A 287298-nucleotide genomic window follows, 5' to 3' on the forward strand; every position below is an offset into this window, starting at 1 on the left:
CTGCAACCCGTCTGACATAGCGTTTGTTATGTAAGATGTGAAAGATACGAGGTTAGTAGCTGTTGAACGCTTCGGCATAAACCCGTGTTGAGTATCATCAATGTACTACTTGCAATGGTCAAAAATTTGAGTCAGAATGACTTTTTCGAATAATTTAGGAATTGTGCTAAGAGAAGTGATACCGCGATATTTGTTCATATCGCTTTTGTCGCCTTTCTTGTAAACCGGATACATAAACGAAGCTTTCCATAAATTCGGAAACACTGCTGTAGTTAATGAGGTTCTAAATAAACGATAAAGTGGTGATATTATCACAGACTAACAGACAGGACACTCAAATTAGATTCTTCAATCATTTTAACGGTCATTTCGAATATTCCTTTATTTGGGACAGTACTCACATGTGTCATGATGGCGCCACGTTAACCTATCAAAAACATCCTGTCTGTCATCTAGACTGTGTTTGTTTTTTTCATTTACCAACAGAGTTGCCATTCATGCAGAATTACCTGTAATGTATTGATTTGTATACGTCCATGCGAATTTCATGCAGGATACAGATTTAATACATATTCACTTGCTTCTGGTCTGCCGCCACTTAATTTCGGGTGAAAACTACCAACACAATAAAAAATAGTCTAGATGAACAACGTTGAGTCAAATAAATGGTTACCTTCCAACATCGCGAAAAAGTTAAATATATTATCAACGTAATCCAATAATTTATTGTGACGATTCATTTTCAAAAATTTTGATGAAATCAGGCATCCCTGCAAGCAGCTGATCGGTGCTGACAAACGAGGGGAAACCAACTAGTAAAAAAACTTTTACGTAACACAAGGGGTGTACCGATAGTAAATAGTTCGCGCAGTACAATATAGGTGGAACTAGTGCATCACGAAAAATTATTTTTATAAGAATTTACTCATACTGTCATGTCTGTTAGTCTGTGATATTATTCCAGCCGAACATTTCTTCAAAATAACTGCCGGTATGCCATCTGGTCCTGCAGAACTCGAAGACTTCAGTCCAGCGATAGTCATCTGTACCGAATTTACGTCTATGTCAATGGAGTGCAAAAAGCAATTAGATACCGGAACAATGATTGTCGCTCGTTCGATTTGCTGTGGGGATAATGCTTCAGTAGAGAAAACACGAGCGAATTGTTCCGAAAAGAGCTGACAAATTTCTTGTGTACTCGAACCGGTACGCTCACCGAATCGCATCAACGATGGCAATCCAAATTCTTTCCTTTGCTCATTCACGTGCTTCCAGAAAGCTTTTGGGTTAGACTTTATCCTATGATGTACCTTTTTTAAATAATTGGCGTGGCAGCGCTTCATGGTTTTCTTGTATAACTTATTTATCTGAATATAATTATAGCGCAAAACGTAACCTCCATACTTGGAGTATCGTGTCAGAGCAGCTCTTTTGGATGTTTTCAGATGTTTCAATTCAGCGGTTAGCCACGGCGGATGTTTGGAATGTCGGACGGATCGTTTCGGAACAAAGTAATCAATCGCGTAGATTAGTACATTGGAGAAGGTCTGTACAGCTGCGTTAACATCATCATTGTCGAGAATGTCAACCCAATCGATACTCATTAGGAAGGCAGTCATGCTATTATAGTCGGCTCTATTAAAATTATAGCTGATGATGCTGGAGGGGGCGCTGTCATGAGGTAAACGTTTAGTCTCGAGTACGATATGTAGCGGAGGATGATGTCGAACACATTTCACTAGAGGAGACGGCGCAACGCAAATGTTGGGTGCGATATCGGTTTTACTGGAGAAGCAAAGGTCGAGCATTCGGTCATTCTCATTAACGATGTGGTTGAATGGCCGCAGCAAGTTGAGATTATAACCATCGAGCAAGGTAGTTATGCTAGCGTGAAATGCTGAAAGTGCGGGATCAGCAAATAAAAATCCATCAGAAGTGGCACACCAATTCAAACTAGGGAAGTTAAAGTCTCCAACAACCAGGATTTCGTCGATGGGCAGCGCTTGATTAGATGGAATTTCATGCAATGACTCGATATGTGCCGTAATCAGCGACACATCACGACATCGATCCGGAGGAATGTAAATCACGCAAATGAAAAGCGAGAAATCAGCCAGTTGAACACGAACCCACACCTGCTCGACACAACGTCCCGGTGTGCTCTCAACCAGTTGAGCTTTTAAACGACGATGAACCGCGATGAGCACTCCGCCTCCTATGCTCTTCGAACTCACTAACGGAGATGATGAAACCGTTTGAATGTTGCAGTTATCAACGTGTTTCCGCCCAGAAAATAAAGAATTGGCGGGTTCGTATCCGTCTTCGCGACGACGCTTGGCAGTGAGATAAATCAGTGTTTGTAACACTCTTATCGTTTTTCGTCCCGGTGTGGAAACAGATACTTTGCGGGTAAGACGAGATATTTGCAGGCTATTTTTCGAAATTTCGACCTTCAGCTCAGCACACACCGATTTCATTCTCTCGGAAATCGCCGAAATCGCACATCCAACAGAAGATATAGACTCCCGGAAACGAGCGAGTTTCATCAATTTGCAGCACTGATCACACATCCAAAACAAATTGGAGTTTTCAGAAAGTACCTTCAAGAACGGTCTGTTGAATCCGGCACACTTCATGTGGACCACATGATTGCAAAAACCTGAGCACGAAATGAAATCCTCATCAGAAATTACGGTTTTGGCACACCGATCACATGCATTGGTCATATCGCAATGATCTGAGACAGATGACATTGAAACACAGATGGCGCTGCAGTCACGTAAAAGCTCTGGGAACTGAATGTCTTACTGATGTGTTGACTATGATCAGTTATATTGTGCACTCAATGAATCACCAACGGCTGCAAAAAACTGATCGAAAAACACTCTCCAAGCACTGCACTTCAGAACCAGATAGAAGCCAACCAAATTAGCAACCGAGTAGCGCACCACAAACAGAATATAAACGTTCAATAACCAAAAAAAAAAACAATAATTTACTAGAGCTCACGGCACAGTAACAATGGTGGTAAGTTGTTTATAAATTGACTCATCACTCTTCAACGAAAACATCGAAGTGCCCCAAGGTTGAGTATTTGCAATTACACTTTTCTTAATCGCAATGAACCCAATATTCCAAGGCATTAAAAGCAACCTCTACATACTAGTCTATGCCGACGACATCATCATCGTATCAATCGGAAAAACCTCAAATTTATCTGTAGGAAAATTCAAACTGCAGTAAAAAAAATCGGCCAATGGGCGAACTCTGTCGGATTTTCTATTGCACCCCAAAAATGCGCCATTGCACATTGTAGTAACACTGACCATATCGCTGCAGGAAACTCAGTTCAACTTGACTGCATCAATATACCTTTCAAACGCTTTCCCAAAATACTTGGAATCACGATCGATAGAAAACTCACCTTCAAAGAGCACTCCAAGAACCTCAAAAAGGACTGTGAAAGTCGCCTACGGCTTATCAAAACTATAAATTGCAGCCACCCCAGATGGAACCGTATAACAGCCGTCAATATAAGTAAACCCTTAATCAACAGCCGAATATTCTATGGCATCGAAATCACGTGTCTGAATCGGGATGTGATGCTAAGGGCACTAGCTCCTCTCTATAACCGCTTAATCCGGCGTTCGCTGCCTGCTTAGATAACGGAATATTACCGTTTCAATGGCACCCTGATATCATCATTTATAAGAGAGTTTCCTACAAAGAACAAAAGGCAAAAACCGGGCATTACTCACCATTGCCAAAGACCTATACCTAATGTATAGTAACACCAGGATGCCGAAACTTGCTAAGTTACACCAGGAGCGTCGTCATGAATGGTTCATAAAACCCCCCGTGTCGACACCAGTTTAACCCGCACCCTCCGGGCAGGAACATAATCAACCATAGCCCGAGCCCTCTTCTACCGACTAATCGAAGAGAACTATCCTTATCATCACCAAATGTTCACTAATGGATCCAAACTGAACGAACGAGTCGGAGCTGGTATCCACAGCGTAATATCAAACAACATCTTTCGGCTACATTCAAACTGCTCAGTTTTCTCGGCCAAAGCCGCAGCAATCCTCCACGCCATCGAAAATAAACCTCCTGACACCCCAAAGATAATTCTATCCGAATCCCTGTCAGTGCTCACCACCCTGGATGCAGGTAACTCACTTAATCTTTCTATCCAAACAAAAGAGAAACACTACAACAACCAGACAGCAATCTGTTGGATGCCCATGCACACGGGCATCCGAGGCAACGAAAAAGCGGACACACTCGTAGCGATTGGACGGTCCGGCACCCACTACTTCTCCAGAATGGTCCCAGCTACGGACCTCGTGAAAAATTTCAACTCAAAAGCTACAAACCATTTCATAACAACCTGGAGAGCATCCACTGGTCACATTCAAAATTCAAAAGATGAGCTCAACAAATGGATAGATAGAAGCAACTGGATGGAGCAACGAGCCATATCTAGATTGCGTAGCGGACACTCCAGAGTTACCCATGCACAAATCATTTAAAATTGTAAACCACCATCCTGCACCATATGCAATGTTAGAATCTCCGTTGAACACCTTCTCATCAACTGCCCCGAACTCGATGTACTTCACAGGCACCATGGATTGTCCAACTCTATCCGTGAGGTGCTGAATATCAACCCGGATAACGAACATGGACTTCTCAATCTACTCCAAGACGCCAACCTACTCCAATGTCTGTAACATCCACACAAACGCATGAAATGCCGGGCTCCCAGAAGCTCTGTGATCAACACCGTAGCCCAGGTCCTGCCACCTTAAGAAATAAACAACAAAGGCCACGATTGCAAATCCACCAGGCACGGAAAACCTAAAAGAAATAAAGCGAATCAATACCAACCGGCACTCCACTCAATAATTACACTTACGGATAGAAATAAGCAGCTATGCAGGTACCAATACACAAGTATAACCTACCATCCTAAGCCAACATATACGCACCCAAAACAAATACACCCGGCCACCTAGATGCTGAAGCAGCAGCAATCTAAAATACACAACTGTCCACTGCAATGGTAGAACGATAGAATACGTCGCAATAGCACATCTAGCAAAGCCAGCACACACACTCAACGAAACAGAGTCTACTTAACAAAAAATTAAAGCTAATTCATCATTCCAAGGCTCTGATACTAAAAAAAGCCGATTCGGCAAAAATCAATCACTCCAATCACTGATCAATAAAGCCGGCCGAACCTTCACACATCCAATTTCCCATTTCAAAATAACACCTCTATCAAAATGGGCTTCTTTTCATCGAGCGAGGAAAATACACAAGAAGTCCACGGAAACCATCTGTTAACAATAATTCGAAATCAAAATGATCACACGGAACAGCTGACAAAACAGTGGTCGACCACCACTATTATAATAGTGTTACTATCGGTAATAATTCTTTTTCTCGCAATAAAAAGCGTGTTGAAGGCACTCCGCAAAAGATGGATATAAACAGGAGTTAAAGAGAGCCAATCCATGGCCAGTATTCAACTTATCTAATACTGGAGAAGTACCATCAGCGGTCAACGTTCACCGACAGGACCTTGCTGCCGTTAGCCTGGCATCAGCAGCTTAACACCGTTCTACGAAACAGTTCGGACCGAAAACCACCCCACTCAGCACATTCCACAATCAACATTCAACAGCTTCATGCACAAATGACAGTATTGGACACAATTTTTGAACTGCAACCAAAAACCCTATATGTTAAATGTCACTTGCCATCTACCCTACAACCCAGCACGGATAACGACATCTACCGGGATATCAAAAAACTTTTCCAGATAATACATCGAAACCTCATCCAACTTAGTCAGAAGCAAAACCATCTACAGCTGCATATTAACTACACAAGCCATCAAAATAGGACTCAAAATTCAAACTCTGTTAAAAGACACGTAATTTATGATTCCCCTCTTGTATCCCCACTCCTTCACTCCGCCGCTCAACACAACCATACTACCACGGTGAATGATCAGATGGTTAAAGTCGAGGTAAAATAAACATGCAATAATAAAAAAATTATATATATATATATATATATATATATATATATATATATATATATATATATATATATATATATATATATATATATATATATATATATATATATATATATATATATATATATATATATATATATATATATATATATATATATATACAACAATGTTATGACGCCAACTAAATATTGGATATTTATTTTTAACGTAATGTGGGTTTCGAAATAGTAATTGGGTACGAATGATAGTTTTCAAATCGTTGGTAGGTGATGGTCAGAACGAAGATAAGTATTTTTTGGTTGAACTCGAGACTCGAGAGTAGTCGTGAGCTGAGGCAGCGACGTATTGGTAACCTTCGGTTTTGATTCGCGATTAACTTGTTTCTGTGCGTCAAGAGTAGTCGTTTGTTCTATCTCTTTTTGTTTGCTCACATAATCTTCAAAATATGGATGAGTAGACAGTCGCTCGCAGGACCAACGTTTAGCAGGGTCTTTATCAAGACATCGCTGTTGAAAATATCGTGTTAAATGTTATATGGATATTTAATAGTTGTGCAAGAAACATACCTTAAGGAAATCCATCATAGCAAGACTAGATAGTGTTCGTGACGGCATTTTGGTTTCTAATGGTTCTAAAGTTGGAGGAACCGGTAGTGTTATGCCCTAAGAAAGATATTTCACATTAGCTGAATTAACGAAAATTGATATATAAATATATATATATATATATATATATATATATATATATATATATATATATATATATATATATATATATATATATATATATATATATATATATATATATATATATATATATATATATATATATATATATATATATATATATATATATATATATGTTCTTCTACGACATTTTTTTTTATCTCTGTAAAAAATTATCAAAGTTTTTATTCATTCCAAAATAATGTAAAAATATCTTGTATTTGACAATGTGAATGTAAAAATTTTTACAATGGTACTAAACTTGGTCAGAATCCGCCGCGTTCAAACAAGCAGAGATTTTAGGGATCAAATGTAAACCAAGTGTACTGGTGTTAGTAATTTGTTTAGTAAGTTGTATATTACTTTTTTTTATTTAAAACATATTTTTATTCAGGCCTATTTGCGTACAAGCTTTATGTGGCAGATTGAGACGATTTTGAAATAATTTTTTTTGAGTTGGATCTCGTTGTCACCCTTTTTATAGGGGAAGAGGAGCTTCCATTTCCCTCCTGCGAGGATTGTGGGGCACTTCGTTCGTGATTCGTCTCGTCATCCATTGCCGCATCGATGGAATTGTTGTCGATTTCCGTCTTCTTTTCGTTGCTAGTTGCTGTAGATGCACCTTGTTGTACATCGGTTGCAATGGCTGGTTGGTTGAAGGGTAAGTTGTTAACTGCAGCTGGTGTACTTTGTTCTATAGGAGATGATGATGAATTCGTTGAAGGGGATGCTTTATTGTTGTTGGCGGCTGTCACAGGTGTACTGGGGTTGCTTGGGATTGGTGTGAAGGAAGCATCGTTGTCCTTTGGTGTAGTTGTCTCCTTGTCCAGTTTATCACATGGCTTACCGTAGTGAAAAGCTTTCTGGCAATATTGATATGTGGCCATCTGATTGTCATAGGTAACAAGTGATTTGCATGGAATTCTTGTATCTTGACCAAAAATCACATAAGAAGGTAAAGCCTTCTTCAAGTGTGTACGTAATAAACGTACACCATTTTGAATACCGCGGAAAAAATTCTTCCACTTTTCTTTTTCGATAGAGAGAATCTCTCCGCATTGGGACACACTTTTGCGAATATATGAATAGGTGTCGCTTGAGGGAAGATCATGCACACGCACTTCTATAGCACTATCTTCCATATATACTGGAATGTTGTACTTAATGTTCTCGTGCTCCACATAGTGCACATTGTTATTGTCTTTTGCGAATTGAATTGCGCACGTTTACTGTCAAGATGCATTTGCTTCTTAAGCAAACCTTCAAGTTCTCGTATCGAAGGTCGAATTTTGCACTGCCTGAAGTCAACAACAATTGTATTCTTTCGTGTCGGCGGTAGCTTCTGTTTGTTTGGTTCACTCATTTCACTACACAATACTGTACTTGGTTTCTCCTGTCCCAAAACGTAAGTGGTTTTGTTTTATCGACTAACTTGGATGAGATGTGAAAGCGAACCGTGTATATTGCTCAGTTTTCATTTAGTGCATATTTTATAGATTAATAAAAACAATTAAAGATAGTTTTGAAGTCATATAAGTAAAGGTAATGGATAACAACAGTCGAAGATCTTGTTTGAACAAAAAGAAGGTGGGTGGGTGATGAGAATACAAATATAACTAACATGAATCTTTCACAGTTCAGTATGTAGATAATCGGTTGATTGTATAAAGTTTACAACTTTTACTGCTTTGCTTCCCGAATTGTAACGAAGCTTCTATACTAAAATACGACTTATAGACAACAACCACATTCTACCGTACAAAAGTAAGGTAAAAAGCAAATAAGAGTAAAATAATACAAATATAACTAACATGAATCTTTCACAGTTCAGTATGTAGATAATCGGTTGATTGTATAAAGTTTACAACTTTTACTGCTTTGCTTCCCGAATTGTAACGAAGCTTCTATACTAAAATACGACTTATAGACAACAACCACATTCTACCGTACAAAAGTAAGGTAAAAAGTAAATAAGAGTAAAAAATACAACAAATAATGTCATAGTAGTTTTTTATGTGAATTTACATTTTAAGTAGAGGAACTTATGCGGTTACTATCCTTCAGAAACTAACAATTTACAGAATTTTTTTAATGTTTACAACTGTTGAGTACTTTTAGACATCATTTATTTATCTACAGAAGAACCAACATTTCGGAACTCAACCTGGGTCGTCAAAAGGTGAGATAACTAATTCCTCACAAGTTCCTATCTCATGCCTCTCCTTAAGTCTATGATGACATTTGGTCAATAGAGCGGCGTCGACTGGGTGCTATCGTCTTATGCCGAATTTTGGTGCGAAACGCCTTTAAAATAAAAACCCATTCCACATAGTAATGTCCATCGTACTATATCGCACCATATCATTCTGTTTTTCCTTTCTCATATAAAACGGCTATTCAATCACTGTGAAACCCGACTTTTTAACCGCAACCCGGAAGGCCGAAAGTTTTATACCATTCAACTCAGTTCAACTAACTGAGCAAATGTCTTTGTGTGTATGTGTGTACGTATGAAATAAAAATATGCCTTCTTTTTTCTTGGAGATTGATGAACCGATGTGCACAAAACTAAATTCAAATAAAAGTTTTTTAGTTTTTTTACGGCTGGCTCGCAGGGCCGGACACCAACCTCCTAAATTTCCGGAGGAACATAGTGCACAGTTGAACTTAGAGTCCTTCACTGGCACTCGGACGTCGATTCTTCGCCCCTAACATGGGAAACAGACGCTGTTGTGAGCCGCTCCTAACCTGGAGAACAGACGCTGAGGCTTGCAGAAGCAAACCTCCCATTCCCTGTCAGCCTACGACTAAAGTTCCCACCGGGATTGGTTATCCGATCTTCCCTAATGTTGTTCGCAGCTCAGCCGGTTCCGTGGGGAGGTAGGGATAGGAGTTACTGGGAAGAGGCTGATGACCTCAATGGGATCTGTGTTGCGCGTTACTCAGCATTTACCAACCTTTATTGTATTATATTAGAGTCTATTATACCATATTATAAAAGGTGATTTTTTTGAGGTTAGGATTTTCATGCATTAGTATTTGCTCAGATTTTTTGAGGTTATGATTTTCATGCATTATTATTTGCTCAGTATGCTTTGACATTTCATCATGAATAGACTTACTAACGAGCAACGCTTGCAAATCATTGAATTTTATTACCCTAGAAAAGTTGGCAGAAAATCCGCTTTTTTATCGACAAATTTTGTTCAGCGATGAGGCTCATTTCTGGTTGAATGGCTACGTAAATAAGCAAAATTGCCGCATTTGGAGTGAAGAGCAACCAGAAGCCGTTCAAGAACTGCCCATGCATCCCGAAAAATGCACTGTTTGGTGTGGTTTGTACGCTGGTGGAATCATTGGACCGTATTTTTTCAAAGATGCTGTTGGACGCAACGTTACAGTGAATGGCGATCGCTATCGTTCGATGCTAACAAACTTTTTGTTGCCAAAAATGGAAGAACTGAACTTGGTTGACATGTGGTTTCAACAAGATGGCGCTACATGCCACACAGCTCGCGATTCTATGGCCATTTTGAGGGAAAACTTCGGAGAACAATTCATCTCAAGAAATGGACCGGTAAGTTGGCCACCAAGATCATGCGATTTGACGCCTTTAGACTATTTTTTGTGGGGCTACGTCAAGTCTAAAGTCTACAGAAATAAGCCAGTAACTATTCCAGCTTTGGAAGACAACATTTCCGAAGAAATTCGGGCTATTCCGGCCGAAATGCTCGAAAAAGTTGCCCAAAATTGGACTTTCCGAATGGACCACCTAAGACGCAGCCGCGGTCAACATTTAAATGAAATTATCTTCAAAAAGTAAATGTCATGTACCAATCTAACGTTTAAAATAAAGAACCGATGAGATTTTGCAAATTTTATGCGTTTTATTGTTTAAAAAAGTTCTCAAGCTCTTAAAAAATCACCCTGTATTATATTATATTATATCATATTATATTATATTATATTATATTATATTATATTATATTATATTATATTATATTATATTATATTTTATTATATTATATTATATTATATTATATTATATTATATTATATTATATTATATTATATTATATTATGTTATATTATATTGTATTATTTTGGATCATATAATATTATGCTCAATTGTATCGATATCAGAGTATCTTACAAGTGAATGACTGGATGTATTACCACTCTGAGTCAATTGGGGGAGCTTTGTGTTTCCTCCTGAAAGTCTGACATGAGTAAGGTGCACACTTCTAGCAAACCATAATTCAGGTTTAAGCTGGTACAGCGAATTGTTTGTACTGGAATACTCCGGGAGCTCAAAACCCATTTTGGGATTCTTAACAGCAGTAATATGAAAGCTATCTGATAATCAAAATCGGATCTACTGTAAGTCTATCTGCATCTACTGGTAATGCCTTGAACTGATGGTGGCTTTACACATATATACATACAACCAAAATTTCGGACCAAGACTGTATTCTAGTACTGGATTCAAGAACTAAATTGAAAATCTGAAACAGGCTCAGAATTCAGTTGCAAAATTCAGGTTCGGAATCCAGATCAAGAATTTTGGCTTTGAATTTAGTTCGAGAATTAGGGAACTGAACGCATTTTAAGAATCTAGGTACGAATTTATCTCTAGAACTGAATTATGAACTTGTTTCTCCAACCCTAATAAAGGAACTGAATTCAGTTTTAAAAACTAGTTCCAGAATCCATATTCCGAATTTAGTTCCAGAAAGCAGGATATGAATTCATGAAATTTATTCAGAAATTAAATATGAGAAATAAGCTCTGAAAGTAATCTCAGCAAAAAAATTCTGATTTACAAGTCAGTTCTAAAATTCAGATTCGGAGTTAAGATCTTACATTTAGTACATATCATATTCTGAATATTAAAGCTTGCTTCAGATAGAATTGGAACAAAGGCCTTTGCCTGTATTTCAGTTATTTATCATTGAATTCAAGATCTTTTTTTATACCAATGTAGCGATTTCTTCATACTTTTAAGAAAAAAATACGGATAAAATTATTCGTCACGGTTTCCAAGGAATTCTCGAATTTTTCCTGTAACTCGGCTCATTAGGCGGCGTACACCTTCTTCATCCATCGTTTTAGCTATCTTATTCCACCAGGTCGTTATCTGATTGATGTCTTTGACAACCTTTCCCTTTGCCTTGAGTCTCCTCTTCATGATTGCCCAGTATTTCTCAATAGGACGGAACTGGGGGCAGTTGGGTGGGTTAAGGTTTTTCGGAACAAACTGGACCCCTTTCTCTGCATACCATTCTTGAACGACTTTGCTGTAATGACAGCTTGCCAAATTAAGCCAAAACATTACGGGATGGTCGTGGGATCGAAAAAACGAAAATATCGTTTTTGGAGACACTCTTTTTGGTATAGTTCCGATGTCATTGTCTTATTTGTAACGAAAACTTTCGTTTTTTTTTACCACAGCTGCAAATGCCCTGCCAAATCATAAATTTTCTTGCAAACTTGTCGGCAAAAACAAATTTAAATTTGGCTTGCATATCCCTCCGAGTCGTTGCCAAGTAAAATTTTTGACCTGGGATTTGGCCGAAGTCAGCCTTGACATTGGTTTCATCGTCCATAAGAAGACACCCGTCGAACTTGGTCAGCACCTGGTCATATAGTTTCCGAGCACGAATTTTGACCACACTATTCTGTTGATTTGGCTGTTTGCTAGCTCGATACGACTTGATTCCTTCCCGGAGTTGAGTTCTCCTCAAGGTACTATGGGCAGCACCGAATTTTCTGGTCAAATCACTGTCCGACAGATTAGGATTCCTCTTAATCGTCTTCAAAATCTTACCACGCAGTTTCCGGTCGACAGTTCCACTCCGACGATTGGCTTGAAGCTTCCGAATCCGTTTGATAACGCGCCATACGGTATTTCTGAGTAATTTCAGCTGTTTAGCTAGCCTAGATGCAGACCACAATGGATTTTCCAAATAACTGTGCACAATTTTTTCTCTTCTTTCGGCTTCCATGTTGATTGTTTACAAAGTACAGTCGATTTGCGGAATGTCAAAAATCATTTGTGAAGATGACAAAATTCCCGACACGTGGGCGCCAAGAACTTCCAAATCCGTCCACCAGGAGCGCCACAATATAAGCAAAAGTTTGTTCCAATTCTAAAAGAAGCAAGCTTTAAGATATAAATAATTCTGATGCTGAACAGATATTGTACAATTTCTTGATTCCTTGGATAAAATAACAAGAAAATATCAAGTGTCTATATGACAGCACAGCAACATCCAGCCAAGATATGATGATAAAATTTGTTATTATTTATTTTTATAGCGTTAAGTTTCTCTACGATTCTGCTATTTCGGTTGAAGCGATAAACTTTTTCTCATTATCAATCGAGCTCATCTTAGGAATTAATCTTAAGCACTCAAAATTTACCCTGGAATAGTTGTCAATTTCTCAGGCGAAACGACCTACCATGGAATTTCATCCGAGCTTACATGACACAAGAGCAGAGCATACCAATTAAAGCTTCAAATCGTTTTATGGAACTTTTCGTCTGGCTGTCTATCAACTACCTACCTCTAGTATGCTACGCATAGGACGATAATTTCGCTTCTATTTATAGTTTCGCGTGCTTCCAACAGCTTCGCTTTTACATCGATTGACCAATCAGAGCGATGCTTTCCCTTCGATATATCACTTATCCCTTCAAAACCGTCGTATATGGCAGGGAAATCCGGTATACCGGAGATTTTTCTTCAGTGGGCAAAAGTTCGATTTCATGCTCTCCGATCTCGAGTGGTACAAATTGCTATTATAGCAGAGCTGTTACCAGGAATTACAAAAACTTTTCGATAAATGTGATTGCGTTTCCCCATTCTAATGCGGAAATCGAAAGATGATTTTCGCACTTAAAGATATTGATGTCTGATTGAAGATATCTTCTCAGACAACAGAAGGAGGCGATAAATAATTGAAACTGAAATTAAAAAGAGTAAATCAGATCATCCTGATGTGGTCTATCTTAAAATTGTTCTTACCCAGAAGGAAAAGCTTGTTGAGCAAGAAGATGTTGAAGCAAAAAATTTGTTTTCGAAATATGTTTAACTTCTTTCAAAATCACAATTGTAAGCAATTTTATTTTTACTTTAACATTTTTCGTACATCAGAGACTATAAATTAGCTAAGGACATCGAGAAAGTATCACCTGCATAGTGGTGTAATGCTTTGCATGAATATCGCGCGGTTTAGTTTTCAACTTTGCGTGGATTACGCGCGTTTTGGTTGTCGACTTCGCGTTTAGATTTTGAAATTTTTCATAACAACCCTGAAGATGACCTGAGTTTTTGCTGCATTGACCACAATTTTCCAGCTTGTAAAATATTCAGTTAGAGCGTCCAGACCTATCTGAGGTTTTGGTGGAATGCTCTATCTGCACGATTTTCAATAATTTTAATAAGATACATCGGAAAATTATATTGATGCAGTTTAAAAACCAGGCCGTCGTGCCACACATTGTCGAATGCCTTTTCTTTTCAATATCCAATATTGCCATGGCAGTCGTTTTGGACACTGATTTGTTTTTCTGGATGACGTTGATAATCCTTGTGGGTTGGTGGATGGTGGATCTTCCTTTCCGAAACCCAAACTGTGACTCTACTTTCCTCAGGAACCAAGCTGTCTGATTGGTCAACCTCAGCTACGCTATCAGCAACGGCTCTTTCATGTAGACTAACAATGTTGAGTCCTAAATTGTGAGAACACACAAACTGCTGGCCTAGCGCATTTGCCTTCTCTACTGGTGTGATTAAAGGTATTCCTTCAGCTGCGTCCTGGAATGACATCAGAGGAGGAGTAGGTTTCGATATTTTTTACTCACCTTCGTTAAGAATCAGAAGGGTTTTGAATATAGGAGATTTTCTCAAAGCTTTTGCTGGAAGTTCCTGTTGCGATGCTCAGTTGTTCTTTCCTGGATTATCCTAGTTAAGTTGTTATAAGAGGTCTTCTTATCTGGGATGCCAGTTCGTTGATACTGCCTCCGGTAGATATTCGAAGTCGGATGAGTTTCTTGGTGACACTGTCAATTTGAAGAGAGAAACTCGGCATATGTTGTACTGGAACCGTCATATCACGAGCGACTGCGATTGAATGCTAGAAGGATGATAGGGCCGTGGACCCAGTCGGTGCGATAATAGTTCCTCCGAGGTTGAAAAGGCACTGTTTTTAGTGAAGATCCCAACGTTAATATTACTAGAAAGTGGTCCAAAAAAAGCTCGTTGAAGACAACCGAAGAGCTGTCTATGACGATGTTGCTGATAAATATATCCAAAATGGAATGAACTCCCGATCTGTAAAGTCGCGTTGGTTGATCCGGAGTGAGGATGTTGTACTGTCCAGCTTCGTAGTCTTTGGCAAGCACGAATCCGTTTCGATTCTGTCTTTTGTTTTGTTATTGGAAATAAAAATTTAAATTTCAGGTTTAAGATGAGTTTCAGTTAAAATAGCAATATCGCCATTCTTCTCTTGAAGAAAATCGAACAATTTAGCAGTTTTGCTCCTGAGTGAGCAAGCATTCCAATTTACTACAACCAACTCATTATGTTGCATATTCGATGATGAATTTTCCTAAGGCGTTGATTTGATCTAACCGCGTTCTGCAGTTTCGTAGTTTTGTTGTCATTATTTAAAAAATGACGCTCAGTTGTTCAGCGGAGAATCATCCTTTGCTTGTGGTTGATTATTGCCCCTTCCAGAAGGGATTTAGGAGGAAGAATCTGTTTGAGATCCAGCGGCTGAATCTTTTGGATAACTGTGAGGAAGTGGCGCAAATTTTAATTATCCCTCTTCGGTGGGAGCCGTGGAAAGTTAGTTTCATCCTTCTGTGGAACATTCTTGCGCGTTGATTTCTTACTGGATGCCTGTTGTCGAATTTTTGTGAACTCAGCACGTTTGGGACACGATTTGCTAGTAGATGGATGGTCGCCATCACAGTTCACACATTTTTCTGCGATGTCATCTAGTAGGCAATCGTTGGTATCCTACATCCTACATTCTGCACATTTCCCGCACCGACTTTTCATGTGACAATTCCTCGTTCTATTGCCGTAATTCAAACAGTTCGTTTCATTGTAAACACCATTACAGGCTTCCATTATGTCGGGTAGTCCTCGATGTACAACCTTCATAGGTTTGTTGGCGGCAATATCGTGTGTGAAGTATTCCGCTTTGGTCTGCTTCAGGTAACATTCCACTGCTTTGTAGTGGTTCAAAGCCGGAACAGTTATTGTGTAACCTTCAGTACAAAAACGTATTGTTTCATATAGTCCTTTGATGATCAGTGTGTTGAAATACAAGCGTAGAGTCGGTGGGAAGCTCTTCAGGTAGAAATGCGGCATTTTTTTCCTTCTTCTGCAGTTCGTCTTCTACATCAACTGGCAGATCAGCATGTTCTTTTTTGAACAATAATATTACACTTCGTTTTTCAGCACGAAATTGTAAGGCCCCAAATAAAAATACATGCTATACGAAATACGAAATCATTCCCGTTGTACATTGTATCCGTTTACTCTATCATAAGAGTTGCTAGTATTTTCATCTTGTATATAAATAACAAAACAAGTTCATGTATAATCTAATACCTGAAGAAAATCGATAATAACTATTTTAAAAAATAGATGCAGCATCCGGCTGTTAACTTTGTTTTTCATTACCGAATAGGACACATTCAATTAATGCAATTAAACGATTCAATTTTCATTATCATAAGTTAAATAACAAAATAAAAACTATCATAATACCTGTTTAGTTAGGTGTTTTTTTCTAAGGAGGAAAAGTGTGTAAAAAATGGAACTGACCCGATCAGAGTAGATAATAAATTTAAAAAACAAGGTGTTTTTGTATTTTATCGGAATTCATCAGAAATCTAAAAAAACTGTTACTAACACATGGATCAATAGGTCCCAAGACTAGAGCAGAGATGGCGCTCGTAGTAAACCAGTAATCATGTCTTTCTAGAGTACTAACATTTGCTTGAAACGGGTCATAATTTTAATGCGATCCGACCAGAAACAGCTGAGTTATCGAGGTTGGAGTAAAGTCGTTTTGTAGTTTGTTTAAAAAATGGAAAAAACCGAGTTTCGTGTTTAGATAAAACATTGTTTTTTAATGGGAAAAAACACGGTGCAAGCGAAACAATGGATTGAAAAATGTTATCCGGATTCTTGTCCATCAAAAGCAACGATTTGTGGGTGGTTCGCCGAGTTTAAACGTGGTCGTACCGACACAAATGACGCGGAACGCTCGGGTAGACCTGTGGAAGCCGTTACACCCGAAAATGTGAGTAAAGTGACAAAAATTATAATGAAAGATCGTAAAGTGAAGCTCCGTGAGATTGCTGATATGACACAGATATCACATGGAAGTGTATTTACTATCATTCATGTAAAATTAAGCATGATAAAGGTTTTTTCCAAGTGGGTGCCGCGATTGCTGCAATGCACCCTGCCACAAGTCGATGAAAACATTGAACGAATTGGGGTTTGATCTGCTTCCCCACGCCCCATACTCGCCAGAATTAGCCCCCAGTGACTACTGGCTCTTTGCTGATCATAAAAAAATGCTCCAGGGAAAAAGATTTGGCTCAAATGAGGAGGTCATTACTGAAACTGAAGCTTATTTTGAAGCGAAAGATAAATTTTTTTATAAACATGGTATTGAAAAATTGGAAAAACGTTGGAACCATTGTATCACCCTAAAAGTTGATTATGTTGATGAATAAAAAAAAATTTTGCAAAAAAAATGTTGTTTCCATTGTTAGTCTCGGGACTTATTGATGCATGTGTTACAAGTATCAGGTGTACAACTTTGCTTCCCGCGTTTTTAATGTGGAACACATTTTTGTTTTCTATATAGGGGTGCAAATTAGAAACTCAAGAAAAATATACGTAGAAATGTGGTCAGGTTTTGAACAATGACAGCTCAGTGAATTTCGTATCAATTATTAATGTTATGTCACCATTTGATTGAAAACATTTCTACGTATTGATTTGAATGTTCATAGCCATGTATTTTTAATTGTATATCATTAAAATGTTGATTAATAGCTAGTAGTGTTTTATTTTGTCTGCAAAAAATCTCCGGTATACCGGATTTCTCTGCCATAGTCGACGGTTTTGAAGGAGTAAGCAATATATCAAAGTGAAAGCATCGCTCTGATTGGTCAATCGGTGAAAAGCAAAGCTGTTGGAAGCACGCGAATCTATAAATAGAAGCGAAATAATAGCTAACGTTTCAGTTCTACGCGTAGCATGCTAGATGTAGGTTGTAGCTAGACAGCAAGACAAAAAGGGCCATAAAACGGTTTGAAGCTTCAATTGGTATGCTCTGATCTTGTGCCATGCAAGTTCGGATGAAATTCCATGGTAGGTCGTTTCGCCTGAGAAATTGACAACTACCTCATGGTAAGTTTGGAGTGCATAAAAATAATTTCCAATTTTCATAAGATGAACTCTATTGAAAATGAGAAAAAATTTATCGTTTCAACCGAAATCGCAGAATGGTAGTAATGGTAGAGAAACACTATAAAAATAACTGCTTGCATACAAAACTTGAACACAAGCTTGGCGAAGAGAAGCTTAAATATCGATATCCGTATCGCAAGCGTGTAAAAACATATAATTGCATACATTTGGGCGATTGATGCAATTTCGTCGGCTACAAAACAAATACAAATCACGACAAATAGAGTCTATATTCTGGGTTCGCGTGTCCGGTGCTGGTTCCTAATAAAGATCAATCTAAGCAGACTCTCGTGCATTTGCGAATTCAAAAGTGTGACGATTGATTGAACTATTTGATTGTAGATCATTAAAAATTTTGGTTGCCTTGTTCCACATCAATGGCTCGAACAACCCAATAGGGCTGTTCCTTGTAGTTTTTTCCAAAATTGAAAGCTTTATTGCGAAAAAGTGCTTACAGATGTATTATTCAAAGTATTGTCCGTCGCTAGCGACAACTTTCTCCCATCTTTCCGGAAATTCTCGGATCCCGGTTCGAAAAAAGGAGTCCTTTTTTGACGCTATCCACGAAGCAATACATTTTTCCAACTCTTCGAAGGATTGAAAATGTTGATCTGCCAGGCCGTGTGCCATCGAACGGAATAGGTGGAAGTCAGAAGGGGCGACATCTGGGGAATACGGCGGGTGGGGCAAGACTTCCCATTTCAGCGTTTCCGGGTACTTTTTGACCACTTTTGCGACGTGAGGCCGAGCATTGTCGTGTTGGAGGATGACTTTGCCATGTCGCTCTTGATACTGTGGCCGCTTTTCTTTTAGGGCGCGACTAAGGCGCATCAGTTGCGTTCGGTAGCGATCTCCTGTGATGGTTTCACCCGGTTTTAAGAGCTCGTAGTAAATTGTTATTCATCTTTGAAGGTTTTTTCTCTTCCACCATCATGTTTGTCTTCGACATCGAAATCACCATTTTTAAAACGTTGAAACCACTCCCGACACGTTCTTTTACTCAGAGCAGCATAACCGTAAGTTTATGAAAGCATTCGATGCACTTCAGTTGCATTTTTTTTTCGAATTGTAACAGAAAAGTAAAACTTCCTGCAAATGGCGAAAATTGGGCACATAAACAGACATTTTCGAGCGTGAATGATACGAAAACAAGAACAACTGTCACTGAAACGGCGATGACAATTCGTTAGGTACTGTACACACTCACTTTAAAGGCATTATCAACTATGTATTTTAACCAGCCTCAGTCGGTACAGCCACCTATCGGAAAACGGCGGAAGCAAAGTTGTACACGTGTCTAATAATTTATTATATAGAAGCTGAAAAACGAAATTTAAAAGTGAACATGTTTTTTGATACTTACTTTGAAAAATTCATTTTGATTAAATATTGCTAAATGCCGAGGTAGAAGATCACCCAAGGTGCGCCGTATTAGATAAAGTTGATCCACATCGCTTCTTCCTGGCCAGAGAGCGTCACCACGAATGAGTTCTGCGAATACACAGCCGATTGCCCATACATCTACAGGCGTTCCATACTGAGTATCACCAACTAGCAGCTCTGGAGCTCTATACCAACGTGTTGCAACGTAGTCTGTGTAGTTCTCTCCAGGACCTGAAGATAATTTTATTCATGTTTATGAAAAAAACAAAATGCCATGATTGTCTTACTTAACATTCGCGCGAATCCGAAATCGCATAACTTAACTTGCCCTTGTGCTGTTAGTAGAATATTTTCCGGTTTTATATCACGATGTAAGCATCCTTGTTTGTGGCAATATGCGACTCCTTGGATTGTTTGGTAAGTAATCTGTTTGGTGAGATTATCGGGACAGCCCTATGATAAGGTCCACAAATTAGTATTTTTTTTTATATTTATGCCTCATACTATGGAATTGAAGACTTGGATTTAAAAGTAAGATAATCGATATATTAAAGTAAATCTTAACATATGAAAAGTATGACTTTTTCCATAAATTCACGGTAAATTGTAGTTTTTACCTGTTTAGCAATGATTTATCGTTTTGTTTTTGAAAAAAAAACATTACTGAAGACGTAAAAAATTAATATTTTGGATGACAATTAAAGAAAAGAATTCTTTGTTTTCTTTTAACTGCTGAAGGCTCAGTAATCAAAAATTTCGATTCGTTTCATTTGTCTAACATTCAATGAAGGTTATGCCGAACATACTGTAGACTTTTTGCTGACAATCTCGGTAATAGTTGACGTTTGTCAAATTTGAGATTTCCGAGACTCCGCAATTTTTTTCTTTTGCAATGATGATTACCGAGTACTTGGCGGATCAAATCTCGGTGATTATTCTGCCGAGATTCAGCGACAAATTGAAGGATATCATGTGGTATTTTTTTAATAACCTCAAAAGTCACAGAAGTCTTAAAATGTTTGACTCTTGTACCATTCCAAAAAATAACAACAGAAAGTGGTGAGAAATTAACGACAAAAAATTGGTGATATAATTTGAAAGAAATAATAAGTTAATTGTCGTTTTGCCAACCAAGTTTATTATTTCTTATCGGCCCGATGCTCATTATAGATGTATGTTATGTTTTAATTATCTGTATTCGTAGTGTCAGTAGAATCGTAGCACCAGCTATGCAATGGTTCTGTACACATTGAATTGGCTGCGAAATCTGTTGTAACAGAAGGTCACATTCCACTACAGGAATGTAATACAAAGGCTTTGCTTTATCTGTATCAGGCGCTGCAACTATGGGGGCAAGGCACTTTTTGACCCCCCCCCCTATAATTTTGCTGAAGTGCCACGCCAACCCCCCGCCAGTATTTTGGCAACTGGAATAAGTGAATCACTTTTTTTCTGCGATCCCTTTAGTTTATCTCGGTAGTCGTAAATATTTCTTAACTAATTTATTACAATTATAATATTTGAGTGTGTTATTTTTTCTGTATATTTAGTATAATAATCTAAAAATTTGTATAATTTGTAATTCCTGTTTATATACCATCAACTTATTTCCGTTGGCTTTATAGAGAAATTTGTTGAGCTAAATGAAATGATATATGATTTTTTTTCAATATTATATTACAAATGGATGAATTGTGGTTTGATCATTGTGCCAATGATGACGTTGAACAACATCTCGAAGAACGAATTATTAATTCTCGGAAAATCACAAACTATTGGGAGTACAATTTAATTCGATCCGTTTTTGCCTTTCTCATATAGAAAGGCTATACAATCACCACAAAAACCGACTTTTAAACCATTCGACTTAGCTCGACGAGCTGAACAAATGTCTGTGTGTGTGTTTTTTTTTTAAAGGTGAAATGCCTTTACGCACAGAGTGTGGGAGTCTCCACAGGTCTATCACTGGAACTACCCACTAAAACACCTTGGATCTCCAACCCTACCTCACCGGAACTACCGTTAGGTATTACGTCGGTGTGTATGCGTGTGTGTGACAAATATTGTCACTATTTTTTCTCGGAGATGGCTTAAGCGATTTTCATAAACTTAGATTCAAATGAAAGGTCTCACAATCCCATACAATGTTCTTGAATTTCATCAAGATCCCAGTTCCGGTTCCGGAATTACAGGGTTATATGCACCAAAAATGTGAAAATGATGTCACTCACTCTTCTCGGAGATGGCTTAACCGATTTTCACATAAATAGATTTATATAAAAGGTCTAATGGTCCCATACAAAGTTCCGGAATTTCATTTGGATCCAACTTCCGGTTCCGGAATTACAGGGTGATATGCATAAAAAATGTGGAAATAATGCAAAAAAAAGTGAAAATATTGCAACGCACTTTTCTCGGAGATGGAAGTTCTTAAGATGAATATTAAAATTTTCATTCGAATCAAACCCCTGGTTCCGGAGATAGGGTGCTCAGTAGGGTGGGATAAAATATTGATTTCAGCTCCATCAAACTTTTCGTGTTTCTTTTGGGTCTCATAAGCACCATGCAAAATTTAAGCTTGATCGGAGAAACTATATTTTCGCGCCCGAGGTTTAAAGTTTACTTGGGATTTAGTATGGAGAAATTCATTTTTTACAAAAAAAATCGGCTGGAGATCAACCTATAAACTTCAAAAATCAGTGCATGTGTGATTTTCGTAGGAAATTTATCGAGGAGGAAAACCTTCGAAGACCGCAAAACAATCCGACATTTGGAGAAAAAGTTTTTAAAGGAAAACCGACACAAGGTCCAAACAATGGCTCATTCTTTAATACATCTAGCACCACTGCTGCTAGTGGCGGTAATTAGGCTCTCTGACAGCTCACTTACAACCACAAATGCAAATGAGATTGGTTTGTTTTCATCAGGAAACGCATGAATTAAACACGATTCAGACGATCAATCAACTTCGGTCGACGTCCAGATTAATTTATGAATTATTTTAGCCGAATATTGCTCACGAATCCGACGTTCAAATGTTCCGTGAACTTGACGTAGTGTCCTTTCAGATTAATTGCATACTATTAATGTTGTTGTTTCGTAATCGTTCCATGCAGGTGATAGTCGCATGATGTTGCGTGTGAATCGCTTTTACATATTGTTTTGTTTTCATCAGGAAACGTGTTGGCCACCCATTTTTCAGTAGGGCCGCCATTCATTTATCACCGGGCATAGAAACCTCAATATGATTTTGCTTTCTTTTATTATGCTATAACGGTTGATTTGAGTTGTTTTATGTCTTCACAAAAGTTACTCAAAAGTCTAACTTTTCAATTAAAAGAAATAGGTTTTTGGAGTCTTCTACAATATTTTAGAAAAACTCAAATCCAATAACTCTTGCGATTATACAAACTCTCTATCACTTATACTTTAGAAGATGCAGACGATACTATTTTATGCAAACAAAGACATAATTTACATAAATATTTGTGTCTTTACAGTACGGTTTGGAGCATTGTTTTTTTACTTAAAAAGACTCTTTATTCTAAACTGAGTAACTATCGTCAAGACATCAAACAACTCAGATCAACCGTTATAGCATAATATCAGGTGTACAACTTTGCTTCCGCCGTTTTCCGATAGGTGGCTGTACCGGCTGAGGCTGGTTAAAATACATAGATGATAATGCCTTTAAAGTGAGTGTTTACAGTGTCTAACGAATTGTCATCGCCGTTTCAGTGACAATTGTTCTTGTTTTCGTATTATTCACGCTCGAAAATATCTGCTTATGTGCCCAATTCTCGCCATTTGCGGGAAGTTTTACTTTTCTGTTACAATTCGAAAAAATGCAACTGAAGCGCATCGAATGCTTTCATAAACTTACGGTTATGCTGCTCTGAGTAAAAGAACGTGTCGGGAAAGGTTTCAACGTTTTAAAAATGGTGATTTCGATGTCGAAGACAAACATGATGGTGGAAGAGAAAAAACCTTCAAAGATGAATAACAATTTACTACGAGCTCCTAAAACCGGGTGAAACATCACAGGCGATCGCTACCGAACGCAACTGATGCGCCTTAGTCGCGCGCTAAAAGAAAAGCGGGCACAGTATCAAGAGCGACATGGCAAAGTCATCCTCCAACACGACAATGCTCGGCCTCACGTCGCAAAAGTGGTCAAAAAGTACCTGGAAACGCTGAAATGGGAAGTCTTGCCTCACACGCCGTATTCCCCAGATGTCGCCCCTTCTGACTTCCACCTATTCCGTTCGATGGCACACGGCCTGGCAGATCAACATTTTCAATCCTTCGAAGAGTTGGAAAAATGTATTGCTTCGTGGATAGCGTCAAAAAAGGACTCCTTTTTTCGAACCGGGATCCGAGAATTTCCGGAAAGATGGGAGAAAGTTGTCGCTAGCGACGGACAATACTTTGAATAATACATCTGTAAGCACTTTTTCGCAATAAAGCTTTCAATTTTGGACAAAAAACGGCGGAAGCAAAGTTGTACACCTAACAAAAGAAAGCTAAATCATATTACCATCATTAGCAGCAGTGGTGCTAGATATATTAAAGAATAAGCCATCTTCGGACCTTGTGTTGCTTTTCCTTTAATAACTTTTTCTACAATTGTCGGATTGTTTTAAAGTCTGTGAAGTTTTTCTTTCTCGTTAAATTTCCTACAAAAATAATATACGCACTGATTTTTAGAGTTCATGGGTTGATCTCCTGCCGATTTTTTTGGAAAAAGTGAATTTCTCCATATTAAATCCCATACAAACTTTAAACCTCGGCAAGGATGGCTTTTATCGTATCAAAGAACGTTCGCTGGCAACTCTTCACCGATTGAATCAGTGCCATCAAAGAGAGTTGGAAATCATCGCAACAACAAAAAACCCGCCATGGCTCATTTAACATAGAATCGACACCAGTGCGAGAGCGAATTTCTCTCGATGACATTTCTGAGAATCAAAGGTTAGCACGCTGCTGTGGGGATCCTCTCTGAAGCAACAAACGGTTGCTTATTCTCGTTTCGCGATCCGATTCTATACAGCAGTTGATAATTGCGATAGAATCATTTTACTATTGCCGCTTATTCTAACTATGTGCATATAATCTTTGTATAAGTTGTGTCTATGAAAATGTATGTGAATGCTCCACACAAGGGTTTTGAAATATTGCAACCTAGTATGAGAATCATCAAGTCGAATCATCGATTCGATTTTCTGCGATAATTGTCAACTTTCGATTCTCTCTTGGTAAATTCCACACAGCGGCGATCATTATCAGACTGCATTTTTTTTAAGGGCCGAGAAATACTCAGAGTATGAAGTGGAGCGAAGGAATGTAGAAAAATTCTCTCGCGGTTCATGCATTGAGAGACTCGAGTTCTTGTAGCATCGTCTACCGGATTGAAAATGTTGTATACAATATAGATAGCAATATAGCAGCTTCTGTGAAATTTTCGGCAATCACCAACACTGAACCTCGGGCGCGAAAATATATTTTCTCCGATCGAGCTACAATTTCTCATGGTGCTTACGGGAGCCAAAAGGAACACGAAAAGTTTAGTGGAGCTGAAATCAACATTTTGTCCCACCCTAGTGCTTAGTATGAAACCGTCAATTTCAGGAATACTTGGTTCATAAGATACATTTTTATATTGGCTAGTATTTTTTTTCTACTTTGCAGACCATGAGACTCTGCAATCAAATAAACCATTGATAGTCTCATAAATGATTTGCTGAATTTTATCCAAGTCCGACAACCGAAACATTTTTTTTCCAAAATCAAATCGTCATAGAGAATCGTAAACAAATGTGTAGGTCATGGTTGTAGTGCATGGTTCAATGAACCGAATGTCACTATGCCGATATCCAGCTTTCGGTTCCGGAAGTACCACTCACTTCATTTTCTCACATATGATTGAATAGATTTTTACTAACTAAAATTCAAATATAGTGTATCAATGTAGTAGTATTATGCAACATATATCTTCCAAACTATTTTCTGAACTTTTTTAAATTGTAGTGTTTCGGGAAAGTTCTGCTGTAATATACAGGAGAAAATGAAAATGAGAAAGGCATCATTACACCACTGGGTGAATTAAAACATTAAACATTAAAAAAGATTTAAAGATCAAAGTAATTTTTCTCGCCTCTTAGGCAATTTTCGAATTACGGACCTGAGTGACAAAGTTTAAAAGGTCCTTAAACAAATAAAAAAATTAAAAAAAAAATCGAATTTCATCTCGAAAAAATGTCTTGTCTTTTGAGGTGACCCAAGTTTTGGAAGCAATGTGTTCAATCATACTATCTGTTACTTTACGAGGTTTAGACGAACAGGGTTTTCCGTTATCACGAAAAGTTCTATAATAATGATATTTTCCATCATTAAATCACACTCGAATACTATGGCCATTTAAAGGTAATTATCACACTAACGGTTTTTTTAATGCGCTTTTATATTAGGTGTAGGTAATCCTTCATACCATAGGTAAACTTTTACATCAGAGGAAAACAAGAAGACCGCGATAACCTATTTTTTTATATGTGGACCTGTTTTTTTTTCAATATGGCGTTTACTCCCTTGTTGAAACCTGTGATTTTAATAAACCAGTGATTTTCCGTCGATTAGTTTTTTGTAATATCTCGAAAACAACTGCTCGCATGGTCTTGATGTCAAAAAATAATTTAATCAAAAATTTCATAATGATTAAAACAAATAATAAATTCGGCGATGGAGAATTAAGACTAAATTATAAAATAGCGTATTCTCATGAAATATCCATTTTCTCGATTTTGTTCATTGTACGTAGCTTGAAGAACAATAGTTGATTGCTCTGACACATTTATTCCTATAAAAACATCGTTTTTCGAAAATCAACGAAAACTTTTTCTTCGAGAAACTTTTTTATAAAAAAAGTCTTTTATGAAAAAAGTCTTACGATCTAAAAAAAAAATTTATTTTTGATTTTTCGAAAAACCAGATTTTTTTCAGTGTATGTTTTTTTACATGTTCAATTGATTGTCTACAATTTCTTCTTAGACAAAATTTTTGTTGAAACTATAGATTTCAAGTTATAATTGTTTAAAAATAATGTTGTTTTAAACACATACGGCCTTTTCAAAAATTAGTGTTGAGTGAAAAAAAATCAGTGAAAAGTACTTTATTTGCCATACCGATCACATATGCAATGTTTCATGCTGATTCCGCATGGAATTGCTCAAAAGCTTCTTTTTCAAAACATGTTAATCGTACTTTAACCGAATAACATATGATATTTGTTTTTATCACGAAATATCCTAGTGGTTTTGAGTTCTAGGCAGTTCTCTCTCAGTGTCAATGATATGCCGCAAGGATATAGAAAGCTCAATATGAAAGTTTGCATTCTGGGTGATTCAACCCCCCGTTGAAAATTCGGATGTCGACACTGCGTGATGCACCGAAATGTAAAAAATACTCGGCCATTTTAGTATTACCGGAAATGAAAGGGCTGAGTTGGCTAGAGCTGTTACCACGAATGGAAGAACCAGCTGTACCTCATTCAACTAGTTAAGTACCAGATTTGATCTTGGGCTGCATCTAAACGTGGCAACTAATGCAAAGCTTGCAAACCTGCTCTCAGACAAAAGCATATTTACCAGATTTGAATCTGAAAATGTCAAAATGCCCACAGTATTTTTTAAGCATCATTGCAGTACTCTGGTCAAAGCTCTAATTCGACATTACCAAACTCAACTATCGCAACGTGCTAATAAGTATTCGTGTGATTTGTGTAAATGCGATTACGATACTTCATATCATCTAGTACATAATTGTCCCGCATTGACGCAACTTTTTTTTGTTCTCCAAACATAGTTGAATCATAAATATTGCGTTCTGCATTCTTCCGGGAACGCAGAGTAGTGTCGCTTTTGCAAAATCTCTAAATCCTTTAGGGGGTTGGAAGTTTTATTAAATGTGCATTTTGGCACCAGCAGACCGTTCAGCATCCTTTCGGGGTACACAACGATTTATTTCTGTTTGTTTTGTGCTATTTTCTTACTTCAATGATGGGAAGCTATGGCAAGTCAAAAATCTTCAAGCAACCAGGGGAACGTGCCATTTGAGTTAAATTGTCCTGATTCCTGATATTTTCGTATGCTATTAAATTTCATCTTGAACCGACTTCCAGTTCCAGAATCACAGGGTAATATGTGCAGCTAAATGAGAAAAACGCACTAAATTTTCTCGGTAACTTCTTAAGATACAAATAAAAGGCCTTGTTTTAGAATAACAGTGCGATAAGCGACAAATTTTTGATTTCATGAGTGATGACGAAAAAAGATGCGAATTTTTATAAAACTTGCTGGTAAATTCTTCTAGTTGGCAGATCTTTTTGGTTGGTGGATACCTTATGATAAAAAGAGAACCGGAATTTTCATTTTAAAATTCCCGCGCTTGTCCAATCGGTAAACTTTTATTCGCTCAACGTTGGCAACACTTTTATACACATTCTGTCAAATTTTGACGCATATAGTACGATTAGTTTTTTTTTTGCGTCTATACAAAGAAGTTGAAAAATTTTCGTGTGGCGATTTTCAAAATGGATGAAAATTTAAAGCAACGGCTCGCCTTCGAAGCGCCATTCGATTGATTGTTGTGCGGTTTCGACGTCTTATTCATAGATCCACACCTCATCGCCAGTTATGATGCATTCGATGAATGTGGGGTCACTATCTGCGTTGGAAATCATCTCTTTGGCCACATCCACACGACGCTGTTTTCATCAGCTTTTTTGGCACCAGCCGAGAAGCGACGCGTTTCAAACTCAAAACATCAGTTAAAATGTGTTCGGCTGATCCATAAGAGATGCCCAACAACACAGCAATCTCTCTAATCGGTACAGAACGATTTTGCAACACAATTTGCTTCGCCGATTCAATGTTTTCTTCAGTAACAGATGTTGTTGGGCGGCCAGGGATCTCATCGTGATCCAAGCTTGTACGACCACCTTTGAAGTGTTTATACCACTCGTATGCCTGTGTTTTTCCTAGACACGATTCACCAAAGGTCTTTTCTAACATTTTCAACGTTTCGGAACACTTAAATCCATTTGCAACACAAAATTTGATGCACGCACGTTGTTCTAAATTGTCATCCATTATAAAAAAACGCCACACGAAAATTTTTCAACTTCTTTGTTTAGACACCAAACAAAAACTAAGCGTACGATATGCGTCAAAATTTGACAGAATGTGTATAAAAGTGTTGCCAACGTTAAGAGAATAAAAGTTTACCGATTGGACAAGCGCGGGAATTTTAAAATGAAAATTTCGCTTCTTCTTTGACCATAAGGTATATAAACCAACTTTTGCAATTCCAAAAGCACCGATAATAGTGAAAAAAAGCTCACTTCAATTTCTCCGCAATGCACAGTGGGTAAAAAACGATCTAAAACGCGACTTTGCTCAATAATTTTATAAGAACCTAAGCAAATATTAAATAGTTTTTCTTATGCAAATTTTTCCGTAGATTCGATTTATGGTAGTTAGAAGATCCGCAAAGTTCACTATCATGCCCGTTTTGCTCCAATTCCTCTTTTATCTGCCTTTACTTCGAAAACTAACTGTGAAACTGGCAAAAATTGAATTCGACCAATCGGAAGGTATTCCTGACACGTTCATAAGTAAGATAAATGGATTGTTTTTAATAAGATTGATCGCAAATAATTGTATTCCGGTTTACCCAATGTCATCTTCTTCCATGAATTTACAGAATACTATGCTAGCAATCTCACGAGTAGCCAGTTTGACGTATATTGAAAATACGAGTCACAAAAAAACAACAAATAATCATTTTATTGAAACTCTGTACTGTACTCTCATATAGAAAGGTTATACAATCACTTGAAAATCGACTAGTAAAATTGGCCAAGTGTCATATGCCATTCCACTCAGTTCGTCGAGTTGAGCAATGTCTGTGTGTGCGTGTGTGTGTTTCTCGAAAATGACTTAATCGATGTTGACCAACTTAGATTCAAATGGAAGGTTTCATGGTTCTACACGGAATTCTTGAATTTCATCTGGATCCGACTTTCGGAAAAAAAGTAAAAGTTTTCTAAATTGGTCTCGAAAGTATTCCCGGTTTTCGAATTACTACGGCAGATAATAGTCATACACTCAAAAAGGATCTCACTTACTTTTCTCAGAGATGGGAGTCCGCTATTCCTAATCTTAGGTTCAAATGAAAGATCTTATGCTCCTACCGAAAATTAAGCATATTTTTCGGATGCAATTAAAATCATGGCCTTACAAACCAACTTCGATTATACGTTCTCAGGTTCCAGTGCCCGGAATACCTACAACAGTGGAACTCACTTCGTTTTCTCATGGATGTCAGAGAACTGTTTCATTCTGTTGGTAATACTAGTTAATGCACAAACAATCTCTTTGGTTTATTTTAAGAATCGGAGAGAAATATTTTTAATACCTAGTATACCACAGTACTAAATAGGAGAAAATAATTGATGTGAGAAAAGGATCATTACATCACTATGTTGTATTAAAACAGGTTTTTGAGTATTTCATTCAGCGTCAATATATGGTAACAGTGTTAAGCTATGGTAGAGTTTCTTCACCTATTCGCCACTAATGGCGCTACTTGTTATCGTGCACGGTCCCTATAGACGCAAATCGAAATTCGTTGAGTTAAAGATTTAGAATTATGTACTTATATTTATATGTGTAAAATACAGTACATATCAATGGAAAAATATAGCACAAATTGAAATACTGTAAATTTTAAGGTAAAAAACAGTACGCAGTATTTGGGTCGAAAATACAGTACGATACTGTAAAATACAGTACGGATACAAGCGTTAGTTATAACCAAACCATGTAAATAATAGGACTGAAAAGTCACCACTTGTGACTGAACACAACGCAACCGCACGAACTTCTAAGCTGCTTGTAGAATACATTGTACAGCTTCTATGCAGCGAAAAGGTTCTCGCGGAACTTGTCCTGTACTTTGAACTGTCAAAAATTGCCACGTGTTTTCTGAATCTGCTAGAAAGTTCACGCGGAACTTGATCTGTACTTTCAAGTTCTCCAAAGTTCCACATGTACTTTTAAGAAGCAAGAAAGTGGATTTTTTTAGTTATTGTGGATTTTCTGGTTGCTTGGGCACCCATCGCAAATCTGGACAGTTTAAATTTAGCTCATACATTAACAAAAACAAAATAAATCGTGTCTTTCCCATCGCTCGAAAATTATTTACGGATAACCTTCAAAAAATTATCATCAGGAACAGGAACAAGGGAATAATGCGAATTTAAACTATCGAAATATGCAAGTATTTGAAGTAATCATATATTAAAATAAATTTTCCCAAAAAATACGAAAATACATATGCCTAAAATAAAACTACTTTACGATTAGTTATGTATTGAATAACATTGACACCGCGGATGTAAATGAACAATGATCCAATGATAGTTCTTATTCAAACGGCAAAATACATAAACTGAATTCTATATCTCTATATTTTAGTAATGTATACAATACCTCCGGATGTCGTTCAAGCTCATGCAAAACAGTATGTTCGCAAAATTCAAACACTAGATGCAGTCTTCGTTTCCGCCGAAAAACTTCCAGTAGACATACCAGATTTGGGTGCTTCAGATTTTTCAACAAACGAATTTCTCGCAAAGCTATTTTTCTTATGGCAGGATCATCTTCTGATTCTACAAATCGCTTGACGGCTACCAATGATCCAGTCTCTCGATCCCTGCATTTGTAAACCACTCCATACGATCCTTCTCCTAAACGGCTTAGCTTTTCATAGCGATCCATTCTGCTACTACCTCTTGACCTGTAAATTCGAATGTAACAAATATATGATCAAATCAGTATACAAGTATGTGTGGAACAATATAAATCATTAATTTGAGAAATTGCTAGTGAGAGACATAACCGGATTAATTAGAATATGAATAAAAATGACACACTTCTTCCTGAATTCCGAATATTCGCTATAATTCGTTCTTTTCGTTTACCACGATTTAAAAGAATACTTCAAATCTAAAGTACACCTAGTCTCTGCAATTATTGAACTAATAAAGGTGGGTATTTGATGCCAGAAACATTACCGGATTGACGTGAATATGAATAACATTGGCCCGCTGAAACTGGAGCTGTGCCCTTATAAAGCATGATATCAACTACACGCAGAGAAATGAAGCATGTTTAAACTAACAAAACTGTTAGTAGATATTTCAATTTGATTTATGATGATTTCAAACTAAAATATGATTGTTTTGAACTAATTTTTCCCTTCAACATCACAGTGTTCTCTGTTTGATTTGAATCAAACTTTTTGTCTAGTCAAATGAAATTATTATTAATTTTATTGTTGAAATAAACTAACAATATTTTCACATGACAACCAAAGTTGAGTTGATGTTATCGGCAATGTCTATGTTGATTAAATCTCGTTATACCTTTATATAAAGAAAAAAAATTATTCAATCTATCTATGTTTTGAAACAATCCAAGCGTATGTATTGATAATTTATAATATTCTTGAAAAGTGCATAGCATTAAATAACACATTTTTTTGAAAAATAATTTTTTGATGCAGATATCTTGACCGGACTGATGAAGCACCAAAACATTGGATACTAAAAAAATACCCGGACTTCAACGTGAATAATTATTAAGAATTTGAATACGAGCATGAATCGAATAAAGTAACATCAAAAATTATCTTGCATAATAATTTAAAAGAAATCATTTCATTCTTCAAACCAAACCAAAATATGTGATTATAACAAGCAAAAGCGTTAGTAGAAATAACTAAATTTAAATTCATTTATTTCAACTAAAAGGTTCGTAAATTTAAAGCGCTGAAAATAATTAACTTAAACTAGAGTTCGTTCATTTAAAACTAATTTTTCGAGTTGAGTTTACTGTGAAATTGTTTGACAAGAAAATAAAAGAAACGCACAAGTAGAATATTTGTTATTTCTATCAAAATATTGATTGAAACAAACTAATGCACTGAGAAAAAATAATCATCATGTTTTGTAGTTTCAAGTAGCAATATTTGCAATATCAATCCAGATTTTCTTTTGTCACTATTTCAATAAAAAAATTCGTTGTATAAAACCCAAATTTAGTTATTTTTACAATATTTTGCTCTGCGTGTACGGCGAACGATTAAAAAATTGGGTTATGTTAGGGCTAAATAGTTTTTTATAACATTTGTGGTAATGCAAACAGTAAAGATATCATAATTATGCAAGATGCAAAATAAAATTAAGTCTTTAGTATTAATTGATAGCCCTGAAAATGATCATTCATTTAAACGAAGGTTCAAGCCAGGTTGATTCACTTCGATATTTTGTAACTGGCATGATTTTTAATTTTTGAAGGCTGCAACAAATAAAGATTTTCAAATTCACCCAAACGCAATATCTTCATTGACGTATTAGACGAAAATTGGAAAGAACTCTGCGGATTTCGAACTTTAATTTATTAGGTGCTTATAAATCTGCTTACACAGAGTTATGGACCTGAACCAACCGAAATGAGATGTTTACGATGCATTTGCTTTACTTCCTGCTCAGCCAACTGCGCAGGCTAGAATGAACGAATTTTTTGCATAATTAACCTGTTTATTAATCTTATTTTTGTGTATTACATCAACGTGTGAGTGTGATCTGACCCTTTGGCCTTTCATCTTTGTTGTTTTATTTCATTTAAAAGATATTTTTATTCAGGTCTATTTGTGTACAAGCTTTACGTGGCCGATTGAGCCGAATTTTTAAATATTTTTTTTAGTTGGATCTCGTTGTCACCCTTTTTCTAGGGGGAGAGCGAGACGAACCACCACCACCATGGTTCGTCTCGTCATCCATTGCGCATCGATGGAATTGTTGTCGATTTCCGTCTTCTTTTCGTTGCTAGTTGCTGTAGATGCACCTTGTTGTACATTGATTGCAGTTGCTGGTTGGTTGGAGGGTAAGTTGTTAACTGTAGCTGGTGCTCTTTGTTTTATAGGAGATGATGATGGATTCGTTGAAGGGTTGGTGGCTTTATTGTTGTTGATGGCTGTCACAGGTGTACTGGGGTTGCTTGGGGTTGGTGTGAAGGAAGCACCGTTGTCTTTTGGTGTAGTTGTCTCCTTGTCCAGTTTTTCACATGACTTACCGTAGTGGACAGCTTTTTGGCAATATTGACATGTGGCCATCTGCTTGTCATAGGTAACAAGTGATTTGCACGGAATTCTTGTTTCCTGACCGAAAGTCACATAAGAAGGTGTAGGCCTCCTCAAGCGTATGCGTAACAAACGTACGTCATTTAGAATACCGGGGAAAATTTCTTCCACTTTTTTTTCGATAAAGAGAATCTCTCCGTATTGGGACATAGTTTTGCAAATATAAAGATCGATGACGATTGAGGGAAGATCATGCACACGCACTTCTATAGCACTATCTTCCATATAGGTATACTGGAATGTTGTACTTAATGTTCTCGTGTTCTACATAGTGCACATTGTTATTGTCTTTTGCGAATTGAATTGCACCCAAATGGATGAAACTATCGTGTTTTACCTCGTAGATAGCGAAATAGACAAAAACAAAAGTCTCGAATCAGTATCGTGCGGCCAAAATAGATGGGTAGAAATAGACTCGTGATCATTGTATGTGTCTCTGTTGAATTTGTTTCCGTCGATACGGGACTGTGGTGGCTAAATACAGCGAAGCATGCTTAGTTTCGTCCAATCAATTGGACTTTCTCTTCTTGTGTTTTCATATGCAGGGTAGTTTAATTGGTAAAAACAATTTCCCCGGTTAGAAGTTAGCTACGGGTTCGAGTCCCGTCTCTGCGGTAACATTTTCGCGGTTTTCATTACATTACTGTATTCATATGTCAGTTTTCCAATCTGTTTCCCCGTTAGATAGCAAAGCAAAGGTTGGTGTTACATTCCTGTAGTGGAATTTGACCTTCTGTTTCAACAGACTTCGCAGCCGATTCAGAGTGTACAGAACCATTGCATGGCTAGTGCTACGATTCTACTGAATCCTTTCTGGTCGTGGTTCGAACATACGACATACTGGTAAGCATGTTGCATTTCATGTAGCGGATGCACGCTTAAACCAACATTCTTGATATAGTGATCGACTATGCGTTTCACTGTTTCAAGAAGAAATGAGCTAAGACTGATAGGCCTGAAACTCTTCGCTTCCTCATAAGTGTTGCGACCGCTTTATTCTTTATTGGCCCTCTACACTCTCCGCACCAATGAGCTCACGTTCGGAGCCCCTTGGTAAGGGACACATACTTTACAATAAAACAAACGACTACAGCGCGATGTTAGCAAGCCTTTGGGAATAAATTTAACAATTATTTCCTGACAAGCTCTTGGAATATATCCTATCGCAAGACTAAAAGTAAGATTTTCTTCAAAACATATTTGAAACGTTCATACACTGGGAAAACTTCCTTTCCTGAAGACTTGTACGGAGCAAAACTCCCAACTGACCATTTGACCGATTCAATCGTCACAATTCTTCGTGCAAGGGCCCAAGAATCGTAACTACCCGAAAACGTCTCAGAAACAGCTGTCTGTGATGGCTCCATATATCCTGGAAAGTGAGTGTTAAAAAGATAGTGAAGTCACCTTCATCTGACATTTACTCACCATCTGAAATTCTTAAGAAACCGACAAGAAAGTCCTTAGATTTCGAAAGTAACTTATTTAATCTGCTAGCCTCGTTGAGACTAGAGACATTTATGCAAAGGTTTTTCAACCACTTCGCTCAGACGATCGAAAAGCATTTTTATAAGTCTTTCGAGCCGACGCGAATGACCCATCTCTGCGTCGGTGGTTCCAAGATTTTCTGCATAATTTCTTTAGTCTAGCAAGTTCAGCATTCCACCAAGGAGCTACTCTGATAGCTCGCGCAAGCCGAAGTGGACAAGCCTCTTCCTACCCGGGTAGGTGTAAATAGCAAACAAAGGGCAAAATAATAACAAATTTTACCATCATATCTTGGCTTGATGTTTCTGTGTTGTCAGAGCGATACTTGATATTTTCGTGATATTTCATCAAGGGATCAAGACATTGTACAATATCTGTTCAACATCAAAATTAGTTATAATATCTTATTTCGTTATTGATGAGTTATTTCAATTTCATTAAGTAAATTGACCCAGTAGTTTTATCTTCAAATAAAATACCATTGAATAAACTGCATCAGAATCAGATAAGAGAAATACTTAAGATATTACTCTATTCTAAATGCTAGATTATAAAATAATTAACAAATTCATCTTCTATAAATATTTTGTTCTTGGTTTGATATTACAATGACAGAATTTTTTATTTTGTTGCTATTTTCTCATGCAAGCTTTGATATGATTTTTGATATTTTGACTCTTATTTCAAACTAAATAATGTTAATTTCTACCATTGAGATGTTTGATTTTAATGACAGAATTTGGTATTGGTTTGCAAATCACTTCTACCCGGGTATGCTGCAACTATAAATGAGTTTCGACAACATTTTCCAAATCAATTGGGGTTTCAATTGTTGGTTGGTACCCGGTCAATCTAGTCGCTAGCCCTCTTCATAGAGGTCCCAGTCTGTAGATTTGGGATTACGATATTTGACAATATCAAATTTAACGTTTAAATGATCAAAAAAGATGTACTTATGATTAGATAACGAAAGTTTGAGCTCAGCGGAGACGAGTCAATTTACCAACTCATGCGCAGTTCTATCAGAACAGAGAGTAACATCCTAAACCTCCTCTCTAGCAGACCTCGCAAAACTTGGACGATTTTCTTTGTACTGCTCATAAATTCCATCTCGAATTTATATCTGCCCCAAAAGATATGGTGAGCATTGATTTCACTGCCGATTATAAGCGGTTAATCACTTTTGCAACAGTATTATACAACCTTTTTGAAGTATTCACTGGGTTTAATGACTTTCCAACGTAGAAGGTTCCCTTTTGCAAATGCGGTTCTTGAACAAAAGCTATAGAAGCTTTACCTTCTTGCAGAAGTCTTGTTAGAATCATAGTTGCTGTACGTTTATGCTGTAGATTGATTTGTGCTACTCTAACCATTATCATTTAAAGTAATGAACTCTCCATCTCCAGCACTTATCGTACAGCAATTAGAAAAAAAGATTGGCTTATAAACGGCTATAGCGAATTGGCAATTATTGGCTTATAACCACCTATAGCGAACTATGGAAGGATTTTTTTTAAAATATTTTAATTATCTAAATCCAACGTGTTGCGAAGAATGAAGTCGTCCACTGTACCAGAGCTTCGCTCAAAACAGTAATGGCAAAACCAAGATATTCCGTTCACGACTGCATTATTCAATCTTCTGCAGCCATTCAGTCATCGGCACGGAAATACACCTTGACTTGGGAGATCATATTTTTGTGGCATGGCACAGGAAACCAGTGCACAGTGGGGAAAAATAGACCAAAAACACGACGATTTTTTGGAGGCATGACACAGCTGACCACAAAGCACTTTTTTGGTGTAAAATGGTCAGTAAAATCGATTTCATGTATTTAGAAGGACCGCACGAAACACTATCATGTTCATTTTACCCCAAGTACCCTTTTTATACTGCATTGTATTCAAGCTTAACTATATAACATGAAACCGAAGAACTTGCAGAAGAGCGAATAGAGTGTTTCCGATGTAAAAAAGTCTAACAAATCGATTGCAAATAGTTTTATTGACAGCAGAAATCTCATTGTACCGTTTTACCCCATTTCATTTCTAGTAATAATACTCAGTTGAAATATGATCTACAATCCAAAAGCAGATCCAATACGATCTATCAATATTGGTTCATATTACGTGCAAAACATCTGTGATCCAATTAAACACAATGCGAATGACAGTACTAGCTTGTTTACCCCGTTTTACCCCAATTTATATCATAAGTCGTATTTCTGGTTAAACTTTCTTTCGCATACCGAAAGCAGGATGATTGCGGTTGATGAAAATTTATTGATATTACGAAGAAAGCCCTAAAAATAGGATTACAAATGAATTCAATGACCGCACGAATCTTGTTATACCGTTTTACCCCAATTTATTTCATAAGTCGTCTTTCTGGTTAAACTTTCTTTCGCATACCGAAAGCAGGATGATTGCGGTTGATGAAAATTTATTGATATTACGAAGAAAGCCCTAAAAATAGGATTACAAATGAATTCAATGACCGCACGAATCTTGTTATACCGTTTTACCCCAATTTATTTCATAAGTCGTCTTTCTGGTTAAACTTTCTTTCGCATACCGAAAGCAGGATGATTGCGGTTGATGAAAATTTATTGATATTACGAAGAAAGCACTAAAAATAGGATTACAAATGAATTCAATGACCGCACGAATCTTGTTATACCGTTTTACCCCAATTTATTTCATAAATCGTATTTCTGGTTAAACTTTCTTTCGCGTACCGAAAGCAGGATGATTGCGGTAGATGGAAACCGATTGATATTACGAAGAAAGCCCTAAAAATAGGATTACAAATGTATTCAATGACCGCACGAATCTTGTTATACCGTTTTACCTCAATTTATTTCATAAGTCGTATTTCTGGTTAAACGTTTTTCTGCATACCCTAAACAGGCTGATTGTGGTTGATGAAAATCGATTTATATTAGGAACTATTTTCCAAATGTGGAGCAGAATCTTACGACTCAGTTAAAGGATAAATTGGGGTAAAACGGTATAACAAGATTCATGCGGCCATTGAATCCATCTGTAATTTTATTTTTAGGGCTTTCTTCGTAATATCAATCGATTTTCATCAACCGCAATCAGCCTGCTTACGGTATGCAGAAGAACGCTTAACCAGAAAAAACGACTGATGAAATAAATGTGGGTAAAACGGGTTAAACAGGCTAGTACTGTCATTCGCATTGTGTTTGATTGAATTACAGATGTTTTGTACGTGATATGAACCAATATTGGTAGGTCATATTGGATCTGCTTCGGGATTGTAAATCTGAATTCAACATAAAATCATATTTGTGCGAAAATTGGGGTAAAACGATGTAGCATTACGCATGCGATCATGAAGACTTCGTGTTAATTATTATTTGAGGTTATATGCGAAACATAGAACTGTCTTGTTTAACCAATATTGGTCTAAACACCGATCAGTAGAACTATTTTTTCTGTAAATTCATGGAAGAAGATGATTGGGGGTAAAACATAATATAGTTTTATATGGTCAATCTTATTAAAAACAATCCATTAATATAGCTTATGAGCATATCAGGAATACCTTCTGATTGGTCAAATTTTTCCTGAGTTTCACAGTTAGTTTTCGAAGTAAAGTCAGAAAAAAGAGGGATTGGAGCAAAACGGGCATGATAGTGAATTTTTCGGATCTTCTAACTATCATAAATCGATTCTACGGATCAATTTGAACAAGAAATACTAACTTTGAAAATATTTGCTTAGGTTTTTATAAAATTATTGAGCAAAGTTTGATCGTTTTTTCCCACTGTGCAGTGGATCAATTCTTTGTAGGAAGTAACTCCACCAGATGTCACACGGCTTACCTATTTGGTGGACTTATACCACCGGTACAGGTGGACCGTAGAGTTATTCTTAGCCAGTTGGGAAAACCGCTACCGACACTGCACGGCTATCTAGGCTGCTCAGAAAGGGAAGTTGGCATTGATGGTCAACTTGCATGAGTTGCCGAGCAGCCGTGCGTAATTATCGAGGGATTACCATTATTTCTTGCATTCCAAAATTGTTTGAAAAAATGAATAATGGAAAAATATTTCAACAAGTAAAATATTACATAACCTCAAAACAACATGGCATATTCATAGGTCGTTCTATTTCAACAAATCTCTTGGAATTCATTACATTCATTTTGGAAGCCATGGGCAATAGAAACTGTGTAGAAACTTTATATACTGACTGCAGCAAAGCTTTCGAAAGAATTGACATGCCATTATTACCACGTATTTTTTTTTAATACGGCTTTGAAAAAAAAAACTTTTGGAATGGCTTGATTCATATCATGCAAAACGCACACAAATTGTACGCTATCAAAACACTTTTGTATAAATCAATAAAGGTCACTTCAGGGGTTCCCCAAGGTTCACATTTAGGCCCTCTTTTTTCATTTTATACGTAAATGACATTTCCTTCTTACTCAAACATCCAAAAGTACTTGTATATGTCGATGACATGAAGCTCTTTATGGAAATAAAAAAGGCGGGTGAGTAATGTCAGAGACATAACTGAATGTCGTGAATACGAAAAAACTGATACGCTCCCATCACTTTTCCGAATATCAGTTAGTTGATTGATTGTATGAATTGCTTTCTTCTTTTTCACTAATAGAGTTTGAAGCGATGCCCCTACATTAATGTACAGATTAGTTACTTTAAACAGCTACCATTCTACAACTATATATTCCAAACTTGAAACAATTTGCCTGTTTGCCTTTCTCGTATTTGAAATCTCAATTTTCAACTTTTTATATTCCCGTAAAAATACTCGGATGATAGTTTTGGGGGATTGGAATATAGATACTTCAAAACAAGATAATATTAAATTAATTGATTTCATGAGCAAGTATATGAAGCTGGATATGAAATCTGCTCCTTCACAAGCTAATACGGTTGTAGTCACATGTATTGATCTCGTATTTGCTGGAGATATCATTTAATCATAGAAAGCAGTTGATATATTTCACTTTTCATGTCATAGGCTTATTGTATCATTGATAAACCTAGCGAATAAACATTTTCTTCATTGGAAGATCCGTTAATCGGTTGTGAACGTTATAGCTACGTCAAACATATTAGTATCTCATCCACGGACAACAGTGTGTAACAATGGATCCAGCCAATTATTGAACTCTAATTATGTTATCCATTTTATTTTATTTTTATTCACTTTTGCCTTTCTCATATAGATTGGCTATGCAATCAACCGACTTTTGAACCGAGGCCCAGAGGGCCGAGTGTCATATACCATTCGACTCAGTTAATCGAGTACGCAAAATGTATGTGAGTCTATATGTATACAACAAAAATGTGCACTCGATTTCCTCGGAGATGGCTGTGCCGATTTTCTGAATTCAGAAAATTCAAATGAAAGGTCTCTTTATCCCATGAGTTGCTATTGAATTTTATCCCAATCGAACTTCCGGTTCGGGAGTAACGTGGTAAAATGTACAAAATAAATTAAGAAAAAGTGCACTCGTTTTTCTAAGAGACCACTCAACCACAGATTAACAGACAAGACGTAAATAAAGACGTGAGTAAATTCTTTTAAAAATGAATTTTCTTGGGGCACTCCATCACTGCCGCCAGATAGACCGGTGCACCGGCACAGACACACTCGGCGTAGTTCCCCTTCCGGAGCAAACGATGGATTCTACCGCCAACTGGGAACTGCAGACCAGCACGGTTCCACAAGATGCTGTTAACAGCTAGACAGCCAATTCAGTATTACTGGCTGCCGCTCTACTAACTATCTCTTTTATATCGTCTCACTGTTCTGCGAACAGAAAAAGGAATTTTGGAAACGGGGCTTTTCGTACACCGCTGCCAATAGCAGGTATAAAATGAAATGTGATGTGAGAAATAGCGTCATTTAAGTTAAAACAGCTACTTTGAACGTACGAGACACCGTCAGCACGATGGCACCGAAAACCGGTAGAAAGGCAGCCAAAAAGTCCAGCAAGGCCCATTGAAAGCACTTTTCAGTGCTAAAGAGCTAGTTGAATTTTGTCACTTTCCTACCAGCTATTTTCTGAGCAACTGTTGCCGAAACAAAACACACACGAGAACCATCTCAGATCTCAATATTTTCTACCAAAAGATTCATCAAGATGGAACTTAAAATAAATTGCACCGTCACTAACACATTCAATTACGAACGGCAATGCGAAAGCGAAAGTTATGATGTTGAACACACCTTATACTAGTATGAGGTCGTGCGAAAATATGCCATGCGAAACAGGGTCGCCATATATACAGGTTAATCTGTATTTTATTTATACATAGAATAGCCTTGGTATTACATTCCTGTAGTTGAATTTGACCTTCTGTTTCAACAGACTTCGCAGCCGATTCAGAGTGTACAGAACCATTTGCATTGCTAGTGCTACGATTCTACTTACACTACGAATCCTTCCAGGACGCTTTAACTTAAATGACGCTATTTCTCACATCACATTTCATTTTATACCTGCTATTGGCAGCGGTGTACGAAAAGCCCCGTTTCCAAAATTCCTTTTTCTGTTCGCAGAACAGTGAGACGATATAAAAGAGATAGTTAGTAGAGCGGCAGCCAGTAATACTGAATTGGCTGTCTAGCTGTTAACAGCATCTTGTGGAACCGTGCTGGTCTGCAGTTCCCAGTTGGCGGTAGAATCCATCGTTTGCTCCGGAAGGGGAACTACGCCGAGTGTGTCTGTGCCGGTGCACCGGTCTATCTGGCGGCAGTGATGGAGTGCCCCAAGAAAATTCATTTTTAAAAGAATTTACTCACGTCTTTATTTACGTCTTGTCTGTTAATCTGTGGTTGAGTGGTCTCTTAGAAAAACGAGTGCACTTTTTCTTAATTTATTTTGTACATTTTACCACGTTACTCCCGAACCGGAAGTTCGATTGGGATAAAATTCAATAGCAACTCATGGGATAAAGAGACCTTTCATTTGAATTTTCTGAATTCAGAAAATCGGCACAGCCATCTCCGAGGAAATCGAGTGCACATTTTTGTTGTATACATATAGACTCACATACATTTTGCGTACTCGATTAACTGAGTCGAATGGTATATGACACTCGGCCCTCTGGGCCTCGGTTCAAAAGTCGGTTGATTGCATAGCCAATCTATATGAGAAAGGCAAAAGTGAATAAAAATAAAATAAAATGGATAACATAATTAGAGTTCAATAATTGGCTGGATCCATTGTTACACACTGTTGTCCGTGGATGAGATACTAATATGGTTGACGTATGTTAGCTATAACGTTCACAACCGATTAACGGATCTTCCAATGAAGAAAATGTTTATTCGCTAGGTTTATCAATGATACAATAAGCCTATGACATGAAAAGTGAAATATATCAACTGCTTTCTATGATTAAATGATATCTCCAGCAAATACGAGATCAATACATGTGACTCCAACCGTATTAGCTTGTGAAGGAGCAGATTTCACATCCAGCTTCATATACTTGCTCATGAAATCAATTAATTTACTATTATCTTGTTTTGAAGTATCTATATTCCAATCCCCCAAAACTATCATCCGCGTATTTTTACGGGAATATAAAAAGTTGAAAATTTTGAATCCATTGGTAATTAGATTATATAAATCTTTCCGCAGATCACTGAACAATGAGTTTTCAAATACGAGAAAGGCAAACACGCATCATATGTGATACAACGGTAAAATTTTATCATGTTTTGATGATAACTAAAATGGCATGTAGCAAAAATTATGTTGATACGTTAGATACAACAAGAGATCACAATAAAAAAAGTACGGGTGTGTAATGTCAGAGACATAACTGGATGTCGTGAATACGAATAAAACTAACACTCTCTCTTTATACTTTCGAATACCAATTAGTTGATCGATTGTGTGAATTGTGTAAGTTTTCCTCTTTTTCACTACTAGAATTTGAAACAATACTCCTAAACTAAAGTACAGATTAGTTACATTAAACATTCTGACACACAATTAAATATTACGAAATAACCAGTATAGTTCTTTATGATAAAATAATGGTGGTTTTGAAAGGAACCTTTCATTAATGGTTTCTAAGTTGGTGCTATGCATTTTATATAGCAAATCACCAGAAAGTTCTACTACAAACTACAAGTGGTATCAAAATGGGACGTATGCAGTATAGTGCAGAAAATTTCGCATTATTCTTTGGGTGTACAATTATTGTTCTAAATAGAATTTTGATGTCAATCATTTCGTATCGGTTTTAAATATTTCAGTGAAAAAAGTTATCAAAATACCGTACGAGATAAATTTCTGGCATTCAGAAGGGCCAAATTGTGTAATTCTCTAAGATATTAAACACTGTTGCGAATTTTGCACTGCGAAAATTGCACAAAGCTTATCAAATTATCCTGAAAACTGGCTCTGTGAGCGTTTGAGGCTTTACACCACGCAAAAGATCTACTTTCATTCGGCTGAATCTTACTACATAGTCGGCTGCTCGGTCATCCATGGAAGTTGACCATCAATGTCAACTTCCCTCTCTGAGCAGCCTAGATTGCCGTGTAGTGTCGGTAGCGGTTTCCCAACTGGCTAAGAATAACGCTACGGTCCACCTGTACCGGTGGTATAAGTCCACCAAACAGGTAAGCCGTGTGGCATCCGGCGGAATTATTTTCTACCAAGAATTGATCCACTGGTTTCCTGTTCCATGTCGTAAAAGGCCACAAAAATAGGATCTCCTTAGTCAAGGTGTATTTCCGTGCCGATGACTGAATGGCTGCAGGAGGTTAAACAATGCAGTCGTGAACGGAATATCTTGGGGTTTTCCCTTACTGTGTTAAGCGAAGCTCTGGCACAGTGGACGACTTCTTTCTTCGCAACTCGTGGGATTTAAATGATTAAAACATTTAAAAAAATCCTTACATGGTTCGCTATAGGCGATTATAAGCCAATATATTTGGTTTCTTCTAGTTGTTGTAGGATAAGTGCTAGAGATGGGGTGTTCATTACTCTAATTGATAATGGTTAGAGTGGCACAAATCAATCTCCAGCATAAACGTACAGCAACTATAAATCTTTCCAGACTTCTGCAAGAAGGTAAAGCTTCTATAGCTTTGGTTCAAGAACCATATTTCCAAAAGGGAAACTTCTACGTTGGAAAATTGTTAAACCCAGTCTTTGTTGCCTTCAACAAGACCGGTATGACTAATCCACGTGAAATGCCTCGAGCATGCATACTTGCAAATAGTGCTCTCGATGTTTCTCTCATATCGGAGCTCACAACTCGGGATATTTGTGCTGTCACAGTTGATATGACTATTGATGGCATAGACAGAAAATATGTCTATTGTTCGGCATATTTGCCGCATAACCAACCTTCGCCAAGCGATGACTTCAAAAAAGTTGTATCATACTGTTGCAAAAGTGATTTACCGCTTGTAATCGGCAGTGACATAAATGCTCACCATATCATTTGGGGCAGCACAGATATAAATTCGAGAGGCTCTGATATGATGGAATTTGTGAACAGTACAAACCTGCACATAGTCAATGCAGGAAACCGTCCAACTTTTGCGAGATCTGGAAGAGAGGAGGTTTTGGACGTAACTCTCTGCTCTGATAGAATTGCGCATGAGTTGGTGAATTGGCTCGTCTCCGATGAGCTCGAACCTTCGTTGTCTGATCATAAGTACATATTCTTTGATCATTCAAACGTTAAATTTGATATTATCACATATCGTAATCCCAAATCTACAAACTGGGGCCTCTATGAAGAGGGCTTGGCGACTAGATTTTACGGGTACCAACCAACAATTGAAACCCCAATTGATTTGGAAAATGTTGTCGACGAGACAAATTCACTCATAGTTGCAGCATATGAAGAGGCTTGTCCACTTCGGATTGTGCGAGCTACTAGAGGAACTCCTTGGTGGAATGCTGAACTTGCTAGACTAAGGAAACTATGCAGAAGAGCTTGGAACCACCGACGCAGAAATGGGTCGGAGGCATTCGTGTCGGCTCGAAGGGCTTACAAAAATGCTCTTCGATCGTCTGAGCGAAGTGGTTGGAAAAGCCTCTGCACAAATGTCTCTAGTCTCAACGAGGCTAGCAGATTAAATAAGTTACTTTCGAAGTCTAAGGACTTTAATGTCAGTTTCTTAAGAACTTCAGATGGTGAACACTTGTCTGATGAAGGTGATGTACTTCACTATCTTTTTAACACTCACTTTCCAGGATGTATGGATCCATCACCGACAGCTCTTCCCGAGACTTTTTCAGGTAGTTACAATTCTTGGGCCCTTGCTCGAAGCGTTGTGACGATTGAATCGGTCAAATGGGCAGTTGAGAGTTTTTCTCCGTACAAGTCTCCTGGGAAGGATGGAGTTTTCCCAGTGTTACTGCAGAAAGGGTATGAACATTTCAAACATGTTTTGAAGAAAATACTTACTTTTAGTCTTGCGACAGGATATATTCCAAGAGCCTGGCAGGAAATAATTGTCAAATTTATTCCCAAAGGCGGTCGCGACACTTATGAGGAAGCGAAGAGTTTCAGGCCTATCAGTCTTACCTCATTTCTTCTTAAAATAGTGGAACGCATAGTCGATCACTATATCAGGAATGTTAGTTTGGGTGTGCATCCGCTACATGGAATGCAACATGCTTACCAGCGTGGAAAGTCCACTACAACCCTGTTACATGATGTTGTGTACAACATTGAAAAAGCTTTCTCACTAAAGCAATCTTGCTTGGGAGTTTTCCTAGATATTGAAGGTGTCTTTGATAACGTGTCTTTCAATTCAATTCTGGAGGCAGCCCGTGGTCAAGGCATACCTTCAAGTATCACAAATTGGATACACGCAATGCTTAGCAATCGACTTCCTTGCTCATCGCTTCGGCAAGCAGAGATTAGAAAGCTGAGTGTCTGTGGGTGTCCTCAAGGTGGTGTACTATCCCCACTTTTATGGAACCTAGTCGCTGATGGTTTGTTAAGGAAACTTAATAACCTTGGATTTCCGACTTATGGTTTTGCCGACGATTATCATATATTGATGACCGGTATAAGCATTAACACTTTTTTTGATTTAATGCAACAAGCCCTGCGATCTATTGAACAATGGTGTTGTCAGGTTGGATTATCTGTAAATCCGGGCAAAACATCAATGGTGCTTTTCACTCATCGTAGGATAATCACAGGAGCTCGTCCGTTACAGTTCTTCGGTTCAGAGGATACTGTGGTCGATCAAGTTAAATACGTCGGGGTTATTCTTGACTCAAAACTGAATTGGTCAGCTCACATTGATTTCAGGATTAAAAGAGCTTGCATGGCTTTCGGCCAATGCAGACGAGCTTTTGGAAAATCATGGGGACTCAAACCCAGATATATTCATTGGATCTACACAACTATTGTTAGACCAATTTTAGCATATGGATGTCTTGTATGGTGGCAGAAAGGCGAAGTCGCGACAGTTCAGTCAAAGCTAAATCATCTCCAAAGGATGGTCCTAATGGCGATGACAGGAGCATTCACGACAACTCCTACTGCTGCTCTAGAGGCGCTACTGTGCATTAAACCACTACTTGTGTTCCTAAAACAAGAAGCATTATCTTGTGCATACCGTCTTAAGGTTACAGGGCTTTGGAACAGTAACCCATTAGATTATGCTACCAGCCACACTCGCTTGTGGTCTCAAATGGTTACGTGGGATGAGTATTTACTAGCTCCTAGTGACCTAACTCTCACATGTAGTTTTCCTTTCAAAACATTCAATGTGAGCTATACTCTTCGTGAGGAATGGTTGTCTGGTTATTTGGGACGACATCTTGATGAACACATAGTTTGTTATACGGACGGTTCTCTGTTGAATGGTCGTGCTGGTGCTGGTGTCTACTGTCGTGAAATGAGGCTGAAACAGTCTCATTCACTTGGTAGATACTGTACTGTGTTCCAATCAGAAATCTACGCGATTCTGTGTGAAGTACAGCAGAGGATCTGTGGTAAACGAATTTATTTTTGTTCCGACAGTCAGGCAGCCTTAAAAGCACTCAGTTCGAATGACTCACGGTCGAATCTAGCGATCGCATGTCGAACTCAAATTGAAGACCTCAGCATTTCAAATGCTGTTTACTTCTTATGGGTACCCGGCCATTCTGGTATTACTGGAAATTAATTGGGCTGATGAGTTGGCTAGAGCTGGTGCAACGAATGATTTCGTTGGTCCTGAACCAGCTTTACCACTTTCTACTAGTTGGATAAAGCACAAGATTCGTTCTTGGGCTGCATCCAAACATGCCAGCTACTGGCGCAGCTTGCAAACTTGCGCTCAGACAAAAGCATTTCTACCAGATTTAAATCTGAAAATGTCAAAGTGTCTACTGCATTTCTCCAAGCATCATTGCAGTATTCTGGTCAGAGCTCTGACTGGACATTGCAAACTCAATTATCACATGGCTACTATTCAACGTGCTGAGTATTATTCGTGTGATTTGTGTGAATGCGATTATGGTACTTCATATCATCTGATATGTAACTGTCCCGCATTGACGCAGCTACGTATCCGGGTTTTTGGTTCTCCATACATGGTTGAGTCTGTGTATGCGGAGCTAAAATTGAAGGATATTCTCTCGTTTCTCACCCAATGTGGTAAGGAGCTATAGTCGGAAGGGTTCAACGTTCTTCCTGGAGTGAATGAATCCCTTCTGTATTCACCTTAAATAGGGTTTAGCAGATTGTTTGGCATCCTTTAGGGCGTACCGAATTTACTTCTGCTCGTACATACTGCGAATCGTTCTGCATTCTTCCGGGAGTGCAGAATGGTGTCGCTTTTGTAAGATCTCTAACTCCTCTCGGAGGTTGGAGGTTTTATTAACAGCAAACTGTTCGGGACCTCGTAGAGATTCAGAATTTACTTCTGCTTCCACTAAATGTGATCCTCAGCAGATTGTTCGGCATCCCTTAGGGATGCAGAATTTACTTCTGCTTTTATGTGTTTTTGTGTCGTCAATTTTTCCCATTCTCCTAGTCCAACCCTTACCATTTCCTTTCAATCCTTCCCTCTTATATATCGGGAAAATGATGCTAAAAACAAATAGATGGCAAGGCACAAATCTCCAAATATCAAGAGGAACGTGCCATTTGAGCCAATTTGTTCTGATTCCTGATTCCTGAAGTTGGTGCTATGCATTTTATATAGCAAATCACCAGAAAGCTCTACTACAAACTACAAGTGGTATCAAAATGGGACGTATACAGTATAGTGCAGAAAATTTCGCATTATTCTTTGGGTGTACAATTATTGTTCTAAATAGAACTATACAGAATTTTGATGTCAAACATTTCGTATCGGTTTTAAATATTTCAGTGGAAAAAGTTATCAAAATACCGTACGAGATAAATTTCTGGCATTCAGAAGGGCCAAATTGTGTAATTCTCTAAGATATTAAACACTGTTGCGAATTTTGCACTGCGAAAATTGCACAAAGCTTATCAAATTATCCTGAAAACTGGCTCTGTGAGCGTTTGAGGCTTTACACCACGCAAAAGATCTACTTTCATTGCCGACTGCTCCTCCTGGCGACCGAAGTCCAATTGAGACTTTCACGCTTTATACTTGGTTTGTTCTTACTGATGTTGGTGGGAGAACCTCACCTCGACATCCAGTTTCGTCTGCAGCAAAGAAATGAACAGTTATTATTCAAAAATTTCCTTTTCTATTTGTTCAGTAGATTCTGATTTGTGCCTGACTACCTCAAAACCGTCGTCCGGATGCGAAAAAGGCAAGCAAGCGTGCTGAATTTTTTTCAAGTTTTAGAAAATTTTCAATTATTTTTAGGGTTTTTTGATGCTGTTGAAAATTTAATCACGAATTCCTAATCATATTACCAATAGCTTGTAGAAAAAAAAATGTTGTTGGGTTAAGTACATCAAAAGATATTCGTGGTAAAGTTCTGCCCATTCTTGTACAGGGTAAATTTTGAAAAGGCGCCCCATAGTAAAGTAAGTCGTATTCAGGACAAAATAACTGATTTGAATAATTCTGGAATTAGGAACTAGACCTAAGCTGAAGAACTAGATTCAGAACTTAGAACAGACTCAGAATTCTGTTGGATTTTAGTAGACTACAATTTCGAAACTGAAATCAGTTCCAGAATCTTTTTCCAGAATCCAGTTCAGCACGCAGGCTCTGAATTCTAAACCCATGTTCCGGAACTAAACTCTGAAGCTTGAAGACGATTTCTCGCCACGACTACCAAAATGGGTTACATATAGTACAGTAAAATGTCACATAATTCTTTGGGAGTATTATTATGATTCTAAAAAGAATCGAACAGAAGAATCCTGGAAAATGGAACTGGACTTGAGTTCAAGAACTAAATTTAGAACTAAGAGCAGACTCAGAGTCTCGGCTTGATGCCCGGAAAGCGAATGAGAGTTTCTACCTGAGCGTTTGAGGTTTTAACCACGCAGAAGGTGCACTCTCCGTCGCTGTTGGTCGCTCCCTCGACGACCAGAAAGCAAATGATAAATCATTCTAACGACGTTTGCTTCCATCCAACACACAAGAAGAAATGATCGATTTTCGATCACGGTTCCCCTTTTATACGCATTCAGATGAAGATATGTGCCTGACTACCTCAAAATCGTCGTCCTTGCGCGAAAAACCCAAGCAAAAGTAAAGAGTTTTCCGCGTTGTTCTCAAAGTTTTAGAAAACTTCATTTTTGAGTTGTTTGTGGTTATCTCACACTGTTCAAAATAATATCCTAAATTCCTGATCATATTTTTGATGAAATGGCGAAAGAATTATGTTGCTGCCCTTAATACAAGTCGAGATATTCACGATTAAGTTCTGCCCATTCTTCCATATGGCTAATTTTGAAAAGGTACCCCATAGTAAAGTAAGTCGTATTCACGACAAAAACAACCTATCTCTCTGAGAGAGTAAAGTTTAAAAAGGTGCATCATAGTGAAGTAAGTCGTATTCACGACAAAATGAGGTGTACTTGATGCGCATAAAAACATGAAATATTTTTAGAAAATAACACTTTTTAAACAAATTTGGATTTTTAGCGATGGTTGGTTTTTTCCTTTCGCCACATTTAAACCTGTATTTTTCAGGATAATTTCATTATTTCATTATGTGTATATCATTTCATATCGTTCTGTAATTTACCTTTCTGCTAATACTTTGAGGGCACTTCCTGCGCTAGAGTCCCCAGAGGTCCATCTGAAAGGAAGATTACTACAAAATAATAGTTAGTTCAAATTAACATATTGAAAATAGCATTTTGAGGCATTCAGAAATGTCATGTCTATATTATTTTAATTTGGCGATATAAACAGTATTGATCAGAAAAAAGTAACGTTATGTGAGCAAGGCTCAGAATCAAAGCAAAGGTTTTTATTACTACACCTTTTCTTTTTTTTTTTTTTCAATCGAAGTAATATAAACAATTTTAAACTTTTTAAAAATTACGTTTCACGAAGAAGTTAGTTGATATAACTTTGACAGTTGCTCAGCTGTTTTTCAACAAATCCCAATAAATTTTACACCATCGAATTTGATTTTTCCCCCTTCCAAGTTTTTTTCATGCGCCCAATATGCCCTATCTGCTTTCCAATTTTCTTTCGTTTGACATAAACCTCGCATAGAAAATATTGAATACTTCAACTTTACCAAGTCATAACTTTGTTGTTAGTCAACCGATCTTCAAAATTTGTTCACCATTGCAAAGGTACTACTTCAACAAATAAAATGCACTGTAAAAAACTAAAAATAGGGTTGTCTACCCAAAGTTATAATGAAAACTGTAGAAAGATGACCTAAGAAAAGATGAGACTTTTTACAATGATCGTAAATATACGAAAATCCAAAGCGATGACCTATATATTTTTATACATCATTCGATTGCTAGTGATACCAGCTACAATTTTCGTTCAACTATCATTCCTGCACAATCAAAAGAAAACATTAAACAATCGATGAATTTATGAATATATATGAATTTTTCATATTTTTTAACACGTTTGTAAAAAACTCAAAAATTCAAGCGATGACATGTACATTTTTTTGATTCAAAATATTGAAATCATTACCAGAAACAATGTATTGATGATCAAAATTATATATCCGTTCAAAGAATCTCAAGAAATTTGGTACAAATACAGAGAATTTCTATTATTGGGAAAATTTTGCCAAAAAAATCAAATCAAAACTTTGAAATTTTATGCCATATATTTTTTTATTATTTTAGTTGGAAATTTATTATGAACAAAATTTACAAAAAAAAACTGAAACTTGGATTTCACTGAAAATCGTAAAAATTTTGGTAAGTGAACCTAAACTCTAAAAATAATTATGTTTTTGTATTAGACAAAAGATCCAACCAATTTTTATGCACAACCCAAACGGAATTGATTACTACTAAAATTAGGTTTTTTTGTTTAAAGTTTTCCGTAAAATCTCAAAAAATCGGTAGAAGTTAAGAAATTTCAAAATTTCTTATATATATTGCGTTCCAACGTTTCTGCAAATCAAAGTGAAAATATTGGAATACGTTTTGATTTCATCTGTTTCTAAAAGACGTAGAATTTGTTTTTTATTAATAAAATAAATTTTGTGACAACACAAAAAATTTTAAATTATTTCAATGGTTTTGTACAATAAGAAACAGAACGTAAAATTATATGAATTTCATATACTAACCCATGGCAAAAGAAACCAAATACAATTTAAAAATAATTATTGCTTGATTTTTGTTTTACAAGCAATTAAGAACAAAAACATATATCTTTAATTTTCCGCTATCCTAAACGACATCAATTATAATCGATAGAATATTAAAATTTAAATATCACAAACTTATAATTATTTCGGATTGTATAGAATTCGAAAATTATTTGAATTTTCTAATAGTAAACAATTCAGAAAAAAGTAGAATTCTGAATTTAGCACAAAAAATCACACGAAATTAAGTAAAACTTGTTTTTATCCACCTAGTTGTGTAGTGATGCCTTTCTCATATATCTCTTATTCTCATATAAAAAATGTATTCTTCAAACAGTTTTGTTTGATTTTTGAAAAACATGAAAGCTAGTGCATGAACTAGCATAACCTACAAAATGAAACACTTCTCAGAACGGTTAGGCCAACTTGCTCAGTGTAGTGAGTTCCACTATTCCAGGTACTTATGAAACTGGAATCGCCTCGAATGTTGGCTTTGCAGCTGCCTTTGCGATTAGCAGCAATCAACCAATCTATTACAATTGTCTTCGTCTCGAAAAACAACCTCTCCGTTTGAATGCTTTCCACTGAATGAAACCCTACACCTATGCTATCAGAACTAATTGGTTCAAGTGGCATGTTCCCCTAGTTATTTTGAGATTTGTGCCTTGCCGTAGCTTTTCATCAACTTCCTGATGGAAAGGGAAGGATAAAAAAAAATGGAAGGGAATTGGGAAGTGAGTGAGGTGGGAAAACAGTACAAAACATAAAAAAATAAATCGTTCTGCATCCACGAAAGGATGTTGAACGATCTGCTGGTGCCAAAATGCACGGTTAAAAAAACTTCCAATCCCCGAGAGGATTTAGAGATTTTACAAAAGCGACACCATTCTGCATTCCCAGAAGAATGTAGAACGATTTCTTCCCGAATGTGCACATGAATTAATTCAACAAAAAGACAAATATACCTTACTTTCATATATAGCTAATAAATGCCTTACATGATACGAATATTTTTCAATGAAAAAACCCAATGTTCGAACATAATTTAAAAAAAATTTAAAAAATATCTCCTCCGCCTTTTTTTATAAACATGCTCGAAAATATTTTCTGTCAAATACAAGAAACGGATTTTTTTCGTTTGCCTCAATGTTAGATATAGCAGTTTAAAAATAACCTGTTTTTGAACTAGTTTTGCTCATAACGCTACCTGAATACGCCAGTCATTAAAAAATTGGTTTTAACAAACTCTAAAAGATGTTCAAAGATACCTAATACGAAAAGTGAAAAATAAAAATGCTAGAGCAAAAAATCTGATTTTTTGAGGAACACCTCAAGTTGCTCTTCAAAAACAGCTGCAACATTAAAACCGTTGCAGATATTACAATGGTGTCCTCAGCAAAGCTGCTCGATATAAGTTTATCTACAATTTTGCCGAAGGATGCAGTCCTCTATCACAACACATCCGGAAAATAAGTTTTGCATCACCTTAATAATAAGAGCCACCCTAATACCATGTACATCGACATATGGCTTATCTTCACTGATCATTTGTTTTGAAGACATCATAGCTCTAAAGTATAAGGTTAAGCCACAAATGTTTTTGTCTCCCTAAATTGTGGATCCGAACCACTGTGCAATGCAATTTAACTCGGAAATTTCAAAATTTCCGATCTTTTACCTATTTTTTGAGATTCTACGGCAAACCTACAACAGAATCAGAATTTTAGTAGTTATCAATTGCGTTTGGGTTGTGCATAAAAATTGTTTAGATCTCTTGTTCAATACAAAAATATACTTTTAGAGTTTTAGGTTATTTACTAAAATTTTTAAAATTTTCTGTGAAATCCAAGTTTCAGTTTATTTTTGTAAATTTTGTTTATAATATATTTCCAACTAAAATAATAAAAAAATATATGTCATAAAATTTCAAAGTTTTGATTTGATTTTGTTTGGCAAAATTTTCCCAATAATAGAAATTCTCTGTATTTGTACCAAATTTCTTGAGCTTCTTTGAACGGATATATAATTTTGGTCATCAATACATTGTTTCTGGTAATGATTCCAATATTTTGAATCAAAAAAATGTACATGTCATCGCTTTAATTTTTGAGTTATATACAAACATGTGAAAAAAAATGAAAAATTCATATATATTTATAAATTCATCGATTTCTCAATGTTTTCTTTTGATTGTGCAGGAATGATAGTTGAACGAAAATTGTAGCTGGTATCACTAGCAATCGAATGATGTGTAAAAATATATAGGTCATCGCTTTGAATTTCGATCATTGTAAAAAGTCTCATCTTTTCTTAGGTCATCTATCTACAGTTTTCATTATAACTTTGAGTAGACAACCCTATTTTTAGTGCATTATATTTGTGGAAGTAGTACCTTTCCAATGGTGAACAAATTTTGAAGATCGGTTGACTAACAACAAAGTTATGACTCGGTAAAGGTGTCGCATGAATGCAGATAGGGCACATTTTGAGCTTGAAAAAAACTTGGAACGGGAAAAATCAGATTTTCATTAGTTTTTCCTAAACGACGTCAATAATGATATACTTAAAATAATCTACGAACTTCACAAAATTCGAGAGTGTAAAATTTATCGAAATTGGTCAAGCAACAACTGAGCTATGATAGCTCAAAGTTACCGTTCAAACTATTTTTGAGGCTTGGTGCTCCGCGTAACTTTTTTAGGCTTGGTATTAGGAGTGAGAAAAACTTTATGCTTGAGGGAGTAAGGATTCTTGAGTGCAAGCAATTGTACTTCGAAGGAGGAAACTTGAACACTTATCGACCTCCAGATTGGATTCGAGTGGAATTCGCTGGATCAGCCTTGCCTAGCCATGTCCACATCGATAGAGTTCGCCTACCTGTTCGGCTTTTCCTACCGAATGTTATGAATTGCACGAACTGCAAAAATTCGAACACAGAGCTATTTATTGTAGTAATAGGCCGAAATGTTTTAAGTGTGAAGGGAACCTTTCAGATAATGATTGCAGTAAAGAAATTGAAAAATGTATTTATTGTGGAGAGAGCCCTCATGATTTTGTCAAATTTACAAACCAATCCCGGAACTAGCACAAAATTCAGTGAGCTCCGTTTCATAGCCACCAACAGCATTACTGAAGTTTTCGGAAATTGCAGACTGAATTTTCTTAGCATTCAATATTTCTGAACCCCTAAAGACCTTCATAACGACATTCCACTTTTTTGAAGCAGTTATCGAGTCAATGGTCCATTCTCTCTGGGTTTGTTTCATTTAATGGATAATTTATCATCCGCCGCAAATGATTCATTCACTGTCCTGCAGTGAAATTGTCGAAGCATCATTCCAAAACTTGATTTATTTACAGTTTTATTGCATAATCAAAAACTGTGATGTATTTGCTTTGTGCGAAACATGACTTACATAAAACATTACTTTAAATTTTAATGACTTTTACATTATACATTTTTATAGAGACTCTCCGTATGGTGGAGTGCTTTTAGGAATTAAGAAATGCTATTCCTGTTATAGATTAAGCATTTGCAGAACAAGCCAAAAATAAACGCTTTCCTGGCCAACAACTAACAGAAAGCCTACAATCCCTTGGAGGTATATGCAAAACAAAATGCTTGCAAGACGTTTTCGCTCATCCGAAAATCTAATAAAATTGTATCAGACTACATCCAAAGATGAAATATGGATGCGTTTTCTTTCGTTCCGCTGAAAACTCCCATATAATCAAATTAGAGAGAATTCAGTACTGTTGTTTGCGAACTGTCTTAGGCTGCATGCATTCAACAAGATTCATGATAGTATATTTTAATCATATGTCACAGGAAACAACCCTTCAAGATATATTCCTATTCGTGTCAGCCTCCTAAATGTCCCTGAATTAACTTTATGTTTCGACACATCCATGCATCACGAAGTGCGTGGAATCCCGGATCACATACGCTCGATGGCAATGACAAACATATTTTCAAGTAAGTTCAGGCATATTGACTCTGATAAAATGTTTTACACGGACGGATCACGAATTGAAGAGGCTACTGGGTTTGGTATGTTCAACAATAATGTTTCGGCCTCATTTAGGCTTCAAGAACCTGCATCTGTTTATATAGCAGAGTAAGCAGCAGTTCATTATAGCTTGAGTGTAATCGTCCCATTATCTACAAACTATTATTTCCTCTACATAGATAGTGAAATTGAAGCCATTTTCTCAAATATAACTGGCAAGAATAAACCGATTTTTTGGGCAAAATAAAACAGTGCCTAAACGCATTGAATAATAATTATCAATTCACTATAATCTTGGTCCCGTCTCATTGCTCCATTCCAGGTAATGAAAGAGCCGATATTTTAGATAATTTGGTGCTATTGAGGGTGAAATTGAGCGACCGATTGCTTCTAACGAATTCTATAGCGCGTCTCGCTTAAGAACACTTGCAGCTGGCAAGCTTCTTGGGATAAAGATGATCTGAGTCGGTGGATGCATTCAATTATTCCTAAAATATCAACAAAGGTATGGTTCAGGGGGCTGGATGTGACCACCCTCTTACTATGGAAGCTGATTCCTAAAACCGACGCATTTTGTTTTGGTTATTGTCAACAAGATGTTAAGCTACGTGCATACCATACAATCAAACGACACTGATTCTTAGTGTCAGCAGGATCCATAGTACTAGCCGTGCAATGATTCTGTACACTAAGAATCGGCTGCGAAGGCCAAATTCCTCATAAGGAATGTAATGCCAAGACTTTGCTTTGCTTGGTGTCAAAAGTTAATTTCTTTAAACCAAATATATATAGAACTCTAGTCTAGTATTCTCAATAAAACAAATAATTTGACCTCTTTTTGAATAAGAAAAAGAAATTGTGGTTTATTATAGTTTGATTATATTCCATCGAAATCGTTTCCTTATGTTAGTGCAACCGCGTGAAGAAAAATGTGAACGTGTGAACACGGCTTAAACACAGCTTTTGACAGCGAGCTAGAACCAAAGAACCAAAATTTTCGGTTTCAAGCCAATTGTATGCAGATGACAATCGTGCCACCGGGCTGGATGTGACTACCCGAGCAAAATAAAGTAGCAAAATAATAACATGTTTTGCTACTTTGTTTCAGTAACACAGTTTGTTATAATTAAGGATCCGTTAGTTGCTTAAATAACATAACTGATAACAAAAAACTCATGAAACTTATCAAAAAAATAACAAAAGTTAATACATCTGTAACAAAATAGGAACAATTTCAGATTTGCGTGTGATAACAAATTTTGCTAGAAACTTGTTACTTTATGCTATGATCAGTAACAGAAATATAACTTATTTTGTTTTTGGTTTAATATGTCAAATTTTGTTTCAAGTCAAACAATATAATTTTGTATTTCAATCCATTTATTAAAGTAATATTTCAACGCATATTATTTGTTATAATTCAACTTCAAAAATGTCCCATTTTGGCATAATATGCAATTACTCTTGCCATATGTCTTCCGGATTGTCTCGCAGATTCTTGTGCAGCAGTCGTTGGATCCATTCCAGTCAGTATTTTCCTTTCATAAAGGCGTTCTAAAACAGGTAAAAACATAAATGATTTTCTCATGCACACTTCAAAAATTTTACCTTTAACATAGTTGACCTTTTCTTTCTCAAGTGGTTCTTTCCCAGAACTATCGTTTGCCAAGGGCATATGAACTGATGAATTAGCATTGCTGACATCAATCGGTCGACCTGAAGGATTATTAGATGCTCTACCAGTTACAGTTCTGCCGTGAAATCCCTGTGGCCAGAGTTCTTTCATTACAAGTTTAATGAAAATAAAATCACTATCTCCAGCGTGATTCGAGAGCTGAGTTAATTTATCCGCAGATGGATATCCGGGAACTGTCTTAAAATTGAAATTGTCTTCACTTGGCAATAGACGAGATGTTAATGCACATGCTAAACGGTTTGATTTTATGCGTAAATCACGATATGCTGTCGTAATCTTTGTTAAACGTTTTGTTAAACTTAGAATTTTTTTACTAAGTATCTTACAATTGACGCAACCTGAAATCGATTAAGTGAATAATCAAAAAATTAACCAATGATACTATAAAAAATGGGTTTAATAACCTTTTGAAGAGTAATCGCCAACGTTAGCCATATCGTCAGTTGAGGAATCTGTAAAGCTGTTGGTTGCTGGAGATACCCTATTACTTAAGGGGGTCAATATAGACTGCATACGATTTTTTTTCTTTGTGGTATCTCTAATGATTGTTCGAATTGTTTTAGACATAGGTAATTTAGAACGAGAAACGAAATATTCGCCGTTGACATCATCCAATGACGTAAAGTCTGTATCCGAAGATTCTATTAATTTTGATTCTATTCTTGTAACAACTTTCGCATTATTGGTGACAGAAGAGTTGTTAATCTGCAAATATTCTACATGAAACTTAAAAAACTATAACTATTTTTCACTTAAATAAATTTACCGGTGGATGTTTTCCAACTACGTTAGCTGTCTTCATTTCTCTCAATAGATCTGAGTCACATATCGAATTCGTAATAGCTGATCGTCGCGAATTAACTGTGTTCAGTTTGGATTTTCCAGCAAATATGCCTTCAAACTGTTGATTTGCCTCTAAATTCATCACGGCCGTCTCTTTTATGTCGCTGGGATAATCAGAGTTCAGATATCGTTGACGCAGTTTATCTGATTTTACTGTAATATTTTTATTTACAGATTTAGTCGTTGGTTTTGCTTCAGTTGAAATATCAGTAGAATCAAAATCTTGAAGCCTCACCAAAGCGCTTTTAGAAAAACTCTGAACAAAACAAATGTTGTAAATGTTATGTATGGAAAGTTTTTTTACATACCTCCACTGAAGAACAGCGAATCAAGGTTTTCGTAATTTTAGAATTTCGATTAAATTCCGAATTTTGATTTGCAATGCATGGTGTGCATGAACAAATTTGTCTTTTCTTTCGTTGCCGTACTCTGCAAGACCTCTTTATGCCAGGTATATTACAATTTTGCGTTCTCCGTTCTTCCATTTCGCATTCTTCATCAGATTCTGAATGGTTATCGAGATATAGTTTGTCCAACTTCGACCTCTTTTTTGGTGAACATACACTTTCCTTTGAGCTATTTAAATCAGGTTGTTGCAAGCGAGCTCCACTTGATCGGGAGCCGGTAGCTGGTATAGGATGTTGACTTTCTGTTTGTTTTGGTTTCGGAGATCGTTTACTACAATCAGATTTTATGGTCGTTTTTCTTGGAAATTTCTGTAGAAATTAACAATACTTAGTATAACGAAGACGTACAACAATAATTTTGTTACAAACCTGAGGGGAATCGCACTTTCCCGTTGTATCTGAAACATTATGCTGATGAACATTCTGCGAAAAAGTGAGGTTATATATAGTTGATAGTTTTTCGAAAAAATTAAATATTTTTACCTCTTGCTCAGATCGAACTATTTCAGCGACAAATGCAATGTTGTCACGGTTAGATTTCAAACGCAGGTTTGTATTTTGCTTTACCACTCTTGTCTTTTTCTTCTTCATGCTGCACCAGTTGAAAAACTAACCACGATAGGAAAACGTGACCGTTGTTTTTCCGACAATTTTAATTATGCACGTTAAATTAAATATATAGAATTTTAAGTGAAATGTACTCTTCTTGAATTTCTGAATTTTAAAAATATTTGCTAACAATTAGTTATCCACAAAAAGGAGTTAAAAATATGATGTGTACAATCGAAATGTCGTAATTTTCTGCAAAAAAGAGGTACACTGAGATTTTTCATTTGCTTCTATGCGGATTTCCGAAGTTTTGCGATGCGTACCTTCCAGATAAAGGGAAGTGAGTAATATGACAGACATAATTGGAGGACGTGAATACGAATAAAAATGTTAATCGTTCGTATTTGTTGAATGTGTGAATTTCGCAACTTTTAGTACTTCCAGAATTGAAGCGGTGCATTTCTACTAAAGATTGAGTTATTGGCAACAAATATTTTCTATCATACAATTAAACAATGCGGAACGAACGAAGTCAAAAATAGCAACATACGGAATTTTGATGTCGATTATTTGCATATTTCAGTACAGAAATTATCAAAATACTGTACGGAATCTCTGACATCTAGAAGGGCCAAATTGTGTAGTTATCTATAATCTTAAACACTGTTCGGATATAAACGATAGCAAACGCTGTTGCAAATTTTGCTTTAGAAAATTGCATAAAGCTAATAAAATTCATTTAGATTTGCACTACACTGATAGTTTTAATCTCCGATTTGCAAAGAAACAATCTTTATAGTTCTTTAGATAACATTTGGAGCCATTAAAAGGGCTGATTTTGCATAATGTTATCTATTGTTGTCCGATTTTTGTTGTATTTTGCTCCAATGCAAATGACCTGCAGCTGAATGACGCAATCGATCTTCGTTGAAGGGAAACTGGTTTTGTAAACGTCCCGCAATTGATTCAATACTGAACTGAATTATTGATACTGTAACTGGAACTGAGCTCTGGACCTGAACCAACTGGAATGATAGATTTACATAGTAGGAAAGCTTCGTATAGCTCATTGGGAATATATTAATAGTTCTAAAAAGAACCGATTTTTAGAATTCAGAAACTGGACCACAATTCAAGAACTAAACAAAACTCAAAAACTCTATTACCAAATTTTGTCAAAAATTCCTGATCACATTTCCGATAGCTTGTAGAAAAAATATGTTGTTGGTTTAAGTACATCAAGAGATATTCGCGATACAGTTCTGCTTATTCTCGTACAGGCTAACTTTTGAAAAGGCACCCCATAGTAAGTAAGTCGTATTCACGACGAAAGATCTTCAGTGTATTAATTCACTAACGTTAATACATAAGTCACATGTTATGAAGCACTTTATAATCCATTTTGTATAATAAAACAACGAAATATATGCGAATATATAATATAAAACAGCACGTCACTTTCGTGTAGTTTTCCAGAACAAGCTCACATATCCACACATTAAAAAGATCGAAATAACTTATGTAATTCATATCTTAATTCTGACTGAACTCATTTTCTCTGGCTGTAATTATTAAACTACTCATTATATGAATATTTTCAGTTAGCGTGTATTCTGAATTGTCATATCCATGCACCAGAGATGCCAGTATCATAGATTAATCTGTGAAACACAAATTTTCGAATTGTTGCACAGATTTCTATGAGACTCACAGATTTGCTCAGAGATCTCAATTGTTAAACACAGATTTTGGTTATTTAACACCAAGTTGAACAGATCATATGATGGTGCATATTCGTGAAACCTTTAGCTCGGCAAAATCGATTTAGCAAGCAAAGCCTTCTTTACCTTCACAGATATTGGTAAAACATGACATGGCATCCCTGGCTCACACTATTTATTATCAGCCAGCGATGTCAGATCTACGGAAATCTCCGTAGATCTACGGATTCGAACATTTTCTACGGATCTACGAATCTGTAGACAAAATCTACGGGAATTGGGTTTTTTCTACGGAAATTTAAATTTATTAACGGAGAACTACGGGAACAAGTTTTGTCTGGCGAGCAAAAAAAAAAGCTTTTCACCGTGAGCGTTTCCGAGAAAAATTCCAATCTACGGAAATGACACTACTACTATCTGGCATCGCTGTTATCAGCTCGTTGACAAGAATATGCCGCTGCAGCTAATTTGAACGTAGTGAACATCTATAGTAAACAAATCGGTTACAACCCCAATTTCTTAACTGTTATGATTCTTGATCACCCGTCAGAGGACTGATTCATATTCGTTTTCTACCATTTGTGGAACACCTATGTAATAATAAGTTCTAATAAAGACATTCAATTACTCGTAGGCATGAGCAATCGTCGTCCTAAACATTATTTTCTCAGTTCTCCGTGGTACGGCAAGAAATATGTAAAAAAGGTGTGTAAGTTACAATGTACAATGCACTTTGATTGTGTGATTTGCCTGAAAATAAAAACCTTAGTGTACGTGCGTATACAATTTATAAATTCATTGATATGTAAACAAAATCGTCAAACATATCTATCCGGAAAATATTTTCAAATGTTGCTTTCTTTACATAGCAGGCTTCTGGTCAATCAGTTATTTTTTCTCATAAAATCTAGCAGTGACTTAAGGCTGAACTGAAAACTCAATCAATTTATGATTATCTTGATCTTCCACAGAGGCGCACACGAAACATGTGTGTTATCAATGACGTAGAAAGTCATCCATACACATCGAGGATTCCAAATTTGTCATTGAGTGACATTGCTTCGGATGAACTTAGTTGGGAACAGAATGCGAGTACGTACAGAAGATCCATACGTTCTATTTGATTTAAAATACAGTCGGTTTTCAATAACTGGAAATTTTCAAAATATTGAAAAATAAGTATGATTATGTGTGCTAATCCAATTTTTACAGCATCTCAAGTTATATGCATCGATACACCTAGTAGCAAAATCAAGATTCAAAATCAAAGAGACGGAGTGATTTTACCACAACACACATCGTTTGGGGAATCAGAGGTGTTCGAAGAACTTAGCTCAACCGGTGAAACTTCACACTTGAATTATTTCTTTGGAGAGGTAATTATTAATTATGTTTCCCAAATTTGCATGAAAACAAAATTGGAGAGCACATTTGAACTCAGGAATATGGAATACCTAATACTCATTTCAGAGGTTTCAATAATATTAAAACGAAGCATTTCTATTACAGGAAGTGTCTGGAAAATTTAATGAGGTTTTGAAACTGACGAATAGCTTGCAAACTTTCGATGTTATGTTTATGTTGCTGAACTTCTATATAAGACATCAATTGACCCAACAAGCATTGGAAGATCTACTGTCAATGATGAACATCATCGTCGGCAAGAAAATTTTTCCAGAAACCTTTTCAAGTTTTACATCTGCATTTCCCGATAAATATGACGCAACAAGGCTTTATTTTTGTAAGAATTGTCAATCCAATCTTGGAACTAAAAAACCTGTTAAAAATTTCCGTTGCTTTATGAATCAATGTTATAGTCAAGAATTTGACTACTTCATAACATTCCCGATCGAATGTCAAATCCGTGAAACAGTCCAACGGTATGAGAAAGAAATACAACAATATTCCAAAGAAATATTAAAATATAACCTCAGTGATATAAGAAACGGATATGTTGCAAAAGAGATTATCGATAATGAAGACGGAAGATTTATAACTCTATCAGTGAATACGGATGGTGTAGAAGTGTTTGAGTGTTCAATGAAAACACCTATGTATCCTTTATTTGTGGTAATCAATGAATTGCCTCCAAAGGAACGATTCAAAAAGCAAAATTTAATTCTGGCTGCATTATGGATTTCTAATGGTGAACCGAACATGCCACTTTTCTTTCAAAATTTTTGTTTAGAAATGAGGAAACTTCGTGAAGGAATGTTCATAGACAATATTTTATACAAGATTGTAGTTCTCCAGTGTTGTGTCGATTCAGTTTGTCGATGTAAAATCCAAAACATGAAACAATTCAACGGCTATTTCGGATGTAGTTTATGTCTTCATCCAGGAGTAGCAATCGGTAAACAAGTTCGCTATCCATACCGAAAATGCCAAAAAAGGGATCACAGTAGTACTAAACAACATATGATGATTGCACAGGATACCGCCAAAGAACTGTTTGGTATGCAGAGATGGTAATATTTTAGTCGTATGTACAGAAACTTTATTTTTCAGGTATAAAGGGTTTATCTGTCTTGTTAAGTCTACCGAACTTTGACATTGTTCGCGGATTTGGTGTTGATTATATGCATGCTTCGCTCCTAGGAGTGACCAAACAAATGTGGAATCAGATTGTGACATGTGACCTAGGAATCAATCGAAACGTAGTTGAGGAAAGACTAATCAGCATAAGATTTCCTAGCGTTTTCCCACGACATCCGCGAAAACTTAACGAGGTAGCAAAATTTAAAGCTAGTGAATGGGAGTGCATCGCATTATACTGTTTTTACCCTTGTTTTTATGGTTTAATACCAAAAATCAACATGGAACATTTCATGAAGTTTTCATCGAGTTTATTTCAATTGCTTGAAACAAACATTTCAGTTGAAACTCTAAAAACATGTGAAACAACGTTAGTGGAATTTGCTCAAGAATTTGCACATCTTTATGGCACTGATCAAGAGGTTTACAATGTTCATTTACAAACGCATTTATCAGATGTCGTTAGGAATCTGGAAGGCTTGTGGAATAGTTCACTTTTTCCCTATGAGTCTGGAAATGGAATGTTATTAGATTTAAAAACAGGTCATAACCATCCTGTCATTCAAGTAACTAAGAAATATTGTTTAAAACGTTTTTGTCATTATACACCAATGCCTATTAACTCACCGATCAAGAATTGGGTGTATAATCTATGGGAGCCACGAAAACTTCCTCGTTTGCGATATGATTCAAGATTTAAGTTCGTTGCAGACAGAGAAATACTAGATAAAGATATTGTTGCTACTAATTTTTCATATCACAGTAAGTTTTCCTTCAAAGGAATCAGGTATTGCACAAAATTAACGTGTGAAAAATTCAAATATGATGATTCTTTCATATTTTTAAACAATTGTTTCTTTCAAATACAGAATATTCTAACCGATGAGTTTGATAACATATACATTGTAGGACAGGAACTGAATTCAGAGCGTGTTTTTAATAATTTATTTTTATACGAGTTCAGCTCCTTATGTCGAATCATCAAGATAAACAATACAATAAGACAATGTGTGAACATGACAATAAGGCAGGTAAACGAAATACTAAATTTCATCTCTATTTGTAAGTTTCGTACTCAAGTCGACTAAAAAGTACAAATAACTACAGATACTAGCAGCATATCAATCAATAATTGTAAGAGACATACGGAAAAATTTAAAACTTTAGGGACTAGCATAAATCTCCAACGGTTTTTTAAGTTTCAGATAAAAGAGTTTGTGATAGTAAACCTACACTCGTAATGAAATAAAACAAAATTATTGTTTTTATTTGTCGGTAATATTTTTTGGTAAGAATAAAAACTAACATAATTAAATTTGAAAGATAACCCATAATTAGAACTCAGTTATTTCTTTATATTTTCCGTTGATAGCAACTATCAAATGTGTAGCAAATTTGTATGTTTACCATTCCGATTATTGATAACAAGTGGATATCAAAATTTGTTACCTTCTTCTTTTTTCAGGATTTGGAACCAAAACTAGTTCTTTTTCTGTTTCTTGTAACAAAATAAAATATTTTTCTGCATCCGGTTTGTTATTCTATTATACTCGGGTAGGGATTTCATTTACATGTTAGATACACATCTCCTTCGAATTGGACTATTCGAGACTAATCGTTGTGCTTGAGGCGAAGGTTATCGGGATATTGATCATGTCAATTGGACATGCGTAGAGTATCGTGATGTCAGATCTCAACTAATAAATTTTCCGAGTATCAAGATAGACTATTCAATGCCCCAGTTCGCGACATTCTTCCTTGTCGTGATCTTACTTGAAACTTCTTTATCCTTCATTAAGACCATTGGAGTTCCAATTTAATTTTTATGTTACGTTAGACTCCTTCTTCTTTCATTCCGTTTTCGTTCGGCACGTCAGAAAAGACATTGCATTCCGTTGCAAAACAAAAAGTGTTCTGTAAGTAGCAGAAACTTTACGTCTGCTTAGCGGCTCAAAATGAACTGCCGAGTTTAACACTAAGCAGTTCAATTTGAACTGCTCTGCACTCAAAGACGAAACGTAAAAATAATAAACCTGAAATAGTTATGCATTCGAAATGTATTAGGTTTAAAGTACTAAGTGTTGTGGATGCTACAGCGAAGATTATACGTTCGGTATCAAACAATGAGAAAGGCATCATTACACCACTAGATGGATTAAAACAGGTTTTTCACATGGACGATTGTATGTTGCCTTGCTGCAACCATCCTCCATTAAATTATATCTACGGTATGCAAAATGTTTCTATGATCTTCAAAAAATATCGGTTATCATCAAGTTACATGAATTTTTTCATGACCCCTCCTTGTTAATCACACTTGCTACGTTCCTTCCCCCCATAAAAATACGCTTATGACCATCTCTGAAGAGCAAGAAGTACATGTGCCAAGTTTGATAGCAATCCGCTCAGTACTTTCGGAGTTATGCCATTACAAACATTACACCCCCCTTTTAAAAGGCACTTGCTACATCCACTCGCCATATAATCATATCTTATATACGCAAAATGTTTCTATGGTCAAAAAAAAGTTCGATTCTCGTCAAATTGGACAAATTGATTCATGACCTCCCCCTGTTAAGGACACTTACTACGCTCCCTCCCCCATTAAAATATCCTTATGACCATCTCAGAAAAGCAAGAAGTATCTGTGCCAAGTTTGGTGGCAATCCGTTCAGTAGTTTCGGAATTATGCCGTTTTAAACATTACACCCCCCTATTTAAAGGCACTTGCTACATCCACCCCCCATATAGTCATATCTAAGGTATGCAAAATGGTTCTACGGTCTTCAAAACGTATCGATTCTCGTCAAGTTATATGAATTTTTCCATGACCCCCCCCCCCTTGTTTATGACACTTGCTACGCTCCCTCCCATATAAATATACTCCCTAAACCATCTCTGAAATACAATAAGTACCTGTGCCAAGTTTGGTGGCAATCCGTTCAGTAGTTCCGAAGTTATCGCGTTACAAACATACAAACTTACATCCATTTATATATATATATAGATTATTATATGTTATATTATATTATATTATATTAGGTGTACAACGTTGCTTCCGCCGTTTTTTCCAAAATTTAAAGCTTTATTGCGAAAAAGTGCTTACAGATGTATTATTCTAAGTATTGTCCGTCGCTAGCGACAGCTTTCTCCCTTTCTTCCAGTCCTTTTTTGACGCTATCCATGAAGCAATCCATTTTTCCAACTCTTCGAAGGATTGAAAATGTTGATCTTCCAGACCGTGTGCCATCGAACGGAATAGGTGGAAGTCAGAAGGGGCGACATCTGGGGAATACGGCGGGTGGGGCAAGACTTCCCATTTCAGCGTTTCCAGGTACTTTTTGAGCACTTCTGCGACGTGAGGTCGAGCATTGTCGTGTTGCAGGATGACTTTGCCATGTCGCTCTTGATACTGTGGCCGCTTTTCTTTTAGCGCGCGACTAAGGCGCATCAGTTGCGTTCGGTAGCGATCTCCTGTGATGGTTTCACTCGGTTTTAAGAGCTCGTAGTAAATTGTTATTCATCTTTGAAGGTTTTTTCTCTTCCACCATCATGTTTGTCTTCGACATCGAAATCACCATTTTTAAAACGTTGAAACCACTCCCGACACGTTCTTTTACTCAGAGCAGCATCACCGTAAGTTTATGAAAGCATTCGATGCGCTTCAGTGGCATTTTTTTTCGAATTGTAACAGAAAAGTAAAACTTCCCGCAAATGGCGTGAATTGGGCACATAAACAGACATTTTCGAGCGTGAATAATATGAAAACAAGAACAACTGTCACTGAAACGGCGATGACAATTCGTTAGGCACTGTACACAATCACTTTAAAGGTATTATCATCTATGTGTTTTGACCAGCCTCAGCCGGTACAGCCACGGCGGAAGCAAAGTTGTACACCTGATATTATATTATATGTATTATATTATATTATATTATATTATAGTATATTATATTATATTACATTATATTACATTATACAATATTATCAGGGTAACTGAGGTATTTTGGCCACTCTAATATATTTTGAGCCTGCATACAATTTTTCAGTTGTAATAAAAATTTAAGAAACACATTCTTACCATACATACATACATAGTTTAGAATTTGAATGACGACCAAATTTTTGGAATATCGTCTATTGCAATTCTTTTATAGTAATTTATTTTTATAGTTAAAATCGTTCATTATTCGAATAAAGCAGAAGGTTTTGAACGCAAGGACATCGATTAATACAAAGTATCATTGTATAATTAATCTGGCTATAAAAATTGCCATTAGAACGTTTAATGAAAAAAAAATCGGTCTTTTGGTCTCGAAGGGGGTTAAATCGATGCGATTGACAGTTTTACTATCTTTGTAGTATTTTGTCGCTATCTTGTCGCATCACAGTCTTTGCTAACGACCAGTGTAAATAACAATTTTATTCAACTACCCAATCATTACAAAATATTGGGAATGACCGAACAGTCAGAATAATTCACAACAATATTCGTGCGTTCCTAAATAGAAATCTAAGGCTAAAAATTTTGTGTTCATGACTGATATCCGATAAGATATAAAGCTTAGTTGGTGGAAATTAATCTATGTAACACTCATTTTGGTCTACAGGACACACCATTTTTCAGATCTAGACAAAATGAGTCATAGACTTCTTATAGAATGTCGGATAAGTTAAAATCATCTCAGCTACATTATCTAAACTATGAATCCAACAGACGGAATAATTTTCTTTTTTAAAATTTTCTGATTATTAATTATAGTATAGTACCTTAAATGTAAAATAAACTTGTAGAATACTTGGAATATAATTTAACTATATTATAGAAAGTAAAATAGTGGTTATGTGTAATAGTGGATTTACTCAGAATTACGGATCTTATTCAACACAAGAAAACACAAAGATGCTTTTAAATAACGTTTATGAAATCGTTGAAATTGCTCGATGTATACACTTAAAAAACTCTACGGAAGTAGATTTGAGAATTTTGAGCTGTCAATTTACTTTTTCCCAATAGGTGGTGGTGTAATAATAGGACCTCCGGTTGTAGTTGTAGTTGTAGTTGTCTGTCCTGGTATTATAGTAGTAGTAGTTGTAGGTCCTGGTGTCGTAGTTGTTGTAGTTCCCGGAAGCAGAGTTGTAGTTGTAGTTGGTAACGGCGTAGTAGTAATTGGATTTTCGGCATCGATTGATCCATTATTATTTATATTCACAACTTCTGCCACGATAACCCACAAAGAATGGATGGTTTCGGCACTAATATTTATGTCGGCTCTCGGATTATTTACTACTTCTGGTGGCAAATCAGTCACTGGCACTAAACCCTCAGTTATCGATATAGGGCTCGATATGGTGTATGACAACATTAATAAAACTATGAATAAACTCGACGAACTCGCCATCTCCTTATTTGCCACCGGGTGTTGGCCGATTTCAACTTTCAAATTGGATATAATGATACGGACTGCAAATATGATAGAAGAATACGTCTTTTTATATCTTTTATATCCATTTTATCGCATTTCTGAACCAGTGATAACAAAAAATACATAACACTATAGATATCAACCCAAATCCATCATTCTACCTTGTCAGTGTAGAGATTATAATCGATTCATTCAAGTTTTCTACACTTTTATGTGCAACGTGAAACCGAAATTAAATACATCATCCAGAATCAAAATTGAAGTTGTAACACAAAAAGGTGGGTGGGTAATGTCAGAGACATAATTAGATGTCATGAATTCGAATAAAATTGGAACGCTTCCTTTGCACTTGCGAATATCAGTTAGTTGATCGATTGTGTGAATTGTGCAAGCATTACTAGAATTTGGAACGATGCACCTACATTAGAGTAAGTATAAGCTACATCAAACATTCTGACACACAATTGAAATTTAAGAAGTAATTTTTATAATTTTTAAAATAAAATGATAATGGTTCTGAAAAAAAAACTTTTATGAAGGCGTTCGTGTTGGAGAGTGACGAGTTGAATTCGAATACCGATGGATACCGTTGACTTCCGTCATCTATGTTAATTTAGTTCTTGAATCCCGTTCCAGAATTCAGTCCTGGCGCAGAATTTTAATTCTGAAGTAGATAAATGATGGCAAAGTGATTCAACCGTTGTGAACATTATTTCTACAAGAAAAGCTGCATTTGTTCCGTTGTTATTAAATTGTATGGTAGAATATGTTTGTCGTCAATAAGTCGTATTTTAGTGTAGATGCTTCGTTACAATTATGGAAGCGAAACAGGCGCGTACACAGGGGGGGGGTTTAGGGGTTCAACCCCCCCCCCCCCCCCCCCCGAAACAAAAAATTATAACCCATGGGAAACATTGTGATATAAATTGTACATGTGTTGATTTATCACCATGTTCCAACCCCCCCGACAATTTTCTCTGGCTACGCGCCTGAAGCGAAGCAATAAAAGTTGCAAAAGTCACACATCCTACTAATACGAACGATTCTCTATATTCGGTAGTTTGGAAGAAACATATCATATTTCCATCATCCAGTTATATCTATGATATTATATACTCGTCTTTTTCCAGCAAATTCACCCTTCTTCGGTATCAGATAATGATAAAATGAAAAGATAGAAATGAAAGCACGGTTCTCCATTTCATTACAATAAAACTGAATACGTTTAGTAGCAAAATACTTTGCAAGCGTATGAGTAATGTCAACAATGTGTGCGTAAAAACAAATTTCTGCGCTTATTTCCTGATTTTAATCAACAAATCTTCCATATGATTGAAAAATAAGCACATCAGTTCATTCTGCTTAAAATTGCAATTCAAGAAAACTTTCCGTTTTTCTGAAAACAGCTCGAGAAATTTTTTTCCAGTTTCAGCTTACTTCCACTAAGACATTTGATTAGCAACGAACACATTCCTATATGAATTTTCTCTTGCAGAAATTATTGCGAAATAACGATATACGTAGCTTCTATTAACAATCCCGCAAAATAGGAACCTTTAATTTAACACACGAAAGTCAGTGGATATGGAAAGTTGTCGTAAGACTATTTATTTTTCCGGAAAACTGCTTTTTTAACAAAAAATATTCAGTTTTGCTTATTTTGTGCAGCGCGATCTAACACAAGTGCATTGAAGCAGTGTAGCTAATTGTTTTATTAGGGAATTAAAATCTACATTCATAAACTGTAAGCAATTTTCCATCAAACATAGATGAAAAAGTGATCAAAACTGAGATTTCACCCGAAAAGTCCGGCCTCACATTCGTTTAAGAATGAATTATTTGTAAAAAAGATTGTTTCAAACTTAAACTTTGATGAACATAGATCTGTGACATACGTACCAAATAAAATGTACTTAATACACAAATTACCAACACAAGGAAACTTGGTTTACATTTGATCCTTAAGAACGAGAATTACCATCAGGCAATGGAAAGTAATCAAATGCTCTAGCATTCACAGTCAGCACGTTTTCACTGAATGCAGTCATAGAATCCAGACTTCGTTTCTTCCGATTTTAAACCTCTCGGTTCACAAAAAGTTCAGTAGTTGTTTCCTAGTGGACGAGCAAATGTTGAATAAATGATATAAATCCATTATTGTTCCAGTCGTGCGAGCTTGGGAAAATGACCAAGATAAGCAGAATTGAAAGCGATTGTCATATGGATTTGACGATGGACTTATTGAGGGATGTGTTACTCATTACCAGACCCTGTCAGCTTGGAGCGAAATCAATCTTCAGTTCAGCAACGCCACAACACAACATATCATGTCAACTGTATCTCCCCTACTTCTATGTACGAGATCCCATGCGAACTCGCCTGAGGGCGCCAAGCTCGCAAGAAAGGATGTCGCCAATAATTTGTTCGGAAAATGTGAGAGCTGGATATCTTGTTAATTACGCTATGTCCACCCCAAAATGGTTTCCGAGTTGTAACAATACATTTAAACGACTGTTTCAAAATGCATAATAGAAATTGACTTTGAGTTATTGTTTATGTTAGCCGCACTTGTGGGTTCTTCCGCGAAGGAAAGAAGAAACATCACGCTAACTGTTTATTGCGCCTTTTTAGATTTTGTGGACTTGTAGTTTGATCAAGGAGTACTACATTCAGTACCCTAGTCACAATTGCACTTCTAAATGCGCTTTTGGATAGTGCAGAGGTTGGTTTCGGATAAATAACCCTGACACCGTCATAGACTTAGACTGATGCTGACTTTATTATATTAAAATTAAGGATTTATATACAAGTTTTACTTAATCTAGTACTCCTATTTTTTCTATCTGAAGTGAGATAGAAAACTAAATCTGGTAGACGATCGTACATCTACATTCATATTTTGGCTCTACCGAACATCGTGACCAAATACAATATTGCGTCCCGTACAGTTCTGTATTTTGAACTAAAGATGCTCATGCGCGTCTTTGTAGACAAGTTTGAAGAAATGCGCGCGTAATGAATGAAATGAAATTGCGTGAATTAACTGTAACGTTCACGGTCGTTACAATTTAAATTTGCTTGATGTAGACACAAAAATGTTCAAGTTCACGTATGAGAAGAAAAATACATCCGTTTTCGTTTTTCAAATATTCCCATCTTGAAGAAAAAATTCCTAATACAGTTTTCGTTTCTAAACCTACGCACTGGTGACTCTGACTGCTAGTAAAACGAGCACGTAGTAGGGAAAAGTATTATAAAACGTCAATGACCAGTTACCAGGCGAGCTGCTCAAACATGGAGGAGAGGCACTGGCTAGAGCGCTGCACTGGATGATTTCTAAGATTCGGGAGGAGGAGATTCTACCACAGGAATGGATGGAAGGAGTGATATGTCCCGTCTACAAAAAGCGCGATAAGCTAGATTGTTGCAATTACCGCGCAATCACATTACTGAACGCCACCTACAAAGTACTCTCTCAAATCCTTTGCCGTCGTTTATCACCAGTAGCTAAGGAATTCGTATGGCCGTACCAAGCGGGATTTACTGGAGCCCGCGCCACAACGGATCACATTTTTGCGATAAGACAAGTACTCCAGTAGTATCGTTAATACAACGTACCACGCATCACCTATTCATTCACTTCAAAGCGGCATACGACACAATCGATCGAGAACAGCTATGAAAGATAATGCACGAATACGGTTTCCCGGATAAACTGAACCGATTGGTCAAAGCAACGATGGACAGAGTGATGTGCTACGTCCGAGCAGAGATGGCATTTGACCAGAGTTATACACGCTAGAGTCAGATTTTTGCCACACCAAAGATGAAAAAAACGAAGCACCGCACAAAGAGGAAAGCGCACTTCTTCTCAGTGTCGAATAGACAGCATTTGAGTGTGTGCTTGTGGTTAAAGCAGCTGGCGCGAGTGAAACACATTCTCTTCGCATGAATCGCTCACACGCGCTCTCGTCTAAATACACCCAAGTGACCACTGGCGCGTGATTGTGAGCGAACACTTCTGTGAACTTCAATTAATAGAGAGTAGATCTGGCCTTGCTATGAAAAATTTGCAAGGAAAACCGAAAATTTTACGATAAATTGTTTTATTTTGTTGATTTTGCGTGTCCACGCTTCATCTACGAAAACCATACAGCAGAGTGCTCACCGGCGTGTACACCTCTGTGAAAGTATCTGCATCCTCCTCAGAGAATTTATTAGCTAATGCTCTAGCACTTTGGTGCGATTCAGTGGAAGAGGTAAAAGGAAATAAACAAACGCACTCATGATGCGTGCACACTTACACAACAGCGGTGTATAAATGTGAAAGAGAAGAGCTCTCGTTGAAGTTGTCAGTGCGAGAGGAGAAATTTTGCTTGCTCTTCGTCACACAGAGGAGATAGACATCTCTGCGTCCGAGTATCTGGGACGCTCTCGAGTCCCTTCGAATCTCGGAGAGGGTTGATCAAGTTAAATAAGTCGGGGTTATTCTTGATTCAAAACTGAATTGGTCTGCTCACATTGACTTCAGGATTAAAAAAGCTTGCGAGGCTTTTGGCCACTGCAGACGAGGTTTTGGAAAGTCATGGAGACTCAAACCCAGATACATTCATTGGATATACACAACTATCGTTAGACCAATTTTAGCATACGGATGTCTTGTATGGTGGCAGAAAGGAAAAGTTGCGACAGTTTAGTCAAAGCTAAATGATCTCCAAAGGATGGTCCTAATAGCGATGACAGGAGCATTCACGACCACTCCTACTGCTGCTCTAGAGGCGCTACCGTGCATTAAACCACTACTTGTGTTCCTAAAACAAGAAGCATTATCTTGTGCATACCGTCTTAAGGTTACAGGGCTTTGGAACAGTAACCCTATAGACTATGCTACTAGCTACACTCGCTTGTGGTCTCAAATGGTTACCTGGATGAGTATTTACTCGCTCCTAGTGACCTAAGTCTCACATGCAGTTTTCCTTTCAAAACATTCAATGTGAGCTATTCTCTTCGTGAGGAATGGTCGTCTGGTTATTTGGGACGACAACTTGATGAACACATAATTTGTTATACGGACGGTTCTCTGTTGAATGGTCGTGCTGGTACTGGTGTCTACTGTCGTGAAATGGGGCTAGAGCAGTCTCATTCACTTGGTAAATACTGTACTGTGTTCGAAGCAGAAATCTACGCGATTCTGTGTGGAATACAATCGGGAATGATGAGTTGGCTAGAGCTGGTGCAACGAATGATTTCGTTGGTCCGGAACCAGCTTTACCACTTTCAACTAGTTGGATAAAGCAAAAGATTCGTTCTTGGGCTGCATCCAAACATGCCAACAAAAGGATATTTTCTCGTTTCTCACCCAATGTGGTAAGGAGCTATAGTCAGAAGGGTTCATTGTTCTTCTTGTAGTGAATAAATCCTTTCTGTATTCACCTTAAATAGGGTTTAGCAGATTGTTTGGCATCCTTTATGGGGTACCAAATTTACTTCTGCTCGTCCATACTGCGAATGGTTCTGCATTCTTCCGGGAGTGCAGAATGGTGTCGCTTTTGTAAAATCTCTAAATACTCTCGGGGGTTGGAGGTTTTATTAACTGTACATCGTTCATCAGAAAGAACGCACATAGTAACAAACCTAAATAGGATTTACAGCAGACTGTTCGGAACCTCGTAGAGGTTCAGAATTTGCTTCTGCTTCCACTAAATGTGATCCCCAGCAGATTGTTCAGCATCCCTTAGGGGTGCAGAATTTACTTCTGCTTTTTTGTGTTTTTGTGTCGTCAATTTTCCCCATCCTAGTCCAAACCTTATCTCGGAGAGGACTACGGTAAGGTGATGGACTCTCTTGTATATTGTTCAATATTGCCTTGGAAGGTGTGATTCGAAGAGCGAGAATCGACACGGCACGATTTTCCGAAAGTCAACTTACAACTTTTTGGCTTCGCTGACGATATTGATATTGTGACACGTAACCTTGAGAAGATAACGGAAACCTACATCGGACTGAAAGCTGAAGCTAGGCGTATCGGGCTGGCTATAAATGCGTCAAAAACAAAATACATGAGAGGAAGAGGCTCTAGAGAAGAAACACTGCGCCTCCCGTCACGAATATTGATGGACGGTGACGATATCGAGGTGGTTAACGAGTTCGTGTATTTGGGTTCACTGGTGACCGCCGAGCCCCGACCTGGAAGGATTCTTAGTGTCAGTAGGATCCATAGTACTAGCCATGCAATGATTCTATACACTAAGAATCGGCTGCGAAGTCTGTGGAAACAGAAAGGCCAAATTCCACCAAAGGAATGTAATGCCAAGACTTTGCTTTGCTTTGCTTTGGTGACCGCCGATAATAACACCAACAGAGAAATTCAGAGACGTATTTTGGCAGGGAATCGTGCGTACTTTGGACTCAGAAAAACCCGAGAAAAGTACGCAATCGCACGAAATTGACCATCTACAAAACGCTCATTAGACCGGTTGATCTCTATGGCCACGAGACCTGGACTATGTTGGCAGAGGACCAACGAACCCTCAGTGTTTTCGAAAGAAAGGTACTTAGGACCGTTAATGGCGGAGTGCAGATGGAAGACGGAACGTGGAGACGGTGTATGAATCACGAATTGCAACAGCTGCTAGGAGAACCACCCATCGTACGGACAGCTAAAATCGGACGTCTACGATGGGCTGGCCATGTTATAAGGATGTCGGACGACAGCCCAGTGAAAATGGTTCTTGAATCTAATCCGACTGGTACAAGAAGAAGAGGAACGCAGCTAGCAAGGTGGATCGATCAAGTGGAGGATGATCTCAGAAGCATCCGTGCCTTGAGTGACTGGCTACGAGCACCCATAGACCTGCCACTAGAAGTCGCATTGCACCTAAAAAAACCAACAAAAGTAAGAATATTCTGTGATGCAGCAGCCAAGGTGGACGGCATTTCGCTTAATAGTATGCTGATGAAAGGACCGGATCTATTGACCGCTCTGTCGACTGTGCTCTACGGTTTTCGTTAAAGAATAATAGCCTTCCCGGCTGATATTTGAGAGATGTTCCATCAGATACTTATCCGGAGGGAAGACCGAAATGCTCAGATAGTACTATGGAAGGACAATCCTATGCAGAATCCTACTATATACGTCATGGACGTTGCGACGTTTCGAGCCTCATGTTCACCGTGTTCCACTCACTTCATAAACAACCTGGACGCATTCGAGTAAGCTAAGAATACCCGTCGGCCGCTGATGCATCATCCGGAAACACTACGTCGACGACTATCTCGATAGCATCGATGATGTCAAGCAAGCAGTTGTTAGAGCACAAGAAGTACGATTCCTACATTTCCGCGGAGGGTTTCATATTCGCCACTGGATGTCAAATTCGGATGAGTTCCTGCAGCCGATCGGCGAGAGTAATCTGAATAATGAGAAAATATTGAAATTTAGAACTACCAAATCAATAGAACGAGTCCATCGCATCCTTTGGCGGCCTAAAGTAAATGTTTTCACCTACCATTCTACATCCATCGTCGTGGTAAGTCGTCCTACCAAAAGGCAGGTGTTGCGTATTGTTATGAGATTGTTTGAAACACTCGCTTTTCTTTCCTTCTTCCTGATTCACGGCAAAATTCTAATTCAGGATATTTGGTTATATTTGAGCACCTCCGAGAGAGATGGCAAATTATTTAGAATTGATAGATCAGATTGAAATTCCTCGGAGTTATTTCCTTCAGCGCACATGCAACAATTTAAAATCACTGCAGCTGCACGTTTTTGAAGATGCAAGCGAGAGGGCGTTTGTCTGCGTCGTTTATCTCAGGGCTGAGTTCGAAAACGGAATAAAATGCGCGTTAGTGACCGCCAAAGCTAAGGTGGCTCCGCTCAAGGCTCAAAGTATTCCTAGGCTAGAATTGCAAGCAGCCACAATTGGTGTTCGACTTCAGGAGATGATTATTTCTGCACACGAGTTACCTATTACGAAGAAGATGTTCTGGACCGACTCTCACAGTTTTTCACAGTGATTGCATAACCTTTCTATATGAGAAAGGCAAAACGACTTTGCTCTATTGAGGAGGATTGAACGAGCAAAAAAGGATATGATTTGAGCAATAGGAAATATTTTTAAATCTTTTAATTTCCGGGCCCCCCAAAAAAGTCCGGGCCCGAGGGGGATTCCCTTCTTTTCCGGCTCTGCGTTCATTGTATGCCAAGTAATTAGTAAGTTCCATAATTTCAGGCGAGACGAAGACTGCTAGTAGTTCATAAAAAGCGAAACTATGCTACGGGAGTCGATCTAGAACGATATCAGAAAACGCCATTAGTCATTAAGCGTAATCATGAATGATTATGATTTTTTTGTAGTCCACATACCCTTCTAAATCGTTATCTTATCTTATCTTTCGTTGAAAAATTGCGTCTTTTTTCAAATTTGTTCATTTCATAACCTCTACCATAATAGAGTGAATCACGTGCAGCTCTACTCCTCACACGATGAAGATAAGAACAGGGGTTTCACACCAGTAGCAATGAAGCAATATCACAGACAAACAACTATTGCTATTACTATGACATAAATAGATGTCGTGAATACGAATCTGACGAAATACGGGAATGCGAATCTGACGAAACTGATATGCTTGCTTCACACTGCCGAATATCGATAATCGTTCTCATTAGTCAATCCGAATAAAATTCTACTTCATCCGATATCCGATCCAGATAAAATTCAACCGCATTCAATAGGATTATAAGATATTTGTTTGCATCAAAATCCGACCGGTTCAGTCACGGTTAGTTTGTTTGATTATAAGCTAATAAGACCTGCATACTAGAAGATTTTGCGGGTTAGTTTTAAAGAATTTGTTCCATTTTCAATACTCACTAGCATTAAATGCAATGAGAAAAATATTTCATTCTGAATATTAATTACAGAGACAAAGTCTTTGTTTTGATTCCAGTTGTTTTGCTTCCCTCTCATGTTCTATGCCAGATATGCACAACTCAGCGCTCGCCGTGAGCTGTTGCGAACTCGAGCGAGCCGTAGCATCTAACAGTTCGGCTGAAAAGTTCGTATCGTTTAATAGAAACACACATTTTTTTGCCAAAATTCGTTTTTATTATTCAACATAATTGCCATCAGAGGGGATACAGCGATTATAGCGATCTTCCAACTTTTCGATACCATTTTTGTAGTACGAAATTTTTTGCCAGCGAGCATTCTCTTGAGGTCTGAGAACAGGAAAAAGTCACTGGGGGCCAAATCTGGAGAATACAGTGGATGAGGGAGCAATTCGAAGCCCATTTCGTTCAATTTCAGCATGGTTTTCATCGACTTGTGACATTGTGATTGTGAGCTCACGCGGCACCTATTTTGCACAAAGCTTTCTCATATCCAAATATTCGTGAATAATATGTCCAACACGTTCCTTTGATATCTTTAGGGTGTCAGCTATCTCGATCAACTTCACTTTACGGTCATTGAAAATCATTTTGTGGATTTTTTCACGAAATTTTGCAAACCACTTACGAATTGTTGCTTCGCCCGGTGCAGAGTCTGGATAACACTCATCAAGCCATTTTTTGGTATCGGCGGCACTTTTTTTCATCAAAAAGTAGTGTTTCATCAACACATGAAATTCCTTTTTTTCCATTTTTTTCACAATAACAAAAGTAGCTTTACTCAAAATGCAATATCTCACAAACTAATAATCAGACAGCTGTCAAATCTATACACGTATCTTTTGAAGGTTGGTACTAACTGAAAATGGTATGGATTTAATTCTAGTGGCGCCCTCTCATAGAAACGATACGAACTTTTCAGCCGATCTGTTATGCTGTAAATCTACTCTATTCACACTCCGAATACCAAGGGGAAAAATTGGAACGCTCAGTTTGACGTACTATATCTCAGCTATTTTTTGACCGATTTCAAATGTATTACCACAACTAGAAAGGTTATTTAAAAAAAATGCAAATAGGTTTGTCGACCCGAAGTTATGGTATAAAGTTTGAAATAAATTCTTAAAAACTGGAACGCCGATTTTGACTGGTTATATCTCAGCTGTTAATTGTCCGATTTTAGAAATTTTATGACCATCAGAAAACTACGAACTTTGCACATATCGTTAGATTCAAAGCGATGACCTACCTGTTTCTATACATCAACACATTGCATTTTTTCATATTTACTAATATTTATAAAAATTAGAGGATTCCGCCAAAAATTTTGCGTATAAGAAACGTTTAAAGCTTAGTAAAAAATTCAGAGCAAGCATCTTAGTATTTTTGTTAACCAATTGATTCATTTTGACAATTTTGTAAAAAAATTACACATCTTCAAAATTAAAAAAAAAACGGCTTTGTGCTTCTTAAGTTCTGGACAGTATATGGCAGTGGTAGAGTAAAAGAGTTCACTAGAGTCCCACTACAGTTCGTTAGAGCCCGCGCAGACTCTGACTCTATCAAGCATTTATTCTTTTGATCTACATTGTATTTAATGCCAGCTACAACTATTTACAAAAAAATTACGAAGATAGTTCTCAATATTAAGTAGTTTTATATAAATTTTAACAAACATTTTGGTATAAATATCAATTTTTTTCAATTTGTTTGAAGATATGACTTTTTTTACAGAAATTGTAATTGGGGTCAAAATTAATCAATTGATATACGAAAATACTTTGAATGCTTAGAAGTTTTTTCTAAGTTTGAAATATTTCTAATACGTTAAAATTTTTGTGAGATCTTCGTATTTATAGAGACATTTGAGTTTATATAACATTTTTCTTTTCTCATACATAACAGCTATGTAATCACTGTGAAAAGAGACGTTTTGAAAGAGGCCCGGAGGGCCGAGTGCTCAGTTCGTCGAAATCACAAAATGTCGGTGTGTGTACACAAATATGTGACAAATAATGTCACTTAATTTTCTCAGAGATAGCTGAACCGATTTTCACAAACTCAGATTCAAGTGGAAAGTCTTATGGTCCCATAGACTGCAATTGAATTTTATCTCGACCCGACTTCCGGTTCCAGAATTACAGGGTGGTATGCACAACATAAACCTGTTTTAATTCACCTAGTGGTGTGATGATGCCTTTCTCATATTACCTATATTTTCGGAAACATCAATAGAAAATTCTGTCAAGATTTTTTTTTCAAACGTGAATAAAATCAAAAACTTCCTTTGGTATAAACTACCATCATCTTTTCAATTTGGAAACAGTTATGTCAAGTTAATATAGATTCAAATGTGGCAGCCCTGCACGTTATACAAAATTGAACTAAGCAAGCTAGGCGGTGGCGGTAGCGTGAGTGAGTTCCGGTTTTGAAGCTTTTCTTCACTATTAACAGTGCTTCCGGGAGCGGAAACCGAAGACTAGTAGTCCCAAAGTAAATTTATATATCCACTAACTAACAAATCTGCTAACTAGATAGATTTAGTAGTAAGTTTTCTGAAAATGTCCACCTGTTTCGCCATCGCTTGTGGAAAACTACTTATGAAATTGAAAATTTTCACTAATCGCTATGTAATAACGGAAATTGGATCTGGATCAACTTTTCGGGGACGTTTTAAGGAATTTCAAGACGTTTTATTTGCATCTTAGTTTGTAATAATCGGTTGAGAAATTTCCGAGAAAATTGAGTGCGCATTTTTCCATGAATTTGCTCACATTGCCTTGTAATTCCGGAACCGGAAGTCGGATAAAGATTAAATTCAATAGCGATACCTTTCATTTGAATCTAAATTCGTGAATCAGTCGCCCATTTGATAGAAAAGTGAGTGACAATTTTTCAATTTTTTAGTGCATAGCACCCTGTAATTCCGGAACCGGAAGTCGAATCGGGATAAAATTCTATCTATCGATGGGATCGTAAGACCTTTCATTTGAATATGAGTTTGTGAAAATAGGTTCAGCCATCTCTGAGAAAAACGAGTGACATTATTTGTCACATACGCATATATATATATATATATATATATATATATATATATATATATATATATATATATATATATATATATATATATATATATATATATATATATATATATATATATATATATATATATATATATATATATATATATATATATATATATATATATATATATATATATATATATTTGCTCGAGCTGAGTCCAATGACATAGGAAATTCGACCTAAAAGCTTAAAAAGTCGATTTTTACTGTGATTGCATAACCTTTTTATATAAGAAAGGTAAAAAATAGAATAATTATCACTAAATCTATTGGTAACCGATTTTCACAAACTATGATGCAAATAAAAAGAGTTCTTTAAAAAATCCCCGAGAAGTTGATCCAGAACCGACGTCTGGTTCCGGTATTAGAACCCGATAAGTAGAAAATTTTCAATTTCTTGAGTATTTTGTCACCAACGATGGCGAAACGAGGTGCAATTTTTTTATAAAACCCACTGAAAAATTAATCTAATTAGCAGATCTTATTAGATAGTGGATATATAAAACTACTTTAGGACTACTAGTCCACGGTTTCCGTTTCCGAAAGCACCGATAATAGTAGCGAAAAGCTCTAAAAACGGAACTCACTTTGATTTATCAGCATCGGTCGAACCGATTTTCACAATTCAAAATTCAAATCAAAGATCTCATTTTCTTAACAGATACTGTGAAATTTCATCTTACTTCCGGTTCCGAAATTATAGGGTAATGAGTATTGAAGCTTTAAAACCGTCATACATAATTACGGGGCAAAACCGCTACGTTCTGGTGCAGACAAAGAAAACACCAACGTCCTTCGAACGAAGCAAACAACGTGCTTTGTTCAATTTCGTACATCGTGCAGGGTTGCCACAATTAAAGCTGTATTGTTCAGGGAAAAAATCTGCAAATCTGTATCGGGGGATAAAAATTGTGTATTGAAAATCTGTGTATGAAAATAATAAGAAATTAAAGCACAACGATATGTAAAAGTTTTTAAATTGAATCTGAATGACAGCTTCTTTTTGTTTAAAGGTAGTGTACTGTAATGTAATTGCAAATCATTTCTTTTTACTGTTTTATATGGCGACCAAGGCCACCATCTATTTTTCCATCTTATCAGATTAAATTTTAAAAAACATAAAGAGATACGCTGAAATAATTGCAATAAAAGAAAATATAGACAAACAGTAATTAGCAAATGGAACCATTTGTAGTGTTTACTATATCTTTGATATTCCCTTTTATTCTATTTGTTCCCACTCGTTAGTATTATCACAAAATCTTGATAATGATTCTGTTCCATGAAAGTATATTAATTGCCTTTCTCATACGGAAAGTTTATGCAATCACTTGAAAAGTTGACTAATTTTATTTAAGCTTGAAAAAAAAAATTCTTCACAGAGTCTTCTAGTTATATTTTTGAAAATATATTACTAATATATGAGAGCAGCATTATTACACCACTAGGTGGAATAAAAAAGGGTTTCAAGTATTATTTATTATCAGCAAAAAGATATTTTGAGGCTCTTTAAAAAGTTTAAATTCTGTGACTCTTTTTTGTTAACAGCTGAAAAGTCGCAAACGGTTTCCGATCGCTAGTATAGGGAATTCTAAGACCTTCGATTCCAGATATTCTAGAAGTAACGATCAAAGATGTCCAAGGTCATTTCTGTTTCATGAATATTTGTAAACCGATTTTATTCATCGTTTTCGCCAATGAATACTTTTTCAAATGATCGGAACAAAGCTTCCAATAATGGATTACAAAAAGAAAACAAGTTGATTTCCGTTCATAATTAGGAAGTTTTTATTGTATGTGTTGAATGACCGGCAGAAAATATTCTCAAAAGTTTAGACAGTGCTTATTCTAAACATACTTTTCAGTCGTTTACTATTTAAAATACATCTAAGCTGATTATGAAAGCAATATATATTGAATTCATTATTATTCTAAATATGGCCACGCAGTTTCGCACTATCAGTGGTGTTGAATACTTCACTGAACACAAAACTAAGTCTAACACAAAAACTCACCTTCGAGGAAGTAATGGTAAATGGTTTCCAAACAACCATAATCGTTTTTCTCCAAACCATTTGTCCATACAACCTGCCACTGTGGTTTTAGGATCGATCGATGTTTGATTATTTAACTTGTTCGATTTACTAGCTCTTGGAAAGAACGTCTGCAATGGATTTTTACTATTAACGTTTAACATTAAAGAGCTGAAAACCGAGTTATCAATAAAATTCACAATTACTGATGCACTGAAGGCTACACATAGAAAAGATAAAATTCATAGTTTTCAATATTCACGGTTTCAATATTCACGGTTTCAATTTAAGCATGTTGAATAAACTTTAAATCGGACTTCCAAACAATTAAAAATCAATATTATTGCCGAGCTCTATTTTACCACAAATAGAGAAGAAGTACATGTTAGCTTTAACAGTTTAGTACAGATTTCTTTCCTTGAAAATATCATGTAATAAAACCATACAAACTAATCTGTTTTTGTCACAAAAAATATGTAAATCGAATAATGTAAAACTATTATTTAAAAACAGATTGCTACGAGGTCAATGTTGTATGGAAAGACTGAACATGAACAACGCACAAAAGACAGAAATGGTTTCTCCATGCTATGTAACTCGGTATCACTGGTAACCGAGAAACAAAACAAATGAACCATTGTGTAGATACGTTGCACCAAGCAAGAGTTAAAATTCAACTGATTTTCATGAATCGGGATGTCTGGTATGCGTGGGTAATATTATCATTTTACTATTTGAAAAAAAAATCACATATTTAAATCAATGTAAAGACTTCGACGTTTAATAGTTTCTTTGATTAAACGTTGTAAAAATGCATTATAAACTGAAAAATCCGAACAAATTCTTCCTTTTATTTTATTAACCCCCGTGCTCTGATTAGATACTCATCAGCTACTTGCAGGATTCTCAATTGCCTTATTCAGATAATAGAGTACTTCTAATACTGTAATTAGTAGTAAACGAATATGTATCACTTTAGAATAGTATTGTTGAATGAAAGGATTTTTAGATTTATGTTTCAAAGTTTCTTTCTCTAAATTTGTTTACCAGTTTACCAGATGTTTCATTTAGAAGCATTTTAAGGTAGCGCTTCGCCGTGGTCAGGTCGAAGCGAGACAACTCACTGCTTCCTCTTGCTTTGTCGCCGAAATTTCACCCTAAATTGCAAATTTCTCCAATACTAAGCCGATTCACGAAAAATAAAAAACATACGATTGTAGGTAAATGATTTTACTATGCATTTGACGAAAAATATTAGTTAGAAAGCTTTTCTTTCGCGAGATTTCGTGCGAGTTTTGTTAAACATTTTGTTTTCTTTTTTCCTTTTCTCGCTATAAACAACTCGCATATGTAGGGATGTGCTACGTTTTCAACAAAGCGTCAAAGCTAGTAGCGATGAAAATCATTATTGATTTCTGGTTCTACTGAAACATGAATTGACATTATTTTACAAAGTAGTAACACTTACTTACATTTTCTACTCATCTATATTCAACGTTTACGCAGAGAGAACAAACAACGAAAACAAAAGAAATGTTGTTGGCGTCTACCGCATGTGACATTTTGCACACTCCAATGCATGCGTGGACATTGTGTGCGTGCGAAAAAATAAGGAAAAACTCATTTATTTTTATAACTCGCACGAAATCTTGCGATAAAAACGTTTATCAGGCACAATTTATATACGAATCGATAGAAAAATTATTTATCTAGAATCGTATGTTGTTGGAATTTCCGTTTTCTTTCCCGTTTTCTCACAATTTTGGGTAAAGTGCGTGAAACCCCGGGATAGGCAGCGAACTCCCGTGACCACGGCGAAGCGCTACCTTAATGTCACTTTTAGGGTCCACTTATGCGGAAACCGCACGGAGAACCCTTTGATCATAAAATTGCGATATCGTAGTTTTTGATTTTTGCGATAGTTGATTTAACTAATTTCTTTTTGATTCAACCAATATGGTTTTTGATTTGCATATATTCAAGTAGTTGAAAAATATGTTGCTTTGAATACTGTCAAATGCCGGAGACAATTGAAAGCAAAACAATAATCGCAATGCAAAATCAACAACTTTTTTAGTTGAAATCTGTTCGCGTCGCTCCAAAATGTCAATGAAAACAACATCGATGGTTAAAGCGTTTGGTGAAATTGTGTTCATTCGATTTGAGAAATTTATGATAACAAGTGTTTATCTAACAGCGGTGTTGTGATAAAATTAACCTTGTTTAAGATGAAAAAGATTTGGTGACAAATTAGAAAATGTTATTGAATGATCATCTCGTAATCTTTCAGGTGTGCGCAAAAATTTTATGCTTCAAATTCGATCATTGTTTTACTTCCAGCAGACTGCAGTCCTCACTAAATGACAGCATTTTTTTCCAAACAGTTTAATTAGTTCTTTCAACCATCGTTTCTGCTAATCGAAAAACAAAAATGACAGTTTAGTTAAAACAACAATCGATTAGCTGTACCAAATTTTAACCAATCGAATTCAGAAAATCAACTAATATTCTGGTTGAAATGGGATAAATTTGTATCGACCTTATCACAATAAACCGAAAATATTTTACGGCATATATTCGAATGCAAAGAAATCTGATGCTCCTGATACTACAATCCGATACAAAAACTGTCTCAACAGACTAAACAACCGACTCTTAGAGTACAAGGTAATTGAATGTTCAGTGCCACGATCCTAACGACTCTAAAATTGTTTAGGTTGAGGCTCAAACATACGACATCTGACTATAAGAACAATGCCTTGACTTCCGAACCTCTTACCCAGGTTTGAATGAATTTATTCGATTGTGTGAATTGATTTTACAGATCAGTAGTATCGTTTGCTACTCTGATTCGATAATCAAGCTTAGCATACTATAATGTGAAATATATAACCGGTTTAGTGCACATTGCACGCGAACTGGGACATTGGATAGTCTACCATGGGTACGCAAGGAATTTCTTAGTTGAGATCTGACATCACGATACTCCACGCATGTCCAAACGACATGATCAATATCGCGATAACCTTTGCCACAAGCACAATGATTAGTCTCGGAAAGTCCAACTCGAAGGAGATGTGCATCTAACGTATAGTGATTGGACATGAGTCTGGACATCACACGAATGAAGTCCCTACTAACATCCAGTCCCCTGAACCATGCCTTTGTCGATATTCTAGGAATAATTGAGTGCATGCACCGACCCAGATCATCTTTATCCCAAGAAGCTTGCGTTACAGAATACGAGACGCGTTATAGAATTCGTTGAAAGCAATCGGTCTCTCATAAATTTCACCCTCAATAGCACCACGTTTGGCTAAAATATCGGCTCTTTCATTGCCTGGAATTGAGCAATGAGCCGGGACCCAATCTATTGTGATTTGATAATTATTATTCAATATGTCGTTCATACACTGTTTTATTTTACCCAAGAAAAACGGTTCATTTTTACCAGCAGCGTTTGAGCGCATGGCTTCAATTGCACTCAGACTATCTGTGAAGAGAAAATAATGGTTTGGATATAATGTGACGATTACACTCAAACTATAATGAACTGCTGCTAACTCTGCTATATGAACAAATGCAGATTCCTGAAGCCTAAATGAAGCCGAAACATTATTGTTGAACTTACCAAACCCAGTAGCCTCTTCAATTGGTGATCCGTCCGTGTAAAATATTTTCTCAGAGTCAATATGCCTGAACTTACTTGTAAATATGTTTAGGATTTCCATCGAGCGTAGGTGTTCCGGAATTCCACGCACTTCACGCTGCATGAATGTGTCGAAAAATAGAGTTGAGTCAGGGACATTTAGGAGGGTGTCACAGATAGGAATACACCTTGAAGGGTAGATTTCCTGTGACATGTGGTTAAAATATACTGTTATGAATCTTGTTTGAGAGCTCAACTAGCCTTTCGAAATTATTAATAACCAGGGGATTCAGTACCACACATCTTATTAGCAGTCGCGATGAAAGCTCCCAAAACGATCTTTCAATGGAAGAACGCCAGAACATCAAGACTGCGTCGAATGCATGCAGCCTAAAGCAATTCGCAAACAATGATACTGAATTCGCTCCAGTTTGATAATATGAGAGTTTGCAGCGGAACGAAAGCAAACGCATCTATATACCATCACTGAAAGTATCGTTGTCTGATACAATTTTATTAGATCTTCCTAGAATTTGATTTTATTCTCACCTATGGGAAATTCCTTAAAAACTAATAGAGGAACCGAATACAAAAATGAAGTTCTGGAACAAATTTGTAAACTACTTAAAATTAAACAAACATTCTCTACAGCATATCATCCTCAGACAATTGGCTCATTGGAAAGGAACCACAGTTGTCTTTATGAATATCTGCGATCTTGTGTCATCAATCTGACTGGGACGATTGGCTACAGTTTTACGCATTTACATACAACACAACACCACAAAAGTAGGAGACATCTGGCTCACAATCTTTCTTACTTTATGATGTATCTGGAGTTGGTAAATGTATAGTGCTCCCCAAACGGTCGTTTAGTGAGCGGAAACTAAGAAGAGAGAGAGAGGGAGAGGATTTTGAAACAGACCATTGAACCGGACGCCATTTTTTTTTTGTTCAAACGACCCGGCAGACAGAGATCCATTGTTGAACCATTTTCAATATGAGAAGTTGTAGTCCCGTTGGACCAGTTTCAATTAAGAATTTTAGATGTTTCTAACCACCTATTTTTGTAAACAAACATTACGCACCTGTAGAATACTTTTACTTCGCGTAAGATAACAACACATTTTCTTTTTATATGAAGAAAACACCCAATTTCCACACTATTTTTGTAGGAAAGAAAACAACAACAACCCGTTCCAATAAACTGCACGAATATTTCGTTCAATATGTCGTTCAACAAGCATTCAACGCCAAACAAGATCTAATCGCTTTCACAGTGCCCTTTTGGAAAAAATAAGTTCAACGGTGGTCTTTTGTTGGTCCAATACGTTGTAACGTTGGTCCAATTAACGTGGAATTAATCGTTCAACGGGATTCCAACACGGGACCTTCGTTTGCCGATTTTGATACAGACCATTGAACCGAGCGCAATTATTTTTTGTTCAGCAAATCTAGCGGACAGAGGTCCAATGTTGAGTCATTATCAATATAAGAAGCTGAAGCCCCATTGGACTAGTTTTTATCCACTCATTTCTTTAAATGAACACTACACACCTGTAGAATACTTCTACTTCATGTAGAATAGCAACAATTATTTTTCTATATGAAGATAACAACAAATTTCATCACTATTTTTGTAGGAGTAAAAACAACTACAAACCGTTCCAGCAAACTGAACAATTATTTCGTGCAGTATGCCGTTCAACAAACGCTCAACGATCAACAAAATATAATCGCTTGTTGAGTGTAAGTAAGCAAAACACACCGAAAATCCGAATCTACTTGTGCATTATTAGGTTTTGCACGATGACGACACAAATGAACTGCCTATGAATCAAGTTCGTCTTTGACAGCTGCCGTGTGTTTGTTTTGTTTTGCGTGCAAATTAAAAATTGAAAAATGACGAAAAAGTGCCTGTTAAAAACGTGTTCCACAGTGAAAAGAACTAAAAAGATTGCCCTGTAAGGGTTTCCAGCATCAAGGAGCGATATTTGTATAAATCTGTTTAGTGTGCGCAACTTGCAATTTTAAAATTAAAATGATGAACCTCTGACGAACTTTTAAACTGTAAACAAATACACGGCGACTGTTAAAAAAACCATTCTGTTCATTTTTGTGAGATTTTAATTTGTTGCTCAAGGCATCGTAGCATGTTCATTTCAAATATTCATTCCCATTCGTGTTTATTAACCTCATAACCTCACAAAATGAACAGAATGAACTTTTTTGACAGTCGACGTGTACTTGTTTACAGTTTGAAAGTTCATCAGAAGTTCATCGTTCGAATGTAAAAATTGCAAGTCGCTCCTTGATGCTGGAAACACACTGTGGAATACGTTTTTAACAGGCACTTTTAAATCATTTTTCAATTTTTAACTTGCAGTCGCAAAATAAAACAAGTACACGGCAACTGTCAAAGATGAACTTGATTCATCGGCAGTTCATTTGTGTCGTCATCGTGCAAAACCTAATATCCTCTTAAGGTTGCTCGCATTAGGCTGGCATTCACGCCAGCAGCGAAGCAGTGTCAACTTCGTTCGCACCAAGTTCGCTCTAACAAGTCTGAATATCAAAGCGGCTATCAAATAAAAGCGATAGAAGGCGAATGAAGTTCATTGATGTTCATCGCCTTTTCGAACAACTTATTCAAGTAACATCCCACTGGAAAGCGGTTACATTTTGTAGGGCGTTGAGCGTTTGTTGAATGACATACTAAACGAATTACTCGTTCAGTTTTCTGGAACGATTTTTTGTTGTTTTTTTCCTTCCAAAAATGTGTAAATATTGAATATTTTCTTTACATGAAAAGAAAATGTGTTATATTCTACGTGAAGTAGAAGCAAATACAAATTATTTATTATATTATTTGTATTTGGTAGAAGTATTCTACAGGTATGTAGTGTTTATTTAAAAAAAATAGACAAAAACTTCCAATATTCCTCCTATTTCAATCTAAATAATGTTAATTTCTACCATTGAGATGTTTTTATAATACTATTTGTTATTGTTTTACAAAGCATTTCTACTCGGGAACTTGCAGATTGAAGCAGTTTTTAGCACAAATTATTTTTCTAGTCTCAGTATTTGGGTCCGACTACCGGTTCCGGAATTCCAGGGTGATATGCACCAAAAATGTTAAAATAATGTAACTCACTTTTCTCGGAGAAGGCTGTACCAATCTTCACTATCTTAGATTAAACTGACAGTTTTAAAAATGCCATAAAAATATTCCAATTCTCAATCGGATCAATCGGATGATTTGATGAATTTTATCCAAGTACGACTACCGGAACATTTTTTCCAAAATCCAAATCGCCATAGAGAAGCTTAAAAATTGTGTAGGTCTTATTAGTGTATGGTTGAACGAACCGTATGTCACTATGCCGATATCCAGCTTTCGGTTCCGGAAAAAGTAATCAAATACCGACAATAGGAATCAAATGTGATAAAATAGAGCTCACTTCACTCTCATATATGATTGAATAGATTTTCACGTACTTTAATTCAAATGTAGTATATCAATGTAGTAATATTATGATATAGAAATCTTCAAAGCTCTTTCCTAAAGGCAGCATTATGCCACTAGGTGGATTAAAACATGGTTTACCAGTACATTCGGAATCGTGAACTGGGAACTGATATATCCAAAAAACAATTTTTTGGACATCGACTAACAAGACGTGCCGATGTAAGAATTATATGGCTAACTCAAAGCATTCTATTTGCTTTCTACATAAATATCTCAACAAACATGCTCTTGAAAGAAAATTTTCAATTATCACCCTAGGTTTCCGAAATTTGGAGTCACAACGAAATAAAAATGCATTTGAATCTAAACTTGTTAAAATTGAATCAGCCATTTCTTTGAAATTTAAGCGCATATTTTTGCATTTATTTACGCATATCACTCTGTAACTCTGGAACCGGATGTTTGATGCGTATAAAACTCTATTGAGTTTTATTGGAAAGTAAGACCTTTCATTTGAATATAATTTTGTAAAAATTCAGTTAAGCCATCTGTGAGAAAATCAAACACACACATAAATTTTACTATCTCGAAGAACTGATTCGATTGGTATATGACGCTCGAACCTTTAGGCCTCGGTTCAAAAGTTGGTTCTCACATTGACATTCACATTGAGTATCCTTTCTATATAAGAAATGAAAAATATTTAATTTTGGATGATTCGTATTTGCCGATGGAAACTGATAACTGATACGATAAGAAAGAGGATAAATAGAATTTAGAATACTTACCCCATTTTTACAGCATTATTCCACGATCCGTTTCCATTGCCATTCCCTCAATAATCTTCTTTCAACGTAAATTTTGAATAACAATTTATAAATATTCCCATTGTCTTCATTTTCCGTAGTGCATCATTTTTATCATCAAATTAGTGGCGATTAAAACGATTTCAATTGACTCCTCTGTCAATCCAGCTCCAGCTGTATCCTAAGTAACAAAAGATACAAACAAACCCATTTCGAAATGCTTTACACTGTAAATAATACATTCATTTCATTTCAGTGCGTACTTTAATTTTAATTGCGTTTTCAAATGACACTTTTCATCTTGTTTACTGCAGATAACTTCACTGCAGAAAATTGTTCGGGAAATGATGTTTTAGACACTTTCATGAGAAACAAATATTTGTTTTCGTTATAGGGGTGTACTTTGCCAAACGGAGAAAAATACATGATAAAATTGTCAGGTCTAGAACTTTAATATTGTACTTGCAGAAAATCTCGCCTGGTTATGTTTCTCCAGCGAAGTTCACGATGCATCAATGTTCTGTAGACATTAATGCGATATGATAATCACTTAGAAAATTCACTAACATTCATATAGCTTTCAATATAAAACCCATCGATTCCTAAACCTACATTGTCAACGCTGTGCTGGATTGTCCAGCGAATCACAGGTTACGGGCCATGCATAAACCACTTTGATTCTCTCCGGGGAGGGGAGGAAAAACTAAAACATATTAAGCACGATATCACCTCCGGCAAACGACAAATACAGGTTGAAAGAGTCCAATATCAAATCTGAACAGAAAACGATACCAAAATACTGCCAATTAGAAATCGTTGGATGAGCTTCACGTCGTTCTTTACGACAGAGGAACAGAGTCAAGCAACAAGGTAGATTGAGTTTACATACCATCGAAGGAGGTGGAAATTGACGGTGTTGTCACGGAAGCAAGTCTGACAGCCGATGAATTACTTAAAAATGGAGTTGGTCGTATTAAAAACTCCATGCTTGAGGGAGTTAAGATACTCGAGTGCAAGCAATTGTACTCAGCATCTATTGACGTTGGAATTAAACCTTAACGGCCCTCAAATTCGTTTCGAGTAACATTTGCCAGATCTGCGTTTCCTACCCATGTCTATATCGATCAAATTCGTCTTCCTGTTTGGCTTTTCGTACCGCATGTTATGAATTGCACGAACTGTAAAAAACTCGGACTTATTGTAGTAATAAATCTAAATGTATAAAATGTCAAGGACCTCATAAAGAGGATCTTTGCGATAAAGATATTGAAAAATGTGTTTATTGTGATTCTCATGATAATCGTTCAGTATGCGCTGCATTTAAGTTGCGTAAAGACAAAATGAAGCTTTCTTCAAAAGCACGGTCTAAGCGCACATATGCAGAAATGCTTAAAACGATCATTGATTTCCCACCTTTGGAAACTGAAAACGGTTTTTCAAATCTTGCCGTGCCAGAGGAATATGACTCTGACGGAAATAGTGAAGATACCTCGTTTATCACTCCTCAAGGGTCTGTTAAGAGGAGATTATCAAATCACAAATTACCAAAAGATTTTCGCAGCATTCAATATTTCTGAACCTCTAAAGACCATCATAAGCGCATTCCTTCCAATAGCTAGAAGTTTTTGAAACAGTTATCAGCTCAAAGGCCAGCTCTCTCGGGTATTGTATCATTTGATGGATAACTTATCATCCGCGGCAAATGATTCAATCACTGTCATGCAGTGAAATTGTCGAAGCATCATTCCAAAATTTGATTTATTTAAAGTTTTGTTGCATAGTCAAAAATATTATGTATTTGCTTTGTGCGAAACATAGCTTACATCAAACATAGCCTTAAAGTTTAATAACTTTAACATTATACGTCTCGATAGAGACTCTCCGTATGGTGAAGTGCTTTTAGGAATTGAAAAAAGCTATTCGTTTTATAGATTAAACATCCCTTCGACTTCTAGTATAGAAGTTGTTGCTTGTCAAATAAACATTAAAGGAAAGGACATTTGCATTGCTTCGGTATATATTCCTCCAAGAGCTCAAGTTGGACAACGACAGCTTAATGAAATGGTCGAAGTCCTTCCTGCTCTTCGATTGATTCTGGGAGATTTCAATTCGCACGGAATTATGTGGGGTTCCGTTTACAATGTTAACAGACAGGCGCGTACCCAGAAAAAAATTTCGGGGGGTGTTTCAGAACATGTTGATCAATTTCCATACAAATGGAATTTTATATAATTATTTGAAATTTTTTTATTGTGGAGTCGTTTGTTGAAAATTATTCATTTTATTTTTTACTTATTTGAAAAAAAGTGTTTACATAATATCATACTTTTTTGAGTTTCGGAGGGGGTTTGAACCCCTAAAACACCCCCCTGTATACGCGCCTGTTAACAGATCATCTTTAATATATAATATTTGCGACAATTTTAACATGACACAATTATATATGGGTAGCATGACACGGATTCCAAGACCTCCTGCACGTCCAAGTGCATTAGATTTATCTCTTTGCTCGACATCAATTCGAGTAGATTGCACCTGGAAAGTATATCCTGTTTTTATTGTTTATTGTTTATTGGAGCAGGGAAAAGCCCTGTTTTACACGGTAGCGTACCAATCATAATCTCAATTAGCAGTAACAAAGGCAATGCTAATTCAGGTAATATTCCATATGATTTGACAAAAAATGTTGACTGGATTAAAAACCAAAGTAGTATCTCAAGTATTTTGAACTCATTGGAAGAGCTCCCTTCACTTGAAGAATATGACTTCTTCGTTTGTTCGATTCTGGAGGCCGCAGAACAAGCCCAAACCAAATGATTTCTTGGTCCATCGTCTAACATAAGGCCTCCAAACAAAGAGTGCTCAGATGCTAAACACGAGAAACAAAATGCTTTCAAGACATTTTTGAAACGAGGAGGAGGAGGAACTCCTCAGAAATTTGAAAAATTCTTGACTTTAGAAACCAAGTATAAGAGCAAACTTCGGGCCAACAAATGTAGCTATTGGAGACATTTTGTCGTAGGTTTGTCAAGAGAAACCTCAATGAGCACTTTTTGAAATACGGCCAGACAAATGAGGAATCGTAACGTAGGAAATGAGAGTGAGGAATACTCGAATCGATGGATATTTGATTTTCCTTGGAAAATTTGTCCAGATTCTGTTCCTACGCATAGCATTATTAGGGAGTCTTCTCCAAATGATGGTTCCATTGATAGCCCCTTTTCAATGATGGAATTTTTCATAGCACTCATGTCTTGTAACAATAACGCTCATGGGTTGGACAGAATTAAATTCAACTTGGTGAAGAATCTGCCCGACCTTGCAAAAAGACGTTTGTAGGAATTGTTCAACAAGTTTCCTGAGCAAAATATTGTCCCACCTGACTGGAGGCAAGTGAAAGTTATCGCAATTCAAAAGCCGGGGAAACCAGCTTCCAATAACAACTCATATAGACCCATTGCAATGTTGTCCTGCATCAAAAAATTGTTCGAAATAATTATTATACGACGTCAGATACTCAGTTTGGTTTCCGTAGAAATAAACGAACGAATGATTGCCTTGCATTACTTTCGTCTGACATCCAAATTGTCTTCGCTCAAAAACAACAAATGGCATCTGTATTTTTAGACATTAAAGGAGCATTTGATTCAGTTTCTATTGATATTCTTTCAGACAAGCTCCACCAACATGGACTTCTAGCGGTTATAAATAATTATTTGCACAACCTTTTGTCAGAGAAGTGCGTATATTTTTCACATGCCGATTTGGCAACAATAAGAATTAGTTACATGGGTCTCCCACAAGGCTCATGCTTCAGTCCGCTCCTGTATAATTTCTATGTAAACGACATTGACAGCTGTCTAGTAACCCCATGTACACTAAGACAATTGACAGATGATGGCGTGGTTTCACACACACGACATTTTCCGATCTCGTCGAACTGAGTCGAATGGTATATAACAAAAGGCAAAACCGTTCTTAGGCCACCTAGTGGTATTTTCATAGATCTTGAAAAATCATCAACACCAACTTCGTCACTTATACCATCATATCTCTTGAACGAGAAGTCACAGCCATTTGATCTTCGAATTTGATCAATGAACAATAGCTTTCAAACGGGTCTAGAGTTGTAAAATCGGTTGTCATCTCCGAGAAATTTGTGCGGTAAAAATGCAACGCGTTTTGTCAGTTACGTAACCTATACCATCATATCTCCGGAACCAGAAATCGTAGCCATTTAATCTTCGGACTTGATCAATAGTCCAATACTAGCTTTTAAACGAGCCTAAGCTTGTTGAAATCGGTAAAGCCATCTCTGATAAAATTGCGCGTTAAAAAAATTAAAAAACACAGTTAAAAACACAGACATTTTTCGATCTCATCGAGCTGAGTCGATTGGTAACACATGGATCAATAAGTCCCGAGACTAAAGCAGAGATGGCGCTCGTAGTAAACCAGTAACCACGTCTTTCTAGAGTACTAACCTTTGCTTGAAACGGGTCAAAATTTTAAGTCGATCCGACCAGAAACAGCTGAGTTATCGAGGTTGGAATAAAGTCGTTTTGTAGTTTGTTTAAAAAATGGAAAAAACCGAGTTTCGTGTTTTGATAAAACATTGTTTTTTAATGGGTAAAAACACCGTGCAAGCGAAACAATGGATTGAAAAATGTTATCCGGACTCTTGTCCATCAAAAGCGACGATTTGTCGGTGGTTCGCCGAGTTTAAACGTGGTCGTACCGACACAAATGACGCGGAACGCTCGGGTAGACCTGTGGAAGCCGTTACACCGGAATATGTGAGTGAAGTGACAAAAATTATAATGAAAGATCGTAAAGTAAAGCTCCGTGAGATTGCTGAGATGACACAGATATCATATGGAAGTGTATTTACTATCCTTCATGAAAAATTGAGTATGAAAAAGGTTTTTTCCAAGTGGGTGCCGCGATTGCTTTCGATGGAACAAAATGCACCCTGCCACAAGTCGATGAAAACAATGGCGAAATTGAACGAATTGGGCTTTGATCTGCTTCCCCACTCCCCATATTCGCCAGATTTAGCCCCCAGTGACTACTGGCTCTTTGCTGATCATAAAAAATGCTCCAGGGAAAAAGATTTGGCTCAAATGAGCGAAAGATATTTTTTTTTATAAACATGGTATTGAAAAATTGGAAACACGTTGGAACCATTGTATCACCCGAAAAGGTGATTATGTTGATGAATAAAAAAAATTTTTGCCAAAAAAATGTTGTTTCCATTGTTAGTCTCGGGACTTATTGATCCATGTGTTATATAACACTACGGGGCTCCGAGGCACCGTTCGATAGTCGGTTTTCCAGCAATTCTAATACCTTTCTATCAGGGCTTGTATTGTGAATCCTCAAACGAACGAAGCAACAAAAAATATCTGCTGTGAACACTTTGCTTGACATAGCTGAATGAGAGACCTATATTAGAGAGAAACTGGATGCGTGAGAGTATATGCTACTGAGCAGAACAATTCCCCTTGCCAAGTAAATTGTCTGTGCTCTCATTCTCAGTTAACACATGAACTAAGCAATCCATGACAATGTAATGAAATGAAGGGTTCACTCTCGTTAGTATTGTACGAGAAAGAAGACCATGCCTCACGGTGTGCTACAAGACGCGAAGCAACGTCATATAGGCAATGTTTACGGTTTATTTTTAAAAAGTAGGTTTACAGAAATCATTTTTAACATAATGTTCGCATTCCAAGACCAAATTTGATCACATTTCAAACAGACTTTAAACATTTTATAGCAGAAATTTTGCATTTGAGCCCATTTTCAAAACGATCCATTTGTTTCTTGGCAGTTTACACTGTGTACATATCCTAGAAACACTAAAATCAATGTTCTTTAAATTAATATTCATCGGAATTAAAAGTTATGAAACTAGTTTCCTCATAGGCATCTACAATATGAGAACCAATCATCAAATGCTAACCTCATGAAGCATAGGTCTCAGCAAGCGGGCATATTCATGAACTAATGAACGAACGAAGCAGCTCTCCTGGCTTGAGTTGCGCTGTGAATTCTACCTGACATACGAATGTGTGTGAATAGCACAGATAGTGAAACCCTTTCGTTCATATTCGTTGCTTCAATATGCAAGCCCTGCTTTCTATAGAGAAAGGCAAGAAAGGATAATGGTGAGATCGGTCTCGTGATACTCGTGGAGATACAGTGGTATCCGCGGTCTCTAGAAAAAAAAACGTACTTAATCCACCTAGCAGTGAGTTATACCTTTTTTTATCATCCGCATGTGTTTAGAGCATGAATATTCTTCGGTCAACTTGTCATTATTTTAATGACCGTCGTTTTAAGCAGTAATTGAATATTTTAATCACTCATTACTCTGTAATGTCGAAACTGCAAATCGGATCGAATTTGAATCTAAACGTGTGACAATCGATTGAACATGAGTAAGTTCCGTTAGAGTTTACTGTTATTTACGGTACTACCAGAACCGGAATCAGCATAACCGAAAACGATTCGTATGGCCATGAATGAAAATGACGAAAAAATTGTTTTATGTCCAACTTTGAAGCTTTTTTGGAATGTCATCTTCTATATCGCTATGAATTTTAAAAACCCATCACCCAGTAATTCCAGAATCGGATAAAATTTATTAATTTTGTATGGGACCATAAATACTTTAATTTGAATTTATGTTTTCGAAATTCGATTTGGCCTTTTCTGAGAAAATGATTGAGCTTTGAGAAACGATTCGATACTGGAACCGGAATTTTAAAATCGGTGTAGCCGAAATCAGTTAAATCCACCTCAGGAGCTGTATAGTTTACATTTGATTCAAACTGTTTGAAAATCAGTGAGACATCTTTGAGAAATCGTAGTGCGAATTAAATTTTTGGGTACCTTCCGAATCGTTCTGAATCTGACTTTTATAGGATCATAAGACATTTCATTTTAATCTTTTATGGTTCCTAGATTTCATTTGGGAGGATACGACTTTTCATATGAATTAGAGTTTGTAGAACACGGTTGAGTCATCTCCGAGAAAATTGAGTGAAATTATTTGTCACACATGCATTTGTTGATCTCGACGAACTGATTCGAATGGTATATGCGTGTTATTCTCTTCCAGCATTTATTTCTGTAAGTAGTTTAAATCAATATAATTATGGAATTACGTCCTTCTGGGCAAGGTTCGCTTACCTGTACTTATTTGTCCCGCGGTAATGAATTGTACCAATTTCAAGCAGCTGGGTCACACAGCCACCTACTGCGGCAATAAGCAGAGATGCATTAAATGTGGAGGGGAACATGCAGACGAATCATGTGGCAAAGAAGCTGCCAAGTGTCTTTACTGTGGGGAAAACCAACATGAATTGAATCTATGTCCCGCGTACAAACTGCGCGGAGAAAAATTGAAGCAATCTCTTAAGGTGAAATGTAGCGGAATGCAAAAATCGCGTTTTTGATCAATTATTCACAAACTAGACCGATTTTCGAAAAACCAAAAACACTTAAGTTTTCGAAATCAAATTTATCATAACTAAGTATTTTTAGAATTTTGAAATTTTGCTTTGCCGAGCCGTAATTGGTTTTTGAAATGTATAAACGGTTACTGTTCCGTCCCACGGGGATGATTTTAGAACTGAAAAGTAGTGTTTGTAGCAGAATTTCACAAAGAATCTGAAAATGCAACTCAAAATTATAAAATTTTAGCCAAAACAACCGAAATTTGAAAAAGTTTACATAAACTTTTCCGCATTTTTTTAATTGCTTGCGCGCAGTTGTTTCGTATTGAAGTAGTGTGAGAAATGCACGGTGGACTCGGTGGCATTATATCGTGAGCAAAAATTACATATAAAATAATGATGCGAATTTATGCAGCATTAGGTTTTGTAATGAAATAAAAACGAGTTGAATACAATAAAATGAGTAAGAAATCGTTTATTTTCTAAGTAACTGTCATTTATAATGCTTGGCTGTGTAATATCGTATAACAGGTATTATTTTAGATTGTAGCAATTTTTATAGCAAAACTATAACTTCATCATTGACAAGCTACTAAATGAAATGAATACAAGCCAATTATTATCGTTCATTAACCTGTAATACAAACAATGTGATAAAAATTGAGAGTCAGCTTCGAGCCAGTCAGCATAGAAAACTTATTGGAATTCATTGGTTTTTCAATTATTATGAATACAATGAATCAACGCTTGATTTTCCTTTCAAAATCGATTGAATAATAATGAACTTCGAAATAACTTTATATTGAATTTCGTGGATTCAAAAATCCATTACGTCTAGTCTTTTTTACGAGCCAATATAACGAGAGGTAAACCCACTGCGCTCAATCATTGAAAAAAGTTCTTGTTTCTATGTGTCCGTTTTTCTTGGTACGCTTTGTGCGACGATTCGTTCAACTGAAGCGGATAAAATTTTGCGCGCATTTTATGACGCTACATTTCACCTTAAGGTGAAATGTAGCGGAATGCGAAAATCCCGTTTTTGATCAATTATTCAAAAACTAGACCGATTTTCGAAAAACCAAAAACACTTAAGTTTTCGAAATCAAATTTTTCATAACTAAGTATTCTTAGAATTTTGAAATTTTGCTTTGCCGAGCTGTAATTGGTTTTTGAAATGTATAAGCGGTCACTGTTCCGTCCCACGGGGATGATTTTAGAACCGAAAAGTAGTGTTTGTAGCAGAATTTCACAAAGAATCTGAAAATGTAACTCAAAATTAAAAAATTTTAGCTAGAACAACCGAAAATTGAAAAAGTTTACATAAACTTTTCTGCATTTTTTTTATTGCTTGCGCGCTGCTGTTTCGTATTGAGGTGGTGTGAGAAATGCACGGTGGGCACGGTTGCATTATATCGTGAGCAAAAATTACATATCAAATAATGACGCGAATTTATGCAGCATTGGGTTTTGTGTTGAAATAAAAACGAGTTGAATACAATGAAATAGGGATAGTATTTTCGTTTATTTTCTAAGTAATTGTTATTTATAAATCCAAAAATGTCCAATTCTGTTGAGTTCAATGCATTGATGTTGCTGAAGCAATAATGCTTGGCTGTGTAATATCGTAAAACAGGTATTATTTTAGATTTCAGCAATTTTTATAGCAAAACTAAAACTTCAACATTGACAAGCTACTGAATCAAATGAATACAAGTCAAGTATTATCGTTCATTAACCTGATATACAAACAAAGTGATAAACATTGAGGGTCAGCTTCGAGCCAGTCAGCATGAAAAACTAACTGGAATTCATTGGTTTTTCAATTATTATGAATACAATGAATCAACGCTTGATTTTGCTTTCAAATTCGATTGAATAATAAGGAACTACGAAATAGCTTTATATTCAATTTCGTGCCCCAAATATGTGCTTGAGAAAAAATTCACTAAATAATTTTAACTGCATGGTATGATGAACTATTAGTTACAATTGGAATGTATTCCAATAATGTTATCTAAGAAATTATTGAACAATTGATGATTTCTGGCACCGGAGGCCAGAGGCTGTTTGGTCTTCGGTTCGTTATCGTTGAAACAGACATTTCTAGACTCATCATGCTATATAATTCTGAAAGTCGCTTCCGAAAAAAAGTTAATGGTGAATACTTTTACGTAAATTCTATCTTATCGGCGGGAAGGGCCTGGTGAACGACTGGCAAAGATATCGAAAATACTTGAATATTCTCTTGTCTTCAATCGTTCTTTTGAAGGAGAATCAATGCTTGCTAGTAAATTCAGGAATATACATGGTTAGCAAGTTATTCAATGCATAATTTCTCAAGATTTATAGCTCTAGTGTAAGAGTACTCATTAACAATAATGATTGAATTAGCATATATTCAAAGTGTGAAGAATTCAAAAATCCATTACGTCCAGTCTTTTTTACAAGCCAATATAACGAGAGGTAAACCCACTGCGCTCAATCAATGAAAAAAGTTCTTGTTTCTATGTGTCCGTTTTTCTTGGTACGCTTTGTGCGACGGTTCGTTCAACTGAAGCGGATAAAATTTGGCGCACATTTTATGACGCTACATTTCACCTTAAAGAACGTTCCAAAGGAACTTTCGCAGAAATGCTCAAGAACACCATGCCACCTGTCGAATCGGTGAATCTCTTTAATTGTTTGCCTACCGACGAGAATGATTCCGATGGCCCTGAAGAGGGATCATCCTTTACTATGCCTAAGCGATTCTAGGAAAAGAAGGAAGATCTCATCTCCTACACTGCTATCCATTGCGGGGACCAAAAAAATTACAAGTCGAAGTGCTTCCCAAAAACCGAAGCAAAAGGCTCCTTGTCTAGCGAACTTAGGATCAGACCAAGAGTTTCCTGCACTTCCCGGACCATCAAACCCCCGAGTACCCCTAATATACAAACTGAGAATCAATCAAGTGATTCTCTGACATTGTGGACTGGATTCTTAGAACCTTCAATGTCACTGATCCTCTCAAGAGTCTGTTGATGACACTTATGCTAACAATTAAAACATTCTCGAAGCAATTGACTGCAAAATGGTCCCTCCTTTCAGAGATTGTATCCTTCGATGGCTAATACATCGAACGAGGTTAAGGATGCAATCACTATACTACAGTGGAATAGCCGAAGTATCCTCTCGAAAATTAATTCCTTCATTCTTTTAAATAATTTGAAATGCGACGCATTTGCTTTGTGTGAAACCTGGTTGACCTCAAATGTAATCCTCTACTTCCACGATTTCAACATAATTCGCCTGGATCGAGATGATCCCTACGGAGTACTTTTGAGGATCAAAAAGTGCTATCCCTTCTTTCGAATTAACCCCCCCATCGATACCAGGTATTGAAGTTGTCGCATGTCAGGTCAGAATTAAAGGCAAAGACCTTTACGTTCTCTACGGAGAAAACTGAGCTGGTTGTGTTTTCAAGGAAGCGAGAACCAGCACAACTACAGCTTAAACTAGGATGTGAAAACATAGCTATGTCTGGTTCGTCTTAAAAGGTACCTGGAGATGTCATGTTAGGTATCTGAAACAGAAATGCCATTATCGGCGGTTACCAGTGTGCCCAAATACACGAACTCGTCAACCACCTCGATATCGTCACCGTCTATCAATATTCGTGGTGGAAGGCATATTGTTTCTTCTCTAAAGCCTCTTCCTCTCGTTTTTTTGTTTTCGACGCATTTATGGCCAGTCCGATACGCCTAGCTTCAGCTTTCAGTCCGATGTAGGTTTCCGTCATCTTCTCAAGGTTACGTGTCACAATGTCACTCGTATCGATCCTCGATCTTCGAATCACACCCTCCAAGTCAATATTGAACAAGATACACCTTGCCGTAGCCCTCTCCGAGATTCGAAGGGACTCGAGAGCGTCCCAGATACTCGGACGTAGCACATCACTCTAACCATCGTTGCTTTGACCAATCGCGTCAGTTTATCCGGGAAACCGTATTCATGCATTATCTGCCATAGCTGTTCTCGATCGATTGTGGAATTCCGGACCACGTACGCCCCTTATATTTTTCATAATAAATTTAGAACAGTCGACTGTGAAAAGATGTTATACACTGATGGATCAAATCTCAACGGGTCCACATCTTCGTTATCTTCGTTAACATCACCGTTTCGTACGAACTCAATGATCCGGCTTCAGTTTACGTCGCAGAATTAGCTGCTATACAGTATACCCTTGAGATCATTGAAACCTTTCCCAAAGACCATTACTTCATTGTCACAGACAGCCTAAGTTCAATAGAGGCTCTTCGGACAATCAAACCAGAGAAGCATCCCCCATATTTCCTGGGGAAAATACGGGAACATATGAGAGCTTTATCTGAACGGTCTTATGAAATTTCCTTAGTCTGGGTTCCTTCGCATTGTTCTATTCCGGGCAATGAAGAGGCAGACGCGTTGGCTAAGGTGGGCGCATTAGAAGGTGAAATTTAAGAAAGACCAATTTGGTTCAACGAATTTTTGATTGTATCTCGTCAAAGGACGCTTGAATGTTGGCAAACTTCATGAAGTAATGGGAAATTGGGACGATGGTTACACTCCATTATCTCGAAGATATCTACGAAACCTTGGTTCAGAGGGATAATTGTGGGTCCGGATTTCATTCGTGTGATGTCCCGGCTCATGTCTAATCATAACACCTTGGATGCGCACATCCGGCGTATCGGGTTCGTGGAGAGTGGTCTCTGCACATGCGACAAAGGTTATCACGACATTGAACATGTTTTCTGGGTATGTGCCGAGTATTGTGGCGCCAGATCACAGCTAATTGACTCCTTTCGGGCCTGAGGTATACCACCCAGGGTCCCAGTACGAGACGTGTTGGCCCATCGAGACCTTCCTTATATGCTGCTCTTATATAAGTTCATAAAGAACATTAACTTACAAGTCTGATCTGCTGAAGGGTTCCACAACAATATTCCATTCCATTCCAGGTGGAGGTTTCAGCTAACTAAATAAAAGCAAAACGAGTTTTTGCTTTGTAGCAAAATGAACTAGTAATAGAAAGTCTGCTCCTTTTCCCTGATGATATTTCAACCATGTCTAAGAATAACATCCTCCTTCAACCACGACCATAACATCCGCTCGAACCTCCCCAACGATCGTCTGTCCACCATCTTCATCGAAAAACTAACAAGATCTTTCTGCTGTCACTAATTTTTGCTCTCCCTTCGCCGTCTCTTCACCATCTCGATGTCAACTAATTAGATCTTATCGCTGACCTAAGTAGTTTCGCTCCCTTACCACCTTTTTCAACAACATAAACTTCTCTCTTTTTCTTTCCTTCCCTTCCGCAAAATTCACTACCACGGAGAGCCGCTCAAGTCGATGATCATGCGGGCCATCAGCCGTGATGCGTATCAAGGTCGTGCCAGTTTAATCCAGCGTACAAGATCCAACCACCCACTGCCGAATACCCGTTGAAGACTATATTTCCCAAAGCTGATCTCCTCGATCAAAATCATATGGTGGGAAATAAATAAATCCTAATTTAAGTAGTTTAAACAAATTCCCTGGGCATCTTATAACTGAACGCAGTGTGCCTTTAAATATATTATTAAATAAAAAAGGAACTTGTGCGGACTTAGTTATCTCACCATTTGACGATCTGCTGCTTGTAATTCATTTGTTCGCCTAGATAAATTCCAAGATCCTCCTCACATGTCACTCTTTCAATCGGTGCGTCGTTAATCAAATAATCAAACCGCAAAGGGTCCTTCTAACGAGTGATCGTACCGTTACTATTCTACAAAAAAGCGGAATGATTCCAAATAGCAATTTTTTGAAAATAAATTGCAGTGATTACAATTACTTAATTTACTTCCACCTTCAAAATTTATTCTGAAAATCCCTGGCTTGTTTGAATCGAAAAATATGAGAAAGAAAAAAATCGAAATAAGCATATAATTGTATGTATTTCACATGTAACCTAGCGTCCATAGCTCAGCTGATTACCAACTCAGTTTACAAATTAGTATTTTTACATTAAAATCACAACACACTCGCATGGAAAAACTTGAGTACCTCAATCAGCTCCTGTCCTTGAATCGAATTTTTCTAGGCGTCTGCGACGAATTTCTATCTTTTCAGAATCATCGAAATGACTGATGTTGCTTCTACTGCTAGAAGAGGATTCTACTACATTAGGCTGCTGCTGATCTGTTGTGATCAAACGTTCTTTGCTTGGATTAGGAAGAGACTCCTCGACAACGATAGATTCATCGTCACTACCCAGATCTTCAAGCTTTGCCGCAGTTATTTTGGTTGCTTTTAGAAAAGCACCGTCTTGTGTATTTTGCTTTACGTCTGTGAGAGTATGCATCTGAGAAGGAGTAGAAGTGTCCGATGATACCATTGATGACATTTCAGCGCTAGCGAAATTACTTTCCATTTGCATAGAAGCTGTCGGTAGTCGCGCTACAATTGCTGTATATTGATTCATTAATGCAATGGATGCATCCATCAAGGTGCGAATATTTTGAAGATGCTGCAAAAAAGACAGAAATAGATTATTTGGATTGATTTATATATATATATATATATATATATATATATATATATATATATATATATGTATATATAAATAAATATATATATATATATATATATATATATATATATATATATATATATATATATATATATATATATATATATATATATATATATATATATATATATATATATATATATATATATATATATATATTTAAATTTTCAAACTTGGGCCCTATTTTTTTTTGAAAAGAGAAGCCTTTGAGGAAAAGTTTCAGAGTGGATATATATCAATCACCAACTTTTTTTCATCAAACTATTTTTTACGGTTTTGAGCTTAAAAATACTTGATACGTATTTTTTCATTTCAATACGATGAATGGAAGTTGTGCAGTTTTCCACTTGATACGTATTTTTTCATTTCAATACGATGAATGGAAGTTGTGCAGTTTTCCATTTCTTTCGCAACAATTGATGGCACGTTACGTAACTTAAAATTTGTCGCGATAACTATATTGTTTACAAATACATTAGACAGTGTATAGTGAAAAAACTGTGATAATCCACCTAGTAGTGTAATGATGCCTTTCTCATGTACATGTAATATTGCGGTATTCTATTCTAAAAATTTCTCTTCGATTTTTGAAGGAAACCAAGAGATTGTTTGTGCATAAAAACAGAATAAAACAGTGCTTTGACTGCGTAAGTTATCCTTAAGAAAACGAAGTGGGTTCACTATTATATGCACTTCCGGAACCGGAACCCGAGAACCGGTATAATCAAAGTCGGTTCGTACGGCCACCAACTAACATGACACACAAACTCTACTAGTACGCACTCTAAATTACGATTTAAATGTTTGTTGTATCCGAAAATATTTCAAGTGACGATGTACAATATTGAACACACTTTTCCCTATAACTCCGGAACCGGAAGTCGGATCCGGATGAAATTCAGGAATTCCGTATGTGACCGGGAGACCTTTCATTTTGGCATATATGACCACTATTTCCGGTACTTTCGAAACCGGATACCGGGAACCAGGATAGCCAGAATCGGTTTGTTTAGTTGCCTACTGATAATGACTATCGATTTGTGTAGTTTTGAGACCAGTTTAGGAATTTTTTTTCGTTTTTTGTTTCGCTGGTTTAAGTGACGGTGTACAATATTGAACACACTTTACCCTACAACTCCGGAACCGGAAGTCGGATCCGGATGAACTTCAGGAATTCCGTAATAAATGTGCGATCGGTTACTGATTTAGCGTTGGTCTTGCTCGCTCTTGCTTGGGTCTTGGTACGGATATTTGGAATAACGTAAACCTCTTGACCCTCATTGATCGATGACGAGTCTTCTCTTCTTATATTTTGATTAGTAATGCACTCTTATGATTTTTCCAAATTTTTTTTTTTTTTGCTTTTGAAAAAAGTTCCTGTGCATCTCTTATAATTTCTTCTGAGTTTACAATATTGTTTTGATTAAATAGGATTTCAATGGGTGGGTATTTAGTTGAAGAATGAACGGTATTATTATATAACGCAATTGACAATTTTACAATTGATTTGGTACCTATTATTCTGAATTTATGTTTATTTGTATCCTGAATATCAGATGTCTGTCAAAGGTGAGTCCTAGATAGATAACTTCGTCGGACCATTGGATGACCTCATCACCGAATCGTATTCGGCATTCGTCTGATGGAACAAGTTTTGGAGATCTTGAATGTGGAAACAAGATAACCTGCTGCATTGATCACAATTTTCCAGCTTGTAAAATATTCAGTTAGAGCGTCTAGTCCGTAGTTTATTCTTCAGAGCATTAATGACACGACCTTTGTAAAGAATGGCAGTATCATCAGCAAATTGTGACAGAACACGACCACCCAGAAGAGGTGGGATGTCTGATGTAAAAATGTTGTATAGGATGGGACTAGGATACTTCCTTGGGGTACACCAGCAGGAATAGTAAATCTTTCTGAAAGTTCAGAGAAACCTGGAATGCTCTATCTGCAAGATATTTTTTTATAATTTTAATAAGATACATGGGAAAATTATACCGATGCAGTTTAAACACCAGGCCATCGTGCCACACATTATCGAATGCCTTTTCAATATCCAATATTGCCATGGCAGTCGTTTTGGACACTGATTTGTTTTGCTGGATGACGTTGTTAGCCCTTGTGAGTTGATGGATGGTGGATCTTCCTTTCCGGAACCCAAACCGTTCTTCCAGTAATATATCCTGTCCATCTGTGAAAGCAAAAATTCGCCTTTGTATTGACGTTTCAAACAGCTTGGATAGGGCAGAGAGTAAGCTGATGGGCCGATAGCTCTTGGAAAAGGAAGGATCTTTCTCCGGTTTCAAAACTGGGATAACTTTAGCTAACTTCCACATTGAAAGGAAGTAACCAAGCTCCCAGCACCTGTTAAAAATTTTAGCTAAGAAAACAAATGAGCGAATACTCAAATGTTTCAGCTCAATTTTGAATGTGTTATCGAAACCGGGGGCCTTCATATTTTTGGATTTTGTCGTGAATACGACTTACTTTACTATGGGGCGTCTTTTCAGAATTTACCCTGTACAAAAATGGGCAGAACTTTATCGCGCATATCTCTTGATGTACTTAAACCAACAGCATAATTTTTTCTACAAGCTATCGGGAATATGATCAGGAATTTGTGATTAAATTTTCAACAGTGTGAGATATCCATAATTAACTCAAAAGAATGTTCTAAAACTTTTGGAAATAATGAGAAAAATTCATCACGCTTGCTTGCTTCTTTCGCACCCGGACGACGGTTTTGAGGTAGTCAGGAACATATCAGTTTCGATTATTTACTAGACGAGTATGAAAGATAAACTTTGATTGAAAATCGTCCATTTCTTTTAGTGCTAGTGATTTTAGTTCTTGAATTCAGGTCCAGTCCCTAATATCAGAATTCTTCGATTAAGTTCTTTGCGGAACAATTAACATATTTCCAAAGAACTAAGGGAAATTTTGATTTACTGTACTACGGTCCTTTTGTCAACCAGTTGGAGTTTGTAGTTGTAGTAAGAACTTTCTGCGAAAATGCATAGCACCGACTCAGTTTAGGTGCATCGTTTCAAATTTTAGTAGTGAAGAAGGGGAAAGTTGGCACCACTAATACAAGTGATCAACTAATAGATATTCGAAAGTTCTTAGCGTTTCAGTTATATTCGTATTCACGACATCCAGTTATGTCTGTGACATAACACACCCATGCCTTTTTTCACAATAGCCATCAGCTCATTCGCAGTGACTCTTCTTTCCTCAGGAACCAAGCTGTCTGATTGGTCAACCTCAGCTACGCTATCAGCAACGGCTCTTTCATGTAGACTAACAATGTTGAGTCCTAAATTGGGAGAACACACAAACTGCTTGCCTAGCGCATTTGCCTTCTCTACTGGTGTGATTAAAGGTATTCCTTCAGCTGTGTCCTGGGGTGGCAGCAGAGGAGGAATAGGCTTCGGTTTTTTCTTAAGCACCTTCGTTAAGGACCAGAAGGGCTTTGAATGTGGGAGAATATCACGAAGCTTTTGCTGGAAGTTCCTGTTGCGAAACTCAGATATCCTTTAGTAGATTATCCTAGTTAAGTTGTTATAAGAAGTCTTCTTATCTAGGATGCCAGTTCGTTGATACTGCCTCCGGTAGATATTTCGAAGTCGGATGAGTTTCTTGGTGACTCGGTATATGTTGTACTGGAAGCGTCCTATCACGAGCGACTGTGATTGAATGCTGGACCTAGTCGGTGCGATAATAGTTCCTCCGAGGTTGAATAGGCACTGTTTCTGGTGAAGATCCTAACGTCAATATTACTGGAAAGTGATCGGAAGAGAGCTCGTTGAAGACAACCGGAGAGCTGTCTATGGCGATGTTGCTGATGAATATATCCAAAATAGAATGAACTCCCGATCTGAAAAGTCGCGTTGGTTGATCCGGAGCGAGGATGTTGTACTGTCCAGCTTCGTAGTCTTTGGTTTCGATTCTGTCTTTTGATTCCCCACAGCTCATGCCGTGCGTTCAGGTTTCCAGCAATGACGAATTTGTTCTGTAGTCGAGTGAGCATAGCCAGATTTCGCTTCAATTATGCACACGTACCATCTCGAAGAGTGGTTTGTTTGGGGCAATACGCTGCAATGATGATGATGGGTCCGTAGTTCAAACACCTCGTGCACTGTGTGACATCCCGATGTACCGGTTTATACTTTTGCCATTCGATGATTATATGGAATAACGATTTTATGGTTTTCAGTTGACTCATGGTGATGAAGCCCTTCTCCAGATGAACCAAGTACAGTTGATCTCGATTCTTTTTGTCCGTGTTATGTCGCTACATTTTAAACACCATCACAGGCTTTAGTCCAGCCTCCGACAGTGCCTGCTTTAGTTCGGCTTCCATAGGGAACGGGTATAGCGTGATGGATAAGTCGATGCCTTTCACGCAGCCCACCTGGGTTCGATTCCCAACCCCGCACATAGGATCAGAAAACTTTTCTGGTCCGAAGAGGTGAATGACAACAATGTTAAAACCTCTATAATGTAAACAAAAAAAAAGTTCGGCTTCCATCATGTCGGGTAGTCCTAGAAGTACAACCTTCATAGGTTTGTTGGCGGAAATATCATGTGTGAAGTATTCCGCTTGTGTCTGCTTTAGGTACAATTCCACTGCTTTGTAGTGGTTCAAAGCCGGAACAGTTATTTTGTAGCCTTCAGTACATAAACGGATTGTTGCCTGTAGCCATTTGCTGATCAGCGTGTTGAAATTCGAGCGTAGAGTTGGTGGGAAGCCCTTTCAGGTAGAAAGGCGGCATTTCTTCCTTCTTCTGCAGTTCCTCTTCGACATCAACTGGCAGATCAGCGTATTGGTTGTTACTCAGCAAACGGTCGTTTACCTGTACATCACTTGGCTTCAGACGCTTAGCATCCTTTGAATCCTTCTCGGATCTATGGCGCGTTTTACTCATAGGTAGGTAGAAAGCTGCGAATAAAAAGGCGGGTGGGTAATGTCAGAGTATGTCTCTGGATGTCGTAAATACGAAAACAACTGACATATTCCTTAACACATCCGAATATCAATTGTATGAATTATGCAAGCATTCCCCTTTTTCACATTTTTCGCAAAAACAAAGAAAGCTTCACTTGATCTCGATTACTGTGAATTTCACACAGCGAAAAGTGCACAAATCTAACCAAACTGTTCTTGATTTGCACTAAACTGAGGATAATTACCTTCGATTAGCGAACAACAAATCCTAATAGTTCTTTAGAAAACTTTTAGAGCCTTTAGAACGGCTGATATTGTGTAATGCTCTCCACCGTTGTTTTTTCACCAATGCTAATGACTGGCAGCTGTGACGTAATCGCTCTTGTCGGAAGCGAAACTAGCTGTGCAGACGACACAAAACACATCTGCTCGCAGTGGCGATAGAATCCAAACTGATTCAATTTTTGTTGAGAGGCTTGTTTTCACCAGATTTCGTTTGTAGCTTTTTCGCTAATGGGCGATCCTAACAGCTATAAAAATAGCCGCATACAGAATTTTAATGTTGATTATTTCATTTCGGATTTGCATAATTTATTGAAAGAAACTATCAATATGCTGTAGGGATTCGTTTCTTGCATTCAGAAGGACCAAATTAAGGAACTCACTGCGATATTCACCACTTTTGGGAACATTTTTCTCGAACGATTTGTTGTACAGCAGCAGATATTTTGTTCTCTTCCTTAGAACGCGTTTTGATTGGCTGGTGTTGACATGGGTCAAATGAGACAGGTTTTTCAATAATTTGCTATACACGTTTAAATTGAAAAATTTCGATTCTATTGGTATTTAGATTATATAAATCCCTTTAAAGCTTTAAAAATACGAGAAAGGCAAACGCGCCTTATGAATTATCCTCTTTGATACTCGTTTATACCAAACATTTCAGAAAAGTTTAATTATGAATTATTTGAGACTATGTCACAAAACTGAAAATTTTATCATAAAATTGTGATCATATTTCCGATGGCATGTCGCAAGAATTATGTTGATTCATTAGATACAACAATAGATATCCACGATCAAGAACTTATCACTCTCTCAGAGGGTAAATTTTGAAAAGGCACCCCATAGTAAAGTAAGTCGTATTCACGACAAAACTCGATTCTATTGGTAGTTAGATTATATAAATCCTTTCACAGATCACTGAGCTATGAGCTTTCAAAATACGAGAAAGGCAAACGCGCCTTATGAATTATCCTCTTTGATACTCGTTTATACCAAACATTTCAGAATAGTTTAATTTTGAATTGCATGAGATTATGTCACACAACTGCAAATTTTATCATAAAATTGTGATCATATTTCCGATGGCATGTAGCAAAAATTATGTTGATTCGTTAGATACAACAAGAGATATTCACGATCAAAAACTTATCACTCTCTCAGAGGGTAAATTTTGAAAAGGCGCCCCATAGTAGAGTAAGTCGTATTCACGACAAAAGATAAAACAAAATCGAAATTAGTCGTAGTAGGTTATTCGTATATCCACATCGAGTGTTAGATGACGAATGAAACGTTAGCTATAATTTTGTTTCTATTTATAGATTCACGTGCTTCCAACAGCTTCGCTTTTGCATCTATTGACCAATCAGAGCGATGCTTTCCCTGTGATATATCGCTTACTCCTTCAAAACCGTCGTCTATGGCAGGGAAATCCGATATGCCGGAGATTTTTAGCAGACAAAATAGGACACTGCTCGCTACTAATCAAAATTTCAATCATTAATAATTGAAAATACGTAGCTTGATACATTCAAATCGTAGCTTGATACATCCATCATGACTCTGTACGGACTATCGTCTTTAGCCGTGTATTGGAATTTTGAGCGTTCGTCGTTGTTCGTCATTGTGAATTCGTTCGATCTTCTTCGTTTATAATTGCTTGTTTTATTCAAAATATTGTCCGTCGCTAGCGACAACTTTCTCCCATCTTTGCGGCAATTTTCGGATCCCGGTTCGAAAAAAGGAGTCCTCTTTTGACGCTATCCATGAAGCAATCCATTTTTCCATCTCTTCGAAGGATTGAAAATGTTGATCTGCCAGGCCGTGTGCCATCGATCGGAATAGGTGGAAGTCAGAAGGGGCGATATCTGGGGAATACGGCGGGTGGGGCAAGACTTCCCATTTCAGCGTTTCCAGGAACTTTTGCGACGTGAGGCCGAGCATTGTCGTGTTGAAGGATGACTTTGTCATGTCGCTCTTGATATTGTGGCCGCTTTTCTGTTAGCGCGCGACTAAGGCGCATCAGTTGCGTTCGGTAGCGATCTCCTGTGATGGTTTCACCCGGTTTTAAGAGCTCGTAGTAAATCACACCGAGCTGATCCCACAAAAATACAAATCAACACCTTAGCGCCGTGAATATTAGGTTTTGCCTTCGACGAAGTAGCATGCCCGGGCTTTCTCCATGATTTTCTGCGTTTAGGATTATCGTATCGAACCACCGGTTACGATGCGATGTAAAAACCCCTTACGATTTTGTCTTTGAAGCAGTTGCTCACATACAAATAGACGGCGCTCGATGTCCCTCGGTTTCAACTCGTACGGCACCCAGTTTCCTTCTTTCTGAATCATACCCAGGGCCTTGAGACGTTTTGAAATGGCTTGCTGACTCACTCCCAACGATTCGGCAAGCTTTTCTTGGGTTTGACACGAATCTTCATAAAGCAATGCTTCTAGTTGTTCATCTTTGAAGGTTTTTTCTCTTCCACCAGCATGTTTGTCTTCGACATCGAAATCACCATTTAAAAAACGTTGAAATCACTCCCGACACGTTCTTTTACTCAGAGCAACATCACCGAAAGTTTCTGAGAGCAATCGATGCGCTTCAGCTGCATTTTTCTCGAATTGTAACAGAAAAGTAAAACTTCCCGCAAGTGGCGATAATTGGGCACATAAACAGACATTTTCGAGCGTGAATAATACGAAAACAAGAACAACTATCACTGAAACGGCGATGACAATTCGTTATATATATATATATATATATATATATATATATATATATATATATATATATATATATATATATATATATATATATATATATATATATATATATATATATATATATATATATATATATATATATATATGAAATTTTCTCGTTGAATAGAAATTAGAAATTTTAATTTATTAGTGAAAACAGATAGAGCAGATATAGACTTTTCATGCAAAGCAATACATATTTTTTTAATAAAAATATCTGGCATCATAGCCGATGAAACACACACTTAACAGCGTTATGTTGACATATAGCGGACAGAAACTAGTGCTACTAGATTTGCCACAATGGTTATTTCATTAGTATTTAATACGCTCTTTATGGTAACTTAACAGTTTTATTGATTAAACTAATGTCACCGATACCACAAAAATACTTCAAGAAGAAAAACAGTTTTTGTGTAACATTTTGAGAAAGGTTGGCAGCTCTGCGAAACCAAATGAGATGAAAACAAAGCGCAATCAAGCAGGGCTTGTATTGTGAATCCTCAAACGAACGAAGCAACAAAAAATATCTGCTGTGAACACTTTGCTTGACATAGCTGAATGAGAGACCTATATTAGAGAGAAACTGGATGCGTGAGAGTATATGCTACTGAGCAGAACAATTCCCCTTGCCAAGTAAATTGTCTGTGCTCTCATTCTCAGTTAACACATGAACTAAGCAATCCATGACAATGTAATGAAATGAAGGATTCGCTCTCGTTAGTATTGTACGAGAAAGAAGACCTTGCCTCACGGTGTGTTACAAGACGCGAAGCAAAGTCATATAGGCAATAATTACGGTTTATTTTTAAAAAGTAGGTTTACAGAAATCATTTTTAACATAACGTTCGCATTCCAAGACCAAATTTGATCACATTTCGAACATACTTTAAACATTTTATAGCAGAAGTTTTGCATTTGAGCCCATTTTCAAAACGATCAATTTGTTTCTTGGCAGTTTACACTGTGTATATATCCTAGAAACACTAAAAGCAATGTTCTTTAAATTAATATTCATCGGAACTAAAAGTTATGAAACTAGTTTCCTCATAGGCATCTACAATATGAGAACCATTCATCAAATGCTAACCTCATGAAGCATAGGTCTCAGCAAGCGGGCATATTCATGAACTAATGAACGAACGAAGCAGCTCTCCTGGCTTGGGTTGCGCTGTGAATTACCCTATTACCTACAAATTTTTTTTCTCTCTACTTGTTGGAGACATAACCGCAACTGCTTTTGACAAGAGCAGATCACTTTAAAAAAGTACATTAATTTTGGTTCATCGTTCAACTAATAAATCATCCATTTTTAATAAAATCTCATTAGTTCTTTGAGATGCTTTGGATTCCAAAAAGAACTGAAGGTTACCATTTCTCCATTCTTGAGCACAGTTGACAATTATTCCTGCGAGCAAAATTCCGATCGAATGGGTTGCCTCTCGTTCGACGAACGGCGCACAAAGTAAATTTGCCACTTGCTTGTGTGCCCTTCCATACAGCGCTAACGTTCCGCACCGAGTCGTGACACCCATGAAGTTGGACGTTGTGTTCGTATTTGTATTAGTGACGACACTTATTCTGAGTAAGGATCGATTTTATTAAATCAAATTAATGTATATGAGAAAATCCAATTAACTCTTTGTGAAAGTCATTAGTCGTCATGGGAGCGCTTCTCACTTCTTCGCGAAGACCAAATGCTTTCGAAGAACAGTCGCAGCCGGGCACACAACAAAACCACACCATAAGCATACCAGTGGATGTTGTCAGTCGTCATAGGAGCGCTGCTTAGTTAATTTGTTCGGAATTAGAGCCGGATTTCATTGTGTGTTCCAAAGGCACCAATTGATTCTGTTTCATCTTCAATGGATTGTTTCATCTTCTTTGGAACACAATTGGAAATCACAATGAATATGTTGTCAAATTTCGGAGTTTACCGAGTGTACGCGCCAAGAGCCATTTCAGTTCTGTCTAATTGCAGATCCTGCTGGTCGTGAGAATTCAAGAAATTTTTCATTCCTACAGACCATCATTAAGAATCAATTGAATTTTCTCCAAGTATCAGATTCATCAAAATGAAAGTTTAAAAAGATTGCTCCGTCACTAACACATTCGCTCACTCGCAATGCGAAAATGAAAGTATTGATATTGATAGAACACATCTTTATACTAGTATGGGTGTCGTTTCGAAATATGCCGAACGAAACAGGGTTGCCACATATACAGAATAATCTGTATTTTATATCTACTTGAAAAATACATACTCTCAAAAATTGTAACTTAAATGTTCTAATGAATTAATTTGATACATGCCATCGAAACGTACTGAACCAAAAGCAACAGGCAATTTCTTAAAACTGTTTCAAATATTGTTTTTCTTTTCTACATATGTAGGGTTAGAAACAGGTGGATAAATTCTATTTCTTTATAGTTTCCTTATATTACATTTTGGTGGGGAAAGGGTTCCAATCAGCTTTTTACAGCCCTGTCCAAAATGTATTGCCCTCCCCGTTAATTTATATCAGGCCGAATTAGCACATGCGCGCCATATGAACGCCTCTTTCAATATGAGGAAATTGTATTATTACCCAACAGTTTCTATTATGCATTCATGTTGGTTTTCTTACCTTTGGTCATAGTTTATATTCTGTTTTACCTTAATTCCAGTAGTTCTATTCAGCAGTGATTCGTAAGTGTCTTTTGTTGTCATTTTTCACTCCGTACTTTTGCTGACTTGTTATGTTATTTCCTTAAAAGTAAAAGTTAGTTGTATGCAGTGGTGTTTATGTTCTTACCAATATTCGTTTCTAATTCTTTCAGCTTTTTCGTATTTCTTGTTCCTCATCCGGTCATTCGTTTCCAAAAAAAAAGGATTAGTGTTTCTTTGATCTTTGTAGAGCAGCTCATCATGGTTTTAAATGATATTAACACTTGGGTTTTATTAGTATTGCTACAGCATGTTTACATTTCGTTATCTTCGGTTGATCATTGACAGTATTACCATCCGCTCAGGCACTTTTTAACAGGGATGCCGGGTCATTTTTTTTAAATCTATGATCAAGCCAAAAATCTGTCTGTGAAAATCCGTTTCCCGTACCATAATAGCAGAGGTCTCACTACCAATACGCTCTGTACCTTTTCCTTCACCGCTCTGTACTTTTTGGTGCTAAACTGTGCTCGATTTAAAAAATCTGTGAAAATCTGTGATCATTTTCAAAATTCTGTGAAAATCTGTGATCATTTTCAAAATTCTGTGAAAATCTGCGCTCATTTTCAAAAATCTGTCATTTTTAAAATCTGTGCAGAAAATTGAAAATCTGTGAAACACAGATTAATCTGTGAACCTGGCATCCCTGCTTTTGAACATCTGGTGTACACTGACTCACAATCGAAATGTATCACGACCAATTGGATACAACGCACCCGAGGAACGGTATAATGTATATTGTACACACAAAAACACACACATACACACAGGTACACACGCATACACATACATTCATTCCACAAGCATCGCAACATTGAGTTACTATTTCTATTCTAATAGATTCTAACTAGAATTTGTGTGCCAATAGTCATCTCATTAGTAGTCACCATGTTATTTTACCGATTACTCGACTTTCAATAAATGAAGCGATAACATCAAATACAAAATCTTTGCCTTGTCTCTAAGAAGCAATAGCGCATAAAAGTAGTTCGGAAATGGTTCAATACATGGTTATAATGGTTTTAGCGACGCAAATTGCTCCAAATTTCATGTTACTCTTGAAGAGATAACAGATCTCACTCTAACTAATGGTTTTCGTACATGAAATGACTAATGGATTTGAGATGAATGGGGGTACCGTTACCCAATTTCTATCTCTTCTATTGGTCGATCGTTAGTCCTGAGCTAAAACGGTGGCCTTTATTACCGTTCTTGCATGCACTTACTCTTACATTTCATTCACACATCTCACCCATAAGGTCCCAAACGACACATCCTCACAATATAAACCGGATAAACATCGTTTGACAGCTATCAGGCAGTGGTTTGCCCATTGGTTCGGTCATTATTATTTTATTCTATTCTACAATATTCTATTTCATTCCACAGAATTCCATGGTACACAAACCACCAATAAACGTCAAAGATGGACTCGATTTACCGTTCATTTATTGTCATCGTGTGAAACCCAATTGGGATACGTTTACTCTACTTAATTTTCACTTGACACTGGGAATAAAGGCCGGTAGTATGAAAATACAACATTTAAAAGTTCTCAGTTAAGCCCTATCGGCCTCCCCAACCCCGGATGTTGGAGCGTAATGCAATCAACATCTTATTCAAGTCGTTCCATATCTTATTTATTTCATTCAATTATGAAGCTAAAAGCTGTAATGTATATCTTTATCAAATTGTAACGCTTATTGACACCCAACAAAACTGATTTGCAAGAATTATCTGTGTTCGTGAGGTTGTGTGTTGACCTCTCTTCCTCCTTGTGAGATACACTTGCTACATCTTTCCCCTGGAAATACTTCTTAAATCTACTCTGAGATGAGAGTATTATCAGTACTTGTCAAGAAGTTTCGATTCTCGTAAGATTCGATCAGTTCCACCTAAAATCCTCCTGCTAGGGATACTTACTACTCCTTCCACCCGCATAAAAACACCCTTATGACTACTTTCCAAGTGCAATAAGTATCTGTACCAAGTTTGATTGAAATCTGTTCGATTGATCCGGAGATATGCTGGATCATATGATCGTTTATTTTTTAAATTTTATTTTGAATTTCAGATTTGAACAGCGTTTTTCTAACTGTATTGAATTTGAATGTGAAATCTGCTCCTTCACAAGCTACTACACTTGGAGGCACAATCAATTGTGAACTCTATACTTACGCCAACCATATCATCCACGGACAACAGATCAGCTTGGAAATAGATGACGGAAGTCAACGGCATCGATGGGAAGTTGAATTAAACACGTCACTCTCCAACATGAACACCTTCATAAAAGGTTCTTTCCAGAACCACCATTACTTCATTATAAAGAACTATAAAAATTAGTTCGTAATATTTAATTATGTGTCAGAATGTTCGATGTAACTCATCCGTACTATAGTGTAGGTGCATCGTTTCAAATTCTAGTAGTGAAGAAGTGGAATGCTTGCACAATTCATACATTCCCATTCGAAAGTGTGAAGGAAACGTGCCAATTTGATTCGTGTTCACGACATCCAGTTATGTTACTGACATTACCCAACGCCTTTTGCAACCTTCGAATTTCCGGACTCCTGCAAAAGTTCGAGTCCGGGCGTATTCCAAACTTTTCCCTCTTGTCGTACTACTGTTAAAACTGAAATATAAGGGGTTAAAATACAAGCCCTCCTTCCATTCGGATCTTTTCAGAAAGCTTTTCGAAGGTGAGGAGTTAATAACATATTTCGACACAATGTTATATCAACTATTTGTTCAATCTCTAAGCTGGACAAAACTGCATTTTGGATTCAGTTGTTCAAAAATTTACCTTAATTCGCTCTTCAATATGATGCCGCTCGTTTCCTTCCATTCTTCTTAATTCTTCATCGGTCAATGTTTCTAAAGCAGGTGGAGCAGGAGGCAAAGGCATCTCGTATGAAGGCAGTCCCACAAAAGGAAGTGGATGGAATGCCAAGGGTGTTCCAGTAACGAGCGAAACGGCAGAAACATTTGATGCATTAGCAGCTAGAAAAAAGAAAAGAAAATTACACACTACAATGTATTTTCTACGGCAGATATCGAACAATAAAAAGTATATGTATAAATTAGGGATGGTACTTAGAAGGTAAAGTATCGACAAGTGGGGTATCGGGATACCGAAATTTTGGGTATTGATATAAGGTATCAAAAGGCAATAAAGTATCGATACCTGTAGGTATCAATTGATACTTACTCAGCAATCATTTCAAAATAAAATAAAATTGTCGAGGGTTGTATTCAAGACACGACCGAGCACAATAACATTAAAAATGAAACGTTTCTAGGGTCTTCATAATAAATACAAAAATAAAGATGATAATGATGATGATACACTAAACTTCACTACATTTCAAAGTTACTTGAAATCTCAATTTTAGATACAAACAACCTAAAGATTTAAACCTGAACAAATATAACTATTTTATTTTATGATGATAATTTTCGAGAAACGTACAAAATTATTAATTTGATTTGATTTATATCGTTTATTTACCCCCAGTTTTAACCTAATAATGGTCGTTCACTGGGTGGTCTTATTAATTTTATAAACAGTTAATCGATCCAAGAGAATGTTGTACCAGTAATCTCAGTAATGGTGTAATTTTATTAATCCTTCAAAATCGTCGACAATCTTCGGAAAGTGTCGGTAAATAATATGGCAACAAAACGAGGAAGAAAACATGTGAAACAGTCTGCATAAAATATTTAGTTACTTACATTGATTTTCGCTTTGGCACATTAGGAATATACGGAATGGATACTCAACAAAATTCCAAAATTTTGTTCATATTGTAACTTGAAGTTATTAACACACGAATGAACATTATCATAGTTACAACGCATGTAGCCATCAGACGCTTATTGTTTTGAAGCAAATAATAATTGAACTGAAACTGGCGGTTAACCAAATTCTACGAGGGTTCCTATTCAAACGATACATGTAAAATCGCAGGTAAGCTTACCTTGAGTATATCTTTGAAACTATACGATATTGCATCTAATTGTACTGTATACGTGAGCCTGTGGAACTCATTTATACTACTAAACCAATAAGGTCGCTTCTAGATAAGTTTCAGAATTTAATTTTGAATCATTTGAAGCGTTCAATTCCTGGTGGGACAACAACTCGTTCAGTCACATTGTCGCGTTTTGTTCGTATGGGAATTGAGATTTAAGTATGCAAACCGATCCGTTGGCAAATTAAAATATTTTTAAGTTTACAATATTGAAGCTTTGGAATCATTTAAATTAGGAAAATCCATTAACAAATCATCGAGGAACAAGCGCTGCAAATTAGATCCGAAAAATCTATCGCCGATAATTCTAAATTGGCCTGACAGTTACCAGAGAACCAAAATAATATACTCAATTCAAACCAATTTTTCAATGGTATGCAATTGAAATATTCAAATGACGTTGTTTCATAAGTTTAAGTTAAATGTTTCCGAATCGATTGTTTGTTGAATTATATAAATCCATCAACAAATGACTGAGTTATAAGCGTTCAAAATTATGACAGAAAAATGTTACGCGATAAGTTTTGCATTTTTTAAATTGACACCCAGTCTCGTGTAGCGAAGAGTAAGGCATTTTTAATGGCAAAATCGACCAAAAATTTGCTAAATACATGGGATATTTCAAAAGAATCGGCAACCACGCTGATGTGGTTCTTCAATAGCTAGATGATATATAAGATACTCAAGCGAACACGGTGTTGCGCAGACAGCAAGAAATTTCACCAACACATAATGCAAAAGCGATAATCCAGTGAGTGAACGCATATACAATCCAGTCATCAGCTCACTGGACGAGCTTATTTATTTTATTTTTATTTTATTTTTATTTGTCGTCAAACTATAGTAGACCATTACATTGTATTGATTACATTTTAACACGTGTGATATTTTCTAAAATAAACATTAATGTGCATTATGTTCTAGGACCTAGGTCGTATTGAATTAAAATATTGTTTGAGCTGGGCTGTCGTCATTGTAAAGTCAATTGCTCCGCAATGCTTATTATAAGTTGACATCATTTGATTTAATGGGCCAAATTTAGCATAGTTGGTACGATAATGACTTATATAGAATATAGCTCGGTTTCGTAATTGTCGGGAAGGTATATAAAAATTAAGTTTAGACAGAAGTCCAGATGAATCAACCCGATGTGTAACGATGTTATGTATGAATGAAACCATTAATTGTTCTCGACGCTCTTCTAGTGTGTGGATGTCAATGAGCATGCAACGAGCTTTGTATGATGGTAGAGGAAATCTTGCCCAACCTAACTTACGGAGTGCAAATAATAGGAATTGCTTTTGAACTGATTCTATACGTTCCTTGTGAGTGATTGAGAATGGGGACCAAACAATGCTACAATATTCAAGTATAGACCTTACGTAGGCAATATATAATGTTTTAATCGTGTAAGGATCGCAAAAATTATAGCTGAAGCGTTTTATAAATGCAAGCATGTTATTAGCTTTGCCTATTATCGTATTATAGTGATCGATGAAAGTCAACTTTTTATCTAAAATTACTCCTAGATCTCTAATTCTAATACATCTTTCTACTGTTTGATCGCCTAGTTTAATTGTGATATCTGGTGTGTTTTGTTTCCTATTGAAAGCTATTACTTTACATTTATTGACGTTTAGTTTCAAAAGGCTTTTGTTACACCAGACATGGAAAGTTTGCACTTCATCTTGAAATACCACCTTGTCTACATCACTTTTTATTTCTAGGAAGAGCTTCATGTCATCGGCATAAATCAACACTTTTATGTGTTTTAAAATAAGAGATATATCGTTTACAAATAAAATGAATAAGAGAGGGCCTAGATGAGAACCTTGTGGAACTCCTGAGGTTACTAGGACATGGTTGGATATCCTCCCTTTAAATCGAACCATTTGCTGACGATCAGTCAGATACGACTCAAGCCATTTGAGTAGTTCAGGACCAGTTCCTATTTTTTGTAGTTTGAATAATAACATAGGTATATCAATGCGATCAAATGCTTTGCTGAAGTCAGTATAGAGAGCTTCTATGTAATTACCCTTATCCATAGCAGCCAGTGAGTAATTGACAAATTCGAGTAAATTTGTATTAGTTGAGCGACCCTTAAAAAATCCATGCTGCATATTAGTGATTCTATTTTTAACTTGATAAAACATCTTTTCATTGATTATCGCTTCAAAAAGTTTAGGAATGCAGGAGATAATTGCAATTCCTCGATAATTACACACATCTGATTTTTTTCCACTTTTGTAAATCGGTACCAAATAGGAGTCCTTCCATATTTTAGGAAAAATACCGGTCATGAGTGATTTATTGAAAAGCCAAAACAAGGGTGTGGCTAGTTCTAACGATAGTTTTTTCATGAATATGGGAGGAATTCCATCAGGTCCGGGACCTTTAGAGATATCTAATTTATTGAGCGCTTGCATAATATCTTGGACACTAATGTTATGAATATTAATGTCACAAGCATGTTCAGGGAAGAAATTAAAATATTCACGGTCTCGATCCTCTTCGGAAAACGTAGTATAGGTTTCTTGGAAGTAATTTGCAAATAGTGTACAAATATCTTCCGAGTTGTCAGCAATCTTATCCTTGAAAAACATTTTTGAGGGAAAATTATTAGATTTCAGTTTTTGTTTTACGTAATTGAAGAAATTCTTCGGGCAAGATTTGATTTCACTCTCCGTTTTTGAATAGTACTCCTCGGAAGCGATTTCAATTGCAAGATTCAATTGATCACAAGTTTGTAAGTAAGTTCCTAAGTTGACGCTACTACTGTCTCTTTTATATTTTTTATGGGCCTTCTGTTTTCGATTTTTTAGATTTTTAATGTTATCATTATACCATATTGGATATTTATAGTTAAGTCGTCGTCTGATTCTCTTAAAAGGTACCTGATCATTAATAGTATCAAATAAAATCTTATAAAACATTTCTACAGAAGTTTCAACATTAGACTCCCTGAAAATGGTTTGCCAATCAATGTTACTTAATTTTAACTTTATGTTATCATAATTTGCCAAGTCATACTGAAAGACCTCGTCATACTCATATTCATCGGATCTATTATACTCATGAACAAATATGGACAACTCAATTGCAGTGTGAAATCTTTCATTTTTCCATAAGGGGGTAAGGGATTCGGTAAGACAGAAGTCTTCTTGTGAATTTGTTAGTAAAAAATCTAAGTAACAGTTTTGCTGATTTTTAACGTAATTAATTTGGTTGAGTCCTAAGCATGCAACTTGATCAAAGATATATTGGAGGGTTCCATTCTCTCCTACCACTGGTAGGAGGATGCTCTCATTTTCTGAGTCTGGGAAAAAGTCAATGTCACGTTGATTGAAGTCACCATAAATGTGTACTTTCACTTCGGAAGGAAGGTTAGTTATGATTTCTTCAGCACTCTGGAAAAACTTTTCATATACTTCTTTACGGGTGTTGTTTGGGGGAAAATACACTGAGCAGAAAATATGTGTTTCCTCTGCCAGACGAGTTTTCACCCATACGTGCTCGAATTCTTTAATTTTTCTAGTGGTTATGATCTCAGCATTAAATTTTGTAGAAATAGCAATTAGTACTCCACCACCCGATCTCTTATCAGACATTTGTAAATCACGATCATCTCTGAACACATTGTAATTATTGCCGAAAACTTCTTCACTCCTAACACATTCATCCCAGCTTGTTTCTGTAGCTAAGATTATTGCATAAGAACTACTTAATATTTTATTACAAATTTCAGTCATTTTCAACGCACTTTTCATTCTATTAAAATTCTGGCCATAAACTATGACCTCCAATGATGACTTATTAAATTGTGCAGCATTTGGATGATAAGTATTATAATCAATAGAGTTGTCGTCGTTTTCTTCTCCTAAGGGGTGTGTCAATGTCGTTTTCTTCTCCTAAGAGCAAGTGCTACTTGCTTTATTCACAGGTAAGCATTAACTAGACAAAGAAATATTGTGCAGCATATATTTATAGATTTCGCTTCATACTACGCAGAATGATGCGGTGTTTTTACCCAGTAAATCCGAGCATCGGACGCATCGTGCAAGAAAGCTTTTGACTGCGTTTCAAGCTTACATAGTGTATCGATAGAACAAAAGAGTGAAGAAATACCAAAGCAGAGAGCGGATGTCTGATACGCAGAGGATGGGATATATCGGGGTTGGATTTTCAACTCCGAACATAGGGCCAGAGTTTTTCTGGCCCTAAGAGGCGAATGACCTTAAGGTTAAAGCCTCTATGACCGAAACAAAAGAATGTTTAACACTATTTCACACCCTATCGGGAAGACGTCGGCTTGAAAATGCCTTGTTTGATATTCCTTCGCTCTGTTTCTCTAGCGATACATAATGTAAAAATAAAGCTTTCTTAAGACGACGCGGTTGATGCAAATGGTGCAGAATTGTCCGATGACGGGCCGATCGAAGCGCTACGATCGGCCCCATATCGTGCTCAATCGGTCCGATAATCGGACCGATGATCGAACCGATGCGGATCGACAAAATCCACCGGGTATGCATGACGCAAAGCCTCCTATGCCAAACAAGAAGTTGACGTCATTTTGTACAGGGTGATTTTTTAAGAGCTTGAGAACTTTTTTAAACAATAAAACGCATAAAATTTGCAAAATCTCATCGGTTCTTTATTTTAAACGTTAGATTGGTACATGACATTTACTTTTTGAAGATAATTTCATTTAAATGTTGACCGCGGCTGCGTCTTAGGTGGTCCATTCGGAAAGTCCAATTTTGGGCAACTTTTTCGAGCATTTCGGCCGGAATAGCCCGAATTTCTTCGGAAATGTTGTCTTCCAAAGCTGGAATAGTTACTGGCTTATTTCTGTAGACTTTAGACTTGACGTAGCCCCACAAAAAATAGTCTAAAGGCGTCAAATCGCATGATCTTGGTGGCCAACTTACCGGTCCATTTCTTGAGATGAATTGTTCTCCGAAGTTTTCCCTCAAAATGGCCATAGAATCGCGAGCTGTGTGGCATGTAGCGCCATCTTGTTGAAACCACATGTCAACCAAGTTCAGTTCTTCCATTTTTGGCAACAAAAAGTTTGTTAGCATCGAACGATAGCGATCGCCATTCACTGTAACGTTGCGTCCAACAGCATCTTTGAAAAAATACGGTCCAATGATTCCACCAGCGTACAAACCACACCAAACAGTGCATTTTTCGGGATGCATGGGCAGTTCTTGAACGGCTTCTGGTTGCTCTTCACTCCAAATGCGGCAATTTTGCTTATTTACGTAGCCATTCAACCAGAAATGAGCCTCATCGCTGAACAAAATTTGTCGATAAAAAAGCGGATTTTCCGAATGGACCACCTAAGACGCAGCCGCGGTCAACATTTAAATGAAATTATCTTCAAAAAGTAAATGTCATGTACCAATCTAACGTTTAAAATAAAGAACCGATGAGATTTTGCAAATTTTATGCGTTTTATTGTTTAAAAAAGTTCTCAAGCTCTTAAAAAATCACCCTGTACAACAGGGATCGGTGGATGAAAACATAGGTCGATTCCAACCATTTTTTCAATAGTATGCTATTGAAATACTGAAACGACGTCGTCATACATGTTTAAGTTAAAAGTTTCCGAATCGATTGGTTGTTAAATTATAACAATCCATCAACAAATGACCGAGTTATTGACGTTCAAAATTATGACACAAAATGGTTACGCGACTATTTTCGAAACTTTTAATTGACACCCGACCCCATATAGTGAAGAGTAAGGCATTTTTAATGCCAAAAAGAATCGTAACAATTTCAATGTGATTATCAATTGATGTGAAAAAAATATACGTACTGAACATCACATGCAATAATTTTGTTTTCAAGAAACATTGCAGATAAATTATTACATTGAAACAACGTATTTAGTAGATTACATAAGCTTGACTTAATACTGTATATGATTCTTATATGATTTTATGTATCTTTTCGAGTAATATTACAACCCTTAGAACGACACCATCACTTTTGTAATATTGCAGCGATTACGATATAATATCCCAACAATCTTGGTGTCGTTCTAAAGGTTGTAATATTACACGAAAAGATGCATAATTTTATATCAGAATCATATACGTTGTTTCGACGTAATAACCTGTGATTTATCGGCAATATTTCTTGAAAACAGAAAATTATTGGATGTGATGTTCAGTACGTCTAAATTTGTTTCACGTCAATTGATAATCACATCGTGATTGTTATATTTCTTTTCTTGCAGTGCATAAGTTTGATGTGCCGCCAATATACGCATATTCCTTGCCACATAAATTGCACTTCGCCTTTCGCGACTTTTGGTCCACGTTAAAGAATTTCCGCGCGTCACTTTGTGTTGATTTCACATTTCACCTATTTTCTCAACAATTTTCATGTAATAACCTTTATGTCGAAACACGAATACTACACTAAAAGCCAATTCCTATTGCTATTATTTCATCGCTATAAGCGCACTGAAAAAGAGTGCAATGACTGTGAAAAATTGAAATGATTGAATTCTCTGAGAGTATGACCTTTATGAGCGTGTTTTGTTGATGGTTTTATCTCATTGCACCCTCTTTCAGCGCACCTGTGGGACGAAGTGAGATTGTCGAGAACGAATTTCAACGACGGCTAGTCCACGCCATAGAATACATGCGCGAGCTTGGCGCTGCACCGAAGCTGAAGAAATAAAACCCATCTTAATCCCCTGATAATGCCTTTCTCTTCTTTCATAACAGTTTCATGAAAATATGTTTCATACTTTTATTAAATAAATTTGGATACAAATTTTGACACCAATTGATTCAGATTGATTCGAGTGGTTCACAAAAGCATGCTTCAGTGTTTATGTCACACAGTCAGCATCATTTTTCCAAACTAGTGCTTGACATTTGCGTTGCCTATTTGTATGAGAACAGTGATGCTAATCTAAAAAAAAGCGTTCAAATATCTTCTAAAAGTGCACACACACATACACACAGACATTTTCCGATCTCGTCGAACTGAGTCGAATGGTATATAACACTATGGGTCTCCGAGGGTCCGTTCGAAAGTCGGTTTTTCCAGCAATTTTAATACCTTTCTATAGAGAAAGGCAAAAATGTTTAATTGGGGACGGGTATATCGTGATGCTTTTCACGCAGCCCACCTGGGTTCAATTCCCAACCCCGCACATAGGGTTAGAAAGTTTTTCTGCCCCGAAGAGGCGAATGACCTTAAGGTTAAAGCCTCTAAAATTGAAACAAAAAAACATGTTCCGTCGTAATTGGAATTGGCTTCAATCTGTTGTGATACTGTAAGTATCGAGACCAAAAGTATCGATACTAACAGTATAGCACTGATGCGATATTGATACCAAAAATACCCGATTCTTGAAGGAAAGTATCGACACCTCAAAGTATCGACTCGGTATCAGGCATCCCTAGTAGCTTTTTGACAAAAAATAAACGAAGCAACGAAGGCCATCCCGTTCATACCAACATAAAAATGCGAAGACGAAAGGGTGCAAAGGCACAGAGGAGCTAAGGAAATTCAGTGCTGATCTACCAGGTACCAGAATTTGTTCGCTGCGTACGATCGAAAGAGACGATATATATCGCGTAGTGCTACACTGCAAGCATCACATTTAATCGCCACCAAGAGCTATAGCGCTGTGCCTATTGCCAGGTACAGACAGCACACACCAAGTTCAGTGGTGACCACGACGACAGAGCATCGGAGATAGCAGAAAACGATACCAAAATAGTGCTAATTGAAAATCGTTAGGCGAGTTCATCACAACAGAGCAACAGAGAGCAACAAGGTAGATTAAATTTAATTTAATCTCATTATTTCTCTTATAACTTAAATTTTACTACACATAAGCTTTCATTTTGATATTATTAATTTACAAAAAAAAATCAGTTATTGTAATGGATGATCTCATGAAAGATCATCCGAATCCGATTCCGGATATTAGCAAGGGCTTAAATATTCCAAGACTAAGCATAATCCAGAGAGTACCACCAGAGTTTATAAAACATTTGACCTCACATTTCTCTGAAGTTGTAGATATCTCTAAAGTTTATAGAAATAACATTGGAGTTGTAGTTAACGATTTGGAACAGGCAAATCGTAACCTGTGAATTATTCGTTCTTGAGTATCGAGTTTACATTCTATCGAAGGATGTGGAAATTGACGGTGTTGTCACTGAGTCAAGCCTAACAGTCGATGATTTACTTAAAAATGGAGTTGGTCGTTTAAAAAACTCGATGATTGAGGGAGTTACTCGAGTGCAAGCAATTGTACTCAACATCTATTAATGATGGAATTATCGTCCATCAGGTTCGTCTCGAGTGACATTTGCCGGATCTGCGTTGCCTAGCCATGTCTACATCGATAAAATTCGACTTCCTGTTCGGCATTTCGTTCCGCATGCTATGCATTGCACGAATTGTAAAAAATTCGGCCATACAGCTACTTATTGTAGTAATAAGCCTAAATTTATCAGATGTCAAGGGCCCTATATTTATTTATTTATTTATTTATTTATTATTGTAATATCCATCGGATACGAAATCTACATGGATATGGGTGGAGAAAAACCCATTTGAGTTGAACATAAAATATGTCATTCTCAAACGGGCGCAAAAACCACCATCTTTTAAAAAAAACAACACATAATAATTATCACAATACATCTAAAACTAATAGTTACATAACATTATTAAAAACAAAATACACATAATTTAATTAAAAACAAAAATTAAAGACTAGAAAAAATATCAAAACACAGAAGATCGTTTGACTTTACTAGCGAAGCGGCTGGATGATTCGCCAAACTCAAAAAGATCTTCTACAGCAGTGAATGATCGAATGGCAGCGGTTATCGGTTCATTACATCCAAAACTAGTTCTATGAAATCTTTGCTGAAGTAGAGTGCCATTCCGCAGGGTTCTGTGCTCAAAAATTAATTTCGGATCGCAATTCCGGTGCATCGATTTCTCCGTTGATCAGTTTTGCAATAACTACTGCCTGTTGTATTTTACGGCGACGTAACAGCGATTCGATTCCGATTAGTCGACATCTATCCGGATATGGTGGGAGATTCGAGGGATCTCTCCACGGTAAATTCCGTAATGCTAAAAACCGCTTTTGAACTCGTTCAATTCGCATGCACCACGAGAGCTGATACGGTAACCAAACTGATGAAGCGTTCTCAAAAATAGGTCTAACGAGTGAGCAATATAATGCCTTCAAGCAATGAGGATCTTTAAAGTCCTTAGCGATTTTTGAAATAAATCCCAATTGACGTGAAGCTTTTGAAATGATCAGTGATCGATGTGAATCAAAGGTCAGTTTTTTATCCAACAATACTCCTAAATCGCTCACCTGGTTAACTCTAGTCAGAACAGAGCCACCAATACTGTAATTAAATTTCACAGGATTCAAAGTACGGTGGAACGTAATCACCTGACATTTTGCCACGTTAATAATTAGCTTGTTTCTGTGACACCAATCTACGAACAATTCTAGTAAATATTGTAACCGCTGGCAATCCTCTACGGTACGAACTACGAGGTACAATTTTAAATCGTCTGCATAGATCAATTTGCAGCCATTTGACAAAGCAAATGAGACATCGTTGAAAAACAGTACGAAAAGTAATGGTCCCAAATTACTACCTTGAGGAACTCCTGAATTGTTCGTAAATTGAGATGATGTGCAGTTATCCAACTTCACTCGTAATACTCTACCAGTCAGATATGATCTTATCCAGGACACGAGCTGCGCAGAGAATCCGAGACGATATAATTTACAAAGAAGTATTTCGTGGTCGATTTTGTCAAATGCTGCTTTTAGATCAGTGTAGACAACATCCATTTGAGTTTTTTCCTCCATGCTAGCGATACACTTAGACGTGAATGTTAACAGATTCGTCGAAACTGATCTTCCTGGTATGAATCCATGCTGATCAAATGAAACGTAATTCCTCACTCGATCTAATATGGCATCACTTACAATCATTTCAAAAAGTTTAGATGAGGCAGAGAGACTGGTAATCCCACGATAATTAGCAACATTTCGCCGATCGCCGTCTTTAAATATGGGACAAATGTACGATTGCTTCCATATGCACGGGAATTTTGCCTGCTCAAAAGATCGACTAAAAATTGTACTCAATGGTTCAGCCAATGCACCAATACATCGATTTAAAACAACAGCGGGTAAACCGTCTGGCCCGGGAGAATATGAACATTTCAACTTTTTTGCAGCGCGTGAAACAATCTCAGAGGTAACGATGAAAGTATTCAAACTATTTAGGTCAGCAGGAACATCAGTAACAGCAATTTCCGTCTCTTCATTTGAAGTCAGATTACTATGAAACACACCAGCGAAATGCCTGGCAAACAATTCACAAGATTCAGAAACTGATTGGGCAGCCTCATCCTCGAGGAAAACATTTGTAGGTACAGATGAGTTTTTTCTTTTCGAGTTAACGAATCGCCAAAAACTACGAGGGTTACGTCTTAGACTAGTCTGCATGCGAAGTACATATACTTTGTATAAACTAGCATTAAGAGCACGATAAGCATTGGCAGATCGATGAAAGTTAGCAACGTTGGAAGCATTACGTCGTCGAAGCAATTTGCGCTGTTTGGCATTACGCTCTCGTTTTAATTTGCGTAATTCTAATGTGCTCCAAGCAGGAGAAACGGGTTGCCTAACACGAGGTACATTTGACTCAAGCCAACGATTGATTTCGTCGCAGAAGATCTCTGCCATATCATCGACATCACCGGTACCAAACAATAAGTCCCAATCGACATTGTTAAGATGATCGGACAAAGCAAAGAAGTCCACCAACCGATAATTCAATGGACGGGAGGCACTGCTATCGCTAATCGTCGGCAATTGGGTACTATCCGCAATCGTAAACAGTTGAATGGTTAGCGGCGGATGATGATTGTCCACGGGAAGCAACGGGTTAAGACAACGATCAACTACACAATCGTTAGAGCAAAACAAAAGATCGAGTGTTCGGCCTAGCGAATTATACACCAGATTCCTCTGTCCGAGACCAAGGAATTCCATTCCATCAAGTAGTGTGTGACAAGCAGGTGGCAATTGTGAGGTATGGATAATCTTTGCGATAAAGACATTGAAAAATGTGTTAATTGTGGGGAGAGTCTTCATGATCTCTCAGCATGCGCTGCATTTCAGTTAAGACAAAACGAAGTTTTCTATTGAAGCACGGTCTAAGCGCACACATGCAGAAATGCTTAAAACTGACATTGAGGTCCGCCTCTCGAAACAGAAAACGGTGTTTCAAATCTAGAGTCAGAGGAATCTGACTCTGATGAAAATAGTGAAAGTACATCGTTTGTCACTCCTCAAGGTTCTGTTAATAGAAAGAAGTCTTCCCCTAAATTACCAAAAAGGGCACCTAAAATTACACCTTCAAAAAAAGATCCCCGTGTTAAATCTAAAAACCAAAATTTAAAACCAAAAACTGTGCCTACTGGTTTGTCAAATTCACGAACCAATCGAAGAACTAGCACAAGGAAAGACAATAATCCAGCGGGCTTCGTTTCACAGCCACCAACTGGATTACTGAAGTTTTCGGAAATTGTAGACTGGATTTTCTCAGCATTCCATATTTCTGAACCCCTAATGGCCCTCATGACGGCATTTCTCCCAATAGCTAAAACTATTTTGAAGCAGTTATCAGCCCAATGGCAAATTCTCTCAGGGTTTGTATCATTTGATGGATAATTTATCATCCGACGCAAATGATGTCCTGCAGTGGAGTCGTCGAAGCATCATGCCAAAACTTGATTCATTTAAAGTTTTATTGTACAGTCAAAAATGTGATGTATTTGCTTTGTGCAAAACGTGGCTTACTTCAAATATAGCTTTACAATTTAATGACTTCAACAGTATAAGGAGTGTATCGATAAGTAGTTAGCAACACTCAAACAGTTATTACTCTGAAATGGCTTATTTTTTTCCAGCCTGTTTTGCGGTGTCATGTTTGTTTACATGTCAATAACAGCTGCGCAATCGGTTGGTTTCGGTACGGTTTATCGTTACAATGATGAGTCGAATTGATCCGGAAACGCGAAAGAAAATTCTGCACACTTGGTACTCAGAAAGTGGTGTCACGTACAAGGAAATTGCAGAACGGGTGAAAGTGCACCACACCAGTGTCAAAAATATTATCGAGAAGTTTGGTGAGACCCTTTCCATGAAGGATTTGTCCCGATCCGGTAGAAAAACGGGTCCCAGCCAGCCCGGCCGGGACTTAAAAGTGGTTGAGTACATCAGGAAAAACCCATCGGCGTCGACGCGGGATTTGGCCAAGCAGTTCAACACCAGCATCTGGATGATTCAACGGATCAAAGTTCGGAACTCCCTGAAAAGCAAGTTCAGGCCAAAACAAGAGCGCGAAAACTGTATAACCGGATTATACAGAATAGAGACGGATGCATCGTGATCGACGACGAAACCTACGCCAAGGAAGTCTCTCGAGCGCTGCCCGGACCGCAATATTATACGAAATCGGTGTACCAGGACCTGGACGACGCTGACACCACGGTGGCGATGGAAAAGTTTGGGCAGAAAGTGTTGGTCTGGCAAGCAATTTGTACCTGTGGTTTGCGGTCGTCGATTTTCTTCACGAAGGGCACAAGCAACGCCAAGGTGTACGAGGAAAAATGTTTGAAGAAGAGAATGCTGCCACTGTACAGAAAGCATAAAGCTCCTCCTCACTTCTGGCCGGGTTTGCCTTCAGCCCACTACGCCGACTCCGTTCTACAGTGGTTGTCAAAAAATAATGTACAATTCGTGGAAAAGGACATCAACCCACCAAACTGCCCGGATCTTCGGCCAATTGAAAGGTATTGGACAATTGTCAAGCGGCACTTTCGGAAGGAAGGTACAATGTCCTAAAACATGCAGGAGTTAAAAAAAACTGGACAGCTGCCACCAGGAAAGTCAAAAGTAACTGTGCAGAATTTAATGAAGAATGTCAAGTCCAAAGTGCGTTTCACAGAAACTAGGATTTTCTTCAATATAATCAGTGAAATGCATAAAAAAAAGTAATTTTTCTACAATATATCGAAAACTGATGTTGCGACAATTTCAACATGACGGTATTAAATATGGGTAGCATGACACGGATCCCGAAAACCTCCTGCACGTCCAAGTGCATTAGATTTAGCTCTTTGCTCGACTTCAATTTGACTAGATTGCTCCTGGAAAATACTTCCTGATTTACATGGTAGCGATCAGTTACCAATCATCGTCTCAATAAGCAGTAACAAATGCATTGATAATTAAGTTAATATGATTTGACAAAAAAAAATGACCGAATTAGTATCTCTGTTATTTAAATTCAATGAAAGAGCTCCCACCACTCAATGAATACGACTTCCTCGTTTGTTCGAATCTGGAGGCCGCTGAACAAGCCCAAACCAAACGATTTCTTGGTCCGACAGCTAACAGAAGGCATCCCAACCCTTGGTGGGACAAATAATGCTCAGATGCCAAACACGCGAAATCAAATGCTTGCAAGATTTTTTAGAAACCAAGTATAAGAGCATACTTCGGGCCAAGAAATGTATCTATTGGAGACATTTTGTCGGTTTGTCAAAAGAAACCTCAATGAGCACTCTTTGAAACACGGCCAGACGAATGAGGAATCGTTGTGAGGGCAATGAGAGTGAGGAATACTCGAACCGATGGATATTTGACTTTGCTAGGAAAATTTACCCAGATTCTGATCCTAAATAATTATTTGAACAACCATTTGTCAGAGAAGCGCATGCATTTTCACATGGTGAAAATTCAGAATTAGATACATGGGTCTCCCGCAAGGCTCATGCATCAGTCTGCTACTCTACTAACCCCATGCACACTAAGACAATGCGCACTAAGACAATTCAGTTACTGGACCCAAAGCTGTTGATCTGCAAAAACTATTGCAAGATACCTTAGATAACTTGTCCGTTTGGGCTGTTCATTTGGGTATTGAATTCTCTGCGGAGAAAACAGAGCTGGTCGTCTTTTCAAGAAAGCATAATCTCGCAAGCTTCAGCTTCATATGATGGGAAGGTTACTGGCTTCGACTTTCAAATACTTCGGGATGTGGTTTGATTCAAAATACACATGGGGAGGACACATTAGGTATCTGATAACAAGAGTAAATTTTCTTTGAACAATCACAGGATCTTGGTGGGGTGCTCATCCGGAAGATCTAATAAAATTGTATCAAACAACAATACTTTCATTGATGAAATATGGATGCGTTTGCTTTCGTTCCGCTGCAAACTCTCATATGATTAAACTTGAGCGAATTCAGTATCGTTTTTTTTTCGAAATGTTTTAGGCTGCATGCATTCGACACTGGTCTGCGGTTGATGGCGACGGCACCGGTGTTCCTGAGGACGTGAAGCTCCAAGCTTTAGCCACGTTCTGCCTAAGTATAGAGAGCTATAACTACAGCTTAGTGCAAGATGCCATAACGGCAAAAGAAGCATGGAACAAGCTGAAATCCGCACTTCAGGATAGCGGATTGATCCGTAAAATTGGTTTGCTGATGAAGAGTATGTTGACGAGCTGATGAGCACGAGTCACAAGCTTGCATCCGTTGGCTTCAAGGTGGACGATGCGTGGCTAGCAGCGATTTTAATAATGGGTTTACCGGAGCAGTACGAGCCCATGATCATGGGACTAGAAGCTTCCGGGGCGGCATTGACAGCTGATGCGATGAAAGCAAAAATTTTGCAAGATGTGAAACTGGATCGTGGTCCGGTCAACAGCAGCACAGAAGGTGCTCTGTACAGCAAAACTAACCGTAACAAATCTTATGAATCAAAAATAGTTAGCAAAACTGAGAAGCTTTGCTACATTTGCGAAAAACCGGGACATTTTGCAGCCAAGTGTCCTCAAGCTAAGAAGACATCGAAGGTATCCAAGCCGAAAGGATTGTGCAGCATATTCGCAATCGGAGATGTGAAAACCGATGGATGGTATTTTGATTCCAGTGCCACCAGTCACATGGCACGCTCTGACCAACCCTTCTCTGGTGCGATTGCCTTGAACCACAATGTCGGAACAGCAAATAACAGCAACATGAAGGCGATTGCTAAAGGTACGGTAACGTTGGAGACACAACATGGACAAGTGGAGATATCCAACGTATTGAAAATTCCGGACCTGGCCACAAATTTGCTTTCAGTAAGCGGCCAGAGAAGTTGTTTCTGGCAAATGGTATTCATCTGTGGCACAGGCGGCTCATCTGGCACAGGCGGTCATCTGAACGAAGGTAGCTTGAAAAAACTCAAGCAAATGGCAGATGGAATTGATTTTAAGAACGATAGATTCGTGAATTGTAAAATATGTCTTGTAGGCAAGAAAACACGTTTTCTGTTTCCGACCAGCGACTCAAGAGCAACGGAATTGCTAGAGCTGGTGCATTCGGATTTGTGTGGCCCTGTAGAAGTTCCATCGTTTGGGGGAAGCCGAGATTTCCTCACCTGAACGACAAACCGGTAACAAGCTGAAGATCTTGGAGAGGCGAAATACTATTTGGGTATTCGGGTAAAAAGAAAACCGGCGGAAAGAAAGTTTTGGCTCGATCAACAAGCATATATTGAGAGTATCATACGACGTTTTGGAATGAGGGATTCGAATCCAGTAGCGACTTCCGCAGACTCAAGTATGAGACTGGACAAATCCATGGGACCAAGAAATCAAGAGCGAATCGATGAAATGAAGAAGATACCGTTCAAGGAAGCTGTTATGTGTCTCTCTTTCGCAGCTCAAGTTACTCGTCCGGATATTGCTTATGCGGTAAATGCTGTAAGTCAATTCAGTGCTAATCCCGGACGACAGCACTGGGAAGCGGCCAAGAAGATAATTCGTTACATGAAAGGAACTACTACGAAGAAGCTAGAATACTGGAGATCCAGACAACCGCAAGTCAACAACAGGGTACGTTTTTAGGCTGCAAGGTGGAGCCATTTCGTGGAACGTAAAAAAGCAACCCACCGTAGCTTGGTCATCGTGTGAGGCGGAGTACCTGGCTTTGTCTCGGACAATTCAAGAAACTATGTGGTGGAACAGTCTACGATCGCAGTTGTTCGAAGAGCATCCGGTGGTGATAATCTGCAATCAGCATCGCAAATAACGGATCGTACAATCCAAGAACGAAACATATTAGCATAAAGTATCACTTTGTCCATGATGTGTTGAGCCAAGGATTAATCGAATTGAATTATGTACCAACAGAGCAGTCAGCTGATGGACTAACAAAAGCAATGCCAACACAAAAGCAAAAGAAGTTCTGTGAATTTATAGGCGTCGCGGATTAGGGAGGAGTGTCGTAGTAGTCGGTAATACCGCGTCGCTAAGAACTTTGTTATTATCAATAAACAATCATTCCACTGTTATATTCCAAACCAACCAGGCGGTTTTACTTTTGACTTTGCAATTATTTTAACCATATGTCACAGGAAATCAACCCTTCAAGATATATTCCAAGGTTACATGTCTTTTCGCCGACGGTCATTAGTCATACGGTCATTAGGCATACGGCCAACTGGCATAAAGGTCATTTGGCATAAAGATATTTGGCATATACACTATTTGGCATAACGGTCATTAGGCATACGGTCATTTGGCATACGGGTGGATTACAGGTTTGCTTGCGAGGGGCCGCCGCTTCCGACAGCGGGTCAATATTTATTCCTACATTGAACAACAAAACAAAAATGAATGCGAACAAAAAGTCCTTATCCTTATCCTTATCCTTATATTACATTTTGGTGGGGAAAGGGTTCCAATCAGCTTTTTACAGCCCTGTCCAAAATGTATTGCCCTCCCCGTTAATTTGTATCAGGCCGAATTAGCGCATGCGCGCCATATAAACGCCTCTTTCAATATGAGGAAATTATATTATTACCCAACAGTTTCTATTATTTATTCATGTTGGTTTTCTTACCTTTGGTCATAGTTAATATTCTGTATTACCTTAATTCCAGTGTTCTATTCAATTGTGTTTCGTAAATGTCTTTTGTTGTCCTTCTATTTTATTTCCATTCCGTACTTTTGCTGATGTTATTTTATTCCCTGAAATGTAAAAGTTAGTTGTATGCAATGGTCTTTTTAGTCTTACCGATGTTCCATTTTGTATCTAAGATTTCCTTTTTCTTCCATCATCATACATATTACCAAAAGTTAGGTTATAACATAGGGCATTTATCCTGCAACGCTATCCTTGGACATTCTATGGTTCATCACACCTTCTTGGCCTTGAATCTTCGATGACAATCCTTTACTTGAATAGTCTCATTTAATTTAGTTTTTTTTTATCATGAAAATAAAATAAAATAAAATCAGATGTGAGTGATTTCGTTAAATTATATAATGTAAGGGTGCGCATTTAACACTAGAATGCCCAAGAAAGTAACAATATGTAAACAATGGAAGGATTGCTTAGAATTCTGTGATCTTTATTTAACTCTTAATTTAACGTTATAAGCACTAAGGCACTCTGCACTAGCTTTTAGTTAGTCTGTCAGTGACTTTCTTTCTTTCAATCATTTCGAGTGCTTTTGATCAATTTAGGTCTATACTAAGTTTTGGGCCTTCTAGTGTTGAGCACGCATCCAGGAAACAAAAACTACTACATGTATTTCGTGAAGAAATACTAGGTGTGACTGTATGAAATGGTCCACGTGAACCGTTCTCTTCCAGAAACACACATCTCACACTCTTAGTTAGAAGGTGACATCTGTGTCCAAGTTGGAGAAATCTAAGTACATTCAAACCTTTCCCGATTTGAGAGTGTATTCACACCTGATTAATCAGTTTCGCCGTCATTGCCATTTGTAAACATTACCGATGCCGAACCGGATCGGAAAGGTTTGAAAGTTCCTAAACGATTCATAAGATATCAATTTACTCCTATTCCTGATAACACTAGTCCTCCTTTTTGAATTAAATTAACCAAGTTCAGGACGAATATGATATATTAACATTAATCCCAACTGGATCCAGATAATTCAAATTGGTGACCAATTCCAGGCATAAGAATGCTCGAAACCACCCAATGACCTATTGTCAATTTCAAGCACTATTAGTCCTGTCCACTCCGTGATCGATCCATACAACATAATAATTTTCATCTTTCACATTTATAAGCGAACGATCGATCTCGGTATGGTCCGACTTTGTCAATACGCGAAGTGTAAATTGACTCCCACCCCCATCCGCCAAGCGGGGGTACGCACCCTGTAGCTCATCATCCAAAGCCCAGGGCTAAAAATGAATGCGAACAAAAAGTCGTAACAAAACAAACAAATTTTAATATTTAACATATAAATAACGAAAAAGTCATCAGAGTTATTCTGATTTTAACCCCAACAGTGCTGCTATTGCTTTCAAGTAGTTTTCTTCGGAGAAGGTGTTAATACTGTTTGCTATTTTCATTACATTGGCGTCATTATCCTGGTTAAAAGTTATTACTAGAAGAACACGACTCATACGTCAGTACTTGCCCATGAGTATATTTTCTACGATACCCCGTCACGATGCAGGAAAAATATTTAATTAAAGTGTATTTTCAACACGAATTTCCAAATCAAGCCATACACGAGAATGCCTCAAAAGGCCGAAATACATAGAACAGAAACAAACTACATAAACTCAATTATTATTGTCAATTCATATGAATTTTCGGAAAATATTTAAGTGAATTTTGATCGTCCGAATTATTTTTATATTTTATGCCAAATAATGACCTAATGAAAGTTATGCCAAATGGTGTGTATGCCAAATATCTGTATGCTAGTTGACCGCATGCCTAATGACCGTCGGCGAAGTGACCGTACACCATATTCCAATCCGTGTCAGCCCCCTAAAAGTTCCTGAATCAACTTTATTTTTTCGACACATCCATGCAGCGCGAAGTGCGTGGAATCCCGGATCACCTACGCTCGATGGAAATCCCACAAATATTTTCAAGTACGTTCAGATATATTGACTCTGAGAAAATGTTTTACAAGGACGGATCACAAATTGAGAGACCGATTGCTTTCAACGAATTCTATAGCGTGTCTCGCCAAAGAAAACTTGGCAGTTGGCAAGCTGATTGGGGTAGAGATGATCTGGGTCGGTGGATGCACTCAATTATTCCTAAAATACAGACAAAGGCATAGTTCAGGGGACTGGATGTGAGTAGGGATTTCATTCGTGTGATGTCCAGACCCATGTCCAATCACTACACATTAGATGCACATCTCTTTAGAATTTCACTTTCCGAGACTAATAATTGTGTTTGTGGGGAAGGTTATCGGGATATTGATCATATCGTTTGGACATGCGTGGTGTATCGTGATGTGAGTGCATCACAACTAATAAATTCCTTGCGTACTCAAGGTAGACTATCCAATGTCCCAGTTCGCGACATTCTTGCTTGTCGTGACCTTCCTTACATGAAACTTCTTTATCGTTTCATTAAGTCCATTGGAATTCCAATTTAATGTTTATTTTATGTTAGACTTCTTCCTCTTCCATGAGTTCAACCAATAGCTATCTTACATTGAATAAAAGTGATGTACTGATACAAACAAACCTGAAATAGTTATAAGATCATGTACAAAATAAATGTTTATTTGCAGTGTAATTTATAATAACAAATATTACGGCGAAGAAAAACTAATGTATATTGCCTTATGAAATAAACGTATTTAAAAAAAATAAGAGATATTAGAAAGTTAGTTTGTAAAATCGGTAGAAATTTCTGAGAAAATTTAGTGTGCATTTTTTCATAGATTTGTTTGTATTGCCTTGTAATTCCGGAACCGGAAGTCGGATGAAGAAAAAATTCAACAGCGAGCTAAGGCACCATAAGGTCTTTCGTTTGAAATTAGGTTTGAGAAAATCAGTCTCGCCATCTCTGAGAAAAGTGAGTAACATTTTATTTCTTTAATTTCTTCTATGGGATTTTTTATTTGAATCTGAGTTTGTGAAAATTGGGTAACATTATTTGTCACAGAATCGAAAATCGAGTGACATTATTTGTCACATACACACATACATACATACATACACACAGACATTTTGTGATCTAAGTCGAATGGTATGACAATCGGCCCTCCGTTGAAAAGTCGCGATTGCATAACCTTTCTATATGAGAAAGGCAAAAATCGACGTCAATTACACCTAATGCATGCTCAAACCCTAAATCATATATGAACTATGAAAGAGCTTACCCGTTTGTAATGTTGGTGGCACGGAAACGCCAATCCCAGCTGATGTCGATCGATTTCCGTCGTTTGGGTTTATCAAATTATTTGTTTCGGTACCGGTTGGTGGAACGGGATTAGGATGAATAGTCGTTATAGGTGTTCTTAGAATATTTAAACGGCATGTTGGGCAGGTCTGTTGTCGTTGAAACCAAGATCGTAGGCAGGCAGTGTGAAAAATATGACCACACGGTAGCTTTTTTGAGCTATTGATCATATCTTCCCGACAAATGATACAGATATTGTCAGACAATTGTAATTCATCCTGTGTGGCATCTGGATAAAGCGTATTCATATTTCGAATTGCACGTCTTGATAATATTACATCATTTAATGCTTTTTTGAAGTTCCTTGCAATAAAAAATAATAACTTATGAGCGCATTGTACGTTAAACATAAACTATTATTACCTCATTGTATAGTACATTGGCCGGAACGCAAACAAAGGTAATGTATAAATTTTCACCATAAGTATTACAAAAATAACGTAGAGAACTACACGAATGAAACCGATAATAAGTTCAGTGTATAGTAAAAACACCGCCTTATTTTCCCAGGGTGTATCGGAACGCAATTCTGCGGCATGAAAAATATATTTGATAGTCGTGTTAAGTACCATTGTCATCAATATAGCATATTCAAAGCCAAACACCAATTGAACGGTTGCACCTTTAGCAACAGTCGACTGATATGCATATGCGATAAGTTGGTAATCCAGTAAACCTAAGCATGCCAACAATCCCGCAACTCTTAAATGAAATATCCATCCAATAACAGGGCTTCGCTCCATCTGTAAAATCAACAGTTTTTATCAAAGAAAGAATATATCCAGAAGAACTCACGTAATCCACGCGATCTTCAGCTAACCAGTGAAATGATTTTAAAAACAATAGTACTGTGAATAGTGCTACGAATTTTGGATTGAAATCGTCTCTGAAAACTGTAAAAGCTAGACATGTTTCTGTTAGTGCATACCAGAAACGTTCCATTAAATGTTCAAACTCCGCTGCTCGTAGTGTTCCCAAGAAAACCTTTTTCATTAATTTCCCCAACATCAGAACCAGTACAAGTGATTGGACATAAATTACCTAAAAACATTTACAAACAGGTGAAATTAGAATGAACATTAGAAATTTACTAGATTAATCGACGAAACACTATCGTGTATCGTACCGAAGAAAATAAATTTTAATACTTACCGCCATGCTTGGATTAGATTTGGTAATGTAGACTACAGATGGATAGAATTGTTTCTTCTGATAGTATGCATTTCCTATTACAATACACGTTAGCGCCAGGCTAAGAACAGATATACCCAAAGCACGCATTTGAAATATTTTTGCAGCCAACAGGCTGATGCTTTCGAAAAATATGTTAATTTTGTAAAATTTCGCCGCAATATTTTATTACTTTGTTCTATTGCTGAATAGTTATATTCGCAGTATGCTGATAAACTCGAAACTAATTTATAAATAAATATATATTCACAGTTTTATAAATTCATTTTTATAATGCCATATGTACATCTAACACAACTAAATGTATACAGTAAATTTAAATTTCTTTTCAGAAAATTGAAATTCCACGTACACGATAAACTGTTCTGAATATTTTCCCGAAATTATCAGATGTCATCAGCGTTGCCAGGTTGCCAGATTTATCTCACTATTCTCACTGCTCCAGACACAAACTAACCAGATCATTTGCCAGATTTCACTAATTTTGCCAGATTTAACATTTTTTTCAAATTTCGTCAGATACTCACGCTTTCGGCCTCTATTGAACAATCCAATCAGCGTGGTCAACACGAGATAGCGTTATGGTGATTGTTTTGACATATCCCATGTATTTAGAAATGTTTTTGACGAATTTTTCAATTTACTTGAATTTGAAAGAACGCAGATGGCAAAACCTTACAAATATGGGTAAGAAAAACGATTATTCACGTGTTGTCATCAAACATATGATTTAATTGTCCTATACTCTTGACAATTTCTGATGAAATTTGTAATTTTCAATTCACATACAGATTTGATTCAGATTATAAAACATGAGTAAATAGACTAGTCATAAAACTTTTGATCATAATTCATCAATTTATTTCTCCATAAATATTAATCAAACATACCACGGAAAGTTACTGAATCATTAATGATCAATTTTTTTTACCAAATTTTCACACGTTTTTGTATGTTCGTATTCGATTCATAAGAAAAAAAAATAAAAACCCTGCATTTTGTTCGAATCTTCAAGCAAAATCTGAAAATAATCACCATCGCTTAGTTCAAAGCTCGCCACTCGGGCAGTGCAGCGATCGCAAAAGAGTTGGTTGGATTCTTCAATACGATAGATGGTGAGACCTCTTTTTGGTAACTGAAAATGAAGCCAGATCAAACTTTTCCTTGTATTTAGTACAACCCGAATAAAAAATATTGTAGAAAGTCATTACGATTTGTTGTTACAAAACCTTCCACAATTTATCTTAGAATGTATAGATTGTTGAGTATCGTAACAATTCAAATCATATAATTTTCTCATGCATGTTTTCTTGGAAAACAATCAAATGTACAGTTTGCATATTGTTTGAATCACTATGTGTACAATAAATTCAATTGTAAATCGTTGAAACAATAAATTGAATCGTTAGAAATGAAAAAAAATTGTCAAGATACAATAAAATGAAATGAAGCCCATATATCTAATTGCAAATCAAGTGTTCATGCTGTACAATCAATGGTTAATTGGTATTTACGGGCACCAGACAAATCCAGATAAATTTTAGAGTCAGAAACAAATTATTGAAAAATGACCTGGCAACGCTGGATGTTATTGTGATCACCACCAGAGATTCCGTTTATACAGATTTATCTGTATTATACAGATTTTTACATACGCATTAGAGGGCCTATAACCAGAGTGACGACTTCTCATCCGTAATGTTGGCAACAATTCAAAACATTACATTAGCTTTACATTGAATTGACAGGTCGTTTGCTCGATTGGAACTGGTAGCAGTCATTCCAAACGAACAGCTGTCGTCACTCTGATTATAGTCACTCTAATACGCATACAGATTTAATACAGAGTACAGATTTTATTCAGATAGCCCAAATTTATACAGATTTCACAAGTAGTAAGAAAAAAAAATTGAAACTATTCCGCTTGAGCTATCTATAAGTATTTGATTGCAGTGACGAGATAAAAATTTATTAATCAACGGACAATTGACAAATTGAAATTAAACAATCGTGCCACATTTGCGGCTAAACTAAAGTTCCATTTTAAGCACAGACTAAACGAGATATTTAGCTAATGATGTTTTTTTATAATGTATTTATCGTCAACAGTATTTCACATTAATAACTAATTTCCTAATATATTTGTGCTTTCTTTCCAACATAGCGTAGTAATTAAATTGTGGATCCCTTAAAAGAAAATCTTTTCCACTGGGACTCCACTTCATGTTAATAATAAATTGCACATCAAACCATGAATAAAAATAATCTCAGCGGACTTTGTATCAAAATTAAATTTGTTTTTCTAGTATTATTATTGCCAGTGTTTATTTGTTTCCTGTTTTCCGCTGAGACTAGTTGCGCCTACTACCAGAGGGCTCCAAATTGAAGCTTTTTGGTGTGGGAGAGTGTGGTGGGCAAATAAAAAGAAAGAAAAAATGACCTTTTGAGTACATATTTGATGATGAACACTGAAATACATTTATGATTTGAAACCAATTTGAACTGATGTTCAAGGAAGTCATGATATCATGAAACTTTATTCGGACAATAACAAAAAAATAACACATATTGTAGGAATTGGAGTGAAATAGCCACCAAAACGTTTCGTGCGGCCAGTATAAGCACAGACTAACAGACAGGACACTCAAATTAGATTCTTCAATCATTTTAACGGTCATTTCGAATATTCCTTTATTTGGGACAGTACTCACATGTGTCATGATGGCGCCACGTTACCCTATCAAAAACATCCTGTCTGTCATCTAGACTGTGTTTATTTTTTTCATTTACCAACAGAGTTGCCATTCATACAGAATTACCTGCAATGTATTGATTTGTATACGTCCATGCGAATTTCATGCAGGATACAGATTTAATACATATTGCCAAAACTATATACATAATTGTGCCTATTTCTCATCCTCCAACGCAAGACAAAATCGAACCCGTTTTGTTACAATATTTACTTGCTTCTGGTCTGCCGCCACTTAATTTCTGGTGAAAACTACCAACACAATAAAAAATAGTCTAGATGAACAACGTTGAGTCAAATAAATGGTTACCTTCAAACATCGCGAAAAAGTTAAATATTTTATCAATATTTATTGTGACGATTCATTTTCAAATATTTTGATGAACTCAGGCATCCCTGCTAGCAGCTGATCGGTGTTGACAAACGAGGGGAAACCAACTAGTAAAAAAACTTTTACATAACACAAGGGGTGTACAGATAGTAAATAGTTCGCGCAGTACAATATAGGTGGAGCTAGTGCATCACGAAAAATTGTTTTTTATAAGAATTTACTCATACTGTCATGTCTGTTAGTCTGTGGTATAAGTTCTGGTATTTGATTTAACAGACTTTTGTCGTGAATACGACTTACTTTACTATGGGGCGCCTTTTCAAAATTAGCCATATGGAAGAATGGGCAGAACTTAATCGCGAATATCTCGACTTGTATTAATGGTAGCAACATAATTCTTTCACCATTTCATCAAAAATATGATCAGGAATTCAGGATAATATTTTGAACAGTGTGCGATAACCACAAACAACTCAAAAATTAAGTTTTCCTAAAATTTGAAAACAACGCGGAAAACTTTTTACTTTCGCTTGGGTTTTTCGCGCAAGGACGACGATTTTGAGATAGTCAGGCACATATCTTCAACTGAATGCGTATAAAAGGGGAACCGTGGTCGAAAATCGATCATTTCTTTTCGTGCGTTCGATGGAAGCAGACGTCGTGGGAGTGGAATCATCAACCAGCAGCGACAGAGAATGCACCTTCTGCGTGGTTAATAAAAACCTCAAACGCTCAGGTCGCATCTCTCATTCGCTTGCTGGCCATCGAAGCGCGAGGACCAGCCAGCAGCAGCAGCGGGAGTTAACCAGCAGCGAGAGAGAATGCACCTTCTGCGTGGTTAATAAAAACCTCAAACGCTCAGGTCGCATCTCTCATTCGCTTGCTGGCCATCGAGGCGCGAGGACCAGCCAGCAGCAGCAGCGGGAGTTAACCAGCAGCGAGAGAGAATGCACCTTCTGCGTGGTTAATAAAAACCTCAAACGCTCAGGTCGCATCTCTCATTCGCTTGCTGGCCATCGAAGCGCGAGGACCAGCCAGCAGCAGCAGCGGGAGTTAACCAGCAGCGAGAGAGAATGCACCTTCTGCGTGGTTAATAAAAACCTCAAACGCTCAGGTCGCATCTCTCATTCGCTTGCTGGCCATCGAAGCGCGAGGACCAGCCAGCAGCAGCAGCGGGAGTTAACCAGCAGCGAGAGAGAATGCACCTTCTGCGTGGTTAATAAAAACCTCAAACGCTCAGGTCGCATCTCTCATTCGCTTGCTGGCCATCAAGGCGAGAACCAGCAGCGACTGAAACTGGATTCTGAGTCTGTTATTGGATCTAAATTTAGGTCTTGAACTCAGGGTCCAGTTCTCTATTCCAGACTTCTATTCGGTTCTTCTTAAAACCATGATAATACTCCTAAAGAATTATGCGGAATTTACTTTACTGTACCTCTATACAACCCATTTTTGTCGTGAATACGACTTACTTTACTATGGGGTGCCTTTTCAAAATTTACCCTCTGAGAGAGTGATAAGAATCAGAACGCGTTCTAAGGAAGAGAACAAAATATCTGCTGCTGTACAACAAATCGTCCGGGAAATATGTTCCGAAAAGTGGTGAATATCGCAGTGAGTTCCTCAATTTGGTCCTTGTGAATGCTAGAAACGAGTCCCTTCAGCATATTGATAGTTTCTTTCAATAAAATATGCAAATCCGAAATGAAATAATCGACATTAAAATTCTGTATGCGGCTATTTTTATAGCCGTTAGGACCGCCCATTAGTGAAAAAGCTACAAACGAAATCAGGTAGAAACAAGCCTCTCAACAAAACTTGAATCAGTTTGGATTGTATCGCCACTGCGAGCAGATGTGTTTTGTGTTGTCTGCACGCTTTCGACAAGAGCGATTACGTCACAGCTGCCAGTCATTAGCATTGGAAAAAAAACAACGATGGAGAGCATTGCACAATATCAGCCGTTCTAATGGCTCTAAAAGTTTTCTAAAGAACTATTAGGATTTGTTTTTTGCAAATCGTAGGGAAATATCCTCAGTTTACTACATATCAAGAACAGTTTGCTTAGATTTGTGCACTTTTCGCTGTGTGAAATTCACAGTAATCGAGATCAAGTGAAGCTTTCTTTGTTTTTGCGAAAAATGTGAAAAAGGGGAATGCGTGCATAATTCATACAATTGATATTCGGAAGTGTTAAGGAACAGGTCAGTTGTTTTCGTATTCACGACATCCAGTTATGTCTCTGACATTACCCACCCGCCTTTTTTTACATAAGATTTTCATTCGTAACCGAATGTTCGAAGTGAGCACACGCGTTTTTTAACAATCGACATCGGTAAGACGAAGGTGCCTATCACAGCAGAGGCTGTAGTATAGGCATTAAATAAAAGTGATAAAAAGTAGCATCCCCGCAAGTGAGTTCTGTCTGTGCACCGGTTTTGTATCAGTATCGACAGTAGACGCTATTGTGCTATCCTCGGGCAGCAGTTATTTCTATTGTTTGCTACCCGCATCGCAGCAGCCAAATCCTGAGTCAAGGTCACGCTGAAGCACAACGAAGGAGTGAAGGAGCAACTCACCTAACAGCTTACCGTGACATACTGTTAAGTATTTTCTCAAACTTTTTCTTTCAACTTTTACTATTCATATATTTTCTTTTCATTTTATTTCTTTCTTTTTCATTTCAAGTGCGGGAGACTTTTTTACTCCCGCACTTTAAATATGAATATTGATGACAGTGGGGGTGTCTCGGAGGAGGGCGAAGCTGAACGAATGAACGAAGAACATTTAGAGGCTGAGTTTGCTTCCGAGATGCCATCTACCCCTCCTATACCATCTCCCTCTCCGATGCCATTTCCCTCTCCGATGCCTCCATCTCCCTTTAAGACATTGCCTGCTCGCCAAAAAGTTTACCAAGACGATGGCTCGGGGGGTCCGTGGGTGGTATACTTCCGGCCCAAATTAAAGCTTCTCAGAGTTTTAAATATTGCTCGGGACCTGGAAAAACATTACCCGGCAATAAAAACAATAGATAAGGTTTCGCCAAACAAGTTACGCGTTGTTGTGTCCGACCTGAAGCAAGCAAACGGGATTGCTACCAACGAGTTGTTCACGAAGGAGTACCGCGTGTACGTCCCGTCTCATGTGGTGGAGATCGACGGTGTGGTCCGTGACGAAAGTCTGACAATCTGAAGATCTGATGAAGGACGGGGTAGGCCGTTTCAAAAACCCCGACCTTCAACCAGTGAAAATTTTGGAGTGCAAGCAATTGCACTCCAAATCGATAGATGGTAAATTTTACCAATCGGACTCATTTCGCGTGACTTTTGCCGGATCTGCACTTCCAAATTATTTGGTAGTGAGTGGAGTTCGTCTACCTGTTCGGCTGTATGTACCGCGGGTAATGCATTGTACAAGCTGCAAACAGCTAGGTCATACGGCAACCTATTGTTGCAACAAACTGCGATGCGGCAAATGCGGAGAGGCCCATGAGGACGATCTCTGCAGAAGAGCAGTGGAAAAGTGTTGCTACTGCGGGGAGAATCCTCATGATCTTTCGGTGTGCCCTACGTACATACAGCGTGCGGAGAAATTGAAGCGATCCGTGAAAGAACGCTCCAAACGTTCTTATGCGGAAATCTTAAAAAGAACCACTCCATCGACCCCTGAGAACCCGTTTGCAATCTTGCCAGTTGAAGAGGATACCTCTGACGACCCAGGCGAAGGACCTTCCTACACACAGGTTGAAGGAAGCAGGAAAAGACAAAATCTGGCTTCTCCCAAGCTTCCTCGTAAAGGCCTTAGACTGTCCTCTTCGTCACAAAAGAACCAAACGGAAACAAAAAGTGCTGACTCAAAACCGAAGCAAACACCTCCTGGGTTCAAAAAACTTAGGGATGATAAGGAGTACCCAGCACTTCCTGGGGCATCAAAAACCCGAATGACCCCAAAGCACAACCAGAAAATCCAACAAACGCTGGATTATTGAAATTTTCTGATATCGTGGACTGGATATTAACAGCCTTCAATATTACTGATCCTCTGAAAAGCTTCCTAACTGCTCTACTGCCAACAGTAAGGACCTTTTTAAAACAGATGACTGAACAATGGCCCCTCCTTGCAGCGATCGTATCTTTTTATGGATAATTTACCACTGAGAATCGAAGATATGATCATTGTGCTTCAGTGGAATTGCAGAAGTATCATCCCAAAACTTGATTCTTTCAAACACTTAATACATACTCATAATTGCGATGTATTCTCCTTGAGTGAAACTTGGCTTACTTCTAACATCAACCTCGACTTCCATAATTTTAACATAATCCGCCTGGACCGAGAAGACTCTTATGGAGGGGTACTTTTAGGGATTAAAAAGTGCTATTCATTTTATCGTATTAACCTCCCCTCGACACCGGGAATTGAAGTTGTTGCTTACCAAATTAATATTAAAGGCAAAGATCTATGTATAGCTTCTATCTACATTCCTCCCAGAGTCTCGATAGGGCATCGTCGGCTTGCAGACATCATAGAACTTCTTCCTTCACCGCGGCTGGTTTTAGGGGACTTTAACTCGCATGGTACAGGATGGGGCTGCTTATATGATGATAATCGTTCTTCGTTAATTCAAGATCTGTGTGACAACTTCAATTTGACAATTCTAAACACGGGAGAAATGACACGGAACCCTAGACCACCAGCACAACCAAGTGCGCTGGATTTATCCCTTTGCTCGACTTCGCTACAGTTAGATTGCAAGTGGAAGGTAATCTGTGATCCTCACGGTAGCGATCACTTGCCGATCATAGTTTCTATCACCAACCGTGGAAGACCATCGGAAACAATCAATGTTTCGTACGATTTCACACGAAACATTGATTGGAAACGTTACGCGAGCTCGATGTCTGAGAAACTAGAAACATCACAGGAGCTTCCTCCGGAGGAAGAGTATACATTTTTGGCTGGCTTGATTCTTGACACCGCAATTCAAGCTCAGACGAAACGAGTACCTAGCGCGCAAACTAGTATGCGTTCTCCCAACCCATGGTGGGACAAAGAGTGCTCAGAGCTGAAAACGAAAAAAGCTTCAGCCTTCATCTCGTTTAGAAGGAACGGAACTCCAGATAATTATCGGAAATACGCGGCGTTAGAATTTCAAATGAAAAGTCTGATTAAAGCTAAGAAACGCGGTTACTGGCGAAGGTTTGTTGACGGATTAACGAGAGAAACAGCAATGAGCACTCTTTGGAATACGGCCCGTCGCATGCGGAATCGAAATCACGCGAACGAAAGCGAGGAATATTCTAACCGCTGGATATTTGATTTCGCTAAGAAAGTATTTCCTGATTCTGTTCCGGAACAGAAGATATCCCGCGTCGCGACACTGAATACAAACGAAACACCGTTTTCGATGGTAGAGTTCTCACTTGCGCTCTTGTCGTGTAACAATAGAGCCCCGGGGTTAGACAGAATTAAATTCAACTTGTTGAAAAATCTGCCCGACTCTGCCAAAAGGCGCTTGTTGAATTTATTCAACAAGTTCCTCGAGGGTAATATTGTCCCACACGAATGGAGAGAAGTGAGAGTTATTACTATTCAAAAACCTGGAAAACCAGCCTCCGATCACAATTCGTATCGGCCGATTGCTATGCTTTCCTGTATTCGGAAATTGTTGGAGAAAATGATTCTCTTCCGTCTAGACAATTGGGTCGAAACAAATGGATTGCTTTCAGGTACACAATTTGGGTTCCGCAGGGGCAAAGGAACGAACGATTGTCTAGCGTTGCTCTCAACAGAAATTCAAATGGCATTTGCTCGTAAAGAACAAATGGCATCAGTTTTCCTCGACATCAAGGGGGCATTCGATTCAGTTTCCATTAACGTTCTATCTGAGATGTTGCATCAGCATGGTCTTTCACCAGTTTTGAACAACTTTTTATATAATCTATTGTCCGAGAAACACATGCATTTTGAGCATGGTGATTTGACGACAAAGCGATTCAGTTACATGGGTCTTCCTCAGGGCTCATGCTTAAGCCCCCTTTTATACAACTTTTACGTAAATAACATTGATGAATGTATCAACACATCTTGCACGCTAAGACAACTTGCCGACGACAGTGTTGTGTCTATTATAGGACCCAAAGCTGCCGATCTCCAAGGACCATTGCAAGATACCCTCGACAACTTATCGACATGGGCTTTTCAAATGGGTATCGAGTTCTCTACGGAGAAAACTGAGCTGGTTGTATTTTCAAGGAAGCGAGAACCTGCGCAATTACAGCTTCAACTAGGGGGTGAAACCATAGCTCAGGTTTTCACATTTAAATATCTCGGGGTCTGGTTCGATTCCAAAGGTACCTGGGGATGTCACATTAGGTATTTGAAACGAAAATGCCTACAGAGAATCAATTTCCTTCGTACAATAACCGGAGCTTGGTGGGGCTCTCACCCAGGAGACCTGATCAGGTTGTACAAAACGACGATATTGTCAGTAATGGAATATAGATGTTTCTGTTTCCGCTCCGCTACGAATATTCATTTCATTAAACTGGAAAGAATTCAGTATCGTTGTTTACGTATTGCCTTGGGTTGCATGCAATCAACCCATACGATGAGTCTTGAAGTGCTGGCGGGCGTCTTACCGTTGAAAAACAGGTTCTGGGATCTCTCATATCGACTGCTAATCCGATGCGACATTTTGAATCCGATGGTGATAGAAAACTTTGAAAAGCTCGTCGAGCTTAATTCACAAACCCGTTTTATGTCCCTGTATTTTGACTACATGGCTCAGAATATAAATCCTTCTTCGTTTGTTCCCAATCGTGTTCATTTTGTGGATACTTCTAATTCTACTGTGTTTTTCGACAAATCCATGAAAGAAGAAATTCGTGGAATCCCGGATCCTGTACGCCCTCAAGAGATCCCAAAAATTTTTAATAATAAATTTAAAGAAGTCGACTGTAATAAAATGTTTTACACTGACGGATCATATCTAGACGGGTCCACTGGCTTCGGTATATTCAATGTAAATTTCACCGCTTCCTATAAACTCAGTGATCCAGCTTCAGTTTACGTCGCAGAACTAGCTGCAATTCAGTATACCCTTGAGATCATTGACACTCTGCCCACAGATCACTACTTCATTGTATCGGACAGTCTCAGTTCCATTGAGGCTCTCCGTTCAGTGAAGCCTGGAAAGCACTCACCGTATTTCCTGGGGAAAATACGGGAACAATTGAGTGCTTTATCTGCAAAATCATACCAGATTACCTTGGTTTGGGTCCCCTCACATTGTTCCATACGGGGCAATGAGAGGGCGGACTCGTTAGCCAAGGTGGGCGCACTAGAAGGTGATATCTATGAAAGACCAATCTGCTTCAATGAATTTTTCAGTTGCTGTCGTCAGAAAACTCTAGCTAGCTGGCAGAATACATGGAATAGTGAAACTCTGGGACGATGGTTACACTCAATAATCCCACAGGTATCGACGAAAGCTTGGTTCCGGGGGTTAGACGTGAGCCGAGACTTTATTCGTGTAATGTCAAGGCTCATGTCTAATCATTATATGTTCAGTGCGCATCTCCGTCGTGTGGGGCTCGCTGAGAGTGGTGTCTGCGTTTGCGGTGAGGGTTATCATGACATCGAACATGTTGTTTGGACATGTGTCGAGTATTGTGATGCCAGGTCCCAACTCATAGGTTCCCTTCGGGCCCGAGGTATACCACCCTTCGTACCAGTCCGCGACGTCTTGGCAACTCGAAATCTTCCTTATATGACTCTCATCTATAACTTCTTGAAAACTATCAATGCTCAAATTTAGTGCTCTCCCTATCTCTTTCTCGTCTACTGCTCTACCGCACTCTTCTTTACGTTGCTGGAAGTATGGCCTGTGTAAACGATGCTTCGGAGCATGCACCTGCCTTGAACTGACTGAGTTGCTGGAAGCTACCCAAAAACGTCACATCAACGTCAGAACACACCAACGAAGCATCCCAATCCAGAATAATCTCTTCATTGCTACAAGCTGAAAAACATGAAGATTCATCGAACGAAAAATGTGTCTAAAAGATGTATGCCACAAACCAATGATGTATTCAAATTTCAATTCAATACTGTGTAGGTCCCACCCTCCCTATGTCCCCTTACTAACTGGGGAGTATGCCGCCCCGTAATACGGCATCCCTTTCTCTCTCCCTAACAACAAGACAATCGGCCACGTTAAGCTAAAGCAAATGAGCCTAATAAAAATTTTATTTGAAAAAAAAAAAAAAAAGCTAGATTTAGCGAGGGGGATGACACTAAAAATTGCACTTCGCTTCGATTTGGCTTTTTTACGCTGCATACGATCATGCACGCTTTCCTTCTCTTTGCTACACATAGTAACGGTTGAATATGGATCGATTGTCTTTTCTTGGGTTTTTGCTGGTTAAAAACATAACCATGGAGATATGATGTATCATAATAAGCAATGAAAGCTGAAAGTTACAAATGTCAGATGAAGACAAATATAATTTCAAAGACTGGTGTTTTTTTTTATTATTCAAGGAACAAGGGCACACACTAACAGACATGACAGTATGAGTAAATTCTTATAAAAATAATTTTTCGTGATGCACTAGTTCCACCTATATTGTACTGTGCGAACTATTTACTATCTGTACACCCCTTGTGTTATGTAAAAGTTTTTTTACTGGTTGGTTTACCCTCGTTTGTCAACACCGATCAGCTGCTTGCAGGGATGCCTGATTTTATCGAAATATTTGAAAATGAATCGTCACAATAAATTATTGGATTACGTTGATAATATATTTAACTTTTTCGCGATGTTGGAAGGTGACCATTTATTTTTTTCAACGTTGCTCATCTAGATTATTTTTTATAGTGTTGGTAATTTTCACCCGAAATTAAGTGGCGGCAGACAAGAAGCAAGTGAATATTGTAACAAAGCGGGTTCGATTTTGTATTGCGTTGGAGGATGAGAAGTAGGCACAATTATGTATATAGTTTTGGCAATATGTATTAAATCTGTATCCTGCATGAAATTCGCATGGACGTATACAAATCAATACATTACAGGTAATTCTGTATGAATGGCAACTCTGTTGGTAAATGAAAAAAATAAACACAGTCTAGATGACAGACAGGATGTTTTTGATAGAGTAACGTGGCGCCATCATGACACATGTGAGTACTGTCCCAAATAAAGGAATATTCGAAATGACCGTTAAAACGATTGAAGAATCTAATTTGAGTGTCCTGTCTGTTAGTCTGGGCAATGGTATTAAATTTATATAAAATGACGATAGTTTTTAAATCATTGGTTTTCAGGAACATTTTTGGTTAAGATTAGAGAAAGAAGTAGGAGAGATTCCGTATAACATAAAAATTATACTGAAATATGTTGGATTTGTGAACGGCAATCTAGCCAATATAACAGATCGGCTGGAAAGTTCGTATCGTTTCTATGAGAGGGCGCCACTAGAATTAAATACATACCATTTTCAGTTAGTACCAACCTTAAAAAGATACGTGTATAAATTTGACAGCTGTCTGATTATTAGTTTGTGAGATATTGCATTTTGAGTGAAGCTACTTTTGTTATTGTGAAAAAAATGGAAAATTTCGTGTGTTGATGAAACACTACTTTTTGATGAAAAAAAGTGCCGCCGATACCAAAAAATGGCTTGATGAGTGTTATTCACACTCTGCACCATGCGAAGCAACAATTCGTAAGTAGTTTGCAAAATTTCGTACTGGTCATATGAGCACCGAAGACGATGAACGCAGTGGACGTCCAAAAGAGGCTGTTACCGATGAAAACGTGAAAAAAATCCACAAAATGATTTTCAATGACCGTAAAGTGAAGTTGATCGAGATAGCTGACACCCTAAAGATATCAAAGGAACGTGTTGGACATATTATTCACGAATATTTGGATATGAGAAAGCTTTGTGCAAAATGGGTCCCGCGTGAGCTCACAATCGATCAAAAAACAACGAATTGATGATTCTGAGCAGTGTTTGGAGCTGTTATATCGAAATAAAACCGATTTTTTCGTCGATATATAACAGTGGACGAAACATGGCTCCATCACTTCACTCCGGAGTCCAATCGACAGTCAGCTGAGTGGACTGCACGCGATGAACCGAACCCAAAGCGTGGAAAGACTCAACAATCGGCCGGTAAGGTTATGGCGTCTGTATTTTGGGATTCGCATGGTATAATTTTCATCGACTACCTTGAAAAGGGAAAAACCATCAACAGTGACTATTATATAGCGTTATTAGAGCGTTTGAAGGACGAAATTTAAAAAAAAGACGGCCTCATTTGAAGAAGAAAAAAGTTTTGTTTCATCAAGACAATGCACCGTGTCACAAATCGATGAAATTGAACGAATTGGGCTTTGAATTGCTCCCCCATCCACCGTATTCTCCCGATTTAGCCCCCAGTGACTTTTTCCTGTTCTCAGACCTCAAGAGAATGCTCGCTGGTAAAAAATTTAGAAGCAATGAAGAGGTAATCGCTGAAACTGAGGCCTATTTTGAGGCAAAGGACAAATCGTACTACAAAAATGGTATCGAAAAGTTGGAAGATCGCTATAATCGCTGTATCGCCTCTGATGGCAATTATGTTGAATAATAAAAACGAATTTTGGCAAAAAAATGTGTGTTTCTATTAAACGATACGAACTTTTCAGCCGAACTGTCAACTGAAAGCGATTTGGACGCTATAGAACTTGACATACGTCAATGTCGGTGAAGAGTTACAACTGAAAAATTCAACAAACTTTAAGAATGTTCTCAAAATACGAAATCGTAACAAGAGAATCATTCAAATAAAAAAACGGACATTCATTTGGATGCCAAGCTCTGGAATGCAAAAATGTTCATCCGGCAGAGTGCATACCCGTAAAAAAATAAACCATTGATTGTACAGCATAAGCAATTGATTCACAATTAGATGTATGGGTTACAATACATTTTATTGTATCTTGACCAGATTCTTTTCATTTCCAACGATTCAATATATTGTTTCTACGATTCTACAATTGAATTTATTTTACACGTGCTGTTTCAAACAATATGCAAACTGTACATTTTATTGTTTTCCAAGAAAACATATATGAAAAAATTTTATGATTTGAATTGTTACGATACTTAACAACCTATACATTCTAAAGGGTGATTTTTTAAGAGATTGAGAACTTTTTTAAACAATAAAACGCATAAAATTTGCAAAATCTCATCGGTTCTTTATTTTAAACGTTAGATTGGTACATGACATTTACTTTTTGAAGATAATTTCATTTAAATGTTGACCGCGGCTGCGTCTTAGGTGGTCCATTCGGAAAGTCCAATTTTGGGCAACTTTTTCGAGCATTTCGGCCGGAATAGCCCGAATTTCTTCGGAAATGTTGTCTTCCAAAGCTGGAATAGTTACTGGCTTATTTCTGTAGACTTTAGACTTGACGTAGCCCCACAAAAAATAGTCTAAAGGCGTCAAATCGCATGATCTTGGTGGCCAACTTACCGGTCCATTTCTTGAGATGAATTGTTCTCCGAAATTTTCCCTCAAAATGGCCATAGAATCGCGAGCTGTGTGGCATGTAGCGCCATCTTGTTGAAACCACATGTCAACCAAGTTCAGTTCTTCCATTTTTGGCAACAAAAAGTTTGTTAGCATCGAACGATAGCGATCGCCATTCACTGTAACGTTGCGTCCAACAGCATCTTTGAAAAAATACGGTCCAATGATTCCACCAGCGTACAAACCACACCAAACAGTGCATTTTTCGGGATGCATGGGCAGTTCTTGAACGGCTTCTGGTTGCTCTTCACTCCAAATGCGGCAATTTTGCTTATTTATGTAGCCATTCAACCAGAAATGAGCCTCATCGCTGAACAAAATTTGTCGATAAAAAAGCGGATTTTCCGAATGGACCACCTAAGACGCAGCCGCGGTCAACATTTAAATGAAATTATCTTCAAAAAGTAAATGTCATGTACCAATCTAACGTTTAAAATAAAGAACCGATGAGATTTTTTCAAATTTTATGCGTTTTATTGTTTAAAAAAGTTCTCAAGCTCTTAAAAAATCACCCTGTATTGTAAAAAGCATTTTCACAATTAATTGAATAGTGTATAACAATACATTAAAATATTTTTCAATGGTCAAAGCATAGTTGTGGCAGGTTTTGTAACAGCAAATCGTATTGTTTTTTTACAATATTTTTTATTCGGGTAGACTCCGGGAAACTAGTTCGTCTACTAGCAACGTTGAAAACAAAAGATATTTAAATGAAGTTTTTGAAAATATCACGATTGACGAGTTTATACTGTCAAAACATAAAAATCATTTGGTGTTATGGTTTCCGGTTTTTGGATGGCAAACGGTGTGGATTATCGAACATGCCCGTCCATGCACACTAAGATTCGATTCCGTTGTTCGGTAATTTTTTTGACGAAAACTTTCGGTAATCAATAGAAATTACCGATATTTCGGTATATGAACTTCATTTTACAACAATTATGCAATTTTTTACCGGACGATCAGTTTCACGCAAGTTTTCATTACAGAGTTCTGTAAATAGATATACAATTCATACGGTAAATCTGAATAGTCGCCGAGTACGGTAAAAACCATACCGTCCGTATGGTAAAACAATCTTCCAATAACCGAACTTCTGTAAATATTGATTGTCGTGAAAACTAACTGTCAAAAAGTTATTAAAATTTTCAGTAAGTGTCTTTTTATTAATCAAATGAAAAAATATCTTGAAGGGTTCGTCGAATGGAATGAGGTACAAGTGCACAAGTTTTAAAAACATTAGAACTACTCAAAGCTTTTTGTTTACTTATAGGCAGAAAATAATTTCACACCACTATGTCCATTTGCTGCCAATATATTTCGTTCGAGAGTTATTTATGGTGGACTTGACGGGTTGTGCAATGCTCCGAAAGCCGCTCATAATTCCGGTCATCCGGAACATTTGACCCTTTTTTCGTGAAATAAAATTATAGCCACAACAAGTTGGAATTTTCTTCATTCGTTTTTGTGAATTTGTGTTGTTTTTTGAAATCCGAAAATCCAGAATTTCAACCAAAGGAAAACAAACAATCAAAAAATTACCGAACAATCAGTTTGATCCATTTGGTTTACAGTTTACGGTAGTTGTTTGACAGTTCAGCAATTACCGAACGATCGGTAATCAATTTAATTACCGAACTGATTACCGAACGTTCGGCTGTTGAAAATTCGGTAAAAAATTACCGAATTCTGCGAAATTTTCTAAGTGTGTGCACCTAGTCATCCACGCCAACGAGGAGTTGAAGTACTGGGGAACTTTTTCAGTATCATTCATTACAGCGGGGTTTACGTTTTAGAGCTGATCGAAAACTATGGATCATTGAACATAAGCTGTTATGTTTCTCATATGGAGAAACCAGCAATAGATTCCGATGATATTTTATACTACACAGAAAAAAATTTAGTTTACATCGAAAACTTCAAGAGAACTCTATATAGATTTTGTTGTATGATTATATTTACGTCTAAATATAATTATTCGATGAATTACTATCCTATACACAATAAAAAGCAATTTTTAATGTGAAAATTGTTCATGAAATAGCATAATAGGTGAAAATTCCTTCTATATAGTAATTTTCTTAATCAATTTCATTATGTGAAATGTATAGTTTGGGTTTTAATATGTATTCAAGTAAAAAAATGAATTGTAACCATTTCAATATTTTTTTCAATAACATATTTAATATTAAAAACAGCTTTATTCTGGTTTCGCTTCAGTATTAATGTACGTTTCTAAACATAAAAATGGCAAGTCTTTGCCTCTAACAAAATATAAAACCAGTTTAATATCACAGACAGAGATATCTTTGGGTAAACCTTCAAAGGGCTACAAAAATGGAAATATATTCCATCTTTATGCTCCCAGCTACTAAGAAAACAAATTTTTAATGTTGTTTAACCCTAATTTCATTTTATCAATCTGCTGACGAATCCATGTTGACACTCAGTGAATGTCAAGACCAGTAACAGAAACTTTTTAAGAGATCATATGTTCTTTGACTTTCTTTCACACGGTTAGAAACGCTTTCAAACGGATTGATCAAGATGTTTGGATAGATGTAGTTTTTTTCGCTTTCCATTGACATTTTGCATTTTATTTGAAAAAAAAACAGATCTGTCGTCCCCCTCGACCTCTATACATTTTTCGAGAAAAATGTGATACAGATGCAAGTACATATATATTTTTCAGACAAATAAGGAAATTTAAAAAGAATAGTTGGCAGCTCTGCTTCGTTTTTCATTTTCAATCAGAGATGCCAGATCTGCAGGTTTGTCTGTAAATCAGCAGATTTCGCACATAGTGCTGCAGACATTTTTTGTTGTGCAGACTTTTGAAAATCAAGACTTTCGTCAAAATTTACAGACTTTTAAAATTGACGCGAGCTTTTTTTTGTTCGCCAAGTCAGTTTAGCGTATCATACTTAATACAGAAATTGCTAGCAGCAAGAGACATACTTGCTGACTGCAGATGTTTTTTCGGATATACAGACTTTTACAACCCTGTCTGAAGATATTTTAATTATTTACCTGGCATCTCTGTTTTCAATCAAGTCGATTGCGTTGTGAAAACGGAGTCGCCAAGGTAATTTCTGAAAATTCAAGCTTCACCGACGAAAGATAATTTCTGGAAATTCAATAAAAAATTGCAATGAAAATAGAAGAAGTTAAAAGTACGGTTAAAACGCAACGTATTGCTGCTCATAGTCATGTAAAAGGACTTGGCTTAGACGAAAATGGAATTCCATTTCAAATGGCAGCCGGCTTGGTCGGTCAGAAAAATGCTCGCGAGGTTAGCATTATCGTATATCTAGAGCATGTCACCAGCTTATCAGGTACATATTCTGATTCTAACTTAATTTCAGGCAGCTGGCGTAGTAGTGGATTTGATAAAATCGAAGAAAATGTCTGGCCGAGCACTTTTATTGGCTGGACCACCCGGTACTGGGAAAACAGCTATTGCGTTGGCTATTGCCCAGGAGTTGGGTAATAAGGTACCTTTTTGTCCTATGGTTGGGTCAGAGGTTTTCAGCAGTGAAATTAAAAAAACTGAAGTGCTCATGGAAAATTTTCGTCGGTCTATTGGTTTGCGTATCCGTGAAACGAAGGAAGTTTACGAGGGCGAAGTGACCGAGTTAACACCAGTTGAAACGGAAAATCCAATGGGAGGATATGGAAAAACAATCAGCAATGTTGTTATTGGTTTAAAAACTGCTAAAGGGACGAAACAGCTGAAGCTAGATCCAAGCATTTATGAATCTTTGCAAAAGGAAAGGGTTGATGTTGGGGATGTTATTTACATAGAGGCAAATAGCGGAGCAGTAAAAAGGCAAGGTCGAAGTGATACTTTTGCTACAGAGTTTGATTTGGAAACGGAAGAATATGTTCCACTTCCTAAAGGAGATGTACACAAAAAGAAAGAAGTGATCCAAGATGTTACTCTTCATGATTTAGATGTAGCCAATGCACGTCCTCAAGGAGGTCAAGACGTTTTGTCAATGGTTGGTCAAATTATGAAACCTAAAAAGACTGAAATCACTGATAAACTACGTATGGAAATCAACAAAGTTGTTAACAAATACATAGACCAGGGGATCGCAGAACTTGTACCTGGAGTTTTGTTCATAGACGAAGTGCATATGCTTGATCTTGAGTGTTTCACTTATTTGCACAAATCCTTAGAATCAGCGATTGCACCAATAGTAATATTTGCTACTAATCGTGGTCGATGTATAATTCGTGGTACCGATGATGTAATATCCCCTCATGGAATACCTTTGGATTTACTGGATCGCTTGCTTATTGTGCGCACTGCTCCATACAATCTTTCTGAAATTGATCAAATAATCAGATTGCGTGCTCAAACAGAAGGTCTCAATATCGAGGACACTGCGATTCACACTCTCAGTGAAATTGGTGCGAATACTACGTTGCGATATGCTGCTCAGCTAATGACACCAGCTCATCAGACTTGTAAAGTAAACGGAAGGACACAGATTACGAAGGATGATATTATTGATGTTCACTCTCTCTTTTTGGATGCAAAACGGTCAGCTAAATATTTACAGGAAGGGAATACAAAATATATGATGTGAACCAATTGTATAACATTGAAAATCAATAAATTCTTTCGAAATTTATTACATATAAATTAACATTTCACATCCTCCCATTGGTTGGTGGGCTTGACGGTATTGCAAACATCATCACATACAATCAATTAGCGTTACAATTTGATAAAGATACGCGTTACAGCTTTTAGTTTCATAATTGAATTAAATAAATAAGATATGGAACGAATTAAATTAATAAGATGTTGATAGCATTACGCTTCAACATCCGGGGTTGGAGAGGCCGGTAGGGCTTAACTGACCACTTTTTTATGTTTTATTTTCATACTACCGGCCCTTATTACCAGTGTGAAGTGGAAATTAAGTGGAGTGAACGTATCTCAATTGGGTTTCACACGATGACAACAAATGAACGGTAAATCGAGTCCATATTTGACGTTTATTGGTGGTTTGTGTACAATGGATTACTGTGGAATTTGACGTTTATTGGTGGTTTGTGTACAATGGATTACTGAGATAGAATATTGTAGAATAAAACGAAATAAAAATGACAACCAATGAGCAAACCACTGATAGCTGTCAAACGATGTTTATCCAGTTTGTATAATGAGGATGTATCGTTTGGGACCTGATGGGTGAGATGATGTGTAAGAGTAAGTGCATGCAAGAATGGTAATAAAGGCCACCGTTTCAGCTCAGGACGAACGATCGACCATTGGAAGAGATAGAAATTGGGTAACGGTACCCCCATTCATCTCAAATCGATTAGTCATTTCATATACGAGAACCATTAGCTATAGTGAGATCTGTTATCTCTGTTTGATAGATTAATTTTAGAAGTAACATGAAATTTGGAGCATTTTGCTTCGCTAAAACAGCAGTATTGAACCACATCCGAGCTACTGCTATGCGTTATTGCTTCTTAGAGACGAAGACTTTGTATTCGATTTTATCACAATTCATTTATTGAAAGTCGAGTGATTGCTAAAATAACATGGTGACTCTACTAATGAGATGACTATTTGCACACAAATTTTAATTAAAATCTATTAGAATAGAAATAGTAACTCAATGTTGTAATACTTGCGTGTAGAATACATGTAGGTGTGTATGCATTTGTGTATGTGTGTGTGTGCCTGTGTGTATGTATGTGTTTTTGTGTATATGTACAATATACATTTTAACGTGCCTTTGGGTGCGTTGTATCAAATTGGTAGTGATGCATTTCGATTGTGAGTCAGTGTACACCAGATACCCAAAAGTGCCTGAGCGGATGGTAACACTGTCAAGGATCAACCGAAGATAACGAAATGTGAACATGCTGTAGTAATACTTATGGGACCCAAGTGTCAATGTAATTTAAATAAAAACGCATGACCTCAGTTCTTTTCCGTCAAACTTCATGACCGGCCTTACAAAAATGTTATTAAAAAACACTAATCGTATTTTTTTCGAAAATGGATGACAGAATAAATAAGAAAGCTGAAAAATTGAAAAATAATTTAATTCACAATCTTAGGAAATCTTAGATACAAAATGAAACATGGGTAAGAATAAAAACACATACAACTAACTTTTACATTTAAGGAAATACAATAACATATCAGCAAAAGTACGGAATGGAAATAAAACAGAATGACAACAAAAGACACTTACAAAACACAATTGAATACAACCACTGGAATTAAGGTAAAACAGAATATAAATTATGTCCAAAGGTAAGAAAACCAACATAAATAAATAATAAAAACTGTAAAGTAATAACATAATTTCCTCATATTGAAAGAGGCGATTTATAGAGCGCATGCGCTAATTCGGCCTGATACAAACTAACGGGGAGGGAACAGTGATGTCAGGTAAAAATTTCAAATATCTGCAGACAGGATCTGTAAATCTGAAAAAAAAAATCTGCAGTCAGCAAGTATGACACGCAAAACTGACAAAAAAAGGTCGCGGAAATTTCAAAAGTCTGTAAATATAGACGAAAGTCAGCGAGAATGTCAAAAGTCTGTAAAAGTCTGCACAACAAAAAATGTCTGCAGCACTATACCCCAAATCTGCAGATTTACAGACAAATCTGCAGACCTGGCATCTCTGGAAGGGAAACACATTTTGGACAGGGCTGTTGTTGCAGCGTACAACAAGAAAACAATATTCCGTGATTTTTAATACGTTTTGTGGTTTTCAAACTCTCGTTAACCTGGCGGATTTACTCTTGAACTCGACGGAATGACGATTCCAGGTATATTTGATTCGGTTGACCAAATCATGCACGAGCCAGTAGCTATTCTATAACCTCACTCTATCGTAGCCCTCAACGGTTTAATAAACGATGAAATATAGAACTTTAGAAAATATATAATGCATAAATGAAATGAGAAATAGTATCAGTTTAACTAACAGGACACTACCACGCGGTGAAAAGTGAACTTGTTCTCTCTTCCTCTTTCACTTCCTTCTTCTGACAGCTTCCATTCCATTCGAGCCGTCCGTCATTTTAGGCAAGGTTTTATAACAAGAGGTGCGCTTCGCGTGAGGAGCTTTCGCGACACTCCCCCCGGTAACTGGACACGGGTCTGGATTACTCTCATTTGCACCGACATCTAGTACAGCAATGTTGACGGCGGGTCTCCGGTAGATCCCTCCAATAGTTTGTACCGTAGCCTGTCGAACTTGGCCATCCTTGGATGTCACAGTTTCCATCACTCTTCCTTTAGGGCAGCAGTTTCTTGGTGGCTTAGGATCCACAATAACAGCTATATCACCAACCTGGATGGGTTTAACTGGAGAGAACCATTTTGTACGGCGGGTAATTGTAGGTAGATAATAATTTAACCAGCGTTTCCAGAAAATGTTGGCCAGGAGCTGGGATGTCTTGTAGGATTGCTGTAATGTTGACATGTTGTGATCGTAAGGGACTAATGGTTTGAGTCCACTGGATGAATTCACGAGGAAGTGATTCGGTGTTGAAGCTGGCGATGATTCAAGATCAATCGGTACATGTGTTAAGGGTCTGCTGTTCACGATGTTTTCGATCTCGATCAAACTGTTCCTTAACACTTCATCTCGGGGAGCACGCGTTGGTAGCATTTCAGCAAGAATCTTCTTTACGGATTGTATTAACCTCTCCCAAGAGCTGCCCATGTGTGGTGCGGCAGGCGGGTTGAATACCCACGACGTTGTTGATGATGTAAACTCCTTCATGACAGTATCTTGGTCAACTGCAGCTAATGACTTATTTAGTTACTTTTCCGACGCAACAAAGTTAGTACCTCTGTCACTAAATATCTGAATAGGGTTTCCGCGCCTAGCAAAACAGTTTCGCAGAGCCATAATACATGAGTCTGCGTTCAACGAGTGTGCCAACTCGATATGGATTGCTCTAATGGTTAAACAAGTCACCAAAACACCCCATCTCTTTTCGACTCGGCGACCAATTGTCACTTGTAAAGGTCCGAAATAATCTACACCGATATAGGAAAAGGGACGAACGAAGGCAGCTAAGCGTGCTTTAGGAAGGTCACCCATCGCTGGTGACATGGGCTGAGCTCGTCGTATCTTACATCGCTGACAATTCGAACGGATCTTCTTGCATTCTACGCGGAGTCTGGGAACGTAGAATTTCTTGTTTGCCTCATTGACGAATAAGACCAACTCATCTGCGTAAAAGTCTTCCTAGGCCCGTTTGTAGTGAAACACCTCTGCTTGCAGTAACTCTATATGTGTAAGTGGTCCAGTGAATGGGACCTCGCCTGTCATTCTTTTCTTGATGTTTGCTGGGAAACGTTGAACATGAGCCGTAACTCGAAGCAGATGTTGCCAATTAGAGAAAGTACTTGGCTGCAAGAAGTTATAACATAATATCACGTTGTGATGAAGTACGCTCGGTCGCAGTTCCTGTGTTGTCGTCATCGAGTCTAGTGAATTCAACGGCCAGTCTGTTTTCCGTTTCCACAAAAAAGAAGAAGCCCTTCTCCAACGGCTTTTGGTGTCGAATTTCGGATGGTTGTACCATTTTGTGCCTTCATCCGCCACGTTCTCTTTGCTTGGGACATATCGCCATTCTGCAATGTCGGACGACTCCAAAATTTCGCTCACACGGAAGCCCACGAAAGGTGAGTATGCACGCTGATCTGAGCGTAGCCAACACAAAACATCAATTGCATCAGTCCAGAAGAAGCGGCGGTCTATTTTGATTGAGTGTCCTTCTTGAATATTTTTAGCGAAGCGGACACCGATCAGCGCCGCTTGGAGCTCTAGGCGAGGTATAGACACAAATTTAAGTGGCGCGACTCTAGTTTTAGCACCAATTAGGGCACACTCAACGAGATCATCTTGTTCAAATCGAAAATAGGACACGGCACAAAAACCTTGCTCGTTAGCATCTACAAAGGTATGTAGTTCGACTTCAACCACAGATTCGGTCAATTTTGCGAAATAACACCTAGGAATTCGTACCGCACTGGCTTGTGGCAGATAATCTAACCATGTTTTCCACTTTTGCAGGTGTCGCTCTAAAATCGGCTCATCCCAGTTTAAGCCTGAACGCCAGATTTCCTGTAATAGAAGCTTCAGCGGCATAAGAAAATTGCCCATTAATCCGAGGGGATCGTAGATAGACATAAGCACACTGAGGATCTCTCGTTTAGATGGCCATTTTCCGTTGAAGAGAAGGTCGATGTGCTTTTTCTTTGATAATTTGAAACAGAAATCGTCGAAATCAGTGTTCCACCACGTGCCCAGTACCTTTTCAAAGGCTAGCTCTGCACTAATATCCAGACTTTTTTTTCTGAAACGTCACCACTATTTAGCGCTTTCATAACTGCTGATGAGTTTGAGATCCAACCCCTCATTTTGAAACCTCCTTGTTGGTGAATAAAGCGAACATCATTCGCCAATTGGATGGCCTCCACTTCCGTATTAACGCTTACGAGCATATCGTCGACGTAATGGTTGTAGCGAAAAGCTTTTACCGCGGCTGGTAATTGTTCTTCAAATCGGTCGGCGTTCTTGTTTACGATTAATTGAGCACTGCTTGGCGAACAAGAGGCTCCGAACGTCATGACCTTCATAACGTACTCTTCAGGTTCTCCTCCTTCATGTGCTTGAAAAAGAAAGCGTTGACTTTGCCGATCATCATTATTCACTCCAACCTGGTGAAACATTTCTGCGATGTCACCGCAAATGGCTACCGCACGTTCTCTGAATTTATACAGAACTGATGGCAGAGGTGTCAGTTGATCTGGTCCCTTAAGTAGAACGGAGTTGAGAGATATACCTCCTACTGAGGCTGCAGCATTCCATACAATCCGGACCTTCCCCGGTTTGTTTGGGTTGATCACCGGGAAGATTGGTAGATACCAGGCACGATTTCCTTTTGAATGTCTTTCTTCATGTGAAAGCTTCTGGATATAACCATTTTGCTCGTAGTTCGCAATTGTATTTTGCAATGTTTGGTATAGATTTGGTTCCCGTTTCATTCGTCTCATGAGACAATTATGGCGTTTAAGAGCCATGGATTTATTATTGGGTAAACGTACATCGTCGTATCTCCACAGGAGGCCAGTAGAGTAACGACCGTTTTCGAATTTCGTACTCGTTTGTAGAATCTCAAGCGCACGCTGATCATCTACGGACAATATTTTCTTAGAGGGTGCCGCAATTCCCACACTATCTACACTGGAAATCATTTCTACCTATTTTTTGAGGAGAACTCACTCATAGTCGAGCTCTTCTATAAGTTACCCAAAATTAGGTCGATATCTACTCAAACTTTGAGTTGATCGGTAAAAATGGATAGCGTGCTTTCTTATGGCATAACACTTGTACTAAACTTACATTTACCTAAATTTTGAGGTCGTCACTCCTTACCCAAAATTGGGGAGATGCACTTTAGTTGATTTTGGGTAGGTTTTGACCCAAAATTAGGTAGCGGCTGGTAAGAGTGTAGCGAGAAGTAGTTTTTTACGACAGTGTGTAAATCTTCTTCAATATCCTCGGTTTTAGAACATATGTGAAAATTGTGAGTCGTGTAAGAATGTATACGACATTCATCCGAGCACGCCCCGTAAATCGTCCACCCAAGACGTGTTTTTGTTGCAATTGGTTCGTTTTCGTTACCCTCACGACTACACAATGGATGACCCAGTCGAATATTGTTAATTCCGATAAGAAGACGAGGACGAACGTTAGCATAGGACTCCACAGGTAATCCTTTCAGATGATTATACTTCTCACATAGTTTATCGACGGAAAGAGATTGCGCTGGTAATTTCAAATCTTTAACGGTAAACACATTAGAGATCGTAAATTTTGTCGTGAATACGACTTACTTTACTATGGGGCGCCTTTTCAAAATTAGCCATATGGAAGAATGGGCAGAACTTAATCGTGAATATCTCGACTTGTATTAATGGCAGCAACATAATTCTTTCACTATTTCATCAAAAATATGATCAGGAATTTAGGCGAATATTTTGAACAGTTTGAGATAACCACAAACAACTCTAAAAGTAGGTTTTCTGAAAATTTTAAAACAACGCGGAAAACTCTTTACTTTTGCTTGGGTTTTTCGCACAAGGACGACGATTTTGAGGTAGTCACTAGTCATGCACATAATAAAAAATCAGCCGTTCTAATGGCTCTAAATGTTGTCTAAAGAACTATTAAGATTACTTCTTTGCAAATCGAAGGTAGAAATCTTCAGTTTAGTGAAAATCCAAAATAATTTGATTTGTTTCGTGCACTTTTCGCTGTGCGAAAATCGTTCGAGAAAAATGTTCCGAACTGTGCTAAATATCGTAGAGAATTCCACAATTTGGTCCTTCTGAAACGCAGAAATTAATCATGTACAGCATCTTGATAGTTTCTTTCAATGAAAAATGCAAATCCGAAATAAGATAATCGACGTCAAAAATCGTTGAAAATTTTAGTAATGAGAAGGGGGGAAAGTTTCGCAATTCTCACAATCGATCAACTATCAATTCGAATTCGAAAGTGTAAAGAAATCGTGTTAGTTTTATTCGTATTCACGACATCCAGTTATGTCTCTGACATTAAACACCCGTACTTTTTTATTTTTGTTCTGAGTCCCGGATATCTGTAGTTCGACACGTTCTGCTGAGTCCTCGAATCGTCAATGATCAGCTGTCCACCTAATGCATAGTGGATGTTTCTCCCCGCGGAGGTTTAGTTGGGTTGCCAAGTTCTCTTCGAGTAACGTTATATGTGAACCGCAATCGATGAACGCATACGTGTGAATTGTTTTTCCATTGTTGTGGACCACAACCGGTACGTATTGGAACAGCACTGACGTTTCATTTTCTCTATGTGTATTGCAGTCATACTGATGAATATTCGCATCTTTAGCTCCGTCTAATCGCGCTGGATTTTGATTGATAAATACATTATCATTGCTTTGCTCGTTGTGTAACAGATGATGATGCTTATAGCTACAGCCGTTTTTTCCGCAAATCTTGCCGGACCTGCAAAGCCCTCGATGTAATCCTAAACACGTTCGGCATAATTTGTTAACACGCACCGCGGACCAGCGCTCAGAATGACCCAGCTGAAGGAAAGTTTGACATTCTGCATCACTGATACATGTCTTCTGACAAATCACACATTCGGTAGTAGCGGGTTCTGAAACGGTTTCGGCATGAAAACCATCTTCTTTTTGGTACCTGCTACGAGCTTTATTGTCATAGGGGGTAGATAAGGATGGCATTGTCACTGCGCTGGCCGCTTCTGCCACAGCATACAGCCAATCGCTAAATTCCAACAAAGAAGCACGGGGCAACTGTAACCGATAGGTGGCTCAGTTTAATCACAGACTAACAGACAGGACACTCAAATTAGATTCTTCAATCATTTTAACTGTCATTTCGAATATTCCTTTATTTGGGACAGTACTCACATGTGTCATGATGGCGCCACGTTACCCTATCAAAAATATCCTGTCTGTCATCTAGACTGTGTTTATTTTTTTCATTTACCAACAGAGTTGCCATTTATACAGAATTACCTGTAATGTATTGATATGTATTTGCATTTGTATGCGAATTTCATGCAGGATACAGATTTAATACATATTGCCAAAACTATATACAAAATTGTGCCTACCTCTCATCCTTCAACGCAATACAAAATCGAACCCGTTTAGTGGCAATATTTACTTGCTTCTGATCTGCCGCCACTTAATTTCGGGTGAAAATTACCAACACTAAAAAAAATAGTCTAGATGAACAATGTTGAGAAAAATAAATGGTTACCTTCCAACATCGCTAAAAAGTTTAATATATTATTAACGTAATATAATAATTTACTGTGACGATTCATTTCCAAATATTATGATGAAATCAGGCATCCCTGCAAGCAGCTGATCGGTGTTGACAAACGAGGGGGAACCAACTAGTAAATTAACTTTTACATAACACAAGGGGTGTACCGATAGTAAATAGTTCGCGCAGTACAATATAGGTGGAACTAGTGCATCACGAAAAATTATTTTTATAAGAATTTACTCATACTGTCATGTCTGTTAGTCTGTGGTTTAATTTCACCATTGGCGGGAGTCTTTCCACCAGACCCTGTAGAAGGGTAATGTTACTGAGATGCTCTTCCAAGTTACAGGCCCTCACCGTGGCAACCATATTCCGAACAGCTAGAGCAAAATCAACCAACGTGTTCAACTTGTCTGGAATTCGGTTAATTTTTTCGATAAGCGTATGTAGAATTGTTTCCGGGCGACCAAAGAGCATCTTCAAAGTCGAAACGACGTATTCCAGGTTCGATGGGTGTAACAGTTGACACCTTACTGCCTCCATAGCTTTCCCACGCAAGCAGCGTTGTAACCGTACGATGTTTTCCTCTGGAGTGTATTCACACAATCTTGTCGTATTTTCATAGGTGGCAAAGAATAATGGCCATTCTTCTGGATTACCACTATAAAGCGGTAGCTCCTTTGCAACTGCATGGCGAGCAGCGATTTGGCTCGAGTTGAGCAGCACTGTCTCGATTGCTAAACCCATTCCTTTGTGATGGTGTAGCTCTGGAGCGGTAGGTAAAACCGGTCGTAGCGGAGATGAATGACTTCCTGGTGAACGAAAGCTGCACTCGATCGCTGACCGGGAGGTAGAAGGATAATTGTTCACCGTGCCGGAAGCTTCCATCATCAGTTGGTATTTACGTTGAAGGAACTTCCGCTCCATGGCCCTTTCTTCTTCAAGCATCTTAAGCTGTAGGTCAATTGATAATTGGACTGGGTTTTCTGCTGCTAGTGGAGCTGAAAGTGACGGTAGAACTTCAGGTTGGGGTTACAGCGGCTGAAGGCGATGGATTCGATTCCACGGGTGTCTCTACTAGTGATATCAAATCACCAGGCACTGTTGGCGTACCAATATTCGCACAATTTACACAATTCAAATCGTGGTTAGCAATGTCTTCCGTGACGTAAACGCTCAACAATTATATCCAACTATACTATCGCTCAAACAGTTATTAAGCGGGAATCCGTAGTCAAAGACCTAGGCGTTCTCTTGGATTGTAAACTAAGTTTCAAGGAACACATGGAATACATTATCTCAAAAGCTTCTAAAATGCTTGGATTCGTATTCCGCGTAACTAAGCACTTCACTGATATATACTGTTTAAAAGCGCTGTATTGCACTTTGGTCCGATCTACTCTCGAGTACGCTGCCGTTGTTTGGGCACCGTACTATCAAAACGGCATCCAGCGTATTGAATCTATCCAACGCAACTTCGTTCGCTTTGCACTTCGTCGTCTTCCTTGGAACGACCCTCATAACCTTCCCAGCTACCAGGACCGTTGTAAGCTAATTGATCTTGACCTGCTATCCGTTCGCCGTGATGTCTCGAAAGCAGTTTTTGTTTCTGATTTAATATTATCACGAATTGATTGTCCAGATCTGTTACAAAAATTGAATTTCAACATCCATCAACGCAGTCTTCGATACCAGCCATTTCTGAGGTTACCTCGTGCTAGAACAAATTATGCATATAACGAACCTTTCCTCAGCATGTGTCGCCTTTTCAATCGCTGTTCAGATGTTTTCGATTTCCACTTGTCGCGTACTACTGCAAAAAAACGTTTCCGGAATACTCTCTCTAGTTAGCTTTAATTCTATTTACGATCTCAGAGACAGGCACAGTTAGAGTTTTCATGTTACTTTTCCCGGCTCCAAACAAACAAACAAACGATTGTTTCGTAATCACTTGTCAGATTAGCCTTACGGTCAGTATTTGTTTTGTAACCGACAATATTGTTTTTTCGTTCAACCCCCACTTCGTCTCTCCACCATCTTCATTGGACACTAACTAGATTTGCTCGCAGAAATTAACCCGGTCGTCCCTTTCTCTTTTTCTTTGTCTATCACCATGCTTTCTTCGATCACTAATTAGATCTACATGCCGATTCTAACATCGTCGTTTTCTTTTCCTTCCACCACCTTTTTAGTCACTAATTAGATCTACATGCCGATTCTAACATCGTCGTTAGTCCACGCTCCTTTACCACATCCTCCACCAACCCTGGTACTCCATTCGCCTACCCACTTTTTTCTTCTCTCTCACCTTTTAAAAAAGAGCACTATTACTGCCATCCAATGCTTGGTGTCATCAACTAGTTATAGGATTATAGATTAAGTTTTCATTGTTAGTTTTAATTGTTAGTTTTTATTGTTAGTTCTAATTGTTAGTGTTAAGTCCAAATGTATCTGTTGGATCATTATAATCTGTTGATACTGATGAGGAGGTTTTATGCCTGCTGGAGAGAGAGATTGCTAAATTTCATCTCCATCGGGCTTTTCCCTGCTCCCAAACAAATAAACAAATAAACTCCAACGCAGTCGAAGTGGTACCATTTTTGACAATGGTCACAACTAACCATTCGGCTATTGTCTTTACGTCGACAGAGTGGACAATTGTTGTCTGCATGGGGTTGTGTCTGACCACGAGGCATCGTGCAATTCCACTAGCATCGTCCGAAAAAACGAGATTTTAAATTGTTGCAGCGTACAACAAGAAAACAATATTCCGTGATTTTTAATCCGTATATTCTCAAGAATGACGAAATTAAAATCTCCTACGTTTTGTGGTTTTCAAACTCTCGTTAATCTGGCGGATCTACTCTTGAACTCGACGGAATGACGATTCCAGGTATATTTGATTCGGTCGACCAAATCATGCACGAACCAGTATCTATTCTATAACATCACTCTATCGTAGCCCTCAACGGTTTAATAAACGATGAAATACAGAACTTTAGAAAATATATAATGCATAAATGAAATGAGAAATAGTATCAGTTTAACTAACAGGACACTACCACGCGGTGAAAAGTGAACTTGTTCTCTCTTCCTCTTTCACTTCCTTCTTCTGACAGCTTCCATTCCATTCGAGCCGTCCGTCATTTTAGGCAAGGTTTTATAACAAGAGGTGCGCTTCGCGTGAGGGGCTTTCGCGACAGCTGTAACTGTAAAGCTTATTGGAGTCCTAGATTGGAACCCTTTCCCCACCAAAATGCGATATAAGGATATAAACAAAGACATCATATTAACAAGATATCCAGCTCTCACATTTCCCGAACAAATCATTGGCAACATCCTTTTTTGTGAGCATGTCACCCCCAGCCGAGCCCGCATCGAATCTTATACATAGAAGTAGGGGAGAAAAATGTCAAATTCGTGCGCGCCAAAATAGCAGGGTTGCGCACCCATAAAATTGACATGATATGTTGAATGTGATGTGCGATGGCGTTGCTGAACTGATGATTGACTTCGCTCCAAGCTGACAGGGCCTGATATAAATATCCAGATTTAAATTTTGTAACTGATATAAATTATGCATCTAGCACTAGAACACTACTGAATATGCCTTAAATTGAATATTTTACATAAGAAAAATGAATGTTATGCGAACATCCTCTAAAATGAAATGAAACAATCATATTAGGGCATATTCAGGAGTGTTCTAGTTCTAGATGTATAATTTAAGTCAGTTTTAAAATTTAAATCTAGAAATTATAACAAAATAAACTGGCAGCCCCAGCAGCGTTTTATCTGTGTTTCAAATATAGAAAAAATAGAACGGCAGTGTATACCAGTTTTAAATTTGACAGTAGAACTGGTCGAATAAATAAAACTAAAACGGATTGCTGGGGATACGTTTGTTTCAGTTTCATTTACATTATAGACCACTCATATGAATCTTGCAACTGCTGAATTTGCTCTTAAGCTTTACGTGCATTGACCAAACGTTAAAAAATCGATGTGTATCTCCGGTGTAAAAAACTCGATTTTGAAAATGGCGAACAGTGAGTCCTTAAAGTGTAGGTAGTTCGAATATATGCGAGAATTTTTTAGCTACAATTTTATAACAGAACAAAAACAATGACAGTCCCACGACAAAAACGGATAAACGCTACCGCCACCACTACGAAAGAATACAATTATTGTTAACTGCAGGCAGTGCATAATTCGACCTTAGAAACGAGAACTTGCACGTTTGCTTAAAGAGCAAATGCATCTGGATATTAAACGGGTGCATTCACTTCAATGTGCACACATGCAAGAAATTTCTTCCACTCATGCACTACCCGTAGATAAAGTCTTGGTTGTGGGAGACTTCAACTTTCCCAGCATAAAATGGCAGACAGGTTTCGGTGGCTTCTTCTTTCCTGATCAGCCGCTCTCTACTTTCCACATTGCTATTACAACCAGCTCGACGGCTACACGTAATGAAAATAACCGGATGTTGGATCTTTTCAAGCAGAGAAAATGTTGCACCAAAGATTAGTGCTTCACCGTTCCCTCGGGTGAATTCTGTTTGTCATCATCCTTCGTTACATATCGTGATCCATTCGAATCGCTTAAAGAACGCCTGCATTCCAACGGAAATCATCTGCTATAATTTTAGTAGAACCGACTACACCAACATAACCGACTTCTTGACGCAAATCGAGTGTGGTAAAGTTCTCGACAACGATAATGTCAATGCTGCTGTGCAGACGTACTCTAGGGTTATGAGCGACGCAATCGACTATTTAGTACCGAAACGATCGAGACCGCATACCCGACATCTACCATGGCTAACAGCAGAAATCAGACGACCAAAAGAGCCGCTCTAAAGAGATACTCTAAACGTGGAGGATTTTCCCTGCGTAATCACTATGTGCAGATAAACCAGCTGGACAAGAAAACCGTTAAGCGCTGCCATGACAACTACTTGAATAACGTACAACGAAAACTGAAATCAAATCCAATGTGTTTCTGGAAACATGTGAACGAGCAGAGAAAAGTATTCGGGTTACCCTCGTCAATGAACTTTGGAGATCCTACTGGTTCGTGCACACAGGAAATCTGCCAGATGTTTGCGGAAAAGCTCTAGCTTTTTTCAAATCAAATCTTGACTCAATACGGACTGCAATTATAGGAATGAAAGCCACAACTTCTCCAGGCCCTGACGGAACACCGGTAGTTATTCTTAAAAAAATGCTCGCGTGGAGTAATCGCTCCCCTCTGCAAATTATTTCGAATGTCACTCGCTACAGAAGTTTTTATGAAAAGCTTCCTTTATGTCCCCAGTTCAAATGGAAGGCGATAAAAAGGATATAAACAACTACCTCGGTATTACTTCCCATAGTGCTATACCAAAGCTGATCGAAAAGGTTACACTGAAACCAAATTTTAATCACTGCAAGCAACATATCGTCGATACTCAACACGATTTCATGCCTAACCGCTCTACACTCACAAGTTTACTATCGTTTATGTCTTATGTGATTGATGCAATGTCTAACGGTTTAAAAACGAACGTTATCTAAACAGATCTTTCCTCCAATTTCGATATATTCAACCACGATATCACGGTGGCTAAGTTGGAAGGACTTGAATTCAGTTCGAAAACTCTTCGTTGCTTATATGCATATCTCAGGAATCGTCGTCTGCAGTTAAAATTGACGATCATATTTCCAAAGAGTTCCTCTATTGAGATTCGATAGCCGGAACGAGAAAGAAAAACTTGTAGAACTTGATTAAGGTTTATTAAATCACATCTGGACCATACGGCTTACAAGTTTGAAATGAATTTAAATTTTCCCTAACTAGGTCGTTGCTATTAGAAACTGTTGTTACCAATAGCGATCAGAATCACGACCTAAAATACACTGGTGGCGTGATAAGACAGTTTTGGTTGTGTTGGTAATTTTCTCACGAAAATAAGTATGGCGCGCCGGGATTCAAGCATGTAAACATAAACAAACGACCATTTCAGATCGAGATTTCACTTCTAAGTTACTCCAGTTGTCGCGCAGCCTGGCGAATCTTTGGCACTAATTGAAAATCTGGACATTTTTTCTTCAAGGGCTTGCAAGGTAACGTCGAAATATAGAAAATTGTACACACATCCGATTCTGTTCATTTCGTTGGAGGAAGGATTTGGCGGATCGCACTGTGGTATCTATCAAATACAAATTATAATACGGAGTACTTCGACAAATTTTCAAGGACACATTTTGCATCGTGCGGTACACTGTCATGATACACTGTCAGAGTGACAATGTACTTTAACGAATTTTCTATAAAACTAGCAACACTGAAGGGTAAGAACAAGTTCAACATAGTTACTGTTTATTGTTTTCAGAAATTTGCTCCTTGGCTTTTCGGAAATTGTTCAGTATTATATGTTAGAATGTCTCGGCACTGTTCACCGAATCGTTATGGTAGCCATCCGTACTTCACATTGCAAATCACTCCCGTCAGAGGAGTAGGAATTTTTCCAACATCTGCTAAATGCGGGGAACCTTTACGTCATAATACTAATAGAAAATAATTCATTTAATAAGTTTATCCATCATGAAAGAAAAACTGTTGTGTCTGCCACCGTTCGGGCTATAATCAATTTGTCTGGGTCACGCATATATGAGTGACTATTGGGAAAACGCATACACAGCTTGCATTTGTTTCTCTTTTAACTTTTATTTTATCGTGTAGAGCGCTAATTCCTGTTTCCGTGGTACGTATACGAATCGTACCCATGTTCCACACCAAGGCCCGTCTATGAAATAAAGTCCCATCACTGCCAAAAAATATCGCAATTCTTCATTCATCGATTAGCTGGAGTGTATCTTTGAATTTGTTGCAATACAACAACGGAAAACATAAACAAACAAACTTGTTTTGCGCCGTAGCAACTAGCATAAAGCGTTGCCAGAAACGATCTCCTTCCACATTTTCAAACTATCGCAACTAAAGGGAGTAATTTGCTAGGCTTACTTGTTCAGGCTGTGAACCAAACATTGGCGGTTCGTTTGTATGGGACTTAGGGGTATTATTATTTGTATTTGGTATCTATTACAGTTATTATGGATAATGGAGTGATTGTGCTGTGAACAAAACACCGCATTTCACTGTCAATAATTTCGCAAACAGAACCAACTCTAAATATTTTCATAAAAGCAACTCCCGGAACGTCATTTGTTTATGTTTTTTCTTCTTCACGTCTCTCTGTTATTCCAAAATAAAATGACAACCGCACTAATACATAGAAAAACGTGATCACCAGGGTATTTTACATCGTGGATCAGAATACCCTCTCTCAATCTGATATTCCAAGACCCGCATTGGCTTGGCATCCAGACAGCTGGCTAACGGCTGCCAGCGGCCAAATATGGCTGGTAGCCATTCTGGTGTCCGGCTGCCTCAACGCTGCCAGATATACACTGTAGTATATAAAAGATCCGCGCAAATAAAAAAAATAATAATTGTAATTATTTAAATGAGCGAACATTGACACCCCTATCCTAGAAAACAACGGGTGTGATTGTATAGCGGTACCTGACTTCATTCACAGTATACATTATTGTATGTGTATGTGAATAACGAGAGTTTGAAATAACCTAGAAAGAAGAGAGAAAAATTTGTCTCTCCAAAAAGCGGCCCTTACACGATCATTAAAAGTGTCATTACTAAAAAGTAATGGCACTTTTAATGATCGTGTAAGGTCTACGAGTTCAGTAATGATGGAATTGCGGATTTTCAATCATTACCAACATTATTTCTTCTTCTTATTTTTTTGTGGAAGTGCTAAATACTTTTAGAACTATACGCGAAAAAATGACAAAATGTAGATTTAAATTGTTATTATTTCATTACCCTTAACGTTTCAATGGCAAATAAATTTATTTTCAGCTAAACGAAAATAAAAATATTGCTATTTCTATTGCTGGAGTAGTTACAAATACTCATCATTAATAATGAACGTGTAATGCTAAAAAGTAATGATGTACAGTAATGCAGTAATGACGAGCGTTTGAGCAGAAGTGTCATTACTTAGTAATGACACTTTTAATGATCGTGTAAGGGCCACTAAAGAGAACATTTTCAGTCTTTAGAACAGTTAGCCAAGGTAAAGGAGTCAGTGATTTGGAAACAGCTGACCAAGCAAGATGTCTCGTTTGATAGAAGAGATGCGTGAAGGATGCGACAATGGCGCAGCCGATCCCGTTTTTCGGTAGGTATTTAAAATAAAAAAGTTCTCGGCTACGGCATACAATTTCGGATTAATGGAATAGCCTAAATAGAATGTTTGATTATGCGTTTTTATTAACATTTTATGTTCAATTGAAATTTATAGATTTGATCCGACAAAAAAATTTATACAGCAGATGTTTGATTCAGTTTTTTGTTGGGATGGAAAAAGTCGGTTGAGATAGAAACGGTAGCTTGTTGATGAAAATGTGGAGTGGATTTAGTTGATTTGGATAAATTTTCGAATAAGCCAAATGCTGTTACCTGTTTTATTTCTTAATTAAATTTGTGCGAGAGGACACAATCTAAAACGGTTTTCGCTTGATGTCTGGCTTGGGTCAAGTTTCAAGCTAAAATGCCATAAGAAATAAAATTTATACAATTGTGCACGAGGACACGTATTGGTTTAATTAATGGTTAGATTTGTGCGCGAGGACACGAATATAATTAATTTATTGTTAGATTCGTGCGAGAGGACACGAAACGATGTATGATTTAATTCGTGCGCGAGGACGCGAATAGAATTAATTTATTGTTAGATTCGTGCGAGAGGACACGAAACGATGTATGTTTTAATTCGTGCGGATACAAAACGATTAATATTGAATTCGTGCGAGAGGACGCGAATAGAATCATTTTTAATTCGTACAAAAGGAGGACATAAAAAAATTAAAAAAAAATTTTGAAACGAAGGTAAAAAAGGGAGAAAATTGATTAGGAATATTTTAATTTATTACAGAAAAAACAAGAAGAAACGTGATATTGCTGTAACAAAACGACAAATTTTAGAAAAGGAACTAGAAGAAGAACGCTCTCGCAGTAATTCATTATTGCAAGAACTAAAAACAACACGAGATGAGATGCGCAAGCTGAAAGAGACTGTTGATGAATTAAAAGCTTCATCAACAAACGTGATAAGCGAGGGTGATCTCGATTATGATGAGGAACTAAGGCTTTCGAGTACCAGACAAAATAACACAAGTCTAGGAGAGTCAAGTTTTTTATCATCCGTGAACCATTTGTCTGTGTCATCCATCAATATTCCAGAGTGTCTACCGATTGAGGAAGGTGGAGAAATACATCGCCAAACGTTTGAATCATGGAAAGATCTGCTAATTGATTCAATGGATTTGGCAGGGGTTACAGATGAGTGTACAAAATTCACTATTTTTAAATTGAAAGCTGGCTGCCGTCTTCTAGAAGTCTTTCGTAATACACAATCTTCAATGGACGCACCCGCAGTCGAATCTCAGCCATTTGCCAATGCAATGTTCCGGTTAAAATCTTACTTTGCATCTAGTTCGGATATCATGTTACAAAGACGCAAATTGGCTCTAATGATTGAGAAGAATGAAGAGTCGGATCTAACGTTTGTGTCAAGAGTAGCAGCAACTGCACGGCTGTGTAATTTCGGCGAAGGTAAGGAATTCGAAGAAATCATTGGCACTGTTGCAGAACACGCAATCCATACGGAAGTACGATCTGTAGCTCTCAAAATGCTTAGCAGGAAAGGAACTTACACCGATTTGGTAGATAAAATACGAGAGCTTGAAGCTATTCGTATTAATGAGGAATATTACGAGCGTAAATACAAAAAGCACCCTGAAGCTCTTCTAGCACCAATCCGTGCTGATATTCAATCAAGAAAAAATCATTACGATAAACAATCTCATTTTGTAAAATCTAGAGATAATACCGGACATCGGATTACGCAGTATCCAAGGCAAAGAATGACATCATCGTTCTGAAGGTGTAAATTCACTGAGAAGAAATATAACTAAATGCTGGAGATGTGATAGCGTATATCATCATTCGGACAAGTGTTTTGCTTTCGACAAGATTTGTAGAAATTGCGGTCGCATGGGTCATATACAGAGAGCGTGTCGATCATCGCAAACAATAAATAGCAATTTCGGAATTAAACGTGCAAAACAAGAAGGCTTATCAGAACCTTCACCAAAAAGAATTGCTATTACAGTGGATACTGAACTTGATGAGAAGCAAAACGACTTAGTAAGTGCTTAATTACAGCCATTTAATATCGATAATTTGTTGTATAATTTCAACTACGAATTAAACAAACTTGTTGTACAATTATTGATTTTTCATTTGTATTACAGATTTCAAAGTATTATAGAAATATTTAAAGTAAATCTTTCTTTCGCTATGTTCACAGAACTCGAAATATGAAAACATGATCGCTCCAATCAATACAAATCACTCTCTTGAAAATGGGTGTATCATGGCAGAAGTGGCTGGGATGGTTTGTGAATTTTTGATCGATTCTGGTGCACAAGTAAACACTTTTACGAACTCATTGTTTCAATGCATGTTAGGAAACGACTTGTACAATACTAGAATGTTCAACGTTCAACAAGGTTCAGACAGCCTGCTTAAGGCGTATGCATCCACCAATGAAATACCAGTAACAGCCACATTCGAAGCCCACTTATTCATATCTAATGAAAGACCCATTCTTCTTGAAAAATTCTACGTGGTAAACGATCGTCGAGCCCTTTTGAGTAAATCTACGTCAATTCGATACTGTGTATTGATGTTAGGGTTGAACGTCCCCGTTCAAAATCAAACCACCGCATTTGCCGCTTCCCAAATATTGAATGTCAATTTCGAAGAACAATTCCCAAAATTTAACATACCACCAGTTAAGCTCAATTACGACAAGGAAAGACCACCGTGCAGGAATATTTATATGAATATTCCTCAAGCGTTGAAGGCGACTGTAGAACAACGTTTGAACAACTTGGTGAGAACTGGAATTATCGAAGCTGTTACTGACGAAATGCCTACTGATTTTTGTTCGTCGATGCTTGTTATTCCTAAAGGAAAAAATGATATCCGCTTAGTGATTGATTTACGAGGACCAAAACGGTATATCCTAAGAAATCCCTTTACAATGCCAACGCTTGAAAACATCGTCGCTCAACTGAATGGGGCATCGTGGTTTTCCACTATCGATTTACAAAACGCCTTTTTTCATATCGAATTAGATAAACAATCTCGTCACCTTACCAACTTCTTTACGGAATTCGGCATGTTTCGATGTGTGCGCCTACCATTCGGATTGTGCAACGCACCAGACATCTTCCAAGAGGTAGTCCAAAGAAACAAACAAAATCAAAATTTTGAAATGTAAACCAATCCAAGATAAACTGAATAACAACATTAAAAACTTAAGATAGGGAAACAAAGATGAAAGGACTATGAACCGAAACACTTGTAATGTAAACCATTGATGTAAAACGCAAATTCATGATAAATAAACATACAATTTAGTCAAAAAAAAAAAGGTAGTCCAAAGGAAAATTCTCGTCGGCTGTGTTGGTGTTATTAATTATTTGGATGACGTCCTACACACTTAGTTTTCTTTACCGACTTCAGCAATATTTTACCGACTTTTACACAGCTGAACGTACGGTAATCTGTTCAGTAATTTATTAATTGACGAACGTTCAGTAAAACTGAAGTTTGTTCCAATTGTCATTTTAACTGTACTGCTCAGCAAATGTTGATGTGGATCCAGTAAATATTGCTGTTTAGTCGACATTTGTTTTACGTTGAAAAGTTACCGAACCAGCGGTTAAACCAACTGATTGAATCAGTAATTTTTACAGTTTAGTGAAGCAGAAAATTAATTTTGAATGATTAAATTATTTCATTTGAAATTTCGGAAAAAAAATATCTTGAACACCTGATTGCTCTACGTCCGTTTTATTTTTGATTTAAAAAATATTAATTTTCTTTTATCCCATAGCTTCGGCGAAAGTTTTCACCCGTTGTAGTAAGAGTTCCAATACAACATAAAGTGTTCATAATGAACAAATAAAACAGTTTATCTGCAGGATAGCTTTTACAGTTGAATACTTCAAAAAACTGGCACAGCAATCCGAAGCAGTACAGAATATCTCCCTATACTGGAATTTTAGGGTCGCGCCAAATAATAGCTCCTCCTTCAGCTTTGTAAAGTAGTATCGGGATATAGGAATTAAGGTAGCGCTTCGCCGTGGTCACGGGAATTCGCTGCCTATCCCGGGGTTTCACGCACTTTACCCAAAATTGTGAGAAAACGGTAAAGAAAAGGGAAATTCCAAGAACATACGATTCTAGATAATTAATTTTTCTATCGATTCGTATATAAACTGTGCCTGATAAACGTTTTTATCGAAAGATTTCGTGCGAGTTTTATAAATAAATGAGTTTTTCCTTATTCTTTCGCACGCACACAATGTCAACGCATGCATTGGGGTGTGAAAAATGCCACAAGCGGTAGACGCTAACAACATTTCTTTTGTTTTCGTTGTCCGTTCTCTCTGTGTAAACGTTGAATAAAGATGAATAGAAAATGTAAGTAAGTGTTACTACTTTGTAAAATAATTTCTATTCATGTTTCAGTAGAACCAGAAATCAGTAATGATTTTCATCGCTACTAGCTTTGAAGCTTTGTTGAAAACGTAGCACATCCCTACATATGCGAGTTGTTTATAGCGAGAAATGGAAAAAAGAAAACAAAAGGTTTAACAAAACTCGCACGAAATCTCGCGAAAGAAAAGCTTTCTAACTAATATTTTTCGCCAAATGCATAGTAAAATCATTTACCTACAATCGTATGTTTTTGATTTTTCGTGAATCGGGTTAGTATTGGAGAAATTTGCAATTTAGAGTGAAATTTCGGCGACAAAGCAAGAGGAAGCAGTGAGTTGTATCGCTTCGACTTGACCACGGCGAAGCGCTACCTTAACCTCAGGAAACGGGTCATCAACCTGGAATAACACATATACATTCACAGATATAACAGCGTTATTAATTAATACTAATATTATATTCGTTCTTTGTGATGGTATTAACAAGACGGAATTTAAAAAACTATACATCCAAAGATTGGATTTTGTTCAATGTATATCCCATTTTACTCACTTCGATCACAGTATACAAAAACCAATATGGCGTGCTATGTGCTTGCGTTTTACAAATTGATTCGATACTCTTTACCGAACAATTCGCTAAAAATCGATAAATTACTGATCGATCAGCACGATTTCTATTAAATTTACCGAATAATTTCAATGTGAAGACAGTTCGGTAGATAATTGCCAAATTTTCAGTACATGTTTTTGAAGAGCTGAATTTCGGTAACAAAATATGCTGAATACATCAATTTTTATAAGAACAGCAGACTAATCGGTAATTTTGATAAAAATAACGAATTTTTCAGTAAAAATATTACCGAAATGAAAATCTGAAAATAAGTGTGTATGCTTCTAATTCGGAGGGTCACCGATTGTCTTAGCGAAAAGACTTTTAACAAGGAGATGAGAAATTTCGGCCTCAAACATCTACTCGATTTGACTTTCCGAAAACTTCTGCCTTTATTTACAAATTTTGGGTCTTATATACTAATTCCTAGCCTAGAAAATCTGGACAGTGACATTAATAAATCACGTGTAAAGGTCGTTGCACAAATTTTCAATGTCATTACTTTAGTATTCATTAAAAATGATCATCAGTTAAAATTATAGTAATGTAAATTAAAAGTAAAATTAAAGTAATGACACTCTTAATGATCATGTAACGGTCGCTATACAAATTTGCAATATCATTACTTTAGTAATCATTAAAAATGACATAAATAACTCTCGTGTAAGGGCCGCTATACGAATTAGGATTGTCATTAGCGGCCCTTACACGATCATTAAAAGTTTCATTACTAAGTACTTCTGCTCAAACGCTCGCCATTACTGCATTACTGTACATCATTACTTTTTAGCATTACACGTTCATTATTAATGATGAGTATTTGTAACTACTCCAGCAATAGCAATAGCAATATTTTCATTTTCGTTTAGCTGAAAATAAATTTTTTGCCATTGAAACGTTAAGGTTAATGAAATATTAAAAATTTAAATCTACACTTTGTCATTTTTTCGCGTATAGTTTTAAAGATATTCAGCCCTTCCACAAAAAAATAAGAAGAAAAAATAATGTTGGTAATGATGGAAAATCCGGAATTCCAGCATTACTCGTGTCATTACTGAACTCGTAGACCTTACACGATCATTAAAAGTGTCATTACATTTTAGTAATGTCACTTTTAATGATCGTGTAAGGGCCGCTATTAATAATTCGTACACTGATAAAAATTTGCACGATCGATCCATATGTAAACATCACTTCAATATAATATGCTATTTCATATTAATACATAACCAAAGCGATTTGTTGCAAGATTTCATGTGCAAATTCACTAAGATGCGAGATTAGATTATTTTTCACATAACTTTGATGTGTTTTCCCTTTGGATGTGATGTGTTTTGCTATTGAATCGAACTACATGTGTTAAACACTTCATTTTCTAGTAGGAATGAGTATAGCAAAAATGTATGTGCAAAACACTTGAATCGGTCAACTCTGTTTCAATTGAAATCTATGTGGAAAACTATGTGACATTCGCATGAAATGCATATAGAATCTAGAGGTAACGATATATCTGATCGTTTTTAAGAGCGTTTCATATGAACGTAGCATGATTTCCACTAAATATCAACAGTTTTTTCACTCATTTTATGAGTTAAGTGTTTATTTTCATGAATTTCATGTGTTCTACAAGCAGTGATAGATCGAATGCTTTGCACATGATGCTAGCGTGCAAATTATTTTCAGTGTATTAATAATTAAAAATGACATAAATAACTCAATAACTCTCGTGCAAGGGCCGCTTATCATGACCGGACTGATGGAGCACCGAATAGCGGCCCTTACACGATCATTAAAAGTGTCATTACTAAAAAGTAATGACACTTTTAATGATCGTGTAAGGTCTACGAGTTCAGTAATGACACGAGTAATGATGGAATTCCGGATTTTCCATCATTACCAACATTATTTCTTCTTCTTATTTTTTTGTGGAAGTGCTGAATATCGTCATTTGTATTCAGAGATGCCAGATATTTTCATAGAAAATCTGTATTCTTTGTATAAAATATCTGTAATAATCTGTATTCAGTAATAAAATGAAATTCTTACAACAAAATGATGATAAAAGATGTTATTCCAATAGATTGTCAGTCAATTCAACGACGAAGTTTCATAGTTTTTTTTATCCACAATTGAATTGCAATTCCATATATTTATCTAGTTTGAAATTGATGACTTTATAATTTGACATGGAATTTCAACGCCCAATATGCAACGTCAAGTCGGTTCAGTACAGAGTACAGATTGGTTGAGGAAAAAGGTACAGAGCGTGTTGGTAGTGAGACCTTTTTTTTTGTTCACCAAATTGATTTTGATCTGCTATTATGGTACGAGCAACTGGCACAGATTTTCACAGACATGTTTTTGGCTTGATCAAAGATTTTTGTAAAAATGACCTGGCATCCCTGCTCTTCAGAACTGCACGTGAAAAAAAAATCTGGAAATGACCAACCTTAACGTTTCAATGGCAAATAAAATTTATTTTCAGCTAAACGAAGATAAAGAATATTGCTAATATTCTTTAAATGCTGAGGGAAAGTTATTCTGGTTACAAGCCCCGTGCTGGAATAGTTACAAATACTCATCATTAATAATGAACGTGTAAGGCTAAAAAGTAATGATGTACAGTAATGCAGTAATGACGAGCGTTTGAGCAGAAGTGTCATTACTTAATTATGACACTTTTAATGATCGTGTATGACGCAATTTCAACTATTCCGCTATTAGTTGTTGTTGAATGCTACAAAAATAATAATAAAAAAGAGTTTGATTTTGGTATGTGAATAATTCGATCCTTCAGTGACTAAACTGCTAAATACCCAAGTAGCGTGTTAAGTTGCTGTCCTGTATTTTTCTACTGATTGTGCAATTTATCAAGTTAGTTTATATTACTATACTGATAACTGTTGAGTTTTGGAAAAGAGCAATTTTTCTGTGTTGTGCAACATATCTTCAAGTTCATCCGTTATTACAAACAATTGTGAAACTCGTAAGAACTACTACGTAATGTAAACAAGAAATGGAATGACGTTTTCAAAAACATGCAAACTTAATTTCTAATGAATAAGTTTCACATTAGATTTTCAATGCAACTGCTCTTAACGCAAACATGGATCTTGTAAAATAATCTGCACATGAAAAATGATTATGCTACATCCCGCTTGTGAGTAATTCTGGCAACCGTCAGAAGGTTGGCTGCATTCCGGCTGCTGTCAAAATTGTCCAGGCGAAATTGCGTCATTATCTCGCCGTACGTCTTTTGTTTATTTCCCTCCTCTTTCTTTTTTCTTTTTTTATTCGACTTCATTTGATATTCGTCAATCCCGCATGTACGTACAAAAAACGAATCTTGAGACGAGGTAAATGAGATGGGTATGTTTGGTAGTGAGAAAGCACAAGTTAATATATTGATTTTGAATAACAGTCACCATAACCTTGGTTACTGCATATCGAAGGCAAGATGAATGTAAACAAAATAAATTTCAGATCGGTTATTATATTACGAAACATTATAATGGATTTACCTGACTCGAGTGGAATGTAAAAATTGAGAAGTATGAGTTATGTCTTTTATAAAGCCTAGTTCAAAATTCAGGTCTTGACTTGAAACCGTTGTGTGAGAAGGAAGACATGGAAATGGCCGACAACGAGCTGAGCGAGGCTAGTGCTCTGCGGTACCTGCATAACTTACGGTAAAATGTTTTCTTTGTGGAATTCCACTAGTAATCCTTGAATAGTGGCCAACAAGGTGAAATACTGTTTCCACTGCTGCGCAATCAACCGACACAAAACAATTTTGGCACTGGCATATTACACCGAATCCTACTGCCCAGAAAAGCTAGCAGTTGAAGTGTACGGATGAATCGCTGGAAGCAGATCATTGTCTTCGTTCGTTGGTTTCATCCATAGTTTCGATTAAATTCCGAAAATCGAGTTCATTCCACCGCTTTCAAAACATGTTTATTTGTTTTGGGGTTCCTTGGTAACTAGTCCATACAGCGATGCCAGATAGTAGTAGTGTCATTTCCGTAGATTGGCATTTTTCTCGGAAACTCTCGCGGTGAAAACCTTTTTTTTTGCTCTTCAGACCAAACTAGTTTCCGTAGTTCTCCGTTGATAAATTTAGATTTCCGTTGATTTCCGTAGAAAAAATCCAATTTCCGTAGATTTTGTCTACGGATCCGTAGATCCGTAGAAAATGGTCGAATCCGTAGATCTACGGAGATTTCCGTAGATCTGACATCGCTGAGTCCATAGCAACTTAAACAGTGTTGCTCGAGAAGATTATTTTTTTCATTTACAAGGGGTCGCTAGATATGTGGTAACTGGCGGTGAATCGTTAGCGAACAGTTTTAATGCTGATTTTTCTTCGGAGTGTCTGATCGTGTCGTCGGTAACAGTGAGTTGGATAGAAAAAGATTCACCCAACGTAATGACATATATCATCTAAATAACAGGAAACATGACAATGTTAATATTTCGGAAAAAATGCTCTACGTTTTGTTTTTTTATCAGTAATCTTCTAGTTTTCCAATATGGCATCGATAGTAACAGTGAGTTGGATAGAAAAAGGTTCACCCAACGTAATGACATCTATCATCTAAATAAGAGGAAACATGACAATGTTGATATTTCGGAAAAAAATGCTCTACGTTTTGTTTTTTTTTTATCAGTAATCTTCTAGTTGAATTAAACAACAATACAGTATAGTCATTCATCTTAGCGGGCCCGACATTTGTGATACGCACTGTAGGTATTATATTGGTAAATCCATGTGCTGGAGTTGCAAAAACAAGTTCCACAATCGGTAATATATAGCTATGAGAGTAATTATGATGAATTAACTTTGCGATCAATATCTTTAAAAAGTGATATCAGGTCTGCTTATTTTTTTCGCGAGATGAAAACCGAATACAATTTATGTGATTGATTTTTGTTTTCATTGCCGTATGTAATGCTGTATTCCTGCAACTTTTATGATAATATTCTCATGTCGACGAGTTTTGCGTTCATTTCAAGCAGATAAACCTTGCACAACTTTTTTGCAAGTTTTGAATTTTATATCATTGTTTTTCTAAAACTGAAGAAAACTGCACACACTGACCTAAAAAAAATTCATGAGGCAGTCAAAACTATGCGGACTCAGCAGAGGCATATTTTTTTACAGCAAGGTTATCAATTCGGCTAATCATTTTTGTCTTGCAGAGAGCATCAATAATTTCACTAATTTTTCTTTTACAAGAGATTTAAAGCAATTTCGACGTATATTGTGTCCGCTACAATTATGACAGCCGTTTGGAAAGTTTTTGATAAGTTGCACAATTACTCCCGTTACACATGTGTTACTCCCGTTTCACATGACGATGTGATTTTTTTTGCAGAACTTTAGTGAAACATTAACAAGTTGGTGATTTACTGCACAATTGTTCTAAATGTACTTAAAGTTGTTCTACAGTGATTTTTTCGGTAGTATTGTGAAACTTAACAGTGATAAGTTGCACAACCAATTTTAAAATATTTCAAAATCTTTCTGAACATATCTAACATAAATAACATTTCTAAATCAATTGTAAAACATCTTGAAAGTTCAATAAGTTACATTTGCTACTTGGGTAATTTCAAAATTAAAAATAATTCTTTTTAAGAATTTTTAATCGCAATGATCTTGTGAGTTAGTTTGAAAGAAATTATTTTATTTGCAAAATCAAATGTAAATGTACACTCAAGCAAATTGAGTAGTGAAAATCATAAGACAAATCTTATGATGCATCAAAAATCACCAAAATCATAATTTCATAAGATAAATAGGAAAAATATACCTCTGCAATATACATCTTTTCTATCACTATTATGGTTTTCATACGAACAACTTATGAATTTCGCAATATATGAGAGAAGGTATGTTTATCATAGAAATTTCGGACAATGTTCCTAAAAATTTCGTATGAATTTCATAAGGCGTTTTATTGGAATTCCTATTTTCGGGATTTCATAAGGTGGTCTTATGATTCGCTTACGATATTCTTGTGGCTAAAAATCATACGAAATCATCATGAAATTCCATATATTTTTTGCCTGAGTGTATGACTTTAATAAACAAAATCTTAATTTGTTATCTATAGTTCACTAATCTATAACAAATTTTTTAAATTTAATTTTCTGAAAAACTGTTCGTTAAGAAATTGACAGGAACGCACAAGTAGAATATTTGTTATTTCTATCAAAATATTAATTGAAACAAACTAATTCACTGAGAATATTTTTTTTTCTGCGTGCGAGATTACTGCGACTTTTTCAACCCTGCCGGCAGATATTCGAAATTTGTACTCAGAGTTGCCAGGTTATTTTCTCAAAAAATTGATGAAACTCAAAAATTTATCTGGATTTGTCTGGAGCTGGGTCTGGGTCCGTATATAACAAAGAAATTTCAGCCGGACTTCATTTTCAGTGAGCAAAAAATAGGTCGCCCCATCTATCGTATAGAGGCCAAAACCGTTATAGTGTTCATACAAACAACTATTATAGTGTTCATACAAACAACTACTATAGTGTTCATACAAACAACTTATGAATTCCACAGTATATGAGAGAAGTTATGTTTATCACAGAAATTTTGCACAATGTTCCAAAAAATTTCGTATGAATTTTATAAGGCTTTTTATTGGAACTACTATTTTCGTGACTTTATAAGGCGGTTTTATGATTCGTATACGATATTCCTGTTGCTATGAACCATACGATACCATTATGAAATTCCATATATTTTTGCCTGAGTGCAATACAGTTCTCCTAAAATACCGATAATTCACAATTCATACAGATAAATACTGACTTTCGGTTTTGTTTGAATTGGCATGACAAAAAGTTGTCGTGTGACCTTTTTTTGCTTACTTAAATTAACATATGACATTTACTGGTAATTGTGTATTAGAGATTCTGTAAAGATATTGCATTGGTCAAGGTGGACGACACTTAAAAACTTCACTTTAAAACCAAAAGGTTCATCATTACTGCGCATAGTATCGGATTTTTTTTGGATTTTGTTTTTAGTTTGAGTTGTTTTCGAGTTAGAAATGTTACCATGGTGATTTATACGTTGTTGATAACAATATTTGTTTGTATAAATGAAGCTACTACTTAGTAGGAGAATGACGACTGAGCTGAATATTCATAGTTTACTTACAGTACGGTACATTTTACTTGATCCAATTTGGTTTATTTCAGATGAGTAGAGAGCAGTATCCCAACATGGATTTCGAGGCAAAGCATTGTTCGGTGACTATAATTACACAACCCGTTTGAAGAACTTACTCCAGATTACTAATGAACTATAAATCGAACCGGTATCAACTCCTAGATTGTACCTCGTCAAGACTTTGTTCACACATTTTATGACGAAGATATCGCAGAAGTGATGCTTAGCAATATATACAGATTTTGATTTAAAAAACGATCTGGCAACGCTGTCTGGCATCTCTGCCAGAGAAGCCAGATCTTCAGATTTCGTACATAGTGCTGCAGACATTTTTTGTTGTGCAGACTTTTGAAAATCGAGTTTTTTGCAGACCTTCGTCAAAATTTACAGATTTTTGAAATTGTCGCAACCTTTTGTTTTTTTTTTGCTTACCAAATCAGCTTAGCGTATCATACTTTTTAGAGAAATGGCTGCTAGCAGACATACTTGCTGACTGTAGATTTTTTCGGATATACAGACTTTTCCAACCCTGTCTGAAGATATTTGAAATTTTTACCTGCATCCAACGTTGCCAGGCATACCGGGAATTTCTCGGTATTTATACAGATATTTAATCTCTATACCACAATACAGATATGTACTCCCAAAATACCGATAATTCACGGATCGTACAGATAAACCGAGTTTCGGTTTTAGCTTGGATAGACATGAGAAAAAATTGCTGTGGGACCTTCTTTTTGCTCGCCAAAATGAGCTTTGGTGGCAGTTTCCTGGGTACTTATGCTACACACTTAGAAAATTTCGCAGCATTCGGTAATTTTTTACCGAATTTTCAACAGCTGAACGTTCGGTAATCAGTTCGGTAATTGAATTGATTACCGATCGTTCGGTAATTGCTGAACTGTCAAACAACTACCGTAAACTGTAAACCAAATTATTCTAACAGATTGTTCGGTAATTTTTGTTGTTTGATTTACTTTGGTTAAAATTCTGGATTTTCGGATTTCAAAAAACAACACATATTCACAAAAACGAATGGAGAAAATGGGTTTATTCCACGAGAAATTTCAAAAGTGTCAGATGTCCGGAATTATGAGCGCCTTCCAAAACACTGCACAATCCGTCGAGTTCAACAAAAATTTCCCTTGAACGATTTGTGTTGGCACAAGTGACACAAAATTAGTTTCTGCCTATAAGTAAACAAAAAGCTGTTAGTGGCTCTAATGTCTTAAAAACTTTTATCACCTGTACCTCAATCCATTCGATAAACCCTTCAACATTTTTTTCGTTTGGTTAATAAAAAGACACTCACTGAATCTTTTATTAACTGTTTGACAGTTAGTTTCATGACAATCAGTTTTCACAGAAGTTCGGTTATTGGAAGATAACTTTACCAAACGGACTGTACGATTTTTACCGTATTCGGCGACTATTCAGGTTTACCGTATCAATTGTATATCTAATACAGAATTCTGTAATGAAAATTTACGTTAAACTGATCGTTCGGTGAAAATTTGCATAATTGTTGTAAAATAAAACCCATGTACCGAAATATCGGTTATTTCTATAGATTACCGAAAGATCTCGTCAAAAATATTACCGAACAAAGGAATTAAATCTTAGTGTGTACGGGGTTCTGATACCGATATGGTTCAGATTGATTTTTGCGCCGAATACAGATTTTTGAAAAAAGGACCTGGCAACACTGCTGGCATCTCTGATCTGTGCTAATACGGATTGCGATTCATAATTTCATTGTTCATCGGACCTTTGCGCTGTTTGCTTCGTTGGGTGTTAATCTTCATCGAAAAAGTTTTAAAAATTGTGATTTTCAATTAGGCATTGATTTTTGTGTGTTCTCATTAAATTCTCTGCGTCTATACTATTTTATTGAATATTGTCAGTTAAAATGACGGACGTTGAAATGAAATCTGCTGGTAGGTTATTAGTTAATGAAATATAGATTCATTTCGGTGAAATAAATTTTGTATTCCAGAAAAATCGACAGTCGAAGCTGAGGCCGAGGTCCCGAAAACGGACAATGGTGAGATTTTATTGTTTTTTAAGTATAATGTAAAATTTTTCATAAGCCACGCCGGTTAACTGCAATGGCGGTTGTTCCCCAGGGCGAAACACTAGTGCTCTACATTCTAGATGGAGAAACAAAATGGCGTCACATCGATTTCATATGATGCGCCATTTTTTTCTGGCACGGCTTGAGTTTGTGCGTCTAAAATTAATTTTAATAAATGCGATAAATTTACTGCGGTAACAATCAATCGACGCCATTACGTTATACATTATCTCAAAATTTATTGATGTTGATTACCTATCTTCTTTCTAAATCTAGTTTCTAATGAAAAATATGAATATAGAAAGTCAATTTTTTCATTAAATACTTGATTATAGGGAGCAAAATGTTTTATTATCGGAAGATGGATTTTTACTGGTAAATCACTGATGGCGTGGATTGCTCTGGATTTGCAATTACGAGCAGAAATGGCAATGAAACACCGTCAGAATATTGTATTTCTGCTCGAAAATTCAAAACCAGAGCAATCACAGTTACGATTCACGCAGAGAAGCCGATACTCCAAATTGTATTACAGGGCCAAAAAAGAGAACTGATTAAAAAAGAACGGTGATTACCATGTTGAATATTTGAAAACTTGTTTTTCATTGATCACACTTGCTCGGTGTCTGTGTTTTGCGTCAATCAATAAAACGGTTTTGTTAAATTGGTTTGCACGCTTACTGCTCGGAGAAGAAAACGGGTGCAAAAGTGCATTTTTTCGCATGGTGCCGTTTTTCATTGTAGCGTGGATTGCTCTGCTCGCATAGGGTTTTGGCTACCTGGGCAGCCATAGCCACTAGACGGCTACCAAAATTGATTCAGTGGCGGTTGTCAAATTCAATTTGACAAAACAAAGTCGCCTGTATCTAATGTAGCGTTTACACCGTTTACACTATTGCTGGTTGCCAGCATGCTGGTGCCAGTGTACTACCCTCTTATGCCCCGTTTACACTTCTGCTGGCTGCCAGCATGCTGGTGTCAGTGTACTGCCCTCTGAGGAAAAACGTTCAACGGTGGTCCTTCGTTGATCTAATGTACGATTCAGACGATCCGGCTTCTTCCGTCACCGTCACCGGAACGTCAGCCTCCGTCAAAATTAGTCAAATGAGTTTTCCCTTTGCGCATTCACACGATCCAGCACAGATCCGGAACGTCAACGTCCGTCAACGGCAAGCTCCGTCAACATTTCTCCGAAAGAATATTTGACGGACTGTGATTAGCGCACACATGCACGATTCATATGATTACGGTATTGAGCTGACGTTTGTTATGTATGTATTCGGTGTCAAGATCCCACTCTTAAACAAAATATACCACATATAGGTAATTAAATTTATCAGTAGATTTGCAAAGTACGTTACGTTGGTGAGTGGAACTCATTGTTTTGTTTTTTCCTCTTTCTAGCTAATTTTGAAAGTTGTTTATTCGATTAAAAGATAGGAAAACAACAGATTGATTGGCTTCAAAAGCTCCCAGATTTTGTATTAGTGGAATAAAATTGTGCGAAACTAAGTTCTTAAAATTCTGCGTGTAAAAAAATGACATGACGGACACGGATAGGAAACCGGATCGTGTGAATTAGAATGACGGTGACGGACGTTGACGTTCCGGTGACGGTGACGGAAGAAGCCGGACGGTCTGAATCGTACTTAATACTTTGGATCATTGGACCACAGTTAAACGTTTTTTCCTAAAAGGGCAGTACACTGACCCCAGCATACTGGTAGCCAGCAGATGTGTAAACGGGGCATAAGAGGTCAGTACACTGGCACCAGCATGCTGGCAGCCAGCAGAAGTGTAAACGGGGCATAGTTAGCCGAGCGTTTTCATCACCCACCTGACACCGGTATGTGAGCACCAGCCATTTGAAAGTATACCGATTACGTTGAGCCCCTCGCGTTTCGAGCCCCAAACACTGCGATGTTTTGATGCTCATCGCGACTCTCAAATTGTGAAAATTATCTCCGCTTGATGTCCTAAAACACTGTGCTGTATTTTAGGTAAACCGACAAGTTATTGTGAGAGAGTCTACCCAAAATTCACTAGTTTTCGTGCACTAAACAAGGTAAACGCGTAAAACAAATCGATAGTCCCACGACAAAAGGGCCTAACTGCAAATGAGAGCCTCTCTTTGTTTACTTTCTCTTTTGATTATTACGGAGCCATTATTGCAAATTCTCTAAAGTTTCCAATATAAACCGAAAGCTTGTAGTTTTACCTTGAAAGTTTTGCGAAGAGTAAAGCGTCAAATATAAAATCAGTTCGGTAAATCGTGAAAGACTAAGTAAACAGAGAGAAACTGTCATTTGCAGTTAGGCCCTTTTGTCGTGGGATGGTCGAAATGTATTACTGTTTGTTTGTTTACGTTGCAATCAGCTGATTTTGAAGTTCCGGTTTTGATTGCATCAAGATGGCGTCGTGACAGGGGCCGGTTTTCATCTTCTCATCAGAGTTGCCATTTATACAGATTTATCTCTATAATACAGATTTTTACATCCTTATACAGATTTAATACAGAATACAGATTTTATACGGATTCTCTAAATTTAATACAGATTTATACAGATTTCACAAGAAGTAATAAAGAAAAATTAAACTGTTTTCGTCTGAGCTATCTTTTAGTATTTGATTGCAGTGGCGAGATGGAAGTTTATTAATCAACCGACAAATCACAAATTAAAGTAAAAAATTGTGGGCAGATATTTGATGATCAACACAAAAAAAAAACATTTATATTACAATTTGAAGCTTTATTGTTAGGCTAAGGCCGTAGACAGAGTGAGCACGATAAAGCAGAGCCAAACTTGGTATTGACCAAAGCGAGTAATGCACTTACAGCAAATTAAAAGGACCTTTTCAGAGAGAAAGCTGAGCAGATTTATCGCTTGCACTCTAATAGGGCCCCTTTGGCTTGCTGAAAGTATGCTTCCCTCTTTTGGTCTACTAATGTCATCCACCAGCTCGGTTCAGCTTCTTGCGTTTATTCTGTCTGCGGCCTGAGAGTTGTATGACCTGACTGTCATATTAAGTCAACTTTGAAATCTAGAAAAGTATATAGGAATTGAAATTTAATTGTGTTGAAAAACCATTCATATTAAATTTCATCTTTACATATTTTTGTGAACTACGAAGATAAACATAAATGCTCATTGAAACTCTCATTTTGTTAACCATAATCTATTGAGATACCGTTCAACATCATTTCATTGTAGAAATTTCATTTTATTAGTGAATACAGATTTTTTATACAGGGTAATGCATATTTTCTTTGAGAATATCTGGCATCTCTGCTTTTCACCTTCGCTGAAAATGTCGAAGATTTCAATGTGAAAAAATCCTGGGGGATGCGGTTGTATCGTTTGAGTTGTATATCTGGCAGCGGTGAGGCAGTCGGTCACCAGAATGTCTGCCAGCCATATTTTCCAGCCGCCACCAGTGTTTTTCAATAAAAAACTGCACGAAAAGTGACCGAATCGAGCAAAACATTCCGAGTGTTTTCAATGAAACCGACGTTTGCTAGCAAGTGAATTGAGTTGTTCATTGAGAACTGGTGATGTACATTGCTCTGGCTTTGAATTGTCTAACCGAAAAGATAATAGCGGCCCTTACACGAGAATTATTGTCATTTTTAATGACAACTTAAGTAATCACATTCCAAATGTGTATAGTATTCCCTTACACGAGAATTTTTAATAATCACTAATGTCGTTTTTAGCGGCCCTTACACGAGAATTATTTTTGTCACCATACACGTTCATTAAAATGATATTATTTTTTAGTAATGGCACTTTTAACGATCGTGTAAGGGCTGCTTTACACTTAGAAATATTTTTGTTATTTTTGATAATAACTAAGTAATTATATTTCAAATTTGCATAAAAAACTCGTCATTACTGCACCATACACGTTCATTAAAATTATATTTTTTAGTAATGATCCTTTAATGATCGTGTAGGGTCCGCTTCTGGAGAATTCACCATTACTGCCCTCACACGTTCATTAAAAATGACATTACTTTTTAGTAATGACACTTTTAATGATCGTGTAAGAGCCGCTATGCAAATTTGGAATGTCATTACTTAGTAATGATAAACAATGACATAAATAGCGGCCCTTACACGAGCATAATTTTTGTCATTTTTAATGATGACTATGTAATGATGTATTTAAAATTAGTTAGAAAACTCGTCATTATTGCACCATACACGTTCATTAAAATGATATTATTTTTTAGTAATGGCATTTTTAATGACTCGTGTAAGGGTCTCTAGTAGATTGCATTTCTACTCGAAAGATTAAGCGATCCACGCCACCAAAGTTTTCCAATGAAAAACACGAGAAGACATATCAATTTTCATTAAAAACACTGTGGAGTGTTTTGTTTATTATCGCTACATGTGAACACATGGAATTCATGAAAATATGCACTTGATTTATAAAATGAGTGTGAATGGTGTGAATATATAATGATATTTATTGAAAATCATGCTACATTTGTTGTACTCATTTCCACTAAAAACGAAGTAAACATGTGTAGTTTGATTCAATTGCAAAACACATCAAAACTAAGTGAGAAATAATCTCATCTAATCTTAGTGAATTTGCACATGAAATCTTAAAACAAATCGCTTTAAATTAAAGTGCTATTTACATATGAATCGATCGTGCAAATTTTTATCCGTGCAACATGCCTAGTGTCCAGTATACCGAAGATACCCAACGGCTGATTGTTAGCATGCAAATTTTTGACTTAAGTTTTGGTTGAAATTGAACAGTTTGATCGTAATTATTTATCTAGCTATTGTATCAATAGTCATCTCATTAGTAAATTCACTTTTGCTGATTACTCGACTTTCGATCAACGAATTGTGATAAAATCGAATACTTCAGCTCTAAGAAGCTATTTTCTCAGCTCTAGTAGTCATCTCATATACTCAGTGGCGTCTCGTGGCAAAATTGACTAGTTGTGCACTGATTATGTGGTATGATAGAAGATGTAACGGTTTGTTGTAAGTGAAAAGTAAAGATTGAGGAATGGAGATTCGCACGGAAAAGACACTAACACAGCGACAACAGATACTTGAAATTTTATGTCTGATGTATATGATGTATATCGGTGCGATCCAACCTGCTTTCATCGAATAAATAAAGATAAAAAAAATTGAATTTAGATGGGGTTGGGGACGCAGTTGATTCCATCAAATCGACCGGTTGTGCAGTGCACATAAGGACGAGACGCCACTGCACATACCATACTAAAATCATAAGTTAGAGTGAGACCTGCTGTCTCTGCTGGATCCAGTGACTCTAAATCTGTGAACCATTTCGCGGTTAATTTTAACTTTTGGTTTAAATCTGACACTTGAGCGGTTATTTTGTATCGAGTAGTTAAATTTAACTAAAACTGCGGCCCATTTCAAAATTTGACGGACGGAAAGTTATTTGGGTTTATTTTCCACTGGAAATAATTTCAACTAAAGAGTTAATATTAGAATTTTCATTGCAAGATTTTTTTCAGCGTCGGAAAATAACCATCGATCTGGCAAAAATAATCATGCTCTCGGGCAGGGTTATTTTTGACATCAAATTTGCCGTTCGAGTGTCAGATTTTAACCAAAAATTCAAATTATCCGCGAAATGGCTCACAGCCTAAGGGCATGTTCAGGAGTGTTGTGTTTTAGTTCTAGATGCATAATTTATGTCAGTTACAAAATTTAAATCCGGATTTTATAACAAGAAAAACTGGCAGCCCCAGCAGTGTTTTACTCGTGTTTCAAATATACAAAAAATAGAACGGCATCGTAAACCAATGTAAAATTGACAGAAGAACTGTTCGAATAAATAAAACTAGAACGTCTTGCTGGGGATACGTTTGCTCCAGTTTCTGTTATATTATAGATCTTCCATATAGAACTTCTAGCTGCTGGATTTGCTCTAAGGGTATGATGAAAATAGGTGCATTCACATGAAATTTATTTTGCATTGCTATAACTGCAGTATTAGATAATTGTCATACTATTTCTTTCTGCGGTACTGCTTCTTAGAGTCGTAGCGAATATATTGCGTTCGACTTGGTCATAATGCATACTGATTGTCGAAAGTGTCGTAACCGGTTGTACACTTACACAAAAAATATATGGAATTTCATAAGGGTATCGTATGGTGTTTAGTCACAAGAATATCGTATGCGAATCATAAGACCGCCGTATGAAGTCACAAAAATTGGAATTGGAAACTTTTTGGAACATTGTGTGAAATTTCTATGACAAACTCTCATATTCCGTAAAATTCATAAGTAGTTCGTATGAAAGCTATTATAGTGCTGGATGTTATGTATATTGCAGAGTTATAAACATTAAAGGGCAACAGAGGTGTTTTGGCCACTGCATATATTTTGACCCAGCTAACAAACTTTATGGATTTAACCGATGTTAAGTAACCCATGTTGCATCAGTTTGGAGCTATTCACATTAAATTACCAATTGCGGAAGGGGTTTTAAAAATATTACAACATTTGGTGGATATTTTCACAAAGTGGGTCAAAATACCTCTTTTACCCTAATAGAAATATTTTTTATATTAATCTTGAAATGGTGATTTTCGAATAAATTTTGCTTTATGATTTTCACTACTCATTTTGCACTAGCTTATCAGTCGAAGTTTCCTCGCCGTTGTCTATCATCGGAACTTCAAATCCAGTAGACATTTCGGTGTCTGCAATGGGAAATCCTAATTCGCTGCTCATACCAGTACTCGAAAGACTGCAGTATTTGAAAATACAGATGCCATTTGTTGTTTTTGAGAGAAACCAGTGGCGTCTCGTGATAAAATTGACTAGTTGTGCACAGGGCTGGCAATAATCAACTCAGTACTTCATCATCACCGAGTTAAGCTCACCTGCAAATCGGTTTCAAAAGCATCGCTGAACGAGTTGAGTAACTGGGTACCATTTGTATAGAGAAAACATCGTCTCAACATCGTAGTGTCAAGCAATCAGCATATGAGCGCTGAGTGCACGTCAAATATTCGAACAAACTGAGAGACGATTTGTGAGTTGTGATTTGATGTGTTTGTGCATCAACACATTGAATCAGATTCTAATGAAACTGTCTCGCTTGTATTCCACACCCACCAGAGTTGCCATGGGCGGCCAATGTTCGAATCGATGCCATTTCAATTGATGTCTCAAGACAAGCTCTCGTATGCTGGAAAACGCATTCGTTTCAGTAGCCAGTTGTGTTTGGCTCGAGACATGAAATTCAATCGTTTATGGTATACATCACACTACGGTTCGACATTTGTTTTCGTACATTAATGCTCGTGTTCGTTTTGAGTACCAGCAAAAACAAAACCGAAAATCTGGGTTGTGTTGGCAGCTCTGTGGTTTAAGAATACACTCACCGGTGTAGCTCGGTACGGTGATGCCAAACTCAGTACTCACTTTTTAAAACTAGGAATGAGAGTTAAATGCTATGAAATCAAAACTGAGAACCATCAATACCATCATTATTTGATGTCAGCGGTGCTCTGTATAGGTGAGTGTGGTTGTTTAAATCAGCGATGATTTTCATCTTTACCATCATTTTTCGGATTGCATCGTAAATCATGTGGTGAGCTGATGAGTAGAAAAAATCAAATCTTATGAGCGAGTTTTTGCCACCCTTGGTTGTGCACTTCTTATGTGGTATGATAGCAGATGACAGATTCGCTTGTGTTTTTCAATACAATGAGATAACGATATACTTTCGGATAGGATTTTTTCTTCTTTTTCTTCTTGAATCTGTGCAGTAGCTCATGTGCACGGAAAAAACACTAACACAGCGACAACAGATACTTGAAATTTTATGTCTGACGTATATGAGATGCGTGTAAATACACGCAATTTGGTGTGACCCAACCTGCTTCTATCGAATAAATATAGATTCCAAAAATATAATTGTATTTGGATGGGGACGCAGTTCATTCCTTCAATTCGATCGGTTGTGCGGTGCACGAGGTGCACATGAGGACGAGACGCCACTTGATATGTGCTGTTTGACTTCCACATTACGCGTAGCATAATCCACCCGAATTTTTAAGCATATTTAGGAAGAGGAATAATTATAAAATATTTGGATTACACAATGTCACGGCGCGTATCGAAATTTTTTTTCGGATGGGGTTTCTATAACAATCTGAGCATGAAAATTCTTCTAAGGGTTTCTTTCATTGAACAAACCTGTTTGCAAGCGAAAAAGGCGATTTGGGCCTATTGTAAATTGAAATCTGCAATTTACTGACGACCTCGTTTAACAATCAGTTCATTTAGTGTGAGGTAAAGTAAAACAAAGAGTGCACTCACCATTTAAGTTGTCGTCAGGTTGCCAAAGTTTACTGCTATCCTTGCAGTCTCACTGTTCGCTCTTGTTTCCAGCAACAGCCTGCTCGGTTGGGTGCACAACAGTAGTGAACGTTCTTTAGACACCATCCGGTTGTCTTGACACGAAATGAGGAGTCTTTCCCGTTCAACCTCAGCCTTCAGTTCCGCCCAACAATGCCACAGTGCCATTAAACTCCGGAATGCTCTCTCCGCGTATTCTAGACGGTCAGAGAGACCAATGTCAATGAATCCGGCTGCACTGTCAATGAATCCGGTTACACTGATCCATTCGCTCTAACCTTGAGATGTCTATGATGGGGTGATGATTCCACTGTGTGGCTGCTGTGCAAACTGGTACTGGAGCTACTCGGGGTATGTTCGATACGGGAACACACGAGGGTTTGCGTTCCGTTCTTTTGCTCGTTTTGTTTCTTATCCGAGCGGCCCTTACGCCAAACAGAGCCCCTAAAGCATATTTCGCAGTGGCGTGTAGTCCTCATGTGCACATCGTGCACTGCACACCCGGTCAAATTCAAGGAATTAATTGCATCCCCATCCGCATTCAATTATTTCAATTTTGGATTGTCAGTTTATTCGATGAAAGTAGGTCGGATGGTACCGAAAATTATGAGCGATTTTGGCCACAGCACAATATGCACAAATTCATCTTTTGATAACACTTTGCCGTTGGCAGTACGTGGCATTCTGAACTCGAGCACTTTGGTTTGTGCACCAAAATTGCGTTTATTTACACACATCTCATATAGATCCAACTCAAAATTTCAAGTATCTCTTGTCCATGTGTCATTATCTGTTCCGTGCACATGAGTTACTACACAGATTCAAGAAGAGAACGAACTACTGAGCTCAACTGTGAGATCTCTTGTCACGTTTGGCTTTGTGGTTCAGGCTTATGGCAGATGAAAACAAATTGCTTTCTCAGTTAAAACGTCAAAGCGGTTTTGTTAATGAAGTTATTGGCAGATGTACTCGACGTGCAGAGCTCGAATTTTTTTATTGTATCGATGATACGAAATGAGTTTACTAAATAAAAACCCATCCAAAAGTATATCATTATTCCATTGTATTGAATAACACAAGCGAATATTCATTCATCAATCGTTAGTCTTCATTTACGACGAACTGTTACAAATGATTTCATATCATATAAGCAGTGTACAACCCGTAAATTTAGTCACGAGACGTCATTAAATTTTCGAAAACATCACCGTGATTCATCTGGGCATTTTTAGGCTGAACATACTTCGTAGTTGAGTTCGGTCATCTACTAACTAGACCAACAAATCGGAATAATGATATCGTTTCTGTTATTGCGTCATCAACCACATGGAGGCTGGTATTTTAACATTCATCATCCTACAACTTACAAACCAGAATTTCGAAAGAGATTCAAAATCAGATTTGAAAATTTGGACACTTATTTGACTGTTCGAAAAATTTTCAGCTCATCATCTTGTGATTCAGGAACCGGAAGTTGAATCCGGATGAATTTTAGGAAATGCGTAAGGGACCACTTGCAATTTAACCCGACTCATCAAAACAGTCCATACCATAGCGGTCACGAGAGAATGCGAAAAAGGATCTTCGCAGATGAACTTAATAATAACTTCTACTGAAAAAAGTTTCCTCGCTATTGGATTTCAAGATCAATGGGCCACCACTAAACATCTTTCACTCTATGAAGTGTGTGAATTATAAGTCATCATTCTGGCATGGACCCAAGCAGTAAAGCTCATAATTGCAAAAAGTAATTATGAGTAAAATTTGATTGTTATTTACTATGTTTTTAACCATTGAAATAAGAAATGAAATTAAATATTTTCTTAAAACATATTTGGAGGGGGTGCAAAACATTATGCACTAGCATGCCCCTTGGAGAGAAGTGATACAATTGCATGAACGTCCCAGAAAGTCGATTGTTTCTAGATTTTTCGAGATGTGGCTTTGTTTCATGCAATTTGAAGACTTTTGGCATAAATGAATGTTCGAATTCAGAAATTTCATGTAATGAAATCAAAATTAGTGAAAGAGAAAATAGCAGAACAGCGAGAGATTCGTATAATAAGCCCTGTTTTTTCTCTCGGCGGCCCTGTCGGCAACCACCAACACTGACTACTACTATGCTACTTTAACTTCTGATAATTTTGCGCTAAGATACAGTGGTCACCGCAAATTATGCGTCTTCGAAAATACTTTTCGCCGACCTATTTCTCACTGTTTTCCACGAAAGATTACAAAATGTATTACACTGACGTCTTTTTTATGCGAGTTTACGTACCGCATAACCCTGAAAATTCTCATAAAAAAGTCACATAAAAAACTGCATAAAAATGACCTTAGTGTATTGTATTACGCACGAAACATTACAACTGAATTATGCAAAACATTTGAATTTATTTTTTGGAACAGTAACACTTAACATTGGCAAAATGCGTTTTATTTTTCATCAGTTAGACTAAAATTGGTTATTTTAGATCTTTTTTCTTCGACTATTTTTAAAGCAATTTTACTTTCATAAAATAATTTATTTTATTGCAGAACACCAGCGTAAAGTTAATGTTGGCAACTTGCCGAGTGATGTGACGGAACAACAGCTACGCGATTTCTTTAGTGGACATGAAATTGAAAAGGTGGAGATTTTCCACTATCGCAAGTACACTTTGGCTATGCTCTTGTTCAAGGATAAGGAAGCAGCTACGAAAGCAATCACCGAAAAGGAAGGATCCATTTTCCGTGAGCGTCGTCTTCGTATGCATTTGGAATACATTACTATTCGGCATATTAGGCGCGATGTCATCGTTGTTGTTGTTGATGATGAAAATACAACTGAGGAGCAACTATGGGATAAGTTGAAAGTAGCGGGTGTGGAACCGACGTCCATTTTACTTTTTCACCCCTTGGGATATGTCTCCTTACCTAAGGATTCGGATAAAGCAGCAATATTGGAAAAATTGAATAGCTCGGGTTTCAATGCGCATGACGTTAATCAGCGCGATCAAAATCAGCATCTTGACATTTGGCGTGCTGCTAAGCTATTTTTCCGCAATCGTAACCGTGTACAGTTACTAAACATCCCTAACAAGTGGATCGAGAACAAGGAGGAAATGATGAAGCAATGTGCTGAGGGTGGTACAATTACGGAAGCAGTTTCAAATAATGTAAGCCAAAATGCTTCTAATTATGCTCGAATTTTTTACGAGACGGAAGAACAAGCAGCTAAGGCGGCCACTGTTCTTAATGGTCGTGTGTTCGAAGGTAAACGTATCCATGCTCTGCACCTAGGATCAGCTTTGATTCCTAATTATAAGACTTCGGTGTATGTTAATGCTTTGGAAAAAACAACTAGTGAAGAACAGGTGTATGATCATTTCAAGCAATTTGGTGAAATTGACTTTGTAAATCGTCGTAATTGCAATGATGCTGCTATTATTTGCTTCAAATCAGCAGAATCGATTGAAAAGGCTTTAGCATGTACGACTTTTCCAGCTGCTACTGAGGATGACAAAGATGCTACTAAAGAGGTATCAGTGAAGAAGTACGATGGTCCATTAGTACTTCGACCACAAGCTGTTAAGCGCAAAATTAAAACTAATGAGGATGGTAAACCAATTGATACTGAGGAAAGAACAAAAGAACAACAGGATGTTCTGAAAAAACTACAAGCATATTATCCTGTATTTGTTGCCAACGTTCCGTTGAACTGTCCTCCGTTGGAACTGAAGCGTTATTTTACTCAACATGGACTGATAAAATTTATGTTCTCGCCCCAGATCGTTCCATATCGTACAAGTGCTCCGCACCCGGTAAAAACATTTATAATCTACTATAATTTCAAGGCAAGCGCACAGAATGCTTGCAAATTTCTCGATCATAAATTTTTTGGTGGCCATCGTTTGCACGTGCTTCCTTTGCGCGGTGAGCAATCTTTTGATGTATCAAAAACTTTGAAATTGACAAAAATTCCATACTGTAAGTAGTTTTTTTTTATTTTTTTTATTTGATTCAACATTTTTTTTTATTACAGTATCGGAGGATGCATTATTCAAGAAGATCAAACCATATGTTGGTAAAATTAATCGTATTGTCAAGAAATCACGATTAGCTGCATATATTGAACTCAATGATCCTGCCGATGTTGAAAAGATGCTGAAAACTGATGCGGCAGATCATCCATTCCCAAAGGGCAGAATTGAAGCTATCAAAACCGCTGTGAATGTGCGTCTCTATAATGAGAATGATTCACGCGTATTAAGTGGTATTGCTAAAATTATCTCGCAGAATCCTGATATGTTAAAGCGAACCCCAACGTCTCAGGGAGGTCCTATGAATAAGCGTCCCCGCCTCAATGGCCCCGGTAAGAGATTGGATACATTTTTGTTAATGCATTTCTATGTTTCAGGCCCTAATGGATAATCCTCGAGAGCAACATTGGGCAGAGATGCCGAATGTTGCCTCCAGATTGTAGTTTCTTAGTTCCTCTTTTGTACTCTTATTTGTTCCCTCAATCAAGCAATTGGTTGTATGTAAACTTTTCTCTTCACAGTTTATAATGATGCCATTTTCATTGATTTTTAAAACAGTGTATGAATGTCTACACATGCGAAAGAAGACGTTTGTTATAAACTATGAAGCATATGAATTTTTTAAATTTAAATTTTAGTAGAATGCAGTATAATTCAACGTAAATCTCGTTTTACAGGTTTTAATCAAGGCCCAGGTGGCTTTAATCCCAATAACAATCTGAACAATCCCCAAGCTATACAAGATTTATTGCGTCTTGCGTTCATGTCAGGTAAAAACGTTGGCGAGAGTCTGGCTTCTAGTCAGAACTCATTTGATGGTCCCGATCCACCAATTGCCAGTTCGAACAACTTTGGCGACGGTGGTTTCGGCAATCGTAATAACAATCGAAATAATCAAGGCGGTCAAGGCAACTTCCGTGGCCAAGGAAGAAATATGAACCAGAACAACCGTGGCAATGCCAACAATAGTTTTGGCAGCAATAACGCCGGCGGTAACAACTTCCAAAATGCCCCCGGTATCAATCAGAACCGTGGTGGTCAGAACGTAGCGAACCGTGGTAATCAGTCGAACAATCAAAACCGCGCTGCAAATAATGAAATTGTTAACGTTGGCCAGAACCGCAATAACCTGAATCAAGGTAACCGTGTGCAGCCAAACAAGTCTGGCCCCGGAAACAACATGAATCAAAATAGGAACCAAGGTGGCGGTAATCTGAACCGCAACCAGAATCAAAATCGTAACCAAAATAATCGCAACAACAACTTCGACAATGACTCCTTTGGAGGAGGTAATAACTTTGGCAATAATCGTAACAGTTTTGCCAATGATAATTTTAACAACGACAATTTTGGTAACAATCGTAATGATAATAGCTTCTCAAACGACAACTTTGGAGGCAACAACCGTAGTAACTTCGGCGGTAATAACCGCAACCAGAACGACAATTTTGGCTCGTTTAGTGGTGGAAATAGTAGCAGCAGCAACACTGGCAATAACAGATTCAATAACGATAACAACCAGTTTGGTGGCAATTTCAACCGTAACCAAAACAATCGTTTCGATGACGATAACAACTTCGGTGGTAACAACCAAAAGGGTAACAACTTTAACCCGAACCGTCAAAACAAACAATTTAACAGTGGCAACCAGGGAGGTGGTATGTCTTTTGGTGAATTTAATTCGAATTCCAACCGTGGGAACTTCGGCGGTGGTAATTCTAGCAGTAATTTTAACCCTGGTAATGCCGGTGGTGGAAACAAGTGGAACAATTCAAATTCCCAACAATCGAATACGAGCAGCCGCCTCGCTGGTAGCATTTTCAGCCGCCGCTTTTAAACAGCAGGCATTAGTTGTTTAAAATATATTGACTATATATGGGCTGAATGACGCAAATTTGAAACAGAATTAAACGACAGTAACATTATCTATGTAAAATTTTAAAATACATAACAAAACAGAAATAATTATATAAGCTGGTCTACAAGTGACCGGACATAAAGAAGTATTTATTTCATTTTAAAGCTTAGGATTTTCTGTAAGCTAAAAATATTTTTCGTTCGATATTGATAAAAAAGTTTGTAATGATGCCCATTTACAAATTAGATCAGTTTTAAATAACTTCAAATGCAACCATAATATCTAGTTACAAAAGTTTGTAGTAAGAATAATTTGCTTGTTCGGATAGTATATGCATTATCCAACGGCAGCGATAGGACAGTACTAATGACGATAAAAGGTTGAAAATTGTATCCAACATTTATGCATACTTCAATAACATCAGCATCGCATTTATATGTGATGATTCTAAGTATAATAAGCTCATATTAAATAATTTAGTGTGAATCTGAAATAAACTGTGCAACACTGAAGTGAAAAATTAAAAAAAAACTTGTTTTCATGATGATTAAATTCCGACTAGTAGAGAATCAGCAGTGTAATACTGTTGCAGTTTCGTGTTTGAGAAATGGTAGCACACTGAATGCAGATGTGATATGGATGCAAAAGAGCATAAAATGTGTTCTGCTAAATCTCACACGTATAGCTGCTCATACACATAATACAATTTTCTTTTTATTTTTGATATTACAGACTGGCACATGTATTAATTTGCATCAATCCGAAAAAAGTTCAATTTGTATTAGTAAGTAGTTAGTGAACCGCAACAGTTTTTTGGGCTCTGTTTCGAACGAGTGGTATTAGGTTCTTCATATATTTTTCATCGTTGGTGATGATATAGTTGAAAACATTGGGGATTGAAAGGCGTCAGTAACAAGTCGCGCTCAGCATTGCACTTGTTGTTTTGAAAGAAAATTATTGTTTGCATGTGCTATCAGTAAATATCTAGTTTTTGGTTGCCACGTTGCCGTATACTACAAGGAAAAAGTAAAGATTGGGTATGGTTAAATATAAAATCATAGAAGCTTTTTGGAACCTAGATTAGGCGACGAAATGACTTTACATGATCTCGCAAAATTTCGTAAGTATCATAAGTTGCAAGAAATTTATAATGTTCCATAAAACCGCATAAAATTTAAGCGTTTAATAAGTGCGCGTTTTCAATTTTTGTTCATTTTTTAATTACTATTTACGAATATAAGTATCAGATTAAAGATTTCGTGACGACTTCTGACGTGATTTCACACAAGATTCTTTATTTCTTCCAAACTTCTGTCGAAGTTGTTGCAGTCCACCTTAATTAGTTTTGAGGAATTTTAGTTACTATATTTGAATTTTCAGATTTTGGAAAAAAAACGCCTTTGAAAGTACCATTTAAAAATTCCTCGCCTTTATCTTCTAATAATACAAATAAATTTAGTTGTAAGTCTTCGACTTCAATTTGTTCTAGTAATTTTTAACTTACTGCCATTTGATATATTAAATGAATCATTTAATCGGATCAAAACTACCTTTTCAGATTTGGGAACAAATGTTTCAAATGGACAAAACGTAAAATTTAACGAAATATCAATATTTCAGAAAAAAAATGTAAAGCAATTAGTGGACGTATAAGATCAAATACTGTGTGTTTTATTTGTGATTTTGGATTTTTAATTTATTTTTCTTAACGTGAATTTTGAAAAAAAAAATTGATCTATTTTACATGATGGTCTAGAATTGTTGCATATATTTTTTAAACTTGCAATATTACGTCTTTTATGGTTGATAGCAAGCACGAAACTATAGCTACAAAAATGTTGAAATCAAAAGCTCAATGGAAACTGGTATACATTATGATGGCTATGGTTATAATTTCTATAAGTACTAGGTATGGTAATCAATTGTTGTGATTTTCCTGTCGCATTCTTGAGATACAAAAATTTTCTGAACAAACCAAATTAAGCCATCCTAACAAATAAGCACAGTTCGAATAAACATGCAATAATTTTGAGCACGTTAAATCTAAAAGGTTCGCAGGAAGACTTTCAATCTGGTTTTTATAATGTATGGCCAAGGTTAATAATTTTTAAAGTTTTTAATTTCAAAACTGCATATTAAAAAATGAGAACTCTCAAAGTGGTTAATATAAGAGATCGAATTTTTTTCTTAAGTATTTATAAAACAAGTCATCGATTTTTTGGCAAAAAGTGATTTTTCTATTTTACGAGAAAGGTTAGTATTGTGAAATTTCTACAATGGTCCATAATAATTAAATCCTAAACAATGAGTTGCTTTCATTTGTTGATATGCGTATGGAATATATAGATTTTTTTTACATAAAATATAACTCAATTTTTATCTGTTTTTAGTACAACCAGAACGATTCCAGTAAGTAGAAATGGTGTATGGAAAAGGTAAGATAGTATGTGATATGAAAAAAATACAACGATAGCTGGTGCAACAATATTGTAAGCGTTGATTCAATTCGATGCCATAAGAAAATGTAATGTCATTAATAGAAAAAGTTTGAATAAATTGCAATAATAATAACTGACTGTCGCTGCTACGATATTGGTTCCTTTCAGGTTTGCATCCTGGATTCATTTAATAAATCCATTCCGCTCGAATACCGCTCAGCACAATCATCGAACAGTCGTATTTAGATTGACAAAAATGTTTGCTCGTAAAATGCTATAGTTAAAAGATGTTTTTTCGACTTCTGTATCATTCAAATTTGGATAGTTTTAGTTTTATATTGTGAGTAAATTTTATCATGCCTTCAATTTCTCGCTAAAGATTGGACTTACTGTACATATTCTTGTTGCGGAAAATAGTGAAGTAGAAGTGGAAGTGACGACGGAAATAAGGGCAACTATTAGGGTAACGGTACCCCCATTCATTTCAGCTCCATTAGTCATCTCGTATACGAAAACCATTAGTAAGAGTGACATATGTTGTCTCTGTTCGATAGAATAACTTGAAGAGAAAGATGAAATTATGAGAGAGAGTTTTCGTGTCGATATAACAACAGTTTTGAACAATTTTCGAACTACTCTTTCTACAGTGTTGCTTTTCAGAGTCGAAGCAAAAATATTTTATTTGATTTTATCACATCATTGATGGAAGTCGAGTAATCGGTAAAATCGCATGGTGACTACTAATGACATGACTATTGGAACATCCACCTCTATTCTGCAATCCGACAGATTTGTGATACGAACGAATCTACACTTTCGTTCGGGTTTGAATTTTGCATTCTTTATTCCGTTCGACTTGTATATTTCGATCGACTCTCGTTCGGGAACACTTGAAATTTCGAACACTAACCATCAAAGGTGCCCAGTAAATTCGAACATCGGACGCATCGTGCACGAAAGCTTTTGATTGTGTTTCGAGCTTACATAGTGTATCGGTAGAACAAAAGAGTGAAGATATACCAAAGCAGAGAGCGGATATCCAATACTCAGGTGATGGGATATATCGGGGTTAGATTTCCAACCTCAAACATAGGGCCAGAGTTTTTCTGGTCCTAAGAGGCGAATGACCTAAATGTTAAAGCCTCCATGATCGAGACAAAAGAATTTTTTAACACTCTTGCACACCCTATCGGGGAGACGTCGGCTCGAAAATGCCTTGTTTGATATTCCTTCGCTCTGTTCCTATAGCGATACATAATGTAAACATAAAACTATTTTAGGTCGACGCGGTTGATGCAAATGGTGCAGAATTGTCCGATGACGGGCCGATCGAAGCGCTACCATCGGCCCCATATCGTGCTCAATCGGACCGATGATCGGACGACAAATTTCGCTGGGTACTTTACACGTTCTATATTATTTATCGCCCTTATTCTGAATAACGTCGTATCTTTTTTCCCTCGTATTTCATTTGTATTCCCCATAACGCTAGCAAAATCAAAGGTAGCTATGATTCGATCGAACCACATTCGATGGAAAAATCAATACGTCGTTATTCAGAATAAGGGCGTATATTATTCATTTCTTAGTAAACAAAACCGTCGCACTTGTATAAACAAATTAGAACGATTCTGAACCGAACAGAAGTAATACGTACGCAAGTCGATCCAGTAATGTTCGAAAATTGAACAACTCGAACGGAACATCATTTTTTAATTTTTTCGTGGAAAAATATTGTGAAATAAGTCGGTGAAGAGGTATTTTGGAAGACACTTCTTAAAAATAATGATTTGCGGTGTGCTGCAATGTGTCTCAGTGCAGACTTATCAGAAGTCAACAAATTAAAGCAGCATAGATGAAGTAAATGTTTTTCTAAACCTCGACGTTTTTGTTTGACTTTTAGTTTTCCAAAATTTTTGTAGCTGTAAAACCTCCCCAAAGTATCAAACAACAAAAAGGGATAACGTTGGGCTCTGGCATTGTAGAAACTGTGTGCAAAATTTGAAAAAAAATTGGTGCAGTTGTTTTTGATGACGATACAACACTCAAACCAACAGACTGAGTTACCAGCTTCGATGCTGAAAATGTACAAACAGATTGGAAAATGAACCATTCCATATACTTACCGACGAGCGTGCCCTTTAATAGTATTGAACCTTTCTGAAAAAGAGTATGCAGTATTCTCTTTTCTCTCAAATGCAGGCAATGGGTTCAGATTCCTGGGTAGTAGAAGTGATTCAAGCACACTATCGCTGGTGAACCATTTATCATCAAAGAAAACTGTTGAATTTGAATGTAAAAATAATTTAAATCATTAGAGTATTTAAGCACAAAAAACTAAATTTAGAAAGTTTCAAGCTGCTGCAGAATAGATTTTTCATATTATCTTTTACTACCAGTAGCTATGATTCATGTTTCAGAGTCAGAGCTTATGTTCCTTTAAGTGTACGGAATAAGGAAAGTTTCATAATGAATGGGCACTGCATTGAAACTTATTTCACTCGTGCCATTCATTCCTAGGTCTTGGCTGCAAGTAATGGCCAAATAGAGTCAAAAAGAAGAAGAAGAATGCTTCATTAAACGATCAATAACGACGCCGGTCACGACCAAAGGCTGTGCTACTGAGGAAAAGGAAGAAATGTTAGTCCGATACTCGCTGTTTCTAGAGACCGCGGGTACTACTGTATATCCTCGAGCATCACGGGATAGAAGATGTGTTAGTAGGGAGGGAAAGAAATCGGGATATGTTTTGGCAAACAATATGGTCTCAACAAAAGCTGATTCCTTTTTTTCATGTTCGCATTGCTGTTAACAACGCGAGATGAAACACGACTACTGAAAAAATAAAATAAACACTCGCGAATGGGTTTGCTGCAGACCAATTTTAGATTTTCAGCTTGAATAATACAATTGACTTGTACATTTTCACACATTTCATAAAAATCACCGACGATGATATGCAGACGGGGCTTCGATCGGTTAATATCGTTGAATTTTGGGTCTCCGCATTTTTAGTTTTGCGAATCAATATTATTCAATAAATAGCTCTCTTACTACTAAACACATACTTGTCACTCCTGCATTATCACTCAAAATAACTGTTTTGACCAAATTTTCAACTATACGTATCAAACAACACATTGAAAATAGATTTTTTTAAGAGCAGCACTTAGACACCTCATCGTACTCCCAGTGATGCCAACTCTCTTCTCAGTTCATTTCATCAACACTAGTGAAAAAGTCACTTTCGAGATTTTCATTCATGAAATAAGCATAGACACTAAGATTTGATTCCTTTTATCGGTATTTTTTTTGACGAAAACTTTCGGTAATCAATAGAAATAACAGATATTTCGGTACATGAATTTTATTTTACAAAAATTACGCTTATTTTTGCCGGCCGATCACTGCCATACTTGCATACCAGTCCCATATGGAAAATCGGCATGCCGAGAAAAAGACGATTAAAATTTTATTTCCGATTTTTTTTGATTTATTGTCTACCTAATGCTAAATTATATATATTACAACAAACAAAATTATTGAAATTTGCACTGAATGGGACAGATATGCGGGTACTTTGCATATGGGACAGACAGGAGTCGATATTTTTTCACATTTTACTAAACAAACCATCTACTTTTATGGCAGTTTCTGAGAGTATATTGAAGATAGATTTTATTTCTCAATCTAACTAAAAATTAACGAAAATCGATGTGGGATTGATATGCGAGTATGGGCAGATCAGTTTTATGTAAGTTTTCATTACAGAATTCTGTAAATTGATACACAATCCATACGGTAAATATGAATAGTCGTCGAGTACGGTAAAAATGTTCGAATGATGGAATTATTTTGCAATAACCGATTTTCTGTAAATACTGATTGTCGTGAACACTAACTGTTAAACAGTAATTCAAATTTTCAGTGTTTTTATTAACCAAACGAAAAAAATCTTGAAGGGTTCGTCGAATGGATTGAAGTACAGATGCACAAGTTTTTAAAACAGAACTATACTGTTTGTATACTTATAGGCACATATTTTTTTAAGGTAGATGAGAGTGCAGAGTGATTATTAAACGTAGGCAAAACAAGAAACCATACGTGATGGTATATAAACAGGAATTTTATGTGAAAAAATAATCATGCTATCCTTCTCCACGTATATTGAAAATACGAATCTTAAAACTAACAACAAATAATTAATTTATGGAAACGTTAAAGTGTTTCCGATTATTTTATTTAGCTTCAACGAATGGAAACAAAGCAAAGCTATGGTCGCCTATTCGCCACATTTTCACTTGTTCACTTGCAGGAGGATATCTGGTGGACTCGACGTATTGTGCAGTGTTGTGAAAGGCGCTCATAACTCCAGTCAACCCGGACATTTTTTTCAAAACCATAACCACAACTGAGACGAATTTTCTTCAATTTGTGTTATTTTTTGAAATCCAAAATTCATTTGAATCCAGAATTTTAACCAACAGAAAACAAATACAGAAACATTACCGAACCATTCGTTAGATCCATTTGTTTTACAGTTTACGATAGTTCTTTGACAATTCAGCAATAACCGAACGATCGGTAATCAATTCAATTACCGAACGTCCAGCTGTTGAAAATTCGGTTTACGAATTTCAACCCACAGACATATCGCTAAAGAGATAATCGAAAGGGAGAAGAGCCTTCGTTGGTATTTCGATACTGAATTTCCACTACGCTTCAGTTCGACACCGAAATGATTCGTGCAAGTTTCAATCGTATTTTCATCAATAAACAATCTGAATCACTGATAAATAATGACTTGGATATTTTTGATACACGTAGAGTGGTTAATATGAAGAACGAAAACACTGTAGGAGCAGCGTTTGAATTAGCGCAGCGGTTGCCTGTTACCCCTGTTACTCCTGCGTACGTTATTCAAGCTAAATTGGCTAATATTCATTCACCCCTATTATGTCCTAGCGTATGATATATCATACGCAAAACTTCCCATATTTTAATACATGTTTACTTAAGAAGTTTAGTACCTAACAGCTTTACTAGAGCACTAGTTGATAGTTTACACTTCTGATTTCTTTGTATATTAAAATAGTTCTCAAGTGTCAACATTTTATTTGTATTATAACCTTGCAAAGCTCACAAAAATGACCAAAGAAAAGTAAGTAACATATTTGTGTGAATCTTATGTTCAAAACCATAGGTAGTTCCATCTTTTGACAAACCATTGCAAAAGATTCAAATTAATTATTTCCGAAGTGGAGTTTCAAAAATATATGTTAAACAATAAAAAATTGTTGTTGACATTTGAACGTATGATATATCAACATAATACAGCAGTATTTTTCCCAAAGTATATCGTTAACCGATGAACTCGAGCATCCAAATTTTATGATTAGTTGAAGTCTTTCGAAAAACTCTTGTCATCAGCAAATCAAATCCATTTTGTTATATCTTCGAAGTGTGGAATATTCAAAAACATGACTTCAAAAAATAATGCTAAGGATAGGGACCCTTTACGATTTGAAGAACACGTGAATATGGAGTAGAACGTTAACTTAGAGAAGTATGAATACCTCCAAAACTTATTATTCATTGGAAACACTATCAAATGAGCTTACGATACTCCCTACAAATCGTATAAATATCTCAAATATCATACCAATACAAATGGGTAATTCATTTTCCTAAAACTGAAGAAATGGAAACAAATGAGGTAATTTTTTTTATTTTTAGATTAGACAGGTTTTAACCTTAAAGTCATTCACCACTTTGGGCCAGAAAAACCTTCTGACCCTGTATGCGGGGTGGGGAATCGAACCCAGGTAGGCTGAATAAGTATATTTTGGACGAAATGAACTGAATATTTCCATTTATATTGTCTCTATCTCCGATAGTATTTCTACCGGTACTATTTAAAATACATTGAATTGTATATATAAATTCAACTCTTAAAATATAGACATGTCTCTTATAATTTTGTTGCTACTGTATTGTCCCAGCGTATGATATATCATACATAGGATAATTTCGTTTGGAAAAGGTTTTTAATAGTGATTTGGCATTTCCCAACATCATCAACACTAAATAAGATATTATTGATGATATCTGCTCATTTGGTTCAAATTTGGGAACCCCTGGGTTATAATGGGTTATTAAGCTGCATAACATGCTTTGTGATTGTTTTTATTGTTATTAAAACTATTATTATTCTCATCACTTGCTGCTTTTATCAATGGTATTACTCCACCACCACGGTATTGACGAATAAATTCCGAATACTTCACCACATTGAACATTTTCAGAAACGTTCAATTTTTTGTTCTTCGTCGAATTATACATGATTTCTGCAGAGTTGATATATAACGGCTATGACAATTCATTTCTCAAAAATTTGCTCGGGAATCATATCAGATATATTCAACCAGCGAACTTTTTTTTGTCTGAAAATCACTTGTGAAAAATTTCGGTCGTGATTTTCGAAACTATGCGTTTTTCCAGATACCCAGTGTTTCATGTCATATACCCAGTGTTGGGTATATGGCACTCACACCTCTGGGCCTCGGTTCAAAAGTCGGTTTTCACAGTGATTGCATAACCTTTCTACACGAGAAAGGCCAAAATTTAAACCTGGTTAAAAAAAGTTGAATACTTTTTCAAGAATTCGAAAACCAACGCAAAGCTAAATTAAAAAAAATACGTCAATATTCAAAAAAAGGTTTTTAAGTTAAACCTAAGACCACATTTGGTGCAAATTTGATAACTGTGAATTGAAAATGAAGTTAGAGTTATGACAATTTAGCAATATTTGCAAAACTTCAGGTTTTTGATAGAAAATAGTAATTTAAACACTAGTATATAATTTTACAGATTGAAAGAAATAAATCTACTCATAACGACCTTTCTTCTAGAAGAAGCCGTTCTCCAGATATTTGAACATTAAAGTAAAAAAATTGGATTTTTGTTGAAATGCGCCGTTTCTTATACAAGAGTTTATAAGCCAATTGAATCAGATTTTAGATTTATATGTAAACGGTGAATAAATGTTCGTAGCGTAGACTTGTAAGTCTACGGGACTATTTCATGGCCAGTGCTTCAATACTACGGACACTAAGAATCCTTCCAAGTCAGGACTCGAACATACAAAACCTGGCTCGTTAAGTTCGTTATAAAATGAACCATCAATCGAATAAAAACCTTGAGTGCAAAATTTGGAGTCGGAATTTGCCATGCAAAAATCATTTAGAAATTCATTGTAGGTACCGTACAACAAAGCTGAATGAAAACTTCCGGTTTTTACAAGAAACATGTTTCCAAGCGTGTAATGCATCATTGTTGCCCGTAACAGATTATTCTCGAATGTGTATTTCGGTTCTTTTATAAAAAAGTACAAGTGTGTAATGTCAGAGACATAACTGGATGTCGTGAATACGAATAAAACTGACACTTTCACTTTATACTATCGAATATAAATTAGTTGATCGATAGGCTACAGTACAGATTAGCGTTGTACAAAACCTCAAACGCTCAGGTCGCAGAGCCAGTTTCCCTTCGAAGAAGATCGATTACGTCATGTTGGTTGGTCGTTTGCATTGCAGCAAAATACCTGTTGTCCGTGGGTGCGATATTGATATGTGCAGGGTTGTTACGGTCGCGCGGATTTCGCGGTTTTCGCGGATTTCGCGATTTTCGCGGATTTGGCGCGGTTTCTGCTAAGATTTTGATGCTATGGCGCGGATTTAGCGCGAATTTCAGAAAACATCATTCCATAAAATTCTTTGCAAATTTTTGAAACTTGTGAGTTTTATGAAACCCTAAAAAATTAAAGATGGGCGAACGTTTCAGCAATTGGTCGAGATGGCCGAATTTTCCCTTGATAAAACTAAAATTTACTAGAAGGAGGTTCTAGCCAATGTTTTCTTCAGTGGACAAAATTTCGATTTTATGCTTTTCGATCTCGAGTGATACAAGTTGCTATTTCAACATTTTGCACCCAAGGATATTGATGTCAGATGGAAGATATCGTCTCAGTGATAATACATTCAATAATGCAAAGATTGCGATTTGCGATGCGATTCTTCAATAATATGGTAACAAATTTTGTGTATGATAAAAATCGAATTCTTAAAGCAAAATTTACACGACATGCTTACGAAGCGAAGTCTGACAATAAAAGAAACGAAGAAGTTCTGGGATTCTATTCGTGGTGATAAGAAAGTGTTCTAATAGTTAGTTGGTTCCACTATCCAACATTTTCAATTGTTCTTTCCGTTCTGGAATTTTTCCTGAAATATGGAAGAAATCATATGTGAACAAGGGTATAGTATCCAACTACTTTGGAATTGTTGCTTTGTGCGCTGTATCGAAGCTGTTTGAAATTATAGTTCTGGATTTTATAACACATAGTTGCTCTGACTACATGTCAGAGACTCAGCTTGGATCCATGCCAAAGCTTTCAACTTCCCCTGCTGCGTTCGACGAAATAAATCATCACATAACGATCTCCAAGTTAGGTAGACTGGGATTAAATGGATCATTTTTTAATTGGCTTCGATCATATCTAACTGGTAATGAAATGATAGTGAAAAAAGGAGCCTGTTCAACCTCACCAAGTGCTGTTACATCTGGAGTTTCTCAAGGAAGTCACCTTGGACCGTTCATAATTTTATTGTATCTCAACGATTTAAATTTTTCGATCAAGTGTATGAAACTATCGTTCGCTGATGACTTTCGTATTTCATATTTCAAAATTGTTTAAATGCCACTAAATGCTCCGTCGTCTCTTTTTGTAGCAAAAAGTCTGTATTCAAGTTCGACTATAATATGCCACAAACTGTTCTCGAAAGCGCATCGTCTGTTAAGGACCTGGGTGTTCTGGATGCAAGTTAAATTTTAAAGAGCACATAGAACTTTCAATTGTTACAATTTGACATTCGACGTCGTAGTTTTCCTATTTTTTTCTTCGGATTCCCTATGTTAGAACTAATTATGGATATAACGAGCTCATTGCTAGCATGTTCCGCATATTTAACAAATGTTTCAATTCTTTCGACTTTCATTTATCACGTAATGTTATCAAGAAATCGTTTCTTATGTTACTGTCTCATTAGATGTAGTTACTATAGAAGCACTAGATTTAAGCAAATGTATCATTTGGATGATTTTGATCTATTGATGCAAAAGATGAGGAGTTTTTATGCCTGCTGGAGAACAAATTTGACAGAAACTAATTCCAGTGGGCTTTTCCCTGATTCAAATAAAAGAAGAAAAGATGATTTCCTCCTCAGACATTCAGAGTGAAATCTGACAACAAAAGAAGGCGCTATTATAATTGCAACTGATACTAAAAAGAGTGAATCAGATCATCCTGATGTGGTCTACCTAAAAATTCTTCTTACCAAGAAGGAAATGTTTGCCGAGCAAAAAGATGTCGAAACAAAAAACAAATATCTTCGATGAAATGTGTAAGCATTTTTATTTTTACTGTAACATTTTCCGTACATCAGAGAGTATTAATTAAGGATCAAGAATAAACCAAGTTAGCTTGTGTATTACGTACAATTTATTCAGTACGTATGTTATAGATTAATATATGCAGTGCAACGAGTTTATTAAAGTGACTTGCAGGATTGAGTTTCAAACAATCTTTTTTAACAATAATTTATTCTCGAATACATGTTAAGCCTGACACTTTGTATGATATATCAGTTTTAAACAATTTTTCACCAACGTTTGATGGAAAATTGCTTACATTTTATGAATATAGATTTTAATCCCTTAATAAAAAAAGTTGACAACACTGCTTCAAATCATTTGTATTAGATTGCGCTACACAAAATAAGCAAAACTAAATATTTTCTGTTACAAAAGTAGTAAAAATAAATAGTTTTACGACAACATGCCATTTCCATTGCCTTTCGCGTGTTAAATTAAAGGTTCCTATTTTACGGGTTTACTTATAAAAGCTACGGAAAAAAATTCTGCAATAGGAAATCCATATAGGAATGTGTTTGTTGCTAATCAAATGTGTCAGTGGAAGTAAGCGTTAACTGAGACAATTTTTCTCGAGCAGTTTTAAGGAAAACCGAAGAGTCCTAGACTAAGACACTTTTCTTGAATTGCAATTTTAAGCAGAATGAACTGATTGGTTTATTTTTCAACCATATGGAAGATTTATTGATTAAAATCAGTAAAATAAGCGCCGGAATTTGTTTTTACGCACATATTGTTGACATTACTCATACGCTTGCAAAAAGTCTTGCTCCTTAACTAAGGGCATCGAAAAAGATGAAGAATAAAAATGAAATCGTTTTCATTGGGTTTCTCGAAGTAACGTGCTGTATGCGGACTTATTTATTGTGTTCATATGACAAACTTATGCAGATTTTTAAACTATATTTAAGTGAATTTTCAAGTACTGCGGAAAGTATCACCTGCATAAAAATAGTTGTCTAACGCTTCACTCGAATTTTAGTTTTCAACTTCGCGCGGATTTCGCGTGTTTTAGTGTTCGACTTCGCGCGGATTTCGCGCGTTTTGATTTTGAAATTTTTCGTAACAACCCTGTATGTGTTTTGTTGCAGTCTCCTGCTTCATCCGCTTGCGGTAACAAGCTTTGTATTTCGCTTGGAGATTCCTCGATCGCACCATAATCAACACGATGACGACAGCCAAATTCGAAATGAATGGCTTCTGAGCCGGTGCTATGCATTTTATATAGCAAATCTGCAGAAAGTTTACTACAAACTACAACTGGTTGAAAAATGGGCCGTATACAGTATAGTGAAGAAAAATTTCGCATAATTCTTTGGATATTAAATTATGGTTCTAAATGGAACCTTAGAGAATTTTGATGTCGACTATTTCATTTCAAATTTCAATATTTTAGTAAAAGATTCTATCACAATGCTGTACGGGATTAATTTCTGGCATCCCAGAAGAGTCAAATTGTATAATTTTCTAAGATATTAAATACTGATTGGATATAAACGATTTTAAACTGTTGCAAATTTAGAAAATGGCAAAAATCTGATAAAATTATCCTAGATTTTCACTACACTGATAATTTTAATTTTCGATTTTTCAAATAAGAAATCTTTATAGTTCTTTAGGTAACATTTAGAGCCATTAAAAGGGCTGATTTTGCATAATGTTCCACATTGTTTTCCATTTTCCGTTGTATTTTGCTCCAATGCACCAAACCACCAACAGGATGATGTAATCGATCTTCTTCGAAGGGAAACTGGCTCTGCGAGGTTTGTACAACGCTAAAGGCCTGCTCTTATTACTAGCGACTGCTCAACCCGACGATTGAAGTCCAAATGAAAGCACAGCCTAAGCGTTTGAGGTTTTATACCACGAAAACGGCCTGCTTTCATTGCCATCTATTCCACCGGACGACTGAAGTTCAAATGAGAGTTGCGACCTGAGCCGTTTGAGGTTTATAACCACACAGAAGGTGCACCCTCCGAAGCTCCTGGATGATTAAATCATTCCCACGACGTCCGCTTCCATCCAACGTACAAGAAGATATGATCGATTTTCGACCACGGTTCCCCTTTTATACGCAGTCAGTTGAAGATATGTGCCTGACTACCTCAAAATCGTCGTCCTTGCGCGAGAAACCCAAGCGAAAGTAAAGAGATTTCCGCGTTGTTTTCAAATTTTGAGAAAACTTAATTTTTGAGTTATTTGTGGTTATCTCACATTGTTAAAAATTTTATCCTAAATTCCTGATCATATTTTTGATGAAATAGTGAAAGAATTATGATGCTGCCATTAATACAAGTCGAGATATTCACGATTAAGTACATATGTACGAAGTACACTAAGGTCTCTTTTTGCACGGTTTTTTTTCCCACGGTTTTTTTATACACGGCTTTTTTTACACGGTTTCCGGAATTAACGCGGTTTTCTTTTACACGGTTTTCGCAATTAACACGGTCTTAGAGAAGAACTTAGAAATTACTCTATTAAAAAAACGATTTTTTCTTGGATCGATAATATAAAAGTGGTAATATATCAGATCGAAACAATAAAACTATAATTAGAGCTAATAAAAACACTTATTTAAATCAAAATCATTTTGCAAAAAAATCATTTATTGAATAATTCTGTATCAAATTCTGTATGTAGTTTAATATGTATAATATTAATATTTAATCGCTGTCGTAAATAACACGACGCCTTCGCCCTGGAATAGCACACGTTAAATTTTCAACTTCGTCATCGTTTGACCGAGAATCTCGTAGAGAGGAAGTCTCTGTAACTGTTGATTTTTCGAGGTTTTTCAACTCCTCTTCATACCTAGCAATACAATATTTCATGTCACTTCTAAATGATATAGCTCTTGCAGTATTATGATCCACATTGATAAAGTGAGCATCTGCTGCATTGCACATTGCAATACCTGGTAAAAAGGGATTATATAAGAGACAATAATCAAAATAATTATAGCAATACCTTTTCTAATTTGATCGGCATTCATTTGTCCAATTTCTTCTTCTTCAACGTCGTCTATTACATCGGTACACAGATCCTCATCGGATATAACAGTGTCTTCCAGCAATTCATTGATATCCGAGGAGGTAAAATTATCAAAACCTGTACCTCCTACTGCATGCGCTAGTAAAATAATTTCTCGATCATCAAATAACGTTTTTCCATCATGTTCAACACATTCTGGCCATAATGATTTCCAACAATTATTTAGTGTAGACATTTTCATAGCTTTTAACGCTGTACCAATGAAACGCACGCATTCCCGCATCGAAAACGTTTTCCATGTTGTAATTACCGTCATAGATTGGTTTTCGTCCAACTGTTCCAATATGTAATTAAACGTTTGTTTAATATATAGTTTTTTAAAGGTTGAAATAATGCCTTGATCTAATGGTTGAATCAATGATGTAGTGTTGGGTGGCAGAAAAACTATTTGTACTTGTGAATGTTGAGGTGCGGTATGTCCTGGAGCGTTGTCTATTATTAAGAGAACTTTGAACTTCATTCCTTTGTTCTCCAGGTATTTCTGAACCTCCGGAATGAAAAGTTCTTTAAACCACTCTTCAAATATTGGTTTAGTAACCCAAGCTTTAGGATTACTTCTCCAGTGCACAGGCAGCGTATCGAAATCTTCTCCTTTCATCGATCTGGGTCTCATTGCCCGATGAAGCAGTAGCGGTTTCAATATTTTATCGCCAGATGCGTTCGAACAAAACAGCAGTGTGACTCGGTCTTTTGCAGCTTTGAATCCTGGCGCTTGACGTTCAGCAGCAGCTAGATATGTTCTGTTCGGCATTTTTTTCCAGAACAGACCTGTTTCGTCCGCGTTGAACACCTGGTCTGGGTGATATGCTCCTTGTTTAATAATTGCCAACAGTTTTGCTGGGTATTCCCGAGCTGCAACAGTATCCGCCGATGCGCACTCGCCTTTGACTTGCACATTTCGGACGTTGTTCTTCCGAATGAATTTGTAGAACCAACCCTTGCTTGCTTTAAATTCAGTACGTTTACCTGTCAAAAAATTTTGTGTTTCATATTGTAATAAATAGTAGTGAAAGAGATTTTAAAACCATTATGTTTACTGCTTGATGCTTCCTCATTCTCCAAAAGATGGTAAAGACGTAATGCCTTTTGTCTAATTATATCCGCGTTAATTGGAATTCTTTTTTGTGCATTGTCTTCGATCCACAAGTAATGCTTTTTCCATTTTATCAACAGCAACGTTTCGGGTATAGGCTGCTCGTTTAGACGAGGAATCCGTGCCATTCGAGACTGCCTGTCTGATACGAGATTCATTTCGCTTAATGGTTCGGATAGTTGCCTCATTCAATGACAGAGATCTGCCAATGGATGCAGCCGTTTCACCATTTGCGAGCCGGTCTAAAACAATTATTTTGTTTTGAAGCGTGATCGACTTTCTGGTTCTGGGAATCATTTTATCAGAATTCGATGCCATTGTTTGATTCTGTAATCAAAATTACTTGGTAGAAATATATAAAAATTAAATGTATAAAGCACACCATTTCCATTATATTGTACTTCTTCGAAATATTCAACCACATGTAACCTACCTCGCTAATTAATTGAGAACGAAATCAAGCAGGAACGATTAATAGTATCGAAAAATATGAACGTACCGATCCGGCTAATCAGAAACCGCACACTTTCACAATTTTTAACTAAAACTTTCGCGGAGGCAGGTATGACTGGTACACAACAGAAACAATTCTCTTCGGTTTTGGATTAAGAATGATACTTGAAATTCAAACTACAGCGGTTTTATACAGGATTTGGAACAGAGTCCTTTTGACTTAGTCCTTACAAATGTAAATGAAGGGTGATATAAAAGGTTATTGTTACGATTTTATTTAGTTTGTCATGCGTGAATTCATGTTATTTGCGTAGATCGATGCGGATCCGTGAGGACAATTAGCGTGACACAAAAATTGAAAATAAAAGCGTTTTGTGGATTGTCTCGTTGATAATAGAGTATATCACGAGTATGACAATTGTTGCTTCGCTGTTAATGCGTTGGCGCACACGGTGAGGTACAGCACATCGAAGATGCTACACGTACCAATCGATTGTTTTCGGAATTAATACACTTGTTGAATGTTTTCTAAAATTAATGCGATTTTCACAAGATTTTTTTTACACGGTTTTCGCAATTAACACGGTTTTTTTTAACACGGTTTCCGCAATTAACACGGTTTTTTTAACACGATTTTTTTTAGCACGGCACGTAACCCCCGTGCAAAAAGAGACCTTAGTGTACATAGCATACAAAGGTTTTGATTTTGTCATAAAAAAATCACTTGAAAATTCGAGTAGTGAAAGTTGACATTCGACTAAGATAAGTTAAGCAATTCCTCCGTGTGTATGTATGTGTATTGTATGTGTCAAATAATGTCACTCAATTTTTCAAGTATGACTGCACCTATTTTCCCAAATAAGGCTCAAATGAAAAGGCCGCATAGGTTACTATTGAATTCAATCCGGATCTGACTTCCGCAGTTTAAGAATGTCGAAAACTTTCTGCTGTCATTTAGACTGCCCATACTTGCATATCTGTCCCATATGGAAAATCGGCATAAAAAAGACGATCAAAATTTTATTCTCCAATTTTTTGATTTATTGTGTCACCTAATTCCAAATCACGGTAAATTTAAATGACGCGTATATGACACGAAGATGTCTCGTTTATTTTCAAATTCCCAGTTTTGGTACCGATCATCCCTTCATTTCGAAACAAGAAGTTGGATGTGGATGAAGCTAAATGGAACCGGTCGATGTGTCCATTCACATACACACAAACAAGCATACTTATACCAGGGCCACTTTTACAGAAGGATAGTGGGGCACGTGCCGCCGGGCCCACAGTCTTAGGAGGCCCTTGACGGAATCCAAAGAGCAAAAAAAAAGTAATTAAGTTAGTAGTTAGTTAGGGTTCACATATTAATCTTTCCTAGGGGCCAATTAATACGTTAAAAGCTTAACGAAGTGAATCGAATGGTATATTACAAGTGTCTTTCGGGGCCTCCATTCGAAATTCGTTTCATCTAAGGGCTCTCCGAATCAACTTCATGGGTGCGGACCTTGTACTAAAAGTTACTAAAAGTTCTGCCACCTCAACGAAAAAGAACTCAATTACAAGGTCCGGAGAGTACATAGAAACTTGCATTGAGAGCAAAGGGAAAGACCTCGATGAAGCTATATTAATAGGCACTGAGTTCCAAAAAAAAAAGATTGAAAACTTATTTTTGTGAAATGTATGAAAACAAAAGCGGTTTATTGAACATCGGTTCTCAAAGGTAGTAACAAGTTTGAAACTTAATGTTTTCATACTCTCATTCCTTAAACTGCTGGCAAAAACTATGTGAATATTAAATGAACAACTAAATTTAAGCTATTTTAAATAAATTTAAGCTATTAGTTGATTGATTCTTAAGTGAAAAAAAAACAAGAAATCGATTGAAAATACTAAATTTGTAACAAGTTTTGGGTAAACCAAAAAAATTTATGTTTTTGGGAAAAATAATGTTTTCATTGTATTTTTTTAACACTTTGATCGAAAAGCTGAAAGCACCTGTTAACTTATAAGAATATTGTAAAAGTTTCCTATTCAATTTTATGGTCGAATAATATTCAAAGTACACCAAACATCTTTTTTTTTTATAATAAAATTTTTATTGGGCTCATTTGCGTTAGCTTAACGTGGCCGATTATCTTGTTGTTAGGTGGATATGAGTGGAAGCCGTATTATGGGGCGACCTGCTTTCCACCAAACATCTTATTAGACTATTAGACTATCGTATTCTAAAATTTCAACGAAATCGGTGAGGCACGCTGTACGTACCAAAGTGTGCCGACAATTGGTGGAGTGACGTTAAAAACACCAAATAATTAAATAGTTGTGGAAGGTAGCTACGATTCGATCGAAAAATCAAAACGTCGATATTCAGAATAAGTGTGCATAAGACATTTTCGAAGGAATAAGAAGGAAGTATTAAGGATCGATACTTTAGAATTTCAAATATATGAACCGTTACACAAAAATCAATGTTTATTTTTCAATATTCGCTAGATATTAAAACTCATTGCCTTCGCCGACAGCATATATAAATCTAAAACAATTTCTCCATTTCAAAATGGTAATGTGTAATGAAACCCTAATGTTTCGTGCAAGAGTAATTCCAACAACGTAATCGTAATGCACTAGCACCGTTTCATTGAGGCAGCCGAAATAGTGCGAGCGCACTTTGAACCACAGCTCGTCTCCAGAAACAGCTGGTTTATTGTTTCAAGAGACATTTATGAGACAGCCGGCTCGTGACAGCCCTTCGTTACAGTAATTCCCTAAAAATCAAAGGATGTCATCGATTTTCAAAGGCTGTCGCCGTAATATTTTATGCGAATGAGCGAACATAAAGAAACAGGATACTAACAGCCCGTTCTGTTTGACTACTCTTCGGATAGAATACTCTTATCGAACTGGAAGTAAAAACTGTCTCAGTGACAGCATTCATTTAGGCATGCGAGCGCTGTTGCCATTACAGTTCGGCATATGCTTCACATGTACTGTAGACTGTGGCTTTCAACTTCGCGCTCAAACAGTCCATGCTGTCTTGTGGCGGCTGTCATTGAAAAGCAGTACTGCTGGAAAGCCTCTGCTGGACATCACACGAATGAAGTCCCTACTCACATCCAGCCCCCTGAACCATGCCTTTGTCGACATTTTAGGGATAATTGAGTGTATCCACCGACCCAGATCATCTCTGTCCCAAGAAGTTAGCCAGCTGGCAAGTGTTCTTTGGCGAGACGCGCTATAGAATTCGTTGAAACCAATCGGTCTCTCATAAATTTCACCCACAATAGCACCACGTTTGGCTAAAATATTGGTTCTTTCATTGCCTGGAATGGAGCAATGAGCTGGAATCCAAACTATTGTGATTTGATAATTATTATTCAATATGTCGTTCAGGCACTGTTTCATTTTGCCCAAGAAAAACGGTTCATTTTTGCTAGCAACGTTTTAGCGAATGGCTTCAATTGCACTCAGGCTCTCTGTGAAGAGAAAATAATAGTTTGGATATAATGTGACGATTACAGTCAAGCTATAATGAACTGATGCTAACCCTGCTATATAAACAGATGCAGGTTCTTGAAGCCTAAATGAGACTGAATCATTATTGTTGAACATACCAAACCCAGTAGCCTCTTCAATTCGTGATCCGTCCGTGTAAAACATTTTCTCAGAGTCAATATGCTTGAACTTACTTGAAAATGTTTTTGGGATTTCCATCGAGCGTAGGTGTTCCGGGATTCCACGCACTTCGCGCAGCATGGATGTGTAGAAAAATATCGTTGAATCAGGAACATTTAGGAGGCTTACACTGATAGGAATATATCTTGAAGGGTTGATTTCCTGTGACATATGGTTAAAATATACTGTCATAAATCTTGTTTGAGATTGAAGCGCGACTAGTCTTTCGAAGTTACTAATAACCAGGGGATTCAGTACCTCATATCTTATTAGCAGTCGCGATGAAAGATCCCAAAAATGATTTTTCAATGGAAGAACTCCCGCCAGAACTTCGAGACTCATTGTATGTGTCAAATGCATGCAACCTAAGGCAATTCGATACAACGATACGCTCAAGTTTGATAATATGAGAGTTTGCAGCGAAACGAAAACAAGCGCATCCATATTTCATGTGTCTGATACAATTTTATTAGATCTTCCGGATGAGCACCCCACCAAGATCCTGTTATTGTTCGAAGAAAATTTACTCTTTGTTGGAATTTTGTTATCAGATACCTAATGTGTCCTCCCCATGTGAATTTGGAATCAAACCACACCCCGAGGTATTTGAAAGTCAAAACCTGTTGGATCATTCTTTCCATCATATGAAGCTGAAGCTGCGCGGGATCATGATTTCTTTAAAAGACGACCAGCCTTGTTTTCTCCGCAGAGAATTCGATACCCATATAAACAGCCCAAACGGACAAGTTATCTAAGGTATCTTGCAATGGTTTTGCAGATCAATAGCTTTGGGTCCAGTAACTGAAACCACGTCATCATCCCCCAATTGTTGTTTTTGAGCGAAGGCAATTTGGATGTCAGACGAATGTAATGCAAGCAATCATTCGTCCCTTTATATCTACGGAAGCCAAACTTAGTATCTGACAACAAACCGTTCGTCTCGACCCAAGTTTCGAGACGTCGAAGAATAATTTTTTCGAACAATTTTCTGATGCAGGACAACATTGCAATGGGTATATATGAGTTGTGATTGGAAGCTGGTTTCCCCGGCTTTTGAATGGCGTTAACTTTTATTTGCCTCCAGTCAGGTGGAACAATATTTTGTTCAAGAAACTTTTTGAACAATTACAACAAACGTCTTTTTGCGAAATCGGGCAGATTCTTCACCAAGTTGAATTTAATTCTGTCCAACCCAGCAGCGTTATTGTTACAAGACATGAGTACTAGGAAAATTCCATTATTGAAAAGGGGCTATCAATGGAATCATTGTTTGGACAAGCCTCCCAAATAATGCTCTGCGGAGGAACATAATCTGGACAAAGTTTCCTCGCAAAATCAAATATGCATCGGTTCGAGTATTCCTAACTCTCATATCCTACGTTAGGATTCCTTTTTCGTCTGGCCGTATTCCAAAGAGCGCTCATTGAGTTTTCTCTTGACAAACCTTCGACAAAATGTCTCCAATAGCTGCATTTCTTGGCCCGAAGTATGTTTTTGTACATGGTTTCTAAAATCGAGAATTTTTCAAAATTCTGAGGTGGTTCTCCTCCTCGTTTTAAAAATGCCTTGAAAGCATTTTGTTTCGCGTGTTTAGCATCTGAGTAATCTTTGTTCCACAAGGGTTTGGAGGCCTTCTGTAGCGTATATGTAAATAATATATATGAATAATTATTAAAGATAATTGAGGTTTACATTTTTGATGATCGTAGGAGTACAAAGTGCATCGTCATTCGAAAACAGTTTGATGTGGATTGTGATTTTGGAAATTGAAACGAAAGTGTACTTTATTCGGCCGTGCTTCGTTCGTATTATTTTTGCAACACTAACAAAAATACATAGTCGTGAATGAACGTCTCTGTTTAGTCCACTCATATAATTGTTTGGCATTTGTGATGTAGAATGTTTAAGTAGTTTGTCAAGCTCTCACTTTAAATTACCACCAAGTACATCACATGGTCCTTTACCGCAATATGTCACCCAAAATGACACTCAGCATCAATGTTATACTTGAATTTAATTTTAGACTTGCAATGTTTTGGCATGGCCGCGTTAGATATTTTGCCATAATTTTGAACGCTAATAATTCAGCTGCTGGATGGATTTATATAATATAACTACAAATCGATTCAGAAACATTTAACTTAGACATGTATGGTAACGTTTTTCAGTGTTTCAATAGCATACTTTTGAAAAATTGGATAGAATCCACCTATGTTTTCACTAACCAACCACAGCAAGGCAAATAATGTCATACTATTGATTTTTCGTGCACGGCCGACGGTTTCGATCGTTGGTCTGTACCTAAAATTTTATATAGTAGCAGATCTGCTTTGTTCGGTATAGGGAGTATTTACGTCATGCAATAAAATGTATTGTTCCCTTCTGCATCGCATGAACGTTCGCACAAAAGGAAATCTATAAATATATGCAATCTTTCAATTTAATTCTAGTCGGCAGCCAGCCGTCAACGAAGCAGGTAGCTTGTCGCTCGCTGGATGCTTGCGGATTAACAACAATTTAATAAAAACCTAAGCAAATATTTTCAAAGTTAGTATTTCTTATTAATTTTTTCCGTAGAATCGATTTATGATAGAAGATCCGCATACTCGTTTTGCTCCAATTTCTCTTTTTGTTTGACTTTATTTCGAAAACTCACTGTGAAACTCTGAAAAAAATTATTTTTTTCAATCGAAACGTAAGGTTTTTATAGTATTGACCGCTACATCGTTTTACCCCAATTTTGCCACAAATATAATTCTACGTTGAATTCAGATTTAAAATCCCGAAGCAGATCCAATATGACCTACCAATATTGGTCCATATTACGTAAAAAACTTCAGTGATCCAAGTACACATAATGTGAATGACAGTACTAACCTGTTTAACCCCAATTTATGTCATAAGTTGTATATCTGAGTGAACTATTTTTTTCGTATTTCGAAAGCAGGCTGATTGCGGTTGATGGAAATCGATTGATGTTACGAAAAAAGACCTAAAAATAAGATTACAAATAGATTCAATGACCTCACGAACCCCAATAGATTTTATATACAAAAAACTCAAAACGCGTTTTTCTCGAAAGTAGGTTTTGAAAGTCCGTGTCCATCGTCATTAAAAAACTGCTGCACCAATTTTGTTCAAATTTTGCACACACTTTCTACATATAAAAAACCAGACCCCAATATTCTCCTTTTCGTTGTTTGTTACTTTGGGGAGATTTAACAGCTACAAAATGGTGGATTTTTTTCGTGAAAAATCGTAGTTTTCACTTTAAACAACCACCAAAAATTCAAAAAATAAAAAAAATCAAACAAACTTCTACTCTAACTTTGCTGCTTTGATTTATTCACTTCTGATAAGTCTGCGCTGAGATACAGTGGACACCGCAAATCATGATTTATATGACATGCAAAACATGCAAAACATTTGGACATTTATTTTTTTCATCATTTACACTGTATACCCCTCCTCCCCGCCATGATTAAAACGGATTGATATTGCGAAGAAAGACATAAAAATAAGATTAAAAATGGATTCAATGACCGCGCGAATCTTGTTATACCGTTTTACTCCAATTTATTTCATAAGTCGTATATCTGATTAAACTTTCTTTCGCATACCGAAAGCAGGCTGATTGTGATCGTCGTCGTCGAAGAGCAATGATGAGGATACAGCCCTTTCTCCCATCGAAGTATTTATATTAGAAAAGAGGGTAACAAGTAAAAAATTAGATAAAGCGGATTAAACGATGTATTTGGATCATTGAAGTTTTTCACGTTATATGGACCAATATTGATAGTTCGTATTGGATCTACTTCTGAATTCAATAGATAGTAGATAATATTTATTAAATGGATCAATTAAAAAAAATGGTGTAAAACGGTATAACATGATTCGTGCAGTCATTGAGTCTTATATAATTTTATTTCTAGGCCTTTCTTCGTAATATCAATCGTTTTAAGCCAACTGCAGTCAGTCTGTTTTCGGTGTGCGAAAAAAAGTTTAACCAGAAATACGACTTATGAAATAAATTGGGGTAAAACGGGATCACAAGATTCGTGCGGTCATTAAATTCATTTGTAGTCTTATCTTCAGGTCCCTTTTCGTAATATCAATCGATTTTAATCAACCGCAATAAGCCTACTTTCGGTATGCGGAAGAGAGTTTAACCAGAAATACGACTTTTGATATGTATTGGGGTAAAACGGGTTAAACAGGCTAGTACTGTCATTCTCATTGTGTTTGATTGGATCATAGATGTTTTGTACGTATTGTGAACGAATATTGATAGATCGTATTGGATCTGCTTTTGGATTGTAGATCATATTTCAACTGTATATTATAACTAGAAAGGAATTGGGTTAAACGGTACAACGAGTTTTTTGCTGTCATTAAAACTATATGCAATCGATTTGTTACACTTTTTACCTTTTTTATAAAAATAAAAAATAGGTATAGAATTCGAATTACTTTGTTAAAATCCGTACATTTTTAACGGAGATATCGAAATTTTTGTGTAAGCGACTTTTTCCCCTATTTCAGTAGTAGTAGTTCTGAGCGCTGTCTGACAAAGAAATGCTTGGGAGCAACATAAAATACGATTTTTTATACTGTTACATACATTTGTTTCTAAGTACCCAAAAGACTGTGTACAGCATGATATTTTGCCTCGGACCGATTTTAGCACGGTTCGTTTTTGGCAACATAATCGTTCGAATATGCCATATGTAAATCAGATGATGGCAGAATTTTCGAGTTGAAAGCAATTCCATAATTATATTGATTTAAACTATTAACAGCAATAAATGCTGGAAGAACATAACAGCCATATTCCATTCGAATCAGTTCGTCGAGATTAGCAAATGCGTGTGTGACAAATAATTTCACTCAATTATTTTCGGAGATGACTCAACCATATTCTACAAACTCAGATTCATATAAAAAGTGGTATGCTCCCAAACAAGGTTCCTGAATTATGTTTGGTTTCGACCTCTGGTTCCGGAGCTGCAGGATGATATGTGAAACCAAATTAAAACTGAGTAGCTCATTTTTCTCGTAGATGACTGACCCGATCTAAGATTCAAATGAAATCCAAGAATTATCTAAGATTCAAATGAAAAGTTTTAAGATTCTATAAAACATCTTGTTTTTCAGTCAGATCCAACTTCCAGTTTCGGAGATACAGGGTGATTAGTATAAAAATGTCTATTTCACATAAATTGATCAGGTTTATCGGGTTAGCAGATTTGGATTGTCGATAACCAAATAAACTTATTTCATTTTTGGTTGTATTCAGATTTTGTTTCGGAAGGCACCCAAAAATTTAATTCGCACTACGATTCCTCAAAGATGTCTACATTGATTTTCAAACATTTTGAAACTACTACTCAGGTGAATTTGTCTGACTTCGGCTACACCGAATTTCTAACTCCTGTTCCAGTATCGAATCGTTTCTCAAAGCTCAATCGTTTTCTCAAAAAAAGTCAAATCGAAACAAAAGTTAAAATTAAAATAAATCCAATTTTATGCAATTCTGACTTCCGATTCTGGAATTGTAGGATGATGAATTTTTAAAATTCAAAGCGATATAGAAGATGACAATCCCGAAAAACTTTAAAGTTGGACTCAAAAATATTGCAATTTATTCGTCATATGGTCATACGAATCGGTTTGGGTTATGCTGGTTCCTGAATACCGGCTCTGGAAGTACCTTAAATTACCCTAAACTCTAAAGTGGAAATTACTTCGACATGTCATGGAATGTTTAATCGATTGTTACACTTTTAGATTCAAATTCGATCCGATTTGCAGTTTCAACATTACAGAGTAATGAGTGATTAGAATCTCTAATTGCCACTTAAAACGACGGACATTAGAATAATGTCATGAAAACTGAAACACCGAAGAATATTCATGCAAAAACCACATGCGGATATATAAAAAAGGTATCATCTCACTGCTAGGTGGATTAAGCACGTTTTTTACATCAGATTTGTTAGACTTTTTTACATAATTTTACTGACCATTTAACACCAGAAAAGTAAACCGTCTTAAGAAAAGAAATGATAGGTTCCTTTGGATTCCACTTATGATAAAACTATTTCGTTATGATACTAACCTAATAGTGAACGTATGTTTTCATAAGTGGAATCCAAAGGAACTTAACATTTCTTTTCTTAAGACGGTTTAGTTTCATTCCACTAACCGCTCAAAAATTCAAATTTTGACCAAAAAAATGTTTTGTGGTCAGCTGTATCATGCCTCCAAAAAGATGGTCTAGATTTTGGTCAATTTTGCCCCACTGTGCGTATGTCAAATATCTGTTCGTTTATGTGGGTGTTATGATCGGTCATTTGACATAAATACTGTTTCTAGATTTAAATCCTTCTTAAAAATTTCTTCAATCCACCTAGTGGTGTAATGATTCCTAGCCCATATTGTTTATATTTTCAAAAACATCACTAAAAAATTTTGTCAAGATTTTTTTTTCAAACTTGAATAAAATCAAAAACTTTCTTTGTGTATAAACTACCATAGCCTTTTGAATTTGTAAACAGTTACGTCAACTTAATATAGATTTAAATGTGGCAATCCTAATCTAATCTAATGCTATTGCCCTATGAAGTGTGCTGGGTCCGCTAGTATATTTATAAATTAGTATCCCTATTCGCATAAAACAGTTCACCAAGGTATGAATGTGCAATATAAAACTCGGATTACTTATTCAAACATGGCTACATGACAATTTCCGAGAAACAACCACACAAAAAATAGAATTAGACAGCAGTTAGGGGTATATTTTGTGTCACAATTTTTTTTTCGTGAATCCACATCTTAGTTCTAAAACTAGTGGAGTGCTTAGATCGAACAATTTTGTCCGTCAATATGCGAATTTAGAACCATAACAGTGCTGAGTTGCGGTTTATTGGATGCATGGATTCTAAAAATTAACATGTATTGATTCTCGATTTTCTGTTACTTATTTGCCTAATATATGTATATAATAGATACTTTTGATGACGAACGCTATTATCAATCAATTACGCCGACACCAGCATTACCGGTTCCTTCCACAATTCAAGCCGTGGCACCTGCGACAGCCGCTACGACTGTGATTACAACAGACAATACTTTTCAATCGGAGTACATTCCTGTTCCGAGAGATGAGCGCTACGAGTTTCCAGGAATTATATCACGCGACACTCGTATGTATGAAACAAGCCTGGTCGCGGGGACAGATAATATTTCAAATCCCGTTCCGTTATATCGTGATGAACGACATTATTACCCTGTTAGCACCATAACTAGCTCATACATCTTAGATAATCGGCAATACGAACAATCGATTAATTCCACTATGATGCATGATCGATTATACCAACCAAATACGCACACAATCACAAGCGGGATGCTTTACAATGAAAGGCACTATGAGGCTGCCACTAATCCAATTGGAAGCCTATCGAATCTGGCAACTGCAAGTGACTGTCACGGAGTGGAAATGATGATGAGACAAGATGCTACAGTTGCAGCTACTACTATCGAACATGATTCGGCGGAAGTGTCGTGGGGTCGCGCAGAAATGGAGCGTCAGGATGAAATCGACCGTCAATATCTCGTTCTTTTACCTCGCGAAGACAAAATTGAACCACAGGACGAGCTGTGAATGTCCACTATTTGCCATTACTATTACTACTATTACTACTACTATTAGAACTTATTACCGTTATTGATACCAATACATTTGTACGTGCTAACAATATTATCATTACTACTATTACTAATACTATTACTATTATTATCACTACTACTATCGGTTGCTGATTGCCTTATACAGAAACAAATAAACACTTAAATACTTACTAGTAATGGTTAAAGAGTAACAAAACATAAATAGTTTTTTAAGACAGCAAGTAGCAGTTTGATGGATTTATATTTGGAAAATGGCAACAAACTTATTGCTGAAATATACAGGCATTAACGTTATTCTAAAACTTAAATTAAGAAACACTGAAAAATAAGCGAACAAAGTATACTAAATGAATTTGTACGTTAATTGTTTTCAAGTTTTTTTTTGTTTCTGAGAAATTGAATTAGGGACAATAATTACAACGAAACAGTATGCATTACAAACTTAGGGCGTTCATAGTAGTATTTAAAACATAAAATACTCAGTAATTCAAAAGGAAAAAATATTATCGAACCACTTAAGGAGATGAGAAGAAAATTGATATAGAGATACCATGCCAAGTACTTCTGAAATAACCTATAAATAAGAATTTATATTGGAAACAATAACTTGCCTTAAACATAATAAATATATATATTTACACCAAATAACATTAGAATATTTAAAATATGTAAATGAGTCGTATTTTTTTGTAAATAAACATTGCTCCTATTTTTATTCTCATGTGAATCACATGGCACAAGCGTCTAATGGGAGACCCGAAGAGTTAAATGTATCAAATTTTGTTGGTATAACATGTAATAATCCATTTTGAATGATAATTTCATTATTTTTTGAAAGAAAAACAATGTGTAAAGTAAAACTTCTGTTATTAGGTTAGAATAGTTTCCACTATTCTATTTGTTGATTTCAGTTTTATCAAGCGATTTTGCAGTACTGTTTTACTTTAGAATTCTGCATTTTTACCAAATTTCGTAAATCATCTATATTGTTATGAAATACAAAGCAAAACTGACGATAGTCATTTCATAAAAATGTTTATCATATTGCAAAATGTTACTAAATTGAGTAGTTGTATTTTGTTCCAACCGATCATTGTTATGCTGTTGCGTGAAATTGTACAAACTAGATTCAATGCTAGTCATTCGTTTTTCAAACATAGTTTTAGTTATCAGCACATACAAATTAACATTTTATGCAACCTGATGTAGTAGTAATCTTCAAAACTCAGAAGCAAAAATTGGAGAACATGTTCTCGGAATTGTAGTGATATTTAGAGAATATTAATATACAACTTGATATATACCAATGATAGGCTATCACCAATGATAGAATCTAATACGCCTTCCAATATTCTATAAGCAGCTAATTTTTTGATAGTCTTAGAAGATTATTCATAATACTTTAAACGCAGTAGTTTTGGATAGTGTTGAGCGAAAGGAATACTCCTTTGTCATATATTAATAATATGCAGATTATTAAAAATATACAATCGTATTACATTTACTTTTCAATAGAATATAAATGAGAAATCGTATTGGAAAATAGTTAATAATGAATGAATATTTATTTATACTCGGTTTTAACCGTTTGGTCTTTCGCCGAGGTGTATCTTGTTAAGGAGTAGGTGTAGGATATGGGTTGAGGTTTTAGAGGTTAAGATTACATGCCATGATAAGAACATTTTTTTCTTTCGGTGTTATTCGGCGAAAGGTCCGTCTTGCTGGATAATTACTTTCGTATTCGATTTCGAAGTCTTCAGATGATCTTGTTGGGTCGAGGTTTTGTGTGGATTGTTCTTTTTATCCGATGTCCGGTAGGGGGCATCATCGTGGTATTGTATAGGAATCTCCGATAGGCGCTTTTGAGGTTCTCTTTGCGACCGAGTGGTTTGCCTGTTACACTGTCTGACGCCTAATTATTTCGGCTTCAGATTTTGTTTCCTGTTCGGTCAGGTGTTCAAGATTTGCCTGACTCGTTGTGAATGTGTAAAGATGGTTTGATTGTTAGTGGCATCTTTTTTCCTAGTTTTGATCCGGGTTAATGATGGGGTTTGTGTTTTGTTGATTGTGGAATGGCTTACGATCCAGGCCAGTATGATTCCCTGTACGATTATGCCAGCTGTGGTCATGTTAGATTGTTTTTTTTTATGCCTGTTCTTAGAGATGGCCGGGTATAGAAATTCTTATACCCGCACCCGACCCGTACCCGAGCGATCAGTAAAAAAATTACCCGTACCCGATTAAAAATTTAAAAAATTACCCGTACCCGATCAACATTAAAAAAAAATTACCCGAACCCGAAAAAGGCGGGTGGGTAATGTCAGAGACATAACTGGATGTCGTGAATACGAAAACAACTGACATGTTCCTTAACACTTCCGAATATCAATTAGTTGATCAATTGTATAAATTATGCAAGCATTCCCTTTTTTCGCATTTTTCACAAAAACAAAGAAGGCTTCACTTGATCTCGATTACTGTGAATTTCACACAGCAAAAAGTGCACAAATCTAATCAAACAGTTCTAGATTTGCACTAAACTGAGGTTTTTTACCTTCGATTTGCGAAGAAGAAATCCTAATAGTTCTTTAGAAAACTTTTAGAAACTTTTAGTTGTCCTCTTTTCGTTGTTTTTTCACCAATGCAAACAACTGGCAGCTGTGATGTAATCGCTCTTGTCGGAAGCGAAACTAGCTTTGCAAACGATACACAATACATCTGCTCGCATTGGCGATAGAATCCAAACAGATAGCATTTTTGTTAAGAGGTTTCTTTTACGTGATTTCGTTTGTAGCTTTTTGACTAATAGGCGGTCCTAACGGCTATAAAAATAGCAGCATATAGAATTTTAATGTCGATTATTTCATTTTGGATTTGCATTTGATTGAAAGAAACTATCAGGATGCTGTACGGGATTCATTTCTGCCTTTCAGAAGGACCAAATTGTGGAACTCACTACGATATTAAGCACTGTTCGGAACATTTTTCTCGAACAATTTGTTATACAGCAGCAGATATTTTGTTCTCTTCCTCAGAACGCGTTCTGATTGGCTGGTGTTGACATGGGTCAAATGAGACAGGTTTTTAAATAGTGTACTGTAGAAATACTTCAATGATGTTGCTATACACATTTAAGTTGAAAAATTTTAATTCTATTGGTAGTTAGATTATATAAATCCTTTCACAGATCACTGAGCTATGAGCTTTGAGCTTTAAAAATACGAGAAAGTCAAACGCGCCTTATGAATTATCCTCTTTGATACTTGTTTATACCAAACATTTCAGAAAATTTTAATTTTGAATTGTTTGAGATTATGTCACGCAACTGAAAATTTTATCATAAAATTGTGATCATATTTCCGATGGCATGTAGCAAAAATTTTGTTGATTCGTTAGATACAACGCGAGATATTCACGATCAAAAACTTATCACTCTCTCAGAGGGTTAATTTTGAAAAGGCGCCCCATAGTAAAGTAAGTCGTATTCACGACAAAAAAATAAAAAAATTTACCCGTACCCGACCCGTACCCGATTAAAAATTACCTGTACCCGCCCTCTCAGCAGGCCGTTCAATTTTGTTGATTTTTGAGCGCTCGTTGAACGACATATTGCACGAAACATTCGTTAAATTTGCTGGAACGGTTTGTTGTTGTTTTTTCTCTTACAAAAATAGTGTGAAAATTAAGTGTTACCTTTACATAGAAAGACAATTTGTTGTTGAAGTAGAAGTATTGTGCAGGTATGTAGTGTTAGTTTAAACAAATAAGTGAAGAAAACTTCAGAAATTCTGCAGTAAAACTAGTCCAACGGGGCTCCAACTCCTCATGTTAAAAATGGCTCAACAATGGACCTCTGTCTGCCGGGTTTGTTGAACGAAAAAAATGGCATTCGGTTCAACGGTCTGTTTCAAAATCGGCAAACGAAGGTCCCGTGTTGGCCTCCCGTTGAACGATTGATTAGACTTTCATTGGACCAATGATCCAACGTATTGGACCAATGAAGGACCACCGTTGAACGTTCTTTTCTAAGTGGGCGTTTCCGACCCGAATGAGTACTAAAAATTTTACCAAAACTCAGGATGAAGAAAATGTTTTTTAGATAGCGAGCCGTATCAGGATCTAGTTGGTAAGTAAAATACATTAAAATGCTTTTTTTTATTCAATAATCATTAAAATGCTTGTTTACATTTAAACATATAAATACACTATGAAATATGAATAGATTTCCAATGTCTTTGGTACTTTATACTCATTTACAAATGTCAACAAAAGGGAGTAATATCTACTCAAATTTTTCGAGAAGCATATTTACCCAAAATGTCGTAATACCCGTTGTATTGAATTTTGGGTAGGAACACAGAAAAAAATTATGAATTTTACAGGTGAAAGAATTCTTCAAACGATACAAGTCACAACTACTTAATTTTTCAAATGATGCATTATTCCACTTGCACGGAATTTTACATACAACGAGTCTTATTTGCACTCGGCTACCAAGTGCCGATGTATGGATTTATATTTATCAATTATTCAAAGAACAGATATTAGATCTGCGGTTCAGTCAAGTAACCGATGTACTTGTGATCTAATGTTTCTTGGTTCAAGTCGCGCTGCTACTATCGATCTTTTGTTTTTTTATGCTTGTTCTGGGCCTCGACTATGGTCAACAAGGTATTACGATGGATTTCGGCCTTAAGGTCTGAGGACAGAGGGACACGTGTTGAGTTTTAAATCGACCACGCGGCTCGCTCAATTCCCTTTGCGCATCGTATTTCTCTTGTACTCTCCGTAAAGATATATTTGTATAGATTCGGATTATATTCCTCCAAGAGCTCAAGTTGGACAGCGACAGCTTAATGAAATGGTAGAAGCCCTTCCTGCTCCACGATTGATTCTGGGAGATTTCAATTCGCACAAGATTATTTGGGGTTAAGTTTACAATGAGAACAAATCATCTTCAATATATAATATATGTGACAATTTCACCATGACAGCATTAAATAAGTTACGGATCCCAAGACCTCTTGCACGTCCGCTTGCATCACATGATATCGAGAACGGTTTATCGTAATTCGGCCTCGCTAGTACTGGAGCTGAGACGATAGCTGCCTTCAGCTTTAGGAATGCTTCTTCAGCTAAAGGGGACCAACAAAATTTCGACTTTTCTGATGTTAGATTCGTAAGTGGTGCTGCCAGTTGTGAAAATCCCGAGATAATGCGCCGATACCAGTTGCAGAAGCCTAGGAAGCGTTGTTGATTAATAGCTAGCAGTGTCCTATTTTGTCTGCAAAAAATCTCCGGCATACCGGATTTCCCTGCCATAGTCGACGGTTTTGAAGGAGTAAGCGATATATCAAAGGGAAAGCAGCGAAAGGGAGATTATATCGTCTAGGTAATGGAAGACCCATGGTTCTAGATCGGTAAACAAGTGAGTCATTAGCCGTGCAAGGGCTTGGCTAGACTGGAAATGGCCTCGCGAAGGCACAGTGAACGCCGTGAGGGGTCTCGAACTTTGATTGAGAGGCAATTGCCAGAAAGCGTCTTTGAGATCAACGGATGAAACGGGCATCTAAGCAAACACGATATTGTCCTGTATTTTTTCTCACGGCGACCAAGGGGTTGTTCAACGTTGAGAACTGCGCTTCCTCAATCACATCGAGTGCGATCATTCGATCAATCTCACCTCTTTCAAAACGTAAGGCGAAATGGGATAGTGTCTTTGCTTGCGCGGTAACGCGTTCCCTAAGTCAATCCGGTGCTCATACAAACTCGTTCGTCCTAGTTTTCCTTGCATTGCCTTTGGAAATTTCCGAATTGCTTCGTCTAAATGTCTATTCTGTTCCGGAGTTAGCTGTCTCATTTCAAGATTTTCAATCTTGCCGTCGACTTTTTCAGTTTCTATCGTGCAGCATACAGATTTAATTCCGAATTTATCCCAGAAATTCATTCCCAAGATAATGCAGTCCATGCGTATTTCACGCCAAAAGTGCTCGTTTCGGATAGAGGTTCTGCGTTTAATTCCCTGGCATACGAAAGTTTCGTGAATAATCACGGAATCAAACATACCAAAGTTGCTACTGCATGTTTTAAATCAAACGGTCAAGTTGAGCGGTATAATAAGACGTTGGTTCCTTAGTAAATTGGTAGAAGATTCGGGAAAAAAATTGGGATACGTTGCTCAGTGATGTGGAATTTTTGATGAACAACACCGTTAACAGTTCCACTGGAAAAACAGCGGCAAATTTTTTTGTTTGGTGTGAACCAGAGAAAACAAATTAATTGTGACCTTACTCAATATTTGCAGGATCAGAGCCTCAGCAATAGAAATATGGAAGATATTCGAGAAAAAGCCAGTCAAAATATGAGGAAGCAACAGCAATACAACAAACGCATCTATGATAGTCACTGCAAGAGAAATACACAGTAGGAGCGCGGAGATTTAGTGATGTTGCGCAGTCGGTGTTGAACAGTCGTTCGCACCGCACGCGTATAGCTCTTGGCTCCTGGAAATTTTTTCTGGCTACCTAGAGTTTCATTGATTCAAGGCTACTTGAATCACTAACAATCTTTTTAAAGACTAAAAATTAGTCAGCCTTTCTCAAGGCTATCAAAGGGTGATATTAGAGTGACTAAGTGATACAAAGTTTGATATTAGAGTTACTAATTGATACAAGGAGTGATATTAGAGTGACTAAGAAATTAATCAGCCTTTTTTAAGGCTAGCTATTCAAAGAACTATTATTCAAACTTCAAAATTCAAAATTCCATTCATTTAAAAAATGCCTGCATCCAACCGGAAAGGCAACAAGCCTAAGGCTAAAAATAATTCAATACGGAATAAATCACAATCCGTTATTCAACATTTTTCTAATAACACTCACGATCTTATAGAATCTGAATGTAAAAATAAAACACAACGGACGGATTTCCCTTCCGCTGATCCTATGCCGTCTAACAATATTTACGAGATTCTTCCTGAATCCGATTGTAGTGACATAGAAGAAAATTCTTCAAAAATTCCCAAAATGGACGCTTGTCGTTCTGGGAAGAAACATCAATCTATGCCACCAGTGACGGTGATGATTTCCGACTTCAAAGCATTCCGTACTGAGCTTTCTACTTTTCTCCCGGAAGTAAAAGTTTCATTTCAAATCGGACGAAAAGGAGAATGTCGAGTCTTGGTTGATGGATTGGAAGATTACGAACGTCTTATTCGATATTTGTCCGAGAAACTTTATAAATTTTATTCATATGTTATAAAATCAGACAGACCCTTCAAGGCTGTCTTGAAAGGCTTATCAAATGATTAAAGTACCGATGAAACTAAAAATGAACTAAAAGTATTGCTTGGTTTTGCCCCTTCTTAAGTAATACTTATGAAAAAAAGAGCGAATGGTACTTCTAAACCACGCCCTGGAATTTCCCATGAACTTTACCTAATACACTTCAATCGAAGTGATGTAAACAATTTGAAAAAGTACGATACATTTCCCACATTAAAATTCATTGGGAACATTATAAACGGCATAATCGCAAACTTAATGTCGTCGTTGCCAAGGCTTCGGCCATGGAACCAAAAATTGTCATATGACTTGTGGTAAATCGCATTTGAAAGACGTTTGTCCAATGAATGAAACCACTGATAAATTTTCATGTTCAAATTGCGATGGAAATCATAAATCCAATTATTTGAAATGTCCTATGTCCTGTCAGGGAAAAAAATTTAATCGCTCGTTCGCTTAGACAACAAGTCAAATCAACGACCTTAAATTTTCAGAACATACCTGAAAATCAAAAAAACCGTTACAAATGCCACGCCTAATTCTTCTAAGGCACTTATTTCTTCGAATTCAAAACAAAAAAACAGGTACGCCTGCCAATTCCTCTTCTGACGAAAACAATTTATTGACAGGTAGATCGAACTTGTCATCATCTTCTTCTAATTTCAGTTAGGCTAGTATAACAAGTAGATATCTACCACTTAATTCTTCTAATGTAAATAATCAAAACACAGGACCGCCTTGCAGCTCATCTTCAAACGAAAACAATTTATTAATAGGTAGATCGGCCATATCATCTTTTTCTTATGGCAGTCTACCTACAAATATTCCTTCAATACCATTCGCTCCCTTAAATGAAGTTGATTTAGGCGATATAACTGAAAATAAAATGATCTACCTACAAGATCAACTTTTTCAAATGATCATCCGAATGAATTCGACTTCATCACTTTTTGAAGCATTTCAAATTGGATGGCAATTTGCAAATAATATTATAATGTATCTCGATCTTTGAAATCGAGTGAAGATTAATTTTATAATTTTCTCAAAGTTCACAAAATTCATATTGCCATTGTGACAGAAACTTTTCTTAAACCAAATGTCAAATTGAAAAGTAATCCACATTATGTGGTTCATCGATTTGACAGGTTTACTGGATGGGTGGTGGAGTTGCCATTTTTGTCCAACGGCAAATTAAACATGGAATTTTACCTTCTTTCAATACTAAAGTTATTGAAAGCTTGGGAATCGAAGTTGAAACCATTCATGGAATTCATTTCATCGCTGGAGCATATTTGCCATTCCAATGCACCGGCGAACAATTAAATTTCTTTAAAGGCGATTTGCAAAAACTCACAAGATATCGACCGAAATTTTTCATAATAGGTGACTTAAATGCTAAGCATGTCCAGTGGAATTGTAGGCAAAATAACAGTAATGGTAAAATACTTCATAATCAACTCTCAGCTGGTTACTTCACAGTTCTTCATTCCAGTAATTCGATTTGTTTCTCTTCCGTGAAAAACCCGTCTACAATTGATCTGGTTCTAGCGGATCAAAGTCACATTTGTAGTGAACCGATTACACATGCTGACTTTGACTCAGATCATCTTCCTGTAACATTCACATTTTCCAACGAAGCTTTAATTAATCCAATTAGTTCTATATTCAACTATCATAGAGCTAATTGGTTGGATTACAGATCTCACATGGAAAACCATGTGGATCATGAAACTATTATAGAAAATTCTGCGGACATCGACAAAGCAATTGATAATTTGAATCATTATATTATCGAAGCTAGAAATCTTTCAGTTCCCAAAGCTCAAACTAAATTAAATTATCCTATCATCGATGACAATCTTCAACTGCTCATTCGGTTGAAGAATGTTCGTCGACGTCAATATCAACGTTCTCGTGATCCTGCTATGAAAAACATAGTTAAGGATTTACAAAAAGAAATTAAACATAGATTGAATTTGAAAATTTCGGTAAAGAAGTTGAACAAATTAAACCATATTCTAAACCTTTCAGGAAACTTTCTAAGGTTCTAAGAAACCTCAGAAACCAATTCCTGCTCTCAAGGAAGGAAATCAAATACATCTGACAAATGGCGAAAAAGCTCAAAAATTTGCTCAGCAGTTCGAGAGTGTCCACAATTTTAATTTGAACCTTGTGAGTCCTATTGAAAATGAAGTCTCACTGAAATATGATCATATTTCAACTCAAGTGTTATTACAAGATGACATTATTGAGACGAATTTTGCTGAAATTAAATCAATTATTAGGAAACTTAAAAACATGAAGGCTCCTGGTAATGATGGAATTTTTAATATTCTTTTTAAAAACCTTCCTGATGTTGCCTTGAGACTGCTGGTTAAAATTTTCAACAAGTGTTTTTCATTAGCTTACTTCCCAAAAATATGAAAAAACGCTAAAGTAATTCCTATCCTCAAACCTGATAAAAACCCAGCAGAAACATCAAGTTATCGACCAATTAGCTTACTTTCTTCTATCAGTAAACTTTTTGAAAAAATTATCTTGTTGAGAATGATCTCTCATATAAATGAGAATTCATTTTTTTTTTTACCAGAGCAGTTTGGATTTCGTCATGAACATTCGACTACTCATCAACTTGTAAGAGTTACGAACATGATAAAAGCAAATAAATCGTCTGGGTTATCCACTGGAGTTGCTCTTCTAGACATAGAAAAAGTATTCGACAGTGTTTGGCACAAAGGTTTAATAGCAAAAATGTCTGATTTACAGTTTCCTATTTATTTGATCAAAATGATTCAAAATTATTTAATTGATCGTACTCTTCAGGTTAGCTATCAGAATTGTAAATCTGAATTGCTACCCGTACGAGCCGCTGTTCCGCAGGGTTCGAGCGTAGCTCCAATCTTGTATAATATTTTCACTTCTGATCTTCCAAATTTTCCCCTTTGGTTGTCAGAAATCGCTATTCTGTGACGACACAAGTCTGTTAGCGACAGGTAGAAATCTAAGAGTGATCTGCAGTCGCCTACAATGAAGTTTAAATATTTTCAGTGATTATCTGTCAAAATGGAAAATTAAACCAAATGCAGCAAAAACGCAATTAATTACCTTTTTCTTAAACCAAACAATAATCACATTCTCAAATTGAATGGTTTGGAATTGACATGGTCCGATCAAGCTAAATACTTAGGTTTAACGTATGACAAAAAACTCACTTTCAAGAATCACATTGAAGGAATCCAGGCAAAGTGTAATAAATATATTAAATGTTTATATCCTCTTATAAACAGAAATTCTAAGCTCTGTCTAAAAAACAAGTTGTTAATTTATAAACAAATTTTCAGACCAGCCATGCTTTATGCAGTACCAATTTGGTCAAGTTGTTGTTCCACCAGGAAGAAAACGCTTCAAAGGATTCAGAATAAAATTCTGAAAATGATTTTGAAGCGTCCTCCCTGGTTTAGTACAAATGAGTTACACAGACTCACAAATATAGAACCATTAGATGTAATATCACATAATATTATAAGCAAATTTCGACAAAAATCGATGCAATCTTCAATTGAATCGATTCGCTCTCTGTATTAGTTAGTAAGTTAGTATATAAGTTCCTTTTCTCCATTACACAATACAAGTAGGTTTAGAATTTTCCCTACACAAAAATCTCAGAATTGCGGAAGAAAATGATGTCCTCATGGTAATAACCAAATCATGTATATAATAGGGCTGAAAAGTCACCACTTGTGGCTGAACACCCAATTTAAATCTTAATAATTTAATTTTAACTCATATTCCAATAAATAGTTATTTAAAAAAAAAATAGTGATGTTGCGCAGGACCAACGTGGTAGGAGAAAGAAGTTATCTCAAACCCCAGTTTCGAGGCCCCTATGAAGTAAAAAAAGTTCTCGTTAACAAGTGTTATGTGGTAGCAGATTTGGAAAATTTTCAAGTATCAAATACACGTGTTGAGGGAGTTTTCGATCCGTTAAATATGCGACTGTATCGAAAAGCAGAAGCTCAAGCAGAAGATACGGAGTCGGATTTGGAATATGAGGATATAGAATATTTAGAAAACGACGACTTAGTTTAGTTTGTGCAGGGTGGGCGAGCTGTAAGCTATAGAGAATATAATGTTAGCTAACCCTTCGTATTTTGTGAGGCATTAGGAAATTCAACCATAGGGAGACCCCCCGGACATATCTCGATTGTTCAATGAAGAGCAGTAGCAATAAAACACGTTTAAATGAATATCTCCGTGCGTTTGATTAAAATTAGTACTCCTTCACCGTGTAGCGACAATCTGACATACACATTCATACATACGATGCGTTGGGTCAGTAGGATGGAAAGGGATCGGGGATGGTGGTTAGAATGATTATTGTTTAGGACAGCAGACAGTGCGGACGCTCTGTTACAATATGGCGACGAGAATTCGGATTCGGAATCAAAAAAAGCGCGTGGAAAAAGGTAAGAAATGGCCTACAACAAAAGTCAGAGCTGTCCGAGAAGGACGACGGGAAGTTGTCATTAGAGAATTCGAATTGTTTGATTTATTTTGCAAACTGCTAGGTTATACGTGGCGTCAATTTTGATTATTCGCCTAAGGATGTTACCTCATTGGAACACGGTAACGGTTTGAATACTCATTGTATGGAAATTTCGAGAATTTTCTCAGTGCAAGAGTTTCCCCGGTGGCGAAAACTGTAAGGGTTTTCTTGAATGAAGCAGAAATCGTAAGTTTTTCTAAAGAAGGCGGAAAATATACTGTTCCCCTTTTAAAAGCAAGGATTATTCGAATCCTTCGGAAATAGAATCAAACGTGGCGTAAACTGCGACAGTTTTCCCGGATGCGGTAGAAATCAATTGGAATTTCTCCAGAGAAGGCGGGAAGTTAGTTGTTCCTCTGTCGAAACAAGGATTAGTTAAAATCTGGGCATAAATGTGACGGAAACCTGATGAGTTTCTCAGAGAAAGGCGGGGAATACAATGTTCCTTCGTATCAGAAGGGTTTGTTTGTTTCGAATGACACGCGCAAAATTGAGTAGTTCTCTCGAGAATGGTATCGGTTATCGTTTACGTTCACATCGAAGTTGATAGACACTGCTTTAATTTTCTAGTTTAATGATGGAAAATTGAAAGTCATTTTCTTTTCAGATGCAAGACGTCCAGTTCCAGCATTTCGGTGCGACCAGATCGAAAGCGGTAAGCTTGCCAGGGAGAGGAAGACCCAGAAGGATGCATTGGAATGTTATTTCGCGGCGTACGACATTGTTGACCAGTATTGACGTCGATCGAAGATTATCTCGCGAAACTAGGACGGGGACGCCTGTGGAGTAAGCTCTACTTCAAAGAAGCATTTCTTCAAATTGAGCTTGACGAGGAATCCAGGAATGTGACATCTTTCTGTTCACGACGCGGCTTATATCGTTTTAAACGCTTGCCCTTTGGCCCGACCACGGGTAAAACTCCGGGCGAACTAATGTTTGGCCGCCGTATTAAAAGTAAACTGCCTACTGTTTCGTCGTTTCAAGAAGATGCAGGAGTAAGAGAGATGGATGTGTTGACAAAAGCAAAAGGGAAACTGTACGCGGATAAAAGACGGGGTGCTAAGGAGAGCGCTATTGTGGAGGGTGATCTTGTACTTTGCTATGAGAATGAGAAAATCTAATAAGCTTGACACGGATTTCAGTAACGAAGAGTTCATCGTTTGTCATAAGAAAGGTACAGACACATTGATCCAATCGAAGGAAACTGGTAAGTAGTAGAGAAAGAGCTCTGCCAATCTGAAAAAGATAGGAGAACGTGACCAATCGTCCAGCACAGAAGTACTATCAAAAGTTGGAAGTTCAAATCAAACTAATAGTTCGGTCGAAGACACAGTGAAATCTCCTCCTGGACTAGTTAAACGAGCTAGACAACCACAAATTAAATACCGTGATTATATACAGCAGTATAGCTGATGTTACGAATCTGTTAACGACAAATAAAGAGTGTAATTTGTTGAATATAGAGATTTTATGTTTATTTATCCTAAGGGAGGGGGGGGGGGGGTCATATTACCCTGTACAATATTACTCTGACAATAAGTATTCCTTGCTCACCGTGTAGCGTCAATCTGACATACACATTCATACATACGATGCGTCTGGTCAGGACCTAGGACAGGACCTGACAATTGTTAATCCACTTTTAGGACCAATTTCGGACCAGCTCGTGATTGGTTGAAATTGACATAAGCAAGTACAAGTTGTTGAAATCAAGATTACTGCAGGGTGGTAGAAAAAGTGTTGTCAGTATCGTCGGTAACAATGTAGCTTGATATTGGATATTTTATTTTTCGGGTCATCTTTTCAAAATTATTGATTTCAATAGGATTTAAGTTCAATTTATTTTTAAATCCTGTCAATGCGGAAAGTATACGAGTACATTTAACAATCACTGGATGATACAAAGAGAAAGCCTGAAATCACGAAGTGTGATATGGACGAGAATATTGATTAAGTTGGTTGAGAATAGCACCCAATCTTTGGATACTTCTGTATGTTATTATTTTTCTCAAATAGAATATGTTGAATACTTTAGTTAATAAAGCTGCAAAAATTAATTACCCAAAATTGAGTGTTTTAGAAAAATTTTATTAAGCTGTTTCAACTAAACGTTTTCTTCAAAACAAGCATCTGATCAAAATGAATCCAGAGCTATATTTTTGACCAATATAACATTTGTCTAAGTGTTTTCAAATGATAAATAATTACATGTTATAAGGGGAGAAAGTTTTCAGAATGAACAATTATCAGCAGGGAGCAACCGGAATAAGAAGAGAAATATTTTTCTGGAAAAAGAAGCCAGTTGTCTGGTCCTGTCCTAGGTCAGGACGATCGAAAGGGATCGGAGGTGGTGGTCAGAATGATTATTGTTTAGGACAGCAGACAGTGCAGACGCTCTGTTACAGATTATGTCTTACATCTGAAAATGTTATCATGATTTAATAAGCATATTTCTGATGGGATGTAGCAAAAATTATGTTGATACGTTAGATACAAGATATATATATGCACGAAGGAAAAAAACCTATCACTCTCTCAGAGGGTAAATTTTGAAAAGGTGCCTCATCGTAAAGAAAGTCGTATTCACGACAAAATGGAGCGTACTTGATATCTTAATCCGCATAGGAACATGAAATATATTTAGAGAAACACTTTACCCAATAAGAATTTTCAGCAGTGTTAAGAAATTCTTTTCTTTCCGCACTATTTAATCTGTATTTTTAGGGAGAAATGAAATACAGAATAATCTGTATATGTGGCAACTCAGTTTCTCACGGCATATTTCGAAATGACACCCATACTTGTATAAAAATGTGTACTACAACAATACTTTCATTTTCGCATTGCGTGAGAGCGTTACCCGTCGTAATTGAATGTGCTACTGACGAAACAAACTTTTAAACTTCCATTTTGATGAATCTGAAATCAATTCTGAAATCTGTAAGTTCAATTATCCTAAACTCGTTTATTTAACGAACATTTAACATTCCGTTAATTTAATTTTAATTCACACGCGGATACAAATTCATCTGCCTCTCTTGTCGGCGTCACTCTTTGCGTCATCTCCCGCATAGGTTGTCAGACGGCTGCTTTACAGCTGCCAGTGGGCAAAATATGGCTGGCAGCCATTCTGGTGCTCAGCTACCTCACCGCTGCCAGACATACATCTCAAATGAGACAACCGTTTATACCAGGATTTCGCTACATCGGTTTTGAAGAAGACAGATACCAGCCGTTTGTTACACCGCTGCAGACCCTGTCAGCTTGGAGCGAATTCAATCTTCAGTTCAACAACGCCATCGCACGGCATCACATTCAACATATCATGTCAATTGTATGGGTGCGCAGTGCTGCTATTTTGGCGCGCACGAATTTGACATTTATCTCCCCTACTTCTATGTATGAGACTCGATGCAGACTCACCTGAGGGCGACATGCTCGCAAAAAAGGATGTTGCCAATGATTTGTTCGGGAAATGTGAGAGCTGGATATCTTGTTAATATGATGTCTTTGATCGCTGGCAGCCAGAGTGAACAGAATCGCAAGAAAATCGGTTATGATTATTGTCTTTCTTCTTTGTTTGTTTTTATCACTTTGTTTTGATTTTCAATTTCGAATTCTGGTAAATAAAACTAATTTACATGTTAAACATAAACTTAACAATTGTATTCAGTTTCCGAAAGATAATAGTGAACAATACTCAAATCATCTATTTATAATTGGGCTTTTGGATACAAACGTTCTGCATGCTGTTGTTAATGGACAAGTAGAGCATCGTTATTTTTTTTTGTAAAAACAACTATACACTGAGGTCTTTTTTTATGCGGTCTTTTTTTATGCGGTCTTTTTTTATGCGGTTTTTTTTACGCGACTTTTTTTATGCGAATTTTCAGAGTTATGCGGTTTTTTTTTATGCGAAGTTTCAGAGTTACGCGGTTTTTTTTTATGCGAATTTTCAGAGTTATGCGGTTTGCCCTTCTGCGGTCTTTTTTTATGCGAAGTTTCAGAGTTATGCGGTTTTTTTTTATGCGAATTTTCAGAGTTATGTGTTTTTTTTTTATGCGAATTTTCAGAGTTATGCGGTTTTTTTTATGCGAATTTTCAGAGTTATGCGGTTTTTTTTTATGCGGTTTTTTTTATGCGGTACGTAAATTCGCATAAAAAAAGACTTCACTGTATTTTCAAACAACCTCTACGCTGCCACTGCTAGGTCCTTGAACTTGTTCGATAACTTTTCGAAATTGCCTTGCGTTGTAATTTTGATATATGGAGAAATTCTTGCTGTTCTGACTGCGTCACATTTGGTGTAGTTTCCAACGTAACGTTTCCTGCAGATCCATTGTTTCTGCATGCTGAATTTCCTTGCAAATAAATTGTTTCTGCGTGCTGAATCACCTCTGTGGCAATATTAGATGATGAGAGTAACTGCAAAAACGAAAAGAAACGAATGTAGTCTAAGAATATGGGGCATTCCACACAAAATCAGTCACCCAAATTTTTTTTTCATCTTTTTTTTCGGTAAAGAACTCGAAAATATTCGACACGTATTTTTTTATTTCAATATGGTACGTGGAATTTTCGAGATATGATTTTTTGAAATTTTGCGTTTTCAAAAAAGAGCCCTTTTACAACAGCTTATACTGTATCTTATCTAGGAAAGATACAACAATTCGTCCAAGACATGAAACATGCGTATTATCCTTAGCTTTCAAATAAGAGATTCCATAAAACAACCTTTAAAGTTAATATAAAGAAAAAAATTAACAACTAATAAACAAATAGGAAAATTTCAAACTTGGGCCTCACTTTTTCTCTTTTTTTGTTGAAACAAGAAGCCTTAGGGGTTTAACTCAATCTTGGCAAAGTTTCAGAGTGGAAAGATCAATACTTTCGCTCCGAGTGAATTTTTCAATTACGACTCGCACGCGCGGAGTACGGGCTTAACAGGTTATTCGCGTTATGCCGATCCGACCGATCCGAGCTCTCCGGCATTGACTTTTTTTCTGCTTCGGCTATGGTGGAGCTGCACATGCAGTTATGTGCATGTCCAGCTCAACCATGTCGCGCCACAGATCGAATCCTAACTTTGTCAGTTAATTGTTAGCAAAAAAAATCAAAAATCGTTGCTGCAATCCATTTAATTTTGAGACTTATGTTAGCAAAAATCAAAAACATTCGTTGCGTCGGGTTTCTTTTTCCCTTCTTGAGAAATTCGCAAAGGATTCACGTGAGTATTAAAATAATGATGACATACAATTTTGGAAAACTTACGAAAATGATGCAACTTTCACTTTTCAGCTGTGAGAGAAAATTTTACTGATGCAATAATGATCACAGATTCTGAATCCTCTGAGATAGGTGACAATGATGACAATGTGTCTATATTCAGCGTCTATACAGAAGTAATTCTTACATTTACTTACATTATAACATTGCATTTATCAAATTTTAAAATATTGATTGCTTTTTTAGAACGAACCTTTGTCTTCCGGCTATCTTACCGAATTGAAACAAAAATTTCATGCTAAAGATGCAACTAAATCGGAAAGAATGAGAATTTTAACTGTTTTGCCAAAATACTGGAGTATTCGTAAGATAGCGCATACGATGAACACATCAACACTTTCGTAACAAAATATTTTGTGTTACGAAAGTAGAGAATCTTGTGGGGAAATAAAAGATTTTTACGATTCCGGGAACATAAAGTAAAAACTTATTTTTTAATCAAACTCTTGATATCTTTATATTTAAATACATTAATATTTATATTTTACAGAAAAACAATTTTCCCCTGAAATAGTAATTGAAGCCATAAAATTTTACGAACGTGACGTTGACCTGGCATCAGTCAAAAGGCCACGAAATGTGAAAATTGATGGGAAAAAAGTACGGGTGTGTAATGTCAGAGACATAACTGGATGTCGTTAATACGAATAAAACTGACACGATTTCTTTACACTTTTGAATTCGAATTGATAGCTGATCGATTGTATGAATTGAGAAACTTTCCCCCTTTTCACTACTAAAATTTTCAACGATTTTTGACGTCGATTAGATTATCTCATTTCGGATTTGCATATTTCATTGAAAGAAACTATCAAGATGCTGTACAGGATTCATTTCTGACTTTTAGAACCAAGTTGTGGAATTCTCTACGATATTTAGCACAGTTCGGAACATTTATCTCGAACGATTTTCGCACAGCGAAAAGTGCACGAACCAAATCAAATTATTTTAGATCACTAAACTGATGATTTCCACCTTCGAATTTAAAAGAATAATAGTTCTTTAGATAACATTAAGAGCCATTAGAACGGCTGATTTTATATAATGTTGTCCACTTTTCGTTTCTTGTTTTCTTTCTCTCCAATGCAAAGCACCAGCAGCTGATGCAATCGTTCTTACTTGAATTGAAACTAGCTTTACGTACAAACCGACACATCCGCACGCAGTTCCAAATGATGCGAAACTGGTTTAATGCGTCTTCTCGCCTTGACGACCGGAAGGCAAATGAGAACTACGACCTGAGCGTTAGAGGTTTTTAACCACGTAGAAGGTGCGCTCTCCGATGCCGCTGTTTGGACGCGTCTTCTCGCCCCAACGTCTGCTTTCATCCAACGCACAAGAAGAAATTATCGATTTTCGACCACGGTTCCCCTTTTATAACGTTCAGTTGAAGATATGTGCCTGACTACCTCAAAATCGTCGTCCTTGCGCGAAAAACCCAAGCAAAAGTAACAAGTTTGCTTGAAGTTGTTGTTTGAAGTTGTTTGAAAATTTTAAGAAAACTTAATTTTGTTTTGTTTGTGGTTATCTCACACTGTTCAAAATATTATCCTAAATTCCTGATCACATTTTTGATGGAATAGTGGAAGAATTATGTTGCTGCCATTAATACAAGTCGAGATATTGATTGACTGCCCATTCTTCCATATGGCTAATTTTGAAAAGGCGCCCCATAGTAAAGTAAGTCGGATTCACGACAAAAATGCATAATTCAAAAAAAGATTAATTTTTGGGAATCTTAAAGACGATTCATAGATGAAAATAAAAAGATCAAAATAAGCTTTTCGAAACTGCTCATTCCGACCAGAGCACTGTGTTTTTACTGGCACTGGTGGGACGCACAATGTTTGTCTGTGTCCCATTTACGAAAACATGAGACTGATGACTTCAGGTAATAAAGTGAAACATCTCAGTTTGTAGGGGCTGGGGTCCACTAGGAGATTGATAGTACCTATTAGCTCTCTCCGGACAGTACCAGCCTAGATGCCGTGTGGGATTCGGCGGAAAAAAATGAACCAAGAATAGATCCACTGGGTCCCTGCTTCCATGACGTAAAAGGCGACAATTGCAGGAGTATCTTTTTCTTTTCAGTTATCAGATATTTTCAATGTTTCACTTCTATTACTCTATTTTACTAAATTATCCCTTCATTCAACCTATCAATTTCCGTCTAGCTTCGAAGAAAAGTTTTATTTGGAATGTTTTCTTCTTCCATGTCATTGATTGTCTTTCAGGATTATAAATTGAATTATAAAAATCAACTATAGCACAAATCCGTTGATATTACAAAGTTAATAACAGAGATAACATATATCGGTATATTGAATACATAGTAAAAAAACACTTGATATTAACATTTCAAACAATAAATTAAAATTTTCTCGGCAGCCGGCTGCCCAGATCAACTAATGTAACCAATTAATAATTTTAGTAAATAATTAAAATAATAAAGCGGAAATAATACAGATTTTATAAGAACTGTTTAGAATGTATCATTTGGATGATTGTAATCTGTTGATGCTAAAGATGAGGAGGTTTTTTGCCTGTTGGAGAGCAAGTTTGATAGAAACTAACTCCACCGGGCTTTTCCCTGCTCCAAATAAACAAATAAACAATGCAATAAATCAACTATTTTGTCTAAATTTTATTCACTCGTTTATTTTGTATCACGTAATTTCATTTATAAAAAAATAGGGAAGCTTTTATTCTTTACGCGATAGTATTGCAAATTTTTCTTCAGTTTCCTCGAATAAGAGCTGTGAAGACTTTCCGGGACTTTAATATAGGATATTGTTGAAACGTTCACTCGGGAAGTCAGTGAGTTTACCCTCTCAGCAGGCCGTTCAATTTTGTTGATTTTTGATCGCTTGTTGAACGATATATTGCACGAAATATTCGTTCAATTTGCTGGAACGGTTTGTTGTTGTTTTTTCTCTTGCAAAAATAGTGTGAAAATTAAGTTTTACCTTTACATAAAAAGAAAATTTGTTGTTATTCTACGTGAAGTAGAAGTATTGTGCAGGTATGTATTGTTAGTTTAAACAAATGAGTGGAGAAAACTTCAGAAATTCTGCAGTAAAACTAGTCCAACGGGGCTCCAACTCCTCATGTTAAAAATGGCTCAACAATGGACCTCTGTCTGCCGGGTTTGTTGAACGAAAAAAATGACATTCGGTTCAACGGTCTGTTTCAAAATCGGCAAACGAAGGACCCGTGTTGGCCTCCCGTTGAACGATTGATTGAACTTTCATTGGACCAATGATACAACGTATTGGACCAATGAAGGACCACCGTTGAACGTTTTTTTCTAAGTGGGTAGTGGTGCATCCGAGCATCTTGAAACCGGAACATACTGAGTCGCTCGCGAATAATACCAATACTGAAATTTTTACTAACAAATATCCTTCTCCCGTGACACTTGTGGAGTGCGCAGTAGGGATGGTACTCGGAAGGTAAAATATCGATACCTAGTGTATCGAGATATGAAATTTTGAATATCGATACAAGGTATCAAAAGGCAATAAAGTATCGATACCTGTAAGTATCAATTGATACTTGCGCAGCAATCATTTCAAAATAAAATTGTTGACAGTGACGTTATTTTATGATAAACCGAAAGATGTTTCCACACAGCAACAAAAAATGATTGAATTTAATGTGATTATTAATCGATGTGAAAATAATTAGACGTACTGAACATCAAATGCAATAGTTTTCTGTTTTCAAGAAATATTGCAGATAAATCACACGTTATGATATTGAAACAACGTATTTAGTAAATTATATCCGCTTGACTGAATACTTAGACGATTCTGATGGGAAATTATGCATCTTTCGTGTAATATTACAATATTTATTGTGATATTATATCGTAAACGCTGTACATCAGTACATAATTTCCTACCAGAATCGTCTAAGTCTTCAGTCAAGCTGATGTAATATACTCAGTAGGTTGTTTCGATGTAATAAAGTTATTGCATTTGATAAGATTGTTACAATTCTTTTTTTGCTGTGCATAAATTTGTTGTGCCACTAGTATACGCATATTTCTTGCCACACAGATTGCACTTCGCCTTTCGTGACGTTTGGTCCACACCAAAGAATTTCCGCAAGCCACTTTGTGTTGGAGCCATGATGATTTCACATTTCACTTATTTTCTCAACAATTTACATGTCATAACCTTTATGTCGATACACGAATACTACACTAAAAGCCAATTCTATTGCTATTAGGCGCACTGAAAGAGAGTGCAATGATTGTGGAAAATTGAAATGATTGAATCCTCTGAGAGTACGACCTTTATGTGCGTGTTTTGCACATTGCATTCTCTCTCAGTGTACCTGTTGGACAAAGCGAAATTATCAAGAACGAATTTCAACGAAGGCTAGTCTACGTCATACCAAAATATGCGCGAACTTGGCGCTTCGTCGAATCCAGAGAAATAAAAATGTTCCATTGGGGACGGGTATAGCGTGAAGGTTTCCTTTCAAAAAGCCCATCTGTGTTCGATTTCCAGCTCCGCACATTGGGTAAGAAAGTTCTTCTGACCCGAAGGCGAATGAGCTGAAAGTTAAAGCCTCTTTAAATGAAACAAAAAAAATGTTCCGTCGTAATAGGAATTGACTTCAATCTGTTGCGATACTGTAAGTATCGAGACCAAAAGTATCGATACTAACAGTATCGCTCTGACGCGATATCGATGCCAAAAATACCCGATTTCTGAAAGAAAGTATCGATACCTCAAAGTATCGACTCGGTATCGGACATCCCTAGTGCGCAGTAGTATATACGGCCTCTAGTAACAACAAGTGTTGGACTAACATCCCTTCCCATTCCTTAAACGATCTACTTACGGGCCTGGCCGGCGCCGGTACTGATCAATGAATTCTGGGATTACCAGAAGATGTACATTGAAGGATGATTTACCAGTCCCAGGGCGGATCATCTAGAAACTCCCTGTACAATTTCAGCTAATCCCGATCAGTAACGGAGTAGCAACCAGGGGTGATCGCTCAAGCTCAAGCTAAACTGAAACATCTCAGTTTGTTTCCTGTAACGTTACTATTCCCGTTGTTTTCAGGCAGTCAACTGGTCAAATTAATGATCAGCAACAATGCAATGCCACTACGAAGATATTTTTCTACATTTTTTATGTGAAAACCCTAGTGAAAAATGCTTTTTTGGGCAATGTAAAAATGATCAGATGTAAAAAAAAATTTACGTGGTTTTGAAAAAGAATGAAGTAAAAAAAGTCACGCACAAACAACGGATTATGAAACCAAAAACATGTTTGGAAAAAATAATAACAGATACTGATAAGTTTATCGAAAATTTTTGTCAAGCTGCAAGAATATTCCTCAAGCATCCCACTTAGAAAAAAATCTGTTTTAATCCACCTAGTGGTGTAATGATGCCTTTCTCATATCAATCATACTATCATATAAAACATTGTTGCATTCTTCAAAATAATTTTCTTCGATTCTTAAAAGAATAACCGAAATCGGTTTGTTTGACCGTTTTCTGATAAAAACTATCAATTGGAAAAGATTTTAGGTCGATTTAGAAATTTTTTTAAGGTTTTTCCCCATTTTCAGTGATAGTATACATTTTTAACCTACTTTACCCTATATTTCCGGATCCGGAAGCCGAATCCGCATGAAATTCAGGAATTACGTATGGGACTACAGGACCTTTCATTTGAATCTAAGTTTGTGAAAATCGGTCTCGCCATCTATGAGAAAAGTTAGAACACATATTTGTTTTTTGCACATTTTACCCCATAACTCCCGAACCGGAAGTTGGATCCAAATCATATTCAGGAATTTTTTATGGCACCTCATGACCTTTCATTTGAATCTAAGTTTGCGAAATTCGGTTCAGCCATCTCTGAGAAAAGTTAGTGCACTTATTTTCACAATTTTTTGCACATTTTACCCCATAATTCCTGAACCGGAACTCGGATCCAAATCATATTCAGGAATTTTGTATGGGACCACAAGACCTTTTATTTGAATTTAAGTTTGTGAAAATCGGTTCAACCATCTACGAGAAAAGTTAGTGCAAAAAAACGTTACATACACACATACGCACATACACACACATACACACATAGACATTTTGCGTACTCGACGAACTGAGTCGAATGGTATATGACACTCGGCCATCCGGGCCTCGGTTCAAAAGTAGGTTGTCACAGTGATTGCATAACCTTTCTATATGAGAAAGGCAAAAACGTTCAACGGGAGGCCAACACGGGACCTTCGTTTGCCGATTTTGAAACAGACCGTTGAACCGAATGCCATTTTTTTCGTTCAACATACCCGGCAGACAGAGGTCCATTGTTGAGCCATTTTTAACATGAGGAGTTGGAACCCCGTTGGACTAGTTTTACTGCAGAATTTCTGAAGTTTTTTCCCCTTTTTTGTTTAAACTAACAATACATACCTGCACAATACTTCTACTTCACGTAGAATAACAACAAATTTTCTTTCTATGTAAAGGTAACACCTAATTTTCACACTATTTTTGCTAGAGAAAAAACAACAAACCGTTCCAGCAAATTGAACGAATATTTCGTGCAATATATCGTTCAACAAGCGCTCAAAAACCAACAAAATTGAACGGCCTGCTGAGAGGGATTCTTTCATTGTTCGAAAACAAACTTCATATTTTCAAAATATGAAAAAAAAGTACGGGTGTGTATAAAACTGTATAAAACTGACACGATTTCTTTACATTTTCGAATTCGAATTGATAGTTGATTGTGTGAAATGCGAAACTTTCCCCCTTTTCACTACTAAAATTTTCAACGATTTTTGACGTCGATTATCTCATTTCGGATTTGCATATTTCATTGAAAGAAACTATCAAGGTGCAGTACAGAAATCATTTCTGCCTTTAAGAAGGACTAAATTGTGGAATTCTCTACGATACTTATCACATTTCGGAACATTTTTCTCGAACGATTTTCGCACAGCGAAAAGTGCACGAAGCAAATGAAATTATTTTGGATTTTCACTAAACTGATGATTTCTACGTTCGATTTGCAAAGAAGTAATCTTAATAGTTCTTTAGATAACATTTAGAATCATTAGAACGGCTGATTTTATATAATGTTGTCCACTTTTTATTTCTTGTTTTCTTTCTCTCCAATGCTGTTTGGATGCATCTTCTCGCCCCGACGTCTGCTTTCATCCAACGCACAAGAAGAAATGATCGATTTTCTTTTTTTTTTTTTTTTTTTTTTTATATATATATATGTGTATTTATTTAGCATTGTATGTGTTTTACATTTGATTTTAACAATGTAAGTGGTTCAGCCTTTGGCTTTTCATCTTTGCTACGCCTAATTTAATGTTAATTATATTCTGATTTGCATTTTTGTTCTTTTTACATTACGAAGTTAAATATTCCATTTGTTTTAATGATTAAAATAAAAAGCCTACCTACTTAACCCAACTTAACCTAATACATTCAAATTTTGAATAATTTCAATTTCTGAGGCTGAGCACCTCTCTCCAAATTTTCTGCACTGATGTTCAAATTTTGTTTCTAGGGTATCCAGGGAAGCCAGTTCATGTACCTCCGTGGTTCTCGTCCGAGGGGGCAGTTTAAGGATCATTTTCAAGATTTTATTTTGGACTCGCTGGAGCTTTAGCTTGTGTGTTCGGGCACAACCCCGCCAAACGGGGACTGCGTATTCGATTGCGGGGTAGATGATTTGTTTGTAGACAGCCATCCGATTCTTCAGGCACAGTTTTGATGTTCTACATATCAACGGGTACAGAGACCTGATGAGTATGTTACATTTGGTGATTATTTTTTCAACATGTGACCTGAAGATCAGATGTCTGTCATAAGTTAGTCCTAGATAGACCACTTCGTCGGACCACTGCACGTCAGCTCCACCGAACCGAATTCTGCATTCGTCAGACGGAACAAGTCTAGTCGATCTTGAATGCGGAAACAGGATGACCTGAGTTTTCGCCGCATTGATTACAATTTTCCAGTTGGTGAAATATTCATTTAGAGCATCCAGACCCCTCTGCAATTTGTTCTTCAGAATACTGACGACTCGTCCATCATAAAGGATGGCCGTATCGTCAGCAAACTGTGACAAGACACCACCCCCCGGAAGAGGTGGGATGTCTGATGTGAAAATGTTATACAGGATGGGACCCAGGATACTTCCTTGGGGCACACCTGCTGGGATGGAAAATTTGTCCGATTGAACATTTTGCAGAGAAACCTGAAAAGCTCTATTTGAAAGGTAATTTTTGATGATCTTGATAAGATACATCGGAAAATTGTATCGATGCAGCTTGAACACCAGTCCATCGTGCCACACATTGTCGAACGCTTTTTCGATGTCCAAAATCGCCATTGCTGTCGACTTGGACACCGACTTATTCCGTCGAATGATGTTGGTAACTCTCGTGAGTTGATGAATGGTAGATCTTCCTTTCCGGAACCCAAACTGTTCCTCCAGGAAGACACCATGTTGATCGGCGAATGCAAGGATTCGGCTTTGAATTGATTTCTCAAACAGCTTAGACAGGGCAGAGAGTAAGCTGATGGGTCGATAGCCTTTGGATAGGGAAGGATCTTTCCCCGGTTTCAGTACTGGGATGACTTTAGCTAACTTCCACATTGAAGGGAAGTAGCCAAGGTCCCAGCACCGGTTGAATATTTTTGCAATAAAGTCAAAAGAGCGGAAACTCAATTGCTTTAGTTCGATGTTGAAAATGTTGTCGAAACCGGGGGCCTTCATGTTTTTGGACTTTTTCACAAAAGCCATCAACTCATCTGCAGTAACTCTTGTTTCCTCTGGAACTAAGCTGTCTGATAGCTCAATCTCGGCCACGCCATCGGCAACGGCCCTTTCGTGTGGACTAACAATGTTGAGTCCCAGATTGTGTGAACACACAAACTGCCGCCCCAGTTCGTTAGCCTTCTCGGCAGGTGTTACTAAAATGATTCCCTCATCCGCGCCCTCAGGCGGAACCAGCGGAGGGATTGGTTTTGATTTTTTGTTCAACACCTTCCCCATCGACCAGAACGGTTTCGAATGGGGAAGGATTTGTTGAATTTTTTGTTCGAAATTTTTATTTTCAATTTCCACCAACCTTCCCTGGATAACCCTAGTTAAATTGGTGTAGGTGGTCTTTTTATCAAGACCACCTGTACGTTGATACTGTCTCCGGTAAATATTCCGGAGACGAATAAGATGTTTAGTAGTGCAGTCAATTTGGAGAGAAGTACTCACCCTCTGAACAGTTGGTATAGATCTTTCTCTGGCGATCGTGATTGCCTCCTGGATGTTTCTAATGGCCATGTCGATTTCCACCGGAGTGTCCAGTGGCATATCGACATTGATGTTCTCTTCGGCTAGTTGCTGGAAAAGTGGCCAGTTTGCCCGGTGGTAGTTGTTTCTGCGAACGGTTGGTGATGACACTGGTGCTGTTCCGTAGGACAAAACCACTGGATAGTGGTCTGATGACAGTTCACTGAAGACGGCCGGAACGTTGTCTATGTTGATGTTGCTGATGAAAATGTCTAGAACGGAATGGACTCCCGATCTAGACAGTCTCGTTGGAGAATCCGGTGCCAGGATGTTGTACTGGCCTGCTTCCTGGTGTTCTGCGAGGACGACACCGTTCCGGTTCCGCCTTCTGTTGCCCCATCTTTCGTGGCGCGCATTCAGGTCACCACCGATGATGTACTTGGCCTGCCGTCGGGTGAGTGTTGACAGATCGTTGTGTAGTATTGCAGTAGTACCATCCCGGGTGCTGGATTGCTTGGGACAGTATACTGCAATGATGTTGATGGGGCCTCTCGTGCTCTGGATCTCCACCCCGACGGCCTCCAGTAGTCGCAGTTTGAATGCTGGTAGGATCTTGTGTTTGATGTTCCTCTTGATGGCGATGGCAACTCCTCCTCCACTAGAAGTTGCTCTGTCAAGCCGATGAATGCGATGTTCGGGGAGATACACCGAGATGTTTGGTTTTAGGTGTGTCTCCGTGATGATGGCTATGTCTATTTCCTTTTCGTGAAGGAACTCGTTCAGTTCGATGGTCTTGCTCCTTAGTGAGCAAGCGTTCCAGTTTAGCAAATTTATTATTTCACAGGGCATATTCAATAATAAATTTGCCAAGAATATTAATTTGCTCGAACCGTGTTTTACAGCTCCTAAGTTTGGTTGTCATCGTTTCGAAGATGGTGAATAACTGTTCGGCAGTGAAGAGGTCCTTATTGACTGGCCCTTTATTGAGGTTGCCCCATCCAGGTGGAGGAAGTGAGGATGGGCCCGGTTCGGTTCGTGTGCCTCCGCCGGAATTTCCCGGTAGGGGTGGGAAGTTTTCGTTATCCATCTTAGGAGCTGTTTTTCGATTCGGTTGTTTACGGGTGGTAGCTTGCTGCCGAATCTTAAGGAACTCCGTTCGTTTCGGGCACGATTTACTCGTAGCGGGATGTCCACCTCCGCAGTTGGCGCACTTCGGTTCTGCAGCTTCTTCTGCGAGGCATTCTCCTGTGTTGTGAGCCCCGGCACATTTCAAACAGCGACTTTTGATGTGACAGTTTCTGGCACCATGACCATATTGAAGACAGTTCGTGCACTGTGTTACTTCACGATGAACTGGTTTATACTTGTCCCATTCTATTACGATGTGGAATAGCGTTTTAATTGCCTTCAATTGGCTCATGGTTGCGGAGCCCTTCTCTAGATGGATTAAATAGAGTTGGTCACGGTATTTGTGTTCTTTATTGTGTCTTCTCATTTTGTAGACGTTAATTGGCTTTAACTTAGCCTCCAACAATGCCAGTTTCAGCTCCTCCTCCAACATATCCGGCAGTCCGCGAAGAACCACTTTCATCGGTTTGTTAGCAGCAATATCATGCGTAAAAAATTGCGCCTTTGTTTGTTTTAAATAACACTCTACTGCCTTGTAGTGGTTTATTGCCGGTACAACAATTTTGTACCCATCCGAACATAAGCGAATTGTTGCTTGTAAACCTTTGCTTATCAAGGTGTTAAAATCCGATCGAAGGGTCGGCGGGAATCCTTTAATGTAAAAGGGCGGTAATTTTTCCTTCTTCTCTACCCCCTCTTCCGGGAGTAACGCGTACGGATTGTTACCAAGCAGCTTTTTGGCACTACTGTCGTCAGTTTTCCCATCATTGGGACGTTTTTTCGAATGGCCGTTAGAAAGACCTTTTTTACCCATATCGGGTTCCACAGCTTCGCGAGACAACGCGACAACAACTACAACGAATTAACGGTTAAAGAAAAACTTGTGGTGATAAGACCGAGAAAAGCACGTCCGAACGTAACGGTGGTTCGATCGAGAATGATCGATTTTCGATCACGGTTCCCTTTTATAACGTTCAGTTGAAGATATGTGCCTGACTACCTCAAAATCGTCGTTCTTGCGCGAAATACCCAAGCAAAAATAAAGAGTTTTCCCTGTTGTTTTAAATTTTGCAAAAAACCTAATTTTTGAGTTGTTTGTGGTTATCTCACATTGCTCAAAATATTATTCTAAATTCCTGATCATATTTTTGATGAAATAGTGAATTATGTTGCTTCTATTAATACAAGTCGAGATATTCACGATTAAGTTCTGCCCATTCTTCTATATGGCTAATTTTGGTCGTATTCACGACAAAAAAAAATCGAAGAGTGACGAAAGTTTAATAATTTGCGATTTTGCGGAAAATTACGCCTTCGTTATTCAAAACGCCATAACTGGCTTTCATTGGAACAACGACCAAGCGACTATATTCCCCATTGTTTTCTATTGTAAAATGAACTGCAACAGCGATCATAAAACATTAGTAATTATTTCTGGTTGCAAGAAACATGACGCAATAGCTGTGTATGGTTTTCTCGAAGCTCTTAATCAGTATTTTTCACAATACTATCTTCATATACGCAAGTGCATCTATTATTCTGACGGAGCTCCTCAGTAATTCAAAAATGTAAAACACTGCGAATATTTTTTATCACGAGCATGATTTTTATCGTTTTGCACGGTGGAATTTTCACGCGCAGCTCATGGAAAAGGGCCATGCGACGGTGCTTGAGGACCTATCAAAAGAATATCACGTCGCGCAAGTTTACAAATGATCAATGATTGTCAAATTTCGACCGCGAATGAATTGTACGAGTGGGCTAGGAAAGCATCTTTTCTGCAGTCATATACTAATGCTCGGAAGATTATGTAAAAGCAGAGAAATTTCTTTAAAAATCGTTTCGAAAAATGTAAAACTATTTCTGGAACACAATCGTTTCACTATGTTTTCTCTTCCCAGGACACGTTTGAAGTTTTGTAAACCAGAAAAACCAAATCATAGAAAAATTGCAACTGTGCAAAAACTTTTTGTCACAATTATTTTATTACTAACTTAATGGTCGTCAAATGGTGAGATAACTAAGTCCTCACAAGTCCCTATCTCATGCCTCCCCGAGCGTCTATGATGACATTTGGTCAATAGAACGGCGTCGACTGGGTGCTATCGCCTTCTACGTTAGTAGCAGAATGAAAGGGTGCGAAATGGCTTGTAGGTTGAAGCCCATCCTAAAGTGCAATGTTTATCATAGTATATTACAACATATAATTCTGTTGTTTATTACATCATGTATTATTATTATTATTATTATTATTAATAATATTTCATATATTATCGTCTTACACTATTTTATGTTATTATTTACTACGTTGTATTGTATTATTCTGCATTGCATTATTTCATATTATATTATATTATATTATATTATATTATATTATATTATATTATATTATAGGGTTTATTATGAGTAGTACTACGTACCTCTGCCCAAAATATAAATTTGATTTCCTTAAAAGTTATCATTTTTAAAGTAATCTTTTAACTAAATATCAAGGTCGTCACAAGGTGAGCTTGGTCCTCACTGGTTCCTGTTTCATGCTCACACGTGTGTCTGTGGTGACAATTGGTCGATGGAATGCGTTGATGGCAGAATGAGAGGATGAGAAATGACATATAAATTCAAGTAATAGAATATCATAGCATATCGCAACATATCATTTTATTCATTCTATTATTTAATATATATTTCATTGTACTATATTATATTGTTTTTTATTATTATTTTCATTATTATATTTATTGTTATTATTATTAATTTGTCATCAATAATAATAACATATATTATTTTCATAGATGTGGATATTATTATTGTTATTAGAAGAGAAGTATTCTACTTCCTGCAGTTTTGCGAAGATAGAAGAGCATAACTGACACTCTACATTAACTGTTATTTTATATATTGTTTTATAATATACTATATTATATTGTATGACATTGTATTATATTTAATTAAAATATATTATATTATATTATGTTATATTATATTATTTTGTAATCTATTATATCATTTTATGTTATATAAACTTCATTACACTATGTTTCATTGTATTTATCAATATAAAACATTTTGCACGGGAGCGTAAAGGGGAGGGAGCACCAGGGCATCGGACGGATTGATGACTGTACGAGGGATTGTGGATAGCCAGCCCAAGTCACTTGAAGGAAACTTGTTTCCTTCTGAAGGTTTGAAATGAGTCTGACGCGCCCTTCTCAAACAAACCATCAGGCGGGTTCAAGCATGTATAGCGATATGCTTCATCCATGCACTGGATATTATGGTTGGAAGAGCATCTTTTATTCACGCGGAAAACGAGTAAGTGACTCTATTTACATATCCGCCCAACCCTTTTTGTTCGCTTTTCGGTAACAGCTATAGTAAGAAGGTGAATGGATGAGTCATATCGGGACTACTGTAAGTCTACCCGCATCCACTGGCAAGTCCTCGAACTGATGGTGGCTTCACTTCACATCACATCACATCACATCACATTATTTTATTACTCAATTAAATCCTTTGTCCCAAATTTGTTCGTTTTCTGCCTGTAACGTTGCTAACAATAAACTGAGAAAGTTAGGATTCGATCTGTAGCGCGACATGTGTCGACAAGTTAGGCCCGTTTTCGAGCGATTTGCGCTGCGGTACGCTCCACGCGTGCGGATCGTAATTGAGAAATTCACTGCTCCGAAAATACTGATCTTTCCACTCTGAAACTTTGCCAAGATTGAGTTAAACCCTTTTTTCAACAAAAAAAAAAGAAAAGAAGTTAGGCCCAAGTTTGAAATTTTTTTATGGAATCGCTTATTTGAAAGCTAAAAAAAATACGCACATTTCATGTCTTGGACGAATTTTTGTAGATTTCTTAAATTTTAAAGTATAGGCTGTTGAAAACAGGTTCTTTTTTGAAAACGCGAAATTTCAAAAAAAAATGCGTTCAATTTCAATTTTTTGCGTGGAATGCCCCATATGTTTCAAGCAAAGTTAGATTCAATTTATTTTGTATGTTCACTTCGTATCCTCGAAGAAAAACCTTCATCCTGCAAGGCCATCAGAAAGCGGAAGCATGGGGAGAGAATGCCGGAATAGATTTGAAGCAGTCTCCGTATCTAAGTACACGAAACATTACCAATGATGAACTTACCGTTGATGGTGCATATCGAACGATAACACTTTAATCCGGGGCAGCCACAGCCTGATACATCCGTTTTAGATCCGCTAGCTATAGTTACTTGTGTTGTTGCGTAGTTTACAAAAAAGGCGGGTGGGTAATGTCAGAGACATAACATGTCGTGAATACGAAAACAACTGACATGTTCCTTAACACTTCCGAATATCAATTAGTTGATCAATTGTATGCATTATGCAAGCATTCCCCTTTTCCACATTTTTCGCAAAAACAAAGAAGGCTTCACTTGATCTAGATTACTGTGAATTTTACACAGCGGAAAGTGCAAAAATCAAATCAAACAGTTCTAGATTTGCACTAAACTGAGGATATTTCCCTTCGATTTGCGAGCAAGAAATACTAATAGTTCTTTAGAAAACTTTTAGAGCCATTAGAACGGCTGATTTTGTGTAATGCTCTCCACCGTTGCTTTTTTGCCAATGCAAACGACTGGTAAATGACGAAATCGTTCTTGTCGGAAGAGAAACTAGCTTTGCAAACGTCACACAATACATTTGCTCGCAGTGGCGATAGAATCCAAACTGATCCTATTTTTGTAAAGAGGTCTCTTTTTACGTGATTTCAATTGTAGCTTTTTCACTAATGGGCGGTCCTAACGGCTATAAAAATAGCAGCATATAGAATTTTAATTTCGATTATTTCATTTCGGATTTGCATTTCATTGAAAGAAACTATCAGGAAAGCTGTACGGGATTCATTCCTGCCTTTCAGAAGGACCAAATTGTGGAACTCACTACGATATTAAACACTGTTCGGAACATTTTCTCGAACGATTTGTTGTACAGAAGCAGATATTTTGTTCTCTTCCTCAGAACGCGTTCTGATTGGCTGGTGTTGACATGGGTCAAATGAGACAGGTTTTTCAACAGTGTACTATTGAAATACTTCAATGGTTTTTCTTTTCATGCTTAAGTTGAAAAATTTCGATTCTATTGGTAGTTAGATTATATAAATCCTTTCGCAGATCACTGAGATATGAGCTTTAAAAATACGAGAAAGACAAACGCGCCTTATGAATTATCCTCTTTGATATTCGTTTATACCAAACATTTCAGAAAAGTTTAATTTTGAATTATTTGAGATTATGTCACACAACTGAATATTTTATTATAAAATTGTGATCGTATTTGCAAAAGCGAAATTTAGCAAAAATTTTGTTGATTCGTTAGATACAACAAGAGATATTCACGATCAAAAACTTATCACTCTCTCAGAGGGTAAATTTTGAAAAGGCACCCCATAGTAAAGTAAGTCGTATTCACGACAAAAGTAATACTGCCTTACTTTTCGTCCCGGGTTGGCGGTTCAATGCATAGGACGCTGGTCTTACAAGCCAGTTGTCGTATGTTCGAGCCCCGACCTGAAAGATTCTTAGCGTCAGTAGGATCCATAGTCCATAGTAATGCAATGATTCTGTACACTAAGCTGCGAAATCTGTTGAAACAGAAAGGCCAAATTCCACAAAAAGAATGTAATGCCAAGACTTTGCTTTGCTTTGCTGCTTCGGTAGTAATGGTCCTGATGATGAGCAACTCTGGGGTGTAATTACTGCGGATGGTCCATCTGATACTGAAAATCATTTGCATAGTAAAATAATCACAATATTAAATAATTCAAGTAGACGCATCGTTTTATTTCTGTCTAGTTTTTATGGCTACTTTCCGACATCTGACTTTAATCGTTGTACAAGTCTTCAAGCAGCTGCGGAAAATTTAATCTACAAGCGTTTTAGACTAAGGCTGCAGAGTGAAGGTTGGAAGCTGAACTGAGCTGATGACTGACATTATTAGGCCATAATCTATGCTTGCAGCAAATCAAATGGACCCCAGAGAAGATACGGGAAATCTGCTCAGCTCAGTAAGAAAAACAAGAGGGCTTTAATAAATATGATTCTACCATTGCAAAAATGTAAAAATGTCGCACGTCTATTCGTCGTTAATTAGAATGCTTATTTTCCAGAAAAATATTTTCTGCAGCTCGAGTCTTCAGTCTTTTTCAAGGCTACCACTAACGGTCTAACAGACTATTAATTAGTCAGCCTTAATTAAGGCTGTACAAAATGTGATATTTTAATATAATGAATCTTTTTCAAGACTAAAAATTTAATCAGCCTTTTTTAAGCCTAACCATCCGAAGAATTATTCTTCGAAATAATTTGTCTTTCTAAAGACTACCAAAAAATCAGTCTTTATTAAAACTTATCCCAACTAAGAGTCTATTTGAAGACTAATTTAGCCTAGTTAATTTATATTCTCCAAAAATGCCTGCGTCCGATTGGAAAGGTAACAAGCCTAAGGTTAAAAATAAAACAATACGGAAGAAATCTCTATCCGTTATTCCAAATGTAAAAATAAAGACAACGGACGGATTTCCCTTCCGTTAATCCTATGCCATCTAACAATATTTACGATTTTTTTTCTGAATCCGATTGTAGCGACATAGAAGAAAATTTTTCAAAAATTCCCAAAATGGCCGCTTGTCGTTCTGGGAAGAAACAACAATATGTGCCTCCAGAGATGGTGATGATCTCCGACTACAAAGCATTCCGTACCTTTTCTCCCAGAAATAAAAGTGTCATTTCAAATCGGACGAAAAGGAATTTCGAGTCTTGGTTGATGGATTGGAAGATTAAGAACGTCTTCTCCGGTATTTGTCCGAGAAACTTCTAAACCATGCTCTGGGATTTCCCATGAACTTTACCTAATACACATCAATCGAAGTGATGTAAACAATTTGAAAACTTTAGAAAAAGTACGTTCCATTTTCCACATTAAAATTAATTGGGAACATTGTAAACGGCATAATGGTATTGCAAACTTGACGCAATGTCGTCATTGCCAAGGCTTCGGCCTTGGGACCAACAACTGTCATATGGACATACGGTGTTTGAATTGTGTTAAATCGCATTAGAAAGTCGTCTTTCCAATGAATACATACATGATACATTTTTATGTACTAATTATGATGGAAATCATAAATCCAATTATTTGAATTGTCAACAACAAGTTATTTCAACGACCTTAAATATACAGAACATACCTGAAAATCAAAAAAAAAAAAATTACAAGGATAAGCCCCATGGAGTTGTTCGAGTCATTGAAGTGGAACAAGGCAACCAAAATTTCTAATGATCTACAATCAAGAAAGTCAATCAATCGTCACACTTTTGAATCCGCAATTGCACGAGAGTCTGCTTAGATTGATTTTGATTAGGAACCAATACCGAATATCGTTTGTCTTGATTTGTATTTGTTTTACAACCGACGAAATTACACCAATATCCCAAATGTATGCAATTTTAGCTGTGTACATACTTGCGATTTCGATATTTATGCTTCTCTTCGCCTGGCTTGTGTTCAAGTTTGGTAGGCAAGCAATTATTTTTATAGCGTTAAGTTATTGCTAGACAGCAAGACAATAAGTGCCATAAAACGATTTGAAGCTTTAATTGGTATTCTCTGATCTTGTGTCATGCAAGCTCGGATGAAATTCCATGTTATGTCGTTTCGCCTGAGAAATTGACAACTACCCCTAGATAAATTTTGAGTGCTAAAGATTAATTTCTAAATTATATAAGATGAACTCGATTGAAAATGAGAAAAAGTTTATCGCTTCAACCGAAATCGCTGAATGGTAATAAAGGTATTAGAATAAGAAATTAATCTTAAGCACTAAATTAGAAATTAATCTTAAGCACTCAAAATATATCTTGGGGTAGTTGTCAATTTCTCAGGCGAAACTACATTACATGTAATTTCACCCGAGCTTGCGTGACACAAGATCATAGCATACCAATGTCCAAACTCTACTAGTTTTTAATGTGGAACACATTTTTGTTTTCTATATAGGAGTGCAAATTAGAAACTCAAGAATAATACATGTAGAAATGTAGTCAGGTTTTGAACAATTACAACTCAATCAATTTTGTATCAATTATTAATATTATGTCACCATTTGATTCCAAATATTTCTACGTATTGATTTAAATGTTCATAGCCATGTATTTTAAATTGTATATCATTGAAATGTTGATTATTAGCTAGAAGTGTCTGCAAAAAAACTCCGGCATACCGGATTTCCCTGCCATAGTCGAGGGTTTTGAAGGAGTAAGCGATATATCAAAGAGAAATCATCGCTCAGATTGGTCAATCGAAGCACACGAAGCTATAAATATAAGCAAAATTATAGCTAACGTTTCAGTCCTACGTGTAGCATGCTAGAGGTAGGTTGTTGCTAGACAGCAAGACAAAAAGTGTCATAAAACGATTTGAAGCTTTAAGTTGAAATGTAGCGTCATAAAATGCGCGCAAAATTTTATCCGCTTCAGTTGAACGAACCGTCGCACAAAGCATACCAAGAAAAACGGACACATAGAAACAAGAACTTTTTTCAATGATTGAGCGTAGTGGGTTTACCTCTCGTTATATTGGCTTGTAAAAAAAACTGGACGTAATGGATTTTTGAATCCTTCACACTTTGAATATATGCTAATTCAATCGTTATTATTAGTGATTACTCTTACACTAGAGCTATAAATCATGAGTAATTATGATTTATCTAACATGAGGTTATATGTATATATATTGAATAACTTGCTAACCATGTATATGCCTGGGCTTAGTAGCGAGCATGGATTCTTCTTCAAAAGAACGATTGAAGACAAGAGAACATTCAAGTTTTTTCGATATCTTTGCCAGTAGTTCACCAGGCCCTTCCCGCCGATGAGATAGAATTTACGTAAAAGTATTTACTTGACTCGCATGAGTTCATCTTACCATGCAGTTAAAATTATTTAGTGAATCTTTTCTCAAGCACATATTTGGGGCACGGAATTAAATATAAAGTTATTTCGTAGTTCATTATTATTCAATCGATTTTGAAAGGAAAATCAGGTGTTGATTCATTGTATTCATGATAATTGAAAAACCAATGAATTCCAATAAGTTTTCCATGCTGATTGGCTCGAAGTTGACTCTCAATTTTTATCACATTGTTTGTATCACAGGTTAATGAACGATAATACTTGGCTTGTATTCATTTCATTCAGTAGCTTGTCAATGATGAAGTTATAGTTTTGCTATAAAAATTGCTACAATCTAAAATAATACCTGTTATACGATATTACACAGCCAGCAACATCAATGCATTGAACTCAACAGTATTGGACATTATTAGCAATATAAATGACAGTTACTTAGAAAATATACGATTTCTTACAATACCTATTTTATTGTATTCAACTCGTTTTTATTTCAACACAAAACCCAATGCTGCATAAATTCGCGTCATTATTTTATATGTAATTTTTGCTCACGATATAATGCCACCATGCATTTCTCACACTACCTCAATACGTAACAGCAGCGCGCAAGCAATAAAAAAATGCGGAAAAGTTTGTGTAAACTTTTTCAAATTTCGGTTGTTTTAGCTAATATCTTATAATTTTGAGTTACATTTTCAGATTCTTTGTGAAATTCTGCTACAAACACTACTTTTCAGTTCTAAAATCATCCCCGTGGAACGGAACAGTAACCGTTTATTCATTTCAAAAACCAATTACGGCCGCGCAAAGCAAAATTTCAAAATTCTAAGAATACTTAGTTATGATAAATTTGATTTCAAAAATTTAAGTGTTTTTGGTTTTTCGAAAATCGGTATAGTTTTTGAATAATTGATCAAAAACACGATTTTCGCATTCCGCTACATTTCACCTTAACGGGATAAGTTTTAGTTTAATCGTAATAGTATAACACTGTATATTGACAATTATTTGTAGAGCGAAATATTTGATCTTGTATTGACTCGGAATACACTGTATCAAAATGGGCTTATTATTATTATTGTACGCCTTTAATTTTTCCTCATTCAACCTATATGTCATTCGCACTTTATAAGGGCACGATTTTAGTTTCAGCGAGCCAATGTTATTTGTATTCATGTATTCGAAAATGCGGTAATATCTCAGACATTCCCTAACTGTCATTTTTCAATTACAGTTTCTAATAAAGAATAAAAACCATGATTTATCCACCTAGTGGTGCCTTTCCCATATAACTCATATTTTCAAAAATATCATTGAGGATTCTGTCAAGAAAATTTATTTTTCAAACTTGAATGAATTTTCTTCGGATATAAACTAACATAACCTTTTCAATTTGTAAGAGTCAATTCAAGAAGATCAGTTCGCATTCACATCGCATCCAAGTCAGTCGATATAACAAAACCGCTTACGTTCGGGACGGAAGAATCCAAGTACAGTATTGTGTAGTGAACAATAGAACGACCTCGAAATGAGTGAACCAAACGAACAAAAGCTATCGCCGACACGAAAGAATACAATTGTTGTTGACTTTAGGCAGTGCAAAATTCGACCTTCGATACGTGAACTTGAAGGTTTGCTTAAGGAACAGATGCATCTTGACATTAAACGTGTGCATGTACTTCAATACAACAAGACGAATAATGTTGTTTACATCCAGTTTTATAAAGAGTCGGATGCAATACAATTTGCAAAAGACTATAACAATGTGCACTATGTGGAGCACGAGAACATTAAGTACAACATTCCAGTATATATGGAAGATAGTGCTATAGAAGTGCGTGTGCATGATCTTCCCTCAAGCGTCAACGATTCTTATATTCGCAAAACTATGTCTTAATACGGAGAGATTCTCTCTACCGAAAAAGAAAAGTGGAAGAACTTTTTCCCCGGTATTCTGAATGGCGTACGTTTGTTACGTATACACTTGAAGAGGCCTATACCTTCTTATGTGATTTTCGGTCAAGATACAAGAATTCCGTGCAAATCATTTGTTACCTGTGACAATCAGATGGCCACATGTCAATATTGCCAAAAAGCTCTTCACTACGGTAAGCCATGTGATAAACTGGACAAGGAGCCAACTACACCAAAGGACAACGGTGCTTTCTTCACACCAACCCCAAGCAATCCCAGTACATCTGTGACAGCCACCAACAACAATGAAACATCCCCTTCAACGAAACCATCAGTATCCCCTATAGAACACCAGCTGCAGTTAACAACTTACCCTCCAACCAACCAGCAACTGCAACCAATGTACAACAAGGCGCATCTACAGCAACTCTCAACGAGCCCAAGACTACGATCAACAAGGACAACGAAAATAAAACGGAAATCACATACAACACCGACGATGAAGCAATGGATGATGAGATAAGCCGCGGACGAAGTGACCCCCGATCCTCGTTGGATGGAAATGGAAACTCATCTCCCCCTAGAAAAAGGGTGACAACGAGATCCAATTGCAAAAAAAAATTAAGTAACAAAAATGTAAGCCAATCGGCCACGTAAAGCTTTTACGCAAAAAGGCCAGAATAAAAATTTTATTACAAAAAAAAAATACTCAAGAAGATTTTTTTCTTATTTACATCGCACTAAACTACGGTTTGAAATTGTAAACACGCTTTACCCTATGGTTCCGGAGCCGGAAGTTGGACTCGGATGAAATTCAACTGCAGCCTATGAGACTATTGGACCTCTTATTTGAGCCTAAGTTTATAAAAATCGATGAAATCATCTCTCAGAAAATTGAGTGAGTTTCGTTTCAAAATTTTTGACCACCTTTTCCGGTACAGGAACTAGGAACCGGTATAGCCGAAGTCGATTCGTTTAGTAAGTAATTAATATAGTCATTAAATCAATTTTGAGCCAAATCTTGAAGAATTTTACCCTTGTTTGCACCGTCGCTTTGAATGACGGTGTGCACTTTTAAACACATTTTACCCTATGAAAGCATGATGAAATTCAATAGCAACCTATGGGACTATGACATTTTTTATTCGAGCCTAAGTATGTGAAAAGCCAAGCCATCTCTTAGAAAAATGAGTGACATCATTGGACGCATACTCACACAACTAACATACATACATACATATATACATACACACAGACAGTGCTAAGCTCGATGATCTCTGTGATAGTATAACTCACTTATGTCTACATTTCAATTTTAACTTATTAATATAAGAAAGGCAATAAGTATAAATTTATAGAACAGAATCGTTATCACGATTTTCTAGTACAAAATTGAATAGAAGGGAATATCAAGGATGGTAAACACTACAAATGGTTCCATCTGCTAATGTCGGTTTATCTATACAAACCCTTCTTGCATTTATTCAGCATAATTCTTTATTTTCTAAAATTTCTTGTGATAAGATAGAAAGATGGTGCCTTAGGTCATAATGTAAAATAGTAAAAAAATGATTTCCAATTACATTACAATCAAGGATGACTTTTATCGTATCAAAGAACGATCACTAGCAACCCTTCACACGATTAAATCAGTACCATCAAAGAAAGACGGATATCATAGCAGCAACAAGAAACCGACATGGTTCATTTAACATAGAATAGACACCAGTGCGAGAGTGAATTTCTCTAGATGACCTGTCTGAGAATCAAAGGTTAGCTCGCTGTTGTGGGGACAAATGGTCGCTTATTCTCGGTTCGCGATCCGATTCTGTATGGGCAGCGGATATTTTTTTTTTGTTTCTATTATAGAAGCTTTAACATTAATGTCATTCACCTGTTCGGGCCAGAAAAACTTTCTGACCCTATGTGCGGGGTTGGGAATCGAACCCAGGCGGGCTGCGTGAAAGGCATCGACTTACCCATCACGCTATACCCGTCCCCGGTGAATAATTGCTATAGAATCATTTTACTATTGCCGTTTATTTCAACTATGTGCATATAACCTTTGTATAAGTTGTGTCTATTAAAATGTATGTGAATGCTACACACAAGGGTTTTGAAATATTGCATCCTAGTGTGAGAATCATCAAGTCGAATCATCGATTTGATTTTCTGCGATAATTGTCAATCATATAACCTTTGTATAAGTTGTGTCTATTAAAATGTATGTGAATGCTCCACACAAGGGTTTTGAAATATTACATCCTAGTGTGAGAATCATCAAGTCGAATCATCGATTTGATTTTCTGCGATAATTGTCAACTGTGTGGTGAATTCCACACAGCACCAATCATTATCAGACTGTAATTTATTTTCAAGGGCCGTGAAATACTCAGAGTATGAAGTGGAGCGAAGAAATGTAGAAAAATTCTCTCGCGGTTCCTGCATTGAGAGACTCGAGTTCTATCGGATGGAAAATGTTGTATACAATATTGATAAATGTCGAGCAGCTTCTGTCAAATTTTCGGCAATCACCAACACCACACTACAATACGCTACCTCTTAACAAAAAGTAACTGTCAGTGTCACTTTCGATTCATCAATTTTTTTATTCCGATGCGCTTAATTTTTTATCATTTTCATATACAGATTTCCAATACAGAATTTTGGCAACCCTGCACGCTATACGAAATTGAACAAAGCATGTTGTGTGATTCGTACGAAAAACGGTAGTGTTTTTTTATTCAGAAACAGCACGTAGTGGTTTTGTATCGTCATTTTGTATGACGTTTGAAAGTTTTGAAACCAACCGCCATATAATTTCGGAACCAAAAGTCGAATCTGGATGAAATCCCAAAGTATCTTCTGAAACAGGGGTTCCCAAACTATTTTGGGTCATGGGCCCCTTTACTAAAATTAACCTAGGCCTCAGACCCCCATCAACAAATTTCTTTGAAAATTCAATTTCTTGCATTTTTAATATTGCTGTAAAATTCTTCCCAATAAACACAACTTTTTAGCGCAAATATTTCATTTCTAGACCTCGTCGACCCCCATAGTCAGTTTTCGTTTACGTCGACCCCTGCAAAAAGGATATCGACCCCAAGGGGTCGATATGGGCCATTTTGGGAACCCCTGTTCTAAAACAACGAGAGTTTCAATTTGAATCATGAATTGTGAAAATCGGTTTAACCGTTGCTGAGAAATCGAAATTAGTTCCGTTTTGCCTTTCTCATATAGAAAGGTATTGCATAACTTTTCTATATGAGAAAAATTGATTAATAACAATTGGCGCGGAGGACCAAGTGTCATATATCATTCGAGTCAGTTCATCGAGCTAAGCAATGCATATGCGTATGTGTGTATGTATGTGTCTGTATGTGTCAAATAATCTCACTAGGGTTTCTCAGATATGGCTGAACCAATTTTGACAAACTTAGATTCAAATGAAAGATCTCGTAGTACCATACGGAATTTCTGAATTTCATCCGGATCCGACTGTCGGTTCCGGATTAATAGAGTAAAGTGTGTTTATTGTTGTACACTGTCACTTAAAGCGGCGAAACAAAAACCGTAAAAAATTTCTAAACTGGGCTCAAAACTACGCAAATTGATAGCCATTATCAATAGGCAACTAAACAAGCCGATTCCGGCTATCCTGGTTTCTGATCTCCGGTTCCGGAAGTAGTGGCCATATATTCCAAAATGGATCTCACAAACTTTTCTCAGCGATGGTTTGACCGCTTTCTACAAACTTAGATTTAAACGAAAGGTCTCACGGCCCCATACAGAATTGATGAATTTCATTCACGGTCCCATACGGAATTCCTGAATGTCATCCGGATCCGGGTATAGTATAACACATGGATCAATAAGTCCCGAGACTAAAGCAGAGATGGCGCTCGTAGTGAACCAGTAACCACGTCTTTCTAGAGTACTAACCTTTGCTTGAAACGGGTCAAAATTTTAAGTCGATCTGACAAGAAACAGTTGAGTTATCGAGGTTGGAGTAAAGTCGTTTTGTAGTTTGTTTAAAAAATGGAAAAAACCGAGTTTCGTGTTTTAATAAAACATTGTTTTTAATGGGTAAAAACAACGTGCAAGCGAAACAATGGATTGAAAAATGTTATTCGGACTCTTGTCCATCAAAAGCAACGATTTGTCGGTGGTTCGCCGAGTTTAATCGTGGTAATACCGATACAAATGACGCAGAACGCTCGGGTAGACCTGTGGAAGCCGTTACACCGGAAAATGTGAGTGAAGTAACAAAAATTATAATGAAAGATCGTAAAGTGAAGCTCCGTGAGATTACTGAGATGACACAGATATCATATGGAAGTGTATTTACTATCCTTCATGGAAAAGGTTTTTTCCAAGTGGGTGCTGCGATTGCTTTCGATGGAACAAAACCAGCCTGCCACAAGTCGATGAAAACAATGGCGAAATTGAACGAATTGGGCTTTGATCTGCTTCCCCACCCCCATACTCTCCAGATTTAGCCCCCAGTAGTCACTGGCTCTTTGCTGATCTTAAAAAAGTGCTCCAGGGAAAAAGATTTGGCTCAAATGAGGAGGTCATCGCTGAAACTGAAGCTTATTTTGAAGCGAGAGATAAATTTTTTTATAAACATGGTATTGAAAAATTGGAAAAACGTTGGAACCATTGTATCGCCCTAAAAGGTGATTATGTTGATGAATAAAAAAAAATTTGCAAAAAAAATGTTGTATCAATTGTGAGTCTTGGGACTTATTGATCCATGTGTTATTAATATTGTATACCGTCACTTAAAGCGGCGAAACAAAAACCGTAAAAAGTTTCCCGGTTTCCGGTTCCGGAACTACCGAAAATAGTTATCGCGCTGTAATACCGCAATCGGAAGTTAGACCTGGATCAACTTTTTAAGGACTTTTTACAGGGTCCGGCACTCGAAGTGTAACCAATTAAAAAGGCCATAAATTCAGTTTGGAAAATTACTTTTACTTAATTCAAAGTACAAAATGTGTAAAAATAATACAAAATTCAGAATCAATTCACTTTTGCTCGATATGACCACCTTTTGCCTTGACTTGATGACTTGAGAGAGCGAAGGAGTTGCTTCGTTTGGCCGAATGTGACTTGCAGGTGTTTTGGCCCACTCGCGGACAATAACTTTTTTCAGCGCCTCGAGACTGGTGTATCTTTTAGTTCGGACTTTGCTCTCCAAAATGGCCCAAAGAGAATAATCCATTGGATTCGCATCTGGTTAATTCGAGAGCCATTGTGTGGACGTGATGAAGTTCGGAACGTTGTTTTTCAGCCATTCTTGGTTCACTCGAGCTTTGTGAGACGGTGCCGAGTCCTGCTGAAACGTCCATGGTCTGCCACCGAAATGTTTGTCTGCCCACGGCTTCAAAGCAACCTCCAGAATACTTTCCCGATAATATGTCGCATTTACCTTGACGCCAGGCTCGATGAAAACGATTGGAGAGCGCCCATCTGCGGTTACAGCGGCCCAAACCATTATCTGTTGCGGGTGCTGCCTCCTGGTGGCCAATCGATGACTCAAATTCTCGTATGAACGGTCGGTCAAGTAAACCCTATCGTTTTGAGAGTTTACGAATTGCTCAATTGAAAAAAATTTCTCGTTAGAAAATACAATGTTCGGAAATTGACCGCTTTCGGCCAAACGAAGCAGCTCCTTCGCTCTCTCAAGTCATCAAGTCAAGGCAAAAGGTGGTCATATCGAGCAAAAGTGAATTGATTCTGAATTTTGTATTATTTTTACACATTTTGTACTTTGAATTAAGTAAAAGTAATTTTCCAAACTGAAATTATGGCCTTTTTAATTGGTTACACTTCGAGTGCCGGACCCTGTAAATAATTTTTATTTTCATTTTCATATTAGTTTATGAAAATTAGCTAAGAAATTGACGAGAAAATTGAGTGCGCATTTTCTTTGCACATAAAAAGCAAAGCCTTGGTATTACATTCCTGTAGTGGAATTTGACCTTCTGTTTCAAAAGACTTCGCAGCCGATTCAGAGTGTACAGAACCAGTGCATGGCTAGTGCTACGATTCTACTGACACTTCGTATCCTTCCAGGTCGGGGCTCGAACATACGACAACTGGTTTGTAAGACCAGCGCCCTATGCATTGAACCGCCAACCCGGGGATATTTGCACATATTACCTTGTAATTCCGGAACCGGACGTCGCATGAAGATGAAATTCAATCGCAAACTATGGAGCCTTTCGTTTGAATCTAAGTTTTTGAAAATCGGTTAAACCATCTCTGAGAAAAGTGATTGGCATTTTTTTCCATCTGTTTCGTGCATATCACCCTGTAATTCGGTTCAGCCATCTTTGAGCAAAATAAGTGACAATATTTGTCATATACATAGAGACCAGGGTGGCAAGTGACCGGGAAAATCGGGAAAACCGGGAAAAAGTCGGGAATTTGATTTCACCGGGAAAAACCGGGAAATAGTCGGGAATTTTAATGAAAAACCGGGAAAAATATTACTAGCTCACCTATGAGTCACAGTTCTTAGCATAATGATTTTTTTTCAACAATCGAAGAGTAAGAAACAATACCCAATTTTGCGTTTGAGCGAAATGTTCAGTACAAGTGTTGAAACAACTTATTGTCCATTGGAAATTGGGCCAACACCCCATGTGTCGTCCGACGATTTTTAGAGGCTTGCAGGCAATTTAAAATCAAACAGGGAGCATCAGAGTTTTTTTGGTTGCTATCAATAACAGCATAATGAAAGCTCATTTTGAAAATTAAGGATAATTTGGATGTTGGATTTTTATTAAATTTTTAAATAAGTATTCAAAACACCTGCAAAATTTATGGCAAAATCTCAAGGTAACATAGGGAAAATATGTAAGTTTTTAAGTTTGCTAATAATTGCCCTTGTTTCATCATAATTTGTCTCAGTAAGGTTATCTTGAGACAATACTTGTGTTGTTATGGTTTCTGAGAACCAGTATAGAATCTTAGAAAGATATAGAAAATTATTTGATTTGTTCAGTGATTCTATGTTTAATTTTCTTTTAAAGGTCCTCAACTATTCCATAGTAGGATCACAAGAACGTTGATATGGATGTAAATGAAGGTGAATTGAATTTAGTTCGAGCTTTTGGAACTTCAATAAAGTAATGATTTAAATTATTTACGGTTATATCTATATTTCCCAAAACAATTTCAGGGTTTACATTCGATAGTATTCTAGTCGATTAGTTCTAAACTGGTAGAATATATAACTAATTGAACTAATCATTGCTTAATAATTTGAAACCGTGAATGTTATTGATTGATCTGCTAGAATCAGATCAATTGTAGGAAGATTTCTCATAGAAGATAAATTAGTTGAGCTATTGGAAATAAAATTGGTTTAAAACCAGCGGAGAGTTCATCATGAATAACTAGTACTTACTGATTACTCTACGAGCGTTTAGAATCCTATTAGGATTAGATCGATATATTGTGCATTTTAACAGTTATCATTTGATTTATTTACCCATCAACGCATTGAAATCGTAAACATTGTTTATTGACTAACAGATATATTAAAAAAATGGTGTTTTAAAAGAGTAAGTCAACGGTTTTGCGAAATCTTAGATATACATACATCTAATGATTTTATATTCAATTCTATTACATGAAAATTCATCTGAGGGTATCGTTCATTGAACAGATGTGCTTGCAAGTGACATAATTTAAACAGTTTATGTCCATGTAACAATTTATTGTACCATGGCCGAAGGCAATGACGATATTATGTTAGATTCGCTGTGCCAGCATCAGTGTTGGTGATTGCCGATAATTTGGCAGAAAGCGGCTCGATATTTTTCTACATTGTATAGAAAATTTTCAATCTGGTAGAAGATGCTACAAGAACTCGCTCTCTCTCGATGCATGAATCGGGCGAGAATTTTTCTACATTTCTTCGCTCCACTTCATACTATTTCACAGCCCTTAACAAAATATATACAGTCCGGCAATCCAAGAGAGAATCGCAAATTGATAATTATCGCAGATAATTCGACTTGATGATTCTCATACTAGGTTACAATATACAATATTTCAAAACCCTGGTCTGGAGCATTCACAGCTATTTTCATAGAAACAACTTATACAAAGGTTATATGCACATAGTTAGAATAAGCGGCAATAGTAAAATGATTCTATCTCAATTCTTCACTGCTTGTATAGAATCGGATTGCAAAACGAGAGCAAGCGACCGTTTGTTGCTTTAGAGAGAATCCCCACAGCAGCGTGCTAACCCGTGATGCTCAGCCAGGTCATCGAGAGAAAGTCGCTTTCGCACTGGTGCCCATTCTATGTTATATGAACCATGACGGCGTTTTGTTGCTGAGATGATATCCGTCTCTCTTTGATGGCACTGATTGAATCTTGTGAAGAGTTGGTAGAGAGCGTTCTTTGATACGATCAAAGCCATCCTTGGCCATCATGTTTATAACTTACCCGCCGAACTGAGATTTCCACTTTTATTTCCGGAAGGAGCGAAGAAAGCTCTGTACAAAATGATTTGAAGTTGCAAGCATAGATTGTTTTTGTTTTTTCCGAGTGGCAAGCGTCCGTTTTTGGGATTGTTGTTCCTTATTGATTTATTTTCAATCATATGTATACCAAAAAAAATGATAAAAACAGTCATGTGCACTCGGAAGAAATCGGTTACGTGTAACCAAAACCCCTGAATGACTTGGAAAAGGCTTTATGCTTTTCTTATACGCACATGTTATAATTAATATTTTTTATTTATTCATCGAAATGCCTGGAAAGTAATTGAATCCTCAATTAGCGGGTCAATTACAATGATCCTTTTTGGACATGGGGTATCTGTTTAAAGTTTAAATTTAAAACAAAAAAAAAATGCTAAACAGGGGCGATTTGAGCCTATTCCAAAAACCTGGAATTTTTATCTCAAAAAACCGGGAAAACCGGGAAAAAACCGGGAAATTGAAATCGGCAATTCACTTGCCACCCTGTAGAGACCGAGTTCACATACACACACATACATTTTGTGATCTCGACGAACTGAGTCGAATAGTATATGACACTCGGTCCTCCGGGCCTCCGTTCAGAAGTCGGTTTTCCCAGTGATTACATAGTCTTTTTTATATGAGAAAGGCAAAAGATATAGTTATAGCCGAAACATAAAGAAAACAGATCTCCAAGAGCACTAGTAGATCAACAAAAAATAGAGATGCAAAGTTTCAATGTGTTAAGCAGAGCAGCAAAACGCCACAGGAAAATGAAAGAAATTATCTACTGGTTTTTGTCGTCTTTTACTACATAGAAACTGGAATCTAGTCGCATTTGATTTTGTATATAATATAAGGTTAGCTGATAGACTTGTATTTTTATTTGATATCTTTATTCGCAACAACCATTTGGTACAATTTGAGACACACATCGATTAATCTTTCAATAACATATTTCACCTTTTAATTTGTTCAACCATTTTCATTTGTTTATACACTGAGTTTAATAATTTAGCGCATCTTCAGCAACAACTTTTTAAATTTTTATACATTATACCTGAAAGCAAATAACAAAACTTGTTAAATGTTATTGTTCTCTGATAATTCGTTACCAGTTGAAACGAAATATTCTCTTAAGATGTAACATCAACTGTAGGGTCTTAGTGTAGTACACTTTTTGATACCTAATAGTCTTGAAAATGATATTCCAATCATCTGTATTCACAGATGATTAAGATAAACTAAAATATGGAAGATAAAAAAGTTTTGAAACTATGTAATTTCAAAAACTTGGGGGAGTGAAGTGGAATTTTGAACGAGTTCAATACCTCGAACCAATAAATTATATTAATAATCGAAAATTGTTAAAACAACATCAATCAAATAAACAAATAAAATAAATAAATAAAATAAAATAAATTTTCGATCAAACTATAAATATCCACCGAGGTTGAAGACCATTAATATTTTTACATTGAGGAATCATACATAGTAATACTAATGGAAAATGGGACATACATGCCATTTGCTTACAGGATAACCTATTTTTGTGTAACAGAACTAGTACTATAAAACCTATTTTACTGATTTTTGTTCAGCAAAATGAAAAAGTGTTAAATTTACCTAAGTTTTCACGCTCTGTTGTGGTGTACCCTTTTAATACTTAAATACATGAATTATGTTTTTTCTCTCTACTGTACAATTTCACTCAATGGATTTGATCTACTACCGCTTTAGTGTTTTCTCCATGCATTCTGGTATGCTACCAAATCACAGAGAACAGATATCCATGTTAAGTTATCTCTACCGTTTTGGAAAGCTTTCACTGAGAGGCACCTCTAGGTGCTTAGCAACAGTTTTGGGCAATTGTGTTCAGAGATGCTAGGTGCATAATTTTCAAATAGCGTACACGGACAGCCACCGATTCCCAAAATTTTCATTACTATGCTTGAAAAAATGTACCCGAAATTATTAATGGTTTTGAGCCATTAGACACATATTTCGCGAAAATTCATTTTGGCGGCGATCACAAATTACTGAGAGAATCACATGTAAAATGACCTTGTGTTCCAGCATTCAATGCATATCTATGTGCACAAAACATTTGCAGCGGTATTTTAAAGTAATATTTCACTAATATGCTTTACACAGCTCTTTCATGATAGTTTGTTTTAGCTTGGATGTCTGTTTCCTATGACCTAATGCCAACAGTATGTATTTAACGGTTCATTTACTAATTTTCGTTGTGTGACTTTTGGTTCGAGTAAACTAGTTTCGTTTCCTTTCTCATTTATTCGGTGGTAATCGTTGCATCTGGCAAATGAAAATTGAATTTTTGTGGTTTCAGTAGAAATACAGTAAAAAATCCGACTAAACATTTTATCAATGTTATCACTCAACTTAGAATTAAGAAGAAATTAACCACTGATGATATGTGGAAATAACCACTTTTAGTATGGGTATGAGTTTTTTCAATATGATTGAAACTAAACTTATATATATATATATATATATATATATATATATATATATATATATATATATATATATATATATATATATATATATATATATATATATATATATATATATATATATATATATATATATATATATATATATATATATATATATATATATATATATATATATATATATATATATATATATATATATATATATATATATATATATATATATATATATATATATATATATATATATATATATATATATATATATATATATATATATATATATATATATATATATATATATATATATACAGTGGCGTATCTAGAAGGCGATGGGGGCACTTGCCATCGTTTAGGGGGCGGCAAACTGGTCCTTTTTTTTGCTCGCCCAAGTCATTTTTCTGGAGATGGAATTCAGCTTCGTTTTTTTTTATTTTGCTCAACCAACGATGGGGGCGGCAAATCTCTCATTCGCCGAATTTCCTCGGTAGGCCACTGTATATACAGTCTGTTACATAAGAGCGTGGCCACAATTACTCGCGATCGGTAAAGTGGAATGGTGTGATCAGTGCAGTAAAACTTCATTCAATTCAATTGAAACTGAATGTGGAACAATTTGACGATCTCTCCACTGTAGTAAACTTAACTCTCTGACACACACAATGTTTGCTGACGGCTCGAACGGGCAGCATTCAGTTCATCACTCGTTTCTCTTCAATCGATGCTCAGTTTAACCACCGTCAATTGATCTCTTGAAGTAACAAAATATCTTTTTCAATAGTGTGAGAGCGGCCTTCAAATGAGGTTCATGTAAACATTCGAATTGACTCAAGATAAAAGATGAAAGACTAATCAGATAGCTGAAATGTCAATCACAGAATACACATAAATTAATTGTTTCCTCCTTCAGTTTTCATTTTTAATACTTTACTCCATTTATAATTCTATTCGTTCGAATCTGCTTACTACCAAGAGCGAAGACACTGAACCAGCTACATATACTACTTGGCACTTGAAACTGAGCAAGCAAAACTTCAAATGACTAGGTACGACTATTCAACTGACGATGAATTCTGGGAGCTTCACATGAAAATGGCAGCAAAAGTCAAATGAATTAGTAGGGATACGCTGACGGTCAGCGGCCATAAATTTCATTTTCATCTTATATTATTCGATTGAAAATGAAATTTTACCGCACTGGGTGTGATATTTTTTTTAACACAGAGGTGTAGTGGCAGTAGTGTCCTTGATGCAATGCGAGAATAAATCAGCTGACTTTTGTTTGCAATTCGATTTCAGCATTTTTCCAAAATGCTGCCGCGGCGAAATACATGAAGAAGTCGAAACAGTTTATGAGAAAGTGAGAAAATCGTTTTAAAGAGACGAAAAATGTCGACGACTTTCCAAATTGTGGATCTGTCGGTCGGAAAAACACGAAAAAATTATTGTTTTTGAATAATCCGACATTCACTTTACGTGAAGGTGCTTCAAAATTGATCAAAAAAGGTTTAAATATATCGTACGGAACTGTTCGCAGACATTTTCAATAATCGATGTTGAGTGAAAAACATGAGCAAAAACGTCTTGAATGGGCAGAGAAGTAATAATTTTTAAGGATAGATCAAATATTTGGCCCGGAGCTGTAGGGGAGACCGCGACTGGTTGGTCGAGTTTTGCTTTCGGGATTTCTACACTCTTTCTGGCTAGACTTTTTGTTTCGTTATGAAGATACACCTTTTTGTGCATATATGTAATTTTTTCATTCGGTCATAAAAATCAAGGAAGTAGTTATTACCCCAGGGGCGAAGTAGGTTGGTCGAGTTTGAAAAAATATGTGAATCACATAAAATGCATCAATAGAAAACGTTTATTGGTGAAAAAAGTTAGCATGCACCATTTTGTATTATGTAGGTACGTAAAAAACTTCCCTCCTAACTTTTTAATCTTAATTATTTTAGACTTAGTTTCGGCAGCGTTAGTACACTTTTTTCAGCCCTCGCTTCTAACTTTTCCTTTTCCACAGCATACGCTTACGTTTGGATTCATTTTTCTCCTCAACCAATGCTGTTTTTATTGGGGAATCGGTCAAAACTTGGATCAATCTACGATTAACGACCGTGACGCTCCTCCGAATTAGTTCGCACACTCGTCCTGGGTGGAGGTCTGATGTCATCAGAATGGCCTACATTTGCAGCATATTCTATAGTAATTGACGAGTTTTTGTCGGGTTTGGGTCAATCTGCGACAAATCCTATCAGGAACTCTGAATGCTAAAAGTTTTGATGGCATAAAATTCAGAAATTATTAGAATCAACTCTTGTATCGACAATTTCCAACCTTCAATGATTCTAATCTTTTCTTTCTATTTGTTAATAAATTGAGTTACTTTCGTTACTTATTTCACATGTACGTGTTTCCATCAATATCCAATTCCATTCAAAAAAGGGGTAACATTTCACGAATATTCAAGAGCACATTACTCTAAGCTAAAATTACAACTCGGCCACAAAACTGAAATTTATGGTATACAAATATACCTGAAATTACGTCGGTAAATGGCTGACCTAATACTCCATCTAAAACACTATAGATGTCGCCACTGCGCGTAATAACCTTTTCTAAGAAGCCAATCGGCCAATCTGCCCCTTTCAGCCAAACAGCCCCGGTCTCCGCTATATACATATATTTATTATTTTAGTAATTTTTAATTACATGTGCTTCGCAAAGCTATTCAAATATGTAATATATGAATGTTAACATGTTATTCAATATTGTCGTCATATGATATCATTAGTGATTATAATTTATTTGAAACTGAAAATTCATTAAAAATATATTTTGCATATGTATTCAGATTATTGAAAATTACTAAGGATAGGCGGATATCAAATCGAAAACTGAATTTGATGATGGGTAGGTAAAGTTTCCATCAGAAACACTATCAAATAGGAAATATTTTAGGAATGCCAACTTCAGACCTATAGGAGTATGTAGATTTTTCCTAACACTAAATGATTTCAATATTATATTTACCTTATATTCTAATGTCGCACATATTGTTCTACGTGTATCTCGCATATTAGCATTAAAAAAATGAAACCAATAGTCTATGGAACTTCTAATAACAATAAATACATTCAGAGCTACTTAACAAAAATGGCATCAAATTAGTCTGATTTACTACTCTGCTGATATGAAGTTATGTTAGGGTAGTGCGCCGAAAACGAGAACACATTCGAAAATTAAAAATATCAATTACTGTTTCCAATTTAAGCCTATACACTATAGCAACATACAGTAAATCTCTAGTATTTGTTATATTATGATAGACAACTGTGATGTATATTTTTAGTGACTTTTAACGTTATCATTAAATCAATGCAAGTTCCCATTGCTAAATTTTTTTAAGTCGTGTAAACGTCAACGTACATAACTTGAACTTAACATTATTTATTATTTGTTGACATGCCAATCAGCTTATGAAAATATATCGAATATGCTTATTTCAAGCGTTAAGGTTACGATAGTTTCCATATTAGCATTAATCCTTGAATGATGTATGCTATTCTGAGTTTAATTGATTTTAACGATTTTCGAAATCACATTGCATTTTAATCAGTCGAAACTCAGCCGATGTTTATTGAAATTTTATTCCCAATATAAACTATGGTTGGAAATTATCTTTTTAAATCATAGTTTTCAATTGGAACCGCAGATGCAGATATTTTGGCTTTTTCAATCCATTTAAGATTTATCAATTCAACAGTCATCTGTCCTAGAACTTTCGGATCTCGGAAACTCCCATAAGGAATGGAATGTAATGGACAAGGAATGTAAGCTTTGAAATGAAATCTTCTCAATTCAGCAAAATTTGCATTCAATCAGTTGAAAATAATGAAGAATTCATCCATTCTGTTCAAATAACCGGTTTTTGGCGTGCATATCAAGAGGGCAGATCACTTTTGCTACATACAGAAAAAAATATTGCAAAAATAAATTCCAGGTAATTCTGGTTTGATACAACCAATGTTTATTTTAAACAACCAACATATGTTTGGAACAACCATATTCTTGTTTGAATCAAGCATATTTTGTTTGAATCTTCAATATCTCGGTTTGAAACAACTATATTTTGGTTTGAT

General features: G+C 36.9%; 8 protein-coding genes across 12 annotated transcripts; 3 read left to right on the plus strand and 5 right to left on the minus strand.

Moving 5' to 3' along the window:
- Positions 1 to 6243: 6243 nt before the first annotated feature.
- LOC131440614 (cyclin-dependent kinase-like 1) lies at positions 6244 to 91439 on the minus strand. Of its 4 annotated transcripts, none has more exons than XM_058612052.1 (8): positions 83704 to 83956; positions 83324 to 83561; positions 50588 to 50641; positions 31216 to 31522; positions 19957 to 20122; positions 19650 to 19900; positions 6622 to 6717; positions 6244 to 6561 (listed from the first exon to the last, which is right to left on the minus strand). In XM_058612052.1, the coding sequence occupies exons 1-8, from the start codon at positions 83723 to 83725 to the stop codon at positions 6307 to 6309; spliced, it is 1389 nt and encodes a 462-aa protein (XP_058468035.1). In that variant the 5' UTR covers positions 83726 to 83956; the 3' UTR covers positions 6244 to 6306. The 4 variants fall into 4 exon arrangements, with proteins under 4 accessions (XP_058468035.1, XP_058468034.1, XP_058468037.1 ...); XM_058612051.1 differs by having other exon boundaries at positions 50588 to 50656; positions 83704 to 83955; XM_058612054.1 differs by lacking the exons at positions 83324 to 83561; positions 83704 to 83956 and adding an exon at positions 91251 to 91439 and having other exon boundaries at positions 50588 to 50656.
- On the minus strand, positions 57514 to 59735 carry LOC131440612 (uncharacterized). The gene is made up of 7 exons (XM_058612048.1): positions 59581 to 59735; positions 59467 to 59520; positions 58999 to 59406; positions 58614 to 58946; positions 58252 to 58552; positions 57760 to 58185; positions 57514 to 57705 (listed from the first exon to the last, which is right to left on the minus strand). Exons 1-7 carry the CDS (start codon positions 59686 to 59688, stop codon positions 57578 to 57580), a joined length of 1758 nt encoding a protein of 585 aa, XP_058468031.1. The 5' UTR covers positions 59689 to 59735; the 3' UTR covers positions 57514 to 57577.
- Positions 61246 to 65172, plus strand: LOC131440610 (uncharacterized). 2 transcript variants are annotated; one of them, XM_058612044.1, is made up of 4 exons: positions 61246 to 62459; positions 62580 to 62743; positions 62877 to 63822; positions 63876 to 65172. In XM_058612044.1, the coding sequence occupies exons 1-4, from the start codon at positions 62354 to 62356 to the stop codon at positions 64988 to 64990; spliced, it is 2331 nt and encodes a 776-aa protein (XP_058468027.1). In that variant the 5' UTR covers positions 61246 to 62353; the 3' UTR covers positions 64991 to 65172. The 2 variants fall into 2 exon arrangements, with proteins under 2 accessions (XP_058468027.1, XP_058468028.1); XM_058612045.1 differs by having other exon boundaries at positions 62877 to 65172.
- Positions 91440 to 104675: 13236 nt separating the features above from the next.
- LOC131440611 (E3 ubiquitin-protein ligase HRD1) lies at positions 104676 to 141970 on the minus strand. Its single transcript, XM_058612046.1, has 6 exons — positions 141570 to 141970; positions 141213 to 141458; positions 140781 to 141160; positions 140338 to 140720; positions 118839 to 119035; positions 104676 to 105266 (listed from the first exon to the last, which is right to left on the minus strand). Exons 1-6 carry the CDS (start codon positions 141696 to 141698, stop codon positions 104805 to 104807), a joined length of 1797 nt encoding a protein of 598 aa, XP_058468029.1. The 5' UTR covers positions 141699 to 141970; the 3' UTR covers positions 104676 to 104804.
- Positions 141971 to 159320: 17350 nt separating this feature from the next.
- On the plus strand, positions 159321 to 160917 carry LOC131440616 (ruvB-like helicase 1). Its single transcript, XM_058612055.1, has 2 exons — positions 159321 to 159569; positions 159643 to 160917. Exons 1-2 carry the CDS (start codon positions 159429 to 159431, stop codon positions 160870 to 160872), a joined length of 1371 nt encoding a protein of 456 aa, XP_058468038.1. The 5' UTR covers positions 159321 to 159428; the 3' UTR covers positions 160873 to 160917.
- A 2379-nt stretch (positions 160918 to 163296) lies between these two features.
- On the minus strand, positions 163297 to 164052 carry LOC131426387 (uncharacterized). Its single transcript, XM_058589088.1, has one exon. The coding sequence runs from the start codon at positions 164050 to 164052 to the stop codon at positions 163297 to 163299; it is 756 nt and encodes a 251-aa protein (XP_058445071.1).
- A 27277-nt stretch (positions 164053 to 191329) lies between these two features.
- LOC131440608 (uncharacterized) lies at positions 191330 to 235299 on the plus strand. Its single transcript, XM_058612043.1, has 5 exons — positions 191330 to 191513; positions 191573 to 191620; positions 202569 to 203999; positions 204055 to 204384; positions 204730 to 235299. Exons 1-5 carry the CDS (start codon positions 191486 to 191488, stop codon positions 205887 to 205889), a joined length of 2997 nt encoding a protein of 998 aa, XP_058468026.1. The 5' UTR covers positions 191330 to 191485; the 3' UTR covers positions 205890 to 235299.
- LOC131426394 (tigger transposable element-derived protein 1-like) lies at positions 220507 to 222145 on the minus strand. Its single transcript, XM_058589096.1, has 3 exons — positions 221932 to 222145; positions 220811 to 221860; positions 220507 to 220757 (listed from the first exon to the last, which is right to left on the minus strand). Exons 1-3 carry the CDS (start codon positions 222143 to 222145, stop codon positions 220507 to 220509), a joined length of 1515 nt encoding a protein of 504 aa, XP_058445079.1.
- Positions 235300 to 287298: the final 51999 nt, after the last annotated feature.

The sequence above is a fragment of the Malaya genurostris genome, chromosome 1 (genome assembly GCF_030247185.1).
Source record: "Malaya genurostris strain Urasoe2022 chromosome 1, Malgen_1.1, whole genome shotgun sequence".
Taxonomy (NCBI): domain Eukaryota; kingdom Metazoa; phylum Arthropoda; class Insecta; order Diptera; family Culicidae; genus Malaya; species Malaya genurostris.

What these genes read in the sequence shown, in the direction of transcription:
- LOC131440612 (XM_058612048.1), bottom strand. Translation starts at nt 59,688, where the DNA reads ATGAAGAAGAAAAAGACAAGAGTGGTAAAGCAAAATACAAACCTGCGT. An exon ending in TAGTTGGAAAACATCCACCG is followed by an intron (nt 58,553 to 58,613) that starts GTAAATTTATTT and finishes GAATATTTGCAG; the next exon opens with ATTAACAACTCTTCTGTCAC. An exon ending in AAAGGTCAACTATGTTAAAG is followed by an intron (nt 57,706 to 57,759) that starts GTAAAATTTTTG and finishes TACCTGTTTTAG; the next exon opens with AACGCCTTTATGAAAGGAAA.
- LOC131440610 (XM_058612044.1), top strand. Translation starts at nt 62,354, where the DNA reads ATGTGTGTTATCAATGACGTAGAAAGTCATCCATACACATCGAGGATT. An exon ending in TAGTTGGGAACAGAATGCGA is followed by an intron (nt 62,460 to 62,579) that starts GTACGTACAGAA and finishes CAATTTTTACAG; the next exon opens with CATCTCAAGTTATATGCATC. An exon ending in TACCGCCAAAGAACTGTTTG is followed by an intron (nt 63,823 to 63,875) that starts GTATGCAGAGAT and finishes TTTATTTTTCAG; the next exon opens with GTATAAAGGGTTTATCTGTC.
- LOC131440614 (XM_058612051.1), bottom strand. Translation starts at nt 83,725, where the DNA reads ATGTACTTCTTCTCTATTTGTG. An exon ending in GTACTTCTTCTCTATTTGTG is followed by an intron (nt 83,562 to 83,703) that starts GTAAAATAGAGC and finishes TTCTATGTGTAG; the next exon opens with CCTTCAGTGCATCAGTAATT. An exon ending in ATCAAAATGAATTTTTCAAA is followed by an intron (nt 6,718 to 19,649) that starts GTAAGTATCAAA and finishes TATCTTTCTTAG; the next exon opens with GGCATAACACTACCGGTTCC.
- LOC131440611 (XM_058612046.1), bottom strand. Translation starts at nt 141,698, where the DNA reads ATGCGTGCTTTGGGTATATCTGTTCTTAGCCTGGCGCTAACGTGTATT. An exon ending in CTGAAGATCGCGTGGATTAC is followed by an intron (nt 141,161 to 141,212) that starts GTGAGTTCTTCT and finishes TTGATTTTACAG; the next exon opens with ATGGAGCGAAGCCCTGTTAT. An exon ending in GCCACCAACATTACAAACGG is followed by an intron (nt 119,036 to 140,337) that starts GTAAGCTCTTTC and finishes TCTTTTTTCTAG; the next exon opens with CTGCTAATGCATCAAATGTT.
- LOC131440616 (XM_058612055.1), top strand. Translation starts at nt 159,429, where the DNA reads ATGAAAATAGAAGAAGTTAAAAGTACGGTTAAAACGCAACGTATTGCT. An exon ending in GTCAGAAAAATGCTCGCGAG is followed by an intron (nt 159,570 to 159,642) that starts GTTAGCATTATC and finishes ACTTAATTTCAG; the next exon opens with GCAGCTGGCGTAGTAGTGGA.
- LOC131426387 (XM_058589088.1), bottom strand. Translation starts at nt 164,052, where the DNA reads ATGAAGGAGTTTACATCATCAACAACGTCGTGGGTATTCAACCCGCCT.
- LOC131440608 (XM_058612043.1), top strand. Translation starts at nt 191,486, where the DNA reads ATGACGGACGTTGAAATGAAATCTGCTG. An exon ending in ATTGACAAAAATTCCATACT is followed by an intron (nt 204,000 to 204,054) that starts GTAAGTAGTTTT and finishes TTTTTATTACAG; the next exon opens with TATCGGAGGATGCATTATTC. An exon ending in TCCCCGCCTCAATGGCCCCG is followed by an intron (nt 204,385 to 204,729) that starts GTAAGAGATTGG and finishes CTCGTTTTACAG; the next exon opens with GTTTTAATCAAGGCCCAGGT.
- LOC131426394 (XM_058589096.1), bottom strand. Translation starts at nt 222,145, where the DNA reads ATGAATCTCGTATCAGACAGGCAGTCTCGAATGGCACGGATTCCTCGT. An exon ending in GAATGAGGAAGCATCAAGCA is followed by an intron (nt 221,861 to 221,931) that starts GTAAACATAATG and finishes ATTTTTTGACAG; the next exon opens with GTAAACGTACTGAATTTAAA. An exon ending in TGCCGATCAAATTAGAAAAG is followed by an intron (nt 220,758 to 220,810) that starts GTATTGCTATAA and finishes CCTTTTTACCAG; the next exon opens with GTATTGCAATGTGCAATGCA.